The following is a 237710-nucleotide window of genomic DNA, read 5'->3' as shown; positions in this document are numbered from 1 at the left end:
ATAGTATAGTAAGGCGTTTTTTTCGGACAAAAAAAGTCAACATTTTTTTTGACCTCCAAAAGTCATAAAAAACGTCATAGTATAGTAAGGCTTTTTTTTCGGACAAAAAAAGTCAAAAATTTTTTTGACCTCCAAAAGTCACAAAAAACGTCATAGTATAGTAAGGCGTTTTTTTTCGGACAAAAAAAGTCAAAATTTTTTTTTGACCTCCAAAAGTCATAAAAAACGTCATAGCATAGTAAGGCGTCAAAATCGGACAAAAAAAGTCAAAAAATTTTTTTGACCTCCAAAAGTCATAAAAAACGTCATAGTATAGTACGGCGTTTTTTTTCGGACAAAAAAAGTCAAAATTTTTTTTGACCTCCAAAAGTCATAAAAAACGTCATAGTATAGTAAGGCGTCAAAATCGGACAAAAAAAGTCAAAATTTTTTTTGACCTCCAAAAGTCATAAAAAACGTCATAGTATAGTAAGGCGTCAAAATCGGACAAAAAAAGTCAACATTTTTTTTTACCTCAAAATGTCATAAAAAACGTCATAGTATAGTAAGGCGTTTTTTTTTTCGGACAAAAAAAGTCAAAATTTTTTTTGACCTCCAAAAGTCATAAAAAACGTCATAGTATACTAAGGCGTCAAAATCGGACAAAAAAAGTCAACATTTTTTTTGACCTCAAAATGTCATAAAAAACGTCATAGTATAGTAAGGCGTTTTTTTCGGACAAAAAATGTCAAAATTTTTTTTGCCCTCCAAAAGTCATAAAAAACGTCATATTATAGTATGGCATTTTTTTCGGACAAAAAAATTCAAAATTTTTTTTGACCTCCAAAAGTCATAAAAAACGTCATAGTATAGTAAGGCGTCAAAATCGGACAAAAAAATTCAAAAATTTTTTTGACCTCCAAAAGTCATAAAAGACGTCATAGTATAGTAAGGCGTCAAAATCGGACAAAATAAGTCAAAAATTTTTTTGCCCTCCAAAAGTCATAAAAAACGTCATACTATAGTAAGGCGTCAAAATCGGACAAAAAAAGTCAAAAATTTTTTTGACCTCCAAAAGTCACAAAAAACGTCATAGTATAGTAAGGCGTTTTTTTTCGGACAAAAAAAGTCAAAAATTTTTTTGACCTCCAAAAGTCATAAAAAACGTCATAGTATAGTAAGGCGTCAAAATCGGACAAAAAAAGTCAACATTTTTTTTTACCTCAAAATGTCATAAAAAACGTCATAGTATAGTAAGGCGTTTTTTTCGGACAAAAAATGTCAAAATTTTTTTTGTCCTCCAAAAGTCATAAAAAACGTCATAGTATAGTATGGCATTTTTTTCGGACAAAAAAATTCAAAATTTTTTTTGACCTCCAAAAGTCATTAAAAACGTCATAGTATAGTAAGGCGTCAAAATCGGACAAAAAAAGTCAAAATTTTTTTTGACCTCCAAAAGTCATAAAAGACGTCATAGTATAGTAAAGCGTCAAAATCGGACAAAATAAGTCAAAAAATTTTTTGCCCTCCAAAAGTCATAAAAAACGTCATACTATAGTAAGGCGTCAAAATCGGACAAAAAAAGTCAAAATTTTTTTTGACCTCCAAAAGTCACAAAAAAACGTCATAGTATAGTAAGGCGTTTTTTTCGGACAAAAAATGTCAAAATTTTTTTTGCCCTCCAAAAGTCATAAAAAACGTCATAGTATAGTAAGGCATTAAAATCGGACAAAAAAAGTCAACATTTTTTTTGACCTCCAAAAGTCATAAAAAACGTCATAGTATAGTAAGGCGTTTTTTCGGACAAAAAAAGTCAAAATTTTTTTTGACCTCCAAAAGTCATAAAAAAAGTCATAGCATAGTAAGGCGTCAAAATCGGACAAAAAAAGTCAACATTTTTTTTTACCTCAAAATGTCATAAAAAACGTCATAGTATAGTAAGGCGTTTTTTTCGGACAAAAAATGTCAAAAATTTTTTTGCCCTCCAAAAGTCAGAAAAAACGTCATACTATAGTAAGGCGTCAAAATCGGACAAAAAAAGTCAAAATTTTTTTTGACCTCCAAAAGTCACAAAAAACGTCATAGTATAGTGAGGGGTTTTTTTCGGACAAAAAAAGTCAAAATTTTTTTTGACCTCCAAAAGTCATAAAAAACGTCATAGTATAGTAAGGCGTCAAAATCGGACAAAAAAAGTCAACATTTTTTTTGACTTCAAAATGTCATAAAAAACGTCATAGTATAGTAAGGCGTTTTTTTCGGACAAAAAATGTCAAAATTTTTTTTGCCCTCCAAAAGTCATAAAAAACGTCATAGTATAGTATGGCATTTTTTTCGGACAAAAAAATTCAAAAATTTTTTTGACCTCCAAAAGTCATTAAAAACGTCATAGTATAGTAAGGTGTCAAAATCGGACAAAAAAAGTCAAAATTTTTTTTGACCTCCAAAAGTCATAAAACACGTCATAGTATAGTAAGGCTTTTTTTTCGGACAAAAAATGTCAAAAAATTTTTTGCCCTCCAAAAGTCATAAAAAACGTCATACTATAGTAAGGCGTCAAAATCGGACAAAAAAAGTCAAAATTTTTTTTGACCTCCAAAAGTCATAAAAGACGTCATAGTATAGTAAGGCGTCAAAATCGGACAAAATAAGTCAAAATTTTTTTTGACCTGCAAAAGTCATAAAAGACGTCATAGTATAGTAAGGCGTTTTTTTCGGACAAAAAAAGTCAAAATTTTTTTTGACCTCCAAAAGTCATAAAAAACGTCATAGTATAGTAAGGCTTTTTTTTCGGACAAAGAAAGTCAAAAATTTTTTTGACCTCAAAATGTCATAAAAAATGTCATAGTATAGTAAGGCGTTTTTTTCGGACAAAAAATGTCAAAATTTTTTTTGCCCTCCAAAAGTCATAAAAAACGTCATAGTATAGTATGGCATTTTTTTCGGACAAAAAATGTCAAAATTTTTTTTGACCTCCAAAAGTCATAAAAAACGTCATAGTATAGTAAGGCTTTTTTTTCGGACAAAAAAAGTCAACATTTTTTTTTACCTCAAAATGTCATAAAAAACGTCATAGTATAGTAAGGCGTTTTTTTCGGACAAAAAATGTCAAAAATTTTTTTGCCCTCCAAAAGTCATAAAAAACGTCATAGTATAGTAAGGCGTTAAAATCGGACAAAAAAAGTCAACATTTTTTTTGACCTCCAAAAGTCATAAAAAACGTCATAGTATAGTAAGGCGTTTTTTTCGGACAAAAAAAGTCAAAATTTTTTTTGACCTCCAAAAGTCATAAAAAAAGTCATAGCATAGTAAGGCATCAAAATCGGACAAAAAAAGTCAACATTTTTTTTTACCTCAAAATGTCATAAAAAACGTCATAGTATAGTAAGGCGTTTTTTTCGGACAAAAACAGTCAAAATTTTTTTTGCCCTCCAAAAGTCATAAAAAACGTCATAGTATAGTAAGGCGTCAAAATCGGACAAAAAAAGTCAAAATTTTTTTTGACCTCCAAAAGTCATAAAAAACGTCATAGTATAGTAAGGCGTTTTTTTTCGGACAAAAAAAGTCAAAATTTTTTTTGACCTCCAAAAGTCATAAAAAACGTCATACTATAGTAAGGCGTCAAAATCGGACAAAAAAAGTCAAAATTTTTTTGACCTCCAAAAGTCACAAAAAACGTCATAGTATAGTAAGGCGTTTTTTTTCGGACAAAAAAAGTCAAAATTTTTTTTGACCTCCAAAAGTCATAAAAAACGTCATAGTATAGTAAGGCGTCAAAATCGGACAAAAAAAGTCAACATTTTTTTTTACCTCAAAATGTCATAAAAAACGTCATAGTATAGTAAGGCGTTTTTTTCGGACAAAAAAATTCAAAATTTTTTTTGACCTCCAAAAGTCATTAAAAACGTCATAGTATAGTAAGGCGTCAAAATCGGACAAAAAAAGTCAAAATTTTTTTTGACCTCCAAAAGTCATAAAAGACGTCATAGTATAGTAAAGCGTCAAAATCGGACAAAATAAGTCAAAAAATTTTTTGCCCTCCAAAAGTCATAAAAAACGTCATACTATAGTAAGGCGTCAAAATCGGACAAAAAAAGTCAAAATTTTTTTTGACCTCCAAAAGTCACAAAAAAACGTCATAGTATAGTAAGGCGTTTTTTTTCGGACAAAAAATGTCAAAATTTTTTTTGCCCTCCAAAAGTCATAAAAAACGTCATAGTATAGTAAGGCATTAAAATCGGACAAAAAAAGTCAACATTTTTTTTGACCTCCAAAAGTCATAAAAAACGTCATAGTATAGTAAGGCATTTTTTCGGACAAAAAAAGTCAAAATTTTTTTTGACCTCCAAAAGTCATAAAAAAAGTCATAGCATAGTAAGGCGTCAAAATCGGACAAAAAAGTCAACATTTTTTTTGACCTCAAAATGTCATAAAAAACGTCATAGTATAGTAAGGCGTTTTTTTCGGACAAAAAATGTCAAAAATTTTTTTGCCCTCCAAAAGTCAGAAAAAACGTCATACTATAGTAAGGCGTCAAAATCGGACAAAAAAAGTCAAAATTTTTTTTGACCTCCAAAAGTCACAAAAAACGTCATAGTATAGTAAGGGGTTTTTTTCGGACAAAAAAAGTCAAAATTTTTTTTGACCTCCAAAAGTCATAAAAAACGTCATAGTATAGTAAGGCGTCAAAATCGGACAAAAAAAGTCAACATTTTTTTTGACTTCAAAATGTCATAAAAAACGTCATAGTATAGTAAGGCGTTTTTTTCGGACAAAAAATGTCAAAATTTTTTTTGCCCTCCAAAAGTCATAAAAAACGTCATAGTATAGTATGGCATTTTTTTCGGACAAAAAAATTCAAAAATTTTTTTGACCTCCAAAAGTCATTAAAAACGTCATAGTATAGTAAGGTGTCAAAATCGGACAAAAAAAGTCAAAATTTTTTTTGACCTCCAAAAGTCATAAAAAACGTCATAGTATAGTAAGGCTTTTTTTTCGGACAAAAAATGTCAAAAAATTTTTTGCCCTCCAAAAGTCATAAAAAACGTCATAGTATAGTATGGCATTTTTTTCGGACAAAAAATGTCAAAATTTTTTTTGACCTCCAAAAGTCATAAAAAACGTCATAGTATAGTAAGGCTTTTTTTTCGGACAAAAAAAGTCAAAATTTTTTTTTACCTCAAAATGTCATAAAAAACGTCATAGTATAGTATGGCATTTTTTTCGGACAAAAAAATTCAAAATTTTTTTTGACCTCCAAAAGTCATTAAAAACGTCATAGTATAGTAAGGCGTCAAAATCGGACAAAAAAAGTCAAAATTTTTTTTGACCTCCAAAAGTCATAAAAGACGTCATAGTATAGTAAAGCGTCAAAATCGGACAAAATAAGTCAAAAAATTTTTTGCCCTCCAAAAGTCATAAAAAACGTCATACTATAGTAAGGCGTCAAAATCGGACAAAAAAAGTCAAAATTTTTTTTGACCTCCAAAAGTCACAAAAAAACGTCATAGTATAGTAAGGCGTTTTTTTCGGACAAAAAATGTCAAAATTTTTTTTGACCTCCAAAAGTCATAAAAAACGTCATAGTATAGTATGGCATTTTTTTCGGACAAAAAAAATTCAAATTTTTTTTTGACCTCCAAAAGTCATAAAAAACGTCATAGTATAGTAAGACGTCAAAATCGGACAAAAAAATTCTAAATTTTTTTTGACCTCCAAAAGTCATAAAAGACGTCATAGTATAGTAAAGCGTCAAAATCGGACAAAAAAAGTCAACATTTTTTTTTACCTCAAAATGTCATAAAAAACGTCATAGTATAGTAAGGCGTTTTTTTCGGACAAAAAAAGTCAAAATTTTTTTTTACCTCAAAATGTCATAAAAAACATCATAGTATAGTAAGGTGTTTTTTTCGGACAAAAAATGTCAAAATTTTTTTTGCCCTCCAAAAGTCATAAAAAACGTCATACTATAGTAAGGCGTCAAAATCGGACAAAAAAAGTCAAAATTTTTTTTGACCTCCAAAACTCATAAAAAACGTCATAGTATAGTAAGGTGTTTTTTTCGGACAAAAAATGTCAAAATTTTTTTTGCCCTCCAAAAGTCATAAAAAACGTCATACTATAGTAAGGCGTCAAAATCGGACAAAAAAAGTCAAAATTTTTTTTGACCTCCAAAAGTCATAAAAAACGTCATAGTATAGTAAGGCGTTTTTTTCGGACAAAAAAAGTCAAAATTTTTTTTGACCTCCAAAAGTCATAAAAAAAGTCATAGCATAGTAAGGCATCAAAATCGGACAAAAAAAGTCAACATTTTTTTTTACCTCAAAATGTCATAAAAAACGTCATAGTATAGTAAGGCGTTTTTTTCGGACAAAAACAGTCAAAATTTTTTTTGCCCTCCAAAAGTCATAAAAAACGTCATAGTATAGTAAGGCGTCAAAATCGGACAAAAAAAGTCAAAATTTTTTTTGACCTCCAAAAGTCATAAAAAACGTCATAGTATAGTAAGGCGTTTTTTTTCGGACAAAAAAAGTCAAAATTTTTTTTGACCTCCAAAAGTCATAAAAAACGTCATACTATAGTAAGGCGTCAAAATCGGACAAAAAAAGTCAAAATTTTTTTGACCTCCAAAAGTCACAAAAAACGTCATAGTATAGTAAGGCGTTTTTTTTCGGACAAAAAAAGTCAAAATTTTTTTTGACCTCCAAAAGTCATAAAAAACGTCATAGTATAGTAAGGCGTCAAAATCGGACAAAAAAATTCAAAATTTTTTTTGACCTCCAAAAGTCATTAAAAACGTCATAGTATAGTAAGGCGTCAAAATCGGACAAAAAAAGTCAAAATTTTTTTTGACCTCCAAAAGTCATAAAAGACGTCATAGTATAGTAAAGCGTCAAAATCGGACAAAATAAGTCAAAAAATTTTTTGCCCTCCAAAAGTCATAAAAAACGTCATACTATAGTAAGGCGTCAAAATCGGACAAAAAAAGTCAAAATTTTTTTTGACCTCCAAAAGTCACAAAAAAACGTCATAGTATAGTAAGGCGTTTTTTTTCGGACAAAAAATGTCAAAATTTTTTTTGCCCTCCAAAAGTCATAAAAAACGTCATAGTATAGTAAGGCATTAAAATCGGACAAAAAAAGTCAACATTTTTTTTGACCTCCAAAAGTCATAAAAAACGTCATAGTATAGTAAGGCATTTTTTCGGACAAAAAAAGTCAAAATTTTTTTTGACCTCCAAAAGTCATAAAAAAAGTCATAGCATAGTAAGGCGTCAAAATCGGACAAAAAAGTCAACATTTTTTTTGACCTCAAAATGTCATAAAAAACGTCATAGTATAGTAAGGCGTTTTTTTCGGACAAAAAATGTCAAAAATTTTTTTGCCCTCCAAAAGTCAGAAAAAACGTCATACTATAGTAAGGCGTCAAAATCGGACAAAAAAAGTCAAAATTTTTTTTGACCTCCAAAAGTCACAAAAAACGTCATAGTATAGTAAGGGGTTTTTTTCGGACAAAAAAAGTCAAAATTTTTTTTGACCTCCAAAAGTCATAAAAAACGTCATAGTATAGTAAGGCGTCAAAATCGGACAAAAAAAGTCAACATTTTTTTTGACTTCAAAATGTCATAAAAAACGTCATAGTATAGTAAGGCGTTTTTTTCGGACAAAAAATGTCAAAATTTTTTTTGCCCTCCAAAAGTCATAAAAAACGTCATAGTATAGTATGGCATTTTTTTCGGACAAAAAAATTCAAAAATTTTTTTGACCTCCAAAAGTCATTAAAAACGTCATAGTATAGTAAGGTGTCAAAATCGGACAAAAAAAGTCAAAATTTTTTTTGACCTCCAAAAGTCATAAAAAACGTCATAGTATAGTAAGGCTTTTTTTTCGGACAAAAAATGTCAAAAAATTTTTTGCCCTCCAAAAGTCATAAAAAACGTCATAGTATAGTATGGCATTTTTTTCGGACAAAAAATGTCAAAATTTTTTTTGACCTCCAAAAGTCACAAAAAAACGTCATAGTATAGTAAGGCGTTTTTTTCGGACAAAAAATGTCAAAATTTTTTTTGACCTCCAAAAGTCATAAAAAACGTCATAGTATAGTATGGCATTTTTTTCGGACAAAAAAAATTCAAATTTTTTTTTGACCTCCAAAAGTCATAAAAAACGTCATAGTATAGTAAGACGTCAAAATCGGACAAAAAAATTCTAAATTTTTTTTGACCTCCAAAAGTCATAAAAGACGTCATAGTATAGTAAGGCGTCAAAATCGGACAAAATAAGTCAAAATTTTTTTTGACCTGCAAAAGTCATAAAAAACGTCATAGTATAGTAAGGCGTTTTTTTCGGACAAAAAAAGTCAAAATTTTTTTTGACCTCCAAAAGTCATAAAAAACGTCATAGTATAGTAAGGCTTTTTTTTCGGACAAAGAAAGTCAAAATTTTTTTTGACCTCAAAATGTCATAAAAAACGTCATAGTATAGTAAGGCGTTTTTTTCGGACAAAAAATGTCAAAATTTTTTTTGCCCTCCAAAAGTCATAAAAAACGTCATAGTATAGTATGGCATTTTTTTCGGACAAAAAATGTCAAAATTTTTTTTGACCTCCAAAAGTCATAAAAAACGTCATAGTATAGTAAGGCTTTTTTTTCGGACAAAAAAAGTCAACATTTTTTTTTACCTCAAAATGTCATAAAAAACGTCATAGTATAGTAAGGCGTTTTTTTCGGACAAAAAATGTCAAAATTTTTTTTGCCCTCCAAAAGTCATAAAAAACGTCATAGTATAGTAAGGCGTTAAAATCGGACAAAAAAAGTCAACATTTTTTTTGACCTCCAAAAGTCATAAAAAACGTCATAGTATAGTAAGGCGTTTTTTTTCGGACAAAAAAAGTCAAAATTTTTTTGCCCTCCAAAAGTCAGAAAAAACGTCATAGTATAGTAAGGCGTCAAAATCGGACAAAAAAAGTCAACATTTTTTTTGACCTTAAAATGTCATAAAAAACGTCATAGTATAGTAAGGCGTTTTTTTCGGACAAAAAAAGTCAAAATTTTTTTTTACCTCAAAATGTCATAAAAAACATCATAGTATAGTAAGGTGTTTTTTTCGGACAAAAAATGTCAAAATTTTTTTTGCCCTCCAAAAGTCATAAAAAACGTCATAGTATAGTATGGCGTTTTTTTCGGACAAAAAATGTCAAAATTTTTTTTGCCCTCCAAAAGTCATAAAAAACGTCATAGTATAGTATGGCATTTTTTTCGGACAAAAAAAGTCAAAAAATTTTTTGACCTCCAAAAGTCATAAAAAACGTCATAGTATAGTAAGGCGTTTTTTCCGGACAAAAAAAGTCAAAATTTTTTTTTACCTCAAAATGTCATAAAAAACGTCATAGTATAGTAAGGCGTTTTTTTTCGGACAAAAAAAGTCAAAATTTTTTTTTACCTCAAAATGTCATAAAAAACATCATAGTATAGTAAGGCGTTTTTTTCGGACAAAAACAGTCAAAATTTTTTTTGCCCTCCAAAAGTCATAAAAAACGTCATAGTATAGTAAGGCGTCAAAATCGGACAAAAAAAGTCAACATTTTTTTTGCCCTCCAAAAGTCATAAAAAACGTCATAGTATAGTAAGGCGTTAAAATCGGACAAAAAAAGTCAACATTTTTTTTGACCTCCAAAAGTCATAAAAAACGTCATAGTATAGTAAGGCGTCAAAAAATGCAAAAAAAAGTCAAAAATTTTTTGACCTCAAAATGTCAGAAAAAACGTCATAGTACAGTAAGGTGTTTTTTTCGGCCAAAAAAGTCAAAAAAATTTTTGACCTCAAAATGTCATAAAAAACATCATAGTATAGTAAGGCGTCAAAATCGGTCAAAAAAAGTCACAAATTTTTTTGACCTCAAAATGTCATAAAAAACGTCATAGTATAGTAAGGCGTCAAAATCGGCCAAAAAAAGACAAAAAATTTTTTGACCTCAAAATGTCATAAAAAACGTCATAGTATAGTAAGGCGTCAAAAAATGCCAAAAAAAGTCAAAAAATTTTTTGACCTCAAAATGTCATAAAAAACGTCATAGTATAGTAAGGCGTTTTTTTCGGCCAAAAAAAGTCAAAATTTTTTTTGACCTCCAAAAGTCACAAAAAACGTCATAGTATAGTAAGGCGTTTTTTTTCGGATAAAAAAAGTCAAAATTTTTTTTTACCTCAAAATGTCATAAAAAACGTCATAGTATAGTAAGGCGTTTTTTTTCGGACAAAAAAAGTGAAAAATTTTTTTTACCTCAAAATGTCATAAAAAACGTCATAGTATAGTAAGGCTTTTTTTTCGGACAAAAACAGTCAAAATTTTTTTTGCCCTCCAAAAGTCATAAAAAACGTCATAGTATAGTAAGGCGTCAAAATCGGACAAAAAAAGTCAAATTTTTTTTTGCCCTCCAAAAGTCATAAAAAACGTCATAGTATAGTAAGGCGTTTTTCTCGGACAAAAAAAGTCAAAATTTTTTTTTACCTCAAAATGTCATAAAAAACGTCATAGTATAGTAAGGCGTTTTTTTCGGACAAAAACAGTCAAAATTTTTTTTGCCCTCCAAAAGTCATAAAAAACATCATAGTATAGTAAGGCGTCAAAATCGGACAAAAAAAGTCAAAATTTTTTTTGACCTCCAAAAGTCATAAAAAACGTCATAGTATAGTAAGGCGTTTTTTTTTCGGACAAAAAAAGTCAAAATTTTTTTGCCATCCAAAAGTCAGAAAAAACGTCATAGTATAGTAAGGCGTCAAAATCGGACAAAAAAAGTCAAAATTTTTTTTGACCTCAAAATGTCATAAAAAACGTCATAGTATAGTAAGGCGTTTTTTTCGGACAAAAAATGTCAAAATTTTTTTTGCCCTCCAAAAGTCATAAAAAACGTCATACTATAGTAAGGCGTCAAAATCGGACAAAAAAAGTCAAAATTTTTTTTGACCTCCAAAACTCATAAAAGACGTCATAGTATAGTAAAGCGTCAAAATCGGACAAAAAAAGTCAACATTTTTTTTTACCTCAAAATGTCATAAAAAACGTCATAGTATAGTAAGGCGTTTTTTTCGGACAAAAAAAGTCAAAATTTTTTTTTACCTCAAAATGTCATAAAAAACATCATAGTATAGTAAGGTGTTTTTTTCGGACAAAAAATGTCAAAATTTTTTTTGCCCTCCAAAAGTCATAAAAAACGTCATACTATAGTAAGGCGTCAAAATCGGACAAAAAAAGTCAAAATTTTTTTTGACCTCCAAAACTCATAAAAAACGTCATAGTATAGTAAGGTGTTTTTTTCGGACAAAAAATGTCAAAATTTTTTTTGCCCTCCAAAAGTCATAAAAAACGTCATACTATAGTAAGGCGTCAAAATCGGACAAAAAAAGTCAAAATTTTTTTTTACCTCAAAATGTCATAAAAAACATCATAGTATAGTAAGGCGTTTTTTTCGGACAAAAAAAGTCTAAATTTTTTTGACCTCCAAAAGTCATACAAAACGTCATAGTATAGTAAGGCATTTTTCGGACACAAAAAGTCAAAAAATTTTTTAACCTCCAAAAGTCATAAAAAACGTCATAGTATATTAAGGCATCAAAATCGGACAAAAAAAGTCAAAAATTTTTTTGACCTCCAAAAGTCATAAAAAACGTCATAGTATAGTAAGGCTTTTTTTTCGGACAAAAAAGGTCAAAATTTTTTTTGACCTCAAAATGTCATAAAAAACGTCATAGTATAGTAAGGCGTTTTTTTCGGACAAAAAATGTCAAAATTTTTTTTGCCCTCCAAAATTCATAAAAAACGTCATAGTATAGTATGGCATTTTTTTCGGCCAAAAAATGTCAAAAATTTTTTTGCCCTCCAAAAGTCATAAAAAACGTCATACTATAGTAAGGCGTCAAAATCGGACAAAAAAAGTCCAAATTTTTTTTGACATCCAAAACTCATAAAAAACGTCATAGTATACTAAGGCGTCAAAATCGGACAAAATAAGTCAAATTTTTTTTGACATCCAAAACTCATAAAAAACGTCATAGTATACTAAGGCGTCAAAATCGGACAAAATAAGTCAAATTTTTTTTTGACCTCCAAAAGTCATTAAAAACGTCATAGTATAGTAAGGCGTCAAAATCGGACAAAAAAAGTCAAAATTTTTTTTGACCTCCAAAAGTCATAAAAAACGTCATAGTATAGTAAGGCGTCAAAATCGGACAAAAAAAGTCAAAAAATTTTTTGACCTCCAAAAGTAAAAAAAAAAACGTCATAGTATAGTGAGGCGTTTTTTTCGGACAAAAAAAGTCAAAATTTTTTTGACCTCCAAAAGTCATACAAAACGTTATAGTATAGTAAGGCGTTTTTTTCGGACACAAAAAGTCAAAAAATTTTTTAACCTCCAAAAGTCATAAAAAACGTCATAGTATATTAAGGCATCAAAATCGGACAAAAAAAGTCAAAAATTTTTTTGACCTCCAAAAGTCATAAAAAACGTCATAGTATAGTAAGGCGTCAAAATCGGACAAAAAAAGTCACAATTTTTTTTGACCTCAAAATGTCATAAAAAACGTCATAGTATAGTAAGGCGTTTTTTTCGGACAAAAAAAGTCAAAATTTTTTTTGACCTCCAAAAGTCATAAAAAACGTCATAGTATAGTAAGGCGTCAAAATCGGACAAAAAAAGTCAAAAATTTTTTTGACCTCCAAAAGTCATAAAAAACGTCATAGTATAGTAAGGCGTCAAAATCGGACAAAAAAAGTCAAAAAATTTTTTGACCTCCAAAAGTAAAAAAAAAAACGTCATAGTATAGTAAGGCGTTTTTTTCGGACAAAAAAAGTCTAAATTTTTTTGACCTCCAAAAGTCATACAAAACGTCATAGTATAGTAAGGCGTTTTTTTCGGACACAAAAAGTCAAAAAAATTTTTAACCTCCAAAAGTCATAAAAAACGTCATAGTATATTAAGGCATCAAAATCGGACAAAAAAAGTCAACATTTTTTTTTACCTCAAAATGTCATAAAAAACGTCATAGTATAGTAAGGCGTTTTTTTCGGACAAAAACAGTCAAAATTTTTTTTGCCCTCCAAAAGTCATAAAAAACGTCATAGTATAGTAAGGCGTCTTTTTCGGACAAAAAATGTCAAAATTTTTTTTGCCCTCCAAAAGTCATAAAAAACGTCATAGTATAGTAAGGCGTTAAAATCGGACAAAAAAAGTCAACATTTTTTTTGACCTCCAAAAGTCATAAAAAACGTCATAGTATAGTAAGGCGTTTTTTTCGGACAAAAAAAGTCAAAATTTTTTTTGACCTCCAAAAGTCATAAAAAAAAGTCATAGCATAGTAAGGCGTCAAAATCGGACAAAAAAAGTCAACATTTTTTTTTACCTCAAAATGTCATAAAAAACGTCATAGTATAGTAAGGCGTTTTTTTCGGACAAAAACAGTCAAAATTTTTTTTGCCCTCCAAAAGTCATAAAAAACGTCATAGTATAGTAAGGCGTCAAAATCGGACAAAAAAAGTCAAAAATTTTTTTGACCTCCAAAAGTCATAAAAAACGTCATAGTATAGTAAGGCGTTTTTTTCGGACAAAAAAAGTCAAAATTTTTTTTGACCTCCAAAAGTCATAAAAAACGTCATAGTATAGTAAGGCGTCAAAATCGGACAAAAAAAGTCAACATTTTTTTTGACCTCAAAATGTCATAAAAAACATCATAGTATAGTAAGGTGTTTTTTTCGGACAAAAAATGTCAAAATTTTTTTTGCCCTCCAAAAGTCATAAAAAACGTCATAGTATAGTATGGCGTTTTTTTCGGACAAAAAATGTCAAAAATTTTTTTGCCCTCCAAAAGTCATAAAAAACGTCATAGTATAGTAAGGCGTTTTTTTCGGACAAAAAAAGTCAAAATTTTTTTTGACCTCCAAAAGTCATAAAAAACGTCATAGTATAGTAAGGCGTCAAAATCGGACAAAAAAAGTCAAAAATTTTTTTGACCTCCAAAAGTCATAAAAAACGTCATAGTATAGTAAGGCGTCAAAATCGGACAAAAAAAGTCAAAAAATTTTTTGACCTCCAAAAGTAAAAAAAAAAACGTCATAGTATAGTAAGGCGTTTTTTTCGGACAAAAAAAGTCTAAATTTTTTTGACCTCCAAAAGTCATACAAAACGTCATAGTATAGTAAGGCGTTTTTTTCGGACACAAAAAGTCAAAAAAATTTTTAACCTCCAAAAGTCATAAAAAACGTCATAGTATATTAAGGCATCAAAATCGGACAAAAAAAGTCAAAAATTTTTTTGACCTCCAAAAGTCATAAAAAACGTCATAGTATAGTAAGGCGTCAAAATCGGATAAAAAAAGTCAAAAATTTTTTTGACCTCCAAAAGTAATAAAAAACGTCATAGTATAGTAAGGCGTCAAAATCTGACAAAATAAGTCAAAATTTTTTTTGACCTGCAAAAGTCATAAAAAACGTCATAGTATAGTAAGGCGTTAAAATCGGACAAAAAAAGTCAACATTTTTTTTGACCTCCAAAAGTCATAAAAAACGTCATAGTATAGTAAGGCGTTTTTTTCGGACAAAAAAAGTCAAAATTTTTTTTTACCTCAAAATGTCATAAAAAACGTCATAGTATAGTAAGGCGTTTTTTTCGGACAAAAACAGTCAAAATTTTTTTTGCCCTCCAAAAGTCATAAAAAACGTCATAGTATAGTAAGGCGTTTTTTTTCGGACAAAAAAAGTCAAAATTTTTTTGCCCTCCAAAAGTCATAAAAAACGTCATAGTATAGTAAGGCGTTTTTTTCGGACAAAAAAAGTCAAAATTTTTTTTGACCTCCAAAAGTCATAAAAAACGTCATAGTATAGTAAGGCGTCAAAATCGGACAAAAAAAGTCAAAAATTTTTTTGACCTCCAAAAGTCATAAAAAACGTCATAGTATAGTAAGGCGTCAAAATCGGACAAAAAAAGTCAAAAAATTTTTTGACCTCCAAAAGTAAAAAAAAAAACGTCATAGTATAGTAAGGCGTTTTTTTCGGACAAAAAAAGTCTAAATTTTTTTGACCTCCAAAAGTCATACAAAACGTCATAGTATAGTATGGCATTTTTTTCGGACACAAAAAGTCAAAAAAATTTTTAACCTCCAAAAGTCATAAAAAACGTCATAGTATATTAAGGCATCAAAATCGGACAAAAAAAGTCAAAAATTTTTTTGACCTCCAAAAGTCATAAAAAACGTCATAGTATAGTAAGGCGTCAAAATCGGATAAAAAAAGTCAAAAATTTTTTTGACCTCCAAAAGTAATAAAAAACGTCATAGTATAGTAAGGCGTCAAAATCGGACAAAATAAGTCAAAATTTTTTTTGACCTGCAAAAGTCATAAAAAACGTCATAGTATAGTAAGGCGTTAAAATCGGACAAAAAAAGTCAACATTTTTTTTGACCTCCAAAAGTCATAAAAAACGTCATAGTATAGTAAGGCGTTTTTTTCGGACAAAAAAAGTCAAAATTTTTTTTTACCTCAAAATGTCATAAAAAACGTCATAGTATAGTAAGGCGTTTTTTTCGGACAAAAACAGTCAAAATTTTTTTTGCCCTCCAAAAGTCATAAAAAACGTCATAGTATAGTAAGGCGTTTTTTTTCGGACAAAAAAAGTCAAAAATTTTTTTGACCTGCAAAAGTCATAAAAAACGTCATAGTATAGTAAGGCGTTTTTTTCGGACAAAAAAAGTCAAAATTTTTTTTGACCTCCAAAAGTCATAAAAAACGTCATAGTATAGTAAGGCTTTTTTTTCGGACAAAAAAAGTCAAAATTTTTTTTGACCTCAAAATGTCATAAAAAACGTCATAGTATAGTAAGGCGTTTTTTTCGGACAAAAAATGTCAAAATTTTTTTTGCCCTCCAAAAGTCATAAAAAACGTCATAGTATAGTATGGCATTTTTTTCGGACAAAAAATGTCAAAAATTTTTTTGCCCTCCAAAAGTCATAAAAAACGTCATACTATAGTAAGGCGTCAAAATCGGACAAAAAAAGTCAAAAGTTTTTTTTTGACATCCAAAACTCATAAAAAACGTCATAGTATACTAAGGCGTCAAAATCGGACAAAATAAGTCAAATTTTTTTTTGACCTCCAAAAGTCATTAAAAACGTCATAGTATAGTAAGGCGTCAAAATCGGACAAAAAAAGTCAAAAATTTTTTTGACCTCCAAAAGTCATAAAAAACGTCATAGTATAGTAAGGCGTCAAAATCGGACAAAAAAAGTCAAAAAATTTTTTGACCTCCAAAAGTAAAAAAAAAAACGTCATAGTATAGTAAGGCGTTTTTTTCGGACAAAAAAAGTCAAAATTTTTTTGACCTCCAAAAGTCATACAAAACGTCATAGTATAGTAAGGCGTTTTTTTCGGACACAAAAAGTCAAAAAATTTTTTAACCTCCAAAAGTCATAAAAAACGTCATAGTATAGTAAGGCTTTTTTTTCGGACAAAAAAAGTCAACATTTTTTTTTACCTCAAAATGTCATAAAAAACGTCATAGTATAGTAAGGCGTTTTTTTCGGACAAAAAATGTCAAAATTTTTTTTGCCCTCCAAAAGTCATAAAAAACGTCATAGTATAGTAAGGCGTTAAAATCGGACAAAAAAAGTCAACATTTTTTTTGACCTCCAAAAGTCATAAAAAACGTCATAGTATAGTAAGGCATTTTTTTCGGACAAAAAAAGTCAAAATTTTTTTTGACCTCCAAAAGTCATAAAAAAAGTCATAGCATAGTAAGGCGTCAAAATCGGACAAAAAAAGTCAACATTTTTTTTTACCTCAAAATGTCATAAAAAACGTCATAGTATAGTAAGGCGTTTTTTTCGGACAAAAACAGTCAAAATTTTTTTTGCCCTCCAAAAGTCATAAAAAACGTCATAGTATAGTAAGGCGTCTTTTTCGGACAAAAAATGTCAAAATTTTTTTTGCCCTCCAAAAGTCATAAAAAACGTCATAGTATAGTAAGGCGTTAAAATCGGACAAAAAAAGTCAACATTTTTTTTGACCTCCAAAAGTCATAAAAAACGTCATAGTATAGTAAGGCGTTTTTTTCGGACAAAAAAAGTCAAAATTTTTTTTGACCTCCAAAAGTCATAAAAAAAAGTCATAGCATAGTAAGGCGTCAAAATCGGACAAAAAAAGTCAACATTTTTTTTTACCTCAAAATGTCATAAAAAACGTCATAGTATAGTAAGGCGTTTTTTTCGGACAAAAAAAGTCAAAATTTTTTTTGACCTCCAAAAGTCATAAAAAACGTCATAGTATAGTAAGGCGTCAAAATCGGACAAAAAAAGTCAACATTTTTTTTGACCTCCAAAAGTCATAAAAAACTTCATAGTATAGTATGGCGTTTTTTTCAGACAAGAAAATTCAAAATTTTTTTTGACCTCCAAAAGTCATAAAAAACGTCATAGTATACTAAGGCGTCAAAATCGGACAAAATAAGTCAAATTTTTTTTTGACCTCCAAAAGTCATAAAAAACGTCATACTATAGTAAGGCGTCAAAATCGGACAAAAAAAGTCCAATTTTTTTTTGACCTCCAAAAGTCATAAAAAACGTCATAGTATAGTAAGGCGTCTTTTTCGGACAAAAAAGGTCAAAATTTTTTTTGACCTCCAAAATTAATAAAAAACGTCATAGTATAGTAATGCGTTTTTTTCGGACAAAAAAAGTCAAATTTTTTTTTGACCTCCAAAAGTCATAAAAAACATCATAGTATAGTAAGGCGTCAAAATCGGACAAAAAAAGTCAAAAAATTTTTGGACCTCCAAAAGTCATAAAAAATGTCATATCATAGAAAGGCGTCAAAATCGGACAAAAAAAGTCAAAAAATTTTTTGACCTCCAAAAGTCATAAAAAACGTCATAGTATAGTAAGGCGTTTTTTTCGGACAAAAAAATTCAAAATTTTTTTTGACCTCCAAAAATCATAAAAAACGTCATAGTATAGTAAGGCGTCAAAATCGAACAAAAAAAGTCAACATTTTTTTTGACCTCCAAAAGTCATAAAAAACGTCATAGTATAGTAAGGCGTCAAAATCGGACAAAAAAAGTCAAAAAATTTTTTGACCTCCAAAAGTAAAAAAAAAAACGTCATAGTATAGTAAGGCGTTTTTTTCGGACAAAAAAAGTCAAAAATTTTTTTAACCTCCAAAAGTCATAAAAAACGTCATAGTATAGTAAGGCGTCAAAATCGGACAAAAAAAGTCAAAATTTTTTTTGACCTCCAAAAGTCATAAAAAACGTCATAGTATAGTAAGGCTTTTTTTTTCGGACAAAAAAAGTCAACATTTTTTTTTTACCTCAAAATGTCATAAAAAACGTCATAGTATAGTAAGGCGTTTTTTTCGGACAAAAAATGTCAAAAATTTTTTTGCCCTCCAAAAGTCATAAAAAACGTCATAGTATAGTATGGCATTTTTTTCGGACAAAAAAATTCAAAATTTTTTTTGACCTCCAAAAGTCATTAAAAACGTCATAGTATAGTAAGGTGTCAAAATCGGACAAAAAAAGTCAACATTTTTTTTGACCTCCAAAAGTCATAAAAAACGTCATAGTATAGTAAGGCGTTTTTTTCGGACAAAAAAAGTCAAAATTTTTTTTGCCCTCCAAAAGTCATAAAAAACGTCATAGTATAGTAAGGTGTCAAAATCGGACAAAAAAAGTCAAAATTTTTTTTGACCTCCAAAAGTCATAAAAAACGTCATAGTATAGTAAGGCGTTTTTTCGGACAAAAAAAGTCAAAAATTTTTTTGCCCTCCAAAAGTCATAAAAAACGTCATAGTATAGTATGGCATTTTTTTCGGACAAAAAATGTCAAAATTTTTTTTGCCCTCCAAAAGTCATAAAAAACGTCATAGTATAGTATGGCATTTTTTTCGGACAAAAAATGTCAAAATTTTTTTTGACCTCCAAAAGTCATAAAAAACGTCATAGTATAGTAAGGCTTTTTTTTCGGACAAAAAAAGTCAACATTTTTTTTTACCTCAAAATGTCATAAAAAACGTCATAGTATAGTAAGGCGTTTTTTTCGGACAAAAAATGTCAAAATTTTTTTTGCCCTCCAAAAGTCATAAAAAACGTCATAGTATAGTAAGGCGTTAAAATCGGACAAAAAAAGTCAACATTTTTTTTGACCTCCAAAAGTCATAAAAAACGTCATAGTATAGTAAGGCGTTTTTTTCGGACAAAAAAAGTCAACATTTTTTTTTACCTCAAAATGTCATAAAAAACGTCATAGTATAGTAAGGCGTTTTTTTCGGACAAAAACAGTCAAAATTTTTTTTGCCCTCCAAAAGTCATAAAAAACGTCATAGTATAGTAAGGCATCAAAATCGGACAAAAAAAGTCAAAATTTTTCTTGACCTCCAAAAGTCATAAAAAACGTCATAGTATAGTAAGGCGTTTTTTTTCGGACAAAAAAAGTCAAAATTTTTTTTGAGCTCCAAAAGTCATAAAAAACGTCATAGTATAGTAAGGCGTCAAAATCGGACAAAAAAAGTCAACATTTTTTTTTACCTCAAAATGTCATAAAAAACGTCATAGTATAGTAAGGCGTTTTTTTCGGACAAAAAATGTCAAAAATTATTTTGCCCTCCAAAAGTCAGAAAAAACGTCATACTATAGTAAGGCGTCAAAATCGGACAAAAAAAGTCAAAATTTTTTTTGACCTCCAAAAGTCACAAAAAACGTCATAGTATAGTAAGGCGTTTTTTTTCGGACAAAAAAAGTCAAAATTTTTTTTGACCTCCAAAAGTCATAAAAAACGTCATAGTATAGTAAGGCGTCAAAATCGGACAAAATAAGTCAACATTTTTTTTGACTTCAAAATGTCATAAAAAACGTCATAGTATAGTAAGGCGTTTTTTTCGGACAAAAAATGTCAAAATTTTTTTTGCCCTCCAAAAGTCATAAAAAACGTCATAGTATAGTATGGCATTTTTTTCGGACAAAAAAATTCAAAATTTTTTTTGACCTCCAAAAGTCATTAAAAACGTCATAGTATAGTAAGGCGTCAAAATCGGACAAAAAAAGTCAAAATTTTTTTTGACCTCCAAAAGTCATAAAAAACGTCATAGTATAGTAAGGCGTCAAAATCGGACAAAAAAAGTCAAAATTTTTTTTGACCTCAAAATGTCATAAAAAACGTCATAGTATAGTAAGGCGTTTTTTTCGGACAAAAAATGTCAAAAATTTTTTTGCCCTCCAAAAGTCATAAAAGACGTCATAGTATAGTAAGGCGTCAAAATCGGACAAAATAAGTCAAAATTTTTTTTGACCTGCAAAAGTCATAAAAAACGTCATAGTATAGTAAGGCGTTTTTTTCGGACAAAAAAAGTCAAAAATTTTTTTGACCTCCAAAAGTCATAAAAAACGTCATAGTATAGTAAGGCTTTTTTTTCGGACAAAAAAAGTCAAAATTTTTTTTGACCTCAAAATGTCATAAAAAACGTCATAGTATAGTAAGGCGTTTTTTTCGGACAAAAAATGTCAAAATTTTTTTTGCCCTCCAAAAGTCATAAAAAACGTCATAGTATAGTATGGCATTTTTTTCGGACAAAAAATGTCAAAAATTTTTTTGCCCTCCAAAAGTCATAAAAAACGTCATACTATAGTAAGGCGTCAAAATCGGACAAAAAAAGTCAAAATTTTTTTTGACATCCAAAACTCATAAAAAACGTCATAGTATACTAAGGCGTCAAAATCGGACAAAATAAGTCAAATTTTTTTTTGACCTCCAAAAGTCATTAAAAACGTCATAGTATAGTAAGGCGTCAAAATCGGACAAAAAAAGTCAAAATTTTTTTTGACCTCCAAAAGTCATAAAAAACGTCATAGTATAGTAAGGCGTCAAAATCGGACAAAAAAAGTCAAAAAATTTTTTGACCTCCAAAAGTAAAAAAAAAAATGTCATAATATAGTAAGACGTTTTTTTCGGACAAAAAAAGTCAAAATTTTTTTGACCTCCAAAAGTCATACAAAACGTCATAGTATAGTAAGGCGTTTTTTTCGGACACAAAAAGTCAAAAATTTTTTTAACCTCCAAAAGTCATAAAAAACGTCATAGTATATTAAGGCATCAAAATCGGACAAAAAAAGTTAAAAAAATTTTTTGACCTCCAAAAGTCATAAAAAACGTCATAGTATAGTAAGGCGTCAAAATCGGATAAAAAAAGTCACAATTTTTTTTGACCTCCAAAAGTCATAAAAAACGTCATAGTATAGTAAGGCGTCAAAATCGGACATAAAAAGTCAAAAAATTTTTTGACCTCCAAAAATCATAAAAAGTGTCATAGTATAGTAAGGCGTCAAAATCGGACAAAAAAAGTCAAAATTTTTTTTGACCTCCAAAAGTCATAAAAAACGTCATAGTATAGTAAGGCGTTTTTTTCGGGAAAAAAAATTCAAAATTTTTTTTGACCTCCAAAAGTCATAAAAAACTTCATAGTATAGTATGGCGTTTTTTTCAGACAAGAAAATTCAAAATTTTTTTTGACCTCCAAAAGTCATAAAAAACGTCATAGTATACTAAGGCGTCAAAATCGGACAAAATAAGTCAAATTTTTTTTTGACCTCCAAAAGTCATAAAAAACGTCATACTATAGTAAGGCGTCAAAATCGGACAAAAAAAGTCCAATTTTTTTTTGACCTCCAAAAGTCATAAAAAACGTCATAGTATAGTAAGGCGTCTTTTTCGGACAAAAAAGGTCAAAATTTTTTTTGACCTCCAAAATTCATAAAAAACGTCATAGTATAGTAAGGCGTCAAAATCGGACAAAAAAAGTCAAAATTTTTTTTGACCTCCAAAAGTCATAAAAAACGTCATAGTATAGTAAGGCGTCAAAATCGGACATAAAAAGTCAAAAAAATTTTTGACCTCCAAAAATCATAAAAAATGTCATAGTATAGTAAGGCGTCAAAATCGTACAAAAAAAGTCAAAATTTTTTTTGACCTCCAAAAGTCATAAAAAACGTCATAGTATAGTAAGGCGTCAAAATCGGACAAAAAAAGTCAAAATTTTTTTTGACCTCAAAATGTCATAAAAAACGTCATAGTATAGTAAGGCGTTTTTTTCGGCCAAAAAAATTCAAAAATTTTTTTGACCTCCAAAAGTCATAAAAAAAACGTCATAGTATAGTAAGGCGTTTTTTTCGGACAAAAAAAGTCAAAATTTTTTTTAACCTCCAAAAGTCATAAAAAACGTCATAGTATAGTAAGGCGTCAAAATCGGACAAAAAAAGTCAAAAAATTTTTTGACCTCCAAAAGTCATAAAAAACGTCATAGTATAGTAAGGCGTCAAAATCGGATAAAAAAAGTCAAAATTTTTTTTGACCTCCAAAAGTCATAAAAAACGTCATAGTATAGTAAGGCGTCAAAATCGGACATAAAAAGTCAAAAAAAATTTTGACCTCCAAAAATCATAAAAAACGTCATAGTATATAGTTAGGCGTCAAAATCGGACAAAAAAAGTCAAAATTTTTTTTGACCTCCAAAAGTCATAAAAAACGTCATAGTATAGTAAGGCGTCAAAATCGGACAAAAAAAGTCAAAATTTTTTTTGACCTCAAAATGTCATAAAAAACGTCATAGTATAGTAAGGCGTCTTTTTCGGCCAAAAAAATTCAAAATTTTTTTTGACCTCCAAAAGTCATAAAAAATGTCATAGTATAGTAAGGCGTCAAAATCGGACAAAAAAAGTCAAAAAATTTTTTGACCTCAAAATGTCATAAAAAACGTCATAGTATAGTAAGGCGTCAAAATCGGACAAAAAAAGTCAAAAAATTTTTTGACCTCCAAAAGTCATAAAAAACGTCATAGTATAGTAAGGCGTTTTTTTCGGACAAAAAAAGTCTTACTATACTATGACGTTTTTTATGACTTTTGGAGTCATAAAATTCAAAAATTTTGACCTCCAAAAATCATAAAAAATGTCATAGTATAGTAAGGCGTCAAAATCGGACAAAAAAAGTCAAAAAATTTTTTGACCTCCAAAAGTCATAAAAAACGTCATAGTATAGTAAGGCGTTTTTTTTGGACACAAAAAGTTAAAATTTTTTTTAACCTCCAAAAGTCATAAAAAACGTCATAGTATAGTAAGGCGTCAAAATCGGACAAAAAAAGTCAAAAATTTTTTTGACCTCCAAAAGTCATAAAAAATGTCATAATATAGTAAGGCGTGAAAATCGGACAATAAAAATCAAAATTTTTTTTGACCTCCAAAAGTCATAAAAAATGTCATAGTATAGTAAGGCGTTTTTTTCGGACAAAAAAAGTCAAAATTTTTTTTGACCTCCAAAAGTCATAAAAAACGTCATAGTATAGTAAGGCGTTTTTTTCGGACAAAAAAAGTCAAAAATTTTTTTGACCTCCAAAAGTCATAAAAAACGTCATAGTATAGTAAGGCGTTTTTTTCCGAAAAAAAAAAAGTCAAAATTTTTTTTGACCTCAAAATGTCATAAAAAACGTCATAGTATAGTAAGGCGTCAAAATCGGCCAAAAAAAGTCAAAAATTTTTTTTAACCTCAAAATGTCATAAAATGTCATAAAAATGTCATAGTATAATAAGGCGTCAAAAAATGCCAAAAAAAGTCAAAAATTTTTTTGACCTGAAAATGTCATAAAAAACGTCATAGTATAGTAAGGCGTCAAAATCGGCCAAAAAAAGTGAAATTTTTTTTTGGCCTCAAAATGTCATAAAAAACGTCATTGTATAGTAAGGCGTCAAAATCGGACAAAAAAAATCAAAAATTTTTTTGACCTCATAATGTCATAAAAAACGTCATAGTATAGTAAGGCGTCAAAATCGGCAAAAAAAAGTCAACATTTTTTTTTACCTCAAAATGTCATAAAATGTCATAAAAACGTTATAGTATAATAAGGCGTCAAAAAATGCCAAAAAAAGTCAAAAAATTTTTTGACCTCAAAATGTCATAAAAAACGTCATAGTATAGTAAGGCGTCAAAATCGGACAAAAAATGTCAAAAAAAATTTTGATCTCAAAATGTCATAAAAAACGTCATGGCAAGGCGTCAAAATCGGCCAAAAAAAGTCAAAAATTTTTTGGACCTCAAAATGTCATAAAAAACGTCAATGTATAGTAAGGCGTCAAAATCGGACAAAAAAAGTCAAAAAAAATTTTTGACCTCAAAATGTCATAAAAAACGTCATAGTATAGTAAGGCGTCAAAATCGGCCAAAAAAAGTGACTTTTTTGCCTCAAAATGTCATAAAAATGGTCATAGTATAGTAAGGCGTCAAAATCGGCCAAAAAAAGTCATACTTGAGAACGACCTCAAAATGTCATATAAAACATCATAGTATAGTAAGACGTCAAAATATACCAAAAAAAGTGATTTTTTTAGTAAGACCTCAAAATGTCATCAACCACGTCATACGATCGTAAGGAGTTAAAATATGGCAAAAAAAAATTTCAGTAAGACCTCAAAATGTCATAAAAACATCATAGTATACTAAGGTGTCAAAATATGCCAAAAAAAGTTATTTTTTAATAAAACCTCAAATTGTCATAAAAGATGTCATACGGCCGTAAGGTGTCAAAATATGCCAAAAAAGTGATTTTTTAGTAAGACCTCATAATGTCATAAAACACGTCATAGTATAGTAAGGCTCCAAAATCAGCCAAAAAAAGTCATACTTTAGAACGTCTTCAAAATATGCTGCTCGTATAGTGTAGTGGAAAAATACTTTCCTACTGATGAGAAGTGAAATAAAATTCTTTAGACAGTAATTGTCTTTTGATATTTTATTACAAAATAAGTTTTACAGAGTAATCAATTTTTGCAGAAAGATCAGAGCTCAAGCAGCACCAAACGCTACAGAGGTCTGATCCTGGGTTGTAAGTTCCCAGAGAACTTGTGCTTTTTTCTCACACACCAGGATGGCAGGGATGGCAGTGAGACAAAATAATCTGAAGGTTAAAAAATAGAGATAAAGTGTAAGTATTTTACCCAGAATTGAATATACAAGTTTATAAGAATATATGAATGCTTGATAAGAGTATTTGGTTGTATGATAAATTGACATTACAATTCCCCCTTTCCCCATCATAAAGAGGAGGAATCCAATCAGTAAAGAAATCAGTTGGGTTTTCAACATCTGACAGAAGACGAGTCTCAGCCAGAGAGGCCATCTGGTGTGTGTGACTGACCTATCAATAGACCTTGCATTGTTGCTCTTGTTGGTGACACAGAGCTTTACTCTGTAGTCACTTCGTTGGAGCTTGGCACGCTACTGGTGGAGGAGGGCGCTCTTTCACCCCTCACTCTTATATTGCAGATGGTTCCAACGCAGCTGCAGGTTAGGGGCAGCGCACGGCGTGCACCCCAGTTGTCTTCCTCAACGTCTGGATGAGTCAATTTTCCTTAGACCATTATTCTGGGTCTAGAGAATTTAAGTCGCCTCCTTTGCTTTGATTCTCTGGTGGCTGGTTGTCGGCCTTTGGTTCAGGAACCAGTTTGCAGTGGCTGGCGTGTACCCATGTGGCCTTCTCCGCAAGCTTTTCAGCTGTCTCAGTGGCCAGCAGAACCTGGAATGGGCCCTGGAATCATTTCCAGTGACTGCGCCTGTGATCTTTGATGAGAACCCAATCTCCAGGCTGTAAGTTGTGGAGGACTGCTGTGGCTGCAGATGGCAGGGCACTTTTCACCTTTGAATGCAATGCTGACAAGGTTGTAGACAAATTGGCACAGTATTTCAACATAGCATCATCACATGCATCGCATGCAAGGGGCGTCTAACTGGACCTACACCTGTCTGAGGGGGTGGAACAGTGGAACATCTGGAACAGCACCAGCACCTGCACTCTGTGGATGATATGAACAATGATGACGTATGTCAAACCCAAGATAGTCTGACACTTCTTTCAGGGCCTGGTTGACAAAACCTGGTCCATTAATAATTTCAGTTAGTTGTGCTTTAGCCACAGCTCCAGCATCCTGTTTGGAAGAGGGGAAAACTTCAACCCATTTGCTGAACATGTCAATAATTACAATTAAATTGAATATACGAGTTTATAAGAATATTCGATTGCTTGATAAAAGAGTATATGGTTATATGATAAATTGACATTACATATAGTAAGGGTTCAAAATCAGTTTTCAACAACTTGCTGTTTCATATTTTGCCCACTAGAGTGTGCTGACTGTAAACTGGAAAACTGTAAAATGGCTTGCTCAGTACATATCTTAGTTTGAGTTTCTTACAACCCAAATTTAAGGGATCCTAATCGATATGTTTCATGTCTATCTACTAAAAACTAAAGCTTAATAATTAATTAGGTTCTAGTTGAAAGAACATGAAAAAAAAACAGAATTATATCTTCAATCCTGAAAAAACAGGATTATATCTTCAGTGTTTTTACAGCCTCTGACATTTAAAATATCAGTTTAGAGTTGTAAAGAATCATCATCTATAAAATGATCACATTACTCTGCTGCTGTATTTAAATGTAAACATAATTTTATCACATATCCAATTTTTTCTCTCTCAATTCAAATTCCTCACCTCAAGGGATCAGTTCCAACCCTTCAATATTCTTAAAACATTTCTGATCCATTATACCTCTACAGTTGTACTCATTCCTTTTTTAAAATATTCATTTATTTTTTAAGTTTGGTCAGTTTCGATTATTCATATTTTTACACCGTTTCTTAATTGTCATTCTTTATGGAGGAAATTTTCCAGTTTCTCTTTACTAACCTTGATATTTCTGTTGTGCATCCTGTCCTTCTTGTGGAAAGAGGCGTCTCATCTTATGAGTTCTCTGCTTCTCATCACTTAGTGCTAAAAGTGGAAATCCATACACAGGATCAGTCCATTGCACACTGAAAGGGAAATACAAGGGTAGAAAGGTAAAAGTATCAATACCACAATGTATGAAAATACTTTACAAATACATTACAATACCACATTACAAATCCTGCATTTAAAATCAAAACAAATCTTTTACTCAAGTATAGCTACATACGTATTTGCTGTTTATTTTTATGTTTCATATCACTAGAAATTGAATATCTTTGGGTTTTGGACTGTTGATTGGACAGAAAGTTGATAGACATAATCAAAGGGTTAACCAAAAAAATGATTACTAGATTAATCGTTAACGAAAATAATCCAGACATGGTTTTATCCTAAATGGTCATAAGCCAAAAACGCTGGGTACCACTGGTTTATCTTGAACTACACAGTTTCACAAGAAATCAAGTATTTTAGAAAAACACATTTACAATCACATGCCAACAGCACTTTAGAGCACAGAGTGACAATTTTCCAAGTCTGTCAGGTCACGCTGAAACAGGTTTTGCTTGCTGTAATCATTCCTCTTCTCCATACTGGCTATTAATTTCCTAATGCACTTCCAGTTTAAGTGTTGGGTGGGAGGCAAAATCCACTGTAGAGCTCAAATGATCAACTGATTATTCGATTAGCTGACTGACCCAAATTAAGTCATTTTTTAAGCAGACATGACAGACATTATGTGGCTGTAGTTTCTCAAATGTGAACATTCACTGTTTTTCTCTGTTCTATGTCACTGTTACATCAATATGTTTGGGTTTTCAACAGGCAGTTGGGCGGAACAAATGAACATGTAAATCATGATGAGCATTTGTTCTTCGCATTCCACAGTCTAAACAATTAATCAATTAATCAAGATAGTTGTTGGAAGACCACAGTAATCAATAATGAAAATAACTTGTTAGTCGAGGTCCAAATTCACAGTCCTTCAACTTTCCAAAACTTTATCTGAGGAAAAGGTGAGATGAGAGTTAGATGGATATCTTCCAGAGTTACAGCCCTTTTAGAACAAAATTCAAAGACACAAATTACAGTGAGAGAATTCTGCAATAAAACGACTATAACTTGGGAAAATATCCACTTGATTTCTCTGACTCAGACTGCTGAATCCTCAGATTGTCTTCAGATCATGACTGGATTACCGAACAGGCCTACAGGGCACAGGCCCAGAGGCCCAAAAGGTCACTGGACTAGAGCCTCTGTTTGAAGTGACAGAGCATTTCTTGTTGGAAAATCAATCAAACAACAATAAAGAGAAGCTAAATGATGACCAAGAGAGGCAAAACAACTAAAAACAGATGCAAAATGATGACAAACACGCACAGAATGACCACAGTGACAAAATGACTGCAGAGATTCAGAATGTTTGTAGCTGAAAGAGATGCCACACAACCACAAAGAGACACAAAACAACTACACAGAGACACAAAATATCTACAAAAAACACATAAAACCACTACAAAAAGACACAATGTTTGTAGTCAAGAGATGCAAAATTACCATAGAGACACAAAATGACTACAAAGACACTAAAAACCCACAAATACATACAAAACAACAACAAAAAGATAAAACCACCAAGGGGACAAAAGACACAAGATGACTGCATTCACAAAATGACCACAAAGGGTGAAAAAAGCAAAACAAACTCAGCTAGGAAAACCTGTTTCAGTGTACATCTGGACTCTGGAGTATTGTTTTGAGACAAACCTGAAAAACCTTTCCTTTATGGGCGCTGTAGAAGTGCTCCGCTGAGATGATGTGTGGTAGTGTCTTCTTCGTATATGACAGACACACACAAAAAACCCCATTTCTGTCCATGTCCTAATGTTAGTAAAAATCCAAGCTGACAATACCAGTTGACAATGTGATAAAAGCTCCACAGATAACGATTAAAGTGTGCTGGATGGAGCAAATGCAAAAAAGCACGAGTTTGATCAAAAATACATTGATCGATGTGCAGAAGAGGGAGATCTGGGGGACTTTAATTTCATTTCACTCCGAGAACATCCATCCATTTTCTATACCGCTTAATCCGTCAGGGTCGCGGGAAGCTGGAGTCTATCCCAGCTGACTGTGGGCTAGAGGCGGGGTACACTCTGGACTGGTCGCCAGTCGATCGCAGGGCTGACAGACAACCACACACGCACACACTCGCGTCTACGGGCAATTTAAAGCAGCCGATTAACCTAATGTGCGTGTTTTTTGGGATTGTGGTGAGGAAGCCGCAGTACCCGGAAAAAAAACCCCACGCATGCAGGCACAGGGAGAACATGCAAGCTCCGGGGTTCGAGCCTGTGCTAACCACTGCACCACCGTGCCGCTCCGAGAACATTTCTAGCTCCTAAAGTTTCACAACACCCAACAAGATTTTGTCCCTTTAACTTGAGATGGACTGCACCCAGGTTGTTTGCCTGTGAAACTCCACATTTTTCATGCTGTCTCACCTTGTGCTCTCCCTCCTTCCCTTTTCCTATCCCGACCTTTGACCCTGGAAGTACTTCCAAATCGTTCCTGTCCAGAAAGAGTAACTTTTAAAAACTTTGCTGCATCACTGTAAATGTAAATGATGTAGTCTAAAGTTTGACTTTACCCTACAACGAATCCTTAGAAAGACTAAATAATTATTATGTTTTTTGTTGTGTTTCGACCACAAAGTTTGTTTTTCGTCTAAGTCACAAAATCCTTGCTTTTCACGTCGCTTGTAAATCCCCTGTCAGTCGGAGAGCATACAGAACTGAATCACAATTTACATTAACATACACTCAAGAAACTGCATTTCTTTGAGATTAAAAAATTCATACAATACTTGACAAAAGTCTCAGGCACTTCAGATGTTTAGATTCTTATCTATCACGCAGTACCATGGAGGAGACGTTTGATAGGTCCCAGATTCATTCTGCAGCATGACGACCCCAAAAATACAGCCATTCATCAAAAAGAACAAAGTGTCATGCGTCAGATGGCTGGTTTTAAGCACACTAATGTAAATTGTAACATGAACAAGACATTACATTTTCATACAAAGCCAGTACTTTTTTTCTAAACTGTATTTTCTATTTTAAATTCTGTAAAGCGAAACACTCAAGAGGCAACTATAAAACAATGCATGTTTTTGTCTGTCAACCAGAAACATATGAACATAAATGAAATAATTTTCTGTCAGTGTCTAAATAAGGCCATGTGATGGGCTCCACCCTGCCAATGCATGCCAGAACAGAATAATCTTTTCATATAAATTAATAGATGCATCTAAATAAAGAATACAGTTAATCACATGGTGTTCACAGACTGACTTTTAACAAGTTGGCAGTGCAGCAGCTGAGCTTTTTGAGTTCAGGCATCCCTCGGTGAACAGGTTGGACCGCCTGAGGAGTCTAACCCATTCAGAGGAATCTAAACAGTGAGGGCAGTTCCTGGTTGGCATCCTGTTTGGGGTGAGGAATGTGAGCAAGTCATGTGGCACCACGTCACCTTCACCTTCACCTGAAAACAGAGACTATCAGCACCGGATCTGACAAGTAAAGCACGAGTGGAAAATTTTCCATGTTATGTTCTGTGACTCTGAATGTTTATTTTGGACAATTAAGAAAAACCACAGGCTGCAAGATAATAAATATGATGAAACATGATTGAGTATAAATTTATTAAAATCATGTGTTTTCTTAAAAAGAAATTAAATAGAAATAAATACACAAATGAAACAAAAACAAGCTTTGTCTAATAATATTTACCTGTCTATTGAGTTGAAACAGGTTTGAATTGAATTTGATCTTAATCTTTTCCTGCTGTTGAGACATCCAACACCAAAACCCACTGTCTGCAAAGCACAACTGTGTGTGGTCACACGTGAACAGCTAATCTGGGAGTGGTGACTACAGTCACTCAGCCAACATGGTGTTAACCTGCACTTTATTTGCATAAGGTGTGTGTGGTGAGCATACACAGCTGTTGTGAGTTTCTCCTGTGACAGATTTGAATTAAAGAGGCAATATTTAATCAGGTTTCACATATTTTGGGAAATACACTTAGTTGCTTTCTTGTCAGGAATTAAAGCACAAGATTATTAAGATTATTATGACTGTTATGTCTATGTGGTAAATATGAAGCTACAGCCAGCAATCGGTTGGCTTAGCTTAGCATAAAGACTGGAAACAGGGGGAAACAGGTAGCCTGGCTCTGTGCAAAGGTACTAACTAGCCCACCAGCACCTTTAAAGCTTCAAGATCATGCTGTGGCTCAACTGGTTGGATTTCTGAGTCTTGTTGTGTCCAGGAAGTCGATGCTCCCAACCAGAAACATTGTCTCTTCTCTTGTGTTAGTGGGAACAGTGGGAATTATTCATCAAAAAATACAGTTTTGATTTAAATAATTCAAATGCAAAGATAAGTGTGTTTACTAAGTTAAGAAGACAAAAACAATCATTCACCAGCACAATTTATTTAATTGTGAGTGGTTATAGAAAGGCTCCAGGGTTTGATCGAGGATCTTTGATATTTCTGTATCTGTGGGCAAGCCAAACTCCAAGGATCTGAAGAAAATATAAACAAGTATCAGTTTTCTGAATATGCATTAAGTAAACTTTATCCCAAAACATCAGGACCTACTTCACACCAAATTCAAGCCTTGTCGCTATGACCTTTTACTGACCTCTGTAAAACTGAAGAAGAGACCAAGACCACCGACAAACTGCAGCACCTCCCCGGCATACTGCTGGATGATGTTTGAGCAGGTTTCACAAGATGGTGGGGTGTTCTTAAAGCAACTCTTTAAGGAAGAGGAAGTAAGGGAGAAAAATTCAGTAACTCCCAGAGACATGCTCATATAAATCAAGACGCTGAAGAACAGAAAAGAATATTCAAGACAATTTACTTACAGCAGCACAAGTGCCATTGTAGTCGACATTAGAGAAGCCACAACAGTTCAGCGTTTTTTCTACATCCTGTTGAGTGGCCTCGGATTTGTTCCATCCGACCTCCAGCAGATGGTTCTGTAAATGAAAGTCACAAAGCCTGGTTGTTTTTCTGTAAAGGTAAAAGGTGCACTTATTTGTATAGCTTGAAAATAGCCGGCAGCAGGATGAGGCTGTCAACTGAATCACTAACTGTAAACACAGAGCAGTGGTGGAAGTAGTAGGAGCAGTTGCACAGTGCAGAAATACTCTGTTATTCAGTCAAATTTCAACTTCAGTAAAAGTACAAAGTATTAGTGTCAAAATATACTTAATGTATCCATACGTAATACGTCAACATTTAAAGTACAATATGGTAAGTTTAAATATATAGTAGAATAAAATGGAAATACATAGGTAAAGTGCAAATACCTCAAAATTGTACTTAAGTAGAAGTTAACGTAGACAGTTACTTTCCACCGCTGATACGGATAATGTTGGTTTGTACAAATATAGAACTGTGTAAAATCTACAACATTAGAATAATAATTGATAACATAATTACTGATATGTATGTGACTCAGTACAGACAAAATAAACATACCTGTTGGTCTTTATTCAGGGCCAGACAAGCACAGGACACAGAGAACTGCACAATGAACACTATAAACAGGACCATCATGTACTGGATCAAGTTTAGGAAGTTTACATCAATTAAAGAGTCATGAAAACATCATGAAATAAACTCACTGTGTTGCTGCTACACTACAACCAATAAAACACAAACTCAACAGAAGAATAAAATCCACTAAGAGCTTTGGGTTATTTGCTTTTCATTCTGCCTTGGCACACAAATGACCATCAGAAGGTGTGAGACAACTCCCTGAACCCAAAGGATACAAAGAAGAGCAGGACCTGGTGGTGCTTCAGCGCGCCGCACAGCCCCACGAAGGCAACCAGGAACAGGAAGATACCCACACCGATAACCCCTGCCACCACCCTGATGCTTGAGACTAGACCGAACCATTTCCCCCATGCTGCCACTCCGATCAGCAGCAGACTCACCAACTGAGAATGTTGGCATGAGAGAAGAAGGAAGAATAATCGGTCATTCAACATACTTTTGTCTGTCCGCAGCAGATCATTAATGTCTGAAAGATTAAACTCAGAGTATGTTCACACCAAACAGGATACATTTGTAAATGGTCTTATCCGAGGCTGAAAAGGCACTTCACTCTGTGCTCTTTGTAATAAAGATGAAAATACAAAATAATCTATCATATAATGTCAGGGTTCTATCAAGAACATGAACGTATGTAGGGTTACTGCATTAACATTATTGCGGTTTACATAACATTCCTATTTTTTTTACTCCCAACGCACCGCACCAAACATGACAACGAGCTGTTCGCTAAATTGAAATAAACAAATTAATTAAATGAATTGTAATGAGAGGGAAAAAAAACATTATTTCCCCATAGAGGATTGTTCAAGAGAAATCATTTATGACCACCGGCGCCTGCCTGTTCCACAGCATAGAAACCGGTCTGAAAATATCCCAAACATTTTCATCGCTCTTTGTATTAAACTAACCACCGCAGTGAAGATAATTAACGCCAATTCAAAGCACTTTTTTAAGGACTACACCTCGGTGAAATCTCCTGTAACAACAATAACAACAGCAGCAGTAAATTTCTACTTACAACATAAAGTATATTGAGAGCGCTGAGTGCGTTCTTAGTGCAAATAAATCCGCCGCAAACCATCGCTGCTCTCCGGACAGTCCCTAAAAATATATAACAGAAGACAATTCTACGTCCCCGGCTTTTTCCACAGAGACGCTCTGACTCCCACCTGTCGGTCTGCAGGTGAGCACCAAACCAGGGAGCGTTTCCTGGAAAGATCCCACGCGCTGATTGGCCAGTTGCCTCGTTGCTCTTTATGCAGGTGATTGATTTTCTCCGGTCAGTTACAAATTAACCCGGATCATTACGGGGGAAAGGTTACCGAAATTAGGCCTTCGCTTTAATCCTGTGCTTCGTTTATCTAAAGGTAAAGTTAGGCAATGATATCCAGTAATTGTTGATATTTGTTTTAATCCCTTTCAAGCATGTTATGTTCACTTGAATGACGGGTGGATTTTCACATTAAAGCTCACGTTTCCTCATGATTGTGCCCGATAGTTCCCCCTTGTGGCTAAAATACTCATCGTAGATACTTCTCATGGTGGATTATATATAATGTTTGAACCTATTACTTATTATATTGTTGAGTTTGTTTGGAAAATTAATTTGATTTTAAAAAGTTGTATTTTGTCTCAGTCTTCTGTTCTGTTCATTGCCTGTAATCAAGCCATATACCTATTTTTTCCAATATAAGATTCAGATTCTTTCTATTTTATTTGGTAATTTGAATTGTTTACAATCATTACTTCTTTTTTTTGTATTACTGAGTTTATATTTGCTCAGAGGTAATATTAGTCATGTAAGTGTGTGCTGTAACTGAGGCATGGTGGGAAAACACACAAATAACCCCCCCAAAAAACCCAATACTGAGCGCAATATGTTGGGAACATTTGTCTGGTGTAGGGCACCGAAATAGACCCGAATGATGTGTGATGTTGGACTTTACAGCAGCACAATGAAACTGTGCCCAGTAGTTTGTACATGAATCCTGAAAGCTTGACCTTTTCTGGAAACTGGCAGAATGGAGGTTTGTGTTTTGGCAGTAATGATGCTCTTTGTTTAACTGAAAACTAAGATAACAGTTTACTCTGCTGAGCTGTGAAGTCATTGGGATAAGACTTCACTTCCTGGCTCTATGCACAGTAGCCAGTTCAAATCTTTACAAGATCTGGTAAAGTCACATTTTTTTTCTAGACACAATTTAACTCTAAACACTGATGCAGGTCTAAATGAGTTTTACTCTGGTAGAAGTACAGTATCAACACAAGTATTAGCAATACAATGTACTTTTAGCCATCAGAAATAAAACTACTGCATTTTGCATAAGGGCTCTTGTCAGGATCATAAATATTATAAACATTGAATCATTACTATGTGTTAACATGTAAGCAGTACTGATATGTGTTTTTATGGAAAATTTTCATATAAATGTCATGAAGTTAAAAAGTTCACTAAGTACCTTAAAATTGTATTTAAGTACAGTACTCAAGTAACTGCTGACTGCTGCACTGAACATCACAACCACAGCCATGTTTTCTGACTTGTCACTTATTGATCAGTTTTAACAAATGTCAGTTAAACAGAGAAGTTGAAGCTAAATTCTGAATCCACATGTTGTCTGTAAGTAGATTTTTTAACTTACTCAACTGGTAGACAAACAGTTTTGCAACATATTAGGAGCATAAAGGTCAAATCTGTGTATGTCTATGCAACACTTACGTTTTGCTGTAAAGTCAGTCACATCCCCAATTCCAGTTTTTGGCAACTCTACCCATCTCTGCATGCAAGATTTAAAGAAGTAGGCCCTTCAAACGATTTCTCAAATTATGAGTCAGCAGAGAACAGGAAACAATTTGCATGAATGAAGAAAGACTGTTTTCCTTTTCCTTTTTTTTTTTTTTTTAATCACAGTTAACATTGGGTTGTGTTAATGGTTTGTGGTTAACCTTTTAGTTAATTAATTGCTCATCAAACTGATGTGTTGCAGAGATCCTGCTGTCTTTTTTTTTTTTTTTGGTTTCTGCTTTATTGCAGCGGCAAGGCAACGGGGACAGATACACATCTTAAAATGTGACACAGACAGTGGATATGTATGTAGGGATGACAATGAAATCCTGTCTTCTGCTTTGCCACCAAACCACCACTATGAAGCTTAATGATATCTACTTTATTAAAGCATTTGTTTTAACATGTTGAGAAGCGTACAGAGGCCCTTCAAAATAAAAGGAGCAGTCATGATAACAACCACCTAGTGTGGCAAAGAGATGATTTCACTGCCACCAATTTTATTTCAAGTTTTTTGTTTCGACGTTGCTCCCGCCCATCAGGACGTGACGAGCAAGAACATCAAATCCCCAAAAGCACCACTTGTTACAACATTCAGCCAAAAAAGGAGAACAGCAAATCATGAAATCGGAGTTGGTTTCTCTGCCTCAAAAAAAAAAAAAAACCTGCATTCACTGAAATACATCTACTTCAGTTATTTCAGTTTATGCTTCTGTCTTTGAGGTAAAACAAATAAGTACCGTCTATGGTTATACTGAAAATTATGGAGGAAGAACTGAATTACGTCACAGTGACTTTCAAGCCTAAGGGTAAGGATAAATCATATATTCTGAACTTTTGGACCAAAGTCTGAATTTATTTATCTAATTCTTGAATCCATGTGTCTTATCGAGTTTTGACTGTTACACACGTAATGTACTTATTACAGGTTTGATTAAGTAGTAGTTTTTTTTATGACTATTTCTGTTCTTTGCAACTCTAAAGTTCCTCCCCATTACATTTAAGAGGGACACAAGGTATGTTTTAGTTCACTATATTCGCTTCACCATTACCTCCTACAACACTGAAGTGCTGCCAAAACAGCAATGCATGAGCAATAATAAAGTATATATGAAACAATATGTAATAATGAAACACTGTCAGGGTTCATTTTGGTGGTGCCTCTTTCTTAAGCACATTTTACTGATTATGTTTGTATTTGAGTAGGGTTTTGATTTCACTTGTATTTGTATAATAGTGTAATTTTGCTGTATTTCTACTTTTATCTAAATAAAGAATCTGTGTACTCCCTCTATCACTGGATTTTGAGGAGGTCACTGTACATGTAGTACCAGGCAGCTCCCAGACATACTGTAAAATATTACCATACTTGTATGAAGCTCTATGAGTTTTAATGGAGCTACCTGAGGGTGTGTCAGAATTTAAGAGTTTAAGGAAACATGGACTAATACACTACACTACAAATCACTTTAAACAGTTATGAAAGAGCTATTAGGCCATCTTATTGTTTCATTTATGTATTTTTTGTGACTTGTTTGTGATTTTTTTGTGACCTTGTGCCCTTTTCAGCAGCTTAAAAAACATATTTAACATTATCTTATTGGCTTTATGATTCATGACATTCCCTAATTTTGTTGAGAATTGCTTAAAAACATGATTTTGAAATGATATTTTCCAGAAGAAAGTGAAACATTACTTCTTTTTAAGCATTAGAGACCGGAGCTGCAAAATATGATTAAATATTTCCTAATTTGGTGAAACCATAATGCTTCATGGCCATTTTCATATCTTTTTAATGAATCTTCTTCTTCAAATGCATTCCTAAATATTGAGTTTTAACTTTAAAACAAATCAATAACTGCAAAAATTGACAACTCATTCCCTTCAAATATATTTTTAACACAAAGCAGTGGACCCCAAACAATGATGAAGTAAAGCCAGAGGAGCCATAGTGTCTGATTGCAAAAATATATCCAGTGTTTTGGTAAACATTAGCTTCTGCTGTCAGTAAATCATAACACAAGGCAAGAGTCATTCTGTTTGTTAGTGTCTTGAAATACAAGTTTTGGTCAGACGTGACCAAAACTGACTACTAGACAACTGAAAGTTCTCATTTCCTTACAGCTGTTTTGTTTTTACAGAAAAGCAAAACGACCTGGAAGGAATCTATGAAGAGATGATGACTAAGGAACAGGCAAAGGATACAAATCCTGTCAAACAAGGTTATTTGCAGTTTATTATGATAAAAATATGATACTTGTTTTCCATAAATCTGTATAATAAATTGATTGATTGTTGTTTTTGGTAGAAAATAAAAAGAAAGCTCCGCAGTATAGCCTGCTTCATCTGCTGGCAGCAGGTTTGGGGATTATTTGTGTCATCTTGGTGTCAGTCGTCATCATACTCAGTATCCACTGTAAGTCTATGTACCCGTCTACATGTTTTAAAGGATTTTCAAGGCAGTTTGACAACAATAAGAGAGTGCAACACTAACCTTTTCTTCCCTCACTGCAGTGAAAACAGTCAGGTCAGAGCACAGGTCAGAAAATATCAATTTAACAACGCAGAATCTGCTGCTGCGGAAGGAGATGACAGACTTAAAGAGAAAGAGAGAAGAGCTGACCAGAGAGAGAGATGGACTAAACTGGACCATCAGTGTCATCCTGGAATATGAGAACTTTCCAGTGCATAGCCACTGCCCACAGAAAGGTGAAAAAATGGTGCAATTTATGCAAAAAACTTGTTAGCTAGTGTTCCTACTCCTCTTTATCCAATGAACCTCCAACCTTTAAGCCCCTAAATTGTAAATGTAGTTGTTTCACTCAAGTTTTGTGTCATTTTGATTTTATTTTTCTGGTTAAACTGAATTTTCTCAATTGTTAAGATGGTTATGATTTTCTTATTTCATTCTTGTTTAACAGTGTGTACACCTTGTCTGGACGGCTGGGTACCTTTTCAATCAAACTGTTACATGTTCTTTCAATCTGATTATTATTACTCTTGGAAGACGTGGCAAGGAAGTCGTGATTACTGCAGAGAAATGACCGCGGATCTGGTGGTGATTGAAAGCCAGGAGGAACAGGCAAGACTGATTTTATGATTTATATTTTCAAGCTCAAACAAGCTATAAGGCACTTCACCTCTGTCTTGACAGATAAGTGGTAGAAGAAGTACTCAGATCCTTTAGTTAAGTAAAAGCACCATTACCACAATGTAAAAATACACCATTTCAAGTCTAGCATTCAAAAGTGCACTCAAGTAAAAGTAGCTTAAAATTCTATGTAAGTACAGTTCTTGAGTAAATGACACAAAAAACGATTTGCTTGAATATTTAGAGTAAATCCTGTCATTATAATAGTGTAAACAAAATGTTTTGCTTTGTACCTGCAGTAGAATTGCAAATTTAAACAAAACAGGAATAAATATGGTTCACAGCTGCTTGAATCCCCCTTTTTATTTGACTTCAGATCTCTATCATATGTCTCTAATCCTTTCTATCATATCATATCATATTATCCTAGTGAACACTGAGAGTTACTTTCTTTTTTTTTTTGACAACTAATACCTGTATCACAAATGTAGGAATTCATCAGCAGCCATATTAAATCCTATGATGATGAAAGGCATGGCTATTGGATTGGCTTGAGCAAGGAAGTGATGGACACATGGACGTGGGTAGATGGAAGCAACTTCACTGTGAGGTAAGCTTACTACTTTATCATTACCCCAAACAAACTGGACCATCTACAAAGAGACTGGCAGCCTCTTCCCTCCTGCATATTACACTTCATGTGACCAGGTTATAGAGAAATCTGATGGACATGGTGAATGACGCAAAAATCTTTTCAGCAATGCCAAAAACAAAGCCTTTCTGAAAAGAAGCAAAGACAGAGGGCACAACAAGACTCACGGAAAATGTCTTTTCCAGAAACACTGCTGCTGGTTTAAGGTTATCTTGACAGTGGTCTAATTTGTAAAGTCTAGGCATGAAATCACTCTGACAGTGAACAGACACCTGTATGGGGCGATACTGACAGTATGCAGACTCACACATCACCTCACTCTCACACATAAAACCCACAAATCAAAAATGAAATATGCAGGAGGGTTATTAGCATTAAAAGAATAGCTTGGCAAGAGTTATATTACTTGAAGCTTAGCTTAGCTCATAAACTGGGCATCTAAAGCTTAACTGATTTGTTACATCCTGTTTGTTTAATCTGTACAAAAACTGATATGTAAAAACAACAATTTGTGTTTCTTTGGGGAGTCTGAGCAGAACTATTCCTTGGCTGTGAGCTGTGACCTCCTGGAGATAACAAGATAATTGAGCTACAAATCAAAGAGTTAAAAACCACAGTTTCTGGACACAATAAGACTTAAAACTCCAACCAATTAAGATACAACCCCTATTTCAAGTCTTTATTCTAAGCAAAGCTAAATGGCTGTAGCTTCCTATTAAACAGACAGACCATGAATGGTATCAATCTTCTCATCTAACTCTTTGCAAGAAAACGAGTAATTGTATTTCTCAAAATATCGAGGCGGAACAAGTTGGACTCATGTGAATTATTTTTCACCAGGTTCTGGAAAACACAACAACCTGGCTACAGAGTGTCTTGTGCGCTAAGTCTGCCAGAAGTAGATCCTCAGGCCAACTGGTACAAAGCAAGCTGTGACATGAGGAACCGCTGGATCTGTGAAACAAGTGCCTTGATCAAACCAGTCTCATTATCAAAACAGGATCTTTAACTTTTGAGAAATCAAATTATCTCTTTGTTTGTTTGTTTTGTTTTTTTGACTTGTAAATTGTTTTCCCAGTTTTCAGAACTAAAGATATAAGCTAATGTCCTGTTTTTTTGTATTTTCCACATTTATTGCATGTATCGATAGTATATAAATGTTTTTCAGTCATTCAGCAGCCAAACATACTTAAGGCATTCTTTGTACAATTTGTAAATTAATGGAATTATTCAGAAAGTTTGTCTTAACGCTGTAGCAGAAGTTCCTATAAATGTGTCGCACTTGTAGGCTTTTGTTCTGGGTCATTATCTTGCCTCAGTCACTTGCCTCTTTCTCGTCATTGGGGTGGGAGGGTGTAGTAACACAGTTTGTATAATCATAGTAGTACTAATAATAGTATAATAGTAGTAGCCAGAGTATATAATCATAGCAGTAATAACTTTGAGAATGTAGGAGGACTCACTTTACCAAATGGCAGTTGAAGTTTAGTGTCTTGTGCAATAGCACCTATATGGCCTATATGGCATACCATGCTGAATACTATGCATGGAAGTGTGTGAGCCTGTGTGCACGTGTATGTCAATATATGTGGAATTACAGGAGGGGGGATTGAATGTGTATTTCTGGACTGTATATGACTATGTCTACCATATTTGTTAAGTGAAATGTTCTTCTTGTAAGACATGAACACATGCAGTCTGTAAGAACGAATTCTTCTTTTGTGTCAGGACACGCACTTCTGAAGACAGACAATACAGATATCACGTGTAATCAGTCACCACAAAGCCATATCGTAGCTGCAGTATCACTGTTTGACATTGTCCGGTAAAAACGTGTCATTATGCAAACTGGGAAGCTGCAGTGTGGGGGAAAGAGGAAACTCTTGTTTTGTTCTCTATGGGGTACTGCATCACTGCCAAATTTTGTTCAGTCACACCCTTCAAACATCAGTTTCTCTTAAAACCTGCTCTCATTCTCTGCACTGGAACAGTATGGAGGAAGAACTCAATTATGCTACTGTGGTTTTTAAAGATGGTGGTGGACCTCCAAAGGGTAAGTTACTCCTTCTTTATTAAAATAAAACACAATGTCGCTGGGATTCAAATTGTTCTTTTATACTATTTTCGCAAGGGTTTTGTGTGGAAAAAAATCCCACTGAAATTATAAATGAATTTTTAATTTTACTTGTTTCCGTGCCATGGATTTTAAACTTAAAGTATCATAGCCATGCTGAAAAAAAAAACAGTTTATATTTCTTGATGGGCTGGGAAAATACTCCCAATTGCTGCTGCTGCCGCTGTTGCTGGAGCCTCACATTGTCCAACGTGACTCTTGAACTGCTGCCTCACTTCTCACCTCATATTGTCATACCCCGACATCACAACTGAATCACCTACTCTTTCTGCTTCTCTTTTTTAGATTAGCTAACAACTAACCAGCTTGGTTTGTCCCTTTACATGCACATTTATACTGATTATTGAGTCCTAATGTTCTCACACAGACAGTGAGTCAACACAACGCAACATGTATTTCTCTTAACTGGAAACAGGACTGAGAAGCAGAAGGCTCTCATCTTCACATGCAATAATAACTACCAGCATTCACATAAATGATCACCATGTTGTGTCCTTTCTTGCTTCAACTGTCCCACATGTAATTCCATTTTGACATTGTGAAAAAACATCACTGTTGACTGTCTATTATCATTTCCCTGTATTGTTATTATCATCAACCAGAGAAAAATGAGGACTCGACAGTTTACTCTGCAGTAAAATCTAAAGGGCTTGCTACTACTGAACCAAGTAAGTTACAAAATCTGTTGATGGTCTTATTTTCAATTAAGTATAACCTCAAGTGAACTTTTTTATTCTAATACTAAATGACAAGAAAATTTCCAGGCGACAGTGTCTATAATGAATAAGATGATTATAATTACAGTCATCATTTGAATGTGTGTTTTTCTCATTACAAGCAGATGGTAAAGCAGCTGCATGCTCTCAGCACTTTCATCTGTTGCCGGTGTGTCTGGGGCTACTTAGTGCCCTCCTGGTAGCAAGCATCAGTGCCATCATCTACAGTGAGTTTCATTTCAACATTCTAAATTTTAAGGAACAGTTGTAGCCGCTTACATCAAATTTAGCCCAGCCGAGTCAATATGGGGCGCCTTTTCGTTAAACACAAAAAGAGGAAGCAATATAATGTAATGACTGTGAACTTTAACTCTAAAGTGCACCTGTTCACTCAGGGTCAGTCTGTATTTTACACTCCTGGTTTGCTTTGTATTGTTTGGCTTTTTTAGTTTTTGGTTGGTTTGATCCTTTTTTTATGACACATTTTGGTGTTAAAAGACCATACATCATGTTTCAGTTTCCTCACTAAAATAAACCATGCATAGCCTATTGTAGGATACACTGGTAAAGCATACTCTGAGTTTTTATATACACTTCTCAGCAGTCGTTTGTGTCACTCAGTTTTACTAAGCTTTTAGATTAAAATCAACTTTTGTTGTTTAATTAACTAAAAAGCAACCCATTTGAAGCAAGAAACTAAGGTCAAAAATCAAACATGTTTATAGTTGTTCAGAACAATTACACTGAAAAGCCAGCCATCATAAAGAATGCGCAGGGACACAGTATTATATATTATATATTATATATAAAAGGCTGATGTATATAAGGTTGATGCTGCACTCATCCATACATTCTGTCCTGGAAGACATTTGTAGTGTTGCAGTCTGTGGATTCACATGAAAAGTAACAGAAACCATTGTGTCAAGAATAAAAAAAAGAGCTGAAGAGAGAAGTTCAAACTCTCACCTCCACACAGCTCACCAGCTGTAGTATGAAGAAGTGTGAATGTCAGATTGTTGGTTTCGGAAAGTCACAGAACTGGAAACACGCAGCCCTCCCTGCCCCAGTGTTGGAAAGTTGTAAGGAAGGGGGTTCTGAGCGTTTTTTAAAACGGCCCCTGTACATGCAAAGTGATTTTAGGGGCGGCATTAATCGGAAAATAATGCGTCTCTGATAACACCAAATGCATCCACTGATTGACTGACTGATGTGCTGTCTCTTTCTCATTGTCACCACAGTCAGTGTGGCAATGAACGAACAGAAAGCAGACTTCAGAGCAAACCTCCGCAACCTCACAACAGAAAACCAGCAACTGATCATGGAGAGGAGCATCTTAGAGAATAACACAGAGGAGATAAGCAGAGCCAGAGATGATCTCAATTGGACGCTCAGCTTCATCATGAAATTTAACACCTTTCCCGTAAATGAATACTGCCCTACGAAAAGTGAGTACTCTACTAGGACCACTCAGTATGTCTCGGTCTTAACTCTTCACATTTAGTGCTTCAAATAAGAGACTGAAGTTTTGTTCCCTATCTCTGCTTGTTTCATGAAAACAGAGTGTCAGCCATGTCAGAAAGGCTGGATTCTGTTCCAGGAAAAGTGCTATCTGTTTTACAACAATAATCCTTGGAAGACATGGCAAGAAAGTCAAAAGTATTGCAAAGACACAGCTGCTGATCTGGTTGTTATTGACAGTCTACAAGAACAGGTGAGCTCTCTGAATGTTTCAGTTCAGATTTTGTGATTACAACTTAAGGGCTAAGTTCCTAACAAACCAAAATACATATTCACATTACTACCTTAGCTTAACAAAATGCAATGGGGAAAAAGTTTGTATTTGTTTTCAAATTCTAAAAATTAAACATGCTGGAGGTGTGGAGTTTTTAATGTTTGCTCAGAAACAACGCCTAAAAGTGTGATAGAGTACAAAATGTGTTTTTGATGATCTGCCTTGGAATGACTTACAGGAGTTCCTCAGTAACCACACAGAGTACTACTACGACAAGTATCACGGATACTGGCTGGGATTACATCAGTCTGCTGACGAAAACTGGCTGTGGACCGATGGACGTAATGACACACTAGGGTAAGAAAACCTCAGTGAACGTTTGAATTTACTCATCTCTGCCTCATGAGCATCTGGCAGGTTTCAACTGACAACAATCATAATACAAAGCAAGGCAGCTTTTACAAAAACAAAAAGTTAAATAAATAAGCTAAATACATTTAGGTATATATTCCTAATTGCTTTCTTTATGAGTTAGTCGAGAAAATCAAAACCACTTTCATGTTTGTGTGGTAAATATGAAGCCACCAGTGGTACTTCAGGACAGTACTTCACTTCTTATTGTCTGTAGTAGAAATTTTATTAAAAGGTGCTGATCTTCATGTTCTGTGTTTGTAGGTACTGGATGAGGGAAACACTTGGTGATATTGGTAAATGTGCACTGATGATCCCCAGGCTGCATTCCACATCCAACTGGGACCCAGCAGACTGTAAAATGCGCAATAAGTTCATCTGTGAGAGAGAAGTCCTGATAAGGTCCAATTATTAAGTCCCGTTATTTTTCATAGCATTATGTTCGTTTTCTCAGTGTATTCTTGCGCTACATGTTTGCTGCATGCTAAACTAAATTTCCAAAATTGTATCACCAGTTTTTGAAAATGAGAAACACATATAAAAGAATAATAGATCAGTGATGTTCCTCATATAATAATGTATTTGTTCATCATTTTGTGCACCTAAATAATAGTTTTGTTTACCTGTAACATTATTTTAAAATGTTGTCTATTTAATTAGCCATGGTGTCAGATGTTGCATGTCGTGCACTTAAAAGTTTGGAAATGTAAAAGTGTCGGCAGAAGTTTTTGATGTTACATAATGGCTTATGCACACTGTGCTCAAGTCACTGCGTTTCACATTAGACTGGACATATAGGAGTCTGTGTTGCCAATGAGCTGAGACTGGTATGTGCAATAAGGTAGTTTCACATCCAGGAACATTGCACGCATTTAATGCGTCTTTTGAGTGAAATCTGTTGTAAGCTACTGAGACAGACCGTTGACACACAACCTTGCGACCTTCCGGTCTGATTTCTCCATCTCAATCTGCCATGTATGTGATCTCTGAGCGGCCAAAGATTTTCAGGTTCTGGAAAGTTTAAAGTTATTATTTGTAGTAAAAAAAAATAAGAAAGCAAAAAAAAAAAACTGAATTGAAATTGAAACAACTAAAGGGCAGAGTTATAAATATCAGCTTCATATTCATATGTTGATACTGTTGCACTAACAGCCTCTAATGTAATGCAGCCTCTTCAGAATACATGGCACTTTTGGTTACGTGCCACTAAAAAAATTTAGGTATTTGTCTTCACCCCCAGCATTAATAAATCTGGCCTTTTGGGTCTGGCATTGATATTTTGTATTTTTGCATCCTGTGAACAACGACAATGACAATAAAATAAAAAATATAAACAACAAGAAGCAGTCACTTCTTCCAATTTTTACACGAGTGAAGTTTCATCACAAAAACTGTACAACACCTATCCACATAAGCCCCCAAATATTTCAGTTAACATCCTTTAATACAGTTAACTAAGTATGTAATGTTCTGGACTTGCAGATCCACTACTGAGTCAAATGGTCATTTTAAAGATACAGTACTTTAAAGCACAGTGGGAAACTTGGAGTTCTTGGATTGTAGTAGACACTGACTCAAGCAATTCAATATTATATATTGTGTTTGATAAACCAAGTCCAAGTTATCCAAATCTTGTGGCAGATGTAGGTTGTCTCCTGCTGCTGTGACCCACATGCTTTGGACGTACTTTGGTCGTACTTTGGTCTCAGGGGTTCGATCTTTATAGCTCTGTGTAAAAAAACATTTTCAGAGTAGAACCAGAGAATGCTCTTGGTCTGCAAATATGTAAAACACAAATATGTTGTTACCTCTCTGTAAGCCCCTCATCTTATACTAAATTAAGTGGGTCAAACATTTTTACATGGTCACACGGATAAAAAAATTTCAAATAACTAGTTGTTCCCTCCACGTACAGGAATTTAAGATGTATTGTTATTAAGACTATTGTTGTGTATATAACTAATTTGCTTCCTTTTTTTTGTAAATCCTATCATAGCATTTTTTCTGTATGCTGGGATATTGTATCGCATATAACTTGGACATTTTCATAAAGAGAATAATAGAACTCTGAAAATTATAAATCTGAAAGAATCACACAAGAACACTTGTCATATCACGTCATTCATTTTTCAAAATTCAGAATTTCCTCAACACGGGAAACTTTTAACGAGCTCCATGTCGCAATCGACAACACTTACTTGATTTCTGATGTCAGTCAGCTGAAAGTGCTGACTCGTCAAAACAATTTACAGCAGATTTACAGCATCAAACTAAAATATGAATTGACTAATTCAGCTGCACACATTTCATGTTCATACAGCCAACAATCTTAAAAAGCCTGCATCAGCAACAATAGCCAATAAAGGACCAAACTGACCTGATTTTGTCAGTCAGCTATACATCTGCAACAGGCTATTATAAATACAACCGCTGGATGTCATCTTGTTACCGGTCTGAGTTACTAATTAAAAATATTCTCCAATCAGTGGAAAACACCTGAACTAATTCTCAGATAAGTCAAATCAGAGAACAGCCTCCATAGAGTTCATGTTTCGCACATAATTCAACAAAGCTGATTTAAGGTAATGCCAAGTTTCCCGATCAGCCAAGATAAATCTGTTAATAAATTTCCAGACCATTCTTTTTAAATCAGATACGAGTCTTTAGACTTCTTCTTTTTCTTCTTCTTTGGGGGAAGCACCTCCTCATTTAATCTGTCATCTACAAATAGTTCGCCCTTTTTACATTTTTTCCTTTTTAGCTTCACTGCTGTTTCTTCCTCCGTAACTTCTGCTTCCTCCAACAACACTCTAGCTTTTGTCTTTTTGATTACTGAAGCTCCGCTCTGGACCAGATCTGACTGGCTGGACTCTGTATCGTTACTCTCCTCTTCCTCACTGTGGTGTTCGGAAGATTTCTTCCGCTTCTTCTTCACTTTAGTGTTGGCGTGCAGCTCAGCTGACTCCTCCACACTCTTGCTCTCTGCTGCAGGTGAAGGTGCTTTTTCGTCTTTATTCTGCTCTGAGCGATCTTTCTTCTTTTTATGTTTCCTCTTTGTTTTGTGTGAATGGTCCACTTCACTGTTTTCTACACACATAACATCTCCCTCTGCAGAAACTGCATCGGTTATTTCCTGAGCTTCATCATTGCCTTTCTTTCTCTTTTTCTTCTTCTTGGGTTTAACATCTATTTCAGGAATCTCAGACACTTCATTACCATTTAACTTGCTAATGCTCCTAGTGGAACTTTTCTTTTTCATCTTTTTACTCTGAGTGTCCTCAGCTGTCTGCTCCTGCCCCTCCATCCTATGGTCCGATGACTTGTTGGGCAGTGGAGATGGTGTAACACAAACCTGAGAGGCACTTGCTGGTTGGTTCTTCTTGCCATATTTAGCCATGAACTCAGCCTCCTGCTGCTCCAGTCTGGCTAGCTTGGCACTCATGGTCAAGCCATGTCTGGCTCCTCTGAAGAACACAGGCAGAACAGAATATTAGGTCACGTTGAAATACTCAACAGTTCTCAGTTTTGTGATTTTTACTGAAAACAAGCCTTCAGGGCATCTTTATCCTTCCACGTGGGACTTAAAATTCTACAAATTTGAGTCCTATCAACTTACTTGTGAGCTGTGCGCCCTCCGCAAGCTTTCACTAGATCGGCATCAGAGAGCCTGTTGGTGTCAATGAATAACTTTAATTTTATGGCAGTATCAGAAGCTTAGATCACAAAGTGCTTCGTAGACAATTCAAAGCTAAAGAATAATCTGAATTGAATGACAATATTTAAAACAACTGTTGTAATACATTGACAAATACTGTAATTACCACTTAAAAATGACCTTTTGTCTGCTTCTAACTACATTAAAACATATTTTAAACCATTTATTATAGAGGGACTTCAGTAAAGTGCTCATAGAAAACATAGTTTTAATCTGTTTGAGATGAAGGGCTTACTTGGTGGTGCTGGACAGATCCAGTCTCTCGTCGTCCTCCTCGTCTGAGCTACTGCTGTCATCTGAGTGGGAAGACTTTGGCTCTGGCTGCTCCTGACCAGACAGCAGCGTGGCTGACTGAAAGAGAAGCATGCAAACAAATGCTGTCGAGGTCACTGAACACTGAACTATTTATTTATTTGAACCGTCACATTCTTAGCATCAATGAATGCATGTGTTTGCCATTGTTTTTGTTTGTGAATTAAGCAGCATTAAATTACAAATACATTCTCAACCAGTAGGAAACACTGGAACAAATGTCTTTCAGGTTGGTTATACTGTATGTGCTGTAGCAGGTAGGACAAGAACTCACTGGATATTTACACAATAAATGAGAAACACACAGATTACCTTGACAAAGCATCCATAAAGTTTGGCTTTAGCCAGTGCGGCCTTGCGTGGCTTTTTGTTGGAGATCATGCCATCTTCTTCATTTTCCTCCACTGTCTTCTTCAACTTAATACCGTTCTGGATTGTAGAGAAAACCAGAAAACCTTCTGTTTAAGACTGAACCAGCTGATTCCATTCACTGAGAGGACAGGAGGAACTAATCAGTGTAGTCAGGAATACTTCAGAGTTGTTTCTCTGACACATTAAGCTGCTCCTAGAAATATTCTCACACTGACCAGAAAAAGTGGCTAATAAATGAGCTGATTAAAGCAAGTGATTATTTCCTCATTCTGAAAGAGGTCACCCCGTTACCAAAAATAAAACCAACAAAAAAATATATAAATCACATGCTAATAACCTTTTAAACATGGCATGACTGCATCACTACCTTTGGATAAAATGTCCACTCCGCTGATTATGCCGTATAGAGTGTAGGTGATTGTCTTTGAGTGTGTGTTCAGATATTTGAAGGCAAGACCTACTTGATCAGACTCCACCTGCAGACTGGAAGAGGCTTTATTGAAGACATGATCCCACCAATGGAAGGTGAACTGCTCTCCTTCCTTGTGGCCAACCTAGAGAAGAGCAACGGTCTAGTTAAGACCACAGCAGAGATCGATGTGCATCATTGATCCTAAAGACTGAAATCAAATACCTTCATGTGTCATTGTACACTCACCCCTCCTTTGTCACACTTCACTTTGACCTTGATAGCTTCTGATATGCCATTCTCAGCTCGCCCCAGTCCTTTACCTGAGGACACAATGGACTGAGTAAGAAACCAGAGTTTGCCCCACTGCGGTGGTTGGATTGTTGTACAGAATAGACCAAAAGCATCTTACCGTGTTCCCAGCCATGACGCAGGAGTTGCTGCTCTGCAAACTTCAAGCCACGACCTTTCTCTGGTACAACTTCTGCCATCTGTGACACTAGCTGATGACGTATGTGACTGTGCTAAGGTACTGTTTTTCACCAAGAGACTGAAACTCACCCTAAGACGATAAAAAGCAAAGAAAAGAGAATAAATATTATTTCTGCAATACAAATGGTTTGTTTGGTGTTTCGTTTTTTCCTTGTTAATTCTCAATATTTTTTTTTGACATAAAAATGACAATAATTGTACCTCTTCAAGGCTTCAGAAGAATTTTCAAATACAGCAGTGTGACATGGAAAAAAATGCATTTTGGATAACTTTTCACAACTTGAAGACAAAGCTTGATTTAAGGGGAACCACTGTGTTTGGACATCTATAGTGCTGTACAAACAAGACAGCTTGATAACATTGTGAGAGGAAAACAAAAAAAGCCAAGTCAAAAAAAAAGTCAAACAGGAACAAAATCCTGAGCACATAAAATGTCAAACACTTCTCACTTACTATCAGGTAAACAAGCTGTTTCACATTTTCACTGCAAATGTTACACTACTTAAAATACTTTTCACAAACTGCAATCAAACCTGCAACTGAAACAACTGCACTATTAGTTGATCAACAAACCCGACTTACTCAGCAACAACCCGCTTTCCAACAAGATAGAACCGCTTGTAAACACAGCAGCAGCTAAGAATCTTTCACCCACTTTTTCTGTACATCAGTTTAAATTCTGAGATATTTCAAAGCTGTCTTGCAGGTACAGCATGTTCAAAACATTCTGCTTATGTGTCCAGAAGCAGTTTGTGGTGGATTTTGAGGTCTGCTTTGGATCACTGTCCTGTTGTAGGAGCCAGCGTCTTTTCAGTTTAAGATTCTTGACCGACTGCAGGACATTTGCGTCCAGGATTTGCTGATATTCGGTCGAATCCATTCTTCCCTTTATCCGTTCAATGTGTCTCCTTAGATGTTGACAGGTAGAAGTTAGCTGCTTGGTATTAAAAGTCAAAACTGGCACCATTCACAAAAAAAATATCTCGCCGACAGCCTTTCGTCGGCTAACGTTTTATAATACCACGCTAACACAACAGAAACCGAAAGCTGACATACCTCTCGATGTCCTGTTGCATCAAAACCTCTTCGCCAAAAACGCCAGACTGGAGAAATATAGATTTAAACGCGGCAACAGAAGCTAGCCATGTGGTTGCCACACAGAGCTGACATGACACCGGAAACACGTCACAATGGATGCCTTCTTCTTCTCCGCATATATTTCTGCAGCAGAGCAGACGCTCTTAGCAGAGAGTGCGGTTTCTCCCCATAGGATTAAAGCGGAAAATAGTAGGAGACTTTGAATGAAATCCAGTATGACAAAGAATCCAGTATGCCTTTTTATACGTAGGTACAATATATAACATCCCTCCATTTCACTGTAATAATACAGGCCTGCAGTCGGAGTGTTTCAACCAATGGTAAATGTGTTTTTGATTGAATTTACATTTGACCTTATTTTCTGTTTAGGTAATGAAAAATTCTACTTACTAAACAGACCAGTAGACATGGCTGGATTAACCTCATAGGAGGACGCAAGGCAAAATAAATTAAAAAATAAAAAAAAAAATAAAATAAAAATAAAAATTTTGGGTCCCTACTGACCCCCACTGCATGGCAGCTTCATAATTTCCCCAGGCGCCCATAAGTGATTGATTAAATTAGTGGACTGGCAGAAAATGAAAGGAGAACCTGTCATAGTTTTTGTTCTACTTCAAGCAGTGAAAATTTCAAACAAATTTGTGATTAATCAAATTATGTACATCCAAACAATTCTGAGAAAACGTGGGGATTTTCGAGCCCCTGGGCTGCTACAAAAACAGCTTGTTTCACTTGTTCATTGAAACTAAATTATGTTTAAACTGAAAATAATCAGACTTATGACTTCATGCTTTTTATGGCTGCATCATTCCATTAAACGGAAATATTCTACAGGTCTTGTGCTTATTTTTCTTCAAACCCCAGATTCATCCTAACGTATCTGATTTCTCTGAAAATGTTTTGATCTCCACTGGAAATAACGTTTTGTGTGGTGTTAACAATGTTTGGCTTCTCATTATTTATAATGTCCCAGCAGTGAATCGGTGGATGCAGTAGCCAGATACACCAGTATTCCAGTAGATGGCAGTATTTCACACAGAAAAATAAAATTATTGTCTCAAAAGCACCACAGGTACAAACATTTACAGTTCTTTACATCAGCAGTATGTGTTCCTAAAATACATTAAATAAGCAATATGCAATAGACATATAATAATAATAAATAATAAATATTACTTGTTTAGATCTGCATGCATTTGCAAAACTGATCTAATGGCTGCACTCCACTCTGATCCCAACTTATCTGATAGATGCATTATGGCTTGCAGGATTTGGGATCTCCCTTTATGAGATTCCTGGTCAAAAGCCAGTTCACTACCTCAGTTATTCTCATACTTGGCTGAAAACAGATTCAAGCTCTGTTCTTCCCAAACAATTAGACAATACAGGCCCAAAAGCAGGAGTTCATTATACACTATCATTAATAATTTAATATCTTCTCTTTAAATATCTCACCCAATAAAGCCTGTTTCTGAAAGCAGATGATGTTTTCAGCCATTTAGTGTCTCAGCAGGCTCTCCCAAAAGCTCATTAACGAAACTACTCATTATTATCTGTTTATCTGACATTTTATTTTTGTTTTATTATTGAATTTAGCCCGCAACTATGAAACTAGTAGAGCTAGACATTTGATTGCACATGCCAATGATTTTTTTTTCCAGGATGAAGAAAGGACAGATTTAAATGTTAGGAAGGATATTTGGGTGTAACAGATAGCTACACTCAATGATACAGTGTTTTTTGTTTGTTTGTTTTAAAAAATACATTCAACACCTTTTTTGACATTATAAGTAAAAGTAACACTAACATGATGGAACCCTATCTCAGCATGGGATTGCTGGTCAGCCCATGATGTCATTCACAGGAAACTATTTTATTTCCCTTTGGTGTTGGTTTCCGTTCAGTGAGGATGTTTGCTCCACCAGGCCTCTGTCCGTGAGTTGTTTATCTGTGTCAGCACTCAGTGGGGGGGGGGGGCAGTCCTGAACAGGCTGGTTATCATGGCTGACCTACTGTTTGGGCAGAAGCCCTCCAGCTGCTGGCAGCAAAGGCTGACTGACAGTTATCTTAGACACAGAGAGAGAGAGAAAGAACAATATTGCCAAAAATATGTGGACACTTCTGAGAAGGCCCTTTCTTGTGTCAACATGACTGTGCCCTCGTGCATAAAGGCATGGTTATCAGAGTTTGGTGTGGAAGAACTTGGTCGGCATCCACAGAACACTGACCTCTGCAACCACATCAAGGAGCAAAGAAAGAGTTCAACATTTTGGGAGCTGCACTTACTTGGTCTCTTGCCGAGAGTTAGACGAGAAGATTCTAAAGATTTTTTTTATTGTCAATTCACTATATGTGCAGGACATACAGACAAATCAAAAATTTGCATTTGTATATAAGAAATATCAGAATCTAATGGACAGATTGCCATTAAACTTACAGAGCACACTCATGCTCCCAGGAGGATAAACCGTTTTCATCTAATAGTGCCATCAGACCACAGTTTCATATTATCTCATTTTTCTGCTCAATACACACACTCACACATACACACACACTTACACATCAAGGTCTGTAGGCGTGCTGGAGACAAAAACAACTCTCAATCCCCCCACCAGACCTCCCCAAACCTCCTCTTTGCCCCATCCCTCCTTTTTTTTCTCCTCTCCTCCTCCCTCCTCCACCAGTCCCCGTGCTGTCACAGATTTTCCAGTTTCTTTGGCTCCACTTCAGGACCCTCCCCCGTTGGATGCGACTGCTCTCTTTCTCTCTCTCTTTACACTATTCTAAATGTTTATAGCGCTTGAAGATTTTTCTAAGTGTGTGAGCCCTTAAAACAGACGCCTTTTCCTTCTCGATTTCGTCCATGGAAGTTGGTGTCTAACTGAAGTATCAGAGCGACGAATGATCCGGGAGTTCTTGGCCGGCAAGGTGAGTAAAATGTTGTCAGTGATTTTTTTTGATTTTTTTTTTAGTTGGTTTTATTATTTGTCTTAAAGCCACTGATTTTTATGACCACTGTGATGATACATGTGACCAGTTAACAGGATCGAATAACATAGTTTTAATATGTGTGTGCTTTCAACGAACTGTTTGGGAATGATCTATTATGGAAAATAACAGTGGTGCAGCATGTACTACAGTCCCTAAAATGGTGAAAGATGCAGCTTTAGACCTTCGCCAGTTGACTATATAAGGGACTTATAGTGCAGCTGCAGTCTTCTGGTGTAATGTTATAGTTCATCTGTTTTAATTTGCTGTGCACGAACTTTGCCAAAATACGCAAAGTCTCTCGCAATCTCTCGTCACATTAATGTCGCTTTAGGCTCTATAGGAGGACAACAGGTCTTTACATAAGGCATGTTTTTTTTTTTTTTTAAAGACGGCGCCTCCCACATGTAGTTGTGAACAGTGGTTGACGAAGTGCTTCTGTACTTTTATTTAAGCAATAGTAGAAGAAGCATTCAGATCCCTCAGTAAAAGTACAGCAAAGTAAAATATATTCCATTACATATTTAAAAGCTTACTTAAAAACAGTGATGGAAAGTAACTACAGGAGTGAATGAGTAGTTTTGATATTTTCAGTAAATTTTGCTAACAATGCATAGAAACGTTTACTTACGGCACATTTACTTGTAATGGAGTGCTTTAATATTTAAGTCTTGCTACTTTTACTTGAGTAAATACTTAAATACTTTGTTCACCACAGCTTAAGTAAAAGTAAAAGCACTACCAACAAAATGTGCTTCAAGAAACAGTAGTGAAAGTACTCATTATGCAGAATGGCCCTTCTAAATTTATTTGTTTTTACACCTAAAGAGTGTAAACATGATTTAAATGTTGCAGCTGGTTGAGACAGAGAAAATTTTGTCTACATTACAGGAAGGCTGGTCCATAACAATGGAATCCTAACTCATATTTTAGAGGACAAAAATTAAGTACAGTGCTTGAGTAAATGCACTCAGCTGGATTACACCAGTGGTTGTGAAAGTGTGTGGATCACATTTCATAACTGTTTTTGGCATATTTCTCACAGTTTGGTGTTTTTTATTTATCTAATGTGCTGTGTGAAAGGACTTCTAGTTTACACAGTGTAACAACGAAACCATATAAGCAAGTGAACAGATTATCATTAGTCAGCATATGAAAACATAGCCAGCACTTATCAGTGAGTGAATTAATCCAGTTGTTCATCGTTGATCATCTGACATTGTATTGTCACTTTATGCACTTGCTGCACTTTTCCTGCCTGTTTTTTTTTTTTTTTTTTGGCATCTGTGGCTCTGGTTTGAAACTTCTCCAGCCACTATCAAGAGAGTGTGACTCAGAGAAGCTGTGCTCCTCTGGTATGTCTCCTCTATCGATTCATTGCAGAGGAAGTTGCTGGGAGTAGTTCTGCTAATGTTTCCTTAGTGCTCTGCCTCTGCCTCCTCCTCCTCCTCGCCTTCTGCCTCCGTTGTGTTTGATTTTCATTAAGTCATTCAGACTGAATCCAAGTGCTGGATCCATCTCTTGGTCTGTGTTTTGGGTCATAAAGGAGCTGTGACTGAAGCCAGTGAAACGTGGCAGCGGGGTTGCATGCTCCCCGTACAATTGTGTGACATCCTGTGTTTGATGGTGTGACTCAGCTTTCAGGTCTTGTCAATGAAGTTAATCGGATGAAGCAGACGGAGATGGAGTGTTTTTTTTTTCTCTGCAGATGTGAGAGGCTGCAGTGGGTTGTTAATGCCTTTGGGCTTGTTATATGCATATGAGGGGAGTGTCTCTGATAGTGTTTCTGATACATAAGAGGTCGTTGATTAAAGGAAATACAATACACTAAAGACACATTCAAGCACCAGTGGTGTGCTCATTTTGACTGATGTGATGGATTGCTTTCTTGAGATGGTGCAGACATTTTGCTCTAGATTTTTGGAAGCAGGAAAGTTCAGTGGAGTTTTCAACCAGCAGCACCAAATTAAAGACAAACTACTGTATTTAACGTCTGTTGTTCATAGTCAGTTCTTGACAAATTGTCTGACACTTTTATAGTCTCACTCCTGTGTAAGTTTAAAGCTATAAAATGATAAACTGCTGTACATGGAAACATGCTGTTTTGGAAACAAACTCCTCATTTCTGTTCCTCAGTGGAGCTATAAAATCACCCTTTAAATTCGGCATTTCTACACATTCACACTTATTGTCTGTGACTCATGAATGAAAGACTTTTGATTAAGGAGGCACTGGCACCGTTCAAGTTATAAAAACATCTGTGAGGAAGGCAAGATGTGATTAACTATCAGAGTAAATCTCAGCCACCTGGTCTGGACTCCTGACCTAGCATCTGCTTTGGCAACCAGAAATCCCCAGGAAGTCTCTCTGACTGCAAACTGAACTTTCCTTTGTCCTTCTCCAAGTATTCCTAAAAGCACTGTGCCATTTTTAAACGTGCCATTATTTACATTTTAAGGAGTTGAGTTCTGTAGGTGAAAAATAACCCAACCGTGGCTCCCTGAAGAGGACCGTCTTTGCGTTTCTTCAGTATCCTCATATGAGATCCTCATTAGTGGAAAAATATCATCTCCTCCTTGAAAATGTGTCTGCCCTCCTCCAGACTGTTTCAGCTATCAGTGGTATAATGGTGACCCATTTTTTTGTCTGGTTGAGCAACAAAATCGTCTCTTGTCTGACAACTGGAGATCTGGCTGACTTACCATCTGTTTGTGCAGGAGAGCGCTCAGGCTCAGGCGGGCAATTGGATATGTTTTGGTTTGAGATGACACCGGCCAGAGACACAAAGAGATGAGGTAGAAATAGAAAAAAAAGTAACTGAGGTAAGATTCATTAGTGTTAATTTGATCCCTCAGTGCCTGGAGTTTCCTAAAATTTATTGTTGCGCCATACAGGGCACCCAGAGTGTCTGCAAGTTGTCTTTTGAAAGCCACAACTTTTCTTGACATGTTTATACCCAATGGCCACACACCATTTGTGTGTTATTTAAGTGAGATCACAGCCTGACGTCTTTGTATTGTCCGTCGAAGCGTGGACTCTGTGCTATAGAATTACCTGTGTTCTTTAAAACGAAGAAAATTCTAGTTTTTAGCCAAGCTAGTGGTGTGGCTGCAAGGATCGGTCATTAAGTTCACCACCTCCGTCCAGACTGAAACATGTCAATACATCTGAATAATGAATTTACAAGGCATTTCGTGTAGATATTCGTGTTCCCCCAGAGGATGAATTCCGATGACTTTGATGATCCACTAACTTCTCCTCTAGCGCCACCATGAGGTTCGCATTTGAGATTTTGAGTGAAATGTCTCAATAACCACTGGATGGATGGCCAGGAAATTTGGTACGGACATTCATGATCTCTGTTTTTCATTTCGCGCCATAATCAGTTCAAATTTTTAATTTGTACAATGCTTTGGTTTATGAATACAAATACCTGCAAAACTAATGACGTTCTCATGAGCTTCAGTTGTACTTTGTGCTTACTGCTAATTGTAGAAAATGTTAGGACGTAAAAAAGTTGCTTTCCATTCTTACACATCGATAAAGCTTTTATTTTGGAAGTTAAGTAGATATATTTTAAAAAATGACCTTTGTTTTCTCCCCAAGCTTCTATTTTTGATGTAAAAATAGTCCTGATGAAAAAGACAAAGCGCACAGGGAATTCAAAAGGAGGTGACACGGGTTGAATATTCCTACCACAGGCCTTATATAAGCCTTTCAACCCCATGTGCTTTGCAGCCGTGCAAATAATTTGGAGCAGATTCGACTGCAGCCCTCCAGCTCAGGGGTTTTGGGTCACTCGCTCTGCTCTGGCTGTGGAACATGTACAGTTTCATTGGGCTCTGGCTCAAATAACCAATCATAAAAAGCAGAGGTCGGGGGGTTTGGGGCTGGAACAGGAGGAGGAGCCAGCAGCAGCTTGATGGAGTGACCACAGACTACTTGTACTGTGGTGAGGGTCTTTCCTGAAGTTGCTTATGTTGGTGGTTGGTGGGTGGTGTTTGGGGTGGTGGGTGGAGCAGCAGTGGAGACATTGTTCATTAAGATTTCTGGGGCTTTCACTGGTGTCTATGTCTCGCTGTGGTGTCTCTGCAGGATGACTGGAACCAAGTGAAACCTGAGATGTAGAATTAGGGGAAATACAGCACCAGATTCAAGGCCCCAGAGAGCTTCTCGTTTTTTGTTTCCATTTCGGTGATGAAAATGGGGTTATGTTTATGTTGTTGTTTGTTTTTAATACTAAGAGAAACTGGTTGTGCTGATGGAGCACAGAATGTTTATTTTGTCAGTTATGAGATGAAATATCATGAGTTTACCATCCAAGATGAGAGGCTTGCATGTGAAAAACAAATGGCCTTTATGTCATGCTTGGCACCACGCAGACATGAACTGCTAGAACTCTTGATGTTTTTCTTGAGCTCAATCTCAGCTCCACTCCGCCAGCTGTGTTAAGCTATGACTCCGAGTCGTCCATCTTGCATTTTATGAGAGGGCTTATTTTCTTTTTTTGTATTTAATTTTCCAGGCCACTTCTGAAAGACAAACCTAGGCTCAGGAAAGGCAAGATGACAGATTATCACTATTTGTCAGCATCTTCATTACTCAAAACAGTGCAAGTTCTGACTGTTAAAAAGGGTTCTTTGTGAAAAAGGACACAAAGAAGCCAAAAGGGATTTGGTTTTGGAAAATGTGGGGGTAGCAGAGGTATAATGGCAGCGTTCAAAGGACTTTTTTTTTTCACAACTCATTTCTGTTTACACGTCAAAGAGCATGAGATGCAAACCTGGATGTACATGCAAGATGTTTCCTATCGGCTTCCTATTGTTTGTCCCAGTTTTCATTCCCCTGGTGCTCTGCAATGACGATTGAAGACAGAGAAGAGAACCCGAGGAACTGTGGGGACAGGGATTGATTTTGTTGAAAACCTGTTATTCCTTTGCCCTGTAGAAAAGAAACTAAAAGAAATTCAGCTGAAGAGATGAAATTATTAGTTGTAGACAGATGGTAACGAACCAGGGAGTTGTAGTCAATTAAAAAGTAATGAGAAAAGCATGTTATCTTCAAAGACATCATCAATAAAAACACTGACAAGTTATTGTGTGGTAACTTTTGCTTGTGCAACGTGTTAACAGCAAAATTGCATGCTTGCTCATTAATTGGTAAATAGTTGAATCTAATTTGCAGTAGTTTTTAAAAAGCCCAGAGAAGCCTCAGTGTGATAAAATAATAATAATAATAATAATAATATATTCCTCCATGACTCACAGACAACCTGCTGCTTCTGTTTGCCTCTGGGCACCCAGAAGAAGAAAAGTGTTGACAGTTTCCCCTCCACTTAGTTTCCTTGAGTTGTGAACATCATACCCAAACAAGATGACAGGGCCCTGGAACCCTCTCTCCCACCTACCATTGTCAGTGTTTGCCCTCCCACTGTGTTGTTTTCCCAGGATGTCCTGTGTGGTGGCTTGTGTCTGGCTCTTGTCTCCTCTTTGCCCCCCGTCTTCCTGTTGTGCTGGCCAGATATGCAGGTGTCATACCAAAAAGCCCCCAGAGGCAGATGTGTTGCACAATACAGCTAAGCATGCCAGGGTTTTCACTTAAGTAGAGCACATTTTCTTTCTAGAGCACATGTCCTTCTGGCTAATGAAAGACTTTCATCTTTCATTAGCCAGAAGGACATCCAACAAAGTGAATTAATGGCACCACCTGTGGGGACTGAAACGCTTTCGGAGTAGTGGCAGTGCTGGGAAAAGCACAGAGGATCAGACTAAGTAAAGGAACATCTCTGAGGGTTCACCTTCAGGGTAGCACACGTGGCTCAAGTTTTTGAGTGAAGAAAATAAGGCTTTAACTTCCAGATGCTCGCAGAATGAAGCCCATCTGGAGAGAGAGGGAGGGAGAAGGAGAGAAGGAGCTTTTTGGGTTATGTGTTAAAAAAAAAAGAAAGAAGGAAAGAAAAAAAAAGGTGCTCTAAAATGATCACTCTAATAAGTTGCAGGTTTCCACCTTGTCCTCCAGAAAGGCTGCATGTGGCCTATAAATCAATGGCCTGTAAATCAGTGCAGTTTAACTTGTAGGAATTTACTGGCCCAGGCTGGACTTCCTGGAAATAGAGATCGAGAAAGAAAGCCAATAGAGATAATAAGTGATAACTGTTCTGGTCAGCTCTATCTGTCTTGGTGGTATTCTGCTGCTGCTACTGCTTGTGTTAAAGTTTTGCCTAGCCATTCCTGGTTATCTAGATACCTCTGTTACAGTAAGACGTATGACCACATGGCATTAACTGAAATGCACATCTGTCTCCCAGAGCGCAGCTCCCACTCTCCTTGCAGAATGACTGTACCACCCTGCAGGCAGCAGCACTCGAGTCTTTGGTAAATCACCCAGGTGTCACATTATTTTTCTTCGGAGAGGAGATGGTACTATGGGTTAATCCCAGAAACAAATGGCAGAAAAAAAAAAAACATCATCAACGGCAACAGAATAAGATGGCCACTCCAGCTCAAATAGTTTCCAGCTCTCTGTATCGTAGCAGCTGCAAAGAGAAAAAAAAACAAAGCTGCCATCCAGTCACATTAAAAGTGTTGTCTTAATCGAAACCAGATGCGGCGTGGTTAAAGTCTGTTACTGTAAATTGCTCTCTCTTTCATGCAGCCACGACTTAAAGACTTATATTAAAGCTCTTGCATGGGAACCTTATCCGCAGTATGAAAAATGTTGTTCTTAAAACTTGTGTCACAGTAAAGGATGATGCTTCCCCTGATATTATTCAGACGCTGCAGACATTCAGAGGGATCCGTATAATCTTGTCAGTTGCCATAGACCTCCCAGGAAGCCCATATTTTATCGAACATCAACAACTGTGAATTGCCACAAGCGTTTTTATACAGTAGGACTCAAAAAAATAATTCTTTTTGAGAAAATGAGCCTTCTCATTAAGTGGAGCATCCGTATTGTTGAAATATGTTTACGATTGAGTTTTTCAGACACTGTAGCCCATTCAGCTTCTTTGCTCATAGAAGGCTTTGCCAAAGCAGATGGGGTTTGATTTCACACCTCTCCGACAGAGTTTGGACAGCAGCTCCCCCACCACTAGGGTCAAGACCACAAGTGTAAGCAATCTGCACGCTCCTCAGCCAAAACAAAGGTTATGATGGAAAGAAAAGAAAGTAGTGGGCCTGTGTGTGTATGTGTCGAGAAACATGGAACAGACAAGGTCTGTGTGTGCACATCTGTGTTTATGTCGATGTTCGATACAGAGTTTTGTGATGACTCGGCAGTTTTGGCTGCCTGCAGCGGCTCAGCGTTTCCCTTTAGTGGCTGCAGTCTGATCGTCTGTTTCCCCTCGTAAGAAACTACAAGTCAAACAAGTGATTGGAGAACTGCACGCCAGCGATCAACCAGCCCATGAGGGACAAACTGTAAAGTCTGACAAAGCTCTTAAAGATTCTGATTGTTTTTGCATGTCACCACACATGAAGTGCGTCCAGATGTGCACAATGCCCAGGATGACACCTTAGTCACTGTATGTGAGTCTTTGCACCAAACACAGTCAATGCATAATTACAGTGTGACTAAATACTAAAGACTGAAAGCCATGTGTTAGTTCTTCTTTCAGAGCTTTCTGACTTCCCTACGACAGCTAATCAATTATGGGTTAATTTAAAAAAAAAAAAGGCTAAATATTTTTGTAAATCAGCTGTGTACTGTATTTGTAGTAAATGTTACTCAGACAGTACTAAACAGTGTATTTGCTGGGGATTAATACATAAATGATACTCTGCTGAATCTTTACGGCAGCAGGACTGTGCGTCTACAAAAATAAACTACATTTTCCATGCTCATTACAACGAAAAAAACATGTCACCCAGTGCAACCGTGCGGCTAATTAATTTGTTTTAATAGCTTTTGGAAAATAATAAAGTTCTATGGCACAGGGGAATAAGCCATATCAGGGTCTGGCTGCTCAGTGAACACTTAGGATCAATTCACTGTTGGTTTTGTTTTTTCATGGAATTTTTTGATAATAAGAAAAATGTAGAATATCACCAGAGTTATCTTTTAACTATTGTATTTGCAAACTTTGCAGATAGAAATATAACAGAGACCCCACAGTAAATAAGAACTAAGTTTCCTCGTGGACAGACACACTGCTAGATACATTCAGTCCAAACTGTGTCAGATTCAAAAGCAGCTCCAAGCAAAGTTCCTGATGGTTTACAGATCAATTTGAGACCAAAGGCAGAATAAGTCAAGTCAATTTGACCTATTACGACTCAAGAAAACAAATAATAAAAGACAGAAAATATACCACTGGTGTAGTTGAAAGGTGGACAGTTTACATTAGTGAAAAGTAATTATTTTTATGGTGTTTCTCCCATGATGAAAAAAGATGTTTGTCTAGCTTTGTATCAGCTCTACACAACATCATCACATACAGAGGTTTCTACAGGTGGGATGTCATATTGTTTACATTAACGGTGAGAAAGTGGTGAAAAAAATAAACACCAGTGCAGTGACCCCACACTTTTTGGCAGCAAACAGCAAAGACACTGTCCATTTGTGGCCAAGTCCAAATCAAATTAAGTATAAAAGAGAGGACTAAACCAAGACAACAAGTGCTCTTTCACCAATTAAGTTTGTTTGCCTGTTTAATATAATTACTGACTCTTTTTCTCTTAACAAAGGAGTTATTCTGCTCAGAGGCATCACAGTTTGTGACTGTTGTGGGAGTTCAGTGGAGGCTGTTTCTGTTTTCTTAAGCTCCTCTGAAGATTTCAAAGGCCCTTGACCCTGTGGCATGTTATGTATATACTGAGGGATCTCCGCATGCTAATAAATATGGATGAATAAAGATTGGCCTTTGCTTGGTTTCATCATGGGAAGACACAACAACTACAGCTGTGTTTCCCACAACTTTCTGACCCTGAAAGAGGAGGATAATAATTTGTTTTTGAGGCAATACTAAGCAAAGAGAAAGACATTAAGATTAAAGAAATGAGCTTGTCATGGTGGGAAAATCAGCATGAAGATGACGCTCTGATGTGTAAAAAGAATTAGGACCAAAACATCAGAGGGGTCAATGGCTGAAATGTTGGAGGGCAGACCACAGGGTCAGGAAAATGTCACTGTGCAGCTGTAGCTCTTTCTGAACTGGGTTTCTACGCATTTTGTATGAAAAAATTAGATTTTTTTACTTTAAAAAATTTGTGGGTTTGTCAATAAAATCAATAATAAAGTTATAGGACAAAATTTAAGTTTAAAATCCCATAATCCTGCTTTTTAATTTATTCCTAGATAAGACTGTGGTCAGTAAAATGGGAGTAACAATTATTAATCAATTATTAACTGATTAGTTGAATGACGATCAATAATTGATGATCAATTAATTAATGTAAGTCATTTTTCACATTTTTCACATTTGATGGTTTCTGGCTCAAATGGTTCTCTGGCTTTAATCACTGAAAATTTTAGATTTGGTATCTTTGGTCAGTTTTCTAACTAATAGTTAGTGGCAGCCCTAAAAAGAAGCCTTTTACACACAGCCGACATTTTATTAAATTCATCGTCATTACTTAATCTATTATGTGTTTGTGGAGCACTAAAACATCATAGCATTATTTTAGTAATATTATCCTCATCATGGCCTTATCGTAAGATAATACAGCGACATTGCAAATTAAAAAAAAAAACAGCCTGACTCACAGAAACAGTCATGGCAAGAATGTAGAGAGCTTCCTGAATGGCAGCGGAGGGCCAGTTATACAGCAATGCGCAGGAAGAGATGAAGAGAAAGTGTATGTCTGAATCAACAACCTGCCTGTGATTCATACTGAAACAATGGCCATGACAAGGTCAATCAAGCATCACAGTCATTAGAAATATCCTGCTTACAGACTCATTATGGCAGAGATGTTTTCAAATTGTTGGAACGTGATACAGTGAAGTTTGAAATTCTTGTGTTATTATGTGGTCAATGTGTTTTTCACTAAAAGGACAAATTCAGTTCATTACAACTTGAGTCGTATTTTTAGACACACTGGTGACGTGGATTTAGGGATGGCATTGTTTGGCCGTTCAGTTCACCACTTTGGTCCAAACTGAAATATCTCAATACATAGAGGATGAATTGCCATGAAATTTCGTACAGACGTTCATGGTTCCCAGACAATGAATCCTTTTGACATTGGTGATCCTCTGACTTTTCCTCCAGCGCCAACATGAGGCTAAATTTGTGGTTTTGAGTGAAATGTCAATAACAACTGCTGGCTTGTGATAAAATTTGGCACACACATTCACGTCTCCCCTCAGGACGATTTGCAATAACTTTGATAATCCCGTCACTTTTCATCTAGCACCACTATCGGGTCGAAAATTTTAATTTGTCCAGTACTTTGGTTTATGACCAAACGCTTGCAAAACTGACACCCCCATCAGCCTCAGCTGTAATTAGTGTTTAGTGCTTGAAAAACAATTCTGCTCTATTACAACTTGGGTCTTATTTTCTTAGCTCCTAAGAAATTATTTCTATCATTTATCAACAAAGTAATTGCTGAGATCTGCAGACCCTTATAGCGTAAGTTGTAGCTGTAGCTGTAGTTGTTTTAGTTAAAGCTGATCTCCTTTCTGGGGATTCCACACGCTGTGAATTTTGAAAGTGCTCCTTACATTTGTTACGAGCTGCAGCCTTCTAATGTTGTGGACAGAGAGGTTTTTCGCCTGTGTTCTTAGTGTGCGAGTTTACAATGCACAGCGATGTGTTTTGGTCACGGCTTGTGGAAAGGCTGTGTTTTTTTTTTACAAGTGCTTCATGTGTCTCTGCACCAGTATGATCCACAGAACATTACAGCACATATAATTACAGCACTGTATGGTCATGTCCTTCTGAAACCTCAGCCAGGGCCTCCATTTTGGGTTTTCCACCATTTCACTCCTAAAAGTTTGGATTTAAAAAAAACTTTCTTAAAGTGACCAGACATGGTTTCAGTCCAGGTGTGAGAGTCTGTGTTTTTGTTTGTTCTGCTCCACAGAGGTGAGTCGGTGTATTTATCACAGTGTCTCAGTGTTTAAGCTTGTTTTTGTGGACCCCTCTGTTTTCTCTGACCAATGAAGCCACAGTCATCCTGCCTGTGGTTTTGGTCTGGAGTGCGGAGGACCAGGCAGCAGTTTGCACTGTGGGTCTGCGTAGGAGAGCGCACGAGCCTCAAACGTGTCAGAGTAATGCAACAGGGAGAGCAAAGGCCTCCAACTGGCAAGAAGCCCAGTGCACCAAAAAAAAAAAAAAAAAAAAGAGAATTTCAGTATAAACCACATCAAATCACACACATCTGCTAAAAGTAAACAGTTCATGAATGAAGAAAACAAGGATTATTTATTTGTTTTCTCATCAATGTCTCCAAAGAGTTTAGTTACAACACTTGTTTTGATTTTCTTTTATTACATTTAACACATTTTATTCCCTGGGCAGTCGTACTTTTGTATCATGTTAAATATTTGGTCAAAGGAATCCATGTGTGAAATTGTCTTTGAGTATTAAATTATCTTTGATAATAGCACAAAACTGGTTAGTGTGTCAAATGGGAAGGCTATATTTACAAGTGCTCAGAGATGGAGGATGGTGCTTACTATTAGCAATCTCCATCACAAGACATTTTTGTGACAAATGCTGGAAAAGCAAATCCCAGGCCAGGCTTCTAATTTAGCTTCTGTGACTGTGGTCTGTTGTGGATCTGCAGGTCTTTGTTTGAGTCAATGATCCAGTCACAAACAATGGGACTGGATCAAGCTTTAACCAAATAACATGACTAAAAAACAATCAGCAGGGACTCATTCTGCACCTGATTGGCGCCACAGTTCCGTCTGTGGGTTTTACTTCAGGTTTTTAAAAGTAGACAAAGTCTGGCAGTTGTTTGGGAAACATTGTCCCACCAAGCAAAACAACAAACGCAGGTGTTTCGACAAATGCCCCTAAAACACATGCAGTAGGTTTGAAGGGCAGTTACAAATGATGCTACTTGCTGTTTAATACTTGTTGGATGACAAATTAACCATTCAGCTGCTGAGTCATGCATAATTTTAGATCTGCGATATCAAATTTTACATAGATCATAGACCTCACGGCTTGTTGTCATTATCCAAACCACTCCCCATAGCAGAGTGACTGGTCATCTTCCAACCCAGTTGATTCTAGAGTTACACTGGTTTTATGAAAGTAAAAACAATTTGTTTTTAATCCAAAAAGAATCCCAGTATTTGGAAACTGAAGCGTGTTCAGTTCGAGTTCTGCCAGTGTTGTTGCAGATCCTGCTGGTTGCAGACAGGAGTCATTACAAAATCTGCCTTGCCTCGGCTCTGTGTGGAACTCATGTTGATGTCCTCATGTGGTCCAAAACAACAACGCTACCATGGGAACCTTATCACACCAAGCACTTATCCATGGGCTCTGCTCTCTATCACCATGGGGACAGAGGCTGTGACATAAGCTCCAGTACCTACTGACCTCACTCATAAAGACACTGTCCAACATAAACAGGCTCTCTCACACACACACACACACACACACACACACACACACAGAACGCACTTCACCACGACAGGAAAAGGCGTGGTCATTGCACATTGCATCCTCTTGGATTGATTTCTGCTTTCATGTTCTGACAGTTAAGGTTAAATTTTTAGGTTTGATTTGTTTTTTAAAAGTTATTAAGTTTGTTCCCGTACTCGAGCCATTTAATGGGTTGGTTTTTATGTTTACGCATATGTCTGCAACTAATGATTATCTTCATTATCAAATGATCTGCCAAATGTTTTCTCGATTAATTGAACAATAGCTTTGTTTATAAAACACCAGAAAAATGTGATGTTATTTAATGTCTTGTTTAGTCTGTCAAAAAGCCAAAGATATTGAATTTACTACAATCCTAAGACAAGGAAATGTAATTATACATACATATATTGAATGTCTCATGTTTTATTTTTAATTGGCAGCTGCAGGATGAAGTGATCAAGTAAAGTGAAAGGAAGAGAAGTGATGTTTGGCTGAACAGTGTTTGGTTCTCCCTGAAACCCAATTTGAATTAATATAATGGGGGACCAGGAATGGGGGACACATGCTATATCCTGTTTTTCTCTGTTAAATTAAGTATCCCAGACCACAGTGCCTGGGGTTGCCAAATGAAATCTGGCTCAATGTTGTTGTAGAGATGACAAAGAGTTGACACGAGGTGATTTCATTACTTTTTCCATTGCAATTAACAGAGCTCTAAAATGACTCGAACTCAACGACAGATTGGCAGGCTGCACCAGGCATCTGTCGATGTATTTAAGAGCCTGTTTGTTGACTATGATCCAAATTATTTATTCCCATGTTATTACTGGAAACTCTAGCAAAATAGTGGGGCAGATCTGCTGACTTAATTATAAGATACAGCTGCAGAGGATGGGGTCAAATTAAGACAATATAGCTGTCTGAAAGGGGAGACAAAAGGAATGAACTTTTCAAAGTGCAAAGGTGTGCAGTGTTTCTTAAAGTTCAAAAGGTCAAAAGTTCAAGAACTCTCAGCTTGCTTGCATGAATCTTCAAGATAGCAAAGACTGCAGAACTCACTCAGCAAAATTCAGACTTCCAAGATCTGTGCTCGGCCTCCCCCTCCTCTCTCTCCCTCACTAGATCATCCTTTTGTCACGCAACTCCCCCGAGAACCGTCAACGGCATTTGAGTTGCCAAGAGTTTTCCACTCAAAAGCTTTTTCCAGTGTGGGGGTTCAGCTTTGTGGCAGAGTACCACCTTTTACCGTATACGATCTTTACTGTAAACGGAGTGAAACATTTTAATGTAGGTGTTGTTCAACCTGTGTTTTCCACAGGTTAATATTGATAATGTGACAAAATGAACGCAAAGAAACCTGTGGCTGTGTTTCTCTTCAGTTTAACGTGTTTTCTCACATTTCTGGGTGTGGCATGTAATTGTTTCCCCAGTGTGTTGTTGAGGGTCTCTGCCCCCAACTCCTACCACCTAGCCCCCCCCCCCCCCCCCCCCAACACACACCCCCACACCCACCATGAGGCATAGCAGCAACTGGGGAGTGTGTGCCAGCCTCACTGCGGTCTAGCAACCGAACTCGTCCTGTGCGCCAAGACGAGAACCCAGATGCAAAGGATTATGGGTTTTATATTCAGTTTACAGTAACTCTGGTTTAATGTGAGGGTGGGATGGGGAGGAGGGAGAGAGGGGACTGTGGCTGCGGTCGGTGTGTCACATGGAGGACTCTGGCTAATTTATTCCAGTTTCTGTCAGATTCTGCCCTCGAGCAGTTTTATAGATTTGTTATTCCAAGAGCTGAACTGTAAATTTGTGACACAAACTTTTGGCTGTAGTCTCCTGTGGAGGGTACTTTTTGATACCCATCATGATCACAATCACAGAGTGATCATTTAAATCTCCTTAAGGCTCTGATACACACCGCAACTTTAAGGGCCAATTTTTAAGTGTAATGGTGCACAGCGATGCTTTAATCATGTGCAGTGCGACCATGTTGTTGCCAGGAAACATTTCAGTTGATTTTTGTCCTTTGGTCTCTCCTCCTTTGTCTCTTTCTGGAAGTTTTGCCAGTTTAAAATGTTCACAATTGTGCTGAATGCACTGGTTTCCCATATTTTAATGTCAGGGGCCCCTTAAAAGGCTTTGCATTAAGCAGCGGGCTCCTGTTTGCTAAGATTTTGTCTCAAGGAGCTCAATTTGAGGAGATTGTACAGAGTTCACTTTGGGTGGGCAGAGCACAGGGGAGTAAAGCCTGATACAAGAGCAATGATCCTTCATTTCTTCTCTCTCATTGTTTAAATGCCATTATAACAGAGTTTAACCACTCCTTATCCCTCCCTTTGGGAACCACTGGTTGAGTAAATCACTTCTTAAGGTTTGGCTGTATACTGATGGGTTGGGCAGGCAACTCTTATTTTGAAACTGTCTTGCATTGCAGTGACTAATTACCTATTAAAACTATAATCAGTAATTCAAGGGGTTATGAAAACTTAAATACGTAGTCTGATTACTTTCTTTTATTTTGTAATTTTTCACATTTATTTGCATTGCAAGGACAAAGTCCAGGAAATTAATCTTCTGTTTTTATTCATTTTATAAAGAGCACCTGTCTTCATTTAAATGGCGTTCCAAGTTTCTCGATTTTCCCTTAAAACTATTCCCAGAAGTAATCTTCTGTTTTTCAAAACAATTATAATTGAACGCATCTTATTTTGCTTTATACAACAGTATCCAGTTACAGTTTTTTTCTATTAAAACCTCAACAGAGAAAAAAAAAAGCTTTCTTCGCTAACCTTGCATCCATTGTCTTCAATTTAGCCTTTTTATGAGTGACCTTATTATGAACTTTTTTATTTCAGGCATTAAACTGTAGTGGTAATCTGGTGCTAATATTAGAGTTACTTATTACCGTGATGGCATGAAACAAAGCATAAATTCACTTAGATTCACACTACGATGCCACTTAAGAATGCATTGCACCCGCAGGATCACGTGTCATAACTCTAAAGGAAGTTTGCAAGAAAATCTACAGTATTACACCATGTAGTCTTTCTTTGATTGCCTGGTTGAAGTTTTAAAATAGTGCACAGAATAAAAGCATTTTAAGTTTTTATATCATTGATTCTGGAAGAACATGTTTGAGTCTGCAATGCCAAGAGAGGCTCAGAAGTGGCTCTGAAAAAAGAGAAAATGAGTTAGGAAGATGGAGCTGTATTCTGTTGTTTCTCTGTCTGGCATCAGAGCACCTCCACATGGAAATGGACTTGTACTTTGCAGGACTGTGTCTCTCTTTTTCTGTAGCTGTCTCTCTTAACACCCCAGCCAATATGTTATTCCACCTATTTTATTTTTCTTTCCCCTGTGACTTTTCCTACCAGTGGGTGACAGAAATCTGAGGTTAGATGGAAAAGAAACAGCAATGGTAGCTTACTGTCATCTTTGTGTGTGTGAGTGTGTCCTTAATTATTGTTGAAATACTTAAAGTGACGGGTGAGTGCTGGTTGTTATTAAAAATCAATACATCAACATTTTTGGAACAGCACTTATTTGCTTTCTTGCCAAGAGTTTGATATAATTCGCGTGTCATATCTCACTATGAAGCTGAGCTATGCAGCAGTGGGTTAGTTTAGCTTAGCATAAGGCAACACGCAGCCTCAGAGTGATGACAAAACTAAAGGAAGTCCGTGCACCCGGCCAAGAAAGAGTTCCACACATTACCCTCAATAAACCACAACTTGTTATTTTATACTTTGTTTTTTAAACAAACGAGACATAATGTGTTTATCAGTAAACTCTAGATGTGCAGGTGTGTGGGTTTTGTTAGTTTTGAATGGAACCAGGCTGTTTTCTGTGACAGCTGTATCTTCTCATCTAACTCTTGGGAAGAAAGCAAACAAACCTACTGAACTACTATAACGTTTAACAGGTTGTTGTTACTTCATGCTTTCGATAATCATATTAGAGAATGAGATCTCTCTACATGGGTGTAGTCACTGTCCTGACTGCTTAACTAATACAAACACGCAGTCTGATGGGAATACTCATCTGTCGAGATAATGGCTCTCTTGCATGAAATTGAACGAAAATAAATTTTTTGTTGTCAGCACTTATGCGTCCTGAAGGGCCCTTGATTGAAACGGAATATGGTAATAACATGGGTACAAATGCCTAGTGAGATTAATATAAAACCAGTGCATCTGTTTTCATTTGGGCTTTGTTTTCACCGAAGCCCCTGTGCGGTTCTGGAAAGAGCATTGTGGGGCCCTTAAACAGCTCACAGCATTCCTCAGTCAGTACGATGTGTGTATGCGTGGGCCTCTGCTTTGGGCCTTGACAGTATGAGTCAATAGAAGCCTAGTGAATTAGCAAAATGTCCTCAGATACTAAAAATAGTTTCTCTCTGAACTCTTTTCAGCGTATGGGACTAATTTGATGTGTGTGTGTGTAATGTCGCCAGAACATGAAAACACAAGATCAGTCCATGAAAGAGTTAGAAACAGTGTAGTGGGTGTTGCAGTGTGTATGTGCATGCATGTGGACATTACGTGTGTGTGAGTTCACGCACTGGCAAATAGGCCTGTGTGTGTGTGGCATTTTGCCTATTTTCTATTGGTTTATAGAGCCACATGAAAGTTTCACTGTGCTGGATGAGATTGTCTGCGTTTTTCATTACAAACAAGATCAAAAATATGTTGGAGTAACCTCTACTATTGTGGGTTTTTTTTACTGATCTTGGTCCAGACTGTACCTCTTTGACCATTGGTTGTGAACTGTAGAAGTGCGCATACGTTACTGCCAGTTAGCTATTAGCTAAACACATCAGAATTGAATGGAAAAGCTGTTGAGGTACATTATGCTACTTGTGACACTTGTGAAAAGGTTCAGAGCTGCGGCCTGGATAAAGCTCAGAGGAAATGATGATAGCTTACAGCTGAATGTAACGGAGTAGAAGGGTATTATACGAAAAGGAGGAAAAGGGAAGAATCAATCAGTCAACAGCCGCGGTGGAGTTTCATGTAAACCTCCATTTTTAGACTACCTGCCCTTCTTTATTCCACTAAAAAGCGGGGTTCCCTCCTTGGAGAGCCCAGTTTACAGATGATGATGCTACCACCTGGAGCTCCAGCAGCTCTACCTGCCCTCCACCCACTGTAGGTGACCCCAAACATGCAATGCAAACAGCAGCTGAGCTCGACTTCAAAACAACTCTGTCTGCACTCATTAAGCTTTCTTTTTCAGCATTTGAGAATTCCCATGCGGTTTGAAGCCGTTCTCTAATGAAACACAATTAAAATGAAAAGAAGGTAATGAAAAATATTTACCCCCAGTCCAATGAAGTGGCTGGTGGAGCTGATGACTCCTCTTAATAAAAGCCATATGCCTGTTCTCATAAAACTCTGTTTTTGCGGCACAGATTTCTTAGGCGTTAGCGTCTGTGCCAGCGAGTGAATTAACTCCTGACGGTGGGTAGGAGGGTAGCAAGAGGCACTTTATCAGAAGCAGAAGATCTGTGCACTCACACTGATTTATGCTGCAGACTTCACCAAGCCAAATCTCCAGCAGTGATAACCAGCCACTGGACAGAGTTAACATCAATGTAAGTCTGATAAATGAGCTTCTGATTGATTGTAGAGGTGTTTGTGGTGGGCAGCTTCTATAAACAAATCAAATAATCCTTATTCTTAAGTGTATTTTCCACCAAAAGTACCAAAAAAAAGAACACATTTTGTAAACACACATGAAGTTGTACTGATGGGAATTGAACCACTGACCTTGGCAGTGTTAGAGTAATGTATTATTCACCAAGCCACAGGCAAATCTTTTTCTCATCTCAGGAAATGTCCCAAAATTTCCCAAGCACCCAGAGTTTAATGCAAATATGTGCATGAAACGTGAGAGAAATATGTTTCTCCACCACAAATAGATGACATGAAGGAAACAGGGTTATAAAGTAGTTTAACAGTGAAATGACTCAGTGGATTCTACTGGAAGAAGCCGGGGTCTAATTTCCAAATTATCCTTTTTTTTTTTTTTTTTTTTAATGATTTAGTTTTGAGCTTATCATACTTAGCCTTGGCGAAAAGCTATTGTAGGTGAAAATAGTCAAACACCTCAGAAAAGAAAGAATCTGTGCACTGAGAATGAAAGAAACATTTTTCTTCTCATGAAACGAAAGTGACAGGGCTAAAAACAGGATGCAGTCTGACAGAGGAGTGATTTTTAAGCCTTAATGTATTCTTACTGTATTCGTTTTGTATTCACATCCCTTTCAGGATGAATGGTAATCATTTTGGAGACCCCCCTGACTTTTCCTCTAGAGCTTGCATCAGGTCACAATTTTATTTTGTACTTTATACTTTAGCTTATGACCAGATTTCTGCAAAACGTGTGATATTCCCATCATTAACAGTTGTGCTTTACCTTTTAAACATTATGTTAGCAGTGCTTTTGCAAGGATGTTAGCACTTAGCTCAAAGCACCACTGTGCCCACAGCCTCACAGAGCTGTTAGCATGGCTGTAGACTGCTGATTTTGGCTTTAGTTTTTAATAATACTAATCCTTGCCCAAAATCTTACCCCAGCTCTTATAGTAAGACATTGGTAAAGTTTTTAGTTGCCTAAACTTAACTCTAAATGAACTTCCCGTGTGACGTCAACCAAGTGGCTGAACAATATATAGACTGTGAAATTTTAGATGGGTAAAGATCTTAAGAAGCACTAAATTTCCATTTGTTGTTACTCCTTCTTCTGAGATGTTTTTTTTACATATCACTTGACCAAAGAAGATGATCTTGATCTGTGGCTGCAATGTCACTTTCCCAACATATCAGAAATCTGCCCAAAGCCACATGTAGATGACATGGGAAGCTGTGGTACAGTAATTCTGTCAGAGAGGACTTGTTGAAAAAACAGTTGGGAACAGGCTTGACCAATCCTATGTCAACACGACGTCCCCGTTCTCTAGAAAATGTTGTTATATTCCCACAGTTCTTTTACCAGAGGGCTCACAACACTGGCCTGCTGAACTTCTGTTCATTTCCACTGGATATTTTTAAGGGGAAAAAAGGAAAAAAAAATGCCTCCCTTTTGCTCCCTGAGAGCCTAACAGGGTCCCTGTGCCGTGATGCTCTCTTGGGCCGATGCACTGATTGGATCCAGATGCTGCTGGAGTGTGGATGGGGACAGCAGACGAGCGTGGAGGCTTCACTGCAGCACTGATTGATAGGGGTCAGGATGAAGTTTGGAGTCACATTTCTTTACTCTGACCCCCCCCGCCAACACACACTTTCTTTCTTTCTTATGCTCTTACTCTGTTCCATCTATCCTGTCAGGTTTTCGCCTGATGCCTGTGTTTTATGTACTCTGTTGAGACGATGTGGAGCTCAGCAGGGAGCAGACAGTGTTACGCTTCAAGTCTGGCTCTTTGCCTCACCTCTGCTGAGCGTTTAATGAACTCTTTTACAATCAGGGGCTGACTCTTAACCACAGTTTATAGGTACCAAGAACTAGCTTTCAGTGAATCTTTGTGTCCGGGAAACACAGTGAAGCGTTGATTATTGTACACGAAAAACAAAAACATTTAACGCAAATCTCTTGTTGAGAGCAGGAATAGAATCCTTTTTACATTTTCCATCTGTGTGTGCAGCATATGCCACAGTGCGTTTGCCTCGCAGAGTACTGCAAAGTAATTGCGGTGTTTTCAAGGCTGCTCAGATGTGTCCCTCAGTTAGAAAAAAAAAATACAGAAGTATGTTACTTGTGTAGGGATCTACAATAATTTCCAATATAAAGCAATCCACTTAAAAAATCTCAAATTACCATAGAGTTAAGACATCACCTCTTAAACAAACTAAACATTATATGTTTACACATTTGTTACACAACCAGATTGCACTGAATTATAGAAATGCTGCTTGTATTGTGTCCGTCTCTTGCATTTTCTTCTCTAACAACAATAGCAATATATTGTGGCCCTGTGCTGTCTTTCTGAAATCATATGGTTTTTGTGTCCCTTTGTAAATGTCCATTTGTTTGGGTTTTTTTTTTCTTTTCAGGACCATGCCGACCATGCAGATCTCCGCCGTCCTGCTCTTTTTAAGCTTCCTGATTGGTCTGAGCTGCTCCCTGAGCCCAAGAGACCCGAATGTGTGCAGCCTGTGGGAGAGGTGAGACTAGTTTATCTATGACAAACAAATACATATAAAACTCAACATCCACTTTGGCCTTTCTGTCAGCCAAACTGGTTTTCAGAATAGAAACAGCTGGTTACCTGGACACCGGCCTATCACACTTATCAGGACCTAGTATCTGCCAAATTTTAAATTTATAGCCACTGGGGATGTGGCTGGTGCCATTGTCCAACCTGACAATCCAGTCAATAGTTTTTGAGACATTTCACTAAAAACCATAATTGTCAGCCTAATGACGGTGCCAGAGTAAAAGTCAAGGGATCACCTAACACAAAGGATTCGTCTTCTTATAACCCTGACTGTCTGTACAAAATTTTGTGACAGTCCACCCAGTAGATTTTGATATATTTCACCGGATAACTGGAAACGTTGACCTGCTGAAGATGCTAGAAAGAAAGTCAGAAAATCACCAAAGGAGGATTCATCCTCTGGAGACCAAAATGTCATGGCCATTCAGTCTGGACCAGAGTGATGGACCGACCAACTGAGCAGGATAACTTTTCTCTTTCTATTTCTATTTCTATTGTCTCGCTTTTCAGCTTTACCACCTCAGTCAAAGAGTCCTACTCACATCCTTATGACCAAGTGACGGAGGAGCCCTGTTCGGACCCTCGGACTTCCTACAGATGCATGCGCCACAGGTAGCACTAGCATGATGACTCATTTCCTGTTGGGTTGACTTCCTCTTCCTGTCAGTGGAGGGTCAAAGCATCCTGTTTGACTATGTTATTCTTTCAGGATCACCTACAAGACGGCCTACAGGCAAGCAGTGAAGACAGACTATCGCAAGAGGTACCAGTGCTGTCCAGGATATTACGAGAGCAGAGACAAATGTGTCCGTAAGTAATTGACAGAGACAGAGGTTTTAACCTGTGGTTTTATACACCATCCACCAAATAAACACCAAACTTGTGAATCAACTTCTAAATCAGAATAACATTTGGCTGAATGTATTTGTCACATTTATGCTTACACAGACACAGACAGCCACCAGCTTACATTCCCGCCTGTCATTATAAAGAACTTCATCTTTCTGATTATTTTCCTTTGACTCCACTAATCTGGTTCCATAAACCAGGGTCTTTAACAGGATCTTCTTTTTTATTTAATATAAAATAATCTATTTAATACAGCTAGATTTCTGAGCCAAGTTATTTGACATCGTCCACTAAAGCCTAAAGGTGCACGTTTGCAAAACCGATGTGTACACAGGCACTAGTTAAACAAAGTAACATGATGATGGAGGAGTACAATCAGCAGCAATCAAGTGCAATGCTAAAATGGTTGCTAAGGTTGTGGTTTGCAAGTAAAACAATGTCACATTTTGTGCACACAGTTACTCATTCTCATTTTTCACAGCAAGCTGTTTTATTATTTTCTTTTTTTCCACCCAATGTGCATAGTCAATGAGTAGCATATGACACTGGAATTACCAAAATTATGGGTTTGACTCTCACTGGGGCTTCTCTTGCTGAAAATGCACACTATGTACTGGCAGTACTAGCTGGAATTTTAAACTTTAAACTGTGCGTTGCTGTGTTGAAAACCCTGATGCTCCCATCTTTACCTCAGTTCAAGGATTTCACATCATTTCAGTAACTTTTTCCATCAGCAAAGCATCTGTTAGTGATGCACTCAGAGGTGTGGCACCCCTGCCTCAACAACAAAAACTCCATCACATGAACAATATCACTAGCGTTCATGTTCGTGAACACTCTCAGAGAACTGGGATCTACACTCAGGTCAACTTAACACCAGGGCCAGAGTGCGTTCATGAATGAATACGATGTAAAATACTGTAAATATCTAGTTGTCCAAAACAAGAATATTGGATTTTAAAATTTTATTGTTTAATTTTATGTTTTCTGGCTGTCTTTAATGGGTTTTATAGATCTGTGTATAAATCAAAACAGTTTAAAGTGAAAAACTTTGCTTCACTGATTCATGTCTCAGTTACCATGATAAAACTGTTTATTTATCTAACCCTAAAACCAACCTTAACTTGATATACTTTTATGTGCTTAAAATAGCCTTCACAACAAACTTAGGTCCAGTCGTTAAAATAAGTAACAGATAGTTAGTTGAATATTGTTGTAATCTGAAGACACCAAACTGATGCCGCTGTCAACACTTTGCTGACAGTCAGTGGCAGTGACACATGCATAAAGCGAAACCATACATGGCCTCGCATAGGTAGAGAAAATTCTACCTTAGCTTTACAAACTGTCTCATAAATCACTGGTTCATCTCAGAGATGATGATGGTAATTACAAGGCTTTTCTGTGTGGCTGCCTCAAAGGCTGGCATTGTGGAGAAAAATGTTTTTTTTACCAAGCAAAGATGATATGCATTTTTGGTTGCTGATTGTCGAGCTTCTTTCTTTTGTAGCTAAACACAAAAGCTTTTGGTTTTGCTGACATCGGAAAAGTCAGGATGAAGCCTAATGAACGCCGTTTTGCGTTTTATAATTGAAACATCTCTTCAGCGTCGTCTGTGACTCCACCTAAACCCAATATCTGTACTTTTATTTTTTGTTGTGTAATACATATAATTAGAGAGAACTGTACTTACATCGTTCATTTTTAAGTTGGTAGCCTTTTCTTAGATCCTCCAAATCTCCAGCCTCCAGTGTCCACATAGTGTCTCTCAACTAGAAAGAAAATAATCAGTGAAATGATTGTTTACAGTATTTGAATGGACAGGAAATAAAAATGTGTATGTACAGCGCATGTTTCTCAGTGCCACATGTGAGAAAACAGTTGTCTAGTGTAACAAAAAATGAAAAGCTCTCTGGCAGAATTATTAGTCTTCAGTCAAAAATGCATGTTTGAATTAACTTAATTAATAGCAGAACCATTTCTAATGCTGGCATGCACACAATTCAAAGAGTCTCTAAGAGGAAGCTCCTTGACAGTATGAATGGCATCCAGCGCTGGTGCTTTCAATGCTTGGTTGAGCCCAGCTGTCGGGCTGGCAGCTCACACCCGTTTATGATGGGTGGAATAAATATTGAGGGAAAGAATGCAATTCAGCTGAACAGACTGTTGATTGAATAAAAAGTACACTTGTGAAATAGATTTAACAGGCACACAGTCTTTGACAATAATAATAATAAGAAGAAAAATAATAAAAGTACCCTTTTAATAGTATGTACTTCAAATTTCAAAGAGCACAAACAGGACACAGACCTTGGGAATATTACAAAAAGCAAATATGAACAAAGTGATTTCCAAGTAACTTCACAGGAAAACAGTGAAAAAGTAGTGACTGAAACTTGAAAAAGTCGATAAACTGATTTTTCAGTGAGCAATTTATCTTGCACAAATCCTGAAATAACATGCAGTTCAATTTGAATGAACACTTCTGGAACATGAGATGCTGTGCTGATGGTGGAGTCTCCGAGCTTTTGATCTTTTCGGGTTGGGGGTACATCAGAGATTTAAAAAAAAGTTGGGATCCAGTCTTATACTATCTGTACTTCATCCTGTGCCGTCTTCAGATCACTGCTCACTTTTCCGTATGTTATCAGTTGCATTTTATATATTATTTTCAGAGGTTGAATGTTTCCCCACAAAGCTAGGTCAGTCATAAATTATGTTTCTAATCCACAGCTCGCTGCACCAAGGAGTGTGTCCACGGTCGGTGTGTGGCTCCAGACCGTTGCCAGTGCGAGGGAGGCTGGCGTGGAGACGACTGTTCCAGCGGTATGAATCAGCCTTTTGCCCTCGTTCACATTTTCCTCACTCTCTCTTATTTGCTTTTTCCCCCATCACTCTCTCTCTCTCTTTCTCCCTCTATTCAGGTGCACACACAAAAACACAGTTCACATACACAACAGGAAATGACACCTGGCCACCAGACAAGTGGCTGATCTTCACACACCAGAGCCCTTTCCAATGGAAACAGCAAGGGAGCATTACCGCATTCACAGCAATGAGTCACTAATGTCAGCCTCAGTCCAGAAACCGGTTTACTAGTCCAGAAGGACTGCACCTCCACCTCTCACTCACAGTTACTATTCTAAATTAATAATAATAATTATGGCCATAACTTCACAACAGTGATTGTTAATAAAGTTGTTAAAACATGTTAAAAAATAGTGTGAGAGCAATAAGTTCTGAGTTAAATGCTGCATGATGTACTGAAAGTAGCTGTAGTCCATAAAATAGAGTTAAGACAAACATTAAATCTTCTCCTTCTGCACTTTATGATTTCTTCTACAAAACTAAAGTCAGCAGAAATAGTTATATAATAGCTTTTCAAGGCACCGTCTCCGAGCAGTGAGTCTAACCCTGTTTGTCTTGTCTGAAATCTCCTTAAATCTGATCGTCCAAACAACGTGGAGTGTGAAACCAGGACCGCATTTCACAGGGCTGCTGTTCCCCTGACTGAAAATGAAGTTTTCCACTACCTTCAGCGAGTTTCATCTCACTCAGCTGGGTCAATAGTACACAGCCCTCCTCCATTTTCCCCTACTCCTCTGCAGAGAGAAGGAATTAGCTTTAACGGGTAGCGGTTGATGTCTTGACAGGGGGATGATGGGAAAGGGAAATGGAAAATGTTACCCCACTCTCTGCCTTGCATGGGCCAGTTTTTCACCATCTCTCCTTACACTCGCTCTCACTTACGTAAATGTTCTTTCTTTGTTTTCACTCGTTCACTCAGCTCTTTTCTCTGAAGCCTTGGCTCCACCGTATCGACCTATAATGGAGCCTTTTTGGCAGAATAAGACCTGACACTTCCTGGATGCCTGTGTGTTAAGCTATCTAACTGTGGGAAAGAGGAGAGGGGCCTGAGGTTTTCATACTGAACACTCTTAGGACTGTTTGTCCATAAATTTTGAGAATAGACAAGAGGAGGGAGAAGAGTACTCAGTGTTCATGAAGGTGACAAAAAATGGGGAGGGGGTGAGTTGAAATGGACGAGAATGAAAAATGGGAGTATACTGATAATCACAGTGACTAAGGTAAGAGAAAGGCAGGAATGGGGCTTAGTGGAAATTAGAAAATGTCATGTCAAAGTAATTTTTGCTTTATATAAGCCCCATTCCAGAGAAGATTTTGAGCTGAAGGCTCCTTGTTAAATGTCCAGGAGATTATGTGGACTTTGGACACAAGTAAAACCCCAAACCACTGCTCGGACAATTCACAGGGGAAAAGGAAGAATTTTCCCACCATATCAGTGTGCATTCCTTATAAAACAGAGCGAGGAGATGCCAGTTCTGAAGCGTGTGTCAATCAGCGTGTTTACATGCACGCAATGTTACTGATACTGGTCATATTAAGTAGAGGTCGTATTAATGATACTCTCTGGATCTTCATTACAGAAACTAACTTAATTTGAGTTTTATTTATTTAGGAAATCTACTTAGATCAAGATCTCCTTGATTTAAGTTTGATAATTTGATAATTACTTTGATAATTTGTTCTCAGGTCTCCGCGAGTACCTGAGTACAGAGGAGATAGTTCAGCTTTATGATAATTTTAGAGGACGTATACTGACACACATACTGTACGTTTACATCAGTGAGGATAGGCTACCAAACTGAAAAACCTCTCTGTACAATGCAATAGAGACTCAAACATTTTCTGTGTGTGTGTGATTATAACCTTCTGGAGGGTGGGAGTTATTGGAGGTTCACTTCCTCAGAAAAATCACAAGAAATGGACAAAACCAACAAAACATCTGTTGAGCCCCACAGTGGAGATCTGGAGTTAAAGTCCAAAGCTAAAATGGAGCCTGAGACCAAGTGTCAAGATCAACTTAATTCAATTTTATTTTAATAACAGACACAGATAATGTGTACTTTTTACTCAAGCACATTTATTTAACACCTATACATCTATTTAATGTTCAGATAAAAAATTTATACACAAAACATATGATTAGTGTATAAAATATGATGCATTGTTATAGATTAAACTTCCAAGCAGCTGTTTTGTTGATGAAAAAAATTTTTATGTTTTCTGTTTTGTTAACTTGTTTCTTAGAGATTTTCTGAAATGTTGTGGTTTAAACTTTAGAGCCACCACTTGCTGTATCACTGTGATAAATCAAAATGCAGCAGGTCATGCAACTATCAAACACAGGTGTAAACAGAAGGAAAAGTGGCCATGAATTCCCCCTTTTGGTCAAATCTCAAACTTCTGGGAACTTCGGGTTGATCTTTGCTCTCCATTAAAATGATTAAATCAAAGCTGGACACACTTAAGCGTAAGTGCATTTGATGAAGGTAAACAAACTCAGCAGCACTGTGAGAGGAAAACCTGCACTTGGTGATGTATGTTTACATGCACGTAAACAGATGGGAAGACTTTTGATACAGGCCAGTGGAGGTTGTCAGACTCTGCCAGCTGGTTGCTCAAAAATCACATGTCCAATATGGTAAATTTCACCCATTCACTCATCTACTGTCTGGATGTATCAGCCCCCCCACCCGGTTCTTACACCGACAGGGCTGCAGACCCTTCAGTAAATATCCCCTGCTGCCCTGGAGAATGTCTATGTAAACATAATTGCCGCTCCAGCTGAGTTACTCATTACTCAACGTGACACACTCCGGCAGTACCCCTCTCCAATGCCCACAAAGAGAACAAGTGAAGTTATGATTCATTTAAACAAAGAGAGGCAAAGGGTCCTGCTCCGAGTTAGTGCAATAAACACTACAGTTCATGGCATCATGCTTTACTCCAAACCAAATTTGGCGCTATACTCTGCTCTCACTGTAATTATTGTCAAAGCAGGGCACATGTGCACATGTGGGGGGGCGACTGGACACATGGAACATGGACACATGCAACTTGAAGCTCAGGCCTTGGCGCACAGTTGATTCTGCGCATGAATGTCTGCAGCTCACAAAAAAAGATGATTCACTGAGGTCAGCATGAAATTGTTGGCATCGTTTTTAGCTGGAGAGAAGATAACTGACGCCCATCCATCTGTTACGTCAGTGCTATTGGATATCACATTTTCTCCACGATGTCCGACGTCCAAGACAGTCAAAGTTGTTGGTGAGAAATTTGAGGAATGAGCCCATGACCAATGTGGGTTCTCTCAATGGATTGAGATCTCTTCATCATGAATTGAAATCCAAACCTTGTGTGAATCTCCACTGCACGCTAACCTCCAACCCCCCTACCCGGAGCTGATCTTTAGGCTTCTGTAAAATGAAACGTTTAAAACTCGTCCGTCTTTTGAGCTCCATGCAAATCTCCCTGCCAATTTGAAATTACTTGTTGGTAACATAACACTCCTGAGCGAAAAGGGGCCAGATCTGGATGTGGAGGGGATCCATAGTAATGTGTGGAAGACACAGTATGTCCCCCACCCTCCCCAAGCACTCTTGTCCTCTTGTTTTTGTTCTGTTGTTCATCTCTTCGCTGCTGAGCGCATTGAATTTAATCAGATTTCTTTCTGCCTGTTTTTCATGATGTCATATTTCTGTACACACAGGGATGTTTGGGAGGAAAATTTACTGAGGAGAAACAAAACTGACAAAATGATCACACTTGCTCTGAATGCAAGTTAGAATAATCATAGGTAATGTTATTTTGCCTTGATGTTTTTATTTAATTTCCAGCATTGCAGAGTAGGTTTGACTCTGTTTGGAGTAGCAGGCATATTACTGGAAGCCGACTGCTTTGAATCTTTGGAAAATGTGGGCAATGAAAGTGACAACCTCCCTGGTGCAGGAGTGGGGTGGTGCTGAAAAAATATTCTTCTGGATAACTAAGTTTTAGAATCCAGAAAACAACCAGTATTCTTCATACTCTATAAATAACAGTTGTCTTACTTTTCAGCCTGTGATGACAAACACTGGGGCCCAAGCTGCAGTCAACAGTGCAAGTGTGAGAACGGAGCTCTCTGCGATCCTGTGAAGGGGGCGTGCCAGTGTCCTCCAGGGTTCAGAGGACGCTACTGCGAGGAGTCCTGTCCAGCAGGCACCTTCGGGAAGGGCTGTCTGCAGAGGTGCAAGTGTGGGACTGGAGGGTCCTGCAATATATCAACAGGAGAGTGCAAATGTCGGGTCGGATTCACTGGGACATTGTAAGTGTGCAATCAATCAATCAATAAATCAACCAATCAAACAAACAAACATAAATAAAGGGAGCTTAGCATATAAGGAGATTTGTTCCAAAATGCTTTAAGAACATTGACTGAAAGGCACTGGTGGTGTTTCTCTATTTACAGATTATTTTCAATTCAATTTACCTTGTTTTTCCCTCAAGGGGCAATTTAAGGCAAGTGGATTAGAAAACACACAAAAAGTAAACTAAGGGATCTCTATCTATCCATCCATCTATCTATCCATCCATCTATCCATCTCTATCTATCTATCCATCTATCTATCTATCTATCCATTTTTTTCATGATTCTTGCCAACAGACCTAGAATCTATAGCTATGCTAGCGGCTCATCCAACATGCATTTAAATATTTCACTAAAAAAAAAATGTTCGGGAAAAGTCAGGGGAATCATCAAAGTCATTATGATTCATTCTGTGGGGACCATGAACGCCTAAACCAAATGTCATGGCCATCCATCCAGTAGTTTTTGAGATATTTATATTGGGGCCAAAGTGGTAGACGAACCGACAAACATTGCCATCCGTAGGAGCCACACGGCCACTGTAGCTAATAACTGACACAATCTCTCTTGTATGTACAGTCAATTACTTCATTTGAAAAGACATTTGATACCTCTCTTCCTTACACATCACTTCATTACACTTTACTTCATTATCCTCATTTTCTCATTTGTCTGGCAGACATAGATGTTCCATGGCAAACTACATTATTTTTCCACAACTTAATTCTAAGATAGAAAAAAGACACTGATGTGCTACACTATAACTGATGAGTCATCTGTTACGCCCTGTTTTTTAGATGCCCCTGAGGATGAGTAAGCAATGAAAATTCTTCCCGAGTAGATATTAGTGGAAACTCGTATACTGCCAATGTGAAAAGCACAACACACCACTTTGAGCTAAATAAAAAAAGGGGGCTTGGCAACATTGATTATGGGTTAAATCTCCTTGATGAATTGTGTATATCTTAAGTCTGTCCATGTTATTTCACCTCCGGGGTATATTAGAAAATATAATAAACTAGCACTGCATTGTGATAAAGGTAGTTAAAGCCAAGCAAAGACACGTTCCAACTGTGCTGATGAATCCCACAAAGCTGTTGCACTGCCAGATCTTACAGTAATGAGGCAGCTACTGTTTTTCTTTCTTACTCTGTCCTTTTTTTCTACTTTTTCTACTACTGTTCTTCAGAGAAGTTTGAAGAGAATAGAACAGGGCCATAGGAATTCTTAAATGTTGTTTATAAGTGTTAGGGTTACATGACTTCTACATTTTTAAGCTATGAAAGTGGTAGTGAAGTTAAGTGTACAATATACCTCAGAACCGTACTTAAGTTCAGTATTTGACTAAATATACTTTCCACCACCGTTTGTGCCGATTTTGTGCTTGTTTTGTGCACTGTAGAACAAAACATTTACTCAAGTCCTCAGGAATGTACCAGGACACATGGAGAGTTTTTGACTAAAGTGGTCCATTAAGTTGCTATTAAGCATCATCTTCATCCTTCTCCCCAGCTGTGAGGAGGCGTGTCACCGGAAATGCCAGGCACGATGCCCCTGCCAGAATGGTGGCATCTGTAAGGGCATAGGGATCTGCGACTGCCCCCATGGATGGACGGTACGTTTTAAACTTGCATTGATAGTAACCTTTTGTGTTATCTGTGACGGTTTCCAGAGTTCAAGTAAGATCATGTGTTATGTTCCAGCTGGCTCCAAGTGTTGGACAAACAGCCTCTTTCTTAACACTGACTTATTTCCAAAGTCATTTTGAAGGCAACCTGTCATCTCTAGAGACATGCAGATTCATGGTTTTCCACTAATGTCAAAAATAAATCATGAGGTTTCTTTGCTTTCGGAACACACACAAGAGAAGGGCAGACATGATTGCAAACCCATCAGAAAGCAAGCTAACCCGTTATTTTGAGTGTCTCATTCCAGTTTTTTGCACTGATGCACTCACAATAATTTGATATTTTTCTTTCTACTACTACTACTATTATTGAGTGCTTTTTTTCCTCATTTCTCTGCAGGGCACAGTCTGTACGGAGCGATGCCCGGAGGGAAGGTTTGGACAAAACTGTGCTGAGGAATGTGTCTGCCACAACAGGGGCAAATGTGACCCTGAAACTGGACAGTGCCAGTGTGCTAAAGGTTTCACTGGTAACAGGTGTGTTGTGCAAGGGCACCTTTAGATGTGTGAGGATGTGCCTGCATTTGCATTTTCTTGCTTTTTTGTGAACCAAAATACAGAACTGATTTTTTTTTTGGCAGTAAGTGTAATTAAATCCTTGGTCAGAGAAAGCCTGGTGAGATGTTTTGGCATTGATGTGCTTTGATATAAATCATTAGAGGCTGGGGTTTGCATTGTACTGATGTCACATTGCAAGATTTTAGTCACTGAACAGTTGTTAATTTAAGCCATATTGTCTTTTTTTAAATGTCAAATTCCAACTATTTAACAAACACCAGAGACAGAAGAACACAGATTAATGGCTAACATCATACTGGCTAGCCACAACACAAAACAGAAGTTTAGAATTGTCTTGTGGTTCATGTGTGAATCAATAACAGACGTGTGCATGATTCCTCATTTGTCAAGCTCGTATGTGCATCTATATGACCTTCTGTGTTCTGCCCTCAGGTGTAATGAGGAGTGCGCTGCAGGAAGTTATGGTCAGGACTGCAAAGGTGTGTGTGACTGTGCAAATGGCGCTCGGTGCTACAACATTGATGGGGGCTGTCTGTGTGAGCCAGGCTTCAGTGGTCCACACTGCAGGGACAGGATGTGTGCACACGGCAAATACGGCATGCACTGCGAACGCACATGCCTCTGCCAGGACAAACACACACTCAGGTGAGAGGGTGCTGTCAGGAGAAGAAGGAGGAGCTCGCGCTGTACAACCATTTCTCTGAGGCACTGCTACATGTCAGTGAAACAGAAATACAATATTGTTTGAGGTAAACCAAAATAAGTGGGGCCAAAGAGACACAAATTTGGGCCAGTTATCTTGCAACTGGTAGCCCCAGTTAGACCTCATTTCATTGACTCAACAGTTTAGGGTACCAGATTTCAGCTGCCTTTTTGCAGACACTGGGGAAGTTTATCCACCAGTTAATCCTCATCCTTTAAGATCTCTCTTCTGATAAACATGAAGCAATGAAGCATGCTGTGTAAAAACACTTCCAATAAACCACAATCTTACCTTTTTAAGGCTTGTCCAAGTACCGTGTGTTTTCAAGTCCTCAACACCTCGTGCTGGTGAGCCTGCTGTGTGCCACCTGCGTCCAAAAACAACAAGGAGTCAGCTGATTCTGATGACTGCTGAATGGCCACAGTTCCCCTTCAGACAGGGCTCGTGTTAGCCACCTGTTAGCTGAAAAAACAATGCACTGTGGTCAACATTAGCAGTGATCGATAAAATTATTTTTATTCCTGAAGAAGAAATAAAAACTACTGAAGAAGGAGCATCAAAGCAGCTAACATGACTGGCGAGTTGGTAGTTTGAACCGAGTAGAAGTCAACTAGGCTTCATAATACTGTGGCTAACATTAGCTCTGCTCCTAGCTCTCACCTGTTTTGACCAGGTTTTGCTCTGCTGAGGCTGAGTGGCTGCAGTCATGGTACAGCCTCACAGCTGTTTTCAAGATGTAGTGGAAGTCAATTCATGTATCCTAATAATAATAATGAGGGAACACCTCATTATGTGTGTGTGTGTGTGTGTGTGTTGGTTTGGCAGAGTTGTTAGTTTCTCACCACTCCATTTCATCACATTTACCCCTGTTTCTATTGTCCAGCTGCCATCCAATGAAAGGGGAGTGCACATGCCAGCCAGGGTGGGCAGGACTCTACTGCAATGAAACGTGCGCTCATGGTTTCTACGGTCACGGTTGCCTGGAGCCGTGTCTGTGTGTGAATGGAGGGGTGTGTGATAGTGCCACTGGCCGATGTCAGTGTGCCCCAGGGTTCACGGTGAGTGGAGCAGCTTGGCATAATTTAGCTGTGAATCATCGGATGAGCTGATAAATGATAATAAGGTTTAAGAATCAATTATATATATTTTTCACTTTCTACTGCGGTGAACTAGCTCCCAGATCTAAGGACTTAACCTATTTTTATGTAACATCAAGGTCTCACACATTATCTGCCTAAATATCGAAACTTAAAATTATTATTTATTATTCCAGGGGACTCACTGTGAGAATCCATGTAAAAGCGGCACCTATGGCAAAAATTGCTCTCTGGAGTGCTCCTGTGAAAACTTTATTGACTGCTCACCAGTCGACGGGACGTGCTTCTGCAAAGAGGGTAAAACACTGAGAAGGCCACTGATAAAGAGGAAGTGAACTTTAGATCAACCATGTAACCAATCCAGCATGCCTGACAATCCATTATGTGTCTGCAGGCTGGCGAGGGCCAGACTGTTCCACCCCCTGCTCTGAGGGAACCTGGGGCCCAGGATGCAACGCCACCTGCCACTGCACCAATGGGGCAAAATGTAACCCTGCAGATGGATCTTGCACCTGCACAGCCGGCTGGCAGGGGGCGCACTGTGACCAACCATGCCCTGTAAGTGCCTAGAAATTAAGCTTTTCAGCTTAATTTATTCGTATTTACATAGGAAGTGGTAAGGAGTAGGACAAACTCATATAGAAAAATCCATCAGATAACGTCAAACCATTTTTTGGCATGTTAATGTTAATTCCCTCTCACTGATTCTCTGTTTACCTCCTAAAGCAACAGAAAATGTGCTGGACTCAAGTCACAATACTGTATGAAAACACCTGGCACTTTGTTAAATAATACAAACTCTACAGGATAAGATAAAATGCACTTTATGTTTATTCTATGTCAAGTTGAGAAGACAAAGGAACTATCTTTGATAACACTAATATACAAATCATAAGGGTGATAATTACACAGAATGTGTTCGTTCTGCTTGGACAGTCTGTAGAAGTGTTGTCCAGCTTTTCATCCCTTACCTCACCCTCTGTATGCTTTAATCTGCGTTTTGGATGTGTGTCCCCTTTGCCTTTGCCGAGCCAACTCACAAGGCTGCCTATATAACAACACACACTGCTAGTGTAGTATTTTGTCTGACTCTCACTGAGTTGGCCGAATGTTGAAGAGATTCCCCTGACAATTTTTTTGCCCGTTGGCATTTGTTCACATGTGCAGATGGGCACATTTGGGCCAGGCTGCCTGAAGAGGTGTGATTGTGTTCATGCCGACGGCTGCCAAGCTGCCACCGGGGAGTGCCACTGTCTGCCAGGTTGGTCGGGTAAGTGGTGACGTTGTCCCGGTGTCGCTGCCAGCTTGGCTTTGGTATAACAGATAAGTCTGGTCCAATAGAAATGAGTGAGCCACAGGTTTTAAACCACTCTGTTTGTCTTTGAGTGTGATTGCACTGTTCTGTGACTTGAAAGACAACCAGTAAAACCGAATATTTTTGCCTAACTTAAATCACCAATACTTTACAGATGTCAGCCAGTTTTTTTAGGTTTTCCTACCTGTTACGTTTATTATGTAATAGAACACATACATACTTCTTCCATCCCTACCCCAAAAGTTACACCACACTAACTGTGCAGCTTCACTGCTTCATTCATCATTTTCCTCTTTTTTTTTTCTCCAGGTTCCCGCTGTCGTGAGCCGTGTTCAGAGGGCTTGTGGGGGCGCCACTGTAACCAGACCTGTTTCAAGCACTGTCCCAACAGTGACACATGCTTGAGGGAAACTGGAGCATGTGTGTGTCGTCCAGGCTACTGGGGAGTCACCTGCCAGAACAGTTAGTGCTGTTTATCAGCTGTTTATACATGACAAAAACTAATCAGATCTACTGTGTAACATCTTCCTTGGCTTGCTCTTTATCTTTTTGTCTTCCAGAATGCAGAGCTGGTATGTATGGTGAGCAGTGCAGTATGTCCTGCCCATCCTGTGGACAGTCGTACCGCTGCCATCATGTGACAGGAGAGTGTGACTGCCTACCGGGATACACTGGACACAACTGTGATCAGGGTTGGCATTTTTATCAATAATTATACAGCTCACCTGTGTGTAAATCCTCCAAACTCATTGATCTCTTTTTTTTCTACCAGTAAGTGAGATTTAATGTAAAGGAACGTGGCTGAGATGTTGCAGAAATCTTTTTCTATTCAGTCTCCATATAAACTAGTGCAGGTAATTTAATGTGTGTTGTTTTTTACAGTTTGTCCAGCTGGCTACTACGGCAAACAGTGTGCTGAAGTGTGTGTTAAATGTGCCAACAACTCCACATGTGACCACCGGGACGGTCACTGTGAATGTTTGCCTGGCTGGACTGCTACTGACTGCTCCATACGTGAGTGCTGCATGATTTCATGTAGCAACAAGAAAAATGTATTTTCTGGAGGAAATGTCAGATAAAATATAACTGCAGTGAGGAGAGTACAGATGAATTCTTATTTTCAACCAAAATGACAAAGAAAAGCAGAAAATCTTGACATTACAGAAGGTAAAAATCAGAATACGTTTGGTATTTTTACTGGAAAAATGACTATTCTTAAAAGTGTTTCTAATCAGTTCTGACTAATATATTATTCAACTAATCATTGCAGATCTTCGGTCTAATATTTCTCCAAAATTCAAAAAAAAAAAAAGGAATTTAGACAGAGGAAATAGAACAGAATATTAACAAAGAAATTGTAGTTGTATTCAGCAATGCACCAAATTCCACTGATTGCCTCAGATGTGGTGAAATATGTGGATATACTGTGAGTACCTTGTGTTTTTCAGCCTGTAGTCCAGGACGTTTTGGCCCATTCTGTACGCAGACCTGTTCCTGTCCGGCCAACCTCGTCTGTGACCGATTTACTGGAGACTGCGTTTGTGAAAGTGGAGGAGATGACTGCAAACAAGGTATAGACACAAACAGGTTTTCTCATGAATACAGGAGTTAATACGTGGTCTTTCACTGACTTCACAAGGCAGTCAGCCTCTCATCCTTCACACATGTTAAACATTTGCAACTGAAGTAAGTCTTTTTCTTGAAAAATTGTTGGATAAAAACTTCACACCACTGCCTTGATATTCCATTTGTAAATTTTGTGGCCTGTGTGGCTGTGCTTGTCGTATTTCAGAGGTGGAAAGTAAATGAAAGCTGCTTTAGTTGCTGAACTTGAGTCCTCCTTTCACGCCATGTTTGACAGACTCGTCAGAGCAGTCAGGGAGTGTCATGATCCCTCTTCCTCCCGGTGAGAGGGAGTCGTGGGGGGCCATAGGTGGCATTGTCGTGCTCGTCATCCTGGTGGTCTTGCTGCTGACTCTGCTGTTGCTGTACCGCCGCAGGCAGAAGGACAAGCAGAACAACACGCCAACCGTCTCCTTTTCCACCAGCCGCACCGTCAACTCCGAATACGCTGTTCCAGGTACATTATGATTTGTGAATCACTTTATTCACACTTCTCTGAAATTCAGCCCGACAAATTTGGCGCCATTTCAAGTCTAGAGATTATGTTGATCTATGAGAGATCAAGAGACTAGAGGTGAAATGTCTGGCATTTAACAACTGACAATATCAATGCTATGGCAAAGACGGCAGCCCCTATCTTGTGCAAGCGCTATTGTTAGTGCTTGTATTTCTCAAACTTGAAATTACATTTCCTATAAATGTCATTGCTGAGTTTTGCAGGGAAGCACATTGCTATTTATTGATTTTAAACTGATGCAAGTTGTACTGTTAAAATTTTAATATGCCCACTGACATTCTAGAGTGAAATGCAATTGAGTGAACTCCTTTCAAATGCTGAGCAGAGAATAGTGGGTACCGTTAAGGTTTTCTTCAGAGGATATGTAGCATTTTCAAATGAAATTATCATTTTATTTTGATGTTTTTATTGTTGTTCTCGTTCATGATGGTTTTGGTTCTCCTGTTTGTTTTTTTAATTAGTGTTTCACAGAGATGCATTTTATTGACCTTGAGGTAAATTAATAGCAGCAGACGTGATTCCATATGTTTGTTTTGGCCTACAGATGTTCCTCACAGTTACCACCACTACTACTCCAACCCCAGCTACCACACACTGAGCCAGAACAGGCCTCCACTGCCGCACCTCCCCAACAACCACGACCGCACGATCAAGGTTAATGTCAAGTCTGTTATACCACTTCACGGATCTGATACTTTAGCCAAAATATTCAGCAGCTGAAGTGCAGTACTGGAACAAATATGTAATTTATTCAGTCAACAACAGCTGGTCATATATTCAGGGCTATGAAATCATAAGACACTATAAAACGTAGATGCAGTAAACAGCTCTTTTCCATTACTCCATGTCAAAAGCATGTTTTTACTTGGTACATTTGCTTCACTTTGTTGATTTCTCATTGGTTTATTATTCTTTCTGTCACACAGAATACCAATAATCAGCTGTTCTGCAGTGTGAAAAACATGGAGAGGGAGAGGCGAGGTCTGTTTGGGGTTGAGAGCAACGCTACTCTGCCTGCAGACTGGAAACACCACGAGCCGCGCAAAGATTCAGGTCCGTGTGGGTGACCCTCCAATGTGTGATTCACATTAAGGATCGGTTACAAAACATTTCATCCATTTAGTGAAGACACTTACGCAGAGAGACCTGCAGCTGTAGAGTAAAATGAAATGAGTGGATTAACATTTACAAGCCAATAAAAGTAAGGAGCTGGTTTCCTGACCTTCTGACCACAGCTACATAAAAATAATCAGTAAAACCTGCATCTTACTGCTAATGTAGCTTTCTGCTAACACACCTAAATGAATTTCCTTATTCTGTCAGTGGAAGGCTTTAGTCTCCAGTAGTTTATCACCCAGACAGAACAAGCTGTCAGGAGAAACAACTGTGTTTAACAATAAAACAATCATTCTAGAAGAGACTGTATAACAGCAGAAAATATCAGATATCAGTGGCCTCAGATTAACAATACCTGCATTGACAATGGTCTTCAGGACCTCAAATGTATCAAAAGATTCTTACTACAAAAGGAGTATGAATGTAGAGAAAATCAAGTCAGGGTCATCCAATAATAGCTGGGGAGAAAACTTAGAAAGTACTTTTTTATAAAGTCTACAGGAAAGTTTATCGACCATTACATTTCCTTTGGACAGAAAATCACTTTAGTCAACAATGTGCATCTGACAAGAGACTATAAAAACAATAAGGACTTCATAAAAAGTGATAGTTGGATTGCCAGCGTTCCCTCACCTGGTATTGATTGCGCAGGCTTCCAAAGCGTCTTGTCTGCTTTTGATTAGTTTGCCATCAATGAAAATGAACACGCCAGATTTGTCTTTTATTGTTTACAGGGGCTTTTGGAATCGATCGGAGCTACAGCTACAGTGCCAGCCTTGGAAAATATTACAGCAAAGGTAGTCCATCACTTCATTTTGACCCTTTTTTCTCTCCTATTACCTACCACTGAGAAGTAGGAATACTAAAACTAGAACGTGGTAAACAAAACGCCTGCTTAAAATCAGCATGTTAGCATGCAGATGTTAGCATTTAACTCAAAGTACTGCTGCACCCAAGTAAAGCCCAGGGCGACTAGCATGGCTGAAGATTTTTGTTTTTCACTTTTGTTGAAAAACAACCTTTGAAAATAATGCACCATGTATAAAAATGTTACAAACATTCAAATTTCATAAAAATGATTTAGATTATTCATGGCATCATTTATTTAAACCACCTCAAGAATTCAAAACCTATGGTGGCCGAGAAAAGCCACGCAAATGCAAACGTCGCAACCATAGACTGTATAAGACATGGACGTGGCACCCGTGACGTCACCCATTGGTTTCGAGGAGTCGGTTTTGGGACCAAACCCTGGGCATTTGAGCTGCGCCATCTTGGATTTCAGTGGGAGTGTACTTTCCAGGCGGTTACCTTATACAGTCTATGGCGGTTACTCTACGGGTCAGCCGGCCCAGAACCCGCCCATTTAGCTCGGAGAAATATTTAATATTTACCAGCTTTCACCGCTGCCTCCATCCACTATCCACTTACAGTTACAGCAGCACAAAAACAACAGCAGCCGCGTACTGACGGCGACCATAAATCGGCAATTAAGTCATAAGCCAGCTACACAATATGCTAATACATGCTAATTAGTGCAAACATCCAGGTAAAATAGTGAGAAATTTACTTACCGAAAAAACTGCAACACAGACTCCTTCGACGGTCGGTTAGTACAGTCTACACTACAACAAGCCATATTGTCACAAAAACCTATCCGAACATTGGCAAAAAAACACGGACACTGCAGCCCCTGGAATTAGCCGGAGGCCTCTGGATGTAGCCGCCTAGCCCAGCCGATGATTTAGCAAAGAGCTAACTGCCAGTGCCTGTCTATGCCCCCCCCCCCCCCACCCAGTGTTCACGGAGGTGGAAACTGCCAATAGAGACCAAAAACAAACAATGTACCAGGCTGTACATGTGTTTTTTAGGCTGTAATGTTGGCTATTTTAACATGGGGGTCAATGGAGAATTGCTCACTTCTGGAGCCAGCCCCCAGGAACCGCAACTTTTTGAACACGGAAGTGATCCTCACTGCTGAAACCTACAACTCCCCCCTTGGCCATAACAACTGCAAAAGCGTCACAACGAGTACTAGAGAACTAGAATTACAGTTTAACCTTGAACCTGCGGCTCATAACGTGTCCCTTTGCATGTTGTGTTGTGACAGAGCTGAAGGACACGGTGGCGGTGAGCAGCAGCTCTCTGAACAGCGAGAATCCTTACGCTACCATCAAAGACCTGCCAGGTCTGCCCTTCTGCCCCCCGGAGAGCAGCTACATGGAGATGAAGTCGGCCGTACCCAGAGAGCGAGCGTACACCGAGATCAGCCCTCCGCCGTTCAACACGGCCACCTTACACAGAGGTGAAAAAAAGTTTAGACCTCTATAATGACGACTGAAAAAAAGGTTATTCAAGATAATCAATATTACAAGAAAAAGATCAAGTAGTTGGTCACATGGCACTGACAGCACAGTTTTTACTGTGAACTAATCTAATCAAGATACCAGCACTTTTATTTTTTCGCCTCAGTAAAGACTCATTCTTGGAATTTATCCTCTGATTTTCTTGATTAATCATTTGGTTTATAAAAAGTCAGTTTCATGAAGCCCAAAATGACGCCATTAAATGTTTTGTTTTGTCCGAACTGTCAGGGCGGTCAGGTGTTTCCTTTTAACAGCAAAAATTCACCATCTTTCCTCCTTTAATCAAAGGCAGCCTATGCACACACACACGTCTGACACACACAAGACTTACAAGAAGAGTTCACTTCAAAATAAAAACTCTTTTAGAGTCCTGATCAGTCAAACTTGAGAACCAGATTTGTGCTTGTGGCCTGTCTGACAGATGGGGAGGATGGGCCTCCTCAAGGCACAGCCTGATGAGCGAACAACTGTTTACATGGAAGTGAAAAAAAGACACTGTGTTGAGCTGACAGTTCGTACATCTTTATAAAAGTGGTTTTGTGTGAGAAGTAGGGCCTTTGCTTTACAGTGTATAAGTGTATATTGTAACAGAGGTTGTCCTGTTAGATAATTGTACAATTGACTAGGAAAACCACAAGTCAAGTGTAAGACCAAGGCCAGTGCAGTTTGAGTAAAAATCAAATAGCAGGAAAATAAAAGGTGTCATTAATAAATATACAGTTGACAGTTATGATTTAATTGTATTGCTGGGGAGAAAATAATCATAGATGGACCAGTTGTGGAAACATAAAAACAACTTTGATCATTTTAGACAGGAAACATTCATGTCAGCATATTGCCTAGACCAAAACCAAAACATCAAAAAAGCGATGAGTAGTAATTTGATAAAGTGGAACATGTATGTACTGTATGTCTTTAGAACTCTATAAAGCTGGGTCCTGCTGTCTTGTGATCAGCATGTTGCTCATCTTTTCCCCTCAGAACGTCAGAGCTCCCTCGGTCACGCCCCGCATGAGGACCCGCAGAGCCACTACGACCTCCCTGTGAACAGCCACATCCCGGGACACTATGACCTGCCACCAGTCCGCCGCCCCCCATCCCCTTCCCCGAGGAGAACACCTCAGTGACACTCAAAGCAGCACAGCAAGTTTCCCTCCTCCTCACTTTGGGGATGATTTCTGGCCTGTGCTTGCAAAGAAAGAGCAAACTTAACGCTCTTCTCTGACAATCAGAGCTGTAGACCACCCACAGAGCTGCAGCGAGGCCCCTGTCCCACTGAGGAACTATTGTTTACTGTGGATGGCCCCCTTTCAACTCAATACTGCCCTTCTGTGGGCTAAAGAGGTACTCGCTTCACCGTGACAGACTTGTCATCCAGAATGGGGAGCCAGCAGGCTGTGGTGAGGAAGGCTGGACTGTGGCGACGCCATTGGGGCTTGAGCTGCATTCACCTCCCATGGGAAAAAATACACCAAAAGATTTTGAATGGTTAAAAGCAGAAACATGGGAATGTTTATGTGTTTGAACTCATCTAAACATGCTGTAATTGAAGTTTTCCACTCATTTTGCTTTCTACTGATCAGGCCCCTTTCATCAGAAATCAAATTTTCTCCTGTCTTTGTCATTAGAGATGACAAATGTTGTTTGACTTTTAAGTTTTTATTTTGTTTTTTTGTTAAATTTAAGTTTACTGAATCTACAAAATTCTAACGTTTATAACAGGCAGCTTTGGATGAACTCATCACAGCTGGACTTTGTTTTGATCTGCTCCTCGTAAAACCCTGTTAACCTCAAAAAAGAAAAGGACTTGGTCCCTTTTAAAGACGTCTTATGATGCATGAGTTCATGACTTACACCAAACTGAAGATCAAACTGAAAAATCCTGCCAGTGTTTGAGTCTTGTCACAGACTAGTAACCAAAATCTTTATGGCTGATATCCAGGAGTCTGGAGGAATCTAGAGAAGCCTCCTTTACCAAAGCACATTTATTTACAAACCCAAAGCCAAGATGAACAGCATTTTTTTCAATTATCCATATCACAGTTTTTTTTTTTTTTGGGGGGGGTTCCCAAATGTGGCATTTAGAGACACAAGTATACATGTGTGGCTCACTCATTGCTGCTGTCAGATGAAAACTTTGTAAATATAGAAATGTATTTTTAGCCTCACAGTAATGTAGAACAACAGCCCTATTTTAAGGTGAACATGTTGTTAAGGGGTTTGTGTGTCTAAAGATCATGTACATTAATAGATACCAAAAGGTCTGTGAGCACAGACACTGTTTATAATAAACCATCTTCAATCTGCAAAGTACATGCCAGGTCAAAGCAGCATAATGAATGTTAATACAGAGTTCTACAGCAGCATCAATACTATGAGCACCACAAATGAAATTCTATTCACCTGGAAACCTGTGTAAAAACTCATACAAAATAAAACCAAAACTATCTGAATGACTAGATACTGCTAAACATGAAAAATATATTTTTGTAACATGACTGAATTGACTGTTTAATCAGCCAATTAGTTATTTTACCAAAACTGAATGTAAAACAGTAAATCATTTTTATTAGCTTCAAAATGTTTTAAAACATTCTGGGGAAGAAATCAGCAGGCCTGTTTGTATGTTTGTCACCATCTCTAAATTCTTTTTTGACAACCAATCTGTTGTGTTGCCTCTAAGTTATTTTAGAAATGATGATGAATTGTTTTTGTTTTCTTTCTTCTGTCAATAGTGAACCAAAGGTTCATTATCCTGCCACTTACATAACAGGATCCCTGTGTATCAGCAAGAATGTACATTGTGCTTTAAACGCTACAGCTTTGGGTAGAGCTTCAGTTTTTTTTTTTTGTTTTTTTTTTTTAAAACAACATATGACCATATATTTTTGAATGTAACCATGGGAACGTGTATATAATGTAAATAAAAATGGCTGCACTTTTGATCAGTGCTTTTGAATGACAGTGTACTAAATCAAGGAAATAATCACAGCAACCAAACACTGAAAAAAAAAGGGTTTTACTCAGCATTATTTGTTAGAAAAAAAAAGACATTCATTACATCAACTGAATGTAATGTCCATAATGTTAATAGCATCATTGTGATAGATATGACACAAATCCCACTTCAAGCTAATCACAACTTTGGCATTAAAGACTTGCAACAACAAATCCCTTTTGGTAACATTTTAAATCCTCAAGTCCTTCAAAGTGTTTTAGTCACATACAACACATCTGTGGTTTGAATCTGCGTTTCTAAGTGTCCTGGATTGTCATGAACGTGAACTAACATTGCATATAAATGTTAAAGAGTTATTAATGTTTTTCTGTCAAACAGGCCTCTGAAGAACACTGAAGGGATCACTGAATTAATAGTTGTGCACACAGTACACAAATACATCCACTAATCATGTCTCGTAACATGTACATTTACATGTACATATGAGATAAATACTATGTCTGTGTCAACTGTAAATCTGTGTCAAAGAGGCCAAATACTTAACATCAACATCAGCTCTCTAACGATTGTCATGGACCTTTTAAGGCACTTTGGGGATCATACTGTCAAAATAAGACATCTAATTAAAGCAAAAAAAAAAAAAAAATCTAATACGGCAGAGATACCATCGAGCAAGTAAAACAAAAAATACCAAAAACAGCAATCAAGTATTTTCCATAAACGCTTTGATATGCTTTTCTCTGGAGTATAAATGACTTAAGCTGCCAGACTACAGTATAAATCTACCTGCTGTGCATAATTGGCAAGGCCCTCAATAAAAGCAGTAAAGCCAAAGTCACAAAGTCTACAGACCCACAGTCTTACTAAGATCCCAAAATCATGCCTGGGGATTTACAAAGCCAGTAAGCTTAGAGGAAAAGGAAAAGAAAAAAAAAAAAAAACGCCCTTATGACCAGTTTTAGGAGCCACACAAATCAGAGGACAGCTGACAGTCACAAGACTGCATTACGAGGCATGTGAGCAAAGAACAGTGATTGTTGACGCCTTTTTTTCCTGTTCTCTGAAGGCACATTTGTATTTTTAATCTGTGAAAAAAACCAAAGCTTGTTAAAATGTTTCCAAAAACTACTGTTGCACGCTCTAAAAAGCAGCATTGATCTGATTTGGTTTAATAGGCTAAGAATTCTCATAAATATATACTGTATATATGGCACCAAATTTGTCAGTAAAGAAGTGTAGTTCCTACTCCTGAAATTTCCCCAGGTAGACAGCAAACTCTACACTTTTCTGTCATCATGACAAAACACCTCTGAACTTACTTAAAGATAAGGCAACACATTTAAATGTACATCTAGCCGAGACACTCTTGAACCTCATTTAAGCAGGTACATTCAACTTATCCAGCAAACAGTAATTCCATTCCACACTTTCAAAAGTATAACCAAATACATTTCTCTGGGGCCAAGCTGTGAGTTGAAGAAAAAAAATATATTCATCTTTTATATTCAATTCAAAATATTCAACAATTATTTTCTCTGTGTGCACCACAGCTGCCCAACCATGAGATCTAAATCCACATGGAAAATGTACTACAACATGTTTGTTTAAGGCTAAGGTGGATAAAAACAACCACATCCTGCTGTACACCCTGAGTTAACAGTACTTTGGCTTTTTTTGGACAATTTTCAAGAAAAAGCTTTGTTAGTTTATTTTCTCTGTATAATATAAAGATAGCACAATATGGTTTCAAAAAACAAGGCAAATAAATTTCTATTGTAAACATAACCAGCATCTTTAAATAAAGATTTTCTCTGTTTGATGGGAGATAAACATGATTACCAAACCCCACAGGACTCATTTTCCTGTTGTCTGTATGGCTGTATTCCTGACAGGGTTCACTAGCTGTGCGTGTTGAGTGTTGACAGCCTGGCCATTAAATGTGAAACCCCAGCTTGGATCGAAGCACAAGCACTGGTCAATGGAGCTCTGTGTGTGTATAACTGTGAGTGTGCAAGCAGAGCAGAATACAGTACAAGCATTAGCACGGAACACATGCAATAATGTAACTTGAATACACAAACTCAAAAGCTGAATATGAAAATCCTGTGCCCTTTGCCAAAACCTTTAAGCAAATCTAACCTGCAGATTAATCTGAATACAAAATAAGACCATATAAAAAAATAAAGACAAATGTCTCAATGGTAGAAAATGATTCTCCTATGTGGGCTACAGGAGGTGGTGGGTTCAGGTAAGGTGCTGTTACATGATGGAGCAGTTCTCCGGCTTCACGCGACCCTGAAGGAGAAAGGAATAAAATGTAGAGTTAAACATGGAGAAACTTAGAAAACTGAACAGGATATTAACACACCACACCAAATCAAGCAGCAAGATCCAGCCATAGGTCAAATCTGTCAAGCTAAAAAACTTTTAAAACTTTTTCCCAGTAAACCACAGTGAAATATGCTGCAATCACAGGAAAAGTGCAATGAATTGCTTTTATACTGGTCTGATTGTGTAATACTGAAAAATCTACTGCGTTTTATTTTTTTGTTGGTAACTAAATAGCTGTTTTTGTTTTGCCAGGTTTTGTCATGAATACAGGTGAGTTTGTTTTCCTCAGCTGAACAACAATGTAAGTTAAAAAGTAATTAATTTCCATTTAATATCATGATAATCTCCTGAAAAGTTTCCTAAAAATAATGATGTAATTTAGTACTAAATATAGAAAAAAGTCTAGAGACAGTTTTCTATTGGTATGCTGTGAGATTCCTCTGTTACCTTTACACTATTTAAGCCACTTTAAGCAATTTAAAGGTTCCCCATAGATTCCTGCCACTCTATGGGAAGTGTTCCTACACACAGACATGGACGAAACACGATTCCAAGTGTCTCAAACACTATTCAATTGTTTTCTTTAAGGACAGAGAAAGTATCTGCATTCTTAGATTTCACGATTTGTGCTTAAATTAACTGAAGATGTCTTTTGCCAAAACTCTGCTTCAAATCCTTCTATGCTTTCTGTTCTTCAAAGATTCTAGAGATTTATTGGTGCTATAACTATTATAATCAGTAAATAAAAAAGTATAAAAATATTTTTTATGCAATACAATACAAAGCCATTTTTGCCTTTTGCACTTGTTGTAACACAATGACGTAATTGTACAGTACCTGTCTGGGCTCATTGGTGCCCATGAAGAAGGAATGTCCCACGAGGCCTTCAGGTAGACCCCCGCTGCTGCAAACACCTGAGCCGCGCTCCGACGGCTGCCCGCAGGAGTCGCAGATCACTGTGCGGCTCCGCAGGTTGTACTCGTTATCTGCACCGCTCGTGCTGTGAGCTCCCTGCAGGGGGAGACACACAACAAGGTGAGTTACTTAACACTGCTGCTCCACTGGGAGATGCGGCAGTCGCAGTGAGCTGAGAGTCTTGTTGTTCCTGATGCATGATGTATGAGGTTTTCAGATTTACTGGATTATTTAGGAGTCACCGAAACAGAAGAGGAATTTACCATGTCATCATCTTCATCATCGTGGAATAGAGTGCGAGTCACTTTCCTCATGGCCATTTCCTGGTGGTGAATCGAGTAACAGCATGTTAAGTTATTGCAGTTAAAGGAACAGAAATGTGTAATAAAGGAAAGTGAAGTCAGACCTCTCCATTGGCACTGATAAGGATGGTCTGCAGGAGGTCACCGGTGCCCCAGGAGTTCTGGGTCTTCCACAGAAGGTCAGTGGGAGGGTTGTGGGTTCCACCACCAGATGCAGCCCAGATCTGAAAAGGTCAAAGGTCTCAGAGTTTGCAAGAGTTCATGCACGTGACTATTAATTGTTGAGCTGCTACTAACATGCACAAAAAAAGAGAAAGAAACAAATGACTAAAGACTTAAAGTTGCCCTGTGGACTTTTATTTATGGAGTTTATCTTAAGTGGTTCCCACCAATTTCCTTCAACATTTGCAAAAGTAATTTTTTTTGAGCATTGTTTGCATCAGTGGCACAAATGTGGCTTGCGTTACATTTATGTGCAAAACAGGGACACGCTCCTCAAAACAAAGCTTCATAGCACTAGTAGTGGTTAACAAATTCACACATTACATCTAAGAAAAGGCAGAGGTTAAATTTAAAATGGAAACATCAACAAACAACTTGAGTAACTTACAGTCACAGTTCCTCCAGCCTTCAGGGTGAACTTAGGCGGAAACTTGTAGACGATGGGGCTGGAGTTCCCAACTTGTCTCTTTACCTGCCAGTTGCCCAGTGGTTGATCCTACATGAGAGACAAGGGAACAGAACATTTAACCCACAGTAACTGTCTGTGTTGATATGTCACCATATTTCACCTTTGTCAGTGCAGTTTCAGTGCTGAGAAATGGCCTTAAACCAGGTTAAAGGGGTTTGAAAAACCAGCTGATGGACTCAGTTACCTCATCGGCCTTGTTGCTGAGACGGATGTATTTGCCCTCCAGGTCTACCTCTTCTACAGTGATGCGGCCGCTGGCTGAGGCATGTTGACTAATGCGAGTCTTGGTCACAGTGCCCCCCACCATGCTGGAGGTCTCGCTGTCGTTGTCATTGAGGCGGCGCTTCTTGGTGCTGGCCGTGCCGGAGGAGTTGCGGCTGCTAGAGGCGGTGGTTGAGGAGTGGAGAAGGCGGCTGGTGTGGCCGTGGCCTGAGCCTGAGGTCCGTGTGACTGTGACCTTGGTGGGTGGAGGGCTGGGTGACAGACGCAGCCTGGGGAGGGACGGAGGAGGCGGAGGAGGTTTAGATGACAGATACAGACAAAGGGAGTCAGAGTAGCATCCAGATACAGTCTCACACTGAAAACCAACAAATTCTGTTGCTATTTTACATTTCCTCCTTGCTGCTCTGGCACTCTTACCAACCTGCCCCAGTGACTGGAAAAGCCCCAAACGAGGGCTGGTTTAGGAAAACCTGCCTTTGAAGTTAATGCAGCAGTTCTATAGGATAATCTGCATTGACTTGTTAGTGATCGCTCTCTTCCTACGACAGCTTGTAGACTTCAAGGCGTCTCAGTGTGGCAATGTTTAACAATTATCTGCCTGCTGATTAACAACAGTCTCACCTCTCCTCCTCTCCCTCCAGCAGCTTCCTGTAAGCGTTAATCTCCATGTCCAGGGCCAGTTTGATGTCCAGCAGCTCCTGGTAGTCGTCCAGCTGCTGCTGCATTCGTGCTCGGATCTCGGCCATCTCCCGCTCTTTATCCTCCAGCCGCCGCCTCATCAGGTCCCGTTCCCGCGCCAGAGCCTCCTCCAGCTCCCGCACCTTGGCCTCACTTGCTGTCAGCTGATGTGGAGAGAACATGCATTCAAACACACACACACAAGCACTGGTCAATTAAGCCAGTCTGTTAGAGTACAAACACAAGTTGATGAGCGAGTTGAAGCTTAATGCTGCATTGATCAATGGTGCTTAGAACAGTGTTTTGGAGCATTTATGTCAATATTAGTCAGCCACACAGCAGAGTGGTGAGTACAACCATAACAAACCACTGACAGACAGTGTCACTGTGTGTGTGTGTGTGTGTGTGTGTGTGTGTGTGTACCTGTTTCTGCAGCTGGCTGAGCTGGCCTGACATGCCCTCTAGTCGAACACGGGTCTGCTGAAGCTCTTCATGGGCAGCTCCCACCAAGTGGCTGTTCCTGTCAGCTGACTGACGGGCGTTCTCCAGCTGACAGAACGAGAGATGTTACAGTCAGCAGTGGTTTACTGCCACTGCATTACCTGCAGGAAGCTGTGCTGTTTCACAGTCTTTGGCTTGTTGCTTCTTATGGTAACAAATTCAGAAACAGTAATTCTCGAAACTGTTCTCCTCAACGTTTTAGCTTTGGTTTCATGTAAAAATGCATTCAAATGACAAAAAGTGCTTTTGTGTTTATGGACATTCTTTATTAAGACTCCCACAAGACAGTGGCTACACCTGTTAGATGAATTTCCCTCTTGTATGTAGATGAAGGGCAAGAGACAAGCTATAGATGGAATTTTATACACAGATAAACTGAGACACTGATTGAGTAATAAAGGTGCAAATCAACATTGTGCATTATCTTAATTCTGGAATATTTATTATCAAAACAGCCACAAAAAAAGCTTAAGAGTAAGAGTCTCAGCTTCGACTCTAGGTGGCGACAGAGCTGTGTTTCCTACGGCATTCAGAGGTACCTTAGAGTGGTAGGTCTTCTCCAGCTCCTCCTTGTAGAGGAGGACCTGAGCCTCGTGCTGGGCTCTCAGTTCGGAGAGGGCCTCGGCCAGCTTGCTCTCAAACTCCTGCTGGCGTCCGCTGTCAATCTCGACCATCCGAGATTCATACCGACGCTTGGACTCACGTAGCTCCTACGGACACCAGCAGAGAGAGGAAGACTAACATGAGATGCTGGAAAAACACATTTAACACAGTGATGCTGCCAGTCAAAAGTCTTATTTGGAAATGTGTTGATTAGAAGATGAGGTTTTATTACTTTATTAAACTACAAAAAGACTCATTTGTATTGATGTTTGGTTTATTTTCTTTCAGGCACTATAAACAAATTAAAAGACTCCACCTGTAGAACCCTGCTATGGTCAATGAACTTAATTGCATTGATTGGTCAGTTGCTGTGCAGTAATTACTTGTTTAGAGGTACAGAGCTCCAGGAGATAAATCTACTGCTCTAGTGACTTTTAAGATACTCCTAATCATTATGTAAAAAACAAAAACAAAAAAAAAACAGCCTTGGTCCAGATGTCTGGGACATGACCAAAAATACAAAATTGTGAATTAATCATGGCAAGAACTGAAATATCAGAATTTTCACACATGTCAAATTTGTAAATGATGCTACTTGTGCTGTCTTTTTTTTTCATTTTTTTAGGTGAAAATGAAAGATAAATTGAAAGGTGAGAAGCAAAAAAAAAAAGAAAAAGCCTTTGCGAGACAGAGCTGAAGGGGGGAATGCAAAACAAACAAGTAGGTGGTTGGAAATGAATCAATATCCTGTGGAAAAGATGAAAAGTAGGACAGATGATTTAGACAGCTGAACAAAAATAGAAGGGTTAAGGTGACGAGTAGGAACCTCGTTGTAGATGTTCTTCTGGAACTCCAGCTCCTCCTTCAGGGTCTGCAGTCGGTTCTCAGCGTCCACTCTCCTCAACATCTCATCCTGCAGCTGCCTCTTGGCATCAGCTAAGTTGCCGTCCAACTGGGAGGAAGGGGGAGGAAGGAGAAAGAGAAGAAGAGGAGAGTGATGAGATGAGAGAAATGTACTTTCATGAAGGCCTGTGAGCGCAAACAATCTAACACAGCTCAAGGTGCAGCACTGCTTGAGCTGTAAACTAGAAGAGAAAACCTGTAGTTTCTAAAAGTGACCAGTAGGTGGAGGAAGGCTACAGCTGTGTCTGCATCAGCTCTGTGGAACAATTCATTGATAAAACAAACAGCAGAGAGTGCAACGTTGTCCGCCTCACCACATTGTCCTCATTCATGATCAACTGCTGGCAGGGTTTACATAAAGTTACTCCTTTCACTGAGGTAGTTCTGCACTTCTGAGGATTTTAACTTTTTCCCCCCGTTACAATCAGTGCAAGTCTTTAGAAGGTAACAGATTGTTGATGTAAACGGGGCCAGAAAAGGGCCAGAATGTTTTCTGTTGGATGTTGTGTCATGGGTAAGACGTCCTCCACAAGCTGAAATTATCCTGATTTGAGTGGAGGTGCTCGCTGTGACACAACATTATAAATAAACATGACAGGGCTTTTGAATGGGTTTCTACCTGCTCTCAGCCTTGAAACATGCTCTTCCTTCCTACAAAGACTTGAGCTGTTTCCTACCTTGGCCAGCTGGGCCTTGAGGTCCTTCACCTCAGCCTCCAGGGCCCGCTTCTCTCCCAAGGCAGTGCTGAGGGAAGCATCTTTAGAGTTCAGCAGGGCCTCAAGGTCCCTCAGTCTGGCCAGAGCTGCCTCAAGGTCAGACTCCTTCTTATTGTTCCTGTGAAGAGATGTGACAGGTAACATGTGGACGTTAGTTTGCTGGTTCTTTGATGCTGTATGTGTCATCATCACCCTCTGCTGTATTCAGGCTGGTGAATTTCAAACAAAAACTATTTTGTTTTTGACTCACGTCTGTGGGAAAAAGTTATTTGGTCTGTTTGGAGCTGTGTAATCTATCCTGTGGATTTAAAAACTCATATACCCAAATTTAGCATTAAATAAATTAACGCTGAGTGGCATTTAACCTAAATTGACCTCTTATCCTATTTTGATTATATTTTAATTTTCATACTGTTTTTAAAATGTTGTTCTAATACATTTCCTAGCCTTTGTAAAGAACTTTCAATTGCCTCTGTGTTTGAAAGCTGCTGTACAAACAACATTTCCTTGACTTTCCTATGTAACATTGTTTCTTCATGCGATTAATGCACTAAAAGTAGTTTTCTGTGAGAGGTTTACATAACATTTTCTATTCTCTACACCCAGTTAACATTTCTCTGGTAATTTTGAGTCATAATTTACTTTTAGCTCTCATTAAAGTTGCGCTGGTACTTGATAAGCAGGGCACAACTGTGCTGCAGTGACAGAGGCTGTGGACGACAGAAACTGCCATTGTACAGTATATTGAGTGCAGCAGTTGTCCACTGTGGATGTGAACTGAACTCAGGCCAACACATCAGTGTACTGTTACTGTCCCTCTGTAAAGAACAGGAGCCTATTAAGCTCGATCTCAAGGGAACCTGTGTTGAATTAAGAGAATTCACGTTTGTTGAGCATGTGCTTGTGCGTGTGTGCCCCGCCTCCCCTATAACGTCTCTACAGGAACCAATTTAGAGTACTGGTTAGAAGAAAAAAACTTGGATACAGCCATGGAAAAACAATACTTTCCCAGCAGAAGATGAAGGGAGAGGAGGGGAGAGAGAGAGAGAGAGGTTGTTAGCAGTATAGGTGGTTCATGCAGAGCCAAGGAGGAAATGGGCTCCCTGTTATTCTTTTTGGCCCTGTGGGCTAGTCTTCATTGTCACTAATAATGGCCATCTGCTGGGGGAGATGGCTTCCAGGCTGCTCACACAGACCTCACAGTCCTCCGGTCAATGCCAGCCCGGTGTTAGGACAGCCAGTGTACGGACAAGCAGGCAGAGTGAGCCACAGATGCTTTAACTGTGGCACAAACACAATCACAGCGAGATAAAGTTACTCCACAGCAGAACTACGGTTCTTAGCAAACATCGAGTCCATGCACAAGCCACTACCTCAGAAGTGAAACTGTAATTTATTGGTTTATGATACAGCAATCAATATTTATTACAGCATTAAATAAACACCAATACGGCTTTTGAAGAGCATGAGAATGCAATTCTGCTTCCTGAGAAGAACAGGGACAAAGAGACAAGACAAAGATAACTACAGAACTACACTATGGCTTCATGCCTCAGCAGTAGACAAAAAATTTTTTTTTTAACAAGCTTCTTACGTCCAGAAAAATTAAAAAAACCTCTAAGATAAAATAAAACATCTATGATTCTTTACATATGTTTAAAGAACCTGACTGGGTAATTATATTAAAGCCCCCCGTGTTGATTGCTGTACTCAGCTCTAAGTGTTGACAGCAAAAAAAAATACAACACGAACAAGAAAATGTTCTCCAAGTGTTACAGTGGATTATATAAAAGGCCAGTTTGTTAAGAATACCTTGCTAAAAAAAAAAGATAAATTAAAAAACAACAATAAATTAAACTTTAAACTGACAGTTAAGAGTATATATTCTCTTAAAATGCAACAATTACCTTTTCCAGAGCCCTTAACTGAATTTAAGTGTCCTGATGTTGGGACCAGATGTTCTTCTTCTTTTTTTTTTTTTTTTTTTTTTTTTTTTGCAGCAATGCACAAATTCATATTTATAAACTTCACTAGCAGCACTGTCCAAATACTGTCAACCTCTACAACTCAGCATCTTGTTATAAAAGTCTTGCTTAAGGGCAGAATGTTTTACTCCATACTCTAATTCTAGTCAACTTTTTCTGTCGCAATATTTTCAACTCATAAAGAGAGACAAGAATGCGACTCTTTATGACCCAGGTGTACAATATGCACAGAGAAAAACATGAGCGTCTCAGAAACACATGTATACACATGCAAGCATGCACATACACAGACACTATTAACACTTAAAAACATTCTCTAAATTCTTGAACCTACAAAGAGTGGAGCCTACAGTAACACAGTTGCCCCCAGATGAACATGTCAGCCATCAATCAGCGTGAAGGCGCCTACTATACAGGCAGATTAGTAACTGGGGTAAAATGAGACATGGTTATAGCTGTAAACTGTTTTAATGACTATTATCTTGTTGTGACTATAACAGGATAATATAGTTTAACCACCTCTGGTTGGACCATGCTCCCTGAGGCTTGTATAGCTCTCTAGGTGTGATAAAAACTCATTTTCCAAGGCTGCTGTTGTTATTGTGGAACATTTTAAATTCACCACAGTACTGCTCATTAACATATTATGGACTTAAATAATAAAGCCAAATTGACTCAAACAGGCCTGTTTAATGAGAAAGAGACACAGAGAGATGTGTTTTCTTTTTTATTAAACTGGCTTGTGGAGTGTGAATGCATTAGGGATGTGTGCACACACGTTTTCACGTTCGTTTACAGCTGGAGATAAACATTACTTGAAACTATACAGCTCTTTGTCTACATGTTAATTTTTCTTTTTTTCAATGAAGCATTTTAACAGTCTGATTCTGCAGGCACATGAATGCTTGTGAGTGTGTGTGGGAGGCTGCTGTGACGTTCATTAGCGCTAATGGGCCCAGTGGATCAGCTCCAGGAGTGACTTAATGGACAGAAGTGGATTTTGTGTACTGACATCCTGCTTCACTGTTTGTATTCTCTTCATACACAAACATGATGGTAAGACAGAGGGAATACCTTATATTAGGACTGCATGCGGTGTAACAATCTGATGGGTTCTTTTAATAGAAACTTGTTGTATTAGTATGACTTCAGTACAAATGGCCCCGACGAGCAGATGCCCTAACTCTGCAACACAAGAGCCACTCAGCAAAAAAAAAAAACTGCTTAGTCTGCAGCTAGCAGCTCTATGTACTGTAGACATAGTGGGTGTTAAATAATCTAAATAAGCTAAATAATCAACATGATAACATGCTCGTAATGACAATGCTAACGTGTGGACGTTTAACAGGTTTAAAGTTGCTGATTATGTTTCTGTCGATACAGTAATCACTTAAAATTGATTCAGTTGAGCTGACACTGTGGTTCTGTTCTGTTCAGAGAATATTACAAAGTTACCTGACCTCTGACCTTACTGTAGAAAAGTGAACGGTACAGTTTTTTTAAATGTAGTTCTTAGTAGTATTACTTTTGTCATTAATAGTACTCAGAGCAACACTATTTAATTTTTTTATTTCATGAGTAACGCCTTTTGGCTTGTGCAGCACTTCCGGGGTATTGTACCAGAGCCACATTCAGTGTGAGGTGCTCTCAGGTTTTTGCTCACATACAGTGGTATTAGTAGCTTTGAACAAGTTTGTGAAAAATGCAGACAAGAGCAGCTGGACAGCCTGCAAACACTGCAACCACTGAGCTCAAATTTGGTCACAAATATGGAATTTGTTCTGTCTGAATACACCAAATTTGATTTAATTTGGGGTATAGTTCCAGACTTAGGTGGGTGTGATAAATTCACATAACAGGAAGAAACTTAGATATTTTCTAAATGTGGTGAGGAATTCTGATCCTTTGTCTCACTGCACTATCACAGCATTTTTGAGTTAACAGGTTGAGTCTTCAAAAGAAAAAAAAAAAATCTGTGACACATTAAAAGAAATGCATTTATTTTTCTAAAAGGAGCAAAAGCAGTTGGAAATAAATGGTCACCTAAAAGCACAACAGAAATGGAACAAGGGATTCTGGTTCAAATGGGATTGTTAAATGCCAGCATGTTTCTTTTATTAAGATAAATGGATCTAATACAGTTTTAAAGATGGATGTTGGGCAGATTTGAAGCCATAATTTAAAAAAATCCAGTAAGAAAAAAATATTTGCAGCTACTAGTTTAACCCCAGAGGCTCCTGGGTTGCAACATCCACACGCCTAGTCTGTTAACATATATCTATAAAAACAAATAAGCTGTTAACACACTAATAAATTAAACCAGCGATTTTTAAAATGATATGGTTGTGTTGTACTCTGACGAAAGAATCTATAAACAGAAATCAGTGGATAAATACAGTGCAAAAACAGCGCAATAATAATCTCAATGGGATTTTCAACCTGTGTAACATACACTGGTGTGATGGACTTGTCTCTACTGTTCCTTAACATGTTTTCTTTCCTACTGGCACCTCCTGGATGTTGGCTTGGTGTGTGGCAGCTGAAGACAATGGAAGGACATTGGAAAATCTAGATTAAGTGTATTTGTGTACTGAATATTTGTGTTGTATGTTTGTATGACATCAACTCAATGCGTTATGAAATGTCTACACCAGCACATACAGTATGTTTGTATGTATGTCCATGCACATATGTTCCCGTATACTATTTACATAATCGTGTGTAGGGTGTGTGTGAGTTTTGCGGCCATTTACATGGGACTACCTGTTTATATAATCCATTATGAATAGTGTAATTAGAAGGTTTCAGCATAAATATCCTCTGACTGTCTGTTTACATTCTGTTCCACTGAAGCATTGAGGTCTCTCAGCCTGCGCTCAGGACAAGTGTATGGACTCACATTTTTCAGAAATCACACAATACGATACACAGTCAGCATGAGAGCAGTCGAGGTACTGAATATGGCTCAGAGCCAACAGATGAGGAAAGACAAGCAGATTATTTTTGAGAAATTGCATAAATAAAGGAAAAAAAAATACCAGCCTGTTTCATCAAGAGAGGGGAAATCTGTTGCTAATAAAACAAGGCAGTAGAGTTGTCTCTAAGCTTGCAAACTGAGAGAGACATTTGTGCCAAAAGGGCAGTATTTTATATTCTGCACAGAAAGAGGAAATTAAAAACAGAAAAAGAAGAGTTATTTTGGCAAGCTTTATTCTTGTTTTTTTTTTGTGTAGACCACTTGTTTTATTTATCATGTTTTCTTTCCTCCCACACACAAATGTCTGCTCTCTTGAAAAAAAAAAAGAAATATATATATATATATATATATATATATAACTGAAAAATAAGGGTTTGTAACATCATTCCACCCTTTTCAGCTGCAATATCAAAGCTTTTTAAAGCATTTTGTTACAGAGCAAACAGAGTAAATGACACATTTTGAAGCACAGAGACAAAATGGGAGCAATTGGACAGAGACAGTGTGAGATGGGGGAGAGGAGGGCAGACTAGTGGGGGAGTGCGAAATGGAAATGTGAAAAGAAAGAGACAAAAAGAAAAAAAAAGAAAGAAGGAGAATAATAGAGATGAGAAATCTGAGGAGGAGGAGGAGGAATGTGTTGGCTCGGCTCCCAGCCTCAAGGATGACTCACAGCTATCTTTGTCCACCCCAGTAACGAGAAACAAACCCCGCCTCGTGGAGTGAAAGAGAGAAAAAAGCCCACTCCCCCCCTGTTTTGCTATGCCATTGCCACGGCAACCAAGGCCTTGTCATCAGGCCTACTAGTATGCCATTTCCACCGTGCTGTGGACGCAGTGGAATAAAGGTGTCGACTTTTCTGTGCATCTGAAGTCTGAGAGGGTGTGCTTTTTCTACCCTCCTGAAGGAGACTCTAACCCATAATTTCTTCGAGATATGACAGACGAATTACTGCAGCCACATAAGGCTAAAATAGGGCTTTATGAGACCTTGGCAAAACCGACACCAAGTAGTTGATCAGCGTCGGGAACTGAAACAAAGCCTACCAATTTGGAACATAAATTTAGCAATTTCAGAGCAGATGCACATTTAAATGTAGAAAGAGAATCGTGTATTTTTGTGTATAATTTTTAAGATTTAGCAACAGGACTATTTCTACATACTACTCTGGATTTCTAAAACAACTGCAGCAGGTTCCTTACCAGACTTTCAAACATAAAACATGAGGCCGTACAGCTTCATTTGTCTGACCTTTGCACTAATGGAGCTGCCAACTGTGTCTACCCGTTTTTCCTACTTTGCAAACCAAATGCATGCTCTCACTACTGAGGGTCAACAAGCTGTAGTCTAATAGGCTGTCCTGCACTGATCAGATTGCTCCTAATGATCTGAGGACATTATCTTGGCTGCTCTTGATCAGGTTTAAAAGGTTGGTTCTCCCCAGTAACAATAAAACACATTTCTTCCTTAAATCCAGAGCCATTTTATCTACGCTTACATGTGTGGTGTCCATAACATTGGAAAAACATTTTTACAAAAATTAATAGGAACATGTATTTCCAGCAGCAGCAGCCATTACTCTCGATAATTCACAGACCTCACTATCAACAATAATTCAGACAAACAATAACTCCTGATAGCATGCCCTCTGGTTTATCTACCTAAAGAAAAGGGAGAGTAGTTCTGGAAAGAGATTAATTGAGTTTAGTGGGGTGGTGGCAGAAATCTATATTTCACACCCCAGACAATTTATTTATTTATTTATTTAATTATTTATTTTTTGTTTGGGGGGGGGGGGGGACTGACCTTTTAAAAAAGCCTTTAATTATTCTCACTGATTCCACAAATAAAGTTGACTAACATGGTTCCTGTGTGTGGCAGTTGCATGGAAAAGCATAGTAGCTGCGAGGGACTGAGATACCTACATACACCTGGGAGCTGCCTACTACAGCTGCCGTCTTGTAGTGTTCACAACAGAGCAGCTCCCCTGCAGCATCATGGGGATCAGCGCTTTGCACATGGGCACATCTGGTGAAGTTGTGGAGGAACGGAGGGGGGTGTATCTCATTTATTTCACCCTGCCACTGTGTTTAAAATCACTGAGTCTGTAAGGAACTGCTACAGTGACTAACAATTCATCACCTCCTTCATTTTCTGTAGCACTATTCAAAGAATTCCTCTGACATAAGTGTTCATTGATCCACATGGTATGTTACTACATAAACACACAGACACACACCCATCTGGCAAGCATATGTGGGCACGTGTGGGTGGGGTTTCCCGATGACTCACTGCTAAAACACTGGGGAGAGGGAAAAAGGGGGGGGGGGTCTCCCAAATTCCCTATAGATTATCTAAAATGTTCCCTTCTCCAATTATAGCCCACCTTTCCTGTTTCCATCTCCACTACATTTAGTTTAGCCATTCACACAGCATCTTTATATGGAGACCACTGCAGGGAAAAGGTGACTAAGAGGAAGGCTGTTGAATAATGGGGTTTAAGTAAACAAACACAGAGGCCCAGAGGCAGAACTGGCACAAGGAAAATATTCCGGAGTACAGTGTGTGTTAATGGGCCAGAGCACTAAAACACCTAATGAACATTTCATTATCAGTCAATCTAGCAATTATCTTTTTAGTTTATCAATTCTTTACTCCGTGTAAAATAAAAATAATAGCAAAACATTTTGATGTGATGTGATAGCAAAAGACTTTCGGGGGTTCGGTGGATTGTCCTTAATTGGGATGGCATCTGGTTGAATCCTAACTCAGCTCTGGCAAATACACATAATTTAAAACCATAAAGTCTCTACCAGTAAAATTACTTTAAGATCCCAAGTGTTAGTGTAACAACAATTGCCTTTTTTTGAACAGGTGTGCAAACAAAACAGAGCAGTGAAAATCAAAATAAAAGAATGAAAAAAAATTCATGATCAGAAAAAAAAATTTAGTCTATTTTTTTTGTATCACTTAGACTAATAACAGCAGCAACCAAATTTTTCCAGGAATATAATTTAAAAAAACACAAATCCTCATATTTGACAAGCTGGAATGAGAGTGTTTCATGCTATTTCTTGATAAATGATTCAAATGATTAATTTTCTATCAAAATGGTTCATTCATTTACAGTTGATGGTCTAATCAATTAGTTAGACAAATCATTTCAGTGATAATTTGTGTAAATGTAAATGCAGCTTTGAACTACTTTAACCAGGAGTTAATAAGATGCATTCAGTCTAACGAAAAGTCTACAATAGAGTGTTGTACTAACTGCAAGCACAATAAATACATAAATAAATACCCTGTCTGTGTAGTAGATAAGATCTCACACACTCACAGATAAACAAAGATGTGTGAGGATTATCAAAACAGAATCTTGATATGGACGGTAAAACAGTGATGCAAAAGCCATTTCCAAATGTTTTGTGCAAGTCTCATAAAAATATGTAGTAAAAGAAACACAACAGACTGGAACATGGCCATTTCCTGTGTCTCTCCTGGGATGAAGAACACAATAACTAATTGTGTGTGTGTGTATGTGTATATCTGTGTGTGATAAATCACCAGAAACCTAGAACAACGCAGCCTTTGCCAGAGGCCACCCGTACACATCCACATGTGGCAGATGGGAATAGAGTTTTTAGTGTTTCCACTTTTAAAACAGAGCAAATGTCGACCGTGGCCGATGGCCGAGGTTTCACGGAGCGGGACTTCTGACGTGACAACCACAGGGGGAGGGGTAGACAGAGAGGACGGGCAATGTTCTCTCATGTCAAACTCATGGTTTTGTTTAAGCTGTCATCAAAACAAACTTTGTAATCTGAAAAGAATTATATGTACTCTCTTTGTCTCATTCATTCCTGCAAAAATCTGCATTCGTTACAATACTGTTCCTCAAACACAGTGTCAGTCAACAAGTAAAGAAAGACAACCATGTCCCACCCGCTGATAACTGTTAGAAAGTGTGAGTGTGTGTGTCCGTGTCTGTGTGTGCACGTGTGTCTACAGATACCAAAAGGCATATGAAACAGCCCTTGTTCTTCTCTGCATGATTAGTTGATGATTCATCAGGGAGTGCGTCAGACGCTGGCTGGTCTTTGTGTTAGTTTATAAGCTACTTTTCACTGGTACGGTATCAGATTATCTTTGATGATAAAGGGCCAAACCTGGGCACAAGGGTAGTCACTTCGCCCTTTCATTTTCCATTTTTACGTTGGTGTCAAATAAACAAGAGTACACATGAACGCAAGAGTTAAGATAAGGAGTCTCAGAGATAAATCGAGATAAGAACTGTCAGTGTTAATGGTTACTACGCACACTAAGAAATTCCTGTTAATCATCGTAAAAACTCTCAATCGGACCTGAGAAACATACATGTGTAAAATTCCAAGGGAACGACAATCCAGCATAAATCCTCTCTAATTATCTCCTGAATGCAACCTTGCTGAGCCTGCAGGCACCAAATCCAACTTTTCATCCTTTCAGAACGGCTTCAACTGCATTGGGGGGTATTTCAGCCTTTATTGTCAGTGCAGGAAGAAGACTTCTGCCAATAAGAAGTGATGCGCTGCATGTCACATTACTTGTACTTCTTAAGGTGGTAATTAACATTATTCTGATTGCAACTGCGTCTCGGTTTATATCCCGAAGTTTTATTCTCATTTAGATTAACAAGAAAACTCCCTGGTGTATCTCCACCCTCACTTATGCTCCATGCAGTAACAACAGATTGTGTTCCAACCTCCTCTCCAAGGAGACACAGTGCTCTTTCCAGCAGAGTTACAGTAAAAGCTCTAAAAAACTGAGAGTTCTGCTAAAGTTTAGCTTTAAGCTAAACAAAATTCATATGAAGCTTATGGGACCGTGATGAGTTCTGCTCAGCATTCTTTAACTTGTGTTACCCTATGAAAAAAAAAAAAGAAAAAAGGATTTGATGCTTGGAGTATCACCAAGTTGTGGTTGCGGGAGCGGGCCTCACGATTGGGTGCTCTCACGCGAAGCCAGAACGGACTGGCATGGACTGGCACTGGTGAGGACACAGCAGATCAAACAGAGAAAGAAATCTGTTCAGACGCAACACATCCAAAGCAAAAGCTATTTTTTTTCGTCAGGACATTTGTGTCAGGTGAGTTGTAAGACACTGAAAAGGATGCTGCACTGACTCTCCCAAGCTTTCCTGTGATTGTATAAATTCTGGCACGCTGTGTACTGTTCTCTGAAGCAAACCCCACCCATCTGGCAACAAGTTTTAAAAAAACACAAACAAAAAAAACATGCAAACTATTGTCCAAATTCTTGCTGAGCCTGAAGAGTGTGTGTCTGTGTGTGTGGGCATGTGTGTGTGTAGAAAAAGAAACTATAATTTCAGTGCAAATCAAACACATTTCTACAACAGTAAAGTGGCAGAGTATTAAAAAAAAGGTGATAAAGGGAGGCTAATAAGCATCTCCAATCATTTTACTAAAGTCCAACAAAAGACCACAGTACTGTAACTGACAAGGAATCACATCAAGATGTAAAAACTTGGCTCCTAATCATGTTTCTGCAGAGCTAATAAACAAGAGCAAAAGTTAACGCAGAACATCTGAGACGTCTCAGATTGACTGAAAGTTGAAAGAGCTCCCTTACAAACTCAGTGCCCTGTTTAGATTATACAGCAGAACTGCCCCAAACATCCTATTCAGATCTTTTTTTTTCCCCCCAGATTAAATGAGCTTTTTGCAGCTCTGGAAACGGAACAACTGTTACATAACTAACCAGATGGGACAGGAACAGTTGAGGTTACAGTGCACCCACCTTGCCCAGTGCCCAATGGGAAGGCCCTGAAAGATCAAGTATGGGAGAGAGAGGGAGAGAGGGAGAGAGGGAGGGGGAGAGAGAGAGAGAGAGAGAAAGAGAGAGATAGAGAGAGAGAGACTCTGGGTCCCTCCATCTTAAAGTGATTTACCCTCCCCATGTGCAAGTGACTCATCAAGGGTTTGGCTGGCTCTGAAGGTTCTATGGAAACTAATTCTATAAACTCCACTCTAGCAAGCACACACACACACACACACACTCAGAGCAAAGCCTCCTGCCAAAACCTCTGCTCGGTACCAAGTTCTGGTCCGCTGAAGTCCAAGAAGACCAACTCTCTCATTACTCGCACACCAATAAAGCCAACACAGACGGCTCCATAGAGCAGCCATCCAGCACATTTACAGGCCTGCCACATCTGTTTTCCATTGCAAAGTATTCTGTTTGAGCCTCAGAGAACAAATAGTCACCAGAACAGACCAGGCAGCCAAACTCTCACCAGGCCTTGTAGCACCTAGTGGCATTATCCAGAGGCTGTCTGTCCTGAGACGGATGTATTTTAATTAGAAACTGTACTGTTACTCTAGTGCTTCAGTGAATAGGCCTTTGTGTATCCCTTTGTGTTTTGGTTTGTTGGTCAGACATAACTAATATGAGGACACAGTCTTTCACAGTCAGTTTTCTAACATTTTAAGGGTAAAATAATTTTAAAAAATTGGAGATTAATCAAAAATGAAAATACTGCAGTTACATGTAAATATGATAAAGCAGTGCAGAATTTTATTTAACTGGTCAACTGCAGCTACTGTCCCTGTAAATAACACTTAAAATTATTCATTATTCATCTTTTTTTTTTTAAGATAATACAAATATAATTCTTTTTCACTGCTCTCATATGCAAATCACTAAGGTGTGTAAGGATGCCTTCAGCGTTGTGACACTTAGAAAGAGCTGTGTGATCTAATTTATTTCACTGCTGGATGACACCCAAAATCACAGGCTCTTCTCTGAGCTCTTATCTGCCCTCGCATGACTCAATGTGACAGACAATTGTCTGCTGTCACATAATACAAGCTGAGATCATCGTAGGGGAACACAGGGTTCCCCCCCGGAGGCAGCCAGAAGAATAAAGGAGGATGTGATCAAACTGCATGAGAAAAGCTGTACAGCAGCATGATGAAATCTGCTGCCGCCGGTGGTGAATGGTGGTCTGTGGCCCGTCCTGGTCTCAGCCTTGCTGAGCTTGAATTTAGCCACTAAATGTTAATGTGCTGTGAAATATATCGAGCTTGTTTGTGTTTAATTTTGCCAAATTCAAATTTTGCCCCGCATTTACACCCCGGAAGGTGCTATTGACAACGAGAGAGACGTTTTTGACAAAGACATTTAGGCACGTTGTGACAGGAAAAGCCCAGGTGTAATTAATAACATTAATGGTGGTAGTTCCAGGCTCCTGGTATTGTGTGTGGCGGCTCATAGCATGACTTACTGCACACTCAGATGGAATGAAGCCATTGTTAATTTAATTGGTTCTACCTGTGCTGTTCCTGATATGGCAAATGTCTGCTTTTTTTCCCAATGGCTGCTGACACTGTGTTCTGGTGTTGCAGTCAATTATGAATGAAGTGGTCAGACTTTGAGCTTCCGTAAGTGTGTGTTAATATGGACTTGTGCACTCCAGAGACACCTGTCAAAGTGGATATTTTTGACTGTTAAACAATGATATACTGAGGATCACCGCAACCTGGCGAGCTCAATTTTTCATCCCTTTAGTTACACGCTGACCTAATAACAGCTCATTACGTTCATTAATTCTTTACAAGGTCTGCATAATCAGTCTTTTAGATGTTGGGAGGAAGATGCTGAGTCTTATGCCGGGATTCAGATTTTTTTTTTTATCTGAAGCTACTCAGGCATACTCAGATTTTATCTGCTGTATTTACTAATTTTTTACTACTCATTTCTTGTACCGCACAAAAATATAAATCGTTTCCTCAACGGACAGAAAATTAATCTGCAAACTATTTTGATAATTGATTGTCTCCTGTGTAATAATAACGGGGAAAAATATCAAATGTTCTCTGGTACCAGCTTCCAAAATGTGAAGATTTGCAGCTCGTCCTTTGCGATCATAAACTAAGTATCTTTGGGTTCTAAAGGATTGTTCACTATCGTCTGACATTTTATATTTTATAGACCAAGTCATTAAGCAAGAAAATATACTGCAGGTTAATCAACAATGATAATTCTTAATTATCTCTAAATTTTGACTGAGGTATACTAGTGTATATTTTTTAAAATTAGGTAAAAGGATTTACACTTGTTTCCTGGAGTTTCTTTCATATAAATATTTTTCTAATGTTTTATCATTCAGCATTTCGTTGTGTGCATCACACTCTTTTCTCATTCATTATAATGACAGTCCTTTGGTAGATTAGGTCTGAGAATTTCAGGAACAGCTACTCTGTCAGCTTTCCGTGCAGTCAGAGGTACTTTCCCAGTCGCTTCAGAAAAAAACAAAAAAGGAAAGAAAGTATAATGATGCATGGTTGCGACCAGGCTTCTGCGAGAAAGCCTCACTTTTAAAAAACAGAAAAGGCATTTCAAAGGCTTAACTGCATGATCAGAAGTGGAGTACAGGCTCGCTCTTGTCCATTTTAGGAAGCGACTCTGAACACAAACATTTTATCTCAACAAACTTGACATGAGCAGCTTGAATGAGTCCTCCTGTTAACCATAGCACGGCCCCAATAATAGCACGGACGTGTAATGTGTTGCCTTCAAGAAGTGTGTAGAATTTCCCCTCAGGTTAAATATAACGGTCCTTTACTCACTGAAAGTCAGGCTATGACTAATATTAGATCGCTTCTTATGACGCGGGACCCCCCCAACCAACCCGCTCCCACCCCCTTACTTCCCCCTTTCTCTCATCGTAGGACACAGGTTGACTAAACACTGCCTCCTGATGTCTTTTTTTCTTTGACCATAAATGAAAGGACAATCAAAATATGGTATGTGTTGCACTATGCAAATGGAGTCTTCAGATCATAAGTAAAGGTCAGAACACAGCTTCACATCTAGACAGGATATTAGTAGTTCATGGGAAAACAAACACTTAAGTCTTCATCAAATAGAGCTGAAGGTGATCATGACCAACACAAATCAATAAGTGGCTTTACTCTCAAACTGCAGAAACACATGGGTCGTGTTTAACACAAGCCACACATACTCAAAGCAAATGGTTAAAGGAAATGTTCCCAATCAAGGAAATGGGAATGTGTTACAAGATACGTACATTTCCTGCTGTGTTCTTTGATAGCTGTGAATGCTACATGTTATGCCATGTTTTGTCTACCACAACGCTTATTTTATTCATTTTTGAAAATAATGTTCCAACAGTACAAAAAAAAAAAAAAAGTCTGAGAGCTTCATCTACCTGGTGCCACACCCAGAACCACACCTTGCTAACGGGTGGGGCAGACTGAGCCGAGGGTAAATCCTTGCTTTATGTATTCAAAGCTGATGAAGCAGGAACAGGGCTTGGTTGTTGACATTTCAACAATTTCATCTGAGCCTCATCCTTATCATACAAACTTTGACCAAAAGGTGTAGCTCCTTTGAGGTACTCCTTCTGGATAAAATACACTCATCCATGCATAGGATGAAATTCTCACCACAGGGCGACTCATCTGCCCGGGTGGAGTGAGAGGAAGGATTTAAAGAACAAGTCTTGCCAATGACACTGATGTGGCTGCTCCCCCGATATACGCTACAGTTTCACAGCCAGCGGCACAAGACACCAGACAGGAACACCATTTCAGTACTGAAAAGGAAAGACTAAACAAGGCCTTGAAAAACCTGTAAACATGGTTCTGTAACTCCTGCACTAGCCCACGGGCTCATGTTTCTGACCTGTTTTTCTTTTTCAACTTGCATACCTGTCTCTAAGCTTTATGTTCAGACTTCCTTTTACAATGCCACATTCCCCACACAAACCGACTTTTGGCAAGTTATGAGGTTTTTTTTTTTTCCCTACAGTTTTAAATTATTTAGAGGCAAAATTGTGCTGGAGGGAGAATGGTTGGAATTCTGGCCCAACAGCTTGAAAGTTTGCCTCAGGAGGGAGAACATGTGTTTTTTTGTGGTAGTTATGCATACAAAGACATGTCTGTGAAGAGATGCAGTGTCATGCCCTTGGGCCAAACAGGTGTGTCCAGTCAAATAAACTGCACTGATGGCTTCACCTGCTGCTGTGCATTCTGTCAAACTCGGGAGGAAAAACCAAGGACATCAACAAAAAGTCAACATATTGTGAGACATAGCTCTCCAGTGTCTGTTGCACTGCTGTTGCCACCTGAAGCACAGCTCAGAGGAAAGCTAAAAGAAGCCAGTCAGTGTGTATTAATAAACATGACTTCCCCTTACAGTGAGTCCACAGTCAGCCCATTCCAGAGGCCATGAAAATCCTCTGAGTCACCACCCAGTCAGCCGAGCCAAGACTCCCAGAGCTCCATGACAACCAAACACCAAACACGCCGACTAAAGTATAACAGATAAAGCCGGCCCAGTCTGGATTCAGTGATTCTTTTCCACCACACATGCGTCAAAAGATCTGCTCTCTTTGGAAAACAATATTGTGGCAGAAGCCGTTGCTACTTCTCTAGACATGTGGCTGGAGAATTAGAAGAAGCAGTGTGACGTGGGGGGGGGGGGGGTTATTGTGGAGATGAATACAGAATTTGATAATACTGTTCTCTCAACACCGGCAGGACACACACAACCAAGACTACACGACAAAGTCAACATCCTCACCCACCTACAGCATGTGCAAATTTACAAACCATAGATTGATGAGCTATTTTTCACCGACACCACAATGAAAGTCAGCAGCAAAATGCATGGCTGCAGAATACAAATGAGCCACATTAAAGGCACATTTCCACTTTCTAACATTTATTTATCTTACTACATGTGGCAGCCGGGAGCCACTCCCACTGAGTTTTGTGTACATTCACATGCCTAACAAACCAGATCCATTAAAAAGAGCACAAGAGCAGTAACTGGGGGAAAACACTCCCCACCGTTTGAGCTCCCAGGGTACACAAACACACACACACACACACAAACACACACACACACTGCTGTTTCAGCAATGGAAATATGCTGTGTTGAAATCCTTTTTTTTTTTTTTTAAGTGTGTCTCGAATGTTTCTTTTTCTGTTGCTCCTCTACTCTCACTGTCAAGGAGCACATGTAGGTAAATGCAGTGGGTAGCACAAACAGTTTATATTTAGTAGTTTTATTTTCTCAGACCTCTCTAACATGAAGTGCACTTTGCCAAGACGTTGACACATTCCTCACAAACCGCCACTGGCTGAGGCCTATGACAATCCTCTGGTCTGCAGACGTTCACCTTTGTAGCTGAAATTACAGCTGAGGATAACACATCCAACAAAGTGCTAAATGCATACTGTACACTTCAGTACAATTAAGTCATGATCCACAATTTCTTACGTCACTCATTTATTAACTGCCACGCCTTCGCACATACACACACCTTCAGTGCCACATTTACTCAATGGTCTAGATGACTTTAATGTGACTTCTGTGTTACTTTAGATTAGTAAAATATTAACTTTGGATTTTTATCAGTCATGTAATTCACTCCTACATTTATCTCAGGATTTCTGTGCCGCCATAAAGTGACGTGGGGTGTTTTTGTTGTTTGCTTTGTTTCAAATGAACGCAAATTATAAAAAAAAAAATGTTACTGCTCCATGTGTTTCTCAGTTCACTGTGATTTGCACTCAACAGGCAGTGCACAGTTTGTGTGTGTCCACAGTATTATGCAGAGTCACACACTGTCATTAAAGACATTCTGTCATTAGAGCAATAATTTTAACTTAACAGAGCAGGCTGTGTTTTAAAGGTGGAGTCTGTTTGGCTGGAGGTGTTTCAAATATCCTGAGGGGCTTGAAGAGACATAGCTGCACTTGCTAACTGACGAGTCATACAAACTCAACCACCAGGAATGTCATCTACAGTACTAATGTTGGGTATGGCTCCAAAATCCACACTGCATTCCTGGCAGACAATTAAGGTGTTGCACCACCTCAGTCACACTGAACTGCAGCAGGTGTGAACTGGAGGCACAACAGCACAAAAGGTAAACTGAAGCATTCAGAGCCACATGGTTCTTTGCTTTGGCTGCGGCACCGCCTTAACCACTGCTATAAGATGTTTTTAAACACACTGACGTTGAAAAAGGAAAGTCTCAAAATAAAAGCGGAAGTACTGATGGCTCTGGAACACTATGAATAATGCTAATTTTTAAAAAGTGCAACACTAGTGCAACAACAAACCTGCACTGGTTCATGTGCTACAGCAGGTGAAGAGGAGTAATGCACTGTTATACTACTATAAATTTCTATCTTACCTTTGTGTCTGAGCTCTGCTCCCCAAAAGGACAACTAATCTGAATAATCATTTTATACACTGGTACAGACTAAACATTATTGGCCTATAATCTGCTGTAAATGCACAGAGTTCTCAAGCCTCAGAGCCGCAGACATTCCCAAGTTACTGTGAGATCACTTGCTAAAAAGGTGGGGAATTCCCCCACAAAGGAACCCCAGACTACAGCAAATAAATGTTATGTCATCAATACTGCAGTACGACCTGAAAGATTTATGGATGGTTCCAAGTGGTTCTGCTGACTTTGAAGTAGAACTGCATGAAAGCCTTTTTTATTCTAATGCATTTAAAAGTGCATTAACAAAATTGAAATGCTCAGCGAGAAGCACCAAATACCAACTGCATATTGTACATGATGCATTATGTCCTATAAATATGATAACATGCACTGTATGTGTAGCTGCATCCATTTTATGACATAACTGTTGTACCAGGGCCCCTCCCATCTAGACTCCACCCCCACATGTTCCTCCTACCTGGCTTTGAGTTCCTTGTGCTCCTCCCTGATCTTGCCCAGCTCCAGCTGCAGGCGTGCTCGCTCCTTGGCCACCTGGTCCAGGGTCTTGCGGGCGTCGGCCAGCTCCGTCTCATAGGCTGCCTTCATGCCCGACAGATCACGGCTGACCGAGGACTCAGACTCAGTGATGCGAAGCCGCAGTCCGGCGTTCTCCGCCTCCAGTGAACGCACCTTGTCGATGTATACTGCCAGGCGGTCATTGAGGTTGCACAGGTCCTCCTTCTCCTGCAGCCTGGTGATGCGGGCCGGCGAGAGGGAGGTGGTGGGACCACGACTAGTGCGTTTCTGGCTCGGGGTTTCCATGGCAATAATGGCTCAGCAAGAGGTGCAGAGGGGGTGAGTCACTGGCTGTGGGGGAGGAGGGTGAGGGAAGAGGAGTTAATGAAAACTACAGAATCTAAAGCGTAAATACTTCTAAGGAAGGTAACCCTAGAAACACAGTGCACCAAAGCACAGGCTGAGTCACGTTAAAACTTTAATGGTGTTTATGGTGAAGAAATGTCTCGGCCTTGCATAACTCTGATCCCTGTCTGGGCAGCCTGCCTTCAGTGCTGGGTCTGCTTACAGTTTTGCATGATAATATATTCCAGGATCCTTTTTCCAGTCAGTAAGCACATCTATAAAACTTCTTTGATTACCTATCCTCTATTGTATTAGCAATATGTGGAGTTACAAGTAATTTTCAGAGGCAGAGCTCATTCACTGGAATGTGAGTTCTGCTATTTTTTTTTTTTTGTTCTTATTTTTCAGGGCCTCCGATTTTTTTTTTAGACACAAAGCCACGATTATTTTACAAAAGAACATGTTAACAGTTTCTTGCCTTTTAGTGCTCCTGACAACATCCCTTATTCACACGGGCATTTTCACTGCAAACTGTAGCACACTGTCATAACATACGCTTTGTTGTTTTCTCCTCTGGCTCCATTAAATTGTTGCAGGAGTAGTTAAGCCGCTTTATGCAACTAACTCCTAAGCAAACGTTTCCTACGAACGCCGACTGCATCTTCAGCTCATTCAATAGACAATGAAATGCTTTTATAATTACTCTTAAAATAAGCAGCTGCAACCAGGGACAGAAAAGTAAATAAAAATAAAATCCCTCCTCCTCAGCCCTTCCCAGAGTTTTTGGTAAAATGGAGGCAAACCACAAAAAATGCCTCTTCTCCAAGCACCAGACATAATACCAAAGTGTTGACTCATAATTTAAGCTCATACTGCAGGATGTCCTGATAAGGACATACGTCCACTTTGTGGCTGTACAGATGTGTCCTGACAGTGAAATGAACACAAAAGTCCTGCCTTAAAGGTTTCTATTAAGTATATTTGTTTTTGTATTTGGAATTATAAGCTTTAGATGAAAATAAGGGGAAAAAGAAAACAACCATTTAAAGGTTTTCACAGGATTATCATCCAACATTGTAAAGGTAAAAAAAAAAAAAAATTCAAGCTATAAATCCAACAATTTTTTTCCCCCATCAGAGAGCTCTATACTGAAATTACGGAACGATTCAACAATATTAATAAATGTATGAGCACTGTTATTAACAACTGCAACTGTGGCTGAACAGGTGTGACTCAAGAGCTGTTCATTTCTCAGCAGCTGCTCCACTAACAACCTAAACAGCCCTTTCCCAGAGAACGGCGGGAAAGCCTTCTCCAGTTTGGTACAGGAGTGGGTGGATGCACCAAACTTCGCCATCTATCCCCTCACCGCCCATTACCAAAAGTGCGCACAAGGACATGCACGCCCATGTGGGTGGGATGGCGCACACACATGCATGCACATGATGTGTGCACACGCCCACAAGAGGCAAACCCATATACTCACAAGTACTCTCTGGACTAATTTTGAATAAATGAAGCATCCATTTAAGCTCCCAAAATGTACCAAGCATTAACAGGTGCTGTCTGATGTTCCACTCTTCAATAACAGCAAGCATTAAAAAAAAGAAAAAAAAAAAAAAAGCTTTTAAAGTTACAAACTTATTCCACACCACCCCTTGCCAAAATGAACATGGCTTTGAGCTGACTAAACAAGTTAAACAAGCACTATGACCATATTCTCTGCACAAAAGAAGCACTATATGTGACCAACAAAGTCTCAGAGAGACATAAATCTGTGGAAACTCTCTGAACCTTACCTCGGTTGTGTGAGAACCTCTCGACAGCAGCCCGCTGACGGGACTAATTGTGAGTGTACAGGACCTTTCTGGAAGTTTATCTGCTGGTCTGAGTGTGTGTAAGCTGCTGTTAGAGTGTGTGTGCCGTACCCCAGAGGAGTGTAGAGAAGAGGATCCGTTGAATAATGCAGTCTTGCTCTCTGCGGGTGGGTGTGTGCGCCTTTGGCTGGTGCCCTGAACTGCTTTTCTAGCTGTCGCTCACTGCACATGTACCTACTGGTGAAGAGGGAGAGAGGCGGGAGCACAAGAGAGGGGGAGGGTGGGGTAATGAGGAGGAGTCAGGCTAGACTGTGTGCACACACAGAGCAGCCGCTGAGCTTTATCTCTCCCTGCACTGGCCGTATCTTTTCCTTTCTCATTTCACTCAGACAGCGAGACTGACCTCAGCGACCGGTGCAAGTGCTCTGTCAATAAAACGCCGTGACACTGATGATACTGAACAGCTCCCAGGTGGATGAAAGAGTGTGAATGTGTGGCTGTCATCCTGATCTCCCCTGCTGCTGTGAAGAATACATTCGTAGCCCAGTTTTCTTGTTGAAAAGAGTTTTGACAGCTGATTCGTATAGCAAAAAGAAAATCCTCACTGCTGTAGAAGGAACCACAGATGACCTTGGCACGTTTAAACACAGCACAGCAAGATGATCAAACAAGTCCAAAGTACATAAAAATCATTCGTCTCCCCATAGTAGGGTTCTGCTGTTATCCATAGCAGAAATATAGTCTGTCAACAAGCTCATCCACAGAATCCAAGGAGGAAAAAATCCACAAGTGTCTGATATTATATTCCACATGAATGATAGAATAATTCCCACAAGTCATCTTGAAAGCCCAAAGGACACTCAAATCCAAGTTGATTCTGGTCTTATATTTATTTCCTCGGGGTGGAGTTAATGGAATCACAGGTCCAATGAAGTTCTGATGCAGGGGAAAAAGACGTTTTCTCTGTGTGTGTGTCTGTGTGTATGTATCTCCTCACCATGGAAATAGAAGTGAGTCCATTCATGTGTGTGCTACTGTGTATGTGCATGTGGTTAAACAAGGAGGCAAGACAGCATCTCTGTTTTTGGGCATGGGGCAGGCTCAGTGGCAAAGGGAGTATCCTGGCTCCGGTGTGGCCTTGCCAGTGGAAAGGAATAGTTAATCTCTGAAGCGGCCTGTCTGAGTCACACATCCCTTTACAAACACCAAAATTTTCCAGTGTCTTTTTGCTCTCTACCTCTTCTCTTTTCAATGCCTTTTTCTCTCTTTCCGTCTAAAGCTATTCAGCCCCTGTGTTTTCACGGAAGTCATACTAAGTCAAGAATGCCTGGCTGGCAGAACAAACTCCAATCTTGAACAAGCTTTTCTACAAATCTTTTTTCTCATGTCGTCTGTATAGAAACAATAATTAAATCTTATTTCAAAAGCCACTGCATTGAAACAAGAACACTCAGATATGATGCCAGTTAGATCCTGAAGCACAAATGGGTGATAATTGACATTCTTTCCTACACTGCAGAACAAATCTGCAGGAGATTTATCAAAAATAAACTCCTTTCAAATCCCTCCACTTATTGGTACTTGAAGACAAACCTGATGCCTTCACTACTCATTGGTTTGCAATTTTACCAAGTTCTTCTGTGAGCAAAGGGACTGTATGCAACACAAATTTGCAACAAAAGGCTAGAAAACTTTGTTCACAAGCTAAAAGATTTTTTACAGGGCTGCAACTAAGAATCATCTTCATTAATCATTTTTGTTGTCAGAAAAGTGGGTATGTTCAAATTGCTTATTTTCTTTTTTGCAACGATCTTAAAACAGAGAAAAGCAGAAAACATTAACATTTAAGAAACTGGTATCACCAAAATCATCACCAATCATTTGGCATTTTTTGCTTGAAATGTCAAATCATCAGCAAAATAGCCAACGATTAATTTTCTGTTGCACAACTAATTGATTGAGCTCTAACTTTGTTCGGTACTTTGCACAGTGGTGTATTTCCACCTGCTGGAGCTTTGCTCATATTAGTCAGGACACTTGTTCTGACATATGTACAACCTGTGACACTGAGAGAATGCTTTTGAAATGGACACAGAAGGACATTTTGATAGTACTGCAGATGCTGCATCAAATGACCAGATGTGGCAAATTCAAAAAAGTAAACCATCATTTTTAAACTACCAATTAATTGCTACCAATGCATTCAAGTCTTCAGCTACCTGTGTGTCTAAATCCTAGACTCACTCATCAAGTCTGAAGACAGGAACAGGCACGACGGACCATGATGCAATGCACCAGACAAGTACTGAACAAGGGTTTAGCAGTCAGTTTTCTTCCTGTCTTCGCCTCACTCCCTGTCTTTCTCTCTCTCTCTATCTGCCTTCACGGCATTCCAAGTGGGCAGCAAAAATCACAGGGCGTGGCTGTTGTGCAATCTGAAGGTTTTATTTCTCCATCACGAGCTAACTCGCTGCTCTCATGGGGGAAAAGAGCAATGACAAAGACGACTTTGAGCGTGAGAAAACTTGGAGTGCGAGTGAACTCTTAGGAATGTTTCAGAGCCAAGTAGGCCCCTATAAACTGTGTCTACTGAGCTGGGGAAGCCATTCCAGTTCACTCTGCAGCACATGATCCTCTTTTTCATCCCTTATCTCCTTTTCTCCACTTCCTACACAAACCTGCAGGCTAGATTGCTTTCCAGATAATATGGTGAAACAATGATGACTAATCTGTGTAATTTAGCAATTCACAGGAGCATTTATCTTTCATTTGACAAACTACCACAGTCAGTTACTTACAAACATGTTAACCATCCTTCAGTGTATATCTGCACTTGCTTTGTACCTCGGCAGCAGCTTTAATTCTAAAACAGTCTCTCACTGTGTTATCACTGTTGTTCAAAAGACCATTGTTCACACGTCCACATTAATCATTAATAAAACACTGTTGCCATGTCTACCATATCTAATAACATATTTCCAAAGCCTGTTCCCAAAGCCTGTTATGCTTTGGGAATAGTTAAAGATAGGGACTACACTGAGACTCTGGTTTTGCAATGTAGAGCTGAATATTTCTTCGATATTGCATACTAATTATCTCTTCATCACGACCTCCAGTCTCAAAGTTAAATTAATTTTCTAATTTTTCATAAAATATTGGTAAGGTGCAATAAATATTGCTAATATGCGCATCACAATCCGACTATTCTTTCCAGGATGGGTTTGAAGAGATAAGCGACGACTGAGGAAGGCCGATGAAGCTTATCTCATTACTCCAATCAACTACATGAGGAAGCGTCCTGATGGATAAGTTGTGCTTCCTGCTCCGGCTCTCTTGAGAAATCAACCCCCCACCCCCCATTTCAGGCTGAGTATAATGGTCCTCCATTAAACAAAACTTTGATCTTCTCTTGTCATAGCCTTTAGGCACGAAGAGCGTGTCTGGTAAAGAACAACATCATCTCCTGTGACCTCCCTTAAATTTTGGATCATAACTGTTGACCCATGCAAATAAAGCTAACAGTTGGCCACACCACACCCTTTTCTGTTTGCGTTACTCACCTGACACCCCTGTTTTGTACTGCTGAGTGGCCCCACCTAGTGGCAGTTCCCCCCTCCAACACAGAGAGATGACAAAGAAGCCTCTTAATTGGAAGCCCTGTTTTATGTCAGAACATACAATTGCCGAGTCTTATAAATGAACAATCCTATCAAAAGGAGCAAAATGACTGCTAAGTTAAAACAGGAGAATGTCCCGAAAGAAACACCTTTGTTTAAATAACATGAGAAACTGAAGGAAATGGGAGTTAGAACTTCACTGATTTCAAATTCTGAATACTTTGAACTTGTCTCGGAGCACAAAGACAAAGCGGGCAGATTTGCTTTTATAAAGGGCAAACTGGGGCATAAAGAAGTTACCCTGTGTAATTTATACCTGACCCTGAGCGGTGATATCACCTTCCTCAGGAAGTTATTCATCCTGATCACTCCCTATTCCGCAAGCCATAATATTTATTCAAGCACTGACTACTTCTTCATGTTTAGAAAGAGTTGGCATAAAGTGAAAGATTGCAGAGGGACCTTTCAGACCATAATTGTTCAATATCATGCAACAAATTCTACTTTCATTAACTTTGTAATGCTCAGGTTTAGTTCCATCTAGCTGTGCCTAATAAACTGGCAGCTGAGAGTAGATATGAGCACGTGCACAAAAATTCAAATACACCTTTCAGTGTCATAAGATGCTTTTCAGCGGCCTCCACTGAGCTGAATAAAGCAGCCTTTCAAACCCTTCATGAAGATATGGATTTATCGTATTTGACTTGTAGTCCCTGCCTGTTCTGCTCATGAATGGCAGTGCAGCTCTCGCTCCGTGCCCGTCGGACGCCCCCTGTCTTCACCGCTTGTCCGTTTGGCTGCACAGAGTCACAACATCGAGTCATTCACAAGCTGCGCTGCAGCAAAGAGGCGAAGCGCCATCCACTGGCTGACACACTGAATGAAAACATGAAGAATGGGTCAAAGAGTTCACGAACTGGTTCAACACTCAGCCTGCCTCCCTGCCTGCCTGTCTGTCTGTCTCCTTAAAAAAAGGGACCCAAAACACAATATACTCCAGCTTAACAATTGCGACACGTTGTGCTTCAACAGCCTAAAACCTTACCTCCTGTCTTTAGAAATCCTGAAGCTTTCCTGCAGTCGCTTAAAACGCGTCTCCTCTCTCCCTCCCCCGTCACTGCTCACTTTCCCGAATGTCCGCAGTCCAGTTAACCGTGATATTATCCAGCGGGTCGTCTTTTTTTTTTTTTTTTTTTTTTTTTTAATTATAAATCGGTGAAGGCGAACTCCACCGAGCTGAGCCGGCAGCCAGCCACCACGTGCAAATCAACATACCTGATTAGGCTGCCAGCCTCTGCTAATTACCAGTCAGCCTACAGGCGCCACCTGGCGACCGGAATCGACCCTGTGGTCCCGCGTCCTGTCCTGGTTATTTTGGGCTGGTGAGGATTTTCAGTAAGGGCAGGTCAAGTTTGTAGTAAATAGATAAAAATGTCCCTTAGAGTATAAGTAATCTCAAGACCACATCAGTCTGAACAAATTCAAAACAGATGGGATAGCAATGGTGGGATGTAACAAAAATACATTTACAATTACATTTACATCAAGTATTGCAGTTAAGTACAGTTTTGAGGTGCTGGGTACTTGAGTATTTCTAATTTTAAAAAAAAAAATTACTTTACACTGCTACTCCGCCACATTTCAGAGGGAGATATTCTACTTTTTACTCCACTATGTTTATCATTTACTACTTCAGTTTCCATTTCCAATATACTCTGAAAGTCCTCAATTCAACATCTTACTGAGGTAACAGTACAGAATATTAGCAGAAAAATGAACTTAAAGTAACAGTGTGTATGTAACTGACATATTTCATTGCTTCCTACGTTCATTTTTCTGTCTTCTTTGCCTGAGGAAAACTTTATTTCACACCACGACTCAGATACCTGTTATCTCAACTGTTATCAATATACTTGCCCTTCGGTAACTTGAAATGAATGTAACCACTGTGGTATTCACCAGGCCCCTTGGAGAGCACTCCGAGGGCCCCTGTGACTCCACGGACCCCGCTTTGGCAGTGATTGATATACTGACCTGAGCTGGGTTTCACATGAATTGATAATTTAATTAAACGGGCAGCCAGGGAGCATCATACAACTATTCCTCAAGGCAACTATACCAGCACGACTGCCACTATCAAGCTGTACAGATGGCCCACGTTGAATGGCGCAGTCAGTTTAATTCCCTGTGATCCCAAACTCATTCTAAATACAAACAAAAACACAAATTAAAAACAACTGAACTGTGCTGCTGGAGATATTTTACAGAGCTCTTCGTGGGTAAGCTTATCATTTAATAACAGCTGAACATGAATTTTACATGACCTATGTTACTGAGCTGTAAATGGTTTGTTTACATTCACAATGTTCATAAATGATGGAACAGGACTGTGGGTCACTTGGAGGCATCGTGATCTCTGAGAAAACAAGGCCTGAGAATGTACCCACGCTTGCTGTGATTGTATCCTACTCTGGTACTAATACCGTACCTTCAGGGCAGCATTAGTTTGTCATCTGTAACTCTGCATAATCCAGCAAACAAAGATATTTTTAGTGTACATATTTTGATGTTTTGGTACAAAACTGTTCCAATAACATGCATCGTTTGGAGAAGTGTTAAACAGTGGTTAAAGCTGAATTGAAAGCCTTTACTTAAAAGTAGAAATATCACAACGTAAATGCTCAGTTAAAGTCCTCTATTCAAAATTTTACTAAAGTGAAAGTACACAGTATTCGCAGCAAAATGTAGCATCAAAATTCAGAGTAGTCATTATGTAGAATGCTCCTTTCACAATGTTATATTACTGTATATATCATATTATTGTATTGCTTTTATATGCGCATTTTAATGGTGTAGCTGGTAAAAGTGGAGATAATTTGAACTACTTCAGTTAATGCATAAAAATGCATCATATTAAGATGATTGTGTGTTTTGTGACTAATATCTTAATCTACCAAGTAACATATAAACTACGGTTGTCAAATAAATGTAATGGAGTTAAAAGTACGTTGTTTAGCACTTCTACTCCACGCATCAAGTGGAGCAGAAGCACTAAAAAGAATAAAATACAAAATAAATACCTCTGATTTGTACTGCATTACTTGAATAAATGTATTTAGTTTCTTTTCACTGGTGCAATTAAGTGACATTAAAATGTAAATACTGAACTAAAGCAGAAATGTCTATAATTGCACCTAAGCACAGTACTTGCATTAATATACTCAATTACTTTCCATCCTTGATGACACACATCTGAAAATTACAGTAATGGTTTTGAGGCCTATCTATCTGCATTTTATTCTTGATTTAAAAAATGTTAAAGTCCATTAGAGCTTCATTTTGTGCAATTAGGTGTGAGAGAGAGGTTTAATTTCTAACACGGCATCAGAATTTAGTGACAAAAATTTCTCAATTCAAAATGTGACCCAATCAGTAATCTTATAATGTGACACTGTTCCTGTGACTTAATCCTTCTGCAGATTAAAAAAAATAGGCAATCTTTCACTTTGTACAGCAAAATCAACATCTGAATCTGAATGACATTGTCTGCAATACATTCACTAAAATGAGAAACGGATGCCAAGAATAAAGTGAAGACCAAACAGGAGTCTTGAGTTCAAAGCTTTCAGTGACGCGTGTGAGATCACCACCATACGGGAAGCAAGTGGTGAGGTGAGCCTTACTCATCACTAGGCGTGTCACTAGCTGTACAGCATCAATGTGATTAGGGAGACAGACGGGGGGAGGGGTGGAAATAGGGAAAGTGAGGGAGAGAGATGACCTAATACCCGTAAAAAGCAATGAAGTCATACTACCTGACTCATATTCCCAGCTGACACCAGCTCTCCCAATCACAACATCCCAGTGAGTGTGTGTGTGTGTGTGTGCATTTGTTGTCAGAGGGTGAGATGAGAGTGTGCCTGTGTGTGTGGGTCAACAGCTTCATGTGCATGTGTGTATTTCACAGCAGGTGAGGAAAGACAGTATTTGCCTAAGTGTTTGCAGGGTCAAGAAAATCAAACCGCTGTGCACTGAGTTTACAGATGAAAAAAAAAAAGTAGGACTGAAACAAAAAGCTAATTAATCAGAAAATTCATCAACTTGACTTTGATAATCAGTCGTTCATTTATCAAGTGAATTTGTCAGCTGCTCTCTGATCGCAGCTTAAAAAATCAGAGGATTTGCTGTTTTTGTAAATTTGAACTAGCATTTTCCCCTGGTTGTCCACATTTTATAGAATGAAACATTAGCTGATCAATGAAAAATAAAACATAAAGGAATAACGAAAAGAATCAGTTGTTAGTTGTTGCTATAAAAAACAGCCAGAGTTGGGGATAAGACAGCACTTTCAGCTGTCCCACTCACTCAGACAAACAATAGTTCTCTAAAGACTGTACTTGTGGGTCACACAGCTCACTGACCAAATCCCCAAGCACAGCAGAAAGTGAAGAAGCATATCCAGTAGAGCTGACCCAAATGTGGAATGACAACCACATTTAATTTTACTGATTACACATTTTTTTTTGTCTTTGTTTGAAACCATCAGCAATAACTTGTCTCCATGTAAAGTCGTGTCTTAGATTGTTCGAAGAAAGGGCAGTTTTGAATCTGTGAGCACAACGTGCACACAGAGTTTCACATTTTAGTGATAAAACCGAAGCTCAGTGTAATGATTCCTGCTGACTTAGCCCAAAGTCGTCCGTTTGGGAGGAAAATGCCTCACAATCTGCGTCCCTGCATGATGCCTAAACCTGCAGAGAAACCTAAACAAACTGTTGATAGTACATGACGTTAAAGAAAGACTCTGTTTCTTTAAAGTTTGATGAGGTTCTTACATTTGTGCTGTACCACTGCCTCTCCAACCCCCCTGCTCTCTGTTTTCTTAAGCTGTTGTTTTTATGTTTTGTTTTTTGTTTTATTTTGTATCATCGTTACAGTATGTGCTGTCTGTCTGCTGCTGCCTGCTCTGCTCCGCTTCCCTGAAAGAAATATCTCAATTGTGAAAAAAAAAAAACTTACAACAAATAAAAACAAACATGAGCATACAAATAAACAAATAACAGTAAAAGAAAACAATAGAGGCAGGAAAACCCCACACACAAAGGGGCCTCTGCATGTACTGCTTCATTTGTTCAGCTGATCGACTTCAGGGCCCTCGTCAGCTTATGAGCACAAGATGTGGTATCATTTGCATGAGGTCTTACATCATCCCTGAGAGCCCGTTCACTATGGCATCAGCACGTGGTGCTTAGCCAACATGTCCCTTTGTGCTCGCAGAAGCCTCATTCAACTGACAGCGGGGCACCAGAAAAGTCTTGAAAAGGACATCTGGCCATGCAAGTCGAAGAGATGTCCTCCAGGAATTCTCAGACATGTCTTTGCAGCCTATTAAGCCTGTCCTCTCTGAAAGACAGATACTGTCCACATAGGTGAAAGCAGTATTTGCATGGACTCTTGGACAAAGAGGTTGGTGTGTGTCTGTGCGGCGCAGTAAACCACAGCATCTCCCCAAAGATGCCAGTCAGCCTTTCATCGGGGGAAAAAAACAGAGAAACAGCACTGCTGTGACAAACAGATGGTCAAGATCATTGAGTTTTTTTTTTATGTGCAAGTAACATGACCTCAGCACTCTGGGCTTCACAAGTATCATGTAGCTAACACACACACACACATGCACAGAGAAACACAATGGCAATTGTGGTCCACAGCTACAGGCAGTGAAGTCTGAATGAAAACCAGGCCTGCTGTGGTTCATTCAGAACCGGAGAAGGTTTAGTTCAGGGTCACAAAGGTTATGTGGCACAGCAGCATCACCAGTCAGGCCTCCAACAGGCTACACAAAACTTACACATCCGAGCAGAGAGGGGTGTGTGTGAAGGGGGGGGGGGGGGGGGGGGGGGGGGGGACACTATCCCAGATCCATGTTTTTTATTGATTGGGGCTCTGGACTCTCAGCGGACCCATTTTAATGGAGCCAGACGACCTCCTGGACACGCTGGCATACCCGGTGCACCAACAGAGAGGCTGGCCCTTGTGCGGTTCTCGTCCCCATCCCAACCATGCACTCACCCAATCCTCTGGCCTCTCCACTGGGTGGGGTTGGGATTGGGGGCAGACCCCCTGGGCACACACGCTGGTCCTTCATGCATCACGCCATCCTGCTCTCCTCCTGCTGCTGTTTTTTGTCCATGTTATTGGGTGGAGTGGGGGATGATTTAATCCTGGGCTCATACCAGGAGTCTCCCTGGGAGTTCTCATCTGCAACACGCCCTTGGGGAACGAACCCCTTCCTGATTGGCACCCAGAGAGCTCGTCTAGACTATGATTATGCATGCAAATACACCTGCTCTATCTTTCTGGTGCCATTTTATCACAACATTTATATTGTTTCTATTTTCAGACCTGGTGTTTGGAAATTTGTGATTACATTGTTGCTCCATTCTATGTGTTATTAAAAGGCAGAAGGTGTTCTCACTAGAAATGCTAAAATATTCATGCTGAATCCCTCTAAGAGTCACATGCCATGCTCGGTCTGTCATATAAGCCCAAATGGAAGGCTGTGTGTTTTTGTTAATACAGTTGTAACCCACTTACAGGGTGGGAGAGCACCACATATGACGGAGAATATTAAATTGAATTCATTGGATGGGGTTAAAATGCACAAATAATCTACAGAGTGAATTCAACACCTCCCTTGGGAATACAAACACACACGCTGTCTGATTTCACAGAAATTTAATCTAACAGCAATTTCTGTATAAAAACCAGTGAACATAAAGTTCAGTGTCAGGGTTAGGGCATGCCTAAAAACATGTATGTAAAGATATCTTTATTTTCTTGTGGGGTAGACAATGTGGATGGCGAAGCGGTGGAGCATGTAAGGTTTTCTCTGAGTAAACATCCCCAGAGTTTGCCTTGTCATTCAGGTAGCCTTACGCAACACATACTCACTGTACATCCCAGCATGCATATGCACAGATGGTAACGACAGGCTAAGCTTGAGTTATACTGACACTTTGAGGAAGCTGAAAACATGGACATCAGTTATTACTCAGCACTGTATCATTACATTCCAGCTCAAAGCTTTATTTATGACGGTGACCCAAGTGTAACCATAATTTATAACTCAGTAATAAAATAATTATGGCACGTGGGAAATTTCTCTGTGTCGTTTTGTTTTTCCTGGTATTTTTTTTTTATTTACTGAAGATTCGCGGAAAAATTCCAGATTCTGACAATTAATTTAAGTTGCAGATACTTTACAGTGTGAAACCTAAAAAAAAAATCTACAAAAGGGGGGGGTCTGATTAAATGAACTGACTGTATTAATACAATTTTTAAAATCAACATTATTATTTTGACTGCAGTTTGAGTCTTTGTGTTGTACTACAACCATGCCGTCAGGCGTGGCTTCTGTCGAGGACATCTTGGGGAGTCTGTACGCGAAACGAACGGCGCGGTTCTTTGTTCACCGGGGCTGCTGCAAAACCCTTCTTTTTTTTTTTTTAACGGGGAATGTGCGAGGGCTTTTCTGATGTTCCCCCGCTGCATAGGGTCTGCAACGGCTGTCTGACAACTCCCTTTCTCCTCTCCCTCCTCGTATACACCCCCCACCCTCCCAGACACCCTCTTTCCCTCCTATACATAACATCCTCATGCGCAACGGCGCCAGAAACAACAACGCGGTGACCTGCCGCAAAGCACGGCTACATGGAGGTGGGCGGACCCCCCAAAAAATGCCACTAACTCCTTTACTCACACATTTCATGTCAGACGGTCCACGATCCCCCTCAGAATATAAAGGAACTACTGTTTTTCCGCCCTAACGATAAAGTTGACATCATCTTTTCAGCAGCACCTCTAGATGACCATGTGCGCACTGCACTTGCACCTTTTGATACGCAACTGTTTACATCCTGGATGGCTATTCTTACATAAGTTGCCAAAATGCGGTTTTCAGGCTACACTGCAGCTCTAAATGAAAAGGAAAAAAAAAAAAACACGAGTCTGCGTTAACACGAGTGCGGTGCAGGCGGTAAACGTTTTTCTTTTTTTTCTTCTTTTCTAACGGTGACGGGAGGAAGCTTGATGTGAGGTGCCACAGGCTCGGGAACCTGAGACGGAATGGTACAACGGGAGGGCGGCTCGTTTTGTCTCGGCGAGGAGGGGAGCTGTGTAAACCAGACTGGGTGGAGCAACACATCGCCCAGCCCCATCTATCGTGCAGACGGCCTTGTGTCCCGTTTGCCTGGAGCTCGGAGAGAGACTACTGTACTGAAAGTCTGGCGGATAGAGAGAGAGAGAGGGGGCCGGTCTATGGGAGGGACTAGCGCAAAGTGGGGGAATTGGAAGGAGGGGGGGCGAGGAGGAGGCGGCACGGGTGCTGTTTCTCCAGTCTCTTTCCCCTGTCTTTGTCTCACACACTCTTTTGTTAGCCATGCCTAGCCTGCTGGTTCTAGCAGGGATCATGGAGAAAAATGGGGGCTACGGCGGGGATCTGGCCGGCTCCGGCTTCGGAAGCGAAGGTCTCCTTGTGCCGCCCGATGAGGAGGAAGACGACTCCCGTGCCCTCAGGGTCGCGCTGGGCCAGTTGTCTCTGCTGGGGCTCGGGGAAGGCGAGGACGGCGGCGGAGCCCCAACAACAGGAGTACAGGACCGGAGTAACAATAACAACAACCACCACAACCACACGAACAGCGTTGGAGGTGGCGGGGACACGGCGATTCTGCAAGGGAAAAGCAAGTTGTGCGCCCTGTATGAGAGCTCCTCAAGTGAGACGAAAGGACGAGGCTGCAACATAACAGAATGCGTCCCAGTGCCCAGCTCTGAACATGTGGCCGAAATAGTGGGGAGACAAGGTAAACCGCTGGCTTGCAAATTATTTCCCTCCAAACTTGTGCTTTTATCCCACTAACAGTGCTGCATTATCCGCGCTCTGGTTTCCCGTCTGCTGTGTTTTTTTGTTCTCTTACTGTTACCTGGTGTTATTTGACAAAGAAAAGGGAGTGGTGTGTGTGCTCGCGTGTTTTTTTTTTTTGTACTCCCCCGAGACATCAGCCTCCCACTTTTCCTGCTCCAACGTTGCAAGTTCTCGTGTGCTCATCATTACGCTCACACCTCGAAACAAAGTCGTCCGCTGTGTTTGTGCTTATTTTGCTTTCGCTTTGTAGAGTGAATTTGCACAGAGGCATGAGAGAGAGAGAGAGAGAGCCCCGTTCCCTCCTGGGCGAATTATTCTACATCCACGCCATCAATGTCAGCGCACAGACACACACTGGAGCAGGGAGAGCACTTGCTTCCTTTGTCGTCTGAGACGCGCCAGACTGTTCAAAAAGGCAACGTGCGGCTGGCGAGGAGAGGAATGTCTTTCACTTTGAAACGATCGTTAAGAAAATAACCGAAATTAGGCGTTTGGTCTCAGAGGCGGGGGATGTTTAGCCTCTTTCCAAATTTATTCAGCTCGTTGTTTATGTTGCGCACTGCCCCAGTGACACAATTGGACAATAGAGTGAGCGTGGTCCCCTTGTTTTTTTTTTTTTTCCTTTTCTTTTTTTTTTTTTTCAAACGAGGGAGTTGGAAAGTTCAATCCCCGATCGCATTATAGATGCTGCCCCTTTCTCTTACAGTCGGGGGCTTTTTATTGAACAAAGACTTGAAGTTGAATGACAGCAGCTGTCAAACAAAGGTGTGAAAGTCGGGGGATGAGGGGAGGGGCGCATTTAGACAGTGTTGCTGCTTGGCACACGGGATGGTCTTAAAGGGTGACTCAGCGAGAAGTTGCACTGGGAGGTGGGAATCCTTTTTTTAAGAAAACATAATATTCTGTTGTTTGTGCTTATTTGCAGTAAAGCTTTGTCGGGTGATTTTTGACTCTGTCCAACTTCCATATTTATGTATAATCATCTGTGAACAAGCTGGAGCCTAAGTTAGTTTTGAAGCAGGCATCCAGAAGTAGATTTTTTTTTTTTTTTCGTATTCTTTCTTCTGCTTGGTGGTGGTGTTTATGTGGCTGCACCCATTGTTAACTGATGTGATGAACCCATGGGTGTGAGGGGCAGGGAAAACAAGGATGGGGACGGAAGGGCAGTATAGCATCTAAAAGCTGAATGGGAGTCACGCCTTGGAGCTCAGCACAAGGGGCTCCTCATGAGCCCCACTTCACTGCACACTCTCAATACCACATGGTTGCCTGTCAGGAGAGGGAGAAATAGGGGCTTGGTTGGACAGAGGAAGAAGTACAAAGACTGCAGGGTGGGTGAGGTACCATCAGAAAATCCTGATTTATAGTGCAACAGAAGCAAACAGGTCTCGAATAATGTCACTAGGGGGTTCAGAGGAGTTGGGATGGGTTTTTTTTTTACCGATACTCTGGTAATGTGGATTTAGTTTGTGCCGTTAAGTGCCCCTCGCCTCCCATTGCGGCTCCTGTTCTTTACTCTGAAGTGTAAGTTTTGAATTTTAATGGGGTAACTGAAGACAGTCAGAGGGTGGATCCAGTGAGCACAAGTGCAGTGAGAGGGCCCTTTTGCCTTGACCGAGAAGAAGTGCTGATTTGGGGGGATTTGAGATGAGCTGCTTTTGATTCAGGCCCTTCATTAGTTGGCACTACATACACACCCCCTTCCTCTCAGCACCCGCCTGGTGAATCTGGCAAACGGAGCATCCTGTCATGAAGAAAGGGTTGGATATGATTGTTTTCTCCTGTCAGAGTCACAGGCACTGATTCCTGAGGATGCTCTTGTACCTTCCTCTGGAGCTCTTCAGATCAAGGGTGGTTTTGTTTTCAATCACAGGCACCTCTTACACCACAGTTTAACAGTACAAAATAAATTTGTCTCTAGTGAACTTAATTTCTGGTTACGATTAATTAATCTTTGCCTATTTTGTTTACAGATAATTCTATAATTGAGACATTAATTTGAACTAATTAAAAGGTGCAATGTAGGTCGAGAAAGGAATTTGGCAATTGCTCTTTGATCCCCCGTGACATGAGCAGGTCTATTAACCTAATACCAGGCAATGGGCACAAAGGGCATTTTCAGATTTTGGGCATGAGCAGTACTAACCCTTCAGAGTATCACTATCCTTCTGTCCGTTCCTCTGGTCCCTGTGAAGCAAGCGTTCCTGAACAAAGTGGCCCCATTTAGCAGCATTAGAGAGACATTTGTCATCAACTTAAGGTGTCTGTAAAGCTTTTGATACTCGCTGCTGTGATTCTCAGACAGGTAATGCAATGATGTCAGGTCAGATGAGCTGAGATTATTTCACTGAATAGACGCCTGATGAGTCTTGCCTGTCCAACAGAGAGTCGTACTGGTCTCTTTAAGACACAGCTGCGACGGGAAGGGCACGTTTAACTCGTCAATAAATGTGGAAGTCTTAATGAAGAAGCTGCCCGAATTTCTGAATGAAAACTGACCTGTGTGATTCTTGATGCGTTCATCAGGGCCTGTAATATAAACAGATTCGCTCTGTCTTGTCTTACCTCGAATGTACATGACAATGCTCCTATTTACTGATTTACTGTATATCCCTTTCTGTCCCATTACAATGTCAGGCAATTTGTCATGAAATAACATTAACCTGCACTCTCTCACATTAAGGCTCTGCCTTCAAAGCACTTAATAGAGTAAACTATTACACACTGATCAAAAACAGGGCAGATGTAGAGCAATAAATGGCCCAAAAACGAAGCATATGTGGGTTGACCATATTATCCTGTAAGTTCAAGGAGAGGTCAGAAAGTGATTTCTCACCAGCATACTGCAAATATATTGCATCTGCTGTAGCTCTTACAGACCTCCAAAACAGTCATGTCTATGCTGACCAATACCTCTGCACCACCCATCCATCTCTTAGGAAGTTATATGTCTAATTTAGAGCAAATAAATATGTACAGTAATACTTAGGTGCTTGAACCCTCACAAAATATTCTGATTATATTGTGTATCCTTTGCCAGTAAAAACCTGCAACGTATTAAGTTAAACTGATTATAAAAGTGTAAAAAAACAAAATCTAAATTTTACGCTGAACAAAGGAGGATTTCTGTTAGCGCAGGTCGAAAAAACAATGTTCCCACTTACAACCCTTTAACTTTATTTATGAGTTACAAAATTGAGCTGATGTATCATATTTACCTACTTTAAAATATATCTTGGTGTCTGCAGGTTGCAAGATCAAAGCCCTGCGGGCCAAGACCAACACCTACATCAAAACTCCCGTTAGAGGAGAGGAGCCTGTGTTCTTAATCACTGGCCGGAAGGAGGATGTTGCACTGGCCCGCCGTGAAATCATCTCTGCTGCAGAGCACTTCTCCATGCTCCGGGCATCCCGCAACAAGCTGGGAGTGTCCTTTAGTGGCTCCCCACCCACACCTTTGCCAGGTCAGACCACCATTCAGGTGAGAGTGCCATACCGCGTTGTGGGGCTGGTAGTGGGGCCTAAAGGCTCCACCATCAAACGCATCCAGCAGCAAACCTGTACTTACATCGTCACTCCCAGTCGAGACCGCGACCCTGTCTTTGAAATCACAGGGTCACCGAGCAACGCCGAGCGCGCCCGTGAGGAGATTGAAGCACACATCGCCTTCCGAACAGGAGGCCTGCATGACCACAATAATGAGAATGACTGTCTGGGGCCGAATGGTGGAAGCAGCCCAGCGGGCAGCAGTGGTGGTCTGGAGAGCCGGCTACAGCAGGTGTGGGGGCTGCAGGGGGGCCAGCGCAAGCCTCTCACCAGCAGCTACCGCCAGAACTTCTCAGATGCCATGGTTGGAGGGGGAGGAGGAGGAGGAGGAGGAGGAAGCGAGGGAGGGGGAATCTACAACAAGGGCAACTTCTCCAGCTCCGGAGAGAAGCCTTGCTCTTATTTTGGATCAGAGGGAACCCAGAGCTGGGGCGACCCCGACTACCCCAAACAGGTGGCCTTCTATGCCCAGCAGCGTTCCAAGAGCTTTGGAGGCCTCACACTCCCCCTGACCAGACTCTCCCCTGGCTTACCCGACTCCTGCGGAGGTGGAAGCACCAACAACTCTTCAGTCACCAGCATTGTGCCCGTAGCCGGCTCACCTCATGCCCAGGCCCGCCGCGCCCACAGTGAGCCCACCTCTGCCGGCGAGGGTTTCCCGGGCCGTCTGCCAGTGCCGGACTCGCCACCGGCCACTGTACGGGACTGCATGACCTGCTTTGAGAGCAAAGTGACGGCTGCCTTGGTGCCCTGTGGCCATAACCTCTTCTGCATGGAGTGTGCCATCCGAATCTGTGAGCTCAACCACCCGGAGTGCCCAGTGTGCCACACCCAGGTCACACAGGCAATCCGAATATTCTCTTAAGGAACCACATCAGTTTTTATCATTAGTTTTGTCAGTGTTTGTTCAATAATTATTTACTGTTATTATGATTATTATTATAATACACATTTTTGTTTTTCAGAAAATTTAAAAACAATCAAGCAGATATTTTAGAAGGCACTGCTTGCTTTACTAAAAAGTATAAGAAATATTTTTAAGTTTTTCTTTTATATATATATGCATATATATTTTATAAAAGTTTTGTTTATAAGAGAAGTATAGTACCCTGCATTTTCAGTTTTTTGACTGCTGCTGTTTTTCATTCATGAATGACAGTGTAGGCAGAGGTAGTAATGTGAACATTTTATTATTCAAATTTTTATTTTACCATGAAGTGGGTTTATATTGAAGGAAGATGATTGTTGAGGTACCCAGTCTGCACCTGACTGACCTAGAAAGTCAATGTTGTTATTAGAAGGAAAAAAAAAACAGAATTTTCATTGCACCTTACAATCATCTTGGTCTAAAATAGGATTGTCAATCATACCTTGAAATTTCAGGAGCTGATAAGAAGGCGAATTCAGCCTTTTCAGTTTTACTGTGATGGTGATTTGATATAATTGGTCCAAAACAGATATTAATTTTAGCAAAATGAAAATGTGAATCAATTGGTTTTAGTCAAAGCCCTGTAATCTAGACGAGGAAACAAAAACAGCCCCTTATTTCATTCTTGTACCTTATAGTCTTATAAACCAGATTAACGCTAAAAAGGGATAAGACATTGCATCATTTATTTATAGTAATTGGTTAAATTTTATTGGTATCATTATTCACAGAGATAGATGAAAGTTGTATAAAGTATCAGTGAAATTTTCTTTCCAGTAGCCATTGATTACACTTTGGTCACTGCAGTTTGTTGAAAAGATTCAGTAAAGCTTGCTCCTCGTGGCACTTGAAAAGCATGTGGTCCCTCGGTTGGCTTAAAGCACTGATTTAATTTGTGAGGCCGAAAGCCTTGGAATTCATCCAGTTGGCTAGTTCTCGACATCTGTCTCCCCGATGGACTTGTTTCAAAGCCACCTTAACCGCGCTTTATTGTCTCGTGTGGTCATTTGGCCACGGTCGCTGAACGATATAGGACAAAGCAAGAGCTCCAGTCAACAAGCATTTCTCTGAGGTGTGCACTGTAAATAAGGAGGAGAATTAGTACGTGGACAGAAGCCGAGTAAAACTGTAAAATGTTTCCTGAATCAGCATCAGACTCAGAATAGTTGACACTGTAAAATACACAGTCCCAAATCAGTAATCCTTACTCCATGTCCCCATTACTAACAGCATTATGTGTGAGCTCCGAGGGGCCTGCTGTCTCCCCTGTAATTAGCAAAGCTGTACAGGAGCAGGTGTTTCATGGCACACTGTGGCTGTGACCCCAAGTTGGAGGTCTTGCCTAGCCCCCTTTCTTTCTGTCTTTTCTTTGGGAGTGGCTTTTATGTCTCCCCCTGCTTACAGTTCGATCGTTTGCTTTCGAAGGCCTCTCTGAGTGGGGCGTATTGTCTGGGCCCGGTAGCGGCGTGGGCTACAGAGTGCTCGGACACGGCCTGGATCTACTCATTGATAATTAGGCAAATGGGCTGGTCCAGGTGCGGACCGTGTGGGGACTCTGGAGCTGTATGAGGGGTAAGACCGGGTCCCGCAGTGAGCCCCTCACTGCCCCGCCCCACTGTTACAAGCACAGAGGGGGCTGGATGGTCTGGATGCAGCTGGGCGAATAGGACCCCCTCCTTCTGCTCCCTCTTGCCCCTTCCTCCCCCCTTTTCCTCTCCTTTTCTGCTGTTCTGAGCTATCCCTACTGGGGAGAGGGGGGCCTCTTTTGTCCCAAAACACACACACACACACAAAATTTGAAAGACATTAGCTGAATTTGGCAGTGCCTGTGAAATGAGGGGAGGCTTAGGAGCAAAATAAATTATCTACAGTTATCGGAAGAAACGCCAGCTACCTGTTTTCAACGTTAATGTCACACGGTTTGCCATATACACTTTCCAAACGATGAAAATGTTCATGTTCATCTACAAAAGAAAGAATGCGTGATCTTATCATACGAGGGTGCAGCATTAACACCCCTCTGCCACCCCCTACCCCCTCCCACCTCACCCCGCCCCACTTCTCCACTCCCAAACTACACTGCCCTGAAATTTGCACTGGTGCTGTTTGTGTGACAGTGCCAGTGCAAATCGAAGTTTCCATAAAGCCCCAGCCCCCTTTTACCTCCAGTGCCCCCCCCACCACCACCACCTCGTGTCAGCCCGCTACTGTATGGGACATCCTGCAGCTGCCCCTTCACTATGGACACCCGGGCTTCATCCAATGGCAGCCCCCTTCGCTTTGAGCTTCCAGAATGAAATCAGACAATTGTAATTGACAGGAAAGCAGAGGAAACGCCCCATTTAACCAGCACTCATGCTGAATCAAATTACACACCCTCTGCGTCTGCCTTAGCCCCAGCCTGGGGATTTCAGAGGGCTAGAGAGAGGATGGGGGTTGGGATTAAAGCTGTTGAATGATAGGGAGGGGGTGGGGGGGTTCATTTTGGTTAGAGAAACAGAGAAGTATGCTCCAATATAAATGAGACCCTGCAGATCTAGCAATTTCATTGATCATTCAAGTGTTGCAGTGAGTTTTGAGTTGTCACATGTGGGCCAGTAGTGACGACAGGGAACACTGGTGATTCAGCAGGCCTTTCTTGTGTTGTACTGGAGAACAATTCAACTCGGCTTCTGTCTCAAAGAAAAACGAACAATTACAAATTGTGTCATGTTGGACACAAAGGCCCCTCCTTTAAAAAGAAAAAAAAAAAAAAAAGAACACAGCATATAAAGCAGACCACTCGCGTTACATGTGGACTGCAGGAAAAGCACTGCACTTGCAAAAAGTACCCTGAAGTCTATCAGATGTAGAAATACAGAATAGTTATGGTTTTTATGGATGGAGAAATTGCACAGTGGTTTGGCCTAAGCTTTCAACATCAAATTCAAGGCAGTGCGACACTGTTCTTTGAACCTAATACTTTTTTGTTGTTTTGTTTTCTGCCTTAATATTTTTTTATTAAAATATTGTCATTACTTTGGCATACAAGGTAGCAACTTTGGCCTTTGACAGTACCGCCCCCTGAACAACTTTTAAAGTACTTATTTTTGGAGAAAAGAATGTGAATCAAAATGCTTGGGTGGAGATTAGAGGGATTCAGGAAATTAGGCTCTTACAACACTTTACTTAAAATATAGAGTAAAGCACCTTATTACAAAACATGCGCATTTCATTAATACCAAACCGACCACTGATGGTGAAATATATTTCATAGAATTTGAAAGACATGCACATAAGGATTCCCTATCATTTTTTGTATTATGGTGGTTCTTGTTATTCTTAATACTACAGTAGTACTAGTGGTAATTTGGGAGACCTCTCGTCCATTTAGTCAATGCTGATGACTTGAGTTGAGTTTTGCACTGGTTTAATGAAGAGAGGGCTTATTGGAGATTCTCCCAGTTTAGACGCTGTATAAGTTAATGAGTATTGTACTTTATGGGAAAGCACTCTGAGCATCTATGTAAATACAGTATGTGTATCGGTTATGAGCATCCAGACAAAGGCCCGCTTGAAGTGAGGTTTTGATTATTTTTACAAACTGAAAGTGTCATTGTCAATGTTTTTAGCATATGGAATTCAAAATGTTTCTGGGTTTTAGGGAGAGTAAATCTTTTATATATGTGTCCCATCATCCTTTTGACGATAATAGTATATTAGATAGATCCATACATTTAAGAAATATTATTTAAGCTGATTAACTTAGTATTTCATCCAAATATATAAATGAGAAATTAACCAGACACTACTATAAACTGTAATAATGAATATCCTTTATGAAGCCGCTGATGTATAAATCCAATCTCAAATAAAAACTCGAATGAATAGTATGTGTAATAACCTAACCCCTACTGAATAAATCAGTTTCTATGTATATTAGGATGAAAAGCAATAATAGGACTATACTGGGACAATAAACAGAGGAGCCTGCTTAGTCAGTTCTTCAAATAATATTCTATTCAGAAATTGACCTTGACTATTAGGATAATACTGCTGCATTTCTGTCTCATGTCTGCTTAAAATTCATTATGGATTCATGCCAGTGTAGTAACACATATGATTAATTAGTAACCGTTTCAGGATAAGTAATTGTTCTCCTTGTGTTCATCAGGGTCTTAGTCATTTGATTGCTTAATTTTTACGTTGAATATCAATCGGATCACAGAGTGGGTCAAGACAAACTTAAGGAATGCTTCTCCTGAGTGGCACTGAAATGACGGAACTGCAATTTCTGCGACTTAGAGAAAACCCCACTGCGCTGTAAAAGTAATCGCTCAAGTGTAAACAAACAACAAGACCAGAGCACGAGCGCCGAGGTGTGTCCTGTTTGTTAAAAAGCAGGAGCTGGTGACTTTACTGATGGCAGACTGATGTCTTGAAGGCTTTGGTCAAAAACGTACACACAGCAGTGAGGAGTAGGGGGCAGGGCACCGTGATAAGATGTACTGTACCAGTCACTCTTTTACTGAACTCATGTTGACCATGCGAGGAGCTTTGATTCATTACACTCATTCGTTTTCGTTAAATTGTATACAGGGGCAGATGAGTTACTTATAGCATATCTTAAAATGAGTTCTGTTTACATTAAGTTTCTGATTTCATGGCTCTATTTGATAACTGTGTTGCACCTACTTTTCATCTGTATTGTTTTTTGAAAGAAAAAGGTCAGACATAGCCAAAGAACAATTAGAAAGGGGAGGACGTGAACTAACTTATCACTTGATTTAACTTATTTTAGCATCAAAATGAGTTTGGTTTAGAGTTTATCGAATTAAGAAATAATCTCATAGCTAGAATCACTCTGTTTATCCAAAAGTCTTAGAGGCCACTCAATCGATATCTGTGAAATGAAGGCATATCATGTTTCAGTGTTGTAAGATTAGTTTAATACTACAGAGGCGCCGGTAACAGACTTACTTCTCCCAAAGAGACCAGCTTACAGCACATCCTGGCACTTACACAGTCCTTTGAGTAGTTTTCTATTGTCCTGGTCAGATTGTTGGGGGAAAAAAAAACACAGTCCAGGAAATGTCTTAATCTTTGTGAAAAACTTCTTTTCTGAGCTCGAGAAGTTGAGATAAAAAGAAACTGCCCAAGTAATTAAAAAAAAAATAACTGAGAAGGTATCTCGTCGTATTGACAATGACAAGCCAGTTAAAATTCAGGCTGAATTCTTAATTTTTAAGACCCTCAGAGTAAACAGAAAGGGATTACTTTAGATGTAAACAAGGTGACAGTGTGATAGTGAACAAAACAACACTGATCTTAGTTAATATCGTTTAGGGAGCCATTAACTGTATCCTTGAGTTTAACTGCATGTTAGGAAAATATAGTACCGTAGGTAAGATTTATCAGAATAAAGTTAAGATCACATAACAAATTCATCAGCCTGATACCTGAAGTGTATAAAAAGCTTTAAGACCTTAAAGTTAACATCGGTTTAAAATCATATATTTACCGTGTAGTTTAACTAATTGATACATAAAGTTTAATTATGATTCTTAAGAATATGCTAAGGTGTAAGTTTCATTTGTCCAACTCACCCAGTATGAAATACTTTTTAATTCAGTGGTGCGACAAAGGGGTGGGGTGACTCACAGTGACATTTGATTCATTAAGTTCTTGTTAGTATTATTTACAGTATTATTTACAATATTGTATTAAGCTTACTATTATAGTAATGGTAGAAACTGTTGATGTTTTTCTTCTCTTGATATGAAAAGGTCTTTATGCATTTATGTAGAATCCCTTTTAAGGAGTGATAGGAAATCCTTATTTTCAATGGATGCACTTAAGCAATTGTACCAACCTGTCTAAATCACACATTGAGCAAGTAATGCATTTGAATGTAAAAAAAAAAAGGAAAAAAAAATAGAAAAAAAGACCACTCAACTTAATGCACTCCTTATGCTTATATTGTTTTGTCAATTTACAAGTGAGCTTTAAGTTTTTGTTTGTTTTTTGGAAAGAATTTGCGACAGGTTTTCAACGTAGACTATATTTGAGTTCTTCCACATACATTTATAGAAAGTAACTTAAAAAGAATAAAAAAAAACATATTACAGTTTCTCAAATCTATTTTGCTAACATGGGTTATTATTTCATAGAAAGCAGAGGAAAAAAAAGTCAGTATCTGGATGTTATTTATGAAAAGTAAAAAAATGAAGCAACATATTTATGAGTAACCTCAAGACATTTTGTTTTTTAATTAAAATTACAAGAAGTTAATATATTTCTAAACACAGGGAAGTCAGTTTCTACTAATAAGTAAAATGAGAAAAGAAGTTTAGAAGTTTTATTTATGAAAGTTGTGGATGCTCGTCTTTTCCATGTACTTAATTGTAAATGAAGTAAATGGAACGGGAGTTCCCCATAGCTTAAATTTTAACTTCAGACGTGCACTACTTCAACATCAGTGCATTCACAATGGAATAATTACAGAAAATAATATAATATTTTTTAGAATTTGGAGATATTTTAGTCACAGAGCATCAATTTTGTGCCTCAATTATATATTTTTCCTGCATCAGCATTCTTTGTGCAGTGCTGCTTGCTGTAACCCCTTTCTCCCCTTCAACTAACCCCATGTTACTGACTGAAACACATTACTCATTTCCTCTGTAATCTAAACTCGCTTTTACTTATCAGACGTATAAAACATGTTACGACTGCAGCGCTTGGAATGAATGAGGCAGCTGTGACCCTTTGCCAATAGGGCCACACATAACTTGTACACACTTTCATTCATACATTTTCTACGTCTACTACCCAGACAGTTTGTGATCGTTAGCAGCAGAGCATAATCAGCTTAAAGAAAGTCTTTATGAGAGACTTTTCCTAATGTGTTAATTAGGTGAAGCGTGCGAATTGAGTGGAGGCATCTAGGAGAGGACGAGAGCGCACTGTGTAGTAGATCTATGTAACTAGATACACACATATACACAGAACAGATTCATTACCGTACTAGGTTGCATGTATGTTGTATGGTCACTTAGACGGGAGAAATGGTGCAAGTCCTGTGTTAACCTCTAACGTCAGCGCACTTGGGCTGTTTCTCCTCTGTAGATTTTCATAGTTGGAGTCTTTTTGGAAACTGTGAAGTTGACATGAGTTTGGAGCCAGGCAAAGAGACCATTTCAGTCCCCACGTAAAAGTTGGATTTTGCATTCTCAGTTACCTGCTAGTGGTGAAAGACTGTTTGCACCTCATATGAATTAACTTGAAGTTCTTAGGTTGTAAGAGTTGATACAGATTTAATGAAAAAAAACTTACTTGACAAAAACACTACAATGGCACATTTTCTGCTGCACGTAAAGGATGGGGACTGAAGTGGCGCTCGCTGGTGAAACTCACAACCTTTTCCAAAAAGGCCAATACAGTCTGACAGTTTGTCTTTGGTAGCGTTTCCAATTTTTCCAGCACAGTAGAGGTGTTTCATACCGGTCTAATAGTGGTCGTAGTGCATTAGTTTTTGGGCCAGCTTCACCTGGCATTAGTTTCTCTGTGAACAGTGAAAGAGGGTTGCCAATGTGGCCCTCTGTGGCTGACCGTCAACTTTGATGGATGGAAAAAAAAAAAGAAGTCTTTGAACTCTGTTACAGTGTGCCATGCCCTTACAAGGCATGTGATATTGCAGGTTTATTTCTTATAGCACATGTTTTTTTGTGAATTACATTTTTTGGAGACATTTTTATTATTATTATTATTATTGTATCTGCGCCATGTTAGTTCTGGTTCTTTGTTATTTTTCCAAGATTCAAGATGTATTGTAAATGTTTCTAATAAAACAAAAATGAAATGATCTCCAATTGAAACCAATTGTGTTTTTTTGTTTGAAGGGGGAGTTCTTATGGCTAAATTGATCCTTTGATGATAATGACTATTCATATTTTAATTTCAGTGATCAGAGGAACACTATCATTTTACAGCACTTTGCAAATATCTTGTTACTGAATTACGGTGGACATTCGGAATTAAATTATATAATATAGCCATGTCAATATTCCGTGATTAGCAATCATGGTAACCAAAATCACGACTCACTCAATTAATTCTGCCCTTCTACCAGATTCGCTAATGAGGAAGCCAGCTACTTGCACCCTTTATTGTTTTAAAACATCTTGAAAAGAGCCAAGAAGAGGCAGGCTATAACAAATGAAATTTATTTATACATTTGCAGTCCAAATATACATACATTAGAATAAATGTTTAAAAAGCCCTAACCTACACCATCCAGTTCAAGACCTGTTAAGTCAACAGAAGTCAGTGCTGATGTGGAAACACATCAGCAGGATAAACGCCATCTGTGTGTATAACCTTTGGATTTAATCAAGCCCCTCCTAACAATCCTATCCTTTCTCCTTTTCCTCATCTATTAAACTATTAGATACTAACAGACCCAATCCTGGCTCCTGGATCCGACCCCCGCCCCCTCAACAGGAAATAAAGAGAAGTGAGAGCGAGGGCAGACCTCAGGGAGATCCCAGAAGGCAGAGTCCTGTTCCAGTTACATACAGTGTAGAGAGAGAGAGAGACAGAAAGGAGTAGGTGAGCAGGCAGTGGAGGATTTCACTTACAGTAAAACAAGCCATCTCGGGTACATCAGAGATCACAGGAGCAGGGCAGGGCTGAATGCCCTCACTACCTCATCCCCTGAAACACTATCCATCCATCCATCCATTCCAGCTAGCAGGCAGCAGGAGCAGGAGTACAGAGTTGTCCATGCATTTAAACCAATCTCCCTAATCTCTCCAACTACACCCAAAAGGTTCAGAGCAGGGGTGAAACAGTCATCAACAGAGCCAATACTGCTATCCCACCGACATGTGAGGCAGTTAACATATCCACTAGTGATGCAGCTATCCCATCTCATTTAGAGTTAACGCTGTACAAAGCTTGCAAGAGCATGACTCATCTGTAGAGTACAAAGTGTGCACAGAGCAGGAAAGCCTTCCAAACAAAGATCAAAGGCAATCAAAGAGAAATTACACGTCACTGTTAGGGAGAGATGTTAGTGCTCTAAGTGGCATGGTGGAATAAAACTTTAACCACCCAACTTCGACCAAATTCCAGCCTGCAAGTTTAGGAAAAATGACTTGAAGCCCTTGCTCCTCCATTAGCGAGGGATAGTTGCCTTTACAAGCGTCTCCAACAGAGATATGATTGTGGGCAAAAGCAAAACCACCAAAAGCAAGAGAGCTCCCTTTGCTGTGAAGAATTCATAGTGGAAAATCTAAACCAACCAGTGTTAAACTGCAAACCCTCTGGCCAAACAAGACCTTAATCTAGTGTTCAATAAATATCACCTGGGACATTACTGTCTAAATATTATACATTTTGGAAAATGGGAATGACAGTGGTGACAGAAGGGTTGCAGTTCAGTGTACTGGATGTGGATTTTTATTGCCCAATATCCTGGCAGTGGGAAACCGAAGGAAAGAATTTACTGGCTTATAAAATAAAGCTTTCAAAGGGAGGACAGTTTGCAAAGACAGAAATCATGATGAGACACAAAAGGGACCCTACAATGTGTTAAAATTTTCATTAGATTGTGAATCAATTCTGATCATGTACCTCTTTCAAAGCACACGCTGGGTATGGTGCACCTCCCTCACAACATAACCCCCCCGTCTGCTTATCTAAACTTCTTTCCTATCCCTCCTTCACTGGTCCCCTTCTTCATACTGTATTAAGTTTTCTTAACCAGACAAATCAATTAGACAAATCAACCCCAGTTAAAAAGTTCCTCTGTGAAATGGTTATTTCTACCTGCCTCTCCATTTTCCCTGCCTATCTGTCTGTGTTTGTTTGTCTTTCTGGTTGTTTCTCCATTTGCCTGGAGGTGAAGGAGGAGGTCAGAGATAAGGTCTCAGTTGGACTGGCAGCAGACACCCTTATTGGCTGAGCTTTGGGTGGGCTCAACCGTGATGGGCACTACGTTGGAGGCTGGTGAGAAGTCGGAGTCGCTTCGCCCTGACATCTGCCTCTGTGACACAATGTTGTAGATAGCTGTGATGGAGAGAGGGGTGAAAGGGAACGAGTTATGTGTAGATGCCTATAAATCCAGCCAACAGTGGGACATATTGTGATAAGGACAAACAGCATGGCAAAACTGAACAACAACTGTTCTATCCAGACTCCTGGCAGCAGTGCAGGATTCTTTCCATACAAAACTGGCATCGTTATGTCATGTGGCAGTACCCAGTTTCATTTGAGGCATTCCCCAGAGCTGAAGATGCAATACATTTAACATTAAAATTGCAGTAACTAAATAAATATAGTACATTATGGGTCTGTGACTTGCTTCTGTGACCCTGCATGCAAAAAGCTGGTGATCAGAAAATACAGTAAACCATATTCAGCAGACAATAGCTGTTCAAACACACAAGTGAACTTCAGTGTAGCTTTTTTTTTTATTGTTCATCCTTCATCACCAGCTCCTTCAACAATTCAATATATGCCTGAACCTAAAGTTTAGCTTAGACGCCACTGGGGCGGTCAAATGATCGACTCACGAGAAGAGCGCAAACACTGATCTGACTTTATTGCATGAAGCCACTTTAACTCTAAACTAGATGTGGAACGTAACTGCTGAAATTAAAACCGCCTATGAATCAAGGAGGCTTAAAGCAAAACAAGACTCCTGGCTGGCTGTGATGTGACATGTCAGGTGGTGAAACTATGCCTCATTACTATAGATCCAACACAGCACCTGCTGTTGTGGCTGTATACACACTAACACAATATGATGGCACTTTCTGACCTGACAATCTGTCTGCTGCTGATACCTACATGTGACGTCTTCTCTGCTCCACTAGGTCTAAAGTTCAGTTCTTACTGGCCTGCTAATGCACTGCTAACTTCCTGTCTTCTCCTCCCTTAATGAGCTAATTAGCAACGTTAGCTCAATGGGGCTTGCTGATTTGAAGTTTGTATAAATCAGAAATTACTGATAAAGCCTTGGTGTGGGCAGAATGGCTAAAGCAGAGGCAGAGGGGAACTGAACGTGGAGCAGAAGCTGAATACAAACAGCAAGTGGCACATACTTGCAGACTGATAGCCCCCCGACCAACTGAAGTGGAAGCGCCACTCACTGTTGGATTGTCTCTTTAGGCACTCCAGGGGTGGACAGTCACAACAATGGCTTTTTTCTCCGTGTTACCAAATCTCCAACATCAAACACGATTGTTAGTGTGGCTATATGCCCCCTGGGGAAGCCACATCTGTGAACCGATATCAGAATTTCTTTCTTGAACAGTCGGATGCATCTGGTACAGTGGGTCAAAGGGAGATTTGTGACCACAAACAAAGACCAGTTCTTGGTGGTTTTCTGGTGATTGTCCGTCTTCATAGCAGCTTTCCCCAGGACTGATTGGCTGAGTGGTTTTTCAGTGTGCCAATTACTCACATTTTTGACCTTAAAAAAAAAATTGAGGGGGCACTCTTGCTACCAACTGCACATAAGCGATGGATGGAGTGATTTGATGGATTTTGCTGCCATCTAGTGGCACAAGATAGGTGTTGTTACGTAGATCAAAGTGAATGGAAATGCAACGCAAATCAATACACTGTTTATATAAAACATTAACATTAAATGGTTTTAGGGGCTTTAGACATTAGTGCCATTCGGGATCAAATGCATTTTCATTCTGTCATCTGATATAAACACAAAAAGAAATGCACAAAAATGGGAAATTCACCTGTGAGAATAGTTTGAAAAGCCAGCTCCACATTAGATGAGTCTAATGCTGATGTCTCCAGGAAAGACAAGCCATGCTTCTCTGTAAAGCAAAAATTAACATAGTCCCAATATTAATTATTATAGGCCTTCATTATTATTAACTTTCAAAACATGGCATTGCACTGATTTAGGATTTGATTTCTTCTACATCATGCACTCACCTCAGGGTTCTCCCCAGAAAAAGGGGACTGCTTTGTAATTACAGAAATTTTTATTGGGTTGTATAACAGCTAACTGGTCTGCTCTGTAAAGAATACATATCCCAAGGAAATACATATTCCATTAAAAAAAGATTAAACCACTGTATTAAATAGACTAAGGAACAATTAATCTGTCAATTTTCTACAAATAATTACTTGTCCTGTTTACTGTATAAAATAGGTCCTTTTCACATCAGACATTTTATCTTGTCATAGCAGGAAAATCTCAGGTGTTACTGTTAATGATGACTTTTAATTCAAATGTCCCTGTAAGCCATGACAGGCATCATTAATTTTATTATTTACACCTGTGCTTTTCTTACCGTGACAATTCAAAATGTCTTCTGTGAAAAAGGCCTATAACAAACAGTAAGGACAAAACTCGTAGCAAAAAGCCAAAGGTATTTTTTAGTTTATTTTTATTTTCTATGCTGAAAAACAACCCAAAACACCCGCATGTGTCTATTGGCAGTCAATAGAAAATTAATCTGCAATTATTTTGATAGCTGATTAAGTCAGTTTTCAAGCAGAAAACTAAACATTTGACAACCTCACCTAGGACTGTAGGAAATTGTAATGGCCACTTTTCTGATCCTGTATAGATCACCAACGTTTAGTCAATAAAATAATAATAATCATTAGCAGGTTAACTGTTAATGAATATAATCGTTAGTTGCAGGCTTGACAGATAAATTCATTATAGAAACTGAGAGCAGATCAATCATGTAAATTAATATGTCAATTGTACCATTGGTGAATGGACCACTTGTTTCAGAACAAATCAAAAACAATCTGTCCTTTTCTTTTTTTCTATTTGTTCCATTGCATTCCATTTTAATCTGTGTATTTTAGGTATAAAAGAGCTTATGAATAAGAATTAAATTTCATTAGATTATTACTTTCACAGGTGAGGAGACTGCTCCATTGTGACTTGTGTTCTTTGGGGAGAACCCTTATCACGTGGCATTCTCCCACACTTTGCATCGGTGTGTCCACTACCTGGTCTTTATGTAAATTTGCATCATAAATTAGGTCAGTGGTCTCGGAAAAACAAATCAGTACAAACAGAAGGCGCCAACTGGTGAAAACATTATGGATAAAGCAACAATGACTTTCTTTGCTTTCATATGGATCAACAAGACACAAGCATTTGACTCTCTTACAGCCCTCCAGAAGTCATTTACCATTCAAAGCAGGTGCAACACTGAATCAGACACAAGCCAATAAACTGAAGGTCAAGGCGTAAACATGTGGCCCAACCACTGTAAAATAGTTAGTGTCGAAAGGTTGGCAAAATTATTGAAAGGCACCCTGTAAAAAATAAACCTGCTCTGAAATAAAGTCTTGAAATTCTCAAAGGGGAGAGATAAATGAAAGTTAAATTAATTTAAATCAAGCCCTTTTTTACCTAATGGTGTGCCTTCTTATATGTACTCAAACACTTTCAAGCCAAGGACATATGCCATTTAGTGGACACATTAACGCAAAATGCCTTACACTATCACAATGCAAACATTTCCAATATGGGTGTTCCCAGCGGAAATCAGTGCCTTGAGACTGGCAGTGTTACAACTTTTAAAAAGCAGCACAAACTAAAGTGAGGGAAAAGTTAAGACACAAGTAGAAACATTAATTAAATTCACTGTCAACAACACAAATAATATGTTATAATGTACTTAAGGACCTCATTAAAGCAGCTAGGGGCCAGTTCACCTCATATGCTCATTATCACAGCTTTAACCTGACAATAATTTAATGAGGCAGAGTCCTAGAACCTCACAGGTCAATACAGGCTACACGCTATATGTGCTCCCACAAAGTTGCACAGTCACAATACCTGCAAAGGCCTTGGCCTCATCTGTGGGCACTGCCCTTAGGTGGCGTAGATCGCTTTTGTTTCCCACTAGCATGATGACTATGTTGCTGTCTGCATGGTCCTGCAGCTCCTTCAGCCAGCGTTCAGCATTTTCATATGTCAGGTGCTTGGCAATGTCATAAACCAAGAGAGCTCCAACTGCGCCACGGTAGTACCTGGACAACATAAGAGGAGATGAACAAACTATAAACTGGAGTATCAGTTTGTTCTTGTTACAGCCTGTTGATATCAGGAATCTTTGTGGGTGTGTCACATGGGCTCAGCCAGCTCTGAAGCACAAGAAAGTCCGATCAGAGAAACATGCAAAATCAAACTGTGAAGCTAAAACAACTGCACACAAAGGTCATAACACAAATAAACACTGACTGACGTTGCTCATTTTAATTTGAAGATTGGCTGCACTCGCTTTCTGCTTCCTCAGTGCCTGAGGGGGCTTGACACAGCACATGCCAGTGCCTCAGTGGCGGCTGCATCAAGGAAGACAACTCACAAAAAGATGAACGTTGGGAAGGGAACTTGACAAAGAGATGAGGAGGAAGCTATGATTAACAAAACACTTCCTGCCCCAGGGTGCATTTTGTAGTTTAAATCGCTTCCTATGAGCTCTTTCTTGCTATTTTAGGAATGATAGAGCTCTATCTGCAACAATGCCAACATTTTATAATACAGCCAAACTTCATGTGACTGTGAATGACATTTTTGACCCAAAAAAAAAAGACAAACATGCAATATGGCTCAGTACTGATAACACGCTTGCTTGAACTGATGCATATGTATGTGGATCTATGAGTGTGCTGGATTTAATTAAAAAGAAACCACTATTTTCTGCAACTAAACATGTACTTATGTGACGTGGATATCTCTGGGTAGGTGAGGAAGTGGCTTTGATGATTTGCTCCCTTGTACTCACGCAGAAGTGATAGCTCGGTATCGCTCCTGTCCAGCTGTGTCCCAGATCTGAGCCTTGACGGTCTTGCCTTCTACCTGGATGCTGCGTGTGGCAAACTCCACCCCGATGGTGCTCTTGCTCTCCAGGTTGAACTCATTCCGGGTGAAGCGTGACAGCAGGTTACTCTTACCTACACCTGAATCTCCGATCAAAACCACTACAGGTACAAAACAGGAATTTCAGACAAAGAAAGAGGAACAATCTACAGCACAGTCACATTTTAAACTCTGCCTGCAAGCAATGTTTTTGGACATTTTGGTTTGACTTACTGGTACAACTGAGTCTTATATTCAACGTGTACATGGAGAATGAAAAATATACATGGAGACTAAAGTAGTGTATAATTTGATATTTCATGAGAGTGTTTGAGCAGCACAGCATAATTTTTGGCAGCAGCTGTAAAGGGAAATTCACAGCACACCTTTGGTGTAACAGTTCACCACAAAGAAGTTACACTGAACGAGACGGGTTGACTTTTTTAAATTAAATTTGATTCTCATTTCTGTTAGATAGCCTGCCTCATCAATGTGTGGCTCCCAGCAAGGGCAGAGCAGAAACTCCGGGGACTCCCACTGAGTACACAAAATATTAAAACCACCTGCTCTTTTCAAGAAATACATGCAGACTAAGCACATGAATCCAGGTGAAACCAGTGAGCTGCTGCAGATTTCAGCTACCTAATGCAGTTCAGTCATGACAGAATTTGACTGAAGGGCAGAAAATCAGTTAAAGAAAAATGTTTTGACCACAAGGAGAAGTGAGACATAGATTATAAGACATGTACGCATAAATAAACAGGTACAAGTGAATTGTCCAGCTGTTGCCTGCTGCTAAAAGCCATATATAAATGTTTAGATATCAACTCCTAAAACCCACTCGCTCTAGTCTTAACAAAACTCTGCTGTAGTTTGTGGAAATGATCAACACAAAATGCAGCCAGCCCTGTGGTTATACATAAACCCTCCCAAACTGATTTAGTTAATACAGCCACCATTTTACTTTTCCCAAACAAAGCATGCAAATCTATCAAATCTGCTAACATCCCTCACAATGACTACACTTGTAAAAACACCATGTGTAGGTCTACATACAAACTTCAGTTGGGTTTTTATTAACACAGGGGTGAGAGAGGTAAATGAATACCTTTAATGCTTAGTGCATAACCAGGACTATATAAACAAAGCCTTTAATTCTGTGTCTCTTCTTCCACTGGGTCTTTTCCAAAATTGTTCTGGGGAGGGGGAGCGTTTGCCAGAAAACCACTTCCACAACTGTCAGGTGAGTCAGTCTATCAAAAGGAACCCACCGCACCGACTCGACACCAGCACGCCACCCTGACATTAAGAAATAGGAACTTCTTATGGAATGTTGAAACTGCATTAACAAACCAACCACTGTGTCTACACATGCATTTAAGCAATGCTGCTATTTCTCTTAGGAAACTGTGTGTATTAAAGTTTATCAGTGTTACTACGGTGTAACAGACACAAGCAGAAACCTGTCCACATTACGACCTGGCTTAACTTAGACTGTGAAATAATCAAAATAGGAGGAGCACATAGGGATTTAAAATCCCAACAGTGTGGCTCTCCTACACACCAAAAGGACAACACTATCATTCTCCATTTTGTCCAACACAAAAGATCTTGGGCGGAGGACAAAAATCATTATGCAACCATTTCTAGGTCCTCTGCCATCAGACAGGTAATATCACGGCTGCACTACACACCCATTCACTAAACCTATTGTTAGGTGTGCATTCTTCAGCTAAAAAGATATGACACCTCTCTATTATATCATACAACCCTGCACCCAGTAATGTGGCCAAGCCTACGACTGCCTGGTTGTAGGAATGAAACCAATTCCTAGTCTGAGTCTATTTGTTCAGGGAGATTAATTCATGTATTGATATCTCCCGAATCCCTATAAATGGAATAAAAGATCACCATCCTATGTCTTATTTCATCATTTCCTTTTTCGTGAAATTAAAGCAGTGTATATGACTAAGGCAGGTGCTCTAAAAGAGATACCTTCTATTAAAGTGGGATAATTATTTTCTTATCAGTGCTGATTTAATGGTTTTAAATGCGTCAAAGAAATTCAAAAAATAAAAAAAAACATTTATATATTCACTGAAAGACGGCTCTGACATAATTTACTCATTTGGGTGTTTAATTAAAAAAAGAGATGCCTTGCAAGGAGCATGGGTGAGGCAGGTAACATGGCACTGAAAAGTTTCTAAAAATACCCAGCACTAAGGCTCATACACATCACTAAGGGAGAGAGGAATTGCTTCAGCAGAGCAGCAGCATGACTTCCAGTGCTGATGTCTCCATCAATAGGGAAAGGTTCATGACTCACTGAGAGCTCACCCAACTTGACTCATGCTGTCCAACAGCAAGGGACAAAAGGAGGTTGTAGGAACAAAGGACAGCCAAAACAGTAACGTGAGCTCTTTCCTGGTTTAAGCGAAAGACCGAATGGCAGGCGATACCTTATCAGTGCCCTTGCACCGCTGCACATGATTCAGATAAATCTGATATTTGGTCACCAGAACCCATGTCATTTTATCCAAGTGTGTGAGCAAATCTCATCTTGTCTATGCTCTGGGACAGAGCTGCTCTGTGGCCACACACACACACACACACACACTTTTCATGCAGGTATTTCCAGTTTGACAACACATGCTTGTTTAGTTTTCTGTATTTGAACAGACCATGAGCACTTCATTTCCCCTTGCTTATGACAAGGTACAACTATTAAGTACTGTTTGTGCCAAAAAGCCATATTGGAATAGTCACTTTCTTCCCCCCACAGCACTATCTTTGGTACCCGATGACACTTTGTGGGATAGAGTTTCAGTATATTGTGCTGCTGCTTAAAATTATCTGGTCACCAGACAAGCTTTCTAATATGTATACATGTTTCTCATTTATAGGGCTGTGACTAAAGATTATTTTCATCATTGCTTTATCTGATTTTGTTTAAACAATTAAATAAAATGGCAGATCTGAGCGTGGCATCTACAGGTGTCTTGCTTTGTTCGACCAAAAGTTCAAATACCCTAAAATATTTTGTTTATAATGATTTGTGACAGAGACGAGCAGGAAACCCTCTCATTTAAGAGGCTGGAGTCAGAATATATAATAAATATAAAATATATTAATATTTGGATTTCTTTCACTACTTATATCTAATAAAATGTAAAATAGTAAAAACAGTTGCTGATTATTTTTCTGTTGACAAATGGGCTAACCATTTCCCCCTAAACTGGCTGCTACAGCATCTCAATAACTTCTAATATTAGAGTGAAAGTGGTTTAACTGTTGTGTTAGCTTCTGATAAACGGGGAGGTGGATTTGTCCAAGTGCTAAGACCTGTATGTACATTCAGGCTTCTACCACAGGTGATTTTCAGTGAACCGTTTAGTCCTCAGGCATAAAACTGACGGACCAAACTTTACTTCCTCAGTAAGGAAATCTCTATTTATTTATTTTTTTGATTTGCCGTCCGGTCACAGTTTATGACCCCATGTTGACCAACGCCGCATCCCAAGATGATTGCATCATCGGCCTGCAAGATAATGAGTCTTCAGCATCTATGCTGCTTAACGCGATACATGAGAGACCTTATAAGCTGCCTGCTAATGATGCAAACATTCGGCTGAAACGGTTATAAGGCCATTTTAGTGACTAAAGTCTCAACTCAACAACAGTCACACTTGTTAGAGCTCACAGCAGGTGCCTTCGTCTCCAGCTCTGATAAATGTCGCCTTACATCTCGTCGTCGGTGGTGCCGGTCAACACTTCTGACAACTCGGGCATCGAATGACACTCACAGGTGAAGCGACATCGTTGTCGACATTAAGCTGCCCAACTGGGCTAGAGGATAAACAGCGACTCACCTTTGAAAAGATAGTCGTACTCGTCTTCTCTGTTGGTCATAGTTTCTCCTCTTCGGGCGAATTTACTCCAAGTCGAACAAACTTCTGGCGTGTTATCTACTCAGCTGCTACGAGACCGAACGACCGACCACCCCCCTCCAGTTCACTTTAGCCTCACACGAAAGATGCGGGTGACTCTCACTCAAACGACAACAACGTTGAATTACTGTCAGAGTACAATAACACGACGCTGCCGTTGTTATCAACCATAAAAAAAAAATCCCGATAGAAACAACTAGCTACAAAAACTTTCGCCTCGTCTTCCTCAACGTCTGTCACTTGCCACTACCGTTGCTGCGACGTAACGTCAACGCCTTTGCCCAGCCCCCTCTGCGCTCCTACTGGTCAATGGCTGATCGACACCTGTCACTGGCGTTGCTGTGATTGGTCCGCCCCGCTGTCGCTCACGATTTGTCCGCTGGTCGTTAACTTGGATGACGTCTGCGGCTCCAAGCTACAACAGGTAATATCAAGCCTCAGGTTAGTTAGCAGCAGGGAGGCCCGGCTGGCAAACAGTGGTATCACAGATGTCTCGCTGTAACACGTGTAAGCGCAGCCTAACAGTAACAGACACAGTGATATAACACAGTACAGAGCTCCCCAGGTCAGAGAGGTCATACTGACAATTTTAAGCCTAGTGCTCAGCCTGGGATTTATGGGTTACCTGGGCACTGTTAAGTAACTCAACAAATTGTTTAGTCGAACAACAGAGAATTGATCTGCAACTGTTTTGATGATTTCTAATAGTTATTTTACGAACAGCAAAAATATTTGCAAATATTTGCTCCCTCCATCTCCTTAAACATGAGGATTTGATGATTACTGGCACCAGATTAATTGATAATGGCAATAATTGTTAGTTGCAGCAGTACAAAACATGAAATTTAATATGTAATAATGTTTTATGGCCATTTCCATATTTTTACACATGCATTGCTGGGTATCCCAAACAAGAAGGGAGTAAAGCCAACGTCAACAAAACAAGGGTTAATAAAATCTCCCTTCCTCTTCCTCTGTGTCCTTTTGCAGCAAATAATTTCAAGGTGAACTGCTGGTACACAGTCTATGGTAGATACAGTACCTGCAGTTCACCTTGACTTACATATAGTTTGTTTAGTGGATTTCAAATTAAGTTGCAGGGATTCCCATGGATTTCTATCACACGTCTTTTTTTCATCTATGATACCATTCCTGGTTGTGTACTAAAGCTCCTGTAAGAACATACTTTGTGCCAGGGTTAGGTGAAAATTTTTACCATTTTAAGTTGAAATACTATGTTAATTTATTTTGCAGGCATTCTGCGTTTAAATAAGTCTTTGTTGAGATAGCATACTTTACAGCAAAGATACAGAGAAAACAGGACAGAGGCTATCCAGTGCAGACTGACAGCTGACAATGTTTGGTTATTTTTGACTTAGTTTCAGGATGTCCAGGTGGCCAAATGGTTAAAATTGCAATGAATACAGGGAAGTTTGGTTTTGGGTTTAACAAGTTACTTGTGTGGATTTGGTACTTTCCGAACATCAATAACAAGTTAGCAAGAATGACAGTCTTTGAAACTGTTCTTCCCTACTCCAAACAGCAGAAATGTACCATAAATTAAAATAGATTACAGAGTAAAAACAAAATGACAATACATAGTCTAAACAGTAAGGATATCCATGATATTGAGCAGTAGTTGGTATTTCCCACAATCAAACACTTGGCCAAGTGGAAAAGTCCCGGAAACACCTTTAAACATTTAATGAAATAACATCTAAACATGTCAGTAAAACATCATTTCACTATTTTTACAACACTGTCCTGTAAGAAAAAAGCACAGTGCTAAGAAAGGTCTGGTACGCCTGCCACTGATTCATTCCTATGGGTTGTATATGAGGGTAAGGTAGGATAGACAAGCGACCTATCTGGCAGTTGGAGATTTTTACACACTGTTTCCATTGGTTTGTGTGAGAGGAGCTTTCCTTATATCAGACATGGACAGCACAGACCAGCTGATATCCAGTGTTTAATTAAAGGCCAGTACTGGTTCATCTCTTTCTTTATCAGGTAATCCACTAACCTCCCATAAAAGTGACAGCTGCTTTGGTTTTACTGTTATTAAATTTGATGAAGGAAGGAAGGAAGCCTTATTTATTTATTTATTTTTAGTCATATCACCCAAGGCCTGTGCACTCATTCACTGCATGCATCATTCTGGCAGGGTTAGGCAACATTAACTGGGCCAGTTAATTATCTCAGCCCGTGCAGAGAAAAAAAAGAAGATATCACACTCGAAAAGGTTGCCCACCTCTGACTTATTCTTTCAGATGGAATTGCTACTCTACATCTAAAATTCTTTTCTGTTTCTCAGAACATTTTCTACATCTTTGCCTCTTCATTCATATGTTTTAATGCTGAGGTCTCCAGAATTTTCAGACCTCATTATGGCGTTCCTCTAAGGTTACAATCCTCGAGGCAGTTCAGCCTTTGACATGAAACAGTTTGAGAGAGGCCTGGATCAGAAACAGACCGTGGCCAAATATGTTTTAACACTGTGATTCATAAAACAACAGAATATTTCCCAGAGATTTGAGTTAACACAGGAAATTGTTTTTCAGTTTTGTGGTGTTGTTACTGACAACTAGAATTTCACTTGAATTGAACAGCTGCGAAGGTGGTGAACATTACTAACCTGGTATTTCTAAATTACTTTAAAATTCTTTCATTGAAAGACACAAATAACACACATCAGGTTAACTGTCTCCATAAATCCTTTATGTCAACAGAAATGCACTCAGTCTCATCACAGATCATCAGCTGGAACACAGGCACAGCGATGACAGCAAGTACATAAAATATCTGACACCAACTAAACTGTTGATTTGAAGACAACATAAAACAGTCTTGTGTCACTTAGTTTGAAAACATCACACAAGCCATGATTTTTTTTTTTATTTCCTGCATGGATTATAAATATATTATCTTACAGGTAACACAGTTTGGTGTTTTATCTTTGACCTATGTTCCGTGGTCAGCAGGGAATCTTAAAAGACAGATGCTGGCTTCCAGCAGCATTCACATTTATCAGTCATCCTTTGAATACATTGTGCCACTACAAAGCTTTTACAAGTTGTAAATCAGTCATTTCAAAGTGGCATCTCTTAAGACAGAACCATTAATTTTGGCACACACGGTTGCCATGTTGCCTGCCTCTTGTCAAGCCCTAGCGCAGGGTTGTGGGTGAAGGAGGAGCCCATCTGTCACCCACTCCGAGGCCCTTGGGCTCCTGAAGGTTGGTGTGATCAGATGTTCCTGCAGCAGGGCTTATTCTCCTCTGTGTTTTCTGCTCTGGAGCTGTTCAGGGACACAGCACTGATGGAGCCTCGAACCACTTCCTTACTGCTCACCTTCCTGTGAATCTCTAATGTAAGAAATTGACATATATTACCATCCAACATGGATGTTGAAGCTGCACAAAAATTGATAAGAAAACGACAGCAACCCCTTCAAACAAAATAAACACATTAAAGTTGTTCATTTCCAACTAAAAACTAGGTCATGTTTTTCTGACCCTTTCCTGACGTGGACTTTCTCCAAACCTCCATGAGTTGAGGAGATTAAGGTCTGGCTATATGTGATTAAAGTCATAGGTAGAGCCTTATCCCATCATGTGTGTGGGGAAAAGTGTGTATCCAGTCCACATAATTTAGTTTTTGGAGAGGAGAGACAGAAAGGCAAAGACATTCATGATGGGAACTTAAAAGGAAGCCACAATTGCTAAGTGGCTATTACCTAAGGAGAAAAAAGTTAAGTACATTAAAATGAATTACCTGCTAGGACATTGTTAAATGCTGCTTCCACATTAGTTGACTCCAAGGCCGAGGTCTCCAGAAACAAAAGGCCTTTCTTTTCTGGATAATACAAATAAGCTAAGTTAGTTATTTCTGTCACACTGTCCGAAATTGCAGAATTTCACTGTTGATCTTCTGGGTCCTATAACAACATCACGTAATTTATCTTTAATCACCCATTAGAATCAACAAATAAGAATTTATGGTCACTTTGTTACCCTGAAAAATCTATAAATACACTTTGGTGAGCAGACTAATTTCCATTTGCTACAATCATAAATTCAGTTTTCATCATGTAAATATGAACAGTCAACATACAGTTCCTATGCAGAGATTTTGTTGTTGACTTTGTACCTGCAAAGTCTTTGGCCTCCTCAGTGGGCACAGCTCTCTCTGACTCCAGGTCAGTCTTGTTGCCCACCAGCATGACCACGATGTGGGGGTCTGCGTGGTCGTATAGCTCCTTCAGCCATCGCTCCACGCTCTCATAGGTAAGGTGTTTGGTGATGTCATAGACCAGCAGGGCTCCAACAGCACCTCTGTAATACCTGTTTGGAGGAAACTGACTTTACAGCAAGTCCTTATGTGACATTTAGGTGTCTTACGTGTTTGTCATGGACATAACAGACATATTCACATTTATACCTGGAATAACTGATTTTTTGGGTCATGATTTTGGCCATCCGGTGAATTGAAGTCTCTACCAACTCCTGAGGGAAATATTTGAATCCACTATGCTGACTAGCTAGATGCAAACTTTGTATGTCTGCCCTTTGGTGCTGGGCAGGTAGCATACAGTGAAATTTCAGCTGCTGTGGCCAAAAATAACACTATGAGAGCAGTGATACTGAACCAAAACAGTAAAGATGTGGGCCAAAACAATGTGCTGAAAGATGACATAAAGCTCTGCAGAGATAAGAGGAGCTGCAGTCAGGTGCTAATGCTCTGTTGGTTTATCTCTTACAGCAACCCCAAGTCATTCGATTCAATGCTATCACAAATAAAATATATATATATATATAGATTGTAGTTGCTTTAAGCACTGTCCATCTTCACTGAGAGTAAGCAATTACTCCTGCTGTAAGTTGAAAAAAACTTTAATGACTGATGATTGCTCTGAAGTCATGAACCAATCAATACATCCTTCACAATGACATTTCTGCTCCACTCTTCCAGAAGTATAATTAATTCCACTTTAATAGTTTTAACTGCTTGTTACAGCACAAATGGGAAATTCCATGGGAGTGGGAATTTGCATACCATTCAGTAAGTAATTACTCAAAAAGCCAAGGAGTCAGAAAAGAGCTAATCCAGCAGTGTAGCATATCCTCGGATTTTTTTTTCCATGTCTTAAAAATAAAATTGACATGGCTCTACACTGTTAATCCTCCTAGTTTAATTAAAAAAAGAATGAATCAGGGGCACCCTCAGATAGAAGAGAGACCCGCTGAGGGCTGAGTGTTCAAATAAACGTATCTGCTCTCACCAATGGGATTTTGAAACCCAAGTGTGCCAGTTAGAAACTGGCAGTGGAGAGGAGAATGTGCTGGTTGTTTTTCAGGTAATGTGGGATGATCAGTGCTTGTCCCTGCGTATGTTTTGGCTGATAACTGCACCACCTAAGATGCTGACATACAGGTTGCTCAACAACAATGGAGCATAATGTGCTGACTGAAAAAAACTGTCTTTTGTGTGCCTGTTTAAAATGTGTGCATGTTTAAAAAGGGATTCAGTTTTAAAAAGTTTATCTTCTAGCACAGCATTTATTTAGGTCTCTTCAGTATTAGTTAACAACCCATTTAATCATAAAACAACTGCAGGAATGCCTTGAAAATCTGCCAAAAAAGCAAAGATTTAGGACACATGGCCCAGGCATACAGATATGGTAAAGATAAAACATGCATTTGTGTGTGTATGTGAGAATGAGCACACATGTATATGCTAATATATGTATAAAAGCTGTGATGGGTCTTGGCACTCACGCTGAAGTGATGGCCCGGTATCGCTCCAGTCCGGCTGTGTCCCAGATCTGGGCCTTAATGGTGAAGCCGCTGAGCTGCACTGTCCGTGTGCTGAACTCCACCCCGATGGTTGTGCGGGTATCATGGTTGAACTCATTTTTGGTGAAGCGGGACAACAGGTTGCTCTTTCCTACACCAGATTCACCTATCAGAACCACTGGAGAGGACACAAATCACAGAGGCGTTTTAATTAGAGTTCCAGTTTTTTGAGTTTGGGTTTGGTTGTTGCAGGACTAAACCAGGTATGTCTTAGACAAAGGAGACAAAACAAATATTCCCAGAGCCTAATATGAGCCAGTCCTGGCCACCTCATCCTTTACAGCCTGTCTTAACTGAAGCTTTTAGTCTAGGTGTGTCTTTTTTGTTTGCCCCATAAATCCACAGTTGTAGCTGTCTGATACTGGGGCTAATTACACCATTAGGGATATAGTGTCCTATTTTAAAAACAGCACCACACCCTCATGGTAAATAAGTTAATTATTTCAGCTCAGAGGTGCAGAGAGGACGTGTTGTGTGAAACACTTGAGAACAATGCGGGATGTTGGCCTGGAACAGAAAACACCAGATTATTGATTAGTAAAGAGATAATATTTCATTCATCTGTACATGTGACTTTTTTTTTAATCCTAGTGAGGATCTTGTCAGGTTGTAGGCTATCCCAGCATACACTGAAGGAGAGGCCAGCTGTAAAATACACTGCTCGTCTTATCTTTTTCATTTAAACAGTAGGAAGTGAGGGTTATGAAATATAGGAAGCAAAGCACAGACAGGATTGAAACATTTGTCAGCAGGTGCAGAGATGTAGATTAACAAGTGGTTCAGTTTATATTAAACATGTTTAAGTTTTACTTTTCTTTCACTGGAGGTACCTATTTTATGTTTTTACTTTGGCTAAGAGCACTGTATTTTTTTTTTACATTTTATTTATCACTGAAGCCATGCAGCAAAGTGATTGTAAATCTTTGTCCAGTGGTGCTTCACTCTTGGCTTGACTGATTAATATCAAAGAAATGTATTTTACCAAAACTGAAGGATAAATGGACTGAATTTTTAACTCACATTTGTCAACTCTACAGATAAAACACAAGCTTCCTCATTTGAAAAACTGAAAACTTTGACGTAAAAACCTGTCACAAGTGAACCTTTGTTTCAGAAACTAAAACAGTCCCTAAAAGCGTAAAGGGATTCCAAATCAGGTGGAACAAGTTAAGCTGCCACTTCCTTATATCATGGTCAGACAGGCCTACCTACTGGGTAAACAGGACAAGAAATAACACAGACACCCCCTCTGTACATTTCAGTGACTAATGTTTGGTTTTCAGTTGTTAGCAGCTGACTCAGAGAGAGAGAAAAAAAGGCTTGGCTTAATTGGCACAGATAGGAAAATATGACCACACTGTGAAAAAACAGTAGCAGTGGGATCTCTGCACATTTGGTTAAGACACAGTCGCAGCTTAATGCTGAGGCGTGTGAGCTCAAGAACACTGAGATAATAATCCAAGTTCCTGTGACATCTCCACAGGCTAATCACCTGCTACCTCTAACATATTCAGCACCTACTGATTCCCATGAAGGTCTTAACTTACAGTATGCTTAACTTGAAGCCAGGGGTCACATCAAAGAATGTTTTACAAGTTGCTCTACTTTGGCATGTTTTAGGTAATTGTTCACTCTGAAGCCACATCCCTTTACTGCTTTTTTTTCGGTGGGGCAGGTGAGAAGGCCTGTTTTTCTCCTCTTCTCTTCTGCTACTGAGTAACTTCTTATGTAAACAATACCCCTGGTTTCACTGGTGATACAAGTCAAGAGTCCTTCACGGTCTCTGGCGGTCTGGTTTGTCAATTCTGAGGAAGCTTGAGCGAACTTGATGCGTTGCAGTGAGGATTAAATTTTCCTTTTCTTTGTTTTCATGACCTTCAGGACTGGAAATGTAGCTACTGTACTGTACGCAGTTCTGCTTACAGCCCTGGAAACCCTGGTGGAAACTTAAAATAACTTGGGGCTGTATTCAACTGACCAATGGCCAATATTAAAACAAATTTTAGAAAAAATGGGTACTGTTGCACAAGGACATTTATATATTAGTTTATAAGTTAACTTAATTTTAAGCAACACTACAAGTGATCCCACAGTGTGCCCATGGACAGTATGTGGAGGGATGAGAACATGCAGGTTTACATTCCAAGCAAACATTATATAATGTGATTTTACTGATTTGTTTCTCTGAGTTATCAGTGAATCGCTGAGTGGAATGAAATCCTGTACATCCTTTTGAGAAACTATAGTCCGCAGTGTGGGTGATTGAGTTTATTCAATGATAGAAACTGGTTTCTTATTAGAGTCCCAGGCTGGAGGAGGGATCCTTCCTCTGTTGCTCCCTCTGAGGTTTCTCCCACACATAACCCCTTGTGAAACCCCAACTTGTAGCTTTTACACTTGAGTTTTTGTCTAGATTAAACAAACAAATTTAATGAGTTAATTAAAGCTGCAAGCAGCGATGACGGGCCCTCGCACCCCTTGCGACCCGCGGGAGTCACAGCCGGCACAGCCATGAGTACCAGAGTCCTCCTATGTCCTCTCCTCTTCTCCCCAGTACACTTCATAGTACAAACAGGTTATTTCCTGTTACCAGCAGGGGGCGCCACGAGTAAGGCGGGAGTTTGACATATGGAGGCGTTCAGGGCAGAGCCCTCATCATGCTCATGAAGTTTGAAGATGTTTGGATAAAGTATGTGGATGTGAGAGCCATTCAAAATGTCATGGCAAATTCACCAAACGCCATCGAACTTTGGCGAGCCACAGAGGCCACGCCCTTTAACTTAGAGAAAAGTCTGTTATAACTTTTGATCATCATGGTCTTGAGGTGAGGTCCACCAGATATGAAGTTGATCGGGTGAAATCCCTAGCACGAGTTCATCCGCATACCAATGGTGGAAAGCACTGAAATTTGGCCGCCAAAAACAAAATGGCCGACTTCCTGCTGGGTTGAGGTCATGGTGTCAAGAGACTTTTTTGTGCGTCTGGAAGTGTTCTTTATGTGTACTGATTTTCATCTTCGTATTCCAAAAAAACCCATATGGAGAGGGGTATTTTAAATCTTCAAGGGGGCGCCGTTGAGCCATTTTGCCCCGCCCAATTACAAAAACCCCATCAGAGTCTAGGACCAGCCCCCAAGAACGTGTGTATGAATTTTTAGGATCATAGGAGGTGGTTAAGGTCATTACAAATCCAAACGTAATTTCACGGCGAGGGATCGTCAGTTGCCGCGCCGCCACACAGATGCCATTGCACCCAGCTTCACGGCCTTTATAATGTAGCTTCACCAAGTAGTTGGGAAGGTTGTAGAGCAGAAACCAAGCTGATGGTGTCAACTATTAAGGAGCAGTACACTTCAGAGTAAAAATAGGTCATTTCCTGTTACCAGCAGGGGACGCCACGAGTAAGGCGGGAGTTTGACATATGGAGGCGTTCAGGGCAGAGCCCTGATCATGCTCATAAAGTTTGAAGATGTTTGGATAAAGTATGTGGACGTGAGAGCCATTCAAAATGTCATGGCAAATTCACCAAACGCCACCAAACTTTGGCGGGCCACAGAGGCCACGCCCTTTAACTTAGAGAAAACTCTGTGATAACTTTTGATCATCATGGTCTTGAGGTGAGGTCCACCAAATATGAAGTGGATCGGGTGAAATCCCTAGCACGAGTTCGTCCGCATACCAATGGTGTAATTCGCCAAAATCGCCAACTTCCGACCACAATGGCGGACTTCCTGTTGGGTTGAGGTCATGGTGTCAAGAGACTTTTTGGTGTGTCTCGGTATGATCAACATGTGTACCAATTTTCATGCACCTATGACAAACTAAGCCCAATGGGAGGGGGGTTTTGAAAATTTCAAGGGGGCGCTGCAGAGCCATTTTGCCCCCCCCCATTTACAACGACCACAAAATATCAAATTTTTCACCAGACCTGATGAGTGTGCAAAATTTCAGGCGTTTTAGAGCATGGGAAGGGGTTGAAAAATGCAGTTGTTTGGGAGGAATAATAATAATAATTAAAGCTGCAAGCAGCGATGACGGGCCCTCGCACCCCTTGCGACCCGCGGGAGTCGCAGCCGGTGCAGCCAAGAGTACCAGAGTCCTCCTATGTCCTCTCCTCTTCTCCCCAGTACACGTCATAGTACAAACAGGTTATTTCCTGTTACCAGCAGGGGGCGCCACGAGTAAGGCGGGAGTTTGACATATGGAGGCGTTCAGGGCAGAGCCCTCATCATGCTCATGAAGTTTGACGATGTTTGGATAAAGTATGTGGATGTGAGAGCCATTCAAAATGTCATGGCAAATTCACCAAACGCCATCGAACTTTGGCGAGCCACAGAGGCCACGCCCTTTAACTTAGAGAAAAGTCTCTTATAACTTTTGATCATCATGGTCTTGAGGTGAGGTCCACCAGATATGAAGTTGATCTGGTGAAATCCCTAGCACGAGTTCATCCGCATACCAGTGGTGGAAAGCAGTGAAATTTGGCCGCCAAAAACAAAATGGTCGACTTCCTGCTGGGTTGAGGTCATGGTGTCAAGAGACTTTTTTGTGCGTCCTGAAGTGTTCTTTATGTGTACTGATTTTCATCTTCGTATTCTAAAAAAACCCATTTGGAGAGGGGTATTTTAAATCTTCAAGGGGGCGCCGTTGAGCCATTTTGCCCCGCCCAATTACAAAAACCCCACCAGAGTCTAGGACCAGCCCCCAAGAACGTGTGTATGAATTTTTATGATCATAGGAGGTGGTTAAGGTCATTACAAATCCAAACGTAATTTCACGGCGAGGGATCGTCAGTTGCCGCACCGCCACACAGATGCCATTGCACCCAGCTTCACGGCCTTTATAATGTAGCTTCACCAAGTAGTTGGGAAGGTTGTAGAGCAGAAACCAAGCCGATGGTGTCAACTATTAAGGAGCAGTACACTTCAGAGTAAAAATAGGTCATTTCCTGTTACCAGCAGGGGACGCCACGAGTAAGGCGGGAGTTTGACATACGGAGGCGTTCACGGCAGAGCCCTGATCATGCTCATAAAGTTTGAAGATGTTTGGATAAAGTATGTGGACGTGAGAGCCATTCAAAATGTCATGGCAAATTCACCAAACGCCACCAAACTTTGGCGAGCCACAGAGGCCACGCCCTTTAACTTAGAGAAAAGTCTGTTATAACTTTTGATCATCATGGTCTTGAGGTGAGGTCCACCAGATATGAAATCGATCGGGTGAAATCCCTAGCACGAGTTCATCCGCATACCAATGGTGGAAAGCACTCAAATTTGGCCGCCAAAAACAAAATGGCTGACTTCCTGCTGGGTTGAGGTCATGGTGTCAAGAGACTTTTTTGTGCGTCCCGAAGTGTTCTTTATGTGTACTGATTTTCATCTTTGTATTCCAAAAAAACCCATATGGAGAGGGGTATTTTAAATGTTCAAGGGGGCGCCGTTGAGCCATTTTGCCCCGCCCAATTACAAAAACCCCATCAGAGTCTAGGACCAGCCCCCAAGAACGTGTGTATGAATTTTTAGGATCATAGGAGGTGGTTAAGGTCATTACAAATCCAAACGTAATTTCACGGCGAGGGATCGTCAGTTGCCGCGCCGCCACACAGATGCCATTGCACCCAGCTTCACGGCCTTTATAATGTAGCTTCACCAAGTAGTTGGGAAGGTTGTAGAGCAGAAACCAAGCCGATGGTGTCAACTATTAAGGAGCAGTACACTTCAGAGTAAAAATAGGTCATTTCCTGTTACCAGCAGGGGACGCCACGAGCAAGGCGGGAGTTTGACATATGGAGGCGTTCAGGGCAGAGCCCTGATCATGCTCATAAAGTTTGAAGATGTTTGGATAAAGTATGTGGACGTGAGAGCCATTCAAAATGTCATGGCAAATTCACCAAACGCCAGCAAACTTTGGCGGGCCACAGAGGCCACGCCCTTTAACTTAGAGAAAACTCTGTGATAACTTTTGATCATCATGGTCTTGAGGTGAGGTCCACCAAATATGAAGTGGATCGGGTGAAATCCCTAGCACGAGTTCGTCCGCATACCAATGGTGTAATTCGCCAAAATCGCCAACTTCCGACCACAATGGCGGACTTCCTGTTGGGTTGAGGTCATGGTGTCAAGAGACTTTTTGGTGTGTCTCGGTATGATCAACATGTGTACCAATTTTCATGCACCTATGACAAACTAAGCCCAATGGGAGGGGGGTTTTGAAAATTTCAAGGGGGCGCTGCAGAGCCATTTTGCCCCCCCCATTTACAACGACCACAAAATATCAAATTTTTCACCAGACCTGATGAGTGTGCAAAATTTCAGGCGTTTTAGAGCATGGGAAGGGGTTGAAAAATGCAGTTGTTTGGGAGGAATAATAATAATAATAATAATAATAATAATAATTAAAGCTGCAAGCAGCGATGACGGGCCCTCGCACCCCTTGCGACCCGCCGGAGTCGCAGCCGGCGCAGCCAAGAGTACCAGAGGCCTCCTATGTCCTCTCCTCTTCTCCCCAGTACACGTCATAGTACAAACAGGTTATTTCCTGTTACCAGCAGGGGGCGCCACGAGTAAGGCGGGAGTTTGACATATGGAGCCATTCAGGGCAGAGCCCTCATCATGCTCATAAAGTTTGAAGATGTTTGGATAAAGTATGTGGACGTGAGAGCCATTCAAAATGTCATGGCAAATTCACCAAACGCCACCGAACTTTGGCGAGCCACAGAGGCCACGCCCTTTAACTTAGAGAAAAGTCTGTTATAACTTTTGATCATCATGGTCTTGAGGTGAGGTCCACCAGATATGAAGTTGATCGGGTGAAATCCCTAGCACGAGTTCATCCGCATACCAATGGTGGAAAGCACTCAAATTTGGCCGCCAAAAACAAAATGGCTGACTTCCTGCTGGGTTGAGGTCATGGTGTCAAGAGACTTTTTTGTGCGTCCCGAAGTGTTCTTTATGTGTACCGATTTTCATCTTTGTATTCCAAAAAAACCCATATGGAGAGGGGTATTTTAAATGTTCAAGGGGGCGCCGTTGAGCCACTTTGCCCCGCCCAATTACAAAAACCCCATCAGAGTCTAGGACCAGCCCCCAAGAACGTGTGTATGAATTTTTAGTATCATAGGAGGTGGTTAAGGTCATTACAAATCCAAACGTAATTTCACGGCGAGGGATCGTCAGTTGCCGCGCCGCCACACAGATGCCATTGCACCCAGCTTCACGGCCTTTATAATGTAGCTTCACCAAGTAGTTGGGAAGGTTGTAGAGCAGAAACCAAGCCGATGGTGTCAACTATTAAGGAGCAGTACACTTCAGAGTAAAAATAGGTCATTTCCTGTTACCAGCAGGGGACGCCACGAGCAAGGCGGGAGTTTGACATATGGAGGCGTTCAGGGCAGAGCCCTGATCATGCTCATAAAGTTTGAAGATGTTTGGATAAAGTATGTGGACGTGAGAGCCATTCAAAATGTCATGGCAAATTCACCAAACGCCACCAAACTTTGGCGGGCCACAGAGGCCACGCCCTTTAACTTAGAGAAAACTCTGTGATAACTTTTGATCATCATGGTCTTGAGGTGAGGTCCACCAAATATGAAGTGGATCGGGTGAAATCCCTAGCACGAGTTCGTCCGCATACCAATGGTGTAATTCGCCAAAATCGCCAACTTCCGACCACAATGGCGGACTTCCTGTTGGGTTGAGGTCATGGTGTCAAGAGACTTTTTGGTGTGTCTCGGTATGATCAACATGTGTACCAATTTTCATGCACCTATGACAAACTAAGCCCAATGGGAGGGGGGTTTTGAAAATTTCAAGGGGGCGCTGCGGAGCCATTTTGCCCCCCCCATTTACAACGACCACAAAATATCAAATTTTTCACCAGACCTGATGAGTGTGCAAAATTTCAGGCGTTTTAGAGCATGGGAAGGGGTTGAAAAATGCAGTTGTTTGGGAGGACAAATAATAATAATAATTAAAGCTGCAAGCAGCGATGACGGGCCCTCGCACCCCTTGCGACCCACGGGAGTCGCAGCCGGTGCAGCCAAGAGTACCAGAGTCCTCCTATGTCCTCTCCTCTTCTCCCCAGTACACGTCATAGTACAAACAGGTTATTTCCTGTTACCAGCAGGGGGCGCCACGAGTAAGGCGGGAGTTTGACATATGGAGGCGTTCAGGGCAGAGTCCTCATCATGCTCATGAAGTTTGACGATGTTTGGATAAAGTATGTGGATGTGAGAGCCATTCAAAATGTCATGGCAAATTCACCAAACGCCATCGAACTTTGGCGAGCCACAGAGGCCACGCCCTTTAACTTAGAGAAAAGTCTGTTATAACTTTTGATCATCATGGTCTTGAGGTGAGGTCCACCAGATATGAAGTTGATCGGGTGAAATCCCTAGCACGAGTTCATCCGCATACCAGTGGTGGAAAGCAGTGAAATTTGGCCGCCAAAAACAAAATGGTCGACTTCCTGCTGGGTTGAGGTCATGGTGTCAAGAGACTTTTTTGTGCGTCTGGAAGTGTTCTTTATGTGTACCGATTTTCATCTTCATACTCCAAAAAAACCCATATGGAGAGGGGTATTTTAAATTTTCAAGGGGGCGCAGTTGAGCCACTTTGCCCCGCCCAATTACAAAAACCCCATCAGAGTCTAGGACCAGCCCCCAAGAACGTGTGTATGAATTTTTAGGATCATAGGAGGTGGTTAAGGTCATTACAAATCCAAACGTAATTTCACGGCGAGGGATCGTCAGTTGCCGCGCCGCCACACAGATGCCATTGCACCCAGCTTCACGGCCTTTATAATGTAGCTTCACCAAGTAGTTGGGAAGGTTGTAGAGCAGAAACCAAGCCGATGGTGTCAACTATTAAGGAGCAGTACACTTCAGAGTAAAAATAGGTCATTTCCTGTTACCAGCAGGGGACGCCACGAGTAAGGCGGGACTTTGACATATGGAGGCGTTCAGGGCAGAGCCCTGATCATGCTCATAAAGTTTGAAGATGTTTGGATAAAGTATGTGGACGTGAGAGCCATTCAAAATGTCATGGCAAATTCACCAAACGCCACCAAACTTTGGCGGGCCACAGAGGCCACGCCCTTTAACTTATAGAAAAATCTGTGATAACTTTTGATCATCATGGTCTTGAGGTGAAGTCCACCAAATATGAAGTGGATCAGGTGAAATCCCTAGCACGAGTTCGTCCGCATACCAATGGTGTAATTCGCCAAAATCGCCAACTTCCGACCACAATGGCGGACTTCCTGTTGGGTTGAGGTCATGGTGTCAAGAGACTTTTTGGTGTGTCTCGGTATGATCAACATGTGTACCAATTTTCATGCACCTATGACAAACTAAGCCCAATGGGAGGGGGGTTTTGAAAATTTCAAGGGGGCGCTGCGGAGCCATTTTGCCCCCCCCATTTACAACGACCACAAAATATCAAATTTTTCACCAGACCTGATGAGTGTGCAAAATTTCAGGCGTTTTAGAGCATGGGAAGGGGTTGAAAAATGCAGTTGTTTGGGAGGACAAATAATAATAATAATAATAAACATTAGAATTACAATAGGGCCTTCGCACCACTCGGTGCTCGGGCCCTAATAATAATAAACATTAGAATTACAATAGGGCCTTCGCACCACTCGGTGCTCGGGCCCTAATAATAATAATAATAATAAACATTACAAAAACAATAGGGCCTTCGCACCACTCGGTGCTCGGGCCCTAATTAAAGCTGCAAGCAGCGATGACGGGCCCTCGCACCCCTTGCGACCCACGGGAGTCGCAGCCGGTGCAGCCAAGAGTACCAGAGTCCTCCTATGTCCTCTCCTCTTCTCCCCAGTACACGTCATAGTACAAACAGGTTATTTCCTGTTACCAGCAGGGGGCGCCACGAGTAAGGCGGGAGTTTGACATATGGAGGCGTTCAGGGCAGAGTCCTCATCATGCTCATGAAGTTTGACGATGTTTGGATAAAGTATGTGGATGTGAGAGCCATTCAAAATGTCATGGCAAATTCACCAAACGCCATCGAACTTTGGCGAGCCACAGAGGCCACGCCCTTTAACTTAGAGAAAAGTCTCTTATAACTTTTGATCATCATGGTCTTGAGGTGAGGTCCACCAGATATGAAGTTGATCGGGTGAAATCCCTAGCACGAGTTCATCCGCATACCAGTGGTGGAAAGCAGTGAAATTTGGCCGCCAAAAACAAAATGGTCGACTTCCTGCTGGGTTGAGGTCATGGTGTCAAGAGACTTTTTTGTGCGTCCCGAAGTGTTCTTTATGTGTACCGATTTTCATCTTCATACTCCAAAAAAACCCATATGGAGAGGGGTATTTTAAATTTTCAAGGGGGCGCAGTTGAGCCACTTTGCCCCGCCCAATTACAAAAACCCCATCAGAGTCTAGGACCAGCCCCCAAGAACGTGTGTATGAATTTTTAGGATCATAGGAGGTGGTTAAGGTCATTACAAATCCAAACGTAATTTCACGGCGAGGGATCGTCAGTTGCCGCGCCGCCACACAGATGCCATTGCACCCAGCTTCACGGCCTTTATAATGTAGCTTCACCAAGTAGTTGGGAAGGTTGTAGAGCAGAAACCAAGCCGATGGTGTCAACTATTAAGGAGCAGTACACTTCAGAGTAAAAATAGGTCATTTCCTGTTACCAGCAGGGGACGCCACGAGTAAGGCGGGACTTTGACATATGGAGGCGTTCAGGGCAGAGCCCTGATCATGCTCATAAAGTTTGAAGATGTTTGGATAAAGTATGTGGACGTGAGAGCCATTCAAAATGTCATGGCAAATTCACCAAACGCCACCAAACTTTGGCGGGCCACAGAGGCCACGCCCTTTAACTTAGAGAAAACTCTGTGATAACTTTTGATCATCATGGTCTTGAGGTGAAGTCCACCAAATATGAAGTGGATCAGGTGAAATCCCTAGCACGAGTTCGTCCGCATACCAATGGTGTAATTCGCCAAAATCGCCAACTTCCGACCACAATGGCGGACTTCCTGTTGGGTTGAGGTCATGGTGTCAAGAGACTTTTTGGTGTGTCTCGGTATGATCAACATGTGTACCAATTTTCATGCACCTATGACAAACTAAGCCCAATGGGAGGGGGGTTTTGAAAATTTCAAGGGGGCGCTGCGGAGCCATTTTGCCCCCCCCATTTACAAGGACCACAAAATATCAAATTTTTCACCAGACCTGATGAGTGTGCAAAATTTCAGGCGTTTTAGAGCATGGGAAGGGGTTGAAAAATGCAGTTGTTTGGGAGGACAAATAATAATAATAATAATAAACATTAGAATTACAATAGGGCCTTCGCACCACTCGGTGCTCGGGCCCTAATAATAATAATAATAATAATTAAAGCTGCAAGCAGCGATGACGGGCCCTCGCACCCCTTGCGACCCGCGGGAGTCGCAGCCAGCGCAGCCAAGTACCAGAGTCATCCTATGTCCTCTCCTCTTCTCCCCAGTACACGTCATAGTACAAACAGGTTATTTCCTGTTACCAGCAGGGGGCGCCACGAGTAAGGCGGGAGTTTGACATATGGAGCCGTTCAGGGCAGAGCCCTCATCATGCTCATAAAGTTTGAAGATGTTTGGATAAAGTATGTGGACGTGAGAGCCATTCAAAATGTCATGGCAAATTCACCAAACGCCACCGAACTTTGGCGAGCCACAGAGGCCACGCCCTTTAACTTAGAGAAAAGTCTCTTATAACTTTTGATCATCATGGTCTTGAGGTGAGGTCCACCAGATATGAAGTTGATCGGGTGAAATCCCTAGCACGAGTTCATCCGCATACCAATGGTGGAAAGCACTCAAATTTGGCCGCCAAAAACAAAATGGCTGACTTCCTGCTGGGTTGAGGTCATGGTGTCAAGAGACTTTTTTGTGCGTTCCGAAGTGTTCTTTATGTGTACCGATTTTCATCTTTGTATTCCAAAAAAACCCATATGGAGAGGGGTATTTTAAATCTTCAAGGGGGCGCCGTTGAGCCATTTTGCCCCGCCCAATTACAAAAACCCCATCAGAGTCTAGGACCAGCCCCCAAGAACGTGTGTATGAATTTTTAGGATCATAGGAGGTGGTTAAGGTCATTACAAATCCAAACGTAATTTCACGGCGAGGGATCGTCAGTTGCCGCGCCGCCACACAGATGCCATTGCACCCAGCTTCACGGCCTTTATAATGTAGCTTCACCAAGTAGTTGGGAAGGTTGTAGAGCAGAAACCAAGCCGATGGTGTCAACTATTAAGGAGCAGTACACTTCAGAGTAAAAATAGGTCATTTCCTGTTACCAGCAGGGGACGCCACGAGCAAGGCGGGAGTTTGACATATGGAGGCGTTCAGGGCAGAGCCCTCATCATGCTCATAAAGTTTGAAGATGTTTGGATAAAGTATGTGGACGTGAGAGCCATTCAAAATGTCATGGCAAATTCACCAAACGCCACCAAACTTTGGCGGGCCACAGAGGCCACGCCCTTTAACTTAGAGAAAACTCTGTGATAACTTTTGATCATCATGGTCTTGAGGTGAGGTCCACCAAATATGAAGTGGATCGGGTGAAATCCCTAGCACGAGTTCGTCCGCATACCAATGGTGTAATTCGCCAAAATCGCCAACTTCCGACCACAATGGCGGACTTCCTGTTGGGTTGAGGTCATGGTGTCAAGAGACTTTTTGGTGTGTCTCGGTATGATCAACATGTGTACCAATTTTCATGCACCTATGACAAACTAAGACCAATGGGAGGGGGGTTTTGAAAATTTCAAGGGGGCGCTGCGGAGCCATTTTGCCCCTCCCATTTACAACGACCACAAAATATCAAATTTTTCACCAGACCTGATGAGTGTGCAAAATTTCAGGCGTTTTAGAGCATGGGAAGGGGTTGAAAAATGCAGTTGTTTGGGAGGACAAATAATAATAATAATAATAATAATAATTAAAGCTGCAAGCAGCGATGACGGGCCCTCGCACCTCTTGCGACCCACCGGAGTCGCAGCCGGCGCAGCCAAGAGTACCAGAGTCCCCCTATGTCCTCTCCTCTTCTACCCAGTACACGTCATAGTACAAACAGGTTATTTCCTGTTACCAGCAGGGGGCGCCACGAGTAAGGCGGGGGTTTGACATATGGAGCCGTTCAGGGCAGAGCCCTCATCATGCTCATAAAGTTTGAAGATGTTTGGATAAAGTGTGTGGACGTGAGAGCCATTCAAAATGTCATGGCAAATTCACCAAACGCCACCGAACTTTGGCGAGCCACAGAGGCCACACCCTTTAACTTAGAGAAAAGTCTGTTATAACTTTTGATCATCATGGTCTTGAGGTGAGGTCCACCAGATGTGAAGTTGATCGGGTGAAATCCCTAGCACGAGTTCATCCGCATACCAATGGTGGAAAGCACTCAAATTTGGCCGCCAAAAACAAAATGGCTGACTTCCTGCTGGGTTGAGGTCATGGTGTCAAGAGACTTTTTTGTGCGTCCTGAAGTGTTCTTTATGTGTACTGATTTTCATCTTCGTATTCCAAAAAAACCCATATGGAGAGGGGTATTTTAATTGTTCAAGGGGGCGCCGTTGAGCCATTTTGCCCCGCCCAATTACAAAAACCCCATCAGAGTCTAGGACCAGCCCCCAAGAACGTGTGTATGAATTTTTATGATCATAGGAGGTCGTTAAGGGCATTACAAATCCAAACGTAATTTCACGGCGAGGGATCGTCAGTTGCCGCACCGCCACACAGATGCCATTGCACCCAGCTTCACGGCCTTTATAATGTAGCTTCACCAAGTAGTTGGGAAGGTTGTAGAGCAGAAACCAAGCCGATGGTGTCAACTATTAAGGAGCAGTACACTTCAGAGTAAAAATAGGTCATTTCCTGTTACCAGCAGGGGACGCCACGAGTAAGGCGGGAGTTTGACATATGGAGGCGTTCAGGGCAGAGCCCTCATCATGCTCATAAAGTTTGAAGATGTTTGGATAAAGTATGTGGACGTGAGAGCCATTCAAAATGTCATGGCAAATTCACCAAACGCCACCAAACTTTGGCGGGCCACAGAGGCCACGCCCTTTAACTTAGAGAAAACTCTGTGATAACTTTTGATCATCATGGTCTTGAGGTGAGGTCCACCAAATATGAAGTGGATCGGGTGAAATCCCTAGCACGAGTTCGTCCGCATACCAATGGTGTAATTCGCCAAAATCGCCAACTTCCGACCACAATGGCGGACTTCCTGTTGGGTTGAGGTCATGGTGTCAAGAGACTTTTTGGTGTGTCTCGGTATGATCAACATGTGTACCAATTTTCATGCACCTATGACAAACTAAGCCCAATGGGAGGGGGGTTTTGAAAATTTCAAGGGGGCGCTGCAGAGCCATTTTGCCCCCCCCATTTACAACGACCACAAAATATCAAATTTTTCACCAGACCTGATGAGTGTGCAAAATTTCAGGCGTTTTAGAGCATGGGAAGGGGTTGAAAAATGCAGTTGTTTGGGAGGACAAATAATAATAATAATAATAATAATAAACATTAGAATTACAATAGGGCCTTCGCACCACTCGGTGCTCGGGCCCTAATAATAATAATAATAATAAACATTAGAATTACAATAGGGCCTTCGCACCACTCGGTGCTCGGGCCCTAATTAAAGCTGCAAGCAGCGATGACGGGCCCTCGCACCCCTTGCGACCCGCCGGAGTCGCAGCCGGCGCAGCCAAGTACCAGAGTCCCCCTATGTCCTCTCCTCTTCTCCCCAGTACACGTCATAGTACAAACAGGTTATTTCCTGTTACCAGCAGGGGGCGCCACGAGTAAGGCGGGAGTTTGACATATGGAGGCGTTCAGGGCAGAGCCCTCATCATGCTCATAAAGTTTGAAGATGTTTGGATAAAGTATGTGGACGTGAGAGCCATTCAAAATGTCATGGCAAATTCACCAAACGCCACCGAAATTTGGCGAGCCACAGAGGCCACACCCTTTAACTTAGAGAAAAGTCTGTTATAACTTTTGATCATCATGGTCTTGAGGTGAGGTCCACCAGATATGAAGTTGATCGGGTGAAATCCCTAGCACGAGTTCATCCGCATACCAATGGTGGAAAGCACTCAAATTTGGCCGCCAAAAACAAAATGGCTGACTTCCTGCTGGATTGAGGTCATGGTGTCAAGAGACTTTTTTGTGCATTCGGACGTGTTCTTTATGTGTACCGATTTTCATCTTCATACTCCAAAAAAACCCATATGGAGAGGGGTATTTTAAATTTTCAAGGAGGCGCCGTTGAGCCATTTTGCCCCGCCCAATTACAAAAACCCCATCAGAGTCTAGGACCAGCCCCCAAGAACGTGTGTATGAATTTTTATGATCATAGGAGGTGGTTAAGGTCATTACAAATCCAAACGTAATTTCACGGCGAGGGATCGTCAGTTGCCGCACCGCCACACAGATGCCATTGCACCCAGCTTCACGGCCTTTATAATGTAGCTTCACCAAGTAGTTGGGAAGGTTGTAGAGCAGAAACCAAGCCGATGGTGTCAACTATTAAGGAGCAGTACACTTCAGAGTAAAAATAGGTCATTTCCTGTTACCAGCAGGGGACGCCACGAGTAAGGCGGGAGTTTGACATACGGAGGCGTTCACGGCAGAGCCCTGATCATGCTCATAAAGTTTGAAGATGTTTGGATAAAGTATGTGGACGTGAGAGCCATTCAAAATGTCATGGCAAATTCACCAAACGCCACCAAACTTTGGCGAGCCACAGAGGCCACGCCCTTTAACTTAGAGAAAAGTCTGTTATAACTTTTGATCATCATGGTCTTGAGGTGAGGTCCACCAGATATGAAATCGATCGGGTGAAATCCCTAGCACGAGTTCATCCGCATACCAATGGTGGAAAGCACTCAAATTTGGCCGCCAAAAACAAAATGGCTGACTTCCTGCTGGGTTGAGGTCATGGTGTCAAGAGACTTTTTTGTGCGTCCCGAAGTGTTCTTTATGTGTACTGATTTTCATCTTTGTATTCCAAAAAAACCCATATGGAGAGGGGTATTTTAAATGTTCAAGGGGGCGCCGTTGAGCCATTTTGCCCCGCCCAATTACAAAAACCCCATCAGAGTCTAGGACCAGCCCCCAAGAACGTGTGTATGAATTTTTAGGATCATAGGAGGTGGTTAAGGTCATTACAAATCCAAACGTAATTTCACGGCGAGGGATCGTCAGTTGCCACGCCGCCACACAGATGCCATTGCACCCAGCTTCACGGCCTTTATAATGTAGCTTCACCAAGTAGTTGGGAAGGTTGTAGAGCAGAAACCAAGCCGATGGTGTCAACTATTAAGGAGCAGTACACTTCAGAGTAAAAATAGGTCATTTCCTGTTACCAGCAGGGGACGCCACGAGCAAGGCGGGAGTTTGACATATGGAGGCGTTCAGGGCAGAGCCCTGATCATGCTCATAAAGTTTGAAGATGTTTGGATAAAGTATGTGGACGTGAGAGCCATTCAAAATGTCATGGCAAATTCACCAAACGCCAGCAAACTTTGGCGGGCCACAGAGGCCACGCCCTTTAACTTAGAGAAAACTCTGTGATAACTTTTGATCATCATGGTCTTGAGGTGAGGTCCACCAAATATGAAGTGGATCGGGTGAAATCCCTAGCACGAGTTCGTCCGCATACCAATGGTGTAATTCGCCAAAATCGCCAACTTCCGACCACAATGGCGGACTTCCTGTTGGGTTGAGGTCATGGTGTCAAGAGACTTTTTGGTGTGTCTCGGTATGATCAACATGTGTACCAATTTTCATGCACCTATGACAAACTAAGCCCAATGGGAGGGGGGTTTTGAAAATTTCAAGGGGGCGCTGCAGAGCCATTTTGCCCCCCCCATTTACAACGACCACAAAATATCAAATTTTTCACCAGACCTGATGAGTGTGCAAAATTTCAGGCGTTTTAGAGCATGGGAAGGGGTTGAAAAATGCAGTTGTTTGGGAGGAATAATAATAATAATAATAATAATAATAATTAAAGCTGCAAGCAGCGATGACGGGCCCTCGCACCCCTTGCGACCCGCGGGAGTCGCAGCCAGCGCAGCCAAGTACCAGAGTCATCCTATGTCCTCTCCTCTTCTCCCCAGTACACGTCATAGTACAAACAGGTTATTTCCTGTTACCAGCAGGGGACGCCACGAGTAAGGCGGGAGTTTGACATATGGAGCCGTTCAGGGCAGAGCCCTCATCATGCTCATAAAGTTTGAAGATGTTTGGATAAAGTATGTGGACGTGAGAGCCATTCAAAATGTCATGGCAAATTCACCAAACGCCACCGAACTTTGGCGAGCCACAGAGGCCACGCCCTTTAACTTAGAGAAAAGTCTCTTATAACTTTTGATCATCATGGTCTTGAGGTGAGGTCCACCAGATATGAAGTTGATCGGGTGAAATCCCTAGCACGAGTTCATCCGCATACCAATGGTGGAAAGCACTCAAATTTGGCCGCCAAAAACAAAATGGCTGACTTCCTGCTGGGTTGAGGTCATGGTGTCAAGAGACTTTTTTGTGCGTTCCGAAGTGTTCTTTATGTGTACCGATTTTCATCTTTGTATTCCAAAAAAACCCATATGGAGAGGGGTATTTTAAATCTTCAAGGGGGCGTCGTTGAGCCATTTTGCCCCGCCCAATTACAAAAACCCCATCAGAGTCTAGGACCAGCCCCCAAGAACGTGTGTATGAATTTTTAGGATCATAGGAGGTGGTTAAGGTCATTACAAATCCAAACGTAATTTCACGGCGAGGGATCGTCAGTTGCCGCGCCGCCACACAGATGCCATTGCACCCAGCTTCACGGCCTTTATAATGTAGCTTCACCAAGTAGTTGGGAAGGTTGTAGAGCAGAAACCCAGCCGATGGTGTCAACTATTAAGGAGCAGTACACTTCAGAGTAAGAATAGGTCATTTCCTGTTACCAGCAGGGGACGCCACGAGTAAGGCGGGAGTTTGACATATGGAGGCGTTCAGGGCAGAGCCCTGATCAAGCTCATGAAGTTTGAAGATGTTTGGATAAAGTATGTGGACGTGAGAGCCATTCAAAATGTCATGGAAAATTCACCAAACGCCATCAAACTTTGGCGGGCCACAGAGGCCACGCCCTTTAACTTAGAGAAAAGCCTTGAATAACTTTTGATCATCATGGTCTTGAGGTGAGGTCCACCAAATATGAAGTGGATCAGGTGAAATCCCTAGCACGAGTTCGTCCGCATACCAATGGTGTAATTCGCCAAAATCGCCAACTTCCGACCACAATGGCGGACTTCCTGTTGGGTTGAGGTCATGGTGTCAAGAGACTTTTTGGTGTGTCTCGGTATGATCAACATGTGTACCAATTTTCATGCACCTATGACAAACTAAGCCCAATGGGAGGGGGGTTTTGAAAATTTCAAGGGGGCGCTGCGGAGCCATTTGGCCCCCCCCATTTACAACGACCACAAAATATCAAATTTTTCACCAGACCTGATGAGTGTGCAAAATTTCAGGCGTTTTAGAGCATGGGAAGGGGTTGAAAAATGCAGTTGTTTGGGAGGAATAATAATAATAATAATAATAATAATTAAAGCTGCAAGCAGCGATGACGGGCCCTCGCACCACTTGCGACCCGCGGGAGTCGCAGCCGGCGCAGCCAAGAGTACCAGAGTCCTCCTATGTCCTCTCCTCTTCTCCCCAGTACACGTCATAGTACAAACAGGTTATTTCCTGTTACCAGCAGGGGGCGCCACGAGTAAGGCGGGAGTTTGACATATGGAGCCGTTCAGGGCAGAGCCCTCATCATGCTCATGAAGTTTGACGATGTTTGGATAAAGTATGTGGATGTGAGAGCCATTCAAAATGTCATGGCAAATTCACCAAACGCCATCGAACTTTGGCGAGCCACAGAGGCCACGCCCTTTAACTTAGAGAAAAGTCTCTTATAACTTTTGATCATCATGGTCTTGAGGTGAGGTCCACCAGATATGAAGTTGATCGGGTGAAATCCCTAGCACGAGTTCATCCGCATACCAGTGGTGGAAAGCAGTGAAATTTGGCCGCCAAAAACAAAATGGTCGACTTCCTGCTGGGTTGAGGTCATGGTGTCAAGAGACTTTTTTTTGCGTCTGGAAGTGTTCTTTATGTGTACCGATTTTCATCTTCATACTCCAAAAAAACCCATATGGAGAGGGGTATTTTAAATCTTCAAGGGGGCGCCGTTGAGCCATTTTGCCCCGCCCAATTACAAAAACCCCATCAGAGTCTAGGACCAGCCCCCAAGAACGTGTGTATGAATTTTTAGGATCATAGGAGGTGGTTAAGGTCATTACAAATCCAAACGTAATTTCACGGCGAGGGATCGTCAGTTGCCGCGCCGCCACACAGATGCCATTGCACCCAGCTTCACGGCCTTTATAATGTAGCTTCACCAAGTAGTTGGGAAGGTTGTAGAGCAGAAACCAAGCCGATGGTGTCAACTATTAAGGAGCAGTACACTTCAGAGTAAGAATAGGTCATTTCCTGTTACCAGCAGGGGACGCCACGAGTAAGGCGGGAGTTTGACATATGGAGGCGTTCAGGGCAGAGCCCTGATCAAGCTCATGAAGTTTGAAGATGTTTGGATAAAGTATGTGGACGTGAGAGCCATTCAAAATGTCATGGAAAATTCACCAAACGCCATCAAACTTTGGCGGGCCACAGAGGCCACGCCCTTTAACTTAGAGAAAAGCCTTGAATAACTTTTGATCATCATGGTCTTGAGGTGAGGTCCACCAAATATGAAGTGGATCGGGTGAAATCCCTAGCACGAGTTCGTCCGCATACCAATGGTGTAATTCGCCAAAATGGCCAACTTCCGACCACAATGGCGGACTTCCTGTTGGGTTGAGGTCATGGTGTCAAGAGACTTTTTGGTGTGTCTCGGTATGATCAACATGTGTACCAATTTTCATGCACCTATGACAAACTAAGCCCAATGGGAGGGGGGTTTTGAAAATTTCAAGGGGGCGCTGCGGAGCCATTTGGCCCCCCCCATTTACAACGACCACAAAATATCAAATTTTTCACCAGACCTGATGAGTGTGCAAAATTTCAGGCGTTTTAGAGCATGGGAAGGGGTTGAAAAATGCAGTTGTTTGGGAGGAATAATAATAATAATAATAATAATAATAATAAACATTAGAAAAACAATAGGGCCTTCGCACCACTCGGTGCTCGGGCCCTAATTAAAGCTGCAAGCAGCGATGACGGGCCCTCGCACCCCTTGCGACCCGCGGGAGTCGCAGCCGGTGCAGCCAAGAGTACCAGAGTCCTCCTATGTCCTCTCCTCTTCTCCCCAGTACACGTCATAGTACAAACAGGTTATTTCCTGTTACCAGCAGGGGGCGCCACGAGTAAGGCGGGAGTTTGACATATGGAGGCGTTCAGGGCAGAGCCCTCATCATGCTCATGAAGTTTGACGATGTTTGGATAAAGTATGTGGATGTGAGAGCCATTCAAAATGTCATGGCAAATTCACCAAACGCCATCGAACTTTGGCGAGCCACAGAGGCCACGCCCTTTAACTTAGAGAAAAGTCTCTTATAACTTTTGATCATCATGGTCTTGAGGTGAGGTCCACCAGATATGAAGTTGATCGGGTGAAATCCCTAGCACGAGTTCATCCGCATACCAGTGGTGGAAAGCAGTGAAATTTGGCCGCCAAAAACAAAATGGTCGACTTCCTGCTGGGTTGAGGTCATGGTGTCAAGAGACTTTTTTGTGCGTCCTGAAGTGTTCTTTATGTGTACTGATTTTCATCTTCGTATTCCAAAAAAACCCATATGGAGAGGGGTATTTTAAATCTTCAAGGGGGCGCCGTTGAGCCATTTTGCCCCGCCCAATTACAAAAACCCCACCAGAGTCTAGGACCAGCCCCCAAGAACGTGTGTATGAATTTTTATGATCATAGGAGGTGGTTAAGGTCATTACAAATCCAAACGTAATTTCACGGCGAGGGATCGTCAGTTGCCGCACCGCCACACAGATGCCATTGCACCCAGCTTCACGGCCTTTATAATGTAGCTTCACCAAGTAGTTGGGAAGGTTGTAGAGCAGAAACCAAGCCGATGGTGTCAACTATTAAGGAGCAGTACACTTCAGAGTAAAAATAGGTCATTTCCTGTTACCAGCAGGGGACGCCACGAGTAAGGCGGGAGTTTGACATATGGAGGCGTTCAGGGCAGAGCCCTGATCAAGCTCATGAAGTTTGAAGATGTTTGGATAAAGTATGTGGACGTGAGAGCCATTCAAAATGTCATGGAAAATTCACCAAACGCCATCAAACTTTGGCGGGCCACAGAGGCCACGCCCTTTAACTTAGAGAAAAGCCTTTAATAACTTTTGATCATCATGGTCTTGAGGTGAGGTCCACCAAATATGAAGTGGATCAGGTGAAATCCCTAGCACGAGTTCGTCCGCATACCAATGGTGTAATTCGCCAAAATCGCCAACTTCCGACCACAATGGCGGACTTCCTGTTGGGTTGAGGTCATGGTGTCAAGAGACTTTTTGGTGTGTCTCGGTATGATCAACATGTGTACCAATTTTCATGCACCTATGACAAACTAAGCCCAATGGGAGGGGGGTTTTGAAAATTTCAAGGGGGCGCTGCGGAGCCATTTGGCCCCCCCCATTTACAACGACCACAAAATATCAAATTTTTCACCAGACCTGATGAGTGTGCAAAATTTCAGGCGTTTTAGAGCATGGGAAGGGGTTGAAAAATGCAGTTGTTTGGGAGGACAAATAATAATAATAATAAACATTAGAATTACAATAGGGCCTTCGCACCACTCGGTGCTCGGGCCCTAATAATAATTAAAGCTGCAAGCAGCGATGACGGGCCCTCGCACCCCTTGCGACCCGCCGGAGTCGCAGCCGGCGCAGCCAAGTACAAGAATCCCCCTATGTCCTCTCCTCTTCTCCCCAGTACACGTCATAGTACAAACAGGTTATTTCCTGTTACCAGCAGGGGGCGCCACGAGTAAGGCGGGAGTTTGACATATGGAGCCGTTCAGGGCAGAGCCCTCATCATGCTCATGAAGTTTGACGATGTTTGGATAAAGTATGTGGATGTGAGAGCCATTCAAAATGTCATGGCAAATTCACCAAACGCCATCGAACTTTGGCGAGCCACAGAGGCCACGCCCTTTAACTTAGAGAAAAGCCTTTAATAACTTTTGATCATCATGGTCCTGAGGTGAGGCCCACCAGATATGAAATTGATCGGGTGAAATCCCTAGCACGAGTTCATCCGCATACCAATGGTGGAAAGCAGTGAAATTTGGCCGCCAAAAACAAAATGGCCGACTTCCTGCTAGGTTGAAGTCATGGTGTCAAGAGACTTTTTTGTGCGTCTGGAAGTGGTCTTTATGTGTACCGATTTTCATCTTCGTACTCCAAAAAAACCCATATGGAGAGGGGTATTTTAAATTTTCAAGGGGGCGCCGTTGAGCCATTTTGCCCCGCCCAATTATAAAAGCTCCATCAGAGTCTAGGACCAGCCCCCAAGAACGTGTGTATGAATTTTTATGATCATAGGAGGTGGTTAAGGTCATTACAAATCCAAACGTAATTTCACGGCGAGGGATCGTCAGTTGCCGCGCCGCCACACAGATGCCATTGCACCCAGCTTCACGGCCGTTATAATGTAGCTTCACCAAGTAGTTGGGAAGGTTGTAGAGCAGAAACCAAGCCGATGGTGTCAACTATTAAGGAGCAGTATACTTCAGAGTAAAAATAGGTCATTTCCTGTTACCAGCAGGGGACGCCACGAGTAAGGCGGGAGTTTGACATATGGAGGCGTTCAGGGCAGAGCCCTCATGACGCTCATAAAGTTTGAAGATGTTTGGATAAAGTATGTGGACGTGAGAGCCATTCAAAATGTCATGGAAAATTCACCAAACGCCATCAAACTTTGGCGGGCCACAGAGGCCACGCCCTTTAACTTAGAGAAAAGCCTTGAATAACTTTTGATCATCATGGTCTTGAGGTGAGGTCCACCAAATATGAAGTGGATCAGGTGAAATCCCTAGCACGAGTTCGTCCGCATACCAATGGTGTAATTCGCCAAAATCGCCAACTTCCGACCACAATGGCGGACTTCCTGTTGGGTTGAGGTCATGGTGTCAAGAGACTTTTTGGTGTGTCTCGGTATGATCAACATGTGTACCAATTTTCATGCACCTATGACAAACTAAGCCCAATGGGAGGGGGGTTTTGAAAATTTCAAGGGGGCGCTGCGGAGCCATTTGGCCCCCCCCATTTACAACGACCACAAAATATCAAATTTTTCACCAGACCTGATGACTGTGCAAAATTTCAGGCGTTTTAGAGCATGGGAAGGGGTTGAAAAATGCAGTTGTTTGGGAGGAATAATAATAATAATAATAATTAAAGCTGCAAGCAGCGATGACGGGCCCTCGCACCCCTTGCGACCCGCGGGAGTCGCAGCCGGCGCAGCCAAGAGTACCAGAGTCCTCCTATGTCCTCTCCTCTTCTCCCCAGTACACGTCATAGTACAAACAGGTTATTTCCTGTTACCAGCAGGGGGCGCCACGAGTAAGGCGGGAGTTTGACATATGGAGCCGTTCAGGGCAGAGCCCTCATCATGCTCATGAAGTTTGAAGATGTTTGGATAAAGTATGTGGACGTGAGAGCCATTCAAAATGTCATGGCAAATTCACCAAACGCCACCGAACTTTGGCGAGCCACAGAGGCCACGCCCTTTAACTTAGAGAAAAGCCTTTGATAACTTTTGATCATCATGGTCTTGAGGTGAGGTCCACCAGATATGAAGTTGATCGGGTGAAATCCCTAGCACGAGTTCGTCCGCATACCAATGGTGGAAAGCACTGAAATTTGGCCGCCAAAAACAAAATGGCCGACTTCCTGCTAGGTTGAGGTCATGGTGTCAAGAGACTTTTTTGTGCGTCAGGAAGTGTTCTTTATGTGTACCGATTTTCATCTTCGTACTCCAAAAAAACCCATATGGAGAGGGGTATTTTAAATCTTCAAGGGGGCGCCGTTGAGCCATTTTGCCCCGCCCAATTACAAAAACCCCATCAGAGTCTAGGACCAGCCCCCAAGAACGTGTGTATGAATTTTTAGGATCATAGGAGGTGGTTAAGGTCATTACAAATCCAAACGTAATTTCACGGCGAGGGATCGTCAGTTGCCGCGCCGCCACACAGATGCCATTGCACCCAGCTTCACGGCCTTTATAATGTAGCTTCACCACGTAGTTGGGAAGGTTGTAGAGCAGAAACCAAGCCGATGGTGTCAACTATTAAGGAGCAGTACACTTCAGAGTAAAAATAGGTCATTTCCTGTTACCAGCAGGGGACGCCACGAGTAAGGCGGGAGTTTGACATATGGAGGCGTTCAGGGCAGAGCCCTGATCAAGCTCATGAAGTTTGAAGATGTTTGGATAAAGTATGTGGACGTGAGAGCCATTCAAAATGTCATGGCAAATTCACCAAACGCCACCAAACTTTGGCGGGCCACAGAGGCCACGCCCTTTAACTTAGAGAAAAGCCTTTTATAACTTTTGATCATCATGGTCTTGAGGTGAGGTCCACCAAATATGAAGTGGATCAGGTGAAATCCCTAGCACGAGTTCGTCCGCATACCAATGGTGTATTTCGCCAAAATCGCCAACTTCCGACCACAATGGCGGACTTCCTGTTGGGTTGAGGTCATGGTGTCAAGAGACTTTTTGGTGTGTCTCGGTATGATCAACATGTGTACCAATTTTCATGCACCTATGACAAACTAAGCCCAATGGGAGGGGGGTTTTGAAAATTTCAAGGGGGCGCTGCGGAGCCATTTGGCCCCCCCCATTTACAACGACCACAAAATATCAAATTTTTCACCAGACCTGATGAGTGTGCAAAATTTCAGGCGTTTTAGAGCATGGGAAGGGGTTGAAAAATGCAGTTGTTTGGGAGGAATAATAATAATAATAATAATAATAATAAACATTAGAAAAACAATAGGGCCTTCGCACCACTCGGTGCTCGGGCCCTAATTAAAGCTGCAAGCAGCGATGACGGGCCCTCGCACCCCTTGCGACCCGCGGGAGTCGCAGCCGGCACAGCCATGAGTACCAGAGTCCTCCTATGTCCTCTCCTCTTCTCCCCAGTACACTTCATAGTACAAACAGGTTATTTCCTGTTACCAGCAGGGGGCGCCACGAGTAAGGCGGGAGTTTGACATATGGAGGCGTTCAGGGCAGAGCCCTCATCATGCTCATGAAGTTTGACGATGTTTGGATAAAGTATGTGGATGTGAGAGCCATTCAAAATGTCATGGCAAATTCACCAAACGCCATCGAACTTTGGCGAGCCACAGAGGCCACGCCCTTTAACTTAGAGAAAAGTCTCTTATAACTTTTGATCATCATGGTCTTGAGGTGAGGTCCACCAGATATGAAGTTGATCGGGTGAAATCCCTAGCACGAGTTCATCCGCATACCAGTGGTGGAAAGCAGTGAAATTTGGCCGCCAAAAACAAAATGGTCGACTTCCTGCTGGGTTGAGGTCATGGTGTCAAGAGACTTTTTTTTGCGTCTGGAAGTGTTCTTTATGTGTACCGATTTTCATCTTCATACTCCAAAAAAACCCATATGGAGAGGGGTATTTTAAATGTTCAAGGGGGCGCCGTTGAGCCATTTTGCCCCGCCCAATTACAAAAACCCCATCAGAGTCTAGGACCAGCCCCCAAGAACGTGTGTATGAATTTTTAGGATCATAGGAGGTGGTTAAGGTCATTACAAATCCAAACGTAATTTCACGGCGAGGGATCGTCAGTTGCCGCGCCGCCACACAGATGCCATTGCACCCAGCTTCACGGCCTTTATAATGTAGCTTCACCAAGTAGTTGGGAAGGTTGTAGAGCAGAAACCCAGCCGATGGTGTCAACTATTAAGGAGCAGTACACTTCAGAGTAAGAATAGGTCATTTCCTGTTACCAGCAGGGGACGCCACGAGTAAGGCGGGAGTTTGACATATGGAGGCGTTCAGGGCAGAGCCCTGATCAAGCTCATGAAGTTTGAAGATGTTTGGATAAAGTATGTGGACGTGAGAGCCATTCAAAATGTCATGGAAAATTCACCAAACGCCATCAAACTTTGGCGGGCCACAGAGGCCACGCCCTTTAACTTAGAGAAAAGCCTTGAATAACTTTTGATCATCATGGTCTTGAGGTGAGGTCCACCAAATATGAAGTGGATCAGGTGAAATCCCTAGCACGAGTTCGTCCGCATACCAATGGTGTAATTCGCCAAAATCGCCAAATTCCGACCACAATGGCGGACTTCCTGTTGGGTTGAGGTCATGGTGTCAAGAGACTTTTTGGTGTGTCTCGGTATGATCAACATGTGTACCAATTTTCATGCACCTATGACAAACTAAGCCCAATGGGAGGGGGGTTTTGAAAATTTCAAGGGGGCGCTGCGGAGCCATTTGGCCCCCCCCATTTACAACGACCACAAAATATCAAATTTTTCACCAGACCTGATGAGTGTGCAAAATTTCAGGCGTTTTAGAGCATGGGAAGGGGTTGAAAAATGCAGTTGTTTGGGAGGAATAATAATAATAATAATAATAATAATAATAAACATTAGAAAAACAATAGGGCCTTCGCACCACTCGGTGCTCGGGCCCTAATTAAAGCTGCAAGCAGCGATGACGGGCCCTCGCACCCCTTGCGACCCACCGGAGTCGCAGCCGGCGCAGCCAAGAGTACCAGAGTCCCCCTATGTCCTCTCCTCTTCTACCCAGTACACGTCATAGTACAAACAGGTTATTTCCTGTTACCAGCAGGGGGCGCCACGAGTAAGGCGGGGGTTTGACATATGGAGCCGTTCAGGGCAGAGCCCTCATCATGCTCATAAAGTTTGAAGATGTTTGGATAAAGTATGTGGACGTGAGAGCCATTCAAAATGTCATGGCAAATTCACCAAACGCCACCGAACTTTGGCGAGCCACAGAGGCCACACCCTTTAACTTAGAGAAAAGTCTGTTATAACTTTTGATCATCATGGTCTTGAGGTGAGGTCCACCAGATATGAAGTTGATCGGGTGAAATCCCTAGCACGAGTTCATCCGCATACCAATGGTGGAAAGCACTCAAATTTGGCCGCCAAAAACAAAATGGCTAACTTCCTGCTGGGTAGAGGTCATGGTGTCAATAGACTTTTTTGTGCGTCCCGAAGTGTTCTTTATGTGTACCGATTTTCATCTTCGTACTCCAAAAAAACCCATATGGAGAGGGGTATTTTAAATTTTCAAGGGGGCGCCGTTGAGCCATTTTGCCCCGCCCAATTATAAAAACTCCATCAGAGTCTAGGACCAGCCCCCAAGAACGTGTGTATGAATTTTTATGATCATAGGAGGTGGTTAAGGTCATTACAAATCCAAACGTAATTTCACGGCGAGGGATCGTCAGTTGCCACGCCGCCACACAGATGCCATTGCACCCAGCTTCACGGCCTTTATAATGTAGCTTCACCAAGTAGTTGGGAAGGTTGTAGAGCAGAAACCAAGCCGATGGTGTCAACTATTAAGGAGCAGTATACTTCAGAATAAAAATAGGTCATTTCCTGTTACCAGCAGGGGACGCCACGAGTAAGGCGGGAGTTTGACATATGGAGGCGTTCAGGGCAGAGCCCTCATCACGCTCATAAAGTTTGAAGATGTTTGGATAAAGTATGTGGACGTGAGAGCCAGTCAAAATGTCATGGCAAATTCACCAAACGCCACCAAACTTTGGCGGGCCACAGAGGCCACACCCTTTAACTTAGAGAAAACTCTGTGATAACTTTTGATCATCATGGTCTTGAGGTGAGGTCCACCAAATATGAAGTGGATCGGGTGAAATCCCTAGCACGAGTTCGTCCGCATACCAATGGTGTAATTCGCCAAAATCGCCAACTTCCGACCACAATGGCGGACTTCCTGTTGGGTTGAGGTCATGGTGTCAAGAGACTTTTTGGTGTGTCTCGGTATGATCAACATGTGTACCAATTTTCATGCACCTATGACAAACTAAGCCCAATGGGAGGGGGGTTTTGAAAATTTCAAGGGGGCGCTGCAGAGCCATTTTGCCCCCCCCATTTACAACGACCACAAAATATCAAATTTTTCACCAGACCTGATGAGTGTGCAAAATTTCAGGCGTTTTAGAGCATGGGAAGGGGTTGAAAAATGCAGTTGTTTGGGAGGAATAATAATAATAATAATAATAATAATAATAATTAAAGCTGCAAGCAGCGATGACGGGCCCTCGCACCCCTTGCGACCCGCGGGAGTCGCAGCCGGCGCAGCCAAGAGTACCAGAGTCCTCCTATGTCCTCTCCTCTTCTCCCCAGTACACGTCATAGTACAAACAGGTTATTTCCTGTTACCAGCAGGGGGCGCCACGAGTAAGGCGGGAGTTTGACATATGGAGGCGTTCAGGGCAGAGCCCTCATCATGCTCATGAAGTTTGACGATGTTTGGATAAAGTATGTGGATGTGAGAGCCATTCAAAATGTCATGGCAAATTCACCAAACGCCATCGAACTTTGGCGAGCCACAAAGGCCACGCCCTTTAACTTAGAGAAAAGTCTTTTATAACTTTTGATCATCATGGTCTTGAGGTGAGGTCCACCAGATATGAAGTTGATCGGGTGAAATCCCTAGCACGAGTTCATCCGCATACCAGTGGTGGAAAGCAGTGAAATTTGGCCGCCAAAAACAAAATGGTCGACTTCCTGCTGGGTTGAGGTCATGGTGTCAAGAGACTTTTTTGTGCGTCTGGAAGTGTTCTTTATGTGTACCGATTTTCATCTTCATACTCCAAAAAAACCCATATGGAGAGGGGTATTTTAAATTTTCAAGGGGGCGCAGTTGAGCCACTTTGCCCCGCCCAATTACAAAAACCCCATCAGAGTCTAGGACCAGCCCCCAAGAACGTGTGTATGAATTTTTATGATCATAGGAGGTGGTTAAGGTCATTAAAAATCCAAACGTAATTTCACGGCGAGTGATCGTCAGTTGCCGCGCCGCCACACAGATGCCATTGCACCCAGCTTCACGGCCTTTATAATGTAGCTTCACCAAGTAGTTGGGAAGGTTGTAGAGCAGAAACCAAGCCGATGGTGTCAACTATTAAGGAGCAGTATACTTCAGAGTAAAAATAGGTCATTTCCTGTTACCAGCAGGGGACGCCACGAGTAAGGTGGGAGTTTGACATATGGAGGCGTTCAGGGCAGAGCCCTCATCACGCTCATAAAGTTTGAAGATGTTTGGATAAAGTATGTGGACGTGAGAGCCATTCAAAATGTCATGGCAAATTCACCAAACGCCACCAAACTTTGGCGGGCCACAGAGGCCACGCCCTTTAACTTAGAGAAAAACCTTTAATAACTTTTGATCATCATGGTCTTGAGGTGAGGTCCACCAAATATGAAGTGGATCAGGTGAAATCCCTAGCACGAGTTCGTCCGCATACCAATGGTGTAATTCGCCAAAATCGCCAACTTCCGACCACAATGGCGGACTTCCTGTTGGGTTAAGGTCATGGTGTCAAGAGACTTTTTGGTGTGTCTCGGTATGATCAACATGTGTACCAAATTTCATGCACCTATGACAAACTAAGCCCAATGGGAGGGGGGTTTTGAAAATTTCAAGGGGGCGCTGCGGAGCCATTTGGCCCCCCCCATTTACAACGACCACAAAATATCAAATTTTTCACCAGACCTGATGAGTGTGCAAAATTTCAGGCATTTTAGAGCATGGGAAGGGGTTGAAAAATGCAGTTGTTTGGGAGGACAAATAATAATAATAATAATAAACATTAGAATTACAATAGGGCCTTCGCACCACTCGGTGCTCGGGCCCTAATAATAATAATAATAATAAACATTACAAAAACAATAGGGCCTTCGCACCACTCGGTGCTCGGGCCCTAATAATTAAAGCTGCAAGCAGCGATGACGGGCCCTCGCACCCCTTGCGACCCGCGGGAGTCACAGCCGGTGCAGCCAAGAGTACCAGAGTCCTCCTATGTCCTCTCCTCTTCTCCCCAGTACACGTCATAGTACAAACAGGTTATTTCCTGTTACCAGCAGGGGGCGCCACGAGTAAGGCGGGAGTTTGACATATGGAGGCGTTCAGGGCAGAGCCCTCATCATGCTCATGAAGTTTGACGATGTTTGGATAAAGTATGTGGATGTGAGAGCCATTCAAAATGTCATGGCAAATTCACCAAACGCCATCGAACTTTGGCGAGCCACAGAGGCCACGCCCTTTAACTTAGAGAAAAGTCTCTTATAACTTTTGATCATCATGGTCTTGAGGTGAGGTCCACCAGATATGAAGTTGATCGGGTGAAATCCCTAGCACGAGTTCATCCGCATACCAGTGGTGGAAAGCAGTGAAATTTGGCCGCCAAAAACAAAATGGTCGACTTCCTGCTGGGTTGAGGTCATGGTGTCAAGAGACTTTTTTGTGCGTCCTGAAGTGTTCTTTATGTGTACTGATTTTCATCTTCGTATTCCAAAAAAACCCATATGGAGAGGGGTATTTTAAATCTTCAAGGGGGCGCCGTTGAGCCATTTTGCCCCGCCCAATTACAAAAACCCCACCAGAGTCTAGGACCAGCCCCCAAGAACGTGTGTATGAATTTTTATGATCATAGGAGGTGGTTAAGGTCATTACAAATCCAAACGTAATTTCACGGCGAGGGATCGTCAGTTGCCGCACCGCCACACAGATGCCATTGCACCCAGCTTCACGGCCTTTATAATGTAGCTTCACCAAGTAGTTGGGAAGGTTGTAGAGCAGAAACCAAGCCGATGGTGTCAACTATTAAGGAGCAGTACACTTCAGAGTAAAAATAGGTCATTTCCTGTTACCAGCAGGGGACGCCACGAGTAAGGCGGGAGTTTGACATACGGAGGCGTTCAGGGCAGAGCCCTGATCATGCTCATAAAGTTTGAAGATGTTTGGATAAAGTATGTGGACGTGAGAGCCATTCAAAATGTCATGGCAAATTCACCAAACGCCACCAAACTTTGGCGAGCCACAGAGGCCACGCCCTTTAACTTAGAGAAAAGTCTCTTATAACTTTTGATCATCATGGTCTTGAGGTGAGGTCCACCAGATATGAAATCGATCGGGTGAAATCCCTAGCACGAGTTCATCCGCATACCAATGGTGGAAAGCACTCAAATTTGGCCGCCAAAAACAAAATGGCTGACTTCCTGCTGGGTTGAGGTCATGGTGTCAAGAGACTTTTTTGTGCGTCCCGAAGTGTTCTTTATGTGTACTGATTTTCATCTTTGTATTCCAAAAAAACCCATATGGAGAGGGGTATTTTAAATCTTCAAGGGGGCGCCGTTGAGCCATTTTGCCCCGCCCAATTACAAAAACCCCATCAGAGTCTAGGACCAGCCCCCAAGAACGTGTGTATGAATTTTTAGGATCATAGGAGGTGGTTAAGGTCATTACAAATCCAAACGTAATTTCACGGCGAGGGATCGTCAGTTGCCGCGCCGCCACACAGATGCCATTGCACCCAGCTTCACGGCCTTTATAATGTAGCTTCACCAAGTAGTTGGGAAGGTTGTAGAGCAGAAACCAAGCCGATGGTGTCAACTATTAAGGAGCAGTACACTTCAGAGTAAAAATAGGTCATTTCCTGTTACCAGCAGGGGACGCCACGAGCAAGGCGGGAGTTTGACATATGGAGGCGTTCAGGGCAGAGCCCTGATCATGCTCATAAAGTTTGAAGATGTTTGGATAAAGTATGTGGACGTGAGAGCCATTCAAAATGTCATGGCAAATTCACCAAACGCCACCAAACTTTGGCGGGCCACAGAGGCCACGCCCTTTAACTTAGAGAAAACTCTGTGATAACTTTTGATCATCATGGTCTTGAGGTGAGGTCCACCAAATATGAAGTGGATCGGGTGAAATCCCTAGCACGAGTTCGTCCGCATACCAATGGTGTAATTCGCCAAAATCGCCAACTTCCGACCACAATGGCGGACTTCCTGTTGGGTTGAGGTCATGGTGTCAAGAGACTTTTTGGTGTGTCTCGGTATGATCAACATGTGTACCAATTTTCATGCACCTATGACAAACTAAGCCCAATGGGAGGGGGGTTTTGAAAATTTCAAGGGGGCGCTGCGGAGCCATTTTGCCCCCCCCATTTACAACGACCACAAAATATCAAATTTTTCACCAGACCTGATGAGTGTGCAAAATTTCAGGCGTTTTAGAGCATGGGAAGGGGTTGAAAAATGCAGTTGTTTGGGAGGACAAATAATAATAATAATAATAATTAAAGCTGCAAGCAGCGATGACGGGCCCTCGCACCCCTTGCGACCCGCGGGAGTCGCAGCCAGCGCAGCCAAGTACCAGAGTCATCCTATGTCCTCTCCTCTTCTCCCCAGTACACGTCATAGTACAAAGAGGTTATTTCCTGTTACCAGCAGGGGGCGCCACGAGTAAGGCGGGAGTTTGACATATGGAGCCGTTCAGGGCAGAGCCCTCATCATGCTCATGAAGTTTGAAGATGTTTGGATAAAGTATGTGGATGTGAGAGCCATTCAAAATGTCATGGCAAATTCACCAAACGCCATCGAACTTTGGCGAGCCACAGAGGCCACGCCCTTTAACTTAGAGAAAAGTCTGTTATAACTTTTGATCATCATGGTCTTGAGGTGAGGTCCACCAGATATGAAGTTGATCGGGTGAAATCCCTAGCACGAGTTCATCCGCATACCAATGGTGGAAAGCACTGAAATTTGGCCGCCAAAAACAAAATGGCCGACTTCCCGCTGAGTTGAGGTCATGGTGTCAAGAGACTTTTTTATGCGTCTGGAAGTGTTCTTTATGTGTACTGATTTTCATCTTCGTACTCCAAAAAAACCCATATGGAGAGGGGTATTTTAAATTTTCAAGGGGGCGCAGTTGAGCCACTTTGCCCCACCCAATTACAAAAACCCCATCAGAGTCTAGGACCAGCCCCCAAGAATGTGTGTATGAATTTTTAGGATCATAGGAGGTGGTTAAGGTCATTACAAATCCAAACGTAATTTCACGGCGAGGGATCGTCAGTTGCCGCGCCGCCACACAGATGCCATTGCACCCAGCTTCACGGCCTTTATAATGTAGCTTCACCAAGTAGTTGGGAAGGTTGTAGAGCAGAAACGAAGCCGGTGGTGTCAACTATTAAGGAGCAGTACACTTCAGAGTAAAAATAGGTCATTTCCTGTTACCAGCAGGGGACGCCACGAGTAAGGCGGGAGTTTGATATATGGAGGCGTTCAGGGCAGAGCCCTGATCATGCTCATAAAGTTTGAAGATGTTTGGATAAAGTATGTGGACGTGAGAGCCATTCAAAATGTCATGGCAAATTCACCAAACGCCACCAAACTTTGGCGGGCCACAGAGGCCACGCCCTTTAACTTAGAGAAAACTCTGTTATAACTTTTGATCATCATGGTCTTGAGGTGAGGTCCACCAAATATGAAGTGGATCAGGTGAAATCTCTAGCACGAGTTCGTCCGCATACCAATGGTGTAATTCGCCAAAATCGCCAACTTCCGACCACAATGGCGGACTTCCTGTTGGGTTGAGGTCATGGTGTCAAGAGACTTTTTGGTGTGTCTCGGTATGATCAACATGTGTACCAATTTTCATGTACCTATGACAAACTAAGCCCAATGGGAGGGGGGTTTTGAAAATTTCAAGGGGGCGCTGCGGAGCCATTTTGCCCCCCCCAGTTACAACGACCACAAAATATCAAATTTTTCACCAGACCTGATGAATGTGCAAAATTTCAGGCGTTTTAGAGCATGGGAAGGGGTCAAAAAATGCAGTTGTTTAGGAGGACAAATAATAATAATAATAATAATAATAATAATAATAATAATAATAAACATTAGAATTACAATAGGGCCTTCGCACCACTCGGTGCTCGGGCCCTAATAATAATAATAATAAACATTAGAAAAACAATAGGGCCTTCGCACCACTCGGTGCTCGGGCCCTAATAATAATTAAAGCTGCAAGCAGCGATGACGGGCCCTCGCACCCCTTGCGACCCGCGGGAGTCGCAGCCGGCGCAGCCAAGAGTACCAGAGTCCTCCTATGTCCTCTCCTCTTCTCCCCAGTACACGTCATAGTACAAACAGGTTATTTCCTGTTACCAGCAGGGGGCGCCACGAGTAAGGCGGGAGTTTGACATATGGAGGCGTTCAGGGCAGAGCCCTCATCATGCTCATGAAGTTTGACGATGTTTGGATAAAGTATGTGGATGTGAGAGCCATTCAAAATGTCATGGCAAATTCACCAAACGCCATCGAACTTTGGCGAGCCACAGAGGCCACGCCCTTTAACTTAGAGAAAAGTCTCTTATAACTTTTGATCATCATGGTCTTGAGGTGAGGTCCACCAGATATGAAGTTGATCGGGTGAAATCCCTAGCACGAGTTCATCCGCATACCAATGGTGGAAAGCACTCAAATTTGGCCGCCAAAAACAAAATGGCTGACTTCCTGCTGGGTTGAGGTCATGGTGTCAAGAGACTTTTTTGTGCGTTCCGAAGTGTTCTTTATGTGTACCGATTTTCATCTTTGTATTCCAAAAAAACCCATATGGAGAGGGGTATTTTAAATCTTCAAGGGGGCGCCGTTGAGCCATTTTGCCCCGCCCAATTACAAAAACCCCATCAGAGTCTAGGACCAGCCCCCAAGAACGTGTGTATGAATTTTTAGGATCATAGGAGGTGGTTAAGGACATTACAAATCCAAACGTAATTTCACGGCGAGGGATCGTCAGTTGCCGCGCCGCCATACAGATGCCATTGCACCCAGCTTCACGGCCTTTATAATGTAGCTTCACCAAGTAGTTGGGAAGGTTGTAGAGCAGAAACCAAGCCGATGGTGTCAACTATTAAGGAGCAGTACACTTCAGAGTAAAAATAGGTCATTTCCTGTTACCAGCAGGGGACGCCACGAGTAAGGCGGGAGTTTGACATATGGAGGCGTTCAGGGCAGAGCCCTGATCATGCTCATAAAGTTTGAAGATGTTTGGATAAAGTATGTGGACGTGAGAGCCAGTCAAAATGTCATGGCAAATTCACCAAACGCCACCAAACTTTGGCGGGCCACAGAGGCCACGCCCTTTAACTTAGAGAAAACTCTGTGATAACTTTTGATCATCATGGTCTTGAGGTGAGGTCCACCAAATATGAAGTGGATCGGGTGAAATCCCTAGCACGAGTTCGTCCGCATACCAATGGTGTAATTCGCCAAAATCGCCAACTTCCGACCACAATGGCGGACTTCCTGTTGGGTTGAGGTCATGGTGTCAAGAGACTTTTTGGTGTGTCTCGGTATGATCAACATGTGTACCAATTTTCATGCACCTATGACAAACTAAGCCCAATGGGAGGGGGGTTTTGAAAATTTCAAGGGGGCGCTGCAGAGCCATTTTGCCCCCCCCATTTACAACGACCACAAAATATCAAATTTTTCACCAGACCTGATGAGTGTGCAAAATTTCAGGAGTTTTAGAGCATGGGAAGGGGTTGAAAAATGCAGTTGTTTGGGAGGAATAATAATAATAATAATAATAATAATAAACATTACAAAAACAATAGGGCCTTCGCACCACTCGGTGCTCGGGCCCTAATTAAAGCTGCAAGCAGCGATGACGGGCCCTCGCACCCCTTGCGACCCGCGGGAGTCGCAGCCGGTGCAGCCAAGAGTACCAGAGTCCTCCTATGTCCTCTCCTCTTCTCCCCAGTACACGTCATAGTACAAACAGGTTATTTCCTGTTACCAGCAGGGGGCGCCACGAGTAAGGCGGGAGTTTGACATATGGAGGCGTTCAGGGCAGAGCCCTCATCATGCTCATGAAGTTTGACGATGTTTGGATAAAGTATGTGGATGTGAGAGCCATTCAAAATGTCATGGCAAATTCACCAAACGCCATCGAACTTTGGCGAGCCACAGAGGCCACGCCCTTTAACTTAGAGAAAAGTCTCTTATAACTTTTGATCATCATGGTCTTGAGGTGAGGTCCACCAGATATGAAATCGATCGGGTGAAATCCCTAGCACGAGTTCATCCGCATACCAATGGTGGAAAGCACTCAAATTTGGCCGCCAAAAACAAAATGGCTGACTTCCTGCTGGGTTGAGGTCATGGTGTCAAGAGACTTTTTTGTGCGTCCCGACGTGTTCTTTATGTGTACGGATTTTCATCTTTGTATTCCAAAAAAACCCATATGGAGAGGGGTATTTTAAATGTTCAAGGGGGCGCCGTTGAGCCATTTTGCCCCGCCCAATTACAAAAACCCCATCAGAGTCTAGGACCAGCCCCCAAGAACGTGTGTATGAATTTTTAGGATCATAGGAGGTGGTTAAGGTCATTACAAATCCAAACGTAATTTCACGGCGAGGGATCGTCAGTTGCCGCGCCGCCACACAGATGCCATTGCACCCAGCTTCACGGCCTTTATAATGTAGCTTCACCAAGTAGTTGGGAAGGTTGTAGAGCAGAAACCAAGCCGATGGTGTCAACTATTAAGGAGCAGTACACTTCAGAGTAAAAATAGGTCATTTCCTGTTACCAGCAGGGGACGCCACGAGCAAGGCGGGAGTTTGACATATGGAGGCGTTCAGGGCAGAGCCCTGATCATGCTCATAAAGTTTGAAGATGTTTGGATAAAGTATGTGGACGTGAGAGCCATTCAAAATGTCATGGCAAATTCACCAAACGCCAGCAAACTTTGGCGGGCCACAGAGGCCACGCCCTTTAACTTAGAGAAAACTCTGTGATAACTTTTGATCATCATGGTCTTGAGGTGAGGTCCACCAAATATGAAGTGGATCGGGTGAAATCCCTAGCACGAGTTCGTCCGCATACCAATGGTGTAATTCGCCAAAATCGCCAACTTCCGACCACAATGGCGGTCTTCCTGTTGGGTTGAGGTCATGGTGTCAAGAGACTTTTTGGTGTGTCTCGGTATGATCAACATGTGTACCAATTTTCATGCACCTATGACAAACTAAGCCCAATGGGAGGGGGGTTTTGAAAATTTCAAGGGGGCGCTGCGGAGCCATTTTGCCCCCCCCATTTACAACGACCACAAAATATCAAATTTTTCACCAGACCTGATGAGTGTGCAAAATTTCAGGCGTTTTAGAGCATGGGAAGGGGTTGAAAAATGCAGTTGTTTGGGAGGACAAATAATAATAATAATAATAATAATAATAATAATAATAATTAAAGCTGCAAGCAGCGATGACGGGCCCTCGCACCCCTTGCGACCCGCGGGAGTCGCAGCCGGTGCAGCCAAGAGTACCAGAGTCCTCCTATGTCCTCTCCTCTTCTCCCCAGTACACGTCATAGTACAAACAGGTTATTTCCTGTTACCAGCAGGGGGCGCCACGAGTAAGGCGGGAGTTTGACATATGGAGGCGTTCAGGGCAGAGCCCTCATCATGCTCATGAAGTTTGACGATGTTTGGATAAAGTATGTGGATGTGAGAGCCATTCAAAATGTCATGGCAAATTCACCAAACGCCATCGAACTTTGGCGAGCCACAGAGGCCACGCCCTTTAACTTAGAGAAAAGTCTCTTATAACTTTTGATCATCATGGTCTTGAGGTGAGGTCCACCAGATATGAAATCGATCGGGTGAAATCCCTAGCACGAGTTCATCCGCATACCAATGGTGGAAAGCACTCAAATTTGGCCGCCAAAAACAAAATGGCTGACTTCCTGCTGGGTTGAGGTCATGGTGTCAAGAGACTTTTTTGTGCGTCCCGACGTGTTCTTTATGTGTACGGATTTTCATCTTTGTATTCCAAAAAAACCCATATGGAGAGGGGTATTTTAAATGTTCAAGGGGGCGCCGTTGAGCCATTTTGCCCCGCCCAATTACAAAAACCCCATCAGAGTCTAGGACCAGCCCCCAAGAACGTGTGTATGAATTTTTAGGATCATAGGAGGTGGTTAAGGTCATTACAAATCCAAACGTAATTTCACGGCGAGGGATCGTCAGTTGCCGCGCCGCCACACAGATGCCATTGCACCCAGCTTCACGGCCTTTATAATGTAGCTTCACCAAGTAGTTGGGAAGGTTGTAGAGCAGAAACCAAGCCGATGGTGTCAACTATTAAGGAGCAGTACACTTCAGAGTAAAAATAGGTCATTTCCTGTTACCAGCAGGGGACGCCACGAGCAAGGCGGGAGTTTGACATATGGAGGCGTTCAGGGCAGAGCCCTGATCATGCTCATAAAGTTTGAAGATGTTTGGATAAAGTATGTGGACGTGAGAGCCATTCAAAATGTCATGGCAAATTCACCAAACGCCAGCAAACTTTGGCGGGCCACAGAGGCCACGCCCTTTAACTTAGAGAAAACTCTGTGATAACTTTTGATCATCATGGTCTTGAGGTGAGGTCCACCAAATATGAAGTGGATCGGGTGAAATCCCTAGCACGAGTTCGTCCGCATACCAATGGTGTAATTCGCCAAAATCGCCAACTTCCGACCACAATGGCGGTCTTCCTGTTGGGTTGAGGTCATGGTGTCAAGAGACTTTTTGGTGTGTCTCGGTATGATCAACATGTGTACCAATTTTCATGCACCTATGACAAACTAAGCCCAATGGGAGGGGGGTTTTGAAAATTTCAAGGGGGCGCTGCGGAGCCATTTTGCCCCCCCCATTTACAACGACCACAAAATATCAAATTTTTCACCAGACCTGATGAGTGTGCAAAATTTCAGGCGTTTTAGAGCATGGGAAGGGGTTGAAAAATGCAGTTGTTTGGGAGGACAAATAATAATAATAATAATAATAATAATAATAATAATAATAATAAACATTAGAATTACAATAGGGCCTTCGCACCACTCGGTGCTCGGGCCCTAATAATAAACATTAGAATTACAATAGGGCCTTCGCACCACTCGGTGCTCGGGCCCTAATAATAAACATTAGAATTACAATAGGGCCTTCGCACCACTCGGTGCTCGGGCCCTAATTAAAGCTGCAAGCAGCGATGACGGGCCCTTGCACCCCTTGCGACCCGCCGGAGTCACAGCCGGCGCAGCCAAGTACCAGAGTCCCCCTATGTCCTCTCCTCTTCTCCCCAGTACACGTCATAGTACAAACAGGTTATTTCCTGTTACCAGCAGGGGGCGCCACGAGTAAGGCGGGAGTTTGACATATGGAGCCGTTCAGGGCAGAGCCCTCATCATGCTCATAAAGTTTGAAGATGTTTGGATAAAGTATGCGGACGTGAGAGCCATTCAAAATGTCATGGCAAATTCACCAAACGCCACCGAACTTTGGCGAGCCACAGAGGCCACGCCCTTTAACTTAGAGAAAAGTCTGTTATAACTTTTGATCATCATGGTCTTGAGGTGAGGTCCACCAGATATGAAGTTGATCGGGTGAAATCCCTAGCACGAGTTCATCCGCATACCAATGGTGGAAAGCACTCAAATTTGGCCACCAAAAACAAAATGGCATACTTCCTGCTGGGTTAAGGTCATGGTGTCAAGAGACTTTTTGGTGCGTCCCAAAGTGTTCTTTATGTGTACCGATTTTAATCTTCGTACTCCAAAAAAACCCATATGGAGAGGGGTATTTTAAATCTTCAAGAGGGCGCCGTTGAGCCATTTTGCCCCGCCCAATTACAAAAACCCCATCAGAGTCTAGGACCAGCCCCCAAGAACGTGTGTATGAATTTTTAGGATCATAGGAGGTGGTTAAGGTCATTACAAATCCAAACGTAATTTCACGGCGAGGGATCGTCAGTTGCCGCGCCGCCACACAGATGCCATTGCACCCAGCTTCACGGCCTTTATAATGTAGCTTCACCAAGTAGTTGGGAAGGTTGTAGAGCAGAAACGAAGCTGATGGTGTCAACTATTAAGGAGCAGTACACTTCAGAGTAAAAATAGGTCATTTCCTGTTACCAGCAGGGGACGCCACGAGTAAGGCGGGAGTTTGACATATGGAGGCGTTCAGGGCAGAGCCCTGATCATGCTCATAAAGTTTGAAGATGTTTGGATAAAGTATGTGGACGTGAGAGCCAGTCAAAATGTCATGGCAAATTCACCAAACGCCACCAAACTTTGGCGGGCCACAGAGGCCACACCCTTTAACTTAGAGAAAACTCTGTTATAACTTTTGATCATCATGGTCTTGAGGTGAGGTCCACCAAATATGAAGTGGATCAGATGAAATCCCTAGCACGAGTTCGTCCGCATACCAATGGTGTAATTCGCCAAAATCGCCAACTTCCGACCACAATGGCGGACTTCCTGTTGGGTTGAGGTCATGGTGTCAAGAGACTTTTTGGTGTGTCTCGGTATGATCAACATGTGTACCAATTTTCATGCACCTATGACAAACTAAGCCCAATGGGAGGGGGGTTTTGAAAATTTCAAGGGGGCGCTGCAGAGCCATTTTGCCCCCCCCATTTACAACGACCACAAAATATCAAATTTTTCACCAGACCTGATGAGTGTGCAAAATTTCAGGCGTTTTAGAGCATGGGAAGGGGTTGAAAAATGCAGTTGTTTGGGAGGACAAATAATAATAATAATTAAAGCTGCAAGCAGCGATGACGGGCCCTCGCACCCCTTGCGACCCGCGGGAGTCGCAGCCGGCGCAGCCAAGAGTACCAGAGTCCCCCTATGTCCTCTCCTCTTCTCCCCAGTACACGTCATAGTACAAACACGTTATTTCCTGTTACCAGCAGGGGGCGCCACGAGTAAGGCGGGAGTTTGACATATGGAGCCGTTCAGGGCAGAGCCCTCATCATGCTCATGAAGTTTGAAGATGTTTGGATAAAGTATGTGGACGTGAGAGCCATTCAAAATGTCATGGCAAATTCACCAAACGCCACCGAACTTTGGCGAGCCACAGAGGCCACGCCCTTTAACTTAGAGAAAAGCCTTTGATAACTTTTGATCATCATGGTCTTGAGGTGAGGTCCACCAGATATGAAGTTGATCGGGTGAAATCCCTAGCACGAGTTCGTCCGCATACCAATGGTGGAAAGCACTGAAATTTTGCCGCCAAAAACAAAATGGCCGACTTCCTGCTAGGTTGAGGTCATGGTGTCAAGAGACTTTTTTGTGCGTCAGGAAGTGTTCTTTATGTGTACCGATTTTCATCTTCGTACTCCAAAAAAACCCATATGGAGAGGGGTATTTTAAATCTTCAAGGGGGCGCCGTTGAGCCATTTTGCCCCGCCCAATTACAAAAACCCCATCAGAGTCTAGGACCAGCCCCCAAGAACGTGTGTATGAATTTTTAGGATCATAGGAGGTGGTTAAGGTCATTACAAATCCAAACGTAATTTCACGGCGAGGGATCGTCAGTTGCCGCGCCGCCACACAGATGCCATTGCACCCAGCTTCACGGCCTTTATAATGTAGCTTCACCAAGTAGTTGGGAAGGTTGTAGAGCAGAAAACAAGCCGATGGTGTCAACTATTAAGGAGCAGTACACTTCAGAGTAAAAATAGGTCATTTCCTGTTACCAGCAGGGGACGCCACGAGTAAGGCGGGAGTTTGACATATGGAGGCGTTCAGGGCAGAGCCCTGATCAAGCTCATGAAGTTTGAAGATGTTTGGATAAAGTATGTGGACGTGAGAGCCATTCAAAATGTCATGGCAAATTCACCAAACGCCACCAAACTTTGGCGGGCCACAGAGGCCACGCCCTTTAACTTAGAGAAAAGCCTTTGATAACTTTTGATCATCATGGTCTTGAGATGAGGTCCACCAAGTATGAAGTGGATCAGGTGAAATCCCTAGCACGAGTTCGTCCGCATACCAATGGTGTATTTCGCCAAAATCGCCAACTTCCGACCACAATGGCGGACTTCCTGTTGGGTTGAGGTCATGGTGTCAAGAGACTTTTTGGTGTGTCTCGGTATGATCAACATGTGTACCAATTTTCATGCACCTATGACAAACTAAGCCCAATGGGAGGGGGGTTTTGAAAATTTCAAGGGGGCGCTGCGGAGCCATTTGGCCCCCCCCATTTACAACGACCACAAAATATCAAATTTTTCACCAGACCTGATGAGTGTGCAAAATTTCAGGCGTTTTAGAGCATGGGAAGGGGTTGAAAAATGCAGTTGTTTGGGAGGAATAATAATAATAATAATAATAATAATAAACATTAGAAAAACAATAGGGCCTTCGCACCACTCGGTGCTCGGGCCCTAATTAAAGCTGCAAGCAGCGATGACGGGCCCTCGCACCCCTTGCGACCCGCGGGAGTCGCAGCCGGCACAGCCATGAGTACCAGAGTCCTCCTATGTCCTCTCCTCTTCTCCCCAGTACACTTCATAGTACAAACAGGTTATTTCCTGTTACCAGCAGGGGGCGCCACGAGTAAGGCGGGAGTTTGACATATGGAGGCGTTCAGGGCAGAGCCCTCATCATGCTCATGAAGTTTGAAGATGTTTGGATAAAGTATGTGGATGTGAGAGCCATTCAAAATGTCATGGCAAATTCACCAAACGCCACCAAACTTTGGCGGGCCACAGAGGCCACACCCTGTAACTTAGAGAAAACTCTGTGATAACTTTTGATCATCATGGTCTTGAGGTGAGGTCCACCAGATATGAAGCTGATCGGGTGAAATCCCTAGCACGAGTTCATCCGCATACCAATGGTGGAAAGCACTCAAATTTGGCCGCCAAAAACAAAATGGCTGACTTCCTGCTGGGTTGAGGTCATGGTGTCAAGAGACTTTTTTGTGCGTCCCGAAGTGTTCTTTATGTGTACTGATTTTCATCTTCGTATTCCAAAAAAACCCATATGGAGAGGGGTATTTTAAATCTTCAAGGGGGCGCCGTTGAGCCATTTTGCCCCGCCCAATTACAAAAACCCCATCAGAGTCTAGGGCCAGCCCCCAAGAACGTGTGTATGAATTTTTAGGATCATAGGAGGTGGTTAAGGTCATTACAAATCCAAACGTAATTTCACGGCGAGGGATCGTCAGTTGCCGCGCCGCCACACAGATGCCATTGCACCCAGCTTCACGGCCTTTATAATGTAGCTTCACCAAGTAGTTGGGAAGGTTGTAGAGCAGAAACCAAGCCGATGGTGTCAACTATTAAGGAGCAGTACACTTCAGAGTAAAAATAGGTCATTTCCTGTTACCAGCAGGGGACGCCACGAGCAAGGCGGGAGTTTGACATATGGAGGCGTTCAGGGCAGAGCCCTGATCATGCTCATAAAGTTTGAAGATGTTTGGATAAAGTATGTGGACGTGAGAGCCATTCAAAATGTCATGGCAAATTCACCAAACGCCACCAAACTTTGGCGGGCCACAGAGGCCACGCCCTTTAACTTAGAGAAAACTCTGTGATAACTTTTGATCATCATGGTCTTGAGGTGAGGTCCACCAAATATGAAGTGGATCGGGTGAAATCCCTAGCACGAGTTCGTCCGCATACCAATGGTGTAATTCGCCAAAATCGCCAACTTCCGACCACAATGGCGGACTTCCTGTTGGGTTGAGGTCATGGTGTCAAGAGACTTTTTGGTGTGTCTCGGTATGATCAACATGTGTACCAATTTTCATGCACCTATGACAAACTAAGACCAATGGGAGGGGGGTTTTGAAAATTTCAAGGGGGCGCTGCGGAGCCATTTTGCCCCTCCCATTTACAACGACCACAAAATATCAAATTTTTCACCAGACCTGATGAGTGTGCAAAATTTCAGGCGTTTTAGAGCATGGGAAGGGGTTGAAAAATGCAGTTGTTTGGGAGGACAAATAATAATAATAATAATAATAATAATAATAATAATAATAATAAACATTAGAATTACAATAGGGCCTTCGCACCACTCGGTGCTCGGGCCCTAATAATAAACATTAGAATTACAATAGGGCCTTCGCACCACTCGGTGCTCGGGCCCTAATAAACATTAGAAAAACAATAGGGCCTTCGCACCACTCGGTGCTCGGGCCCTAATAATAATAATAATAATAATAATAATAATAATAATAAACATTACAAAAACAATAGGGCCTTCGCACCACTCGGTGCTCGGGCCCTAATAATAATAATAATAATAATAATAATAATAATAATAAACATTACAAAAACAATAGGGCCTTCGCACCACTCGGTGCTCGGGCCCTAATTAGCGAGTGTTAGAGGTGCTGGTATGCAGAGACAACAAACAGATTAATCTTCTCATCTAACTCTTGGCATGAAAGCAAAGCGTATTTTACAAAGTGTTTAAAGATTATTTCAAGAGGATTTTGAGTTGAGGGTAAAGGGTGTTAAATGCTGTATAGACTGTGCATTTGCCCTCCTTTTTAACCAAGATTACTATTTGGAATTACTGCCTTTATTTGATACTTGACAGTATAGAGATATACAGGAAATGTGGGGAGGGAGGGAGGGAGGAAGGGAGGGAGAGAGAGAGAGAGAGAGAGAGAGAGAGAGAGAGAGAGAGAGAGAGAGAGAGAGAGAGAGAGAGAGAGAGAGAGGTGTGACATGCAACAAAGGGTCCCAGCTGGAACTGAATCAGGGATGCTATCAATATGCGGTATGTGCGTTAACCATTAGGCTACCTGGGAGCCCCCAAAGCCCTACATTTTTTACATTTCAGTGAAACTCCATAATAAAGTAAGTGATGCTGCTTGATGTTTTGGACACAGTTGTTTTGACTTCTCCATCCACCTACCCTTCCATCCATCGCAGCAGTGCCTTTTATCAAAATGGCATTTTTCTACCAAAATGTCAAATCACTGTACCTGAACCAAATCACCTTTCTGAATGACTTTTATTTCTCTCTTACATCTGCTAAGAGCCATCTGGTACCTTAAGCAGCTGCGTATAAAAACTGATTACTATTCTGTGTAGGCTGAGTGCAGAATTTATTGAGTTAGTAGCACAAGATGCTACCTTTCACTAGAAGGAAGGAAGCGTTTTTCCAGTCCAGTGGTGATGCAGTACCAACAAGTTCACAGATGTGCTACACTGGGGAAAAATGACTGACGTACTTTGTCTTTTGGCACTGATGCAGTGTTTTACACCCAGTAGCCTATGTGACAATGTTGTTCTGCAAGGAATGCAACAGATCAACAGGAATTAGAGTACACATCCTGGTTTCAACAATAACCTCTATTATGCATGTGCTTTCCCAGAGACAACGTGCTGAAGTGGTAATGCGATGGCAGTATCACTCAGATTTGTAGAAATGCAACTCTTTGACCTGAACCAAAAGTTTGCCTAAACAATCAGGTAATTAATTGTCTCTGTTATGTATTATTAATTATTAATTACTGTGTATTACACTCTGCTTTTTATTAGTGATATTCTGTTGCACTCTATTGGCACGCAGCATAAATTACTGGTCCTGGAAATTACCAAGTTGCTAATAAACAAGGACGTACAATTTCAAGGACAGGGCAACATTAGAATGAAAGACTTAAAACCCAATAGGAATTTATCTGGAGATCAAATCAAGTAAGCAGAACACATGTACTCACCCTTAAAGACAAAGTTGTAGGCCTCATCTGACCCCATGTTCTGTCCATTCAGTGTTGCCGCCCCACAGTTTACTGCCGTGTCGCCAGCACTCACAGACCGATCGCAGGATGTAAGATGACACTGACTCACACCAAAACCAACCTCCCTGTCAGATCCTCGGGCTTCAGGAAAGAAAACGGCTGCAGAAATGCTTTCACAAATGAACGCCAGTCACCAGCTTTCTGCCCTTCACTACCCTTCCCTATCTGAGTTAATAGAAAGCTGTCTTGTTTGCACAAGACATGTGGAGGATATCTCGGTTGTTCGGCTGCAGCAGGCGGGGTTTGTGTCAGGGAGTGGTGGAGCAGTGATGGAGGTGTGTCTTAGTAATGGAGCCAGTGTCGGGCAGGTTGGACAGGTAGGGCAACTACCAGGTAGGGCTGAGAGGGACTGTCAGGTGCCTCCTGGTGGACAAATAAAATTACTGCATACAGGAAGCAAAAAGCAAGCCTTCTTGTTTCATCACTAAAAGAAATATACAGCCTGAAATAGAGTTTACATGGTGTTTCTATCATTGAACAGGTCAGTTTTGATTTGAGAACTTTTTATCACTTACTTCTTCAGCTCAACAGTGGAGAGATAACAGCACCTTCGACACCATGAAACCATCCCTGCTGAATTTACAGGCATGTGCACACATGTATACTATTTCACCATTTCTCTCTCTGTTTTTCAGATCCCATATTTATATCCAGGCCTGTTGGCCACATCGGATTCTCTTGTTGGCTGGCCTCTTGTTTCTAAAAATATGTGGTGACAAAGACATGTACATTTGTTGCATGGGTATAATTTCAGTGATTCCGTATCAAATTGCATTGAACTTTAGAACATACTATGAGTTTTTTTAAACTTCCTATTACTCTGATATCTGATATCATGACTCATTATATCTTTCTTGTTCTTCCCTTTTCTCCTTGTAGAAAAGCTCAAGGTCACTGAAACTGTTTTTATTCTGGGCCATAAATGACCATGTTAAAAGAGAAACCTCTTTTTGTGTTCCTAGTCTAAATTTTGAGCAGTAAGTTACTAAAATATATTATATTATTGCCTACATTTGTCTTTTAACATTGACATACACTGTGCAACAATGAGGTTTTTCACTTTTACAAACGTTAAGCTATTCAAATCAGCTTACTAATACTGATTTCAGGTTTGAAAGGAAAAAAGGAAGCAAAGAGTGAGTCAAAAGTCTGTTAAGATGAAACATGTATCCTGTGATTTTCTACAGGAAGAAATATGCTGTAATGAATTGAGAAATTAATGTTAAAAAACATAAGAAACAATGCAGAACTAATAAACTTCAGAAATAGCCAATAACAAAACTGCTATTAAATACATCTTAACTGCATCATATTCTTTCAAAAGGAATACTTTGTCGCCTTCCTCAAGATAAACAAAAAATAAGATTGTTTAGTATTGTTTATTTGACAGCTTTGAAACTCAACATAGCTAATAATGCTTACTGGAATTTTATCAGACAGAAATTCTTATTCAACTTTCCACACACACTTCATATTATGCATTTTAATCCACTGATAGGATTGAAAATGTTCAATTTTCTACAAAACTGTAATTAGCATGTCTGAGCTAAAACAGCAAATGAGTGAATCAACTGTGACACCAGTTGATAATGGAATCATTTCATTGGTTGTATACGCAGACATGCTACTGACAAACTGCGTGGCCTTGTGCAGCAGATCACTAAATCAATAGATTCATAAGCGAGGGCCAAGAGTCACAAACCCATACAAGTTGTTTCAATACCGTGATTATAAATACACTGACGCACACTGATGACCCCACCCCCATCACACACACACATTCACTCGCTCACTCATAGATATATATGCATTATGCACTTTGTGAACAAACAGAATTTTACAGTAGTCCATGAATGACCTGGATTATATGACGCTTTCTTTTCCAGACAGACAGAAGCAACACTCGGATCTCCACTATGACGCGGCCACTTGGGTTAATGGTTCCTCCAGGTACTGCACCAATGCTTCTGCCTATTAACATAACAAATACAACACAATGTTAAAGAGGGCTATGTTCAGAGCACGGAGTGATGCTTGGAGTAGTTTACGCCGTTACTGACTACCACTGTGACTCACTGTGGGATACAGTAGCAGCTGTGCTATGAGGCTTCCCCCCAAAACTGATCTTTGAGGAGAGTCTACTACAAACTGTGACATGGCTGGTTTTAAATTAGTTAAATATGTCTTTGCTGAATGCAGCTGTGTCTTCTTCAAGTGAGTTTCAAAGGGTACTCAAGGCTGAACTACTTGGCACTGAGTCAGTACACCACAATGCCAGGTTTTCTATTACACGCATTTTGAAAACATAACTGAAATCTGCCACATCAAGAAACTGCCGGTGTGAATTCTGCTGTTTTTCAGTTCACCATTCAAAATTCTGCACAGCAACCCCGAATATACAAATGAGCTTGGCAAGTACGGAAGACCACAGCGAATATATGAAATGCCATCCCACTCAAACAGGATACTGGTTGTATAGTGAAGCAGACGACAGTGCTGATGGCTAAAGTGTTACAACTCTCACCTTGGCTTTAAGCATTCCAAAGCCCACTGTCTCTTTGGCGTACATACACAGTAGTAGGTTGGCGACACGAGTAATGGCCACTCTTCCCTCCTGAGAGAAAAAAACAACAAGGGCTGATAAAACGCCCCACTCATCATTCACGTGAGAACAATTTCACTGGTTTTAGAGGAACTGCATTCCTTACCATACAATCCATGAGTATGAATTTGAGTTTGTCTTCATTGAAGGCTTGGTGGCCGTTCTTGTCGTAGGCTGCCCAGATGTTGCTTGCGATGGCGGCTGTTACTCGCGCATCAGTGTCCCCATACCCAGAGTAGGCCAGAAGTGAACCTTCATTATTGAGCAGGCTGGTGAAAATGTAGATTTGTTTCAGTTTCAGTATCCATCAGATTAACACGTGACATGAATTTACCACAGACCGTACAGTCTATGAATTAACTAAACTATCTCTGTTCAAGCTACCTGTCATTAACGGCAATATCTGCAATCAGTATAAAGGATGTAGTGGTGCAGTGGACCACCTGAATACAAGGTTACCAATCTCATCAAAATACATACTTAATATAAAGCAAAAGCAAACTGTCTGTAGTATGTACAAACATGTAAATTATTATGAATTATGCTGCTTATTTGATACGAGTGATTACACTAGATTTAACACCATTGTGGATTATTTTTTTACGTACAGTAAGACCATATTTTTGCTAAAAGACAAAAACACGGACTTTAAATGTGGGAATTTGATGCTTTTCCTTCGAATATATATATTACCCTGTATTTTTTTTTTCTCAGTAAAACGAGCAATTTGAAGACGCCAGCTGAAACTGAAGCTCTGGGACATTATAATGAGTATTTTTCACAAATAAGCAAATCAACTGGAATAGTTCTTGACTGACAGATAATCGACTATTAAAAAATGAGTTAGCTAGTTAGAACCTTAATTCTTCTTACGACTCCAGCATGTAATGCTTGCATATAATATCGCTAACAGCTATCACTGTGAAATAGCCATTGGTCGAGGGTAATAATATTAGGCTACGCGTACCGCAGCACTCCGGAGAGGACTTGTGGACTCTTTATATTTCCATATATGTATCAAAAAGCTCAGTTATTTAACTGTTACAACAACAAACTGTTTAATGAACAAAACAACAACAACAACAAAATTAACTCTATTGCCAAGTAGCATCTCGCTAGCATGCTGGTAGCTAGCTAACCGTACTCACAGCGTGCTCTGGACTCCGTTTGTGTTCGCTTGGCTGAGAACCTGCGTTAACGCCTTCGGTCGTAACATAGCTATCTAATCGCTAACGCAAATGCAAAAAAATATATATATATGTGTTTTTTAAGTAACCAAACAACTAGCTTTAAACTGTCACAAACACACTCATCAACACTAAGTCAGCTGATTGTGATGTATCCTTCCCTTTCCGGATGCCTTCGCAAAGCATTATGGGAACTGTAGGCGTTGAATTTGTTTTTTTTTTTCAGAACTGTAAGTGACCCAGACATTTAAGAAATATATTTTGATTTCTTTAGGGCAGTTATAGATATATCTGTTAGACTTTTCAAATATCACTGGAAACAGAAAACAATTTGCCATAGGTCACAGGCAAAAACACACCGCACGGACAAAAGAAAATTCTCATTAAGGATTAAATTCAACATATCACCTTCCAAGCTGCAATTGTTAAAGTAAATTATTCACACACACCAAGAACAGACAACAAATATTGCAAATAATTTATTTGGTTGAAAAAAAAGTCAATAGGTAGACATACAATAATAGATTTCACAGATCATTTTGCAATATATTGCATATCCCAACAGTTATATTTCACCAGTACATTGCTTATATGGAAAAACACCACCATGTTATAGTAAAATGGCTTGTTTTCAGTTGCATTCAGTGATATTCATAATCAGATGGAAATTACTTTTCTGGCTAATTCTGTGAAAGAAAAACCTGACACATCAGAGAAAGTCCAATAATAATAATATAATCTGGCAATGTTGCCAGCAAAGGACTAATATAACCAGAGATATTACAGGGATACATGTCTGGGTATAGCTTAATTTTTCCATTTCTTTACAGTTTATATTGTTGTATAGTTTGACTCTATTCTAGTCATACCATAGCCTTGGTCCTACAATCTGAAATCGTTCACTTTCTCATCTTCCTGAAAACATTTAGGAAGCAGTTAAAACAACAAATCAGATTAAGTATTTAGTTTGGGGAAAGAAAACACAAAGTTTAAAGAATTTGTCAGGATAAAAAAAAAAAAAAAATAATAATCTTGTGAAGATAAGGTAATAGAATTTAATAAATACCACTCAACCAGGGAAGATTAAGGCTCGAGGGTTGAAAAAAAAAAAAAAAAGATGTTGAAGACAAGCTGGCTGTCCAGATAGAAAACACAAAAGAACAACACCCAACCTACTGCAACAACCATCCAGATTAAAAACTCTCTAATATAACAACCTAAATAAAATCTTTTAGAATTAAATAATGTAAAAACGAGTATTAAACATTAACTTCTTGGTAACCTCATGCAGAAGTCAAGTGAAGGAGCACTCGTCATGCCAGAAATCATCTTCAGCTGCACTAGCAGGAAAAACCCAATGGCACTGAGAGTCGTGGCATCATTCCACAGAAGCAGTACTTCTACAGCATTTAGCACAAGACTAGATGTGTTAGAGACTAACCTCCCTTTGCATCCTTATAGTTTACAAATCAGCTGAAGAGACCACAAGTGATTAGAACACCCCTTAATCTATCTGGGGGTCAGGTCAGATTTAAATGTAATGGAGGACTATATTCAATTCATTTAGTTTTTTAAAAATTTCCCGTGCCAGTTCCCAACTCTACTAATCTTCCTGCCAAAATGAACTGAACATTTAGGCCAGTAGTCTCTCAATGGCTGCGTTGACATCCCCTCCTGTAGCGATGAGTGCCTGCAGGTTGGCTTCGCGGTTGATGAAGCCCATGGCGTTGAGCTGGTCAAGCTGCTGACGGAAACGAACCTCTGGGGACTGAAGCTGAGAGAGATGACATATGAAGTCAGATACTGCTTATATAAAAAGGCTGAACTGTCATATTGTGCCCAGCTAATAATGAGTGAGACCCACTGGAAAACAAAAACTGCTGCTCTGATTTTGGCAAACACAAAACAAGAACACAGTGTATCTACATGAAACTTACTGATGCCCCCCCGCCTGCAAACATCTGTAACATCTGCTGCATGAGCTGCTGCTGTGAGGGACTGGATCCTGATGCCATGGCAGGAGCGGAATGGTTCTCTGGAGGGACACTGCCTCCTGTGGTTGGAGGAACTGTCAGACCTCGTGGAGACAAACTAGAGAAGAAGGATGTTGCAAAAATAAATTATTATAATAAAATTCTGATTTGTCACTTCCTATAGCCAGAGAGGCTCCCATATTCACTGCAGGAACATCATTTTAACAAACGAAGCCCTGTTTTCTGATTAAGTCTGGTAAAACTGGCAGATTCTTTACACAAGTATTTTGTAAACTGTTCCATTTAATACTAGGCTGATTTAAAAAATAAACATAAAATATAAAAGTATAAAATAAAATATAACAATTGATTCAATTTCTGAGTGAATCGCCAGATTTAAAACCATTACACAGGCTTAATAGTGTTTGACTTAGAGAAAATACATCAGAGGTTTAGCTGGTACCTGGACATGAAATCCGGAACTTCGGCCTGTAATGTCTGCAGGCCCTGCTGGATCTGTACGAGGGCCTGTATGGCTCTTGGGTTGGTCAGCATAGAAAGTGTTTCAGGATTCTGCATCTGCTCAATGACAAACATGACATTACTCAGCTATAAACCCTGCAAAGCCCCTGTAAAGTCCTGCATACATTCCCCGCTGAGCATTATAAATGATTTAGGGCCCTTGTGTGAAAGTTCTGCTCTGACCTGTCTCATGAGCTCAGGGTTGTTGAGCATGCGGGAGACATCAGGGTTTCGTTCCATGAGCTGCTGCATCTGAGGATTGCCCGCAAACATCTGTCTCATCATGCCTGGGTTGGACATTATGTTCTGGATTAGAGGGTTCCCCATGATCTGTGACAGCATCTGTGGATTGGACATCAGCTGTCTCTGCACCTGCTGTTGTAGCTCCATGAAGCTGGATGAACCCATGCCGAGACCCAACAAGCCGGACAGGTCACCCAGTCCACCTGAGAAGGAGGAATGCAGCTGGAGATTAGCTTCTGGCAGGTGTGGGCATGCTGACAAAGAAGTGCCACATGGTTGCTCTTTAATGATATTTTGCAATGGAATTTATTTGCATTGGTCCTCGTTAATTTTGTGAATTTTGCTGCTACTCAAAAATCTTTTTACATTTGCATTTGTTTCATGCATTTGTTCTGAATACCCTTTGTGCAAGGTACACTCCCTCAGGGACGAGAACGATTTTCATTACCCTCAACATTTACTTACCGGGAACAGTAGGTTAGACAGGGAGAAAAAAAATAGGTTTAAGATGTTGTCTTTTCACAATGTAGATTTCAAGTACTACTTGACATAATCTTACCATAACTTCGTATGTCAATCAATGTACAAGCATTTTGAATTGGTGACTTATATTCATCTTCTGCTCACTGTCCGTCTTCGGAATTATGTTTATGTATGTTGCTCTTACTTTGCTAGCAGCAGATACACTAATTACTCTTGCATAATTTGTGCAACAAGAACATTAAAAATTGAACTCACTGCAGTACAAAAAGCAGGTGAGAAATTTTAAAGATTCTTACTCATTGCATTCGAAGGCTGTGTTGGTGTCTGACTCGCGGCACCTCTTGTGCTGTCTGCTACAGGGGGGTTGGCGCTGCTGGAGTTTTGTTGAGGTGGTGCAGAACTGGAACTTGTCTGAGATGCACTGCCACCTGTTGATCTTCAGAGAGAAAGCAACCATCAAATAATACTCTTACCAGACACAGGCTTTACCTCTTAACAAACACATACTTCATGAATTTGAATGTACTTACTTTGGGGCAGCCCTGATAACAAGATGAACAGTGTGCCCATCTTTGATACCATGCTGCTTTAAAGTATCACCATCCTTCAGAACTCTTCCTGTAAATATCAGCATCAGCTGGTCCTGCTTGGCCTCAAATCTTTTGGATACCTCCTGTTTAAACTGCACAAAAGACACAAATGCAAAAGGTAGATTACCAACAGAGAAAAGTGAGCAACTGTCCAGACGTACCAAAAAGAGACTCAGGTTTATCGAGTGTCTGTAGATTTTTGGTGCCCTCGTGGTGCTTATTCCCAAATAAAGTAAAATTTCATCAATTTACCACAAAGCGACATACAAAAACACTGGAGTCAAGTGTAGGAGAACGTGTTGTTTTCTTGATCTTTGTGCAAAATATAATGAAACTACCAACTATAGTGTGCACTTGATGTGAACATGGAGGCAAGCAGCTGAAGCTGACAGCAAACTTGTTGCTCCAGGCACCTAAAACAGGTTCATTTGGCCATGCATGCACAAGAGGGACTGGCCACAGAAATGACGCCATCAGTTTAGAGTAAAAAAGTTCGGCCGATTGTTTCACAGGTCAGTATCAAAGCCTGGGTGATCATTATCAGCACTTAAGTTTGCTTAATAATGTTGGTCAACAGTGCTCCACCTTCTGGTAATAGGGTCACCTATCAGAGACCTGTCACACTGACCGGAGGACAGATAATAGAAGATACGTCAATATGGCTTTAGGGCAAACTGAACAAACACAAGACAAACACTGCAGTTTCAGCCTCACAGTGGCGTAACTGTTGACTCTAACACAACTACAACATTAACACTAGCTCTGATGCGCCGACTTTTTATGTTAAAAGTCTTATTACGGACACGGAAAATCCACAGACCCGTGATTTGGTCACACAGCGTTCATAATAACAACCAAAGGGAAAGTTCGCCCCGGTCTGTGCCTCTTGTTTGTTAGTTTGCATTTGGGTCGCGAAGCAAACCATCGGTTTCTCTACAAGCAACGTATAAGGGCGTTTAAACACTTTAAAATGTAAAGAGTCTCCACACCGCCTGGAAAAAAAATATTCCGTTCGCCGAATGATGAAAAAGAATTTTACGCTAATTTCCGAAGCTGTGCCTCTGTTCCGAATTAAAACAAACATGACACGGCTAACCCTAACCCTAGATTATGAGCTTAGCCTACGTTAAATATAGGAAAAGAAAAGACGAATTAACATGATTATAACTTTCTAACTCGAGGTTAAACTGTAAACAAACTTTTGGGGGATAGCTCAGATGAAGCTAGCAAACTTCGTCGCACGACTTTCGCTACTATGTAGAAATAAAAGGTCAGTAAACGCACCTGGGCGACAGAAGAATCGTCCGAAATCGCAATTTCCTCTTTTCCTTGGGGGGTTTTGACAGTGACCACTATCAAAGAGCCACCGGGAGCAACATTTTTAGTTACGTTAGCATCTTCCGTGCCACTGTTCTCCGCCATCTTTACTACTCCCCCTTCTTCTTCTTTGTTACTTCCGGAAGCGTTAACGCTGCGTAGGCGTGTTGCTGCCACCCATCGATCGTTAGTTAAACAGCAGCTTACAAATCTTGAGTGAAGTCTTGAACAATGGATAAAATTAATTACTTTATTATTTACTTTATTATTATATACTTTATTATATTATATTATATTATATTATATTATATTATATTATATTATATTATATTATATTATATTATATTATATTATATTATATTATATTGTGGTAGTTTGTGAGGTACACCTAACCCAACTAAAACTAATTCAGTTAAATATGGTACTACTTAAGTAACAAGAATGAATGCAGGAATTCTCCTTGCAATGGTGTATTTCTACACTCTGATATTAATTTTTTTAAGAAAGTAAAGGATCTGAACACTTCTTCCACCACTGGTCTTCACACACATTTTAATTATCCTTGTAATTTTATGGCATTTTTTAAAATTCCATAACTGAATTACTACATTTATTTGTACCTAATAGTGTTTCTAGGCAGTTGATGTCTTTCACCACTGCTTCCATGTAGCATGTACATGGAAGCAAATCAAATCAAATCAAATAAATGTAGTGGAATAAAAACCTCTAAAGTGCATAAATAGCAAAAACTTAAGTGCTTAAATGCAGTACTTCATTAAATGTCCTTTCCTACTCTCCGCCACTGCATGTTTTTTCTACTTTTGCTCTCATGGCACTGCTTAGCTGCATGCACTTGAGATAATTCCTCTTAGAAATTAAATCTGATCTGGCCCAAGGAAGGGACCCACCTTCTCAAACACTCTGGAAACAAACACCACAATCTGTACAAACATCTTCGATTGTTCCCCATTAGGAGCAATCAATCTGATTCACCTGATAATCAAGGTCCACACCTGGACATTTTCAGATAAGCAAGCTATATAAGCCATGGACTTTTTGGTGTGGTGTCTGCATTCTGACCATTGCAGTGGTTTGCTGTGAAATCCTCCTGGCTCTAAGGTATAGTAGACAACTGTTACATTTTAGCTGAATCTGTTTATTAAAACCAATCAAGAGTCCGTTTACCTTGGAGTCTTAGCTGGTAATTTTTTCATGTGTCTTTTATGAAATTACCTATTTTTATGTGATAAATGCATCATTTCTCTTTTACACATCCTTTGCTAGATTGCCCATACTTCTGCAAGAATGATGGCTAGTCACAAGAGTCTGCTTTTCCACCATATTTTCCTGTCTGTCATGTAAGTATAACATGAAAGTTTTGCATGTAAAACACAAGAATAAATTGTTTTCAGGCTGCCATTTGGTGGCACTGGAGTTTTTGTAACATCCAAAATCTTTTTCTAAATCATCAGCTTTTTGTGCTACGGCAAGGACCTTTACTTCAATGACAATGGAAACCTTATACTCCCCGGGTCCTACAACATTCCATGGATGGCAGGCATTGAGGATTTCCGCACCCTGTCTCTCCTCACCATCCCTGGTACACATAACAGCATGGCCTTCTATGGTGGCCCAGAGACCGAATGCCAGGTTTTGTCCCTGAAGGATCAGCTGAGGGCTGGCATTCGTTTTCTGGATCTCAAAGTGTTCGGGCTGTTTGACACCCTCTATGTTATGAATGGGGTGATGTACCAGCGTAGCACGTTCAGGGAGGTCCTAGACACAGTTAAAGAATTTCTGAAAGAGTATAAGACTGAGGCTGTGCTCATAAGAGTGGAACCAGAGTTTTTTGAGAAGACATCAGTCAATGAAATGGTGCAGACTCTGATTGGCGATGACGAACATGTCTGGGTGACCTCTGGTATGCCAAACATGGGCCAGATCAGGGGGAAAATAGTCTTTTTGCAGAAGAGCACCTTCACACTGGGAATTCCCCTCGTGAACACAGATGGGAAAGGCACAAATGAGGTTAGCGACCTTCAAGATAAAGACAACAGAATAATCAAACAGCTGAGCCAAGCCACTGAAGCCTGTGGAGGGGATAATGCTATTCTGACTTACACTAGCGGCACTGGCTTAGGTACTTTCTGGGGAATGTTACTGACTCCAAAAACAGTGGCTGAACAGGTAGACCCATGGCTCAATCAATACCTGAGACAGTTTTACCCCAATCAGCCCAGACCATGCTTTGGTATCATTGCCATGGACTTCCCTGGCATCGACCTCATTCAAACTGTTATCAACATGAACTTGTCTTAAAGGTTAAGTAGTTCTACACAGTGTGTCCCATGTGTTTGACAGGTTCAGAGCTTAAATCTGATGAATGCATTACTATGAAATCCTCCCTGAATCAGTCTTATCACTCTTCAATGTACACACTTGTGTAAAGCAGAAATGTCTTGTATTTCCAATCTGATACTCTCCTCATCATTGTCAGATGAATCCTGAACTGTGTAATTTTGTAAGCAGGATGCCACCGGCATTTTCTGATCATAATCATGGCAATCAAAAAAATAAATTTCATTTCATTGCCTCTTCATTGATCTGAAGCCTTTGTTTCTCAGTGATCTTGCATCTGTGTCTTCGCATGTAATTTAACACCGCGTGAATGTGCACCTTGTAAATACAATGCTCCAATAACTCTCAGTAGAAGTAGCAACAAAACAATGTGAAAATGTCCCATTACAAGTAAAAAGTAAACAAATAAAAGGGATTAACTTTAACCATTTCCTAGCAGTGTGGGGAAAGTCCCAGAAACTGTATTTAGATAACGATTTGGTGTGATAAATTCTTTAAGATAATAATAATAATAATAATAATCCTGATCCCTTTCTCTGTTTTAGTTTCTAAGAATAGCATACATACATTAAAAAAAAAAATCACCCTAGAGAATTCACATTTATCTTTGTTTTTAGCTGAATGATGAGTAAAGGGTTAATGTTTTTTTGTTGGGTCCTGAAGAGGAGGAGCCCTTCTGGTAACAAGCTGACCCAGTAATCTCTGCCGAATAACTGCTGCGCAGTAAATTCCTGCTCCTTTCGTCTGGTGGTACCGTAGCTTTTATTCCTCCATAAGCATAAACAGGTAGGTCTCCAGCTGTTGTTTGTGTGTGTGTTTTCAGTATTTAAAGAAACCCAATCAAATCTTTTTTAGCACGGTAAACCCTCATCGACGGGAACATGAACATGAACTTATCGGGAATAAAAAAGCGTCAGTGCCAAGCGGATTTAAAGCTGTAAACTCCACAGTTACATCGATGCAGCGCTGACAACATCCAATATGGATCTTGTGGCTCCAGTCGTTTCTCCGCCAGATGAAAGACTCTGGGTTATGTTTTCTTTTTGGCTGGTAAACACGAACGTCCCTGACTGGCACAGAGGGACAAAGAGGCGAAGAAACCAAATAGAAGGTTTTCTATTTTTGAAAGTAACTGGGGGACGTAAAATATGTTTTTTTTTTTGTTGTTGTTGTTGTTTGTTTGTTTTTTGAGGGGTTTAGGGATTCAGCAGCGAGCTTACCAGCAAATCACTCACAGCTGTGCCCAAATAGCGTCAAAGTGGAGATGTTAACTGTTTGTGAAATGGTGGATCAGGGAGAAAGCAGCACAAATACTTAACTCTTAAGGGTTAAGGTTCAGTGACTGCTTAAAGAATCAGCAACAGCAACCTCAACCTGATTCGGGAAATTTGAAGTTTATGTACTGTCCTGTTTCTTTCAGTCTCTGGCAGGATGTCCGTCTCCGTGACCAAAGCTGATGGGGTCACTGTGATCACTTTGACCTCTGACCCCCGGAGTCCTTGGCCTCCACTTTACCAAATCTTGAAGGCCCTTTGCTACAACCCTCTGTGCTGCACTGTGTCTCAGCACCTTCGGAGGGTTCAGGGCATGTCTCAGTCAGTACTTGCGGTGAGTTACAGCCTTAAATATTTTTCATTGTTCTGTCAACTTTTTAACAGTACTTTTTCTTTCTCCACTCAGTTCTGATTACAGCTTTGAGCGAACATTTGTTTAGTGTACCTGCCTAGCCTAGCTTCAGGCAATGCTTTTATAGGAAAAGTATTTTTTTAAATAACACCATAAAGCTATGAGTGAAAGTGCTCCAGTATTTTCTGCACCACAGGCTTGTTCTCCATTTAGCTTTAATGGTATCATCATCTGGTAACTGTAGTTATTCTGTACAGGTGTTTGATGTTCATACTGTGTTTCTTCCTCCACAGACTCTGCACATCATGGTTGGATTGCTCAACATTGGCTTTGGAGGGATTGACCTGGCATTTGATCCTTTTAGCGGCTTTCCTTTTTGGTTGGGTGCATTGGTAAGCAACCTGACCCTGGATTTGTTTATTTATTTATTTAAATCTCTCTGTGTGTCATAACTAAAGTCCAACAGAATTTTCCTCCAGAATTTGGCATTATTGGAGCTGTTCGGTTGATTCCAAGAGAATCCACTAAACGGCTTGTCCTATATAGGACAGCCTGCATTCAGTAACACTTTTATCTCACTCTGAAGTGTCAAAAGACGCCCATACAAATCACTATCAGAGTCACTGAGTGCACTAGCATTCCCAGACGAAATTAGTAATTGCTGGTTACTTTGTACTAATAAGGGTTACCAAGTTGCCCACAGTAACATATGAATTTTCATTTAGTGTTTGTGTGGAAGAGCGGATATCAAAGATTTTGTTTTTTGTCTCCTCTCTAGTTCATGGTGTTTGGCATCATGTGCATTTTATCTGAGAAGTACCCCAGTCCATGTCTGGTAAGTAGTTAAGCTCTATGACATCGTCATGTTATCTTAGAAGGACTTTGATTTTATTGTCATCATTTTTCTTGTTTTTTTTTTTTTATTTCAAGAAAAATAAAATGAGATATTATTTTGTACTTGTTGCATGTAATGTCAGATATCACTCAGGAATATGCACGCCCACCTTGTCGGACATAATCACAGTTTCTATTTTCATGTGACACGGCAGAGTAAATGTATCAGTGCAAAAGTGTGAGCCAACCGGTGGTTTGTTTTTGTATGGTTTTGAGCGCACTGTGTGCTGTTTTGGTTTTGTATATGGTTCCATTCTGATTTTGTGCATTGACTGACAAATCTTGTCCTCTAGGTCACCCTCAATGTGGTTCTGAATCTGGCAGGAGTTATTTTTGCCATTGCAGCCATTGTACTCTACAGCATTAGCATAGCATCGACGTGGTTGTGGTGGTCGTGCTCATATGACTATTATGGAGAGTGGACGACATCGAGTCCATTTCCTGCAAAGGAGTTCATGAAGGAGAGGTGCCTTCAAGGCCAAGAACTGGTCCTGGTAAGTGTATAAAAGGTCATTTCAGCTGACAAAATGCAATCAGTTGGATGACTGATATTTTTTTGTTTTACAAATACTGACTTAAAAGTTACCGTCCATCATTACCATCTCCACCGAGGAAACAAATTCGCTATACATAAATGGCAATTTATGTGTGTAGACTAAATGTCTTCATGTGCAAATTGTGAATGGTTAAATAAATAAAACAGCCAAGGAAAACTCCTGTGTAATTATTTTAATTTGATTAAAGCAATTCACAACTGTGTTCAAAGACTGGAAAGACAACAGTGTTTTTTGGGTCCCAACAGATGTTCCAAACAAGCCTCAATGCTGTGATGATTGTCCTGTCTGCCCTGGAGCTCTGCGTCACCATCAGCTCTGCCGTCTTGGGGATCAAGGCTCTGAGGAGCAGTGCAAAGGGAGAAAAGCAGGTAGAGTATGCAAAATGATCTAATTGTTAAACCTGTTGTTTTCCCCAGGAAAGGTTGACTGTACATAATATTTCTCTGTGCCATGTCAGTCAGAACTTGTTGTGTGTCAGCTGATCCTGATGCACTTCAAGTCAGTGGAGTATTTTCACTTTAGCTACCGTTTACAGTTCATATCAATTATAGGAATAGTGTACATCTCTTCTCATATAACTCTCTACAAGGATGTGAATAAGTTTATTTTCCAACATGTCAAAGAACCCTTGCTTGAAACAGTACAGCAGTACAGCTCATGAGTATATGTAGAGTGTGATTATGTGTCTTAAAGATTTGAGTGCGTCAGCGCTTTTTTTGTGTGTGCTTCACTAATATTATTTTTCTCTTTCAGAGCACTGGTGACTCAGAGCTCTACAAACCACTACTGGAGGAAGTCACCACCAAGCAACCGTAAAGCCTAAATGAAAATCTCTGCTTTGTGTCATTAGATACCAGGAACTGTACGCTTTCGCATTTATGCCATTGACTGTAGGTACTGTAATGTCAGTGATTCAAACAAATTCAGCTGGTACAATCTCTGCCAAATTTCTGGCTCTATTTCTGCAAGCAGTTGCTTAAAAATATTTACACTTTGTCTTTCAGAGTAGTTATGGCAATAATCTGCACAACTTATGCTGCTTTCCATTTCATTCTCTAAATGTTTTGTTGAACCCAGTGATTATGATTTTCTATCGAGTAATGTGCCTTAGAGTCAGCGTGTTTGCAGGTAAGAGGTAAGTTCTTACGTGTGTGGGACTGATAGAATGTTAAAGTAAAGGTATTGAAACTATTGACTGTTACGAATTTCATTGTTGTGTGTATTTCTTAGCTGTACATTGTTTGAACTATTTGTGCTCTTAATGTACAAATAGAAACAGTAACTGTAAGTTATCGTTCCTATTTGGAGTTTGTGGTGAAGAAAGATTTACAATTTCACAATGCCAATTTAAAATTAAATAAATGATTAAAACTTTAATCTGACCTGTAATAAAATTACTATATTGTATGTACAGTATGTGCTGTTACTCCTGTCTTTATTTGATAGCTACAGCTTGCATAAAAAATCTCCCTCTTATCAAGTTATTTTAGTCTTGAATTGAGTCCCTGACATATGTAATTTTCTTATTAAAGGTGGTGAAAAAACTGTGTAGTTTAAATATTTCAACCTCTTTTCATTGCAAATCAAAAGTGTTTCAAGGCCGCTAAAGGAAACTTCTAGTGCAGCAACCTGCTTGAGTGTGTATTTCAAGATATGGACTCTTTTTTTACAGGCTGATTGAAATTAAAAACAGGTTTTCTTAACTGCACAAAGATAATATTGAACAAAACTTTATCAAGTAGTTAACTACAAGAACTACAAGAAAAAAACAGAGGGGAAATATTGTACTTTCTCACAATGAGTCTTGTTACCCATCTCAGTTTTGTTACTGTAATGTATTATTGAATTTGGCATTGCCACTTTTAAATGAAGCATCTTACAGGTTCTCTGTCAGTGTTCGGTCCTTATTTTTATTTTTTTTATTTTTGAAATGAGGCTTTTATTTTGAAAAATAAAAAGACAACCAGGAAGTAACATTTTGATTGCTGCAAAATGAGCAGGCTGCTGACAGAACAACCTGAGTGTAGCAGTTTTGCATGGTATTGCAGACAGGTGAGTTCTCAACCCAAACACACACATGCCTCACAATAATGTGAACTTTATAAGGAGACATCAAGTTGATTTAGCTCTGAACTGGGAGTTATGGATATTTTGTTTAATTCTTAAACTTTACCAAAGTTGAGTGAGAGAGTGGTTTAGATGTAAAACACAAGCAAAGAAGAAAGTTTTCTGAGACGTTGAACTTTTCCCTGAAAGAACCACGACTGTAATGCATCTGCATATTTGAATTTGATAGTGTTGTTGATTGATACCAGTGACTCTGTTTGCTTTAGCAGGTGCTGAGACTTTAAGACATTCATACACTGAACCATTCTCCTCTACAAACACCCAACCCTCACACACACATGGGCTACTGAAGAGCTTCAAAAACACCATAATCCAAGAGGACGGAGCTAGGCAGGAAGAGAACCACAGAAAAAGGAAACTCTCCATTTTATACTTCAGGTGTGTGTGAAGGACTGAGGGGTAACTGAGCATGTTTCCACCTCTGCGCCAAATTGTAAGGGATCTTTCCTACAGTTCGGTCAGTCCAGTGTGCTGCTCGGTGTACCAGGGGCAGATGCAGACCAGCGTCACAGTAACTCTTGGGGTGAGATATTAAATTAAATGCATTTACATACAGTAGATTCTAACGGCTGATTTTAAAATGTTCAGCGTAAGACAAAGAGATTTAATTGCTGTGGATTGTTTACAGACCATACAGATCATGGTGGGCCTGTTCAACATTGGACTTGGGCCAGGACGTTCAAGCACACAACCTGGAGATTTCACCAGCTTGGGAGCTGCTTATTGGCTGGGTGCTGTGGTAAAACGATGCTGTTGTGCTAATATTTCTATGACTGCATATTACTGTTATGTCTCTTGTTTAATATCTGTGTTATTCCACGCATATATAAATTACCAAGACATACATGCTCATGCAGGTCCACACAGATTAATTTTTTGTTTGTGAGTGGATTCACTAAAATGATAATTTTGCTCAGGAACACCAGAGAGCAAAACTGTTTTGTCACAACAATTCCTGGTAAAAGAGTGTAGACAGAGTAGTGTCTGCTTGACTGTCACCGGTAAAAAGTGTGTGTTAATCTCTCATCAGTTCATTGTAACTGGGATCATGTCCATTTTGGCTGGTCAGTTCCCTTCTTCATGCTTGGTGAGTGAAATCCTTTAATTAAACTCATCATTTAATTAAAGAAAATATGTGCTGCACTGTGTCTTAGTTGAAATATAAAACACGATTAAATACTGATCTTTTAATTCGAGGTGGGCTTCACTGTGTTCATGAACATTGCTGGAGCAATCTTTGCCATTACTGGCATTGTGCTGTACGCCATAGACCTGAAAGATGCCTCCCTCCTCTGGATCTGTGATCGTAGCACCATCAGTGTTGATCAGTATGAGGACAACTGTAGAAATGTGGCACTCTTTGCCCAGGTAAGAATATCTATAAAATTAAAGTTCAAACACAATTATTTTATACAGAATACTGTATGGTAGGACTAGAGTTAGTTTTCCTTCTTGGCCATTTGATTTAAAACACCTTTGGCAGTTTGTGAACCTTTTCTACACTGAAATGCAAGTACAAAAAATAGTTGAAATAATTTTGAATTTAAAGTGTTTTAATTTCTCACCCATCAGAATTTACTGAGATCCATGGACATCACAATGATTGTGTTCACTGTGCTTCAGCTGTGTGTCAGTGTTCAGTTTGCCATTCTGGGGATTAAGGCTTTGACCAGTGAGATGAAGAAGGAAGAGGTAGGCAAGAAGACAATGCACAACATTGTGCAGGCCACATGATTTTTTTTTGCCATGTGAACATCATGAAAGTTAACTTTGCTCTGTGTCTGCAGGGTGACAAAGATGTTGAAGATCAGCAGCCAAAGTTTAAGGAACGTCTCCTGACTGGTCCTGATGCTTAAAACCATTTCAGCTGAACACATGAATATGCAGCACTTCATTACCAATAATAGTACTCCTGCTTTTATACATACTGGCTGAAAGTAATCAAGAGCGCTGTATATGACAAAGATGCTACAATGGACTCAAACACTCAGGCTACTCAAACTACTAAACGGTACATTCTGAACATACCACATGGCCGACACCAAATGAGACACAGCTCATGATTCACCATGTTTTGATTTAATGCTGTACCAAATAAATTTTCAGTGAAATTAAAACTATATGGTCTAACATGTAAAAAGTAAATCAGAGTTTTCTATGCTTAGATTTACAGTTTAATGTTTTTTCCCCATAAACTAGTGTTTGAAATGTTTCTTACGCTGATTTTGCTGTTTCCCAGTATTGCTTTGAAAGCTATTGTGCAGGCTTTTCAGAAAATCCGCACTGTTTACACTAGAGTACGAGAAACGAGGCTACACATAAACATTAAACATTTTTAAAATTTTGATTTGAAAATAATATGTGGATATACAATGTTTTTTTTGTGTACTTCAGAGATGTCCCTTTTAATATAAAGTGACATCCAAACTGATAATTTTAAAAGTACAAATGGAGAAATTAAATGATTTTGTATTTTTAAGAACAGTTTTGAACTGCACAGGAAAGTATTGTGCTCACAGATGTGAGTAAAAGTAAAAATTTGATTGCAGGTCACTTACTGTTACTTATAATCTATACCTAAATTGTGGTGTTAGTACTTTTAGTTGATGTAACAACTCTGACTGCTTTGTCATTATTATTATTATTATTACTCTTATTGTATTGTATTTTATTTTTTTTTAATTTTTATTTATTTATTTATTGCGTGGCGCAAGACAGTTTTCGTTATGACGCTTTTATTTTGAAGAAATCAAAGGGGCGACAGGAAGTATCAGTTCTATTACTGCTGCCTGTACTTATGGGCAGACCAGACTTTCGCGGTCAGAGAAGTCTGTGGCGAGGGACCAGGTGAGTTTTCTGCAGAAACAAAACACCCACATAATTCTTAATGATTTAAACTGTTTACTGAAGTCTGAAATGGCTGATTAGAATATTTTGTTAATAGTGTTTCAAGACTGCAAGAGTGATGGAGAATCAACTTTTATTTATTACATTCCTAGTATTTTTTTTTTTTCTGAGTTGCGAACATTACTAAGTTAGTTTGTTTGCTTGTTTGTTGGTCGAGATTTAAGATCACATGCCAGATCCTGGTTCCTCATTTTTAAAAAAATGTTTTATTCTGAAACTCTTTTTATTTTTGTGTTACCTTTAGGATATGAGGTTGAGGTTGGAAACACAGAGAAGTGCATCACTTTCTGGGAAACTTAACTTCCTCGCTTGTTTGTGAATTCCAAGACAGCTTAACTTTTAACATTTTCATACTGGCTGTGTTGAAACACCTTATCACAGGTGTCAAATACCTCAAATAAGTGCTGGCTGATGTAGCTGATGTGGTTCCACAACAGGGCGAACAATGGAACCTCACTTGGGCATTATGGCGTAAAAAATGACTGAAACGATTCTCAAAATTGTTTTGAAGTTTTCTGTCCCAAAGTACATTTATATGATTGTAAATCTGCATATTTGGATTTAACAGGCAGGGGTGGGGTTTGTCAGCTTTCACTGTTTTACCTGTTTTTATTATTCACAAGCTGATAGTAGTGCCTTCGTGACGTACTTTTGCATAGTGCTAATCATGGACAGAATATTACCAGAAACTATCATTGTATATATTTAGAGTTATAGTAGTTGTAGTTTTAGTGCTAGTTAGAAATTTAACTTAGAACGTGGTTTCTTACCCACCTCTTTGAGTGTCCTTATGTTGTTTAAGTTGTGATTTATGTGTGACTTGACTGCTGTAGCACTGCAGTTTACCCTTTAGGATTAATAAAGTACACATACTTATCCATTTACTCAACCATCTATTCCCAAAATCTCCATTTCATGTTACAGGTGTGAGAGTTGTCTGTCACTGTGGTCAAAGACAAGGGAGTGACTGTGGTCACTGTGGTGTCAAACAGTAACAACATGTTTCCACCTCTGTGCCAAATCCTCAAGACTCTTTGTTTCAGTCCAGTTTGCTGCTCGGAGTACAAAGGGATGATGCAGACCAATGTGACTGCAGCTCTTGGGGTGAGAGAAAATGAAATGTATTAATAAGCAGTATTAAGCGGTGGTATGTTCAAGCGTAAGACGACGAGACCAATTTGTTTGGAATCTCTTACAGACCATACAGATCATGGTGGGCCTGTTCAACATTGGACTTGCGCCGGGACGAACTAGCACACATTCTGAGGATTTGGGAAATGCTTACTGGCTGGGTGTTGTGGTACATTAATATTGTTGTGTTAATATTACCAAACGCAAAAACTTACAGAAGAGGATTTCCTTAAAGGATAATGGTGTCTAAGGACCCTAGAGACCCTAATTCATGGCATGATTTTGTTTTCTTGTTTATAATTTTAAAAAAAAGTGAAATACAGTATTTCTTCCTTTAATGACACTGAGCTGCCTGTTGTCCTCTCTGCAGTACATTGCAGCTGGAATCATGTCAGTTTTTGCTGGCCGGTGGCCCTCTCTTTTCTTGGTAAGTTAAGTATCAGATAAAAACCTGAATGAAACGTGTAAAATTGTACGCTGTGGTGGGGCACTGTCAAAAGAATAATGTGTTTTCTGTGACATACAAAACGCCATTAAATGGTGTTTGAAGTACAGATTTTATTGAAGGAATCTTTCCTTGCAGGTGGGCTTTGCTGTGTTCGTGAACATAGTTGCAACCGTCTTTGCCATTATTGGCATTGTGCTGTACGCCATAGACCTGGGAAATGTCTCTATCATCTGGATGTGTGACAGAAACAGGCACAATGCTGATAATCATGGTGACAACTGCAGATATCTGGCGTTCTTTGCCCAGGTATGTACTGTTTGAAAGAATAAAGCTGGTTTTATGCTATATTTTTCTTATTGTAATATTACACTTATTTACTTAGTAAACTAAATTCTTTGTCTCTGTTTGTTTCTATTTGTATTTCTCGTCTCGTCAGAGTTTGTTGACAGGTATGGACATTACTTTGATCGTCCTGGCTGTCCTCCAGCTGTGTGTCTGCATTAGCTTCTCTGTTCTGGCCCTCAAGGCTTTAGTCAATAGGAAGAAGGAAGAGATATGAACAAAGAAACACACAAAATCATAATCCAAGTAAAACAATGATTAATAGCAGTGATAGCAGTATTTCTTGTAGCTACTCAACTACCAACATCAGTAATGTTAGAGCTAGTTATTGGTGTACAGTGTAACAGCTGAATTATTGTTAGTACAATATTAAAACAGTATTTGGTAACACTTTAGAATAACGATCCTTTATAAGGCATTTATAAGCTATTAGTAGATAGTTAACTAATCATGAACAAAACATGCATTTGTAAATGATTATTAAAACACTTATTACTTAAGTTACAAGACATTTATAAACTATTAGTAGATATTGAACTAATCATGAATATACATTTATATGATTTGTAAATGATTATTAAACCATTTATAACTAACGCTGTGCAACATTTATATATGATTTAGGCATTATTAAAAATGCTGTGTCAAAATTGTTTGTACATGATTTATTCATCATCAGTTAATTTTCAATATGATCAATCTTATTAGTAAATTATTGGTGAAATAGTGTAGATGTGTTTAAAAAAAAAAAAAACTCACTGTACCACCATTTGTTGGAATTCCTGCCACTTTGAAAAGACAGTGCATTTGCTGTGTTGGCCACAACCCCACAACTGAGGCATCTCAAGAAAGCCCAGGATGTCCACTTAAAAGGACAGTACGATTGAGATAGATTCTATAAAAGATATTTTGACCTAGGGGTCTCAGACTCATGTCCCCCACAGAGGACAAAAATTAATTTCCGGGTCTCAGGAGGCCTGGCCGACTACCGGTCTATATTTGGCTTTTTCAATCGGCATCGGCCTTTTTTTTAAATCCGACGGCCGATGATAGATCAGTTCAAAACTGCGTTATTTTGGCTCTGATGCAGCCTCGCCTCTCTGTCTGCAGTCACTACTCCATCTCCAGCATTGTCCCACCCACAGCGCCATCTGATTGGTTACACGCAGAGCTCATTGGCTCGGGTAACAGTCAATCAGCAGTGAAAGCTGTGCATGCGCAGTGCTCACACACACGGCGGAGAGGAGTAAAAGTTTTGGCGGGTGGTGAAAGCTGCGGAGGGAAGGTGTGTGTTTCGACGGTAAGTTGAGCCGGGAGACTCTCCCGAAATTGTAATAAGCATCGCAGTTCTCTACAACTCACAGCTACTAGTAACGTTACTGTGAGACCAATAACGTAATATAAACATAAGCGGCAGCTCTGCTCGCTCACAGTCCCTCCAGACGTGTCCGTTAATCACTGGAAACGAGGTGATTGATAATATCGATATGGAAATAGTAGAGGCATGTGTGTGTGAGTGTGAGAGAGAGTAAAAACCCAATGAACTCAATTTAGTCCAGTTTTATTGCAGGGAAGCACGTTGAAGTGAAGGCTGATTAGCTTTTAGCGCTAATCACGCTCAGCAGACCGTAGCAATGGGGAGAATGTCTGTTGTGGTAGAGAACACTGTGTGTTTGTGTGGAAGCCACATGACAAACTCTACAACTCACGACTGCTAAAGTTACTGTGAGGCCCAATCAAGCGGGGAGTTGTAGGTTTCAGCAGTGAGGATCACTTCCGCGTTCAAAAGGCTGCAGTTCCTCGGCTGCCGCTAGGGGCTGGCTCCAGAAGTGAGCAATTCCCCATTGACCCCCATGTTAAAATAGCCAACTTTACAGCCTAAAAAAACATATTTACAGCCTGGTACATTTTTTGTTTTTGGTCTTGTGAGGGGGGGTTTGTACCACAACCGTTTCAGTGTTATTTAGGCTTAAAATTCTTACAAAAATTAGGGCGATGAGTGACAGGCACTGGCAGTTAGCTCTTTGCTAAATCATCGGCTGGGCTAGGCTACATCCAGAGGCCTCCGGCTACCTTCAGTGGTTGACAGGGGCTGCAGTGTCCGTGTTTGTTTGCCAGTGTTCGGATAGGTTTTTGTAACAATGCGGCTTGTTGTAGTGTAGACTGTACTAACCGACCGTCGAAGGAGTCTGTGTTGCAGTTTTTTCAGTAAGTAAATTTCTCACTATTTTACCCGGATGTTTGCACTAATTAGCATGTATTAGCATATTTTGCCGCTGGTTTATGACTTAACTGCCGATTTATGGTCGCTGCTGGTACAGATAGAGGACCGGAGCGGATAATGTTAGGAACGCTGTTGTGGTGTGTTCCGTGCTCTCAGAGTCCGTTTATTACGGGAATACTCGGCTACAGTTTTATTTGGTCTCATTTTTCTGTTTAAAAAGTCCGTCAGTCAGCGGCTGCTGTTGTTTGTGTGCTGCTGTAACTGTAAGTGGATAGTGGGTGGAGACAGCGGTGAAAGCCGGTAAATATTAAATATTAAACATTTTAATTTATTATTATTATTATTACTTTTATTGTTATCATTAATAATAGTGACAACAACAACAACAATAATAATAATAATAATGTTTTTTTTAACGTTTTAATATATTTTATTAATATGAAACCATGATTGTTTCACAGTTAAATAATAGGCTAGAAATAAATCCCCCCCACAACTCCACCAAACCCTGCAGCTCCACCTAAAACCTCTCTATCTGAAACAGTAATGTTTAAAACACAGCAGCAACATTATGATCTCTGTTGTATGCTTTATGTCGCGGTTACACGGGGTCGAGCTAGTCGGGTCGGACTCGGGAACTGTCGTGTGGTGGATGTAGCTGCATGTAGCTACCTCTTAGCTTGTTAGCCTAGCTGATTAGCCTTAGGCTAGCTCGGTTGCTCCGAGCTGAGTGACCCGTAGAGCAACCGCCTCTTCGCCAAATATGAAAAGTACACTCCCACTAAAATCCAAGATAGCGCAGCTCAAATGCCCATGGTTTGGTCACAAAACCGACTCCCCGAAAACAGTGGGTGACGTCACGGGTGCTACGTCCATGTTTTATACAGTCTGTGGGCCCAATACGTTAGCGGCAGCTGTCTGTTCCTATGATAAACAGCGACTATTAAAGTGAGGATGCTGTAGGCTATTTAGTGTTTTTAACGGTTCAATCATTTGAAACAAGGTTGCTGATAATATTTATAGGGAAATAGTCAGTGATAATAGCAAGAAATGTGCGTGAGAGAGGAAGAGAGTAAAATTCAGTTTTATTGCAGGGAAGCACATTGAGGGGATGGCTAGACTTGTGTGTATGTGTGTGTATGTATGTGTGTGTGTGTGTGTGTGTGTGTGTGCGTGTGTGTGTGTGTGTGTGTGTGTAGGCAACATGAGAAGCTGCAGTAACTGACAGCAATGCACTGTCTGTCTGAGAGAAAACTGTAGGGCAATAATGGCTGTTTAACTACCAGGCTATTTTATTTGACCGTTTTCCTGTGTTGATTGACCGATCCCAAGCAGCAGAAAATGACATGTTGTTAGATGAAATGTGTCCTGAAGCTGTCTTTGATTGTTTCTTGTAGAGGGGAGCAGGATGTTGCTGTTCAAGACTTACTGTCGATATCGGCCCTGAAAAAAGCATATTGGTCTATCTCTAGCTCAAACCAATGAAACAATCAAGATAAAGAGAAACGTATATTGTTGTTTAAACAAATATCACCTGGTTTTACTGTGAAAGAACACATTTATGGTCATCTTCATCCGCTTATCCAGGGCTGGGTCGCGGGGGCAGCAGTCTAAGCAGGGACATCCAGACTTCTCTCTCCCTGGACACTTCTTCTAGCTTTTCGGGGGGAACCCCGAGGCGTTCCCAGGCCAGCCGAGAGACATAGTCTCTCCTGCGGGGCCTCCTCCGGGGCCTCCTCCTGGTGGGACATGCCTGGAACTCTAAAATCTAAAGTTCAGGAGACAACTGGCTAAAAGTGACAGACTGTTGTGACAGGCCTTGTTTGCCTGGTTGTTGTTCTGTGTTTTCTGTCTCCAGGGTTGCAGATCTGTAGCAGTATAATCAGTGGCATGGTGCAGATCTGTGCCTGATGTGCCCTGTGCATAAAGGTCAGAACAGAGCCAGTCCAGAAGACCCTTTTCAACCTGTCATGACACCGTTCTCCACTAGGTGGTGTTCATTCTTATAAATTCACACAGACGGCACCTGCTGAACTGTGTGTTTTTCCTTGTTCACCTCAGACACTATTTCATTATTTTGAGAAGAAAGCAGTGATTGAACAAACATATTTAACAGCATCCCCAAGCTTGACATTATGCAGTATGAAGACTGGGTCTGTGAATATCAGTGATTTATGTCTTAATCCCCCCAAAATAGATGGTATGCATTTGATATATTTGATATTTTGTTGTAGCTAAATATTAAAAGCCTTTTTTTCCCTTTTTACTGATCAGTTTCCAAATTTTCACCTTTTAGCCTTTAAAGATAAACTTGGAAAAATGACAAGAACATAAAGGTGTTTCTTCTGTTTGTATTATAATAGGACAAGCAAGAACTTTAAGTGTGGGAAAATCATATATAACACTAAATAAACTTTAAAAAATGACATTGAAAAAAACAGATTTGATTTAAGCAACTGACTTTTTTAAACAGTTATTTTTATTTTTATACATTCTTTAATACTATGTGAACATCACAGATGCACCTGTCTTATCCTTATGAAGCCAACAATGTTTAGTTCTCATTAAAATTACAGTAGGTGCCTTGAATGTGCTTGTTGAGTCATGTTGAATTCCTGTTGCTCAATGCAGTAACAAACACTGTTTGGCTTAAGGCAGAACCAAAGGTATGTCTGTGTTTTTCGTGCATTAAGAATCCTCAGCAGTGATGATTCAGATGTCTACATCATCTGTAGTTAAAGGTACAGCTCCCAGTGCCAATATTCGAAACACAAGACTGGAAGCCCTTATAATTCATAATTGTTTGACAGGTCCACAGACCAACCCCAAGCAATGACAAAAAACAAGTTAGTAATGATTTCTGATTTAAGGGAGAAAAAACAACAATCAAGTCTTCCATTATACAGTTAGTATGAGAGGACCACAAGCTCAGGCGACATTCTGAAAATAATACAATGATACCACATCTAAAGCTCCATAGTGGAGACACATAGTCAGATATCAGCATAAGCATAAGCT

At 40.3% G+C, this 237710-nt stretch overlaps 14 protein-coding genes across 17 annotated transcripts; 7 read left to right on the top strand and 7 right to left on the bottom strand.

Moving 5' to 3' along the window:
- Positions 1 to 30384: 30384 nt before the first annotated feature.
- On the bottom strand, positions 30385 to 33630 carry tspan13a (tetraspanin 13a). Its single transcript, XM_041045353.1, has 6 exons — positions 33427 to 33630; positions 32624 to 32791; positions 32328 to 32408; positions 31709 to 31822; positions 31483 to 31599; positions 30385 to 31363 (listed from the first exon to the last, which is right to left on the bottom strand). Exons 1-6 carry the CDS (start codon positions 33487 to 33489, stop codon positions 31289 to 31291), a joined length of 618 nt encoding a protein of 205 aa, XP_040901287.1. The 5' UTR covers positions 33490 to 33630; the 3' UTR covers positions 30385 to 31288.
- Positions 33631 to 35812: 2182 nt separating this feature from the next.
- LOC121185526 lies at positions 35813 to 45074 on the top strand. The gene is made up of 14 exons (XM_041043741.1): positions 35813 to 36002; positions 37335 to 37415; positions 37502 to 37609; positions 37708 to 37902; positions 38115 to 38275; positions 38776 to 38894; positions 39777 to 39927; positions 40734 to 40989; positions 41673 to 41738; positions 41909 to 42013; positions 43025 to 43231; positions 43346 to 43497; positions 43757 to 43875; positions 44194 to 45074. The coding sequence occupies exons 1-14, from the start codon at positions 35939 to 35941 to the stop codon at positions 44342 to 44344; spliced, it is 1935 nt and encodes a 644-aa protein (XP_040899675.1). The 5' UTR covers positions 35813 to 35938; the 3' UTR covers positions 44345 to 45074.
- A 119-nt stretch (positions 45075 to 45193) lies between these two features.
- gpatch4 (G patch domain containing 4) lies at positions 45194 to 50410 on the bottom strand. The gene is made up of 8 exons (XM_041044867.1): positions 50286 to 50410; positions 49150 to 49299; positions 48987 to 49060; positions 48790 to 48882; positions 48269 to 48385; positions 47880 to 47995; positions 47546 to 47596; positions 45194 to 47393 (listed from the first exon to the last, which is right to left on the bottom strand). The coding sequence occupies exons 2-8, from the start codon at positions 49226 to 49228 to the stop codon at positions 46574 to 46576; spliced, it is 1350 nt and encodes a 449-aa protein (XP_040900801.1). The 5' UTR covers positions 49229 to 49299; positions 50286 to 50410; the 3' UTR covers positions 45194 to 46573.
- A 2668-nt stretch (positions 50411 to 53078) lies between these two features.
- On the top strand, positions 53079 to 96749 carry pear1 (platelet endothelial aggregation receptor 1). Its single transcript, XM_041043751.1, has 23 exons — positions 53079 to 53255; positions 73911 to 74021; positions 74585 to 74686; positions 74784 to 74884; positions 77657 to 77749; positions 81845 to 82091; positions 83646 to 83748; positions 84161 to 84297; positions 84772 to 84984; positions 85926 to 86100; positions 86316 to 86436; positions 86534 to 86697; positions 87307 to 87409; positions 87764 to 87916; positions 88015 to 88146; positions 88337 to 88468; positions 88903 to 89025; positions 89316 to 89534; positions 90139 to 90248; positions 90521 to 90647; positions 91445 to 91507; positions 92821 to 93015; positions 94058 to 96749. Exons 2-23 carry the CDS (start codon positions 73915 to 73917, stop codon positions 94201 to 94203), a joined length of 3066 nt encoding a protein of 1021 aa, XP_040899685.1. The 5' UTR covers positions 53079 to 53255; positions 73911 to 73914; the 3' UTR covers positions 94204 to 96749.
- On the bottom strand, positions 96077 to 128603 carry LOC121185536 (lamin-A-like). Of its 3 annotated transcripts, none has more exons than XM_041043754.1 (13): positions 128465 to 128603; positions 121603 to 121991; positions 103859 to 104015; positions 103105 to 103230; positions 102215 to 102385; positions 101598 to 101723; positions 101118 to 101338; positions 100459 to 100765; positions 100194 to 100301; positions 99688 to 99807; positions 99545 to 99604; positions 99204 to 99377; positions 96077 to 98330 (listed from the first exon to the last, which is right to left on the bottom strand). In XM_041043754.1, the coding sequence occupies exons 2-13, from the start codon at positions 121944 to 121946 to the stop codon at positions 98295 to 98297; spliced, it is 1950 nt and encodes a 649-aa protein (XP_040899688.1). In that variant the 5' UTR covers positions 121947 to 121991; positions 128465 to 128603; the 3' UTR covers positions 96077 to 98294. The 3 variants fall into 3 exon arrangements, with proteins under 3 accessions (XP_040899688.1, XP_040899686.1, XP_040899687.1); XM_041043752.1 differs by lacking the exon at positions 128465 to 128603 and adding an exon at positions 123914 to 124131; XM_041043753.1 differs by lacking the exon at positions 128465 to 128603 and adding an exon at positions 123785 to 123919.
- A 6940-nt stretch (positions 128604 to 135543) lies between these two features.
- mex3a (mex-3 RNA binding family member A) lies at positions 135544 to 148474 on the top strand. The gene is given in 3 exon segments (XM_041044877.1): positions 135544 to 135714; positions 135716 to 136277; positions 139588 to 148474. Coding segments are annotated over 3 exon segments (1896 nt in total). The 3' UTR covers positions 140751 to 148474.
- A 527-nt stretch (positions 148475 to 149001) lies between these two features.
- rab11al (RAB11a, member RAS oncogene family, like) lies at positions 149002 to 159859 on the bottom strand. Its single transcript, XM_041044878.1, has 5 exons — positions 159525 to 159859; positions 155582 to 155777; positions 154633 to 154826; positions 152555 to 152635; positions 149002 to 150863 (listed from the first exon to the last, which is right to left on the bottom strand). The coding sequence occupies exons 1-5, from the start codon at positions 159562 to 159564 to the stop codon at positions 150724 to 150726; spliced, it is 651 nt and encodes a 216-aa protein (XP_040900812.1). The 5' UTR covers positions 159565 to 159859; the 3' UTR covers positions 149002 to 150723.
- A 2566-nt stretch (positions 159860 to 162425) lies between these two features.
- rab25b (RAB25, member RAS oncogene family b) lies at positions 162426 to 211388 on the bottom strand. Its single transcript, XM_041045183.1, has 5 exons — positions 211081 to 211388; positions 165379 to 165574; positions 163751 to 163944; positions 163376 to 163456; positions 162426 to 162966 (listed from the first exon to the last, which is right to left on the bottom strand). The coding sequence occupies exons 1-5, from the start codon at positions 211115 to 211117 to the stop codon at positions 162848 to 162850; spliced, it is 627 nt and encodes a 208-aa protein (XP_040901117.1). The 5' UTR covers positions 211118 to 211388; the 3' UTR covers positions 162426 to 162847.
- Positions 211389 to 212313: 925 nt separating this feature from the next.
- Positions 212314 to 215113, bottom strand: lamtor2 (late endosomal/lysosomal adaptor, MAPK and MTOR activator 2). The gene is made up of 4 exons (XM_041043412.1): positions 214912 to 215113; positions 213870 to 214032; positions 213686 to 213775; positions 212314 to 213132 (listed from the first exon to the last, which is right to left on the bottom strand). Exons 1-4 carry the CDS (start codon positions 214977 to 214979, stop codon positions 213076 to 213078), a joined length of 378 nt encoding a protein of 125 aa, XP_040899346.1. The 5' UTR covers positions 214980 to 215113; the 3' UTR covers positions 212314 to 213075.
- A 303-nt stretch (positions 215114 to 215416) lies between these two features.
- On the bottom strand, positions 215417 to 220193 carry LOC121186592 (ubiquilin-4-like). Its single transcript, XM_041045367.1, has 7 exons — positions 220046 to 220193; positions 218702 to 218853; positions 218468 to 218607; positions 217629 to 217891; positions 217387 to 217502; positions 216888 to 217041; positions 215417 to 216724 (listed from the first exon to the last, which is right to left on the bottom strand). The coding sequence occupies exons 1-7, from the start codon at positions 220181 to 220183 to the stop codon at positions 216584 to 216586; spliced, it is 1104 nt and encodes a 367-aa protein (XP_040901301.1). The 5' UTR covers positions 220184 to 220193; the 3' UTR covers positions 215417 to 216583.
- Positions 220194 to 221383: 1190 nt separating this feature from the next.
- Positions 221384 to 222397, top strand: LOC121185525. The gene is made up of 2 exons (XM_041043740.1): positions 221384 to 221436; positions 221551 to 222397. The coding sequence occupies exons 1-2, from the start codon at positions 221384 to 221386 to the stop codon at positions 222395 to 222397; spliced, it is 900 nt and encodes a 299-aa protein (XP_040899674.1).
- Positions 222398 to 223100: 703 nt separating this feature from the next.
- Positions 223101 to 226929, top strand: LOC121185333 (transmembrane protein 176B-like). The gene is made up of 7 exons (XM_041043365.1): positions 223101 to 223222; positions 223857 to 224044; positions 224356 to 224454; positions 224841 to 224897; positions 225250 to 225450; positions 225759 to 225881; positions 226267 to 226929. The coding sequence occupies exons 2-7, from the start codon at positions 223868 to 223870 to the stop codon at positions 226327 to 226329; spliced, it is 720 nt and encodes a 239-aa protein (XP_040899299.1). The 5' UTR covers positions 223101 to 223222; positions 223857 to 223867; the 3' UTR covers positions 226330 to 226929.
- Positions 226930 to 228024: 1095 nt separating this feature from the next.
- Positions 228025 to 229550, top strand: LOC121186448 (high affinity immunoglobulin epsilon receptor subunit beta-like). Its single transcript, XM_041045191.1, has 6 exons — positions 228025 to 228163; positions 228269 to 228379; positions 228671 to 228727; positions 228838 to 229008; positions 229213 to 229332; positions 229428 to 229550. Exons 1-6 carry the CDS (start codon positions 228050 to 228052, stop codon positions 229494 to 229496), a joined length of 642 nt encoding a protein of 213 aa, XP_040901125.1. The 5' UTR covers positions 228025 to 228049; the 3' UTR covers positions 229497 to 229550.
- Positions 229551 to 231474: 1924 nt separating this feature from the next.
- On the top strand, positions 231475 to 232950 carry LOC121186287 (high affinity immunoglobulin epsilon receptor subunit beta-like). 2 transcript variants are annotated; one of them, XM_041044975.1, is made up of 5 exons: positions 231475 to 231651; positions 231746 to 231847; positions 232049 to 232105; positions 232262 to 232432; positions 232563 to 232950. In XM_041044975.1, exons 1-5 carry the CDS (start codon positions 231547 to 231549, stop codon positions 232683 to 232685), a joined length of 558 nt encoding a protein of 185 aa, XP_040900909.1. In that variant the 5' UTR covers positions 231475 to 231546; the 3' UTR covers positions 232686 to 232950. The 2 variants fall into 2 exon arrangements, with proteins under 2 accessions (XP_040900909.1, XP_040900910.1); XM_041044976.1 differs by lacking the exon at positions 231746 to 231847.
- The last annotated feature ends 4760 nt before the right edge of the window (positions 232951 to 237710 follow it).

This window comes from Toxotes jaculatrix, chromosome 8 (genome assembly GCF_017976425.1).
Source record: "Toxotes jaculatrix isolate fToxJac2 chromosome 8, fToxJac2.pri, whole genome shotgun sequence".
Lineage (NCBI taxonomy): Eukaryota > Metazoa > Chordata > Actinopteri > Toxotidae > Toxotes > Toxotes jaculatrix.
Note: the sequence above shows the minus strand (reverse complement) of the source record. Positions and strands in the feature narration are given on the sequence as shown.

What these genes read in the sequence shown, in the direction of transcription:
- tspan13a (XM_041045353.1), bottom strand. Translation starts at nt 33,489, where the DNA reads ATGGTTTGCGGCGGATTTATTTGCACTAAGAACGCACTCAGCGCTCTC. An exon ending in CCCTGAATAAAGACCAACAG is followed by an intron (nt 31,823 to 32,327) that starts GTATGTTTATTT and finishes TTTCATTTACAG; the next exon opens with AACCATCTGCTGGAGGTCGG. An exon ending in ACAATGGCACTTGTGCTGCT is followed by an intron (nt 31,600 to 31,708) that starts GTAAGTAAATTG and finishes TCTTCCTTAAAG; the next exon opens with AGTTGCTTTAAGAACACCCC.
- LOC121185526 (XM_041043741.1), top strand. Translation starts at nt 35,939, where the DNA reads ATGGTTATACTGAAAATTATGGAGGAAGAACTGAATTACGTCACAGTG. An exon ending in CATCATACTCAGTATCCACT is followed by an intron (nt 37,610 to 37,707) that starts GTAAGTCTATGT and finishes CCCTCACTGCAG; the next exon opens with TGAAAACAGTCAGGTCAGAG. An exon ending in GCTTGCTACTACTGAACCAA is followed by an intron (nt 41,739 to 41,908) that starts GTAAGTTACAAA and finishes TCTCATTACAAG; the next exon opens with CAGATGGTAAAGCAGCTGCA.
- gpatch4 (XM_041044867.1), bottom strand. Translation starts at nt 49,228, where the DNA reads ATGGCAGAAGTTGTACCAGAGAAAGGTCGTGGCTTGAAGTTTGCAGAG. An exon ending in GCGTCATGGCTGGGAACACG is followed by an intron (nt 49,061 to 49,149) that starts GTAAGATGCTTT and finishes TTGTGTCCTCAG; the next exon opens with GTAAAGGACTGGGGCGAGCT. An exon ending in TTTATGGATGCTTTGTCAAG is followed by an intron (nt 47,996 to 48,268) that starts GTAATCTGTGTG and finishes CTTCTCTTTCAG; the next exon opens with TCAGCCACGCTGCTGTCTGG.
- pear1 (XM_041043751.1), top strand. Translation starts at nt 73,915, where the DNA reads ATGCCGACCATGCAGATCTCCGCCGTCCTGCTCTTTTTAAGCTTCCTG. An exon ending in ACTGTGACCAACCATGCCCT is followed by an intron (nt 86,698 to 87,306) that starts GTAAGTGCCTAG and finishes TCACATGTGCAG; the next exon opens with ATGGGCACATTTGGGCCAGG. An exon ending in CACGGCCACCTTACACAGAG is followed by an intron (nt 93,016 to 94,057) that starts GTGAAAAAAAGT and finishes TTTTCCCCTCAG; the next exon opens with AACGTCAGAGCTCCCTCGGT.
- LOC121185536 (XM_041043754.1), bottom strand. Translation starts at nt 121,946, where the DNA reads ATGGAAACCCCGAGCCAGAAACGCACTAGTCGTGGTCCCACCACCTCC. An exon ending in CTGGAGGGAGAGGAGGAGAG is followed by an intron (nt 100,766 to 101,117) that starts GTGAGACTGTTG and finishes GTCCCTCCCCAG; the next exon opens with GCTGCGTCTGTCACCCAGCC. An exon ending in GCACCAATGAGCCCAGACAG is followed by an intron (nt 98,331 to 99,203) that starts GTACTGTACAAT and finishes TTTCTCCTTCAG; the next exon opens with GGTCGCGTGAAGCCGGAGAA.
- rab11al (XM_041044878.1), bottom strand. Translation starts at nt 159,564, where the DNA reads ATGACCAACAGAGAAGACGAGTACGACTATCTTTTCAAAG. An exon ending in GTACGACTATCTTTTCAAAG is followed by an intron (nt 155,778 to 159,524) that starts GTGAGTCGCTGT and finishes TTGTACCTGTAG; the next exon opens with TGGTTTTGATCGGAGATTCA. An exon ending in TACCGAGCTATCACTTCTGC is followed by an intron (nt 154,827 to 155,581) that starts GTGAGTACAAGG and finishes TATGTTGTCCAG; the next exon opens with GTACTACCGTGGCGCAGTTG.
- rab25b (XM_041045183.1), bottom strand. Translation starts at nt 211,117, where the DNA reads ATGGGGTCAGATGAGGCCTACAACTTTGTCTTTAAGG. An exon ending in TACCGGGCCATCACTTCAGC is followed by an intron (nt 163,945 to 165,378) that starts GTGAGTGCCAAG and finishes TCCTCCAAACAG; the next exon opens with GTATTACAGAGGTGCTGTTG. An exon ending in ATTTAACAATGTCCTAGCAG is followed by an intron (nt 162,967 to 163,375) that starts GTAATTCATTTT and finishes TTCTTACATTAG; the next exon opens with AGATTCACAGGAAGGTGAGC.
- lamtor2 (XM_041043412.1), bottom strand. Translation starts at nt 214,979, where the DNA reads ATGTTACGACCGAAGGCGTTAACGCAGGTTCTCAGCCAAGCGAACACA. An exon ending in AACGGAGTCCAGAGCACGCT is followed by an intron (nt 214,033 to 214,911) that starts GTGAGTACGGTT and finishes CATTTTCACCAG; the next exon opens with CCTGCTCAATAATGAAGGTT. An exon ending in TTGGAATGCTTAAAGCCAAG is followed by an intron (nt 213,133 to 213,685) that starts GTGAGAGTTGTA and finishes TTATGTTAATAG; the next exon opens with GCAGAAGCATTGGTGCAGTA.
- LOC121186592 (XM_041045367.1), bottom strand. Translation starts at nt 220,183, where the DNA reads ATGGCGGAGAACAGTGGCACGGAAGATGCTAACGTAACTAAAAATGTT. An exon ending in ACCCTGAGCTCATGAGACAG is followed by an intron (nt 217,503 to 217,628) that starts GTCAGAGCAGAA and finishes GTCATTGAGCAG; the next exon opens with ATGCAGAATCCTGAAACACT. An exon ending in TTGCAGGCGGGGGGGCATCA is followed by an intron (nt 216,725 to 216,887) that starts GTAAGTTTCATG and finishes CATCTCTCTCAG; the next exon opens with CTTCAGTCCCCAGAGGTTCG.
- LOC121185525 (XM_041043740.1), top strand. Translation starts at nt 221,384, where the DNA reads ATGATGGCTAGTCACAAGAGTCTGCTTTTCCACCATATTTTCCTGTCT. An exon ending in CATATTTTCCTGTCTGTCAT is followed by an intron (nt 221,437 to 221,550) that starts GTAAGTATAACA and finishes CTAAATCATCAG; the next exon opens with CTTTTTGTGCTACGGCAAGG.
- LOC121185333 (XM_041043365.1), top strand. Translation starts at nt 223,868, where the DNA reads ATGTCCGTCTCCGTGACCAAAGCTGATGGGGTCACTGTGATCACTTTG. An exon ending in AGTACCCCAGTCCATGTCTG is followed by an intron (nt 224,898 to 225,249) that starts GTAAGTAGTTAA and finishes CTTGTCCTCTAG; the next exon opens with GTCACCCTCAATGTGGTTCT. An exon ending in GTGCAAAGGGAGAAAAGCAG is followed by an intron (nt 225,882 to 226,266) that starts GTAGAGTATGCA and finishes TTTCTCTTTCAG; the next exon opens with AGCACTGGTGACTCAGAGCT.
- LOC121186448 (XM_041045191.1), top strand. Translation starts at nt 228,050, where the DNA reads ATGTTTCCACCTCTGCGCCAAATTGTAAGGGATCTTTCCTACAGTTCG. An exon ending in CTTATTGGCTGGGTGCTGTG is followed by an intron (nt 228,380 to 228,670) that starts GTAAAACGATGC and finishes ATCTCTCATCAG; the next exon opens with TTCATTGTAACTGGGATCAT. An exon ending in GTGAGATGAAGAAGGAAGAG is followed by an intron (nt 229,333 to 229,427) that starts GTAGGCAAGAAG and finishes CTGTGTCTGCAG; the next exon opens with GGTGACAAAGATGTTGAAGA.
- LOC121186287 (XM_041044975.1), top strand. Translation starts at nt 231,547, where the DNA reads ATGTTTCCACCTCTGTGCCAAATCCTCAAGACTCTTTGTTTCAGTCCA. An exon ending in GGTGGCCCTCTCTTTTCTTG is followed by an intron (nt 232,106 to 232,261) that starts GTAAGTTAAGTA and finishes CTTTCCTTGCAG; the next exon opens with GTGGGCTTTGCTGTGTTCGT. An exon ending in ATCTGGCGTTCTTTGCCCAG is followed by an intron (nt 232,433 to 232,562) that starts GTATGTACTGTT and finishes TCGTCTCGTCAG; the next exon opens with AGTTTGTTGACAGGTATGGA.